The 281,356-nt window shown below is 46.2% G+C and overlaps 8 protein-coding genes, 3 long non-coding RNA genes and 1 pseudogene across 31 annotated transcripts in view; 7 read left to right on the top strand and 5 right to left on the bottom strand.

Moving 5' to 3' along the window:
* Nucleotides 1-2,582: 2,582 nt before the first annotated feature.
* On the bottom strand, nucleotides 2,583-3,363 carry LOC142601612 (uncharacterized). The gene is made up of 3 exons (XR_012835117.1): nucleotides 3,282-3,363; nucleotides 3,080-3,193; nucleotides 2,583-2,785 (listed from the first exon to the last, which is right to left on the bottom strand). It is a non-coding gene; the product is annotated as an uncharacterized LOC142601612 (long non-coding RNA).
* Nucleotides 3,364-26,138: 22,775 nt separating this feature from the next.
* Nucleotides 26,139-27,680, bottom strand: LOC142601515 (uncharacterized). The gene is made up of 3 exons (XR_012835039.1): nucleotides 27,318-27,680; nucleotides 26,864-27,156; nucleotides 26,139-26,344 (listed from the first exon to the last, which is right to left on the bottom strand). It is a non-coding gene; the product is annotated as an uncharacterized LOC142601515 (long non-coding RNA).
* Nucleotides 27,681-35,550: 7,870 nt separating this feature from the next.
* On the bottom strand, nucleotides 35,551-40,487 carry COX18 (cytochrome c oxidase assembly factor COX18). The gene is made up of 6 exons (XM_075750838.1): nucleotides 40,205-40,487; nucleotides 38,938-39,038; nucleotides 38,059-38,222; nucleotides 37,844-37,956; nucleotides 36,683-36,790; nucleotides 35,551-35,878 (listed from the first exon to the last, which is right to left on the bottom strand). The coding sequence occupies exons 1-6, from the start codon at nucleotides 40,460-40,462 to the stop codon at nucleotides 35,705-35,707; spliced, it is 918 nt and encodes a 305-aa protein (XP_075606953.1). The 5' UTR covers nucleotides 40,463-40,487; the 3' UTR covers nucleotides 35,551-35,704.
* Nucleotides 40,488-42,024: 1,537 nt separating this feature from the next.
* Nucleotides 42,025-134,280, bottom strand: ANKRD17 (ankyrin repeat domain 17). 2 transcript variants are annotated; one of them, XM_075750839.1, is made up of 34 exons: nucleotides 133,704-134,280; nucleotides 88,990-89,143; nucleotides 88,219-88,375; nucleotides 87,424-87,571; nucleotides 86,981-87,128; nucleotides 85,631-85,864; nucleotides 84,378-84,472; nucleotides 78,983-79,220; nucleotides 78,240-78,431; nucleotides 77,742-77,851; nucleotides 76,835-76,922; nucleotides 75,728-75,855; nucleotides 75,108-75,251; nucleotides 74,466-74,568; nucleotides 72,157-72,912; nucleotides 64,502-64,650; nucleotides 62,691-62,802; nucleotides 62,366-62,511; nucleotides 60,224-60,366; nucleotides 59,255-59,468; nucleotides 58,023-58,198; nucleotides 57,095-57,257; nucleotides 56,222-56,317; nucleotides 54,832-54,948; nucleotides 53,848-54,019; nucleotides 52,653-53,100; nucleotides 52,100-52,255; nucleotides 51,741-51,890; nucleotides 49,565-51,213; nucleotides 47,706-47,903; nucleotides 46,427-46,675; nucleotides 44,626-44,801; nucleotides 44,117-44,281; nucleotides 42,025-42,612 (listed from the first exon to the last, which is right to left on the bottom strand). In XM_075750839.1, the coding sequence occupies exons 1-34, from the start codon at nucleotides 134,079-134,081 to the stop codon at nucleotides 42,553-42,555; spliced, it is 7,812 nt and encodes a 2,603-aa protein (XP_075606954.1). In that variant the 5' UTR covers nucleotides 134,082-134,280; the 3' UTR covers nucleotides 42,025-42,552. The 2 variants fall into 2 exon arrangements, with proteins under 2 accessions (XP_075606954.1, XP_075606955.1); XM_075750840.1 differs by lacking the exon at nucleotides 72,157-72,912 and having other exon boundaries at nucleotides 133,704-134,279.
* Nucleotides 134,281-135,171: 891 nt separating this feature from the next.
* On the top strand, nucleotides 135,172-140,263 carry LOC142601610 (uncharacterized). 2 transcript variants are annotated; one of them, XR_012835115.1, is made up of 4 exons: nucleotides 135,172-135,269; nucleotides 135,669-135,764; nucleotides 138,492-138,657; nucleotides 138,841-140,263. It is a non-coding gene; the product is annotated as an uncharacterized LOC142601610 (long non-coding RNA). The 2 variants fall into 2 exon arrangements; XR_012835114.1 differs by lacking the exon at nucleotides 135,172-135,269 and having other exon boundaries at nucleotides 135,407-135,764; nucleotides 138,841-140,262.
* An 18,365-nt stretch (nucleotides 140,264-158,628) lies between these two features.
* LOC104642214 (albumin) lies at nucleotides 158,629-175,139 on the top strand. 2 transcript variants are annotated; one of them, XM_010311120.2, is made up of 15 exons: nucleotides 158,629-158,785; nucleotides 160,254-160,314; nucleotides 161,143-161,275; nucleotides 162,132-162,346; nucleotides 163,059-163,191; nucleotides 164,230-164,327; nucleotides 165,339-165,468; nucleotides 166,366-166,580; nucleotides 167,106-167,238; nucleotides 168,039-168,136; nucleotides 168,296-168,434; nucleotides 168,963-169,186; nucleotides 169,689-169,821; nucleotides 170,806-170,862; nucleotides 171,104-171,295. In XM_010311120.2, exons 1-14 carry the CDS (start codon nucleotides 158,701-158,703, stop codon nucleotides 170,854-170,856), a joined length of 1,848 nt encoding a protein of 615 aa, XP_010309422.1. In that variant the 5' UTR covers nucleotides 158,629-158,700; the 3' UTR covers nucleotides 170,857-170,862; nucleotides 171,104-171,295. The 2 variants fall into 2 exon arrangements, with proteins under 2 accessions (XP_010309422.1, XP_075606931.1); XM_075750816.1 differs by lacking the exon at nucleotides 171,104-171,295 and adding an exon at nucleotides 175,127-175,139 and having other exon boundaries at nucleotides 158,644-158,785; nucleotides 170,806-170,859.
* Nucleotides 175,140-178,877: 3,738 nt separating this feature from the next.
* Nucleotides 178,878-193,404, top strand: LOC104642216 (alpha-fetoprotein). The gene is made up of 16 exons (XM_075750695.1): nucleotides 178,878-178,905; nucleotides 179,190-179,260; nucleotides 179,766-179,892; nucleotides 181,351-181,411; nucleotides 181,644-181,779; nucleotides 182,334-182,536; nucleotides 183,087-183,234; nucleotides 183,877-183,974; nucleotides 184,356-184,485; nucleotides 185,140-185,354; nucleotides 186,298-186,430; nucleotides 187,043-187,140; nucleotides 188,324-188,462; nucleotides 189,237-189,460; nucleotides 190,345-190,477; nucleotides 191,441-193,404. Exons 1-16 carry the CDS (start codon nucleotides 178,878-178,880, stop codon nucleotides 191,483-191,485), a joined length of 1,989 nt encoding a protein of 662 aa, XP_075606810.1. The 3' UTR covers nucleotides 191,486-193,404.
* A 2,319-nt stretch (nucleotides 193,405-195,723) lies between these two features.
* Nucleotides 195,724-243,467, bottom strand: RASSF6 (Ras association domain family member 6). 18 transcript variants are annotated; one of them, XM_075750834.1, is made up of 16 exons: nucleotides 242,926-243,063; nucleotides 241,667-241,752; nucleotides 222,116-225,238; nucleotides 221,798-221,914; nucleotides 220,424-221,623; nucleotides 217,483-217,538; nucleotides 210,165-210,254; nucleotides 204,004-204,082; nucleotides 202,650-202,801; nucleotides 200,642-200,733; nucleotides 200,004-200,188; nucleotides 199,519-199,620; nucleotides 198,273-198,324; nucleotides 197,286-197,404; nucleotides 197,100-197,197; nucleotides 195,724-196,337 (listed from the first exon to the last, which is right to left on the bottom strand). In XM_075750834.1, exons 7-16 carry the CDS (start codon nucleotides 210,233-210,235, stop codon nucleotides 196,262-196,264), a joined length of 1,026 nt encoding a protein of 341 aa, XP_075606949.1. In that variant the 5' UTR covers nucleotides 210,236-210,254; nucleotides 217,483-217,538; nucleotides 220,424-221,623; nucleotides 221,798-221,914; nucleotides 222,116-225,238; nucleotides 241,667-241,752; nucleotides 242,926-243,063; the 3' UTR covers nucleotides 195,724-196,261. The 18 variants fall into 18 exon arrangements, with proteins under 18 accessions (XP_075606949.1, XP_075606936.1, XP_075606940.1 ...); XM_075750821.1 differs by lacking the exon at nucleotides 217,483-217,538 and having other exon boundaries at nucleotides 222,116-222,674; nucleotides 222,996-225,238; XM_075750825.1 differs by lacking the exons at nucleotides 241,667-241,752; nucleotides 242,926-243,063 and adding an exon at nucleotides 219,499-219,833 and having other exon boundaries at nucleotides 220,424-221,234; nucleotides 222,729-224,892.
* Nucleotides 243,069-245,719, top strand: LOC104632443 (interleukin-8). The gene is made up of 4 exons (XM_010298302.2): nucleotides 243,069-243,198; nucleotides 243,379-243,514; nucleotides 244,304-244,387; nucleotides 244,971-245,719. The coding sequence occupies exons 1-4, from the start codon at nucleotides 243,135-243,137 to the stop codon at nucleotides 244,999-245,001; spliced, it is 315 nt and encodes a 104-aa protein (XP_010296604.2). The 5' UTR covers nucleotides 243,069-243,134; the 3' UTR covers nucleotides 245,002-245,719.
* Nucleotides 245,720-248,062: 2,343 nt separating this feature from the next.
* LOC142601503 (interleukin-8-like) lies at nucleotides 248,063-252,296 on the top strand (annotated as a pseudogene).
* Nucleotides 252,297-255,784: 3,488 nt separating this feature from the next.
* On the top strand, nucleotides 255,785-259,137 carry LOC104631187 (interleukin-8). Its single transcript, XM_010311359.2, has 4 exons — nucleotides 255,785-255,962; nucleotides 256,712-256,847; nucleotides 257,629-257,712; nucleotides 258,294-259,137. Exons 1-4 carry the CDS (start codon nucleotides 255,902-255,904, stop codon nucleotides 258,322-258,324), a joined length of 312 nt encoding a protein of 103 aa, XP_010309661.2. The 5' UTR covers nucleotides 255,785-255,901; the 3' UTR covers nucleotides 258,325-259,137.
* Nucleotides 259,138-280,480: 21,343 nt separating this feature from the next.
* The window catches only part of LOC142601514 (alveolar macrophage chemotactic factor-like), a 1,940-nt gene continuing 1,064 nt past the window's right edge, over nucleotides 280,481-281,356 (top strand). The window contains exons 1-4 of the mRNA XM_075750694.1: nucleotides 280,481-280,561; nucleotides 280,728-280,854; nucleotides 280,934-281,017; nucleotides 281,230-281,356. The exon at nucleotides 281,230-281,356 is cut by the window's right edge and continues 1,064 nt beyond it. Coding sequence (XP_075606809.1) covers nucleotides 280,504-280,561; nucleotides 280,728-280,854; nucleotides 280,934-281,017; nucleotides 281,230-281,248 — 288 coding nt within the window. The 5' untranslated portion in view covers nucleotides 280,481-280,503 and the 3' untranslated portion in view covers nucleotides 281,249-281,356. The remainder of the gene's footprint in view (nucleotides 280,562-280,727; nucleotides 280,855-280,933; nucleotides 281,018-281,229) is intronic.

The raw sequence follows: 281,356 nt of genomic DNA, 5'->3' as shown, positions 1-281,356 counted from the left end.
CCGGTCCAATGAAAATACAAATCAAGAGACTGCTGTGTAGAAATCTCTCCTGAGCAGAGCAAAAACCCCAAAGACTTTGGTTACAGGGAGAGGAGATGGAGCCTGTACTAAGCACATGCTTCATACTCCAGCGAAGACAGGAGCAGGGAGCCGACGCTGACGCCGAGTTCCCTACAGCGACTGCCGCGCAACTTCGTCCACTACTACCCGTCTGTTGGCGGCTCTGGAGTTGGGGGCACAACGACGTCCCACAACCCCCCGTCACCTTTGCTGGGACTCTGCTCCATGCAAGGAACCTCGGCATGCAAAGTCTCCAAATGTCACTCTGTGGCTGTATGGGAAATTCTTAATTCCCTTTTGCAATCAGCACGCTGAATTTCTCAAGTAGCGGAGAACGAAAATATTCATATCGACTTGTGAACAAACGCCATTACCCCTCAAGGAAGTAACGGGAGTGCGATTGTTCACAAGTGACCCATCTTGTCTCCCTTCGGCCTTAAAACATTTCTGAAGATCCTCACGAGTTCACAGCTCTGTTCTAGCTTCATCACCCATCACAAACGAAGGGCATTCTTTACCCCGAGCACCGGCGTGTGTGGCTGGACTACAGACATACTAACAGAGCGGGAATTAGCCCTGCCCTGCCTCCCCTCCCGTTGCCAGCAGCGAGACCAAGCTCCGTACGCTTTGGCACGGCGTGCTCCTGGGCGCTGCGCGCGAAAGCGTGGTGCCACCACGGCTGGCCCGCTTCTAACTGCACTAGGAAAATATCATTATCATATTTTCCACCTTTACTACAGCTGATTCTAAGAGCAGCTAAGTTTCCACATAAAACAAATGGTACTTTTTCTTTGTAATCTGCCAGTCCTTGCAAACCGAGCAACGGAGAGCATAAGAGTTTAACTGATAGTCAGTCATTCGTCTAAACGCGAGAAGGAGAAAGACGTCATTTGCCGCAAGGATTTTAATGGTTTACCTCACGGCGCTGTCAATCTCAGGATAAATAAATGCATAGACCAGCCTAAATACACAATCCTATATGGGCACAGACCAGAAATAAGATAGGTATGTTTAAGTGCTGTTTGTCTCTTTAGCCACCTTTCAGAACTTCCTCCATATGCCCAAGTCAAGGGAACGTGCTGAGAAATACCAGCCAAGAGAATGGAGACATGGCCTCAAAGGAAAAAGGGAACAAAGCTTCCTACCAGGCCCACATAAGAGAACTACATCTTTTTTTAAAAGAACAAACAAACCAACCCCAGACACTTTCCCTGTCTCCTACCCTGGCCCTATCTGTGTTTCCCAAAGCATTACATCATCCAAAAAGGTCGCCTCAAGTTTTCATGAGGGCAAACATCCCATCATGCAAATACCATCAAGTAACAGCCCAAAGCCACTGGACGAGCGACCTGCATTGCTCACTGCTGCTACTCAGCGGCAGCATGACTTGAGCTCGTCAACAAGAGGGACGCTCCCTGGACGTGAGGCTTACACTGAGGCTCTCCAGCCCATCAGGCGGGATAACGAGCCCCGAAGCATGAAGGCGGCACGCTGAAACGCACGGCTCCGCTCACGGTGAAAGGAGAACGTCGTATCTCTTCCAGCTGACTCTACTCTCTAAAGGTCACGTTCCCAGCAAACCTGGAACTTCAGGTTCACTCGACTTTTTGGAGGACGCAAAGTTCAGGAAGCTTAGGCTTTTATTGTCAGCAGTGCTTAAAACAGCCATCCGTCCCGTTAAGGAGAGTGGGAGACTACTGACGTAGGGCAAGATGAAACAGGAGTTTTCGTCACGTTTAATTGCCGAAGAACACCTTGCACTTCTCAAGAGAGAGGGGAGGGAGAGATGACCCTTGGACTCCCCCGCCTTTGCTCTGCGCAGATTTCCGCTGCCTCCCCCAAAGCGCCACGGAGTCTCAGCGTCCTGCTGCGGCCACCCCGCTGAAGAAGCGGCCGCTGAGCGCGGGCAGCACAGGTGGAAATACCCCCGGGGACCTCCTGCCTGCTGGGCAACGAGGATGCCATCCCGTACGTACAGTCAGGAACGTCACCTGGGATCTTTCAGGGTGGAAGTTGCTACACAAATGCACGCTGCCATGGCCACTGTTTAATTTCAAATGGAACATATTTTTCTAAGAAATAACCGAATCACTGGGGAATGCTGGAACAAAGTCAGAACATGAGATTCCTGGAATGTTTGCCAATCCTAGTAGCAATGGGAGTGAGGTGCAGGTTTGGCATATAACAGGATTGTTTTTCAGTTCGATAATAGCAGTGAAAATGAAAATTGGCCCATCAAGTCAAAATCTGGCAATGGTTACGATGGCCCTGGTAGAACACAGACTTCTTCACGGTCCATGAACGCAACACATACTGGGAAAAGGCCAACAAGTTTACATCTCATCTCCAGTTCTGACGCAGAAAACTAAAGGCCTCCCGTGTTGTTGTTCTTCGAAAGGCCAAAGGGAAGGCAAAGGCCTGAACAAACTAGGCACAAACAAGACTGGGCCCCACTTGGAGTTTAACAGATTTCAAAACTCAGTATTTCACAGAGATGAAAAGCATTTTCAGGTTACCTAACGCTCATGTCCTTTCGCTGGCATCGTACTGGTAAGGACTGAAGGAGCTGGGCAGTTTGATACCAGCCTTAGCAGAGCGGGTGAAAGAGCGGAGGCCCAAGTGCCCGTCGCCTCCCATCTGGGCGGCTGCACGCGGCTAAACGTCTCCATACAGCCACGCTACAAATTGACAACGGATTCTACAGTTCCTGTTGAACAAGTGGTTTCTACCAGGAAAGAAAAGAACAACAATATGGCCCTGAAGGAAACCCTGCTGCTGTGTGGATGGAGTTTGCAACGTATGAAAGCTAACGACAGAAAATGAAAAGCAGGTGTGAGAAATGGTAACTGGTTTTCCTATCAGAAAGCCAACCAATGCCTGTCAGAGGAGTCTGTCAGTATTGACAGAAATTAAAATCAGGTCCACTTGCAACTATTTCAAAGCAAGAAATCAACACGTGATTCAGAATCAGATAGGTAAGACCTGCAGACACGAGTCTCGGGGATGACTGCGTACTTACAAAGAACTTTACGAGGACATCCGAAGAAGCTATCGTCCACAGGTGAGACACGATAACCGTCAATACGGACATCTGCATTTCGTTACAAATGTCAGCTTAAAAAACTCCCACAGACTAAAAGTAAATGAAAAACCATGGGCAGTTTCAGCCTCTTCATTATCTAGAGTGCGGTTTAGGCAAATAGGTTTTACTTTGCACTTACCACGAGGCAGGAGGGTGCACGCTGTGAGTTGCGGCACCTCATTCTTCTCAACGCTTCCTCTGCCTCTGTTTTGACAGGAGTACTCCCCGCGAGGCTCCTGCCGTCAGCCGCCCTGCTGTGGAAATACCCGTCCCAGCAGAGCGTGCCACACAACGCAGCCCCTTTCCGGGCACGCGGCTAGCATCGCTACGTTAAACTGAATACTCACTCGCGAGGCCAGGCAGGGGAGTGCCACGCGGCTGGCTCGCAGTCGCTGCGGCCGCATCGTCTCTGCTGTGCCGAGTTTCCAGGACGCAGGCGGCCAGGTTTCTTCTCTCTGGCATCTCCCATCTCCTTTAGACAGCCGGAAGCCGGCCTGTGAAGTGTAAGACACGGTTGTCAGTGACAGTCCTGGCTTTTGATCTTGAAGAGCTAAGGCAAGACCGAAGCAGGTGCTGCCAGTGCTAGCACACAACATTTGGATCTCGTTTGTGTCTCGCATAGTCGGGGCAATGCGGGAATCCAATGGCGGGCGGCCTTCTCCAGCCCTGCACTCCCTCAGAGGTAAGGAAGGCATTGACTTTGGCTTTCAAAACGTACAGATGGAACTGCCCAGATGCTTCGGCCAAAGGCACTGTGAGGAAGAAACCGCAAATGAGACAGACCTAAATTCTGTTTGTTCACATCCTAGCACAAGAAAACTCCATCTCCAGCCTATTAATCTGGAAAAGACAACTGTGAGCAGAATGGCATTTCAGTATTCAAAAAGGGATACAGCACAAATGATTTACAAAATGAGCTTAACGAAGATACACATTTGGTCACAGCTGCTGCTAAGACTAGATTGGAAAGAATCCAAAGAACAGGAGGAAGCGAGAGCATTAGTAAATTAGAAGGGGAGATCAAGAGCTTGCTTCTGTAAAGAAATCCCAGCCTTGAAATCCAAAATATTTCATCACAGCTACCAGCGACTCTCCTAGACCAACGGACGGCATCCATCAAAAAACCACCTTGGGCCTTTGCAGACCAGCAAAGGGCCATCGCAACTTTTCCGTGTCCTCCTTGAATTGAGCCGGCAAAGAGGAGAAGTGCTCGTGCTCCCGGTGGCTGCTCACATTATCCACAACCATTTCAGAGCTGGGCATGCTCAGAAAATTAGAGACACTGCAGGGTGAAGAGGAATATTACTCACTGAAATTTGTACAGATGGAGGGCTGCATGTCATGTGGGGGGGGGATTGGGGTCAATCTTGTTAGACATAATAGGACTTTATTCATTATGGACAAAAAGATTCAGATCTTACCGTTATGCGAGAGGATCAGTTCAGCTGCGGTTTAAGCAAATTTACGGGACTGGCAGAAGAGTGAATTAGACCACCGAGACACATGAGTTAGCAAATTTCAAAAAGCTGCCGGCATATTTGTAACATTCCACCTCATCTGGTCGATGCCTGCAAAACATAAATATGATTTCCATTATGAAAAGGGATAAACATCAACTGCTGTTAGCTTATATAGGAATTATTGGGGCTATCAATCCTTAACATCAAGGCATAAGCCGATCGCCAGCTGGGATCGGAAAGAAATCCCCTCTGCTCCAACCCCACGGTGGCTACAGCATTAGATAATTAACAGTATATCGAGGAAAGGAAGATTAACACCTTGCTTTCAAGCATCCAGAACTGGGATATTAGGCCAGACGGACAATTATCTGTTCTACTAACGCAATTCTTCTCTTAAACACCCCGCCACTGCTGAAGAGAAATGCCAAATTATGACTGCTTTTCGTGCCACACGAATCGTTAACCGCTAGAACCACGGATATATTGAAATGCATTTACTACATTCCGTAGCTCCTGGGACATCTCCCCATCCAGACCTGCTCTGCCACCCTCCCTGGTCACCACCGCCCAACTAGGGAACGGCCGTCTCCGCCTGCCAGGGCAAAGCAGGGAAAAGATCCCCTTCAGCAATCTCCCTGGATTACAGCACGTGACAGTGGCTGCCATTACGCTCCAAATAAAGAGCCTGAATCGTCTAACAGATACGAGTCGCCTTTTTTTTGCGACGAGATGCTTGTGTCAAAGAACTTAAAGAGAATGAGAGAGCGCAAGTATTCAGCCCACGTAAAATTATTTTGGCAGTGACGCTGATGAAGAAAAACACAATAAAAATGCTGCAAAGAACTTTTCCAAATGTTTCTTTGAAAGAATTTGTACACAGCCAAGAAATGCTGGGTCCACACCAGACTCCTGTGCTTTCCCTTCTTTTTATTTTCTACAGATTTTATGGGTACCTTTAAATTTTAAAGTTTTTGTTACATGACAGGGAGCACGCCTTGCCAATGACTTTTCCTCTACAACTCTGAAAGGTTTGTTTTCACTGTTTTGCCATTATTTTAAAGTATTTTAGGTTCTAAGATCTTCAGACCTTGCACGACTTAACAGTTGCAAGACTCTACTAAATGCCTGATACGGCAGTGAAACTGTTAACACTTAACTGTCTACACAGAGACTGGAAGGGACAAGTTCCCCAGGCAGAAATGAAAACCAACTATCTGACAGTCCCGTGACTGCTCATCCACGCTTGATACTAAGGAAATCAACTGCAGCCCTTGTTTCCTAATATCAATGTCTTTAAAAACTCAGTTCCACATTTTTAAGACAGGAAAAGCTCTGGGAAGGTTGATTCTTTTAAGCATCATCTCACTGAAGTTATCACTAATCGTCACCCATTTCCTTCACGTTCCATGAATTCTAGACAACTGAAAGGAGCTATTAGAAGTTTTAAAAAGACAAAACTGAAGCCAAACACTAAAACTTTCAGTTTGCTTTCAGCAGCTTAAATTCTTCTTCAACATTCAGCTGCAATGAGAATTACACGTGACATGTTTTTTGAACTGTATTAAAACTACGGTTCATTAAGACTCTGGTTCGATTTTGTCCTAATAAAGTGTGTCTTTAATTTTCTATAAAACAGGACAGGAGTTTTCAAACTACATTTGCTTCTGGGAAAACTACTTTCTTTTACTTACCACAAACCAGATATCTGCTTGCTTGTATTTTATATCATAGAATCACAGACTGGTTTGGGTGGGAAGTGACCTCACAGCCCATCTAGTTCCTCCGCCCTTGCCACTAGCCCAGGTTGCCCAAAGCCCCATCCAACCTGGCCTTAAACACTGCCAGGATTTGAAAAAATGTTTTCAGAAAATTGCTTGGGAAATATTCTAATGTCAAGTGACCCAAAACTTTACTAGGATATCCTAGTAGTTTGGGAAACGTCCAAGCAGTTCCGGGTTACAGAGTCTACAGTAGACTCTGAAACATATGCAATGCTGGGAAAGACATCATGCTAACTTTTAACCCATGTGCTAGATGAGTCCAGGACAAGCAGAAATTCATTTCAGAAGATGAAGAGACAAAGTCACACCACACCTCCTACGCAATGAACTTCACCAGCACAAACCGGTGCCACTAGATTTTACGTGAACGCCGAGTTCCTACGTGCGCCTTTACGATGGGGGCCGCCTGCTACTCTCGCAGCTCGTGCTATGAATTGTACGGATGAAGCAACCCTCAGACAGCAGGAATGTCTTGCCTACCAACTTGTGAGAACAACTCCAGGGACCCGGATCGACCAGTCCGCAGAGCCATCCCAAACAACCGAGCTGTCTGAAAGGGTTAGCCATCCTGCTCCATGGGACAAAAGACAAGTGTTCCTATGTCCCCTTGGACGGCACTCAAAGCAGTGGAATTCTCCTCCCTCCACGTGAATCTCCGAAGAACAAAAAATGACATCTTTCAGGGCAAGGAAAAATCTTTTTTAACAAACAAATCCTATTGTTTGTTTGATTCTTGTGGTTTGATGCTGCCAGCTGGCGTCTGGGGACAGCACTAATACCACAGGCTCTAAATCAGCAAGTTGGCCGGTTTGGAGGCTGCTCTTGTGAGGACACCAAGTAGCCTCTAACCACACATGCCTGGCAAATGAAGATGGCTATTGCAAAGCAGAAATGCTTTCACACACACACACAAAAAAAAAATCTCAAAAATCAAGAATGCTTTCGTTAACGCCGTGTATGCCAGTCTGAATTCAGGCTCTCTCTAGGATTAGGAACGCTAGTGCAATTCTGTAGCAGATGCTGGAAACCACTCCAGAAGTCTCCCTGTTGCAAGTTCATACAATAATTCTGTAAATTCAACAAATCTAACCCCAAACTTTTAATTACGCAGTAATATAAACTGCAGAAACACTGCACAGAACTTGCTGTTTACATAGAATTATTCCGTTGATTAACAGGGGTTCTTCAGGCAACATCCTCTAAGTCCCTAAGCAAACAGATGCTCCTTGAACAGCCTTGGGCTTTTGAAAAATAGCCCCGTGCTTCAGGCAGCCTATTTGCTAGTTCTGCAGAGTTTATAAAACACAGGAAAGGCCAGTACGTATAAGAACCCGAGAAGAGCTCCTAAGCAACAGCCTAGCTATCATCTACTTGGACGTAAAGCGGTAGTAGCACCCGCACCACCCTTTTTCAGGTCTCGTTCTTTTCTTCTATGGCTTGTACTACAGTTCTCCAAAAATGAAACTTTCTGGTTAGGGGGAAGCAAAACAGCCACTTCGACTCTACTATTTGCATTTACTTCTAAGCTGCTATTTCAGCACACACATGAATGAACAAAGGAATCAAAAAATAATACCTACTAAGACCAAGTCCACTGGCCCTGGATCTGCTACTAGAATATGGGAAGAGTACTGACAGCCCCTGGAAAAAGGTAAAACTCGAGGGTTGCGATAAGGACAGTTGACTGGGACAGCAAAAGGAGAGGGAAAGAACAACAACAGTACTAAAAAAAGAATACACAAAGTGGGTGATACACAATGCCATTTGCTCAGCACCAGTTTGGGTCGGCTGTCCCGGCCGTGTCCCCTCCCACCTTCTGGTGAAAATTAACTGGATCCCAGCCGAAAACCAGGACAGCAACAGATGAGATCACGGCATCACCCTAGAGCACGTGGGAAGGGAGCTCAGGCCGGTGCTCACTTGGGTCTCAGCAACTAACCACGACCCCCCTCGAGAGTCACCTTGCACAAGAACGGAATTTTTAATGGAATAGAAGGCCGTACAAAAACTATTTTTCAAAAACCAAATAGATGATGATGATACATGTTTTATAACTAGTGTCAGCACAATAAATACTGGTGAAATTAATAAGGGTCACATTACGCAAGCATTAAAGAGCTCGAGTCTGCTACTCCCCAGAATGCGGTTATTTTTCTAAAAAATGGTTAGTTTTGGAAGCATTTACCATGCCTGTTGTATTTTTCTGAAACAGAACAACATTTACTCTATCCTTTATTGGATGAGACATAAAATAACAATCCTAAATAGGTGTGGCCATTAAAAATCATCTGCTATCTTTGGCAAGAGCATGGAGAGCCAGCTCCAGCAATCAAACCAGGTCCCCAGTGTGGAAAGAAGAATTCTCTCCCTGATCCGCTTCCCAGGTTATTTCAGATAACCAGTTAGGTCTTCGGCCGATGTCAATTTGTATCGTCCCACTCACGACACAGCCACGCTGCTCTACGTCATCTTTGGTTCTCTCTCACCTGAAACGACAGCTTCAATGGCTGGCTGTACTGAGCGAGGGCAACAATTATTCCAGAACGCTGCTTTACGCTGCCCTTCCAAATAATTCTGCTTAGCGGCGTTCGACAGACAAGAACTTTCCAAAAAGCCTCCAAGCTTTCAGTACGCTACTCAATACTGCCATTTCACAAGCACAGAGATAAAACTAAAAACTCCCAGGTCTCCACAAAAGTCAACTTCAAGGTGTAAGCTGAATTTTTCAAAACTTAGGTGCTCAAAATCCATCTGAAACTCAGCGGGTAAACTGCATCAGGCTTTGAAACTTACTTCCTCAAGCTGCAGTCAAATTCACGTTCTTATGTACGGCCTCACAAACAAGGTTAAGTCGCCGCCTTCAACTCATTCTGGGTGCGCGCACGGCAAAGCGGACAAACGGCCAAGCTTTTCAGACACACAATTCCTACCCGAACTGCAAGATTTACAGAAGAACCATAGATGAGGAACAAATTCAAGACCGGAGCAGTCCCGGGGTGAACCCCTTAACCTAGGACCAGGTAGCTAACTGGCGCACGAGGTCTCTTCCGACAGAAGTCCCAGAAAACCAGTCCTACAGTACAGCTATGAGGAAAAGCTTATGCCACTCCAGTTCCAGCCTGCAGATCGGTGGCTTTACCCTCACGAGAAAGTCTTGATGCTCAGATTAAACACGGGCAGGTCTAGGAGGTAACCGCCCTTGATGACACCTGTATTGTTGAAGCCAAATCTTCTCTCCTTGCTACGTCCTATCTCTCCTTCCGTAGCAAGGGGAAATTCTTGACTATTCACTGACATCTGGTATTCCCTTGTAATCTACAGGCACACATAACGGTAGATCTTAAGAATGAGATGATTTAATACTACAGAAAATCACTGCTATGAAAAACGACGTAAATAAGATATCTCCCTGAAATCTTCACTCGAAGACGGGCTTACGCTGGCTGTCAGCCTACCAGACAAAACTTGCTAAATTAATTCTAACTGAAGCGTAATAAAAGTCTGGGATAGCTACTGAATTTTTGGTGATAATTTTAAGTTTTGAACTGTATTCTACATGATTTTGAGATATGTAAATGGTTTAAGCTTGACATCATCATATATTTGAAGAAATACAGAGCACCTTGTACCTACTCACAATCTATGAGCTCCCTTTTCAATACTGCCGTTCTTTGTTTCCAATTTTTATCATCTCCTCTCGTTATTTTTTCCTCCTCCAGCCACAGATTTTTTTTTAACACAACCTGTAAGTCTACAACTCAGGTGCGTTCTTTGCCCTGCCAAACTGAAGTCAGAGAAATATACTGCCTGAAATCACTTTCCAAGTTTCTCTTTCCTTATTAGCTGCCATAGCTTGCTGCCCAAGATATTCATTTGTTTTACACAGACCTGTGAATTGCAGCACTTCAAAGAGGCCCCTTTGCAGTAAAGTATCGGTGCTTTAAACAACTGGTACCAAAGAAACATTAGGTAGACAGAAAGGTAAAACCCTGGCCGTCTGTTCGACCAGGATAGTTTTGCCTCCTCACAGCGAGATTTAGTTGCTGTGTTCTTTCTGGAGAACGGCAAAAACTCTGTGCTGTGGAAGGATGAAAATACATTTTCTGGCTGAGCTAACCGCTTCTGTGGACTACATTTGCTAAACGTTCTAGCAGAGGTTAGAAAATTTCTTGGAATGGCTCGGAAACTTTGCTCTAAATTAGAGACAGCAGGTAAAGAAAATCTTTTCCTGATAATCAGAAAAATGTTTACATCCTTAATACAGGAAACATTACTTGTTGAGAAATAAAAGCTGCAATTTAAAATTGGCTGGCGCTTACATTTACTCACACAAGAGACAGCCCACTCCTACTACTGTATCGTTCCTAGCCAGGTACGGCTTACCAAGCAAGGAATTCATGTATAGCCAGCGGCAGAGAGAAATCACTACAGCAACATTCGAGTCGTGTCGATGTTTCCGTGCTCCAGAAAACGGAGGAGCACCTGAAACCCAAGGCAACAGGGAGGAATCAGAGCAAGCCCCAACGTTACGTTATCCCTGCTTTATAGCTATCGTGATCTGCTCGCTCTGGTAGCATACTATCCTGTTCTCTGTCTTCAGTCAGTGCTCAACCAGGACAGAGATGACGACAGCCACAGAACCGAATCAAATTCTTCCTTCTGCTGGCAAAGCTTGCGTTTACATGAGCCGCAGGAACTCTGTAGGCAAAGCCAAACCGTTCACCCCGGGAGGAACTCCACCTCTCCAAAAGCACGCTCCCACCAGCGGCCACTCGAACCCCGCTCTCCCGAGGCCAAAGCTAGCTCCAGCAAACGCCGCTCCAGATCCACCCTCCCCACTGACAAGCAGCCTGGCAGAAACTCTCCCGTACGCCAACGAGGGGTGTACCGAGTGCAGTAAATTCAGCACTGGATTAGGTCTACGGATCCACTAAGATTTACACACAGCTTGCCCTTCTTCAGACCTGATGGCCAACTCCCTGGTCACCGTCACACGTCACCACGTGAAAACCAAACTACTCTTTACAGGGACTCACAGCTGTTCTGTTAGTCAAAACACCAGCCAAGACAGTATTCAGCGCAGTTAAGTTCTGTGGAGCAAGTTGGTCAGAACAGAACTCCCCCTCGCTGCATCAGTTCCTCTCTCCACCGCTGACCACGCAGAAGAGAAGAGCATGGAGGCACAAGCGCTTCACCTCCAAATGTTTTCTGTCAGACTGCTCGTCGCTTGCCAGGCTACCTGCCTATCTCCTCACTCCCTTTTCCACCTGAACAAACTTGCGACGGCATAATTTCTTTTCCTTTTGGAAACTGTCAGGATATCTACTGATTTACCTACTTGATAAATCTAGAGCGGCTCAGGCAGGAGGCTGATCCTGGATGCATCAAAACATCTCCAAAGAAAGGCTCCAAGTGACAGCACTGCTCTCGCAGCTCAAGAGCAGACAGTACCGACTGCTTCTGGAACAAGCTTGTTGTCGTGCTTCTCACCTCAGCAGGAAGGTCTGATGGATCTGGGTTGGAACTTGGATAACTGGCTAAGTACCTGAAAAGTCTCCTTCTTCCTGCAGTGGAAGAACCATAAATCTTTTGAGATTTGCCCATTGCTTATTCTATGGGTGATGTATGTCTTCTACTTGAATAGATACCACGAGATATTTACTTAGTACGTTATTTTTCCAACACAGTTTTACCCACCTACTTTGTTCTATGAATACAATAGAGAGCAACCCGAGAAACATCACAGTAGTTTTAGAATCAGATCATTTCCATGAGTTAGCATTTAACGTATTCAGGAGACGCAAGAAGATTATTACTAACAAGTTAAGCCTTCCCGTCTAAGAATAAACTTTCAGCTGGCGTTTGAAAAAAATCAAATGTAATTTCTCATAGGCTCTTCCAAATGAGGGAACATATCAATTACAATCACAGGAAGCTACTACAGTTCGATTGCAAAAAGAGTCCCTGCAGGGCCAATGAGGGGACCTAACAGCGACAGGGAGACAGCACAGAGTCGGAGCTGAGGCTCGGGGACTGCCAGCACCGGAAAACGCCGGCTGCAGAGCACGAGGTGCCCCTTGGTTCAGTATCAAGTGCCATTACCTGACCAGCGCTCCGGTGTTTCACCAGAGGATCGGTTAGCGACCATCAGAGATGAAAAAGCACTGTCATGCAGAAACAAGGACCCTTTCTTTTGGGCAAGGATTTAGATCTTGGTTTGTATTTGCAAATTTTATTTATTCTCCTGAGAAAAGACTCGCTCGTCATTTGTAACCGTTAAGACATGCAAATAAAACATCTGGACTGAACTTTTCAATGACCAGAATACGTAATACATCCATTTTAGTACCATGTAATTAATGAGGTTCTAAATAAAATTTTAAATTAAGAGTGATTAATTACTCTTTTAATAAAGTATATTGAAACCCACAACTGCCAAACCTTAAAACTGTTCAAAAAAGCAGAATGCTCAAAAAAGACCTCTTAACTAGGTTTTGCAAGGGAAAACAACCGACTTAGTAAATAAACCACTGTCTGTAACCAGCGAACTAACCCCTTTTTATTGTTCTATTTTTCAGAGTTTTAGCATTGGTACGCGGCAGCTTGGCTGTATTCCTAGGGCCAAAGAGCCAAAGCAGCATCCCTGCTTCGCAGGCTCCCTCTCCTCCGTTTGGGTTCCTCAGCTGTGAGCGAACCAGGTTCCTTGGACTGAGCTGAGCAAACAGGATAACTCAAGCGAAGGGAAGACACTTGTGCTCCTGCAGAGGAGCATCTAAAAACCAGTACACCACCAGCATACGTCCAGTTTGGGCGACGGGCCAGAGACCTGCCCCAGTCCAGCAGCTTGGCTTTCTCGAAACCTTGGTGGCAAACGGGGACTACTCAAATATTATTTCTACTCGGATTACGCTGTTTGAATAGACCAAGGGTAGGTCAGACCTTGATGGAATAGTTAATTTGAACTTTAATTCTAAATCCATTTCTTCAACCAAAAAACTCCCAAATTAACAAACAAACCAGCCCCTCAGATCTCACTGAAAGGAAAGCAAGCTCATCTTTTAAATGCCTCTTGCAAAAGAACTGCTGATTATCCCACTCCAGAGTTCCCCGGTAGTCCATTCCCGGCTCCCTCGCACATGCCCAGGGAAGCACGGGTCTGCTGGGGAAACCTGCCTTTCTCTGCTCCTTGGGCAGGGGTGCCCTCCTCTGGGCACCGGCTCTGCGCTTCAAACCCAGCCCCTCCGCTGGCCCAACAGCTCCCCGGACTGAGCTTCGGGAAGAACGTGGCAAGTCGTGTGCAGCTGGCTCGGAAAAGCATAAGAAACAGTAAAAGGCACTTGGCTCCATCAGTGTTTCTGAGACAAGGCGCACCTGGGCGCTACAAAACACGTGGAAGCTGCTCGTTTCAGTTTGACTAAAACCGGAAGCCTGGCAGACCTCTACCGACGCGCACACCGGGCAGTCGAGCGCGCATCTCCAGCTGGTAACGTACCTGTGCGAGCTTAGCGCCGTGAGAGCGGATAAACGCAGCGGAGGAAACTCAGCAGCAGCAATTGTACCGTGCTCAGACATCCAGGATCTTTACCAAGTCTATGTACTTCATTTCATCTAAAAAGAACCAAATTCCCCTGCCACCCCTGTGAGAAAGCCAGAGGTGACCCACCCAGAAGAACGGACACAATCCTTTCTCCAAGGAGCCACTGAGTTACACGGAGCAAACGTGTAATAGCAAATCTGAGACCAAGTCTGCTTCGGGAACCGGTTACCAACATTAAACCCAATCCAAACCACAGAGAGGTCCAGTGAGGGTATAGGGTGGGATACGATGCCCTCTCCTTTTACTAAATACAAACTGAAGACTTTCCTAGTTTGTATTTGGGTTTCACTTCAAAGGTTTAACAGAAGAAATGTGCAAAACATTCATTTTAGAGAGAAATACTGGTATCGAGGACACTTTTTCAAATTCCTTCCAGACCTCTTGGACCATATAAGACGGTCTGATTCCTTCAGGAATAATTCTCCACCTCAGCAATCATCTTCGGAGGCGAACTAATCCCCATCTGGGAAGAACCCTGAAGCACAGTGAGCACCTTCCTCCCTCCCATTCCTCCTAGGACCCACCACTTACCGAAACTCTCTTCCCATGCAGGTTTCCATTTCAGCAAAGAACTGTCTGAAATGGATAGGTCGAGCACATCAAGTCTTATCTAGAAACAAAATTTATGGATTTTATTAGAGCATTATATTAGGGCCTAAAATCAAAAAAGGACTATGACGAGTGCATTTGTTCAATACACCAGCGGCATGGAAAATTTGGAAAAAAATCAGTAATGCTCTTGGATTATTGAAAATCTAGATTTGATTGTCCTAGACAGTGAAATAATTGGTTCAAGTATTGCTTACAAGGTAAGTGTCCTGAAAATTAATCTGAGAAGACACTTGATAGCCATTAGACAAAAGCACTAAGAAAAAGGCTGAAAGCAAACACTGGGAAGAATTGTAGTCTAGAACGCAAAAAATGCACAAACCTATGAAGCGTTTTGGAGCTGCCATTTCCCTTGATTTACAATGGCGTCGTTACCTCGCGATTCTGGCTAGCGAGCACCCTCTGCAGAGCTCAGGGGAGCAGCGGCAAGGCACCCAGCTGCGCCTGGTCTCGCTGCCCTGCGTCGAGGGAGAGCCTGCCCCACGCACGCTCAGCCGGGCTGCCCTGGGCTTTCCGTGACTTGCTCCAGACTGACGTCCCTACCGATGAAAGAAGGTCACCTGTTTTACTCAAAGTACAGCACAGATGCAAATGGACCAGGTAGAGCATCCGAGGGAACGGCCTGGGATTACGGAAAGGCATCACAGGGCGTTTCTGTTGTACGGTAGCATCACTCACCAGCCAAGTGACAACAGCGGGCTCACTCACTCCGGAGATGCGCTGTAATTCTGTCACAGCACAGCAGAGATGTGGTGGGAGCAGCAGTCGGCGCCGATTCTGGTAGTTAGTGCTTACTGTTTGACTGCTACAGAGTACAGCTAAATTTGCAAACAAATGCCACGTGCGATATCGACAGGAGTTTCTATTACACTACAATTAAAAGTCATAATTTTTCCCTTTACAGGCAGGAAATCACTACCAGATCAGCAGCAAAACCGCAGAGTTTCTTGAAGCTAGCACATCGATAGGGCGACCAAACAGAGCTAGAGCCTTTCTTCATAATAACTAACACATTCCATGGCATTCCTTCAGATGACAGAGGGGAAGAGAGCCCAGCAATTTACTGCCTTCTGTACGGCCTGTGCATAAAATATTCCTTTGTGGGCTCTTTCTTCATAGTTAAATGCCTTTTATTCTCCCTCCTCTCCTGCCAAAGGCACTTAATGCTTTAATAATCTTTCCAATCGCTTCCAATAGGATTTCATTTTGGTGAGAGAATGACCGATACACACAAATACAGCGAAGGGATAGATTTGAGGAGTCACGTTAACAGACGACTGGGATGCCATTTGCATAATGCAGATATGGACTTCAATATCCTTTGGGAATATCCATTTCTTTGAAAATATCACAAGGAGAATGTCAAAGAAGGAAGAAAATCTTCCAGTTAGAGGATGCTGACAACAAAAGAATAAAGGGGTATAATCCAGGGGGAATTCACACTGAAAACCAGAATAAAGCTGCTACGCGTAAGAGGACCGAGGTTGGGACGCACGTCCCAGCAAATGTGAATATTGCCTTAAGGCAGCACTCAACAGACTAGATTAGGATTTTCATCCTAGTTCGAGAGATTATAATGGACAAACACTAAGGTCCCTATGAAACCTTTCCTGATTCACGCCTAAGTCTCACAGCAGGCGATCACCATTTCACATGGCGTCGGCTTGACGCGCTCCAACTCCTCTGCTCCGTTCCCTTCTTGCGGCAGAGACCAGCGTAACCGCAGGAAGACGGGGAAGCAGTGAGCGGGCAGCGGCAGAACAGCCACGCCACGAGCACAACAAACGCGCTCGCTCTTCTCATACCGGTTCTCGGTAGCTCAGGCGCGCGGCCCCCGGCACCCCCGCTTCCATCCGGGAGGTGGCAATGCCCAGGGAGAGCTGCAGGAAGCACACACGTTCAAGACGGCTCTCCCAGCTCACGGGTTTGGATTAGCGTGACTGTCGCGTTCGCATCTTCCAGTTACATATGTCAAACTGCAAAGCACTTTGAAATATTTGCAAACTATCGGTTTCCACGCAGTTTGGTTATTCCTAGCGGTACGCGCAGCTGCAGCACCAGGCAGCACCTTTCCCGAGATGGGAACGCTCGGGTTTGAGCGGAACAGGCTGAAAGAAGACCCACTGCCATTTCTGGGTGTCCCACGCAGCCCTCCGTAGGTCTGGACAAACAAATTAACTACGGACGCTCCTCGGAATTCCAACAGGAGGAGGGAGCAAAGGAGACCGGAGTTATAGGTGCGTGTATGTCTTTAGGCACTAGAATATACTTCGTACACTGGTGTTTTTAAACCTCACTTAAAGCCAAACCATGTCTTTCTCAGCAGCAAAAAGATTTAGCCACCCCCTGGGATGTACTATTAACAATGGTGACATCTCTTCGCACGAAAAGAATGTCAGAATGTTCACCCGACTGAAGGATACATTTGCCTGAGCAGTCAGACGTAGCTAATGAAGAGATTAATTCACCCCAGGTATAACTGCAAGAACTCTAATAAGATAAAAAAGGCCAAACATGTTTCAAGGTCAATGCAGATTTTTTCAGAGCTTTACAAACAACTTCTTCCCACTACCCAGGGCTTCTCTTAGACAAAAAGACAACATCTGCTGCTGTCTTGGGTTTTTTTCTCTTTTTTCTTTTTTTTTGTTTTGTTTTTTCCCCAAACAACCACAAAATTCAGCAGTTCAAGCTCTTCCAGGTACAAGGTACAACAGACACAGGAAAATGACAAAAAAATCAAGTAAAAAGAGGGAACACGGCTAGGATAAAGGGCTGCCAAACACCTACACACCAACCACCAGGGATAACGAAGCGAGGAGTCCTAGTGAGCTTGTCAGAAGAGATTTTACAGAAGAATCACTGCAAGCTTGGGAATCGTTAGCGCTGCCCCAGAGGAGTGAAATCCTAACACGGACTCGATGAGAAGTGCAAGTCGGGGGTCCCCGTGGCAATACTGTCTCTGCAGCTCCGTGCTCCGGAGCACGGCCGGCCGTGCTCACTCAACCTGGTTTCAGGAGCTGTTTTCCTTAGAGGCATCTTCTGCCTCAGGCACCAGCGCCCAGTCCCGGCTCTTGATGTCCTCCTCTGTCTTTGCCACTCGCACGTGTCAGCGCTGGTTTGGGAAAGCACCAGCAAGGGACACGACGAATCGGCTAATGCTCTGCCTGACGACCGAAATCCCCATTTGACTTTGACCAGCCATAGCAAAAACCTGAACTGAAACACGACGCTGCTGCCCTAAGAAAGGAAAGGCAACTTTTTTTCTCGGTTGCCTGGGAGTTTCTGACCAGTATAACCATTCCATGTCACGGGTTGCATCTTCAATTAAGCACTGATTTTTCTTCTGATTTTCAGCAGTTAACTCTACTGGTATAAAGGACAGAACTGGCTGTTTTCTGAGCAGTGGCCCTGTTGAATACGCAGCGCTGCTGGCTCAGTTTTGAGCAGCGGAAACGGCAAAGGTTCCAACACTATCGAGGTACCCAAGAAGTTGATTCTCACTACTCTTGATCCTAAAAATCATGCATGGGTAAAAGCTAATTCTCCCGAGAAAGCAGCAGCAGCATGACAGAGCTGACCAAATACTCACTTAGAATATTGCTCCAGAACTAGTCTCTTCAATGCAGGCATCTCATTAATTGTTTTTTTTAATTCTGATTCCCTACTCCTCCTGTCATTTTGGCTCCCAACTCAAGCATATGAGAGTACGCACGGCCTCACTGCCCAAGCGGTCTCTCCGTGACGATTAGCCACACGGTGTTTGGGAGCCTTGGCCAGAAAACAAAGCGCGCACGTTTTTTGGTTTCCGGTTCTCTCTGAGCGGCCCCAGAGGTCGGTGCTGGACCCTCTGCACCGCATCGCTCTCCAAAGCAAGGCGCTGCAGGCTTCGCTCTCCCGACTGAGGGCTCGCTGCTACGCGACGCCAACCGAAGGAGGAGACTTCGTAGGCCGACCAAAGACGTGCAGCTCTGTATTATTTCCACTGAACTGACAGGCTTCTGTCTCCGCTTACAAGTAAAACAGGGACTAGGCTCTGACCAAACCCTGGCACAGGATCATTCATCCTGGTGCTTGCTCACTCCCCAGCACAATTTTTGCCCATGTCAGCTGTCACTGTACTGAATAACGTGTGACTCGGGGAAACCTCTCTGACAAGGCAGTGCTGACCCAGCCATTCTCTTCCAGGAAAGAAGAGTTTAGCTACGAAGCGTGCGGATGCAAACTAAGCTGTGACATCTAGCCTCTGAGCCAAAGAGCAGCATCTGGCTCGGGGTCTTCAACCGTGCGGAGAGCTGAAAGGTGTTACCTTCCCTGCTGAAACCACCGCCTGGGCAAGGCTGGCTTGCCGAGTTTCAGTCCAGGCGACACAGGGCAATTCTGGCAGAAGACAAGTAAGTTTTCTGGCGATACCTGCAACATAAGCTAGGTGGTGGAAGCAGGGACTGGGTTACTAGGTCAAAAAAAACCCCAAAACCCAGGCAAACGTACATCAAGCATATCATTCCGTAATGAAACACACACTTTTTTTTTTAAAAAAAACCCCCACAGTTTGCATTTGCAGAGCACAGGATCAGTCAACACAATGGGATAATAAAACAACCAATATAATTCTGTCCCAAGGGAAATGGCAAAAAGGAGGAAAAGAAAATTAAGAATAGCTTTCCTTCGAGTGCTTGTACGATGTCTGAAATCCTTCTGGTGACTAGCAGCTAGCAAGGAGGCTGGGGATCTCATCCTGCTTCTCAGCTATGTCTCCCCAATTTTCCTCCTCCTTCAGCCTTACACAAACCACACATGAATCCCACGCACACAATATGAAATAACCGCATATGGAAGCGGAAGGAAGAGCATTTAATGTATGAGATGACCCCGTGAAGAGACATTTCCTTTTTCTATTGCTTGAAGCCACATGAGGCAGCTCAGGTAAACCACCCTTCAACCCCTCGCTGCATCTGACACAAGAGTTGGTCTGTCTTTCTAAAGAAAGAAATCAGTTCAAATGTTTCCTAACCTGATGCTTTACATCTGGCATGTACCAAAGAGCGGGGCGTTTTTTATGGACTTGAGGGAAGGAAATGCTTTGAGCATTTGCACAGAGAGCAAGTGTGAGAGAAATACAGAAAGCACCGAAATACTACGGATTCTTCAGTGAAGAGAAGCAGCTACGGACACAGCACATGGGGCCTTCCCTCACATCTGGTATCCCCAGAAGGTTCGGATGCATGGAAAATCCTAACAGCAGATAGCTGGACTTCAGCAAGCTTAGACAAATCTTACTGCTGTATGCCAGTTCAGCTGAAAACTCTGAGAGAGTGTGCTGGGGTTTGGGTTAGCCCTCATTAATAGGGAGGTAGGGGAAAAATACCAAAAATCAATGGAGACTAATTAATCGTGCATGTCTCTCTGCATTTACACGATGCCATCTTCAGATTTTAAAAGCAATTTCACTGTTTGGTTGGAAGTAAAAAGGATCCACGCAAAAATTTAATACTCAAAAGAGGAGAAAAATTGGCGCTCTGCTTTTTCAACTTGCCAAGTTAAAGGAATGTTACTGAAGACTCTCTTACATAAATGTTCCTTGACCTCCCAATGAACCAACAGGTCTTAAAAACTGCATTAGCCAAAGCAAACTCCCATAGCAAACACAACATCGAGCCGAGTGCACCAGATTTTTCTCTCTGCAACACAAAGAAAACTCCGAGCCCAAAAATGGCAAGAGCATTTCCTGTTTGGGTCTGAGTGCAATCAACTAGCTGTGAGCAGTTGCCAGTATCTAGACAGCAGAACTGGAGTATACCACGCTGACTCCTCCCGAGTCCCCTCCCAGCTGGCCAGCAGAAGGTTCCACTATCGTGCCTAGCAATAGGGATCCACAGGTCCTTCTGCCTCTGGACAAAGCTCTCGCCATACATCAAAGTCCTACGTAAGATGTAGCTAAAGCTGGTGGTATCTGTGTTATCAGTTTAAGAGAAGTACGGAATGCAGCCCAGATTACGGCTGAACAACCTATCGCTCCTCAAGCGGGCCAGCGAGCGTTAGAAAAGTCATCCTACGAGGCCAGTCTGGATAGGAGCATGCGTGGATGCTCTGATACATTTCGGATGCTGGCCTATTATTAGTGTTCTCCTGTTCATACAAAGCAATAACGTTCTATAATAAAGCAACAGATACACAAGCAGCTCGGGAACAGAAAAGAGAACCAACACCGTGCCCGTCAACACGACACAGTTCATTACACGTGTATTATATATCCTTTCGAACCTAAGCATCTGCCATACCTCCTCCTTCGCAGGAAGTCCTATAACCCATCTCATCCGCGTGCCGCACAGACACGCTCCAGCTTCCTAGAGAGATTCCCGTACTAGCTATCCTCTGCACTGCCCACATTAAAAACACCAAAGCCAGGGAACGGTCAGCCACTCCAGCACAGAACCTCCATTCTGCTCTGGGGCTTCCTGACCTACTCACCAGGTTCCTTTCAACTTCATTCTCTACAGCGCGTCCAAGAGCTTTATGTAGTACGTAAACCCCTGAACACCGATTATCCTGCGCACTGAGGCAGAGCTGCCAAGAATAAAACAGTCCCTGGGCGTTTAACGCTGCATCGTAACATATATATATGCAGGGACCAAGAAAACTGCACAGACGACTTCAATTCTGTAATTTAAATACTCAGCTCTGCAAAGCAAGGAGCTTTTAACAGTTTTTGGCAAACATATGTGTATCCTTAGGTCACATTTCCTCTTCAGGTCTTCAGTAGGATACGTATCAACATACAGTCCATTCAATAAAAATAAATAAATAAATAAATATTGGTAGCTATCACATACATTGTGATTTGAAGGTCATCTCTTCCTTTCCTTTCAAAACTACAGTAGTAGCAAAACAAGCATAGGTTATGCCGAGAAGGGGATTTTTACGCAAACAGAATCATCTAGGTTTCTTTTATGACATGCCAGAGCAACAGCATCACGCACAGAAGTTTCACCATTTAACCTCCACGCTACAATTTTATCAGCAACCCTGCAGTCAGCAAAAATGGAGATAGAGTGGAAATGATATAACACCGACCTTTTGCCAAAATACCTCGAGCAAGTCTGGGAACAGGAAAAAGCTATATGAATCTAAGGAAGCTTTATACCAATTTAATGTTGTATCCCATAAATACCGTACTCTCGTTTAAACAAAATCCGAGCACCACAAAAACAATCGCTACCCGGATCGGTCGTAAACATACAAAAACCGCACGACGGCCAAACCTCACATGAAAATCTATGTGGATTTTCAAGACGGAAAACAGCTTCTAACCTCTACAGCAAAAAAATAATTGCCAAATCTTTTATTTTTACTAGCAGCTCCTCCTTACTTAATTTTTTCATGAACAACTGCATCAAAACACATTAGATGCAAAGAACTGCTGGGGGGTGTCCCATGAGAGAGAGCGCAACAGCGGCTTTTCCTGCTTTGGGAAGGTGGAGAGAGACTCCAACCAGCAACAGCAGCTGAGAAAAACTATAAATTTGTCCACGGACTAAAACGCTCAAATGAGCCAAGCTACCGCTACCACTAACAAACGTGCAAGCGTGTTCACGTGCGAAGAGCCACGTAGTCGGGTTAAACCACGGCAGTACCGTTATACCCTGGCTGAAACCGTACTGGAGAGAGATGCGACAGAGAAGGGAAGCATCCTGTCAGCAGGGGTCTGAAGGATGCGAGTTTACAGGTTCACTTCAGGCCACTGAACAAGTCGCTGCCATGAAATCCAGTTTGTGCCACTTATGTTACCTCCCATGGCAAGATTAAGCTACATACGTTAATATGTTATAAAATCATTTTGCAATCACGCAGATGCACCAATCTAGGGTGATAGTTACACGTCTCAGGAGGTGAATTAATGCCACATGTATCATTAATGAAGTTCCCTGAGTCAATTCCTTAGAGCAAAACTGTCTTCTGCACTTAAGAAAACAGCTCTTTGGAGTCACAGTTGTTTCCAGGGTTCAGCAGACTCCTGTGACATGCCGTAGAAAAACTTCTCTTGCCTGTCCTCGTGATGTGAAGGAGCACAAAAACCATAAATGAAACTTGATTTCAAAGTTCCTTAATTAGTTCTGTTTATAGGCCCCCTACACAAAGCTTCTATGGCACATGAATCAGGCCTTTCACATAGGCTTTTTAATAGTAAATGCAAAAGCCAATTTATCCGTGTTTTGTTGTCATTCATCCGACCAGTTACCTCAACAGTGGAGCAGCATATCAGAACGGTGCGAGGAAGGGTTAAGCAGCTATGCTACATACACCCAAGAGGAGGGTGGAAAGGACTGAACATGCGCAGCTCATTTGCAGACCTACATTAGAAAACAGTAACAGGGATAAATGACAGACCCAGCTCCCGAGCATGCAGTTCCCACTTGGAAGTCGTCAGCACATTTACTCTGTCACAGCAACACAAACTGCATGTCCAAGAGGACTCAAGGAATATTCCAAAGGAAATGCTGACTGTACACATGACTACTGTGTCACGGCACATATATTTCTTCCCGGCACGAGAAGCCTTCTAAGGATTCCAGGCCTCTCAAAGAGGCACAACGTTTTAATAAAAGACAGTCTTTGTAGCCAAAGACTTGACAAAACCGTTGCGTAATTTTGTCTTGTTCCCTGTAAACAGGGCCAGTGGAAAACTGTATTCTAAAGCGGTTCTGTTTTTTTCTCTTGAGCATGTGAAAGTACTACTAGGCTTTAATTACTTAGATTCTCCTACAAGTCCAACCAGTGCCAAGCTGTAGAAGCCTAGAGATATCTGTGCACCTCTCATTTTACATCCATCTATGTATTCCAAGATCTAGAATCGCCCGCGTGCAAATGAAGTACACCTATGGCCCAGGAAGCACAGCCCCCACGTCCGTAAAGCATTATTCAGAAACGTACGCATCGCTGTTGCTGACTGTGACCCTCGGTGGCCGCATTCTCAACGCTTGCCCCGACTTCGAGGGGGCACGGGAAGTGCGTTACCCCATCCAACCGCTATGCTCGCCACTGCCCCACACTCCAAATATCAGAAACCAGCCCCGGTTTTACACGAGGACTTTCCCTCTGGGGCAGGGTTTCGAGAGTTGCCGTGCTGGTGCTACTGAAGTCTCGCACGCCTTACCTGCTGCTTTTGTCACGGAAAAGAGCCACAGAGCACTCTTCCTGTACGCAAGTCACAGAAATGTGGCCGACCAAAGCACAGCGCACGCTCAGCGTCCTTGTCACCAGGACAGAGCTAACCGCTCCAACAAGACGGCCGCTGGGCAGACGTATTTGGCGTGAGTAGTTAGTATGTCAAAGATCGCTCTCACAATCCCGGGGAATTGCTCCTTAAGGCGTACAGCTCTTTCAGGTAGACTAGCAATTATGCACCGCTTCCCTGCCAAGGCAAGAGCGATGCCCTAGTTTCACCAGAAGCCTCGTGCACACATACGTCCCTCACCCAAAAGAAATGCATAGAAACCCAAAGGAAGTGCGCAGAAACCCAGCATTCTCACCTGGACGAGGGGGTTGTTGACACGGACCACGGTGGCGAGCCGGCAGAAAAGGTCCCTGGATGCGGATATTCGCTCCTAGGGCTCTTCTGCGGTGTTCGGGGATGGGGCCCCGGAGCCATGGCAGAGGTCTCTTTTGCCCAGGCTCTCCCGTATGACAGCTCTGGAACAGAGGACACGGATGTCAAAGGGGAGCCAGTACTTGGAGCCTCACAGGAACTGCCTGTGTCTACTGCGGTAAATGAGTTCTCTCTTCTTACAGCTGGGTTTCCTTATTTAAAGTCTCTGGATGAACGGTATCTTGTTATGGCTTTGAACCAACCAAAAATACACCCGATTCCACACCACCTTGAAAAAAGGACCCCCAACACATGGGACGGTTATTTACAAATGACTGGAGGCAGCAATGCAGCGTCTGGCTGGTGGTTACTGCTACTAATACCATATTCCATCACACGTAAAAAAAACCAGCATATGTTTTCATTATTCTAGGTGTGTTATCACATTCGGGAACATCTTTTGATATTTGCGTTTGAGTTTGGCAGAGTCTCCCCTGCTAAAACTGAATAAACAAAAGGTGTTCCAATGTGTATGGAAAGTGTGTCTGTGGAAGGATGAATTTAGTCAAGTGAAGCATAAAAAAAATATATTAAAAATCAACTGACTTGGCTAAGATCCTCCTGGAAAAACTGTGGAATGGGCTCTGGGTGGAATGGGCTCTGGGCTCCATTAGTGTGCACCAGTTTAGCTAAAGAACGGGTCTGCATTTGTTCGTGGGGGAAAAAGTTTCAGTTAATGGACCTTCGCTTCACCGTCCTCTTTTCACTGCAAGTGAAACTGAATTAGATTATATTGCATCTTTTGCAGCCTAAGAGTTACGTATCAAAGGGCAAGCACTAACTGGGCGCGAGGCCGCACGCTCATTTGGGCAATCGGCCTCCATTTTGCAGGTCAGAAAATGAGTGAATACTCATTTTGTGGTCCTGTTTGAGACGGGACCACAGAGCTTTCACAACAAGGACTAGAAAATGGTGCCTGACTGCAGGTCCGTAGCAGGTCATAGTGATGCTCATCCAAATAGAAACGAGGAACGTCAGAAACCATTAAAACCCAGGGGCGGCGACAGCCGTTCTAATGCCAGCAGAGTCAGCCACACAACAGCTCCTGCGCTCAGGCCTGCACCACAAATCTGTGGTTTGCGTTATTTATTGCCATAAGGACATCATCTCGCCTCGCAGAGCTTGGAGGAGAAATATTATAAAAGCCCAAAGTACCAAACAAATTTCATTTGGCCAGGATATCAGAATCAGTTTTCCGTATCTTTAGGATTTTGAAAAGACTATATTGCGGTCAGGTCCTCACTTCTGCATTTCAGCACCTCCCAGACTTCAGCCTGATTTTCCACAGAGATCTTCAATCCAAACTCTGAATTATCACAAGAGCAAATAGCTTGTGACAGCAAATAACACAACACATACTTACCCCCGAGCCAGAGCGTTCTTTCAGGTCCAGTACTTACGGGGGTTGGCTGCACTGTAAAAGTAACCATGCCAAAGCTCCAAGTTCCCGCAGTCCGTCCGCTACAGCCAGTTCTGCTTTGCCACGCTCATCTCTGCGCCGCCACGCTGGAGCAAAGAGCAGCAGAGTAAGTACCTGCAGCACTAGCCATTAATAAAAGCAACTATGCTGCACTAAAGCATTTTAAAGCATCGCTGCTCCTATTTTCTCTCGATTTCTACAATTAGTTCGTTCCAAATAATCTGCATCCAAAGGGGAAAAGGTCACCATATATTTTTAAGTAATTGCAGTCATGTGCATAGTCAATCTCTGGGGAATTATTATTGAAATCATTACTCTAAATATCTCCAAACAAAGCTGATCTCTCAGCTTTCCTGTAGCAGCATATAAAGTGGAGAAACGCAAGCATAGCAAAGCTTTTATTATCCGATTAATCTGAGGTTGTTTACATTGTAAAATCAAAGAGAATTATTAGTTGCCCTCTCTGGAGCGAGCACTTATACAGGCTGTAGCTAAACAAAAGCCATGAACTGCCCAGCGATTACGGAAAAAAACCAGAGCTTCTTTGCAAACAGCACCACTTGGGAATCGACAGACTCGGTTCCAGTCCCTCGCTATTTTCCTTCCGACAAAGCCGGACCTTCGCTGTTTACAAAAGCTGATAGGAACCCTAGCAACTCAACTGTAGTTCTGGCAATGTATTAAAGAAATTTCTAGAAATAAGGAACAGAAATATTTTCAAACAAGCAAGCGTCATAAGTATGTAGTATTTTAATCAGCAAATAACGTGAACCACATAGATACCTACAGAAAAGGTAAAAAGCATGACTCCTGGCTTGAACACTGAGTAGCAAGAGAGAGAGATTTAAAAAATAAAAATAAATTTTAAACAAGTGTTGTAAGAATGGTACGAAAGAAAACTCCACACGTTATTTACTGTTGCTTCAACTGCAAAGTTAATTAAGGCATTCAGATTATGAACTGGCAGGTAGACAAATGAGTCTGTGAAGCTCAACTCTTTAAAGAAAGGAACGTATGGATGGGTGTGCTCGCCTTAATCCACGCTCAAGTTAGGCACCGAACTTACAGAGCCTTCCTTAAAAATCCCTACCCAAACCAAAAGCCCACAGCAGCACAGGATAATTGGGCACACCAAAAATCGATCAAACACGTCACGCTGACATAGGTGAAAAGCACCGATCTCTTATTATGAACTCACGTGGCCGATTTACCAGTGTTCAGACGTTTCTGGCAGGTTAACTTCGTAGCTTCAGGCTGCCAGCACGCAGTGTCTGTCTGTGACTAACGTTTTGCTGGCTCTAGTATCCTCCATCCTCCCACAGCTGGCACGACGCTGGCAAGGAAAAGCCCTTAGGTCTCTGCATAAACTCCTTATTTCTATGCTCTAATTTGATGAAATGCAATTGCATAGTCCAGCTTGATCTAGACCGCACTTGTACCGCTGAGAGATCCAGCGATGTCTAGTTGTAATATCATGAAATCATAGCCTAAACTGGTTCTAAATCTACAAAATCGAGGGGGGAAAAAAAAATTTAAAAAGGGATTAAGGACATTCTGCCAGTTTTTGCGGTGCAAATTCCCCATCGGCCTGCTCCCCTCTCTTTTAAGATAACACTAACTTGTGACCCCTCAAAATTTAAAACTAGAGCAACAACCCCCACTTACGAGAACAGCAGCTGCCGTTACTCTTAGCACCATGCTGAGCTTCAAAGGAACGAAGAGTGTTTTATTTACTGCTAGAAAAAAGTCAATCGGTTCAATACAGGTAGCCCAGCAATGACAAATGAAAAAAGAAAGAGCCGGCTGGCCACCTGGCTGCCAGAACGGCTGGCTTTGCAAAGACAACCGGGCCATAGAGGGATTGTCCCGACCCCTGCCCATTCCCATTCGGCATCCTCAGCCCACAAAGGGAGCAGCTAGCAAGTTCTTGTCATTATTTTCAAGATCAGCGGTGTTAAACACTGGGTTACTTCAAAGGGACATGGCAACGAGGTGGAAAAGCAGGGCAGGCTGCAAAGGGATGGGCTGATTAAGCTCTGAAACAGCACCCGGGTGAAAGACAGAAGAAAAAAACTGTTTTGATGGAGGCTCTGCCTGCTCGCCCTTGATTTTAGACCTCTGACAGAGCTAACAACCCAAACTAGAGCTTGAGCACCCCCGTGTGTGCTGCAGCGTCTTCACAAATACTTCAGCACTTCTCTCTTTCCAGAAACCATGGGACTCAAGTGCCAAAAATGACACTTTGCCCTTGAAAAAATTATTGTGCTTCAAGGAATCCACCCTAATAACTCAGCTTTGAATTAAGAATTTGGATTCCCCAGGAAAACAACCACAAAGAACAACCAGGTGGACTGGCAGAGCATCCTGTTCTCTGGCAGAGCACAGCGCTCCCCTCTAGCACCCTGCAAACCATTTTACAGCATCCTGACATTTCCATCTTGACTGGGACACGGACCCACTCCTCCTTCTTACAGTGTTTCAAGCTAAGAAGCAGAGAGAAGCTAAGAAGGAAACTCTCTCCCTCTTTCTAAAATCTCAAATCTTTTATTACGAGCGGGTTTTGGTAATTTACTTATAATTTCTTTGGTTTCAATAAAGCCAGAATGGAAAGCATGTAGAATAGGTGAAGAAACACTGAAGCCAAAGAGAGCAAGGTATCACATTACCTGAATAACATAGTCTCATCCAGAAAGAATACTATACAGTCTTTTCCAAGACACTTCAGTTTTGTTTCTCCGAAAACACAGCAAGAGCTTTTCTGATTTCTCCTCCAGAAACCACCTCCGCTCGCTCACTCGTGGAAAGCTCACCCTCTAACAGGAGACGGCCGCTCGCAAGGTCGCTCTCACACGGTTTGCATAAAGTCTCGACCAGACGTCTGACCGGGATGGCTGCCTTTCCACAACTGACCCATCGCTGCATCTTCCGTTGCTCCAGCCTCGTCTCATCAACGTGGACCGAAAACAAAAGAATTACGTTACTATAGGCGTGTATCATAGGAAGGGAAACAGCAAAGCTCCGATCCTCTCCGTGAGAAACAGCATCGAAGATCAGACAAGGATTTTAGTACAGACAATGTATTTTAACAGAGTAGTTACCACGGCGGAGAAAGAAGGCAAGCTTTTGGACACGCAGCCTTTTTTCCAGGTCAAAACTATTAAAGCTATCAAGCATCGCAGCCCTGTTTTCAAAGTTTAGGCTGTGTTTTCAAGACAGAGAATCAAGCCTACGTGACCTGTAAAAACTTATGCTTTTAAATAAACGCTAAACTAAGGTGGTGAGTACGCGGTGCGTGCACGAGTAGGCTCTCCCGGCTCCATGCAGCTAAAGGAAAGCCCACCTGCGCTGGCTAGGCAGGGGCTCACGCTGCATTTAAAGTGGGAAATTTTTTTTTTGTTTTGCATTGTACATTATTACCAACAAAACAAGATTTTTCCATTACCTCCCGCTCATTTGCACCCTCCATCCTCTCGACTTGCCTCTGCACAATTATGTTGCATTAGTATTAATGAATACTTCACAACGGCTTGGAAAGTTCCTGTGCGTGCTCCGGCTTACGGCTTTGGAATAGAAAAGCAATATAGACACTGACGGCTCAAACTTCTAGTCCATACGGGATCTGTGCCAGGATATTTCAGCAATTCTGCGCTTTATCAGAACAGAACCCATTCAGGGAACTTGTACTTCGTTGAATATGACTTGACCGACTCCAGTCCCTCGCGTTTAGTCTCCCTCCCAAGCAGCTGCTGTATTTCAACAACCCTCTTCCAGCCTTAGGTTTTCACCTGCCGTAAGAAATTCACCTCCAAACACATTCAGCAGAGGAACCGTATTCTCTTTTAACTTACAGGGGCAGACCTTGGGTGGGATTTTGTAAGGTAAGCAGAATTAAAAGGGTGTAAACTAAACATGAATAAATGGAGAACCGAGCACGTAGAGTAACAGACTACGGCACCCACACGCTGCTAGATCAGCACCGACAATTTCCTCCGATGGTGGACGCAATCAAACTGACTGGCAAAGTTCGTGCTCAAGTTTTATGCCAAGGAAAACTTCCATCTGCAGAAATTCCCATGCTTATGTGCAGCGCACAAATTGCTCAGGCCTGCAATGGACTATTTGCGATAGAGACGACAGTTGACAGAAGCCCCAGACAAAGGTGAGGAATAAGCCGCTTGAGTCCAGCACAGCGATCTTTCTGCCGCAAACGGATTCGTGGGCATTTCACAAATAAACGAGAAACAGTCAAATGGTACCCGATATATCAAATTCATTGCTACAAAGCACTTAATATAAATGCTGATCACAGCTGACAACAGAGGCCACATTCAATCGGTGCCTGACAAGTATTTGCTGGGGCAGCCGTTACACGCGCCTTTCCCAAGGCAAGGATCTGCCGGCTCTTCAGCACACGCACGATTATCTGCGTATGGGAACAGCTGTTTAGGAAAACACACGGTGTACGTGTATCTATGACCTGTAACTCTACTGAACATGCCGTTTCTCCTCATGTACACATGTCACATATAGCTTGCTCCAGCAGAGACGTGATACCAAAGAAAACAAAGATGCTTCTTCCTCCAAACCCTAGGGCAACTCGAACCGTAGAAAGCGGCAGACTTGCAAACAGACTGAAGAGAACAGCAAATCTAACAAAGCCAGTTTCACGTACTAAACGTTTGGTGTCCCGACAGAGCTGTTGACCTGGCTGAGGCATTTTTCAGGCCCTCTTCATGCTTCCCAAGAAAAGCCCATGGTATTTTTTTACTACAAAAAAGACAGATCTGGTTTAAGGCCCTGCACCGTTCCAGAGCTGGAGAGACGAACCTGTTTCAGATTAACTGTCGCAAGGAAGAAACGGCGAGGGGACTGTTCTTGAGCTGCACGGAGTACCGACTCCCTCTACTGCCAGTTCACCAGCCAAAAATTCACTCTGCTGGAGATAAAATGACAGCATGACATTCAGACAGCTCTGTAACACCCTCCAACCATCTAGAAACAATTTCCTACATCTGCTGCAACCCTGCAAAGGGCTTTATCATATCAATTCTGACCCCGTGCCGTGATCTCCGTACCTGTGGTTTTGGGTTGTTAGATATCGCTAGATAAGATGCTTTTCGCTGCCTCATTAAACTTGCAGCTTTACACGCAGAAGTTTACACTTGAAGTTCTACACGCATACGAAGATCCCAGTAGCGTACAGATGTAGCTATATCATTGATGTTCTGAGATTCATGACAAGAGAGTGACAACATCTCCACAGGTAAACCAGCCAAATCGGTACCAGCGCAGCGTTATTACTATGAGGACATCTGCACTTTTGCTCCAGAATTGCTTTGCTCAGCCAGAACCAGTATCTCCCCCTGCCTGTACGGTTACTGTTGTGTGAGCAAAGCTCTGCCCGGCAGGCAGAACGTTCCAACGTATTGTCAGCGGTACCCGTTAACGTCCTCAGATGGAAACCTGACTTTTGAAACCCTTTCAAAAGCCTAACTGTGTTTGCCAAGGTGCCAAAAAGCAGCTGCAGGAGAACCGGGATTCTACACCTCCATCACGCAACCACCCGTGAAGCGGCTGACGCAGGAAATTGGTGGCAAGGTTAACCCGTGCCACGATCAGGATTGCTGAGCACGTGGTGCAGTTACTTCTCCTGCAGTTTCACTAAGCTGTCACCACAATTCAAATACATGCTTCAAATTCTACGTTAAAAATGTCGCTTCCAATTTTTGTTAATTTAGCTTACATCAAAGCAGTACCTTGGAATCTTTTAAAAACTTCAAATAAGTAATTCCTCGCTCTTGTTCTAGGCCCATCAGCCTATAGCCCCTACAGCTACGGGGAAGCACTAAAGTCCCGATACGGAACTAGAAACATGCATGCAACAACGCTGCTTGCTTGGTTCGTCTCATGACCTTGAAACCCAAATTACGGCTTTCTTTAAGACTTAAGCATGATTAGTCAGCGCTCGGTATCAGCGCTACTGTTAATGCAAATAAAAATCATCTGGAAAAAGCGCACTGTGACAGACGAAATACTTTCTTACTTGAGTTCAAGTTCCCCAACTGCCACTGCTTTTCATCTGAACATCATCAGCAAAGATGAAACCGTCTCCTTAAAATCACGGAACAGCGGAGAAAGGCTAGAAGACAGACGGGGGCGGGGGGTGGTGGTGGCGTAGATGTACGTCTGAAGGTACAGATACCGTCTCTCAACAACAAAACTAGTTTTTGCCCCTGTCCAGCCCTGTCGTCTCCTGCTTACGAGGGGCTTGTGGCATCAGCTCTCAGGCGAGACTGAAGTACCTCCGAGGGACGTGGATTCCTCAGCCCTGGGTGGAACACTTACTTCCTCTCTCTCAGTTTATTTTACAGTTTGTCCCAACTGTTTTCCAGCTTTCGGACAGTTTTGTGGCCGAAATCCATGAATCTCCTCTCGTGCCTGGGCTGTTATTTAATACTCCCTTTCCCTAAATCTTTCTTCCGTTACTGTTTAAAGGTCAGCTTAATGTTCTCAAGAGATTCCTGGGGTTTATGGTACTTATTTCTGCTTTTTGGGTGTTTTTTTGGCAATGCCAGGAAAAACAATTTAGAAACGCCAGCGCTTCTGACCGTACTGAAAGCATTTAAAGAATTTGTGGAGCAAGATCTACTGGCTGAAGTTCAGAAGCTATACAATAAATTCGAAGCTTGTTTTTATTTTATGGAAAACTTATTGTTAGGGAGTATTTTGACAGATACCATTAATTTAATCCAATGTAGGAATTTTTGAGATCTGAGTCGCTGTCTACTCCAGCGATAAACGGAAAGGCTGAGACCCTTCTCCCATCGGCACAATACAAAATGAGTTAGAGCAGAGATGAGGGACTACTGGCTGTATTTAGGGCTGAAGCATCATGCCAACTTGCATTATGCCTGAACAATGGCTACGTAATTCAAAAATACAAATACTAGCAGAAGCTATCAGTGCTTTTTTTTACTGGGAGAATAACAACTCCCGTTCCATAATTATCACTGTTTCCACCTGTTCCACAAATCCACACACATCCTTAAATTATTCCAATCTGCTGCCTTATGCCAGGCAGCGAAAAGACGACTACTGTGCGTAACTATCCTTCAGCAGTCCTTTTCTCAGCGCTCCCTTCCGTACGTACCAGCGTATTCAAGGACTGAAGGGAGTGAAAAAGATAAAAAACTCCCCAAATGTTCTGTTTGTCCACTTCTCACTTGCCCCTCTATTTGAGAGCCATCTACAAAGTAAGTGTTATACAAAATGGCTAACATTTCTGACAAAGATAAAGCAGTGGTATTGCACCAATGTTAACGTCTCAGTAAACAGAAGATGCTGAAAAAGCCTGGATTCTCTAGCATTCGCCTACGCAAACAGCAACACGCAAGGAGGAACAGTTCCATCGTGCGTGTCCGGTAACGATAAAACAAGTCTTCCTTCTTTTTAGAGCCAGGGTATTTCAGGAAATAACTGTATGAATTGTCAACTTTACATATCAAATTTTCCATTTAACCCACAGAGTTCCGAAAATACACAAAATTTCTGCTGTTTCTTCCCCCCCCCCCCCCCCCCCAAATATACAGGTGCACCTCTTATTTCGCACGTACAGAACACTAAACCGCAACAAAAGCTAGAACCTTACTCTGAGCACAGCTAAATTTGGTACGACAAAATGTCCTCACTGCAGTACCTGGAACAGCCCACGTAAGATACACCGTACAGTTTATTTACTCCCAAGAAACTTACGGACCTGCAGATAACCAAACCTCAAAGCCCTGTGAAGTTTATCTCTGGGATCCACTTCACTCAAACTAGTACCTTCTCTGAGACACGTCTGAAGAGAAACAGAATTCCTCTCATAGCGGCTCTTCAATTAGAAGTACGACTGCTTTCCCCGAATTGCCAAAGAAATCCAAATTCTTACCTTCACAACAGGTTCGTTCAAACTGAGCACTCCTACCCGACAGATTAACTGATGGAGCAGATGAGACAGAAGGGACTAACTAACCCGTCACAGAGAGCACCGGAGTCGGCCAGAATCAGCACAAGGAATTCCAACTTGCAAAGCCACAAGCGTGGCACGAGGGACCGGGTTTCCGTGCCAGAATTGTCACGAATTGTGTCCCGCATCCTCCCGCTGCCTCTAGCGGCACCCAGGAACAGGGACTTCAGAAGAAAGCGTGGGAAACAAGTAAAACGCAAGTGTGGAGTAAGTAATCTCCCGAGCGCTTCCCTGCAAGTGCTATAGTTTGAGTTTAGTTTTGTAGATTTTTGTTAACTTAAAAACATTCCAGACCTTTCTTACCCTTCCACTAACTCTAAACACATTTATCTGTGGCCAGTTCCCGTTAAATCTAACACCTTCTGGCCCTTCTGTCCATGCTTTTGCCTGGAAGAGAGTCGCTGCCCTCCTACAAGCAGGCAGCTCAGGACGAGGCAGGAGGCGAGATGTCACTGTCGCCTCCCCAGGCACTGCCCGGACCTGGCTGCCCAAGGAAACGCTGCCAGATCAGGATACCGACCTGCTTTGATCCTGCCAACAGCTGACTCTGTGATTCCACAGCGAGAAACCAAGCCCAACCGCTACTGCTATCACTCAGTCCTGGCTAACGGGTAGACCGCAGTCTGAAAAAAATGTATGGCAATATTAATCGCAAATAAAATGTAGTAAGAAAATACAATTTTTATGGTTTGTTTTAAGCTTCTGAAGCAAGCGTGAGAGAACGTATCACGCATCGCTCCCTAGCGACAATACACGCGCTAAAAGACAGTTTGAAGTGCGGTATTGGGACTGACAATCAGGGACATTCAGTTTCAAACACCACTTCTGAACAAACACCCCTGCCCAACCTTGATCAACTCCTTCAAACTCCTCTTTTGCTCAGGGTGACAGGAAACAATCTGACAACAGAAATAAGCCAACAGACCACAGATTCTTTCCACCACAACAAAGGTATGCGAGTGCTGGCTTGTGCCGTCTACATCTGACGGGTATTCCGCCTGCTTCTTTCTTTCCCAGGGCGAAATAGTTTCCTCTAACGACAAAAAAAAAAAACAAACCCCAGTTATTTTAAAAATCACTTTGTGTTGTTAAAGATTAATGAGCACTAGCTTTAACAGTTCAAACATGAAACATCCTGACTCTGCACTATGACAACCATCCAAGAACAAAGAATACAAGCAATGCTTTGCCCTCTATCCTGATTTCTCCTTCTCAAAAAAAAAAAAAAAAGTCAACCTTTTACGAGACCGAACTTGCGTGGACTTCTGCGCAAAGGGATGCTATCGAGCACAAGTTTCACAACAATGTAAGTCTGCTGACTTAAGATGTATGCAGAGCAAGGTGAAACGTGAATCCAAATACCCTTACAGGAAGCGCCTGCATGACATTACTCTGATGTTTACCTGAGAAACAGCGCACACGGGTCCTTTAAAGCACAAAATATTTGCACTTAACCTTTAGGACTTAGATTAAAAAACAGATTTGATATACAGTTGAACAAAGTATGTGGTTTCTTATCATCATTCATTTTCAAGGTGCTAGTTGCCTCAGAACAGTTAGTAAGACTGTCACGTGAACCACCTGAATTTCAAACAACTATACCCGATTAGCGATCAATCTGCACCAGTGTCTTAATTAAACAAACCATTAACTGCAGCATCAGTCTCTCCAGCCTTTCCCTCACCCCAAAACCCGCTGTCCCCCAGCCCATAGGTGAGATCAGCTTCGCTACGAGGCGGCAGCCTAGATGAGTCACACTTTTATTTGAAATCCACCTGCACAATTCCTTCGGTAATTCAGGAGACAAACCTGCGTTACTCGACTATTCCAAATGCAAAACAACAACCCTTGAAACAAGACTTCCCAGTAAACAGACCTTTGTGCCGAACAATCGTTCTTTACGGCCAGATGGTCAATGCTTTATTTGGAAAATAAATACAATTCCAGTTGCAACATTTTACAGTAAGTACATCTCGATAACGCAGCACTACTGAATTACCCATGCAACGTTTGTGGGACAGCTCTTCCGACAGTCCAAACGACATCATTTCTTAAAACTGTATTTGGCAGTCAGCGCAGACACAATATCCCTGTAAGGAGTAGCCGAGTCGGAGCTGGTCCTTGGTATGCGACACAGGCGACGAAAGGTCGGAGAGCGCAGCAGCAGGTTGTGCGAGAGTCCCACGCAGCTCGAGGACAGCCAGTACAACGCCATGGACTGCAACGAGACACATCCCGAGTTCAGCCTCCCTGGGGGCGAGGGAAACACGACACGCTTCGGCAGCTCTTCACGAACCACAACCACCGGGGACTCCCAGTTACCGAGAAAAGTGACTCACCTAACACCACTCCTCTCAATAACAATAATGGCTTCCATTTCAAATGGATTGTTCACTCTTTCTCAACTCTTCTGGCAAAGAGAGTCACCTACGCTGAAGTTTAACGATAGTTCATAAATGAATTCATATTCAACTTGCTTACACTTCTTAAACTTCTGTATTTCAGACTATGAGTTGATGAACTAGATGCTACTTTTTTTTTTTCTTTTTTTTTTTTTTTTTCTTCTAACCACTGCTAAAATATTTGAAAGTCAAACACCTGGTAAAATGAGAAATGGTTTAAGATGACTGGAAAATTTCCTAATCTAAGAACTACACTGCCTCTTAAAGTGAGCAAGCACTTAGCAAATCTTTGGCTATATGTCCTCATACCAAGTTTCCCTCTCATTTTTGGCGTGACAAAAAGGATGCTAACCCACTCTGAACGTCCTTCCAAGCCCTAGTTTGCAAAAATGATGTTTAGAAAAACTAAGTTTGCAGATTCTTCCCTCTTGGACAAAAATATTCCAAATAGGTTAAGAATTTAAACATGTACACAGAAAAACCACCTTATGTGCTTTAGTGCATGCTGTATTAGAGAGTACGGTCTATTAAACACACCAGACATTCGGGCTGCTCGTTACGCACTAGGAATATCCCAGAATCACAGGCTAAGGGACGCACCATTACGACTCTGTACTCACAGAGGGGACCGTTGCGGCAACAGGGATCATTACTACTGACACCACTCGAAAGAAATTCGTCACAAACTTCTGCAATCTGGAAACTTTCATTTTTGGCGAAGCAAAGATCTGAAAGGGGAGAAAGCCACAGTTACGAGTAAGTTTTGTGAAATGACTAAAAGGAAAAAAAGGCAGCAACGGGGTTTCCTCTAACCCAGCACTCGTGTTCACCCATCACTTCCATTTTGCATCCTCCATTTCAATTAACACACTGCTACAAACTTTCACTTAACTCGTCTGATGTTTCACGTGCTCAGCCCTCTGTAGACAACACCGTACTCACCTAGGGGCGCACCCAACAGTCAGTTCAAGGTAACATAAGTGTACACGGTCACTTTTGCGCATCTGAGGTTCCACCGCCTCGGACCGAAGCGCAGCCCTCTGAGAAACGGGTGCCAACAGCAAACAGACTGAAACTGCTTGATGGCTAACTGAATGACGGCAGAATCGGGTCTGCAGTCAGATACTGACTTTTCTACTCTAAAACAGTCTCAGTCCACATGACACAGAAGAAGACAGATTAAAAATAAAATCCAGATAGTTAGCGTTTGATGAGAACACCTAACAGAAAAATCCAGAAGAAAAATATTTCCATTAAATTACACCAAAAATGGGGAATGAAAACTTGTTTCTTTTTTCGTGTTTCTGTTGATTAATCTCCCCAGTCATCTTTAAAAGTTCCAGATTTTTTCCAATTTATTAAAACACCACATGATATTGTTAGTTTTCACCGCAAGGCAGTAACAAAAATAATCGGGGTGGGGTAGAACAAACCAAAAAACCCCACGGGTGCATTTGGATGCTTAACGCCCAGGCAGCTCATTAGAACATCGTTCTAAGAGAAACTTCAGAGTCAAGACTCAATTTTACTGAGGCTCAAGTAAAGCCAATAAAGTATCCGAGCCTTGTCACATCAGAATTTGTCATCTCTAAACAAGGCACCCGCGCGTTCAAACCCAAGAGCAACAACGTTATTTTTCAGTCGTGACCAGTGCATTTAAAACAGTTGTAACCTGAAGCTACCGCTGCATTGGCAGGTTTTATAACCGGGTAATACTGGCTTCCAACTCCCTAAAAAAGAGTTATGCTTTTGCAATCATCCTATGTAGTCCACCAACGTACCTCCACTATCAGCAGATTCACGAGCCCGAGCGAAACTGGCAAAATCCACGTAGAATCTGGTGCAGTGAGGTCCGTAAACCACAACGCTCCGCCTGCTGAAAACTGCTCTTGAACTACACAAATAATTTAAAGAAAAAACAGAATTAAGTGTGATTTTCTACCTCAGGTTAGTCAAAGCCAAACCAAATCAGAACGCATCTGTTCAGATTAATCACCTTCCGGGCCCGCGGCACCGACGCTGCAGTTGCGCAAAGCAAGGGACACGCAAACCCACATCGGAAGCTGTACCCACGCCACTAAAGTGGCTTTGAAGGGATGGCAGTTGTCTCGAACGTACAGTTCCGTAATAATCCTCTGCAGGTTCTTCTTAAAATGGAACCTTTTAGAAAGAAAAAAGACACGATGCTCCCTCACAATACCTGTTATAGAGTAACTTCTCAAATTCGGAAATAACACTTCTACGGGCTGTGCACGTCAAATTGCCTTATGTAGAGGCAACTCTAGAAGACCTGAAAGTCTTTCCTGCTCAAGCACGCCTCTCTCCTTCGCAAACCCCCTCCCCTCACAACTTCTGGCCCTATTGCTATAAGCACCTTTTCACAACAAAACTCCCAACTGCCATCTGCAGCTATCAGTAACTTGTCTGATATGCCATTTCTTGGTGCTTTTTGCCTGACCTAGGATACAACTTGCTCAACAGGGAGGCGATCAGGCAGTTAGGCCATCCTCAGCATCCCAGCTTAGATACACCGGTGCTGACGGGGTGCGGTACTACACTGTGAAACCAACAGGACCGCAACCGCCCGAGCTTCGCGTTCCCAGCAGTATTTAGATACTGTAACAGCCAAGGAAACTTCTGACACAAGCAAAGACCACAAGAACAATCCTGGATTTAGGCCGGTAAGCACAAGCCCGTCACAAGCTCAGAGCTTCACAGCGGACGTACTCTGAAGGGCAATATAACAAACACAAATAGGTCGCAGAAGTGGTAAGAAAACCTTCGGGCAAGGGCAGAATCTTTCCATAAAGACTCTTCCTCCTGCTACCCCTCAATCTGGAAAGGATTTGTAAGGTATATACCATTGTCATCTTACCTGGCCACTTTTTCGGACCAACCCACTTGCTTTCCACGAACAGAAACTTCATAGCGAAGACGCTCAGCTAGTTTTTTAATCTCAGGCTGCAAATTTTCCAACTAGCTAAAAAAAAAGGAAAAAATGTTTGTGTACAGTTACATGTAACAACTGCTTCCTCTCCCCACCCCATACTGTACAGAGGTTACAAACGACTCTGAAGGACAAGGCACACATCTGTGAACACCTTTTATCTTAAACAAAATAACCACAAGAAGATACTAATGAGAAGTGTTTACAGTAACAAAGATACTACCTTCCTACTAAATAAATACAGAAACTGATTTTATACGCTGTTCTTAACAAGCATCTTTTTGTCTTCATTCATGAATTCTAATCATCTACTTAACTAAAACCCATTCATGCCACCCCAAAAAGATGTAAAGCCCAGCACAACACACAACTTGGTAGTCACCAAAGTTGCTATCCCGAAGAATAAGAAGACACACCATTATGCAGCGGTACAATATGATGTTTGCTTTCGCAACCAGACAAAAAGGAAAAATGAACGAGCGCTACCGTAAAAACAAAACCAAAAACCACGATAAACAAACAAAACCCCACTTGAAACACGCTGCAATCAAAGAACTGAATTCTGCTGATTCTCTCCCCATCGCAGGAACACGCCAGTCCGCCCTTCACCCGGCGGGTGGCCAGAGACCCGGCGGATCCCACCCCAGACCCCGGTTCTGGCACCCGGGAAGCACCCGCATCCCCCCGAGTCCTGCCGTGTCCCTGGGGAAGGGAAAACACTCTGTGTGGTACCAGGGCACGGCAAAAGCTCCTTCCCCACTGCGGGCACAGCAACCGACCTCTTCAGTGACCTCAACCCTTTTCCTCGCTTTTGAGGAAAACCAGGTAGTTGGAAAGCGCTGAAGGCTAGCTTGCTTGAGGCGTTCATCGGAGCAACTTTAGCAAGGGCCGTGCTCACGCTGAGAGAGCCGCAAGTCCCTGGCACACGCCACCCGACCCTCCCGCTGCCACCACGGGCACTCCACGCCGTTACCGTGAAGCAGCACGTGCCCCTTTTCCGTTCCTTTCAGAGCCCCGGGCCGGGTCAGAGCCCCAGGTGCCCACCCCGCGGGGCCTCTGCCGGGGGGACCAGCCCGGCGCAGGCCGCTGCCCACCCCCCACCTCCCCCCCCCCAGCCTGTACGGCGAAGCGCCGCTCGCAGCAGGACCCTCCCTCACAGCGCGGAGAACCCCGGGCCGGCGGGCCGCCAACCCACCTTGGCCAGGAGGCGGCTCTGGTGGGCGGCCAGCGGCAAGGTGACGGCGGTACGGAGCAGGGCGGCGCCGCAGACGATGGCGGCCCACCAGGGCAGCCCCGCGGCCGCCTGCAGCGCCACCAACCCGTCCTCCGCGCCGTGCACGGCCGAGGACTGCGCCAGCCGCTCGTACCAGCTGCCGGGGCCGCCGCTCGCGGGGGCCGCCGCGACCGTTAACGGCCCGCGCCGCGCGCCCCAGCCCCGCGCGAGCCGCCACATGGTGCCTGCGCTTTCAGCGGGGTGGGGCCTCGCCCCTCCCTCTGCGCATGCGCCAGCCGCGCGGGCGCAGGGCGAGGCCCCGCCCGCCATGCTGAGTGAGGGCAGGCGGAAGGGCAGGGCAGCAATGGAGGGAGAAGGGAGCAGCAAGGCAGGGTCCGTGCCGGGCCCCCGCTCACCTCCGGGGGAAGGCGCCAGGGCCTGCACTCGGCCTTCAGTCTGCAGCAGCCTCAGACACCACAGCGCCAACCTCCCGCCGGGGTTTGGGCCGGGCGCTGAGGCAAAGGGCGGCCCAGTGACAAAAAAGAATGGGCCTTGGGTTGAGGAGGCACTTAAAAAGCATCACATGTATTAAAAAAATAAGTATTTAAAAAAAAAAAAAAGTTCCAAGCCAGAGGCTGTCAGGAACAAGGCTGCTGCCTGCCAACAGCACCACCCCCAGACCCTGTGCTTTGTTCCCAGCCCCGGTAGGGACCCCCAGCCTCAGGCACACCCGTCTTGTCACCCACCGAACTCACGGCTGTAATAAACAGAGCGCTATTTCAGAATAAAAATGCAAATAATGCGCAGCAGCACTGACCCCTCCAGCACAGAAGGGGAGCAGAGGGCTGGAGGCCACGCCGAGGTGGGGAAGGGCACCATTCCCACTCACGGCACGCTGCGCAAAGGGAGTTTCCATCCTGCTCCGGAGCAGCTCTTCCGTCTGGCGCTCGTTCTGCTACAGCCACATCTTGACACAGACAGCTGGAAAAGGAGCTTACTTTTACTGAGAGCATCACCTCAGGGCACGTGTACGGACATGGGTGCACACAAACCTTCTGCTCACCTCACAAATACCACAGTGTTTAAAAAGAGGGGTTTTGGACAAGTGTGTTTTCCCTTCTGGCTTTTAAAGGAATACCATAATAAACGCAAAATAGCACTTGTTAGCTTCTTGCCTCACAGGACGACTCAGCCTTTGCCTCCCGGTTCTGCCATTCACTCCAAGCCACTCCCAGTGAAGAAGGTGACAGCTCCCTCGAAGGGGTCTAAGGACATTCTCCCTTGGACTTGTCCAAATAAACCTTCTTGGAGCAGCGACCCAGCCCAGAGAAACTCACCGTCAAGCAGACCCAAACCACTTACTCTGCAACAAGCCCGCCTTTGGAACCTCACCGCTGCCCTGGCGCTCACCATGGCCGGGTGGTCAGACACAACGGCGCAGGCACAGCAAGGCACGCCAGGAATTGAAGCTCGGGGAGCGCGCGTGGAACGCGACAGCCCTTGCCTAACAACCCAACCCTAACAATAATTTTTAGTAGATGCTGCAGCATGATACATTTACCTCGTTTAGCGGGCAAGTAGGGGAGTTCACTGCGCAGACGACTCTCCACGTGCCAAAAGGCTCTTTTCTCAGGTGCTTTTTGCCAAAAAACCTTTCGCAGAAGGAAAAGGCAAATTCCTAATAGCTCGTTACGCTTGATGCATGCCTTCGCCAAAAAATCCAGCACGCATTTGGAAAAAGCCCTCTGATAATGCCCGTTGTTTTTTTTTTATGATATACTTAAATTACACAAGTAGAAAAGTTATGCTTATTAATAGTTTAATGTATGAAGGAAACATCCAGATTTCTGAATATGAAGGTACATATCTCACATTAATTTAAGTCTACATAAAGTAGAGCCTCTATACTGACATATTGAAATTTACTTTCTGCTTAGCCATTTGTTATGTAAACAATTGTACATTTATTTGCCATTCTAAAACTTCAGGATCAAGTTTACATAATTTTGCTAAATTTCTGTGTTTGCTCAGAAGCAGTTTACAGTACTAAAACCAACCAGCCAAAGAACAGCTTCAACAGAAAGTTATGTCAAAAAAAAAAAAAAAAGGAAAGGAAAGAGTAAAGGCTAACTAAGTTGAAACGTATGATGGTGGGGAATGGGCGGTCACAATGTTCACAGAAAAAGGTCAGTTAGTAAGTTCTTCTGCAAAAAGCCTACACACTTCAGTCAAGCACATCAGTAGAATGATCTGGGAGCACATAAACTGTTTCTGCCATTTGTGTTTTCCTCTGCAAAAAAGGAATCTCACGGCTAGCAAGTTGATCCCACTCAGCCAAGCTGGTTCATATGCACGCTGTTCATGTGAGGTGTCCAAGTTCCAGTCCACACCTGGAAGAGAAAAGCCTGGGTTAGCACCGTGCTCCGGGGCCGCTCTGCACTGCGCCGAAGACAACGCCACGCCGCAGCCCGTGCGGCTTGCGCCGCGCCCAAGGGAAGCCCGACGCCAGACAACACGGCCAGCAGTCAGCAAACCGTGCCGAGTCCCTTTCGGCACTTGTTCCGTCCTGCAGTAATTCAAGTGTGAAAAGAGGTAAATGGGGTTGTGATCTTCCTGCCTCTACTCGGGCATCTTCTTCCTCCTCCTTTCTACTCAGTGCAAAGTACACCCGCTCTGCCCCAGCCTGACTGCTTTCCTCCACAGCAAGAGGCTGACTACCTTCCCTCTTCACCCCAGGCACTTCTGACAGCCAAGAACTCCATTTCTGGCACCTTGAATTATTTCCCCCCGATGCATACCGGCGCCCTCAGCTCTGGGGAAACCCAAGTCCATAAAGTAACGCTGCCTTTACAGGGGGACCGGGGTTTCTCACTAAACCAGAAGTCGCCTCGGAACGGTCACGAGCCACTTTGGAGCAATACACGAGCTGTGGCCAAACAACAGATCGCCTCTTCCTCTGCACCTACCGGCTGCCAGAACCGGGAGCTGCCGTCTGCAGCTTGGATCGCTCCCAAGCAAATTAAGTCCAGAAATATCTTTATTTAATAACAGTATAGCAGAGCTCACTGTATAATTAAAAATAAACACAGGATATAAAACAGCAAGAGCTCCTGATGATTCATTTTGAGTTGCTGGCTGAGGAGGAACAAGAGGTTTAGGGGAACGTAATCCCTGCACCTCAATTCTATCCAGTGGTCAGGCCTATCACCCGGGCAAGACCCGAGCAGAGGACACAAGAGCTCCGTACTCCTTTCCTCCCCGCGCTCCCAACAGTGCGGACATCGTGCCTTTCACAGCCCACCAACAACCCTTTCGACCTAACGCTGTTTCCCCTTTTTGGGAGGGGAAAGCTTACGCTACAGCAAATAATGGCTTTTCTCACAAAAGCAAATTGATGATGTTTGCCCAAATGCAGAACTGCACAGACAGAAATAATGATCATTTTGAGCAAAACACAGAGAGTAAAACTATCTTTGCTATCCAGACTTGCCTCCACCACCTCATGACAGGAGCTGGCCCGCAGTCATTAACCAGGTGCCTACCTGGATCAAAGAGGCAGCTCCTCGAAGCTCAGCAGGAAGCAAGCTTCCCAATCCTCAAAGCACAAGCGCTCACAGAAGTAACAACGGCACGCTCCTTTGATCTGCGTATTAACTTAGTCATGCTGATTTTTCCTCGGGACAACTTACACTGATTTTTGGAAAAGTGAGTAGTGTTTAGAAGCTGTCGTTAAGCAGGTACTGCACTAACAGCTGGAGTGAATAGGGGGCTCTATCAGCTCCTTGGCGACACGAGCAAAGAAGAAGAAACACCACACCATATTTTCAGACATCCTAACAGCCAGGTTCTTATCTGCACCACACAAAACTGCAAATATAAAAACTGAAAAATTACCGTCTGAGGCCCGTTATTTTCTGTGGAATTTGAAACCATCTTTATCAGCGAGTTCCAAGAGGGGTCAGCAGCATGAGGCCCATTAAATATCGGGCCTCCGGTACCATCTGTGATGGGGGCTACAGGAGGAATCATTGCATTCCCATACACAGAAAAAGGCATACCCTTGGGGGAGGAAAAAGCAAGAATCAGTACGCGTCCATAAACACTGCTCCTACTGCACATACAGATTGACAAAAGGGGATTCGCGTTAAAGAAATCCCCTGTGTTAAAGCAGCGGTGAAACGCCTCAGTTTAATAAAAACCTTTCTGTGCATATCTCTATCACATCGGGACAAGTGATTTTTTATTACGGCTAGGCTTCTGCAATACTGGGAGGGCCAGTTAGCGTTTTCACTTAGGGACGCTCAGCCGCACAGTGAACGATACCTCCTCATTGCTCATCTGCCTCACGCACCGACACGGAAATCGAGCCGTACCGCACGAATCGGCTGCGGGAAGGTCCTTACCCCGACTTTTGGGAAGTCCATGTATCCTGCAGGAACGGGCTGATGGAATGTACCGGAAGGCGTTACGATTCCCGTGCTGTCTCTCTCCATGGCTTGGTGCGAGAACACCCCTGGATCAGACATGGGCCTGTGGATCATGTGGCTCCCCATTCCGCTGTGACACCAGTCCACTTTATCTAACGAGGCAGAAGACACGGCAACAGCATTATACTGACACCCGCTCATGGCCCGTTTTCCCGCCCCAAAGCCTGCACACCGTAACGGTTCTAAAAACGGTGTTTCCTCAGCTCGCAGTTCCCAACCATCTGCCCACGTGAAGACTTGGGTGCACGTGGGATGGAGAGCAGCAGCAATGGCACCTGCACGTAGCGTCACTCCACGGCGGGAGCCCCGAGCCAGTGCAAGGAGTTTTGTACAGATATACGCAACCCAAGCGTCACCTCCGCAGTCTTCCTTCATTGGAAAGGGCAAGCTGGCATTTGTGCTCACTCCTCCTCCTCCTCCTCAAGCCTAAATTCCCTGCATGTTTGGTGCTGCAAAAGGGCTATGGACGCTATGAAGACTATTTGCTCCAGCTCATTACCATTCTTTCATGAATTATTTAATGAACTAAGAGACAGAGAAGTACTTTTGAAAAGCCAAACCAGAAAATGACCAGCTGGAGACGTGTGCTCATGTTCTAATTATATGAATTCATCAGAGGCAGCTTGGTATTCTTACTACAGTTCAAGCCTCAGACATCCAGAAAGCCAATTTTTCCAGACAAACCTAAGGAAAGTATATTTGGAGGGGCGGAGAAGGAATACAGAAACATTTCTGAAGCCATCCTAATACTCAACAAGAGAAGAGCCAATCCCATTCTGAATTGAAAATCAAAATGTTGAAGTAGGTGAACGAAGTTGGAGGCAGGCAGCCTTCCAGAAGCACAGGCAGACATGAAGGGCAACTATAAAAGGCAACTTTTACACCTAGACAATGCAAATAAAAATACTCAGTTTCTAAAGCCTTAATGATGAATAGCCTCTTGCTATTCCACTAGTGAAGTTAAAAAAAAAAGGTTTGGATACATCCTATCCATTTTGTATTTGGGGAAAAAAACTCAGGACAGTATACTCATCGCACACAAAGCATGTGTACTGTCTATTAAAACCTTCGGCTGTTTGGACTCCTCAGTCAAGTTACTGTCAGCAACTGAAGTTTTTAATGAATTCTGAAATCTTGAATTCTATGTGACTACAGGAGAGCAGAGAGCCTAGCGCTGGTAAAATACCAATAGCGTGACTGGAAAGAACAAAGAAAATGCAAATGTGGAATACTACCAATTCATAAAAAGGTAAATAGCACCATCCTCAGCACTAAAATCTCCATCTTTTCTACAAATCCAAGTTAAATATTAACTCCTATTGTACAAAATCACCTGCTTATCAACAAAGAAAATATACAGTTATCATCTCGAGACATCTTCATTTCCCTTCTTTCTAAATCAAATGATCCTCACTCCGTTCATCCCTGTAAACTCCGTTCATCCCTGCGGCCTCATTTTCCCCATTTTTTTGCTTCGAGTAACCAATCTTCACAGCCATGGCGTTTCAGAGCCCCTGCAGGTTACCGAGACCTTGTCAAAACACAATCAAGCGGACAGGAGGGCAAACCCAAGTCCCTGCTCCAGCTCCTTCGGAAAGAGCACTTCTACATTTTGAAGCACTCGCTTCTGCAGCGTCCTGCGGCCCCAAACACACGTTAGGAAAACACAGTATTGCGGCCGATCGCAAGCGCGGGGACATCCGTTAACACTGCGTACCTTGACTGCCACCTATGCCTTCGAAGGACCAGATCCCACTGTGTCCCACTGGCGCAGCTAAGTTGCTCCCGATCACAGATGGAGTAGAGGTTCCAGTTTGCCTAATGCGTGCAGACCGTTCAGTCCCAATCGGAACAGGAACTTTTCTGTCCTGAGAAACGTTACTGGGTTTTTCTGATCCCAAGGACACCGCTGAAGGGGTGGGAGATGGCGCTCTTACTCCAGAAGACACCGACTGAGCAGGAGATTCTGCAAGAGAAGCAACAAGAGCACTTAGTCATGGCAGCTAGATCCTCTCCAGTCTTGAATATCAAGCCGTACAAACAAGTCAAAGTGGGCAGTTTGCTAATGCCACACTCGCACAGCAAACACTTCAGGATCCTTTCAACACTTTTACTTTCAGATCAGAGAGACATTCACCATCCATTTAGTGTCTTAGATGAAACAATTACCATGCCCTGACAGCTCAGCTACTGGACATACACCGCATCCGACCGCAGCACCCTGTTCAGAATCTTAACGAGGCATTACTGGGGATCAGCAACAGAGGGTGTGAGGATTTTACCCAGGAGTATGGCTGAAATAAACCATTGTTGCTGTTGAGTTTGTTTCTTCTTGTCTTTCTTTGTTTTAATCCTGATTTGTTCTCTGTGGGGTTTTTCTGTGGGTTTTGTTTGTTGTTATTTTTGCCAGTGAAACAGACCAACTTCTTCCCTAGACAAGCCAGCACTCAACAGTTTATTTGTTTTCTGTCCAAAAAAACTCCACTACATAGCCGAAACTGCAGGGGCCAAACGTGGAGGACGGTACCAGAACTCACCCTAAGTATTTTCTGCAATGCATTAGACTGTTCTGAGAACATCCAAAAGAACTAAGCAATCATCACTGTCGAGCTAGCTTTATTAGAACATCGTTACATGATTCACACAACTCACACTTGGAATTTTACCGTCACAAACCAACACCCCCCCCCCCGACCTTTTCTTTGCGACATTTTCTTTGTTAACATCGTATACGTTAACAGGCCAAAGTTAACTGCAGCGAGAATAAGGAACTCAGCAACAGCATGACCTCAGCTGCTGAAAAATACACGCTAGAAATCAGAACTTTAACAAGAAAATTTCATCTCAAAATCTGCGACTGCATGGAGGATTAAAAAAAAAATAATCTGCTAAACCCCTGAACACAACTAGAAAAGCCTACCTAAAAGAGGCAGCGCACAAGGCCACTTAATTAGCACAGTAGCTTCGGAACCCGTTTCCCACTGACTAGGACTCACCGTTTGATGCTGATGAACATGGAGGCAATAAACTAAGCGGGGAAAAATGCTGTCTGTTAAAATTAGCAGCGGCAGGTGCTCCGCCAAGAGGTGTCCCAGGCGCGTAGATCTGACCTCCCGACAGGTTGGAGGCAAAGTTACCCAGGTGCGTAGAAGAAGGTGTTACAGAAGCATACGGTGAATCCATACTGACGATACCTGTGAGAGAAATGGGTACAAGTAACAACCCGTACTCCGACAGCTCTGCGAAGAGGTCGCCCGTATCGTGGCAATAACCGAGGCAGAAGGAAAACTTTTATCTCTGCGATCGTTGCGGGGTGGGCGCGTTGCGATTTTCCAGAGAGACTCGCGAGCCTTAAGCTTCGTAGTCTGCAAGCCTGGACAGCACGTGGCAGCTGTGCTGCATACCTAAATGGGGAATGATTCTCTTATCACACACATACCTTGAATGCAAATAACTTAAGGGAATATAATACATCTTCTGACATACACCGGAAAAGTAACCGAGCATTTTATTCACCGCTAATTTCAATTTTGTAGGTTTGGAAAGTATGATTTTGCACCAAGAACGCTCTCCATGCATTTCTTGTTTTACAGAACGATGTCTATATACACCACGACCAACACTGAAGCAGGTTTTTCCAACCCAGGGATACATTTTCACACTTGCTTAGGAAAATGGTATTTTATGAAAGCCAAATGGCACCAATTAGCCAGGGTATTCAAAGGACAAGAATTACTATCCCCTTAATATTCTCTTCAATGAAGGAAGGGAAAAATAAAATCGCAGGATCTAAGTTTCAAAAACTACTATGGAAGGTTGTTACTACCCAACTGCTGTGGCCCTCGCATTTTTGTCCTACTCATAAAGCACATGACAAGAGATTTAAACGTGTAGTTTTAGTTAGAAAAATAATTCCCTTGCGCAGCGACAGGCAGAGGAATAAAGCAGCACAGCACCTGCCCCCTCTGCATCATCCACGAGCAGGATCCAGCCTCCAGTTTCTGGGAAATTATCGAGGCTCTGGGGGGCTGCCTGCCGATGAAGGAAGGGAACGCTCCCTGACTCGGCAGACGCCCCAAGTTCGCGTGCCGCGACAAAAATGACAGAGAGCACTTCAAAAGCTACTCAAAGCCACGATATTCACAAAATAGGAAAAAACTGGGTGTCGTATCTCTCGATTGATAAACAAAGCTACATAAACAACTCACAGGCCCTACCAGAACAGGCACAGATGGTGCCAACTGCGCGTGCGCTTTCTGGAAGCTCCAGACAGGTTCTGTGTCAAGCCCTCGGCCTCTGTTTGCCCGGAAGGCTAAACATCTCCCTACAAAGTTCAGAAAAAGTCAAGGAAATCAAGGGTTTTTTTAAAGAGAAGATCCCTCTTATTACAAGTTCATGTCGAAACACAATTTTTTTTTTATCTTCCTAACACGGTGGAGATGATGCATGTTTTTCCGCAGTCCCGGGACAAGCGGCAAGTTTATCACAAATTAAAATAGTTATTACCTGGTAGCAGGGAAACAACAAAGTGTTTTATTATCTGGGCTACCATAGAAGAGTACAGTAGAACAGCAAAAAGAATGCCTCAGCTCAACTTTTATCAAGTTCATCAGCTGCGAACTAGTTACTCGATTCGACAGGTGGCACTTAAAAGGAACACCAACTCAACTTGGCTTACAGAAACAGCCATCGACTCCCTGACAGCGCCCTGCAGGACAGAGCGCAGGGCAGAGCGCGATTTACTAGGAACGCCCACAAAAGCAGAGGCAGAAAGAATCACACGTTCAAAGTAAGAACGCGCAGGGGTTATCAGCTAAGTTCGTTAGTAAGGTATGGACGCAAAATACAGGCTTACCTGAGGGACTTGGAGCTGGCCTCTGTAACGGCGGCCTGAAACCTGGGGCTTTGGAAGTATCAGACTGATGTAAAGGATCTGAATTTGGCAAAAATGAAGACTTTCCTGACAGCATAGATTCTGGTGTTGTCTGCGATGAAACGACGGAACCACCCCAGAAGGCATGAGCAGACGTCGGACTGTTTTCAAACAACGTACTAAAGGGCCCAAACGGTAAAGTAGCACTGAAGTTGTTACCCATGGACTTGGTTGCTGGATGGGCCGAATTCGGAGAAGCACTTTGTGTACTTAAGGTAGAAGGAAGCTGCACTGAAGAAGGAACGCTGTGGGGCCTTTTGATGTGATTAACGTTGAGGACCGCCACGGAAGAATTTTGCGCAGGAGCTGGATTCTTATGGACGCTACCGGTTCCGTGGACAGGCGGTCTGATGGCCGGGGTTTCCATCTTAGCCGCAGGCTGAGAAGACCCCAATGACGTTTGCGACATGGGATAGGTCATCGGGGCATTTGTTGGGCCTGCCACAGGAGCAGATGAGCTCGTCACTGCCAGATTTGGAGGCACAACCATTCGAGGATCTGGTGCGGGAACCTGAGGTTGCTGAAGAGGGGGTCTTGCCTCTTGCAGGGGAGCTCCCGGAGGCTGCTGATGAGTGGGGTGCACAGATGAGCTGCCGGCACCAGAACCGGGCTGCCTACCGCTGGTCGAGCTGCTCGTTTCCACCGCCGGCGGACTACCCGCTTCTGGATCAGACGAAGGTGCACCTTTATTGGGAGAGGTCGCCGCGCAGTCGGAAGGACTGCTTCTGGAAACGCCCGCTGGCTGCGCAGGAGGAGAAGGAGATGAGGGGGAAGATGCAGGGTAGTGTTCTTTGGCAGTAGGAACTGGATACGTGGCGTTCGTAGGCGCCGTGCTCGTGTTGCTCGCCGTGGTCGTCACCGTGGTCGTCGTGGCGTTGGATGTCTTCACGACCGTGACGAAGAGCTGTCTTCTGACCGAAGGTGAACTTGGACTGCCGTTCGCAGAAGAACCAGGCACAGTAGAAGCCACGGAAGTTGTTGTAGCTGTTGGGCTAGCCGTCAAAGAACTTGCTGAATTCACCTGAGAACCGCTGCTGTTCTGACTGTTATGGCGAGGCACCATGTGAGGTTTCGGCGAGTTGGTAGCTCTTGCAGGGCTCAAGGGCCGAACGGGAAACGGACCCCATGTGGACTGGGCCGGTGGGAAAGTACCTCCAAAGTGTGTCATGGGCAACCGAGGCGGACGGATTTGCTGGAAAGTCTGAGCAGCGAGTAAAGCGTGTGCAAACTGTGGAGGAGGATATGCTAATGGAAGAGAAACTTGGAAACCAGGCCGCACATTATTCACTGGGTTCTTAATGGTTTTGTGAGTGGATGCTGAAGATATTGCAGGCACGGTGAGTGCGGAGGCGGTCTGAGATGTTGACGAAGCAGCTACGGTGGTCACTTTGATGCCCACGAGAGAGCTGTTAGCAGCTGTAGTGGTGGCCGGTGCTGATGACCCTATTTTGGAGTTTGCAGCTGAACTTTTCAAACGGTTCTTTGGAATCAGTTCATCTATTTCCTTATCGGGATCCTTAATCAGAGCATTGATCAACTGCGTGGCCTGTCTCGTTGATTCTGTGCCACCCCTATAAAAAGGAAGGGAAAAGGGAAAGTGCATCTAAAGCCTTTAGATGCATCGTAGCAAAGTACCTCCAACACTTGATCCAGCCCGTCCTCTGTCATGCGAAGACAGACAGGAAAATAACCCTCTCTGAAGACTGAACTTGGCACGTTCTTGCTGCTGACAATTATTTAAGAACCTCAAGTTGAAAGCTCAAACTCCAAAAAACCTCAAATGGCTAAAACATTTACTTCCCTAAGTGCATCTACATATTAAGCCACGTCTAAACAAGTCTCAACACAGAATCCTAACGTTTACCCTCCACCTCAAGTCGTCTTCTGCACAAACACGATGGCACCAATTGGTGGCTGTTCTCGGTTCTCCCACCCCATTCGTCTCCCCTGCCTCAAAGAACTGACTGTCTCAAAGGGATCTTGCAAGGGACAACCAGGTCAAGCCTTTTCATGTTTCTATACCAATTCAAATTCTATTCAAAACAGTTCTACATTTAAAAGTACCCACAGGAAGAAGCAAAAGAAGCAGCCTGCTTACCTGATCGTTATTATTCTATCTCCAGTTTTGTCCTTCTGTTTGTCAATGTCAATGTGCGCTCCCGTGCACTCACGTATCGCATTGATGTTACATCCTCCTCTGCCAATGACTCTGGAAATGACAGTTGACGGAACAGAAACCTTCTTGGATCTATACAAAAAAAGAAACAATATTAGGTGGGAAACGTTTCCGTGGCATGAAGCGGTGGGCAGGTTGGTCAAAACAGCGTTATAATTCATGATTCAACTACGCAGCAGTCATTTTGTGAAATCTATCAGGTCATTCGGTAACCCCAGAGAGGGCTACATCGGATAAAACATTCTGAAAAAGGACATCAACAAGGGAAATGTTTTGCTTACCTTCTCACAACTTCCTTCCACCCTTCTTCCCTTTTCTGACCACGTTTAGGGCTCGCAATGGTTAGCTTTCCATTTGGAGAAGAAAGGGGAGAAGGACCAGACTTTGTGCAAGTAGACAGGGAATTACTCGTCACTTCGCTAATAACTTCAGACAACCTTTAAAAGAAATTACACGCTGTCATTATGCAAACAAAATAATTAAAAAAAAAAAAAGGAAGGATGACTTGACTTGCACCCATTCTCCAGCCCCGCCAACCCATTATTCTCTTTTAGCACGAAAGCACTGTATTATTAACAAGTTGCTCGAGTCGAGACGCTTACATCTCAAAATACCCCAACAATTCTTTAATTCCAGATCCACGATGACAGTTCTTGCTTCAGAACCTACCGCTAAGTTCCAGTTCATACCGCAACAACGTTTATACTCCTTATACACGCTACGGCAAGGACACACTGCCTCATCCGCTTCCTAGCAGCTGATTTAAGAAGGCAAGTCCACCAAGACAAGGGCAACAGCCACCTTAAAGCGCCGTACACCGTCACAGCAACTTACTTTATGGATGACTTGCCGGTAACTGCTTTCCTCTCATCCTTTGGACAAGTGACAAGCACCGATGGTTGCTTTTTGTTGCTCTGCGTGTTAGTAACAGCTGTAGAAGAATGATTGTCACTTTTGTGGCTGCTGTTGCTATTGCTGCTTTCGTCGCTGCAGCTGGAAATCCTCATATTGTCACTATCGCCACTCTCACTGGTACTGCTGCTCTTAGATTCACCGTTCACTTTTTCTGGCTGGCTATAGGAAATTGGGAGTTGATCATCAAATATTATCTGAACATTATCAGGGGTTACTTTGTTTTTCCTGTTTTTCCTTTTGGAGCTTGTTGTGGTGATGGTATTATTCCTCTTCCCGTGGGAGCCTGCTAATGTTGTCCAAGTTGCAGATATACCGATGGTGGTCGTAGTGGTAGCGCTGGGAGGCTCCATTGGGACCTCCGGATCATCTGGCAGAAGAGGGAGAACACAGTACCAACTTAGCTGGCTTGAGGAAGCTTCTGCGGACAAACTATTACACACGTCGTACCCCGGAGCCTCTCCCCTTGTTTGTGCTCACGCATATAGAATTTCGTTCTTTTCTTGGAACAAATGCAGTAGCGATTTAACAAATGCCAAGTTGAATTCAGGCGCGGAGAGACAGATGCAAGCAACATGGGGACATGAACCAGCATATGAAACACCACGAAAAAAATTGTCAGGCCCTCCCTTTCTTTCAGCGTGTCAGAGGGAAGCAACAATCAGTGAGAAGCATTTCTCAGCACGCTACGTGAAACTCGCTGCCATAAGGTACAAAGGAGCCCGGGTTGGATGGGTAAGAAGAGAATGATACCTATCGGGCATCTCCATATTGGCGGTTTTTTCACCTAATCGTTATTGTCGCTCCGTTTGTAGAGCTAAACAAAATAATTGACCTGGTTTTAAGTATTGGGACCTGGAAGAAAAGAAAACCCAAGCCAATACCAACCCCACGGTAAAGTTAACCTGTAACTCGCTGGCAGCAGTTCCCTGCCACAGAAGGACACCAGTAAAGCCATCACACTGATCTACGGGCTTAATGGCAAAGGTAAACAAAAGGAAAGCTCAAGCGGGTCATAAGAAATCTTGGATTCAAGTTCTGACAAGAAAAGCCATTTTTAATACTAGGAATAAAATCAAGGCCCTATTTCCCAAGTAAGGCAAATAGTGTAAATCACCTTCAGCTTTTAGCTTCTCTTTCTCCTGAGCAGCTTGAAGTTCAAAATTCTCTTTATTTTTTGCTTCTATTTCTTCTAGTTTTCGTCTTTGCTCTTCTTTTTTCTTCCTCCTTTTCTCCTTTCTTTTCTCTCTTTTGGCAGCCAAAGCCAGCCTCCTGCTTTCTTCTCTTAGCTGCAAGTCAAGCACATGGCACGGCGTTACAAGCTGTCCCATGCATTTCAAGAAATGCAAAGGCTTTCTGTTTCCTAGGCAGCTGAACTCGCATTTTAGACTAACGTATTTACAAAATCGAAACTGAATTCTCCATGGTCCATATTTTTACCTAATTACTTCTTCCAAACAGACTGGTCGCTCATGTTAGCAGAAGGTTAGTGTAGAAGCAGAGGACAGACACCATATCAACTTCAGCCAGAGTTTTCCAAAACACATTTTCAAGATTCTTTGCGTAACCTTGCGTGTCTCAGCAGTCTAAACAACACCCGTCTCCCTTGCAAAGATTACAACACAAAACATGCTTCAATACAAAGCATGCGCTCATTAGACACTACACTCGTATTTCCATTTTTCCATTACATTTTTACTACAGTACCTGGATTTCTAGTAACATTATTAGTATTTTCTTTCACGTTTAAGACAGAAACGGGGTTTAGACCTAAAATCCATACTACTGTGACTGGAAAATGCCCATCTATCATGCACTGGGCAAAAAAACCAGACTCAAAAATCCTTGTCCCGGTACAATATTACTCCAGAGGAAATATTTATATTGGGATTTCTTGATCCAATTTCTCTGAATAATAGTCCAAGCAAAGTTCAAAGATTACCTGAGCAACCAGATGCTCAGCTCTAGACACTCCAATTACGGTCATTACACATACTCCTATACTTTAATATATACTTTCGCTGATGTTATAATCTTGAATGAACACGAAATTGCAATTTTATCAAATAAATATTCACAACTCCAAACTCTTTCAACTTGCCTTCTCCAAGTCCAGTTCCTCTAAAAGAATGCTTGCGTTCTTGTTGGCCTCAGCAGCCTGTCTATCTTTGGCTTGAACGATTGATTCCATACACAGGTGGCACTTCTTCAGCATCTCCTAAAACGATAAAGTACATCAGCCATCTGTTTGAAAAAGGAACAGCGTACTATCTCAAGCTTACGCTGGTAATTTACTAACCGCTGCATTACTCCCACAGCAGTAGTTGAAGGGAGAATTTTAACTTCCCTCCAGCAAGCTCCTCTTCATGCCCAAGCTTGCAAACCGATATTCCGCTCACAGGTGTGACGTGCAAGCAATAGCCTACGTCTCAGCGTGCTATAAAGGTACAGAGACAGTTCATACCTACGCCCATTATCGAGACTTAAAAATTTAATGAAATAAAAGGCTAAGGGTCCACAAGGTGAAGCAACTGCAAAAATAAAAATACATCATCAAGCAAGGGGGTTTTTTTGTCTTTTTTTTTTTTTTTTTTTTGACACCTGAGCAGTAGGTGAGTATTACAGCACTGCAGTACTCCTCAAAGCTAGACTAGCTGCGTAGCAGTGAAGAAGTTTAAACGCACACGGTGCCTAACGTCACGGAAGTCGACAATGGGTCACAGCCACCGCAATAAAACACATAGCGATTTACACGTTAGCAACTCTTCAGCCTCAACGTGCTCATCACCACTTGATGCCCAGAAAGAAGAGAACTCAATTGCAGCGCAGTGAGCAGTGAAAAGACAGAAGCATTACAACCGTATTTCTACACCGGGTGTAGTTCTTGTTTCTCTCACTACAAAAATAAGGTTTTGCGCTGTTCAGCTGGACTGAAGAAGAAGCAAACAAAACCGACCCTCCTCAGGGAAGAGCAGTAGTTCACTGAACATGCTGCAAGAAACCACTTGACTGTCCATAGTGTTGCCTATCTTCTTTTCGGCGCAACGTAATGTCGTCTAACTTCTTTTCGGTACAACCTTTTTTTTTTTTTTTTAAAGCCAAGATTGTCAATCTTCATACTTAAGCTCACACACAGTCTTCATTCTGCTACCTCCACCCCAGTGCAAAAGCCTTCATAAATTCAGCACAAACTTACTCAACAGGGAGGAATGCAGAGCAGAGCGAGATCATGATTGGGAGAACACTTGAAAATAAGCAGGGATAATAAATAACACCACCTGTACTACTGTTCGCACAGCACTAAGGCACACAACATTACCGTGGCCCCCTGTTCCCATTTTTTGCAATTTTTTTCTCAAAAATTCCAACAGGACTCATCGTGCGGCTGAAGTCTGGTGTGCCAGGAAGCTAAAGGCCATCCGTAACACCGACTCTAGAGCTGAGTCACAGCGCCGTTCCTTCTCATATATTTTCATTTCTCACATTCTTACCTTATCAGTAATTGTTGCTATGTATCTCATGCATTCCGAGTCTGATGGAAACTGGTTTACTTCTTTCACTAGGTAGCGCACCACTTTTACGTGACCCTGAAAAAGAAATTTCCAAGGTGACATTTTCTATCGGGCCAGGTGCTCCTGCTTTGCTGAGAAACACTTTTGTCCAAGCACTCATTGCAAAATATTTGTTTTCAACTCCTTCAAACGATGCTCTCGACACTTACTTTTATTTAAAATCTTTATCACTTCCTAAACTTTTGAGGGATGTTCCTCCACATTTATGACGGAAGAGAAGGCGAGCAATTACGGTACCTGTTGTCGAGCTGCCCTCGCTCCAGCCGTACTTGCACATACTTCTGCCTTTGTTTTGGCAGTTTTCAAACGCCCAGCTCTGGCAACTCCACTTGCAGACTCCTACAGTGATTTGCAACTTTCCAAGTACTGCAGCACTTGGACGGCGCTCCCTTGCTAGCGACAATTCTCTCTAGAGTCAAATAGGGCTAAACTGCACTTTTTTTGGCAAGAGCGCTCATCCTGTCTGGCCTAAGAAACCCATCCGAGTTCCTCTCCCGTTCTGTCACACGCTCCCCTCCTCTGCACAACTACTCTGCCATTGTCACCTCCTAACAGACCCGCGAGAACCAGCCTCAGTTAAGTGCCTACAAATCCAATTCCTACTAGAACCTAAACACGGACATTATACAGGTGACACACATACCTGTTTTTGAAGACTCGATGCCAAGTATTAGAATTAGCTGATATATTTTTAAGTATGTTTTTTCTGCCAGCTACCTTCTATTTCCAACAACTGTGCAGGGATGATCCAGACAATAGAAGCTAAGACCAAAGCTGAGCTTCATACTCTACCTTTCGAAAGGCTGCCATCAGCGGAGTTATTTTCCTGTTATCAGCAGCATCCACATCAGCCCCAGCTTGAACTAGCAGTTGGACAACATCCAGATGCCCTCCGTTCGCTGCCAGCCACAGCGGAGTGTTCCCCTTCTTGTTGCGCACGTCAATGTGAGCTCCCCTGCAAAAACAAAACACGTCCAACCAAAACAACAGGGTAAAAACGCATATGGAATTTTACATCAAACCTACGCGTTCACAGACGGCTTTGGTTTCCAAAACCGTGTTTTTCTTTCTTCTGATGCCGTCAAGCCTTCAACTCAGCCCCAAAGCATTTTTAATGCTCTAAATCATGCTGTTTGTCAGCTGCCCCTGAAGCTTCCCTAATTACTTCATTAGCTCCCACCCATCAGTGCACTGTACCCTTCATTAGCTGAACTCGGAACAACTTCCGACATTTCAAGTGCAAGCCGACCACCAGTGCTACTACTTCGAAAACGAGATATCCAAAAGCTACCCAGGAAACATAATTACACTGAAAGCATGTCGTGACCAATCTAAAAGAAAAGAAATCATCAAGACGTATTTTTTGTGCGCACCCTCTGTTGTTTAGGGACTTAACGCTACCATCTCAAATGGCCGTGTGTCACGATTGTGAGCACCACATACGTAAATTTTACAAGAAATTGTTTATTCCTAACAGTCGTGATTCAGTGAGACAGGAAAAACTCAGTCCATTTGGGCAAAAGCAAGCAGTCTACCAGCAGAGAGAACTTTGTTTGATCAATAAATGAAAATACATAGCAACCGTCAGACACAGCATCTTTCCCATTTCCTACCCTGTCGTGTACATTGGGAAATACCAGTGTATAGTGGCAAAAATTAGTCTAAGTAAGGCCGTATTCAAGATGTTTTTCTTCAAGCGGCACACTCGCCAGTACCGTACCTGCTAATGAGAAGCTCACAGAATTTGTAGTGCCCTTTGTCTGCCGCAATGGTTAAAGCTGTATCTCTCGAGGAAGGTACCGGAGGAGCGTTTACATCCGCGCCTTTGTCCAGCAGAACTCTGCCCACCTCTGCATATCCACCAGAAGCTGCTTCCATTAACGGCGTCAGGCCAGTCTAAGACAAGCAAGCAAAACCCCAAGCTGTTAGTTGGGTGTCGGAGGCGATTTTTGTCACTTGAGCACCAGGATTTATTTCAGCTTCCAGCGATATATTTCTAGCTCTGGTGTACGGATTCCAATTGTTACCTGGCCAATTTCCTAACAGCTTAGCACCATTCTGAAGGCGAGCTCATCTTCAGCCAGCTGGAGAAGAGCTTTCACTGAGCAGCACAGTGCCCAGTAGCCCTCTGCGGCTGCCCAGCACCAAGGCTTCAGAGCCCACTGCTGGCAGTTCCTCAAAACTAACCCACCCAACCTCGAACGGGTGACAATCATCAGCATTAAGACCCATCAAGTGCCCATGTTATCGTACGGACGATGCAAATCACGTTTCCTACCTTCGTTACGAGATGCTACGTAGCAACACCCAGAAAGCACCTGGCTAGGCCAAGGGGACATCTAACTTGAGCAGCAAGAATACCTAGCAGCTATCAGACCGTGCAGGTCCTCTTGAGCTTCTCCGCGGCAGCCACGAAGGACGGTGGCAAAGGAGAACAGAATGCCACACTTGTGGCAGGTCTCTTTTTCCTTCCCCTCAATATTCCAGCCAGTTTCCTAGCGAAGAGCCTTCCCTCCCATTTAAAGAGTCAAGGTCCACTGACGCTCTCGAGCACCCACATCCCTCTTCAATTCTGCATCGCCACCGGGGATATAAGCAGCTCAGAGACAAGAGATGAGTCCACGAGCAGACCTAGACCACGATTCTAACTACTTTTTCAATACATTAAATCCTTCTATTTTTATTAAGTGACCAGATTGTGATTCTCATGCTTGAAGAAAATTAATTAAGGCTTGAGAAGAAACACTTGGCTTTAGACCAACTGCCTTAACCCCTAAAATACTAGCTTCTAAGCGCAGCCGTTATTTTTCTTCGCAATATACCGTTCGGTTCGGTCAACCAAACTAGAGCAGTCAACTTGCACGAAAGGCAAAAAAATCATCGGATGACCACAGAGAGCGGTAACTAACACGTATCTTTTTTCAGAAACTTACTCAGCGATTCACTCCTTACCTTAGCTCTATGTTCCACGTTAGCTTTGCGATCAAGCAGCAGGCTAACCACTTCAGTTCTCCCTTGGAAACAAGCCAGGGTCAGGGCCGTATTCCTGTTGGTCTCTATCTGGGCATTGATATCAGAGCCCATGTCCAGTAACAGCTTGACAGCAGCAGTGTGCCCATTCATGGCTGCCAACATTAAGGGAGAAATGCCCAATTTGCTACCAGTTCTGAAAGAGAAAAACAAAAAAAAAGCCCCACTCTTTAAATCATAACCACATTTCTGAGATGACTTGAACAAAACTAGCAAAGGCAGAGTACTTATCCAAGACTAAAAATCAGCTACACAGCAACTAGTACTGAAACTACAAGAGGCTCTCCATAGTAGCACTGCTTAGGCCAAATAGCTCTACTTAAGAGGTACTACGCATGCTACCTTTTATTTGCTGTTAAGTTTTAAGGCATCTCTTACGAGGAGCCTAACTTTTGCTTGGATTTTTCACTTGGCTTGTGCAGGACACAGCTGAGCTATTTTCTACCTCCCAATGGATGCAAAGGCGTTACACACGTGTGCATGCACGCAGAAAGAGCTTTCCTTAAACTACACAGGGAAAACAAAGGGATAAACAAACACGCACACCGTCTTCACGTAACCCAGAACTAATCTCAACCCAGCAGGCCAACCAGAGCAAAAAGAAAGATTTCTGTCTTGGACAAAGAAGATTGATCGTACGATATAGGAAAGAAGTTAACAAAATACACAGAGGGAGATGAAGTTAAAAGAGCATTAGAAATGCACAGCCAAACCCTTTCATTTGTAACTTAAGGAGAAAGAAGCCCACTACAAATTAAACAATACATTGGTTGTGATCACCTAAGAATAGTAAGATTTTGCTCGTCACAGTTGTCAAGTTATCCTTCCGGAAAGGGTGAAAACTCAGAACACTACAAAAACCGTGAAAGAAGGGGTGAAAAGGGAACTTGCCTGGAATTTATTTCTGCCCCAGCATTTAGCAGAATCTTGATAATGTTCACGTAGCCACCAGAAGCGGCGAGGCTTAAAGGTGTGTAATCAGAAACATTCCTGTGCTCTTTGTTTGCCCCTCGAGCTAGCAGCAACTCCACCACCTGCAGTGTTTTAAGAAATAACATCTGGTTTTCTCCTGAACTTGCAAGTCTTTCCAGGACAAATGTTTCTGAAGCCTACATATACCATTGACATCTTCCAACAGTAAGAAAGCAGTTTTACTCAGTTGCTTCTCTATACCCCTTGCCTCCGTGCACAGATGAGGCTGCACTACATTGCCAAAGCCACTGTAAAACTTCCTTTAAAAATCAATCATGATTGCTCATTAGTGGGCTTAAACCATTCATACCAAATTGTATAGCGTAGCAAGAAAAAATTGAGGTCTTTTTATAATTGTTTCAGCCTTCTTTAAAGACTGCCAATACCAGAGATTCAGTTCGAATGCGGCATACAAAGTACTCTTGCTTTTTGTCCTCTCCCATTTTAATGCTAAGTTCACTATCAAGTTAAAGACTCATCCTCAACGGAACCTGCGGAGCAACCGAGAAAGCACTTGCATGCTCTTATCTGACGTTCTCTATTTACAGCACTACATCGACCCCCGTGTAGATTGCACACAGAAATCTCATGCAAGAGCGGTTACAAAAATATATATTTGCGTCCCTGACTTCTCTCCATACGTTAACAAAACCACCACGAGTACTTCTTACATTATTCGTTCCTTACGGACTCACTTACAACGCAAACAATTTGCAGCTTCGCGCATTCTATGTGCAGCTTACATTCTGTAACGAAGTTTCTGCAGAAGACTTGACAGGAAGCGCAACTGTCTACCAACGTAAAATCAAAATGAACGCTGAGGTGCAAACCCACTGTGTCATCTCCAGTGCAATGTTTTGTTTGCTCCACTTTCAGCTTTTAGGCATAAAATATGTTCAGATTAGACCGGCACAACTGAAGCCGAGGGCTTTCCAATCCAAATGCTTTCCCGTGAAATCACAGGACAAACCTACTGCCAAATACAAAAACTGGGGCGGGAGGGCATCCTGCCATCATCTCTTTTGCCCAAAGCCCAGCGTTCTCCCGTCTTGTTTCCCAAAGCAGATGGGAGAGAACACGATGCGCTCCTCCAGGAAATACGGCTTGAGAAGCAGCGCTCCATCAAATCTCTACAAAGAGAAGCGTAAATTGACCTGCGCTCTCTGAGGCTGCTGGCCACAAAGGCCGCTGTGCCCAGCCAGCACGTCGGTGTCCCTGCAGCTAACCCCCCAGGGTCTGAGATCTTCCGACGGCACTGAAACAGGCCGCTAGAGCTACAGGCTTGCAGTAAGGTTTGCGTCTAGGCAAGTAATCACCTTTTAAGTGCCACAGTATCGCTGTTAAACACAAACTGCGCAAGTGGGAGAGGTGTCTTCAACCTCATTACCCTCCCGATGGCCACAGGGAAAGGTGATTCCGCACCAGCTGACACAGCTTCCATCGTGGATTTTGCAATCCACGTAGTAGAAGCATCAGAATTATACACAACCATTAGGAAAAAAATCAAAACACAGATTTCATAATTAAGTCACAGAATACACTGTTTGACATAACATTAAAAACCCCTTCCCCTAATATTTACTTTTGATCAATCGTTTCAAAAATTTTTTGCGTGTTTTTAGTCAAAGACCCTGGAGTCACCCACAGTACTCCGATATCCTACGGCCTGTCCTGAATCCATAAGCAAACCCTCTCCGCTCGTACAGGGAGCTGAATCGTGTCTAACTCCAGCTCCTCAACAGGAACACTCATCCCATTCGCTTTCCTATCTACATCTCGTTATGCTGGAAAAAGCCCCATAATGAGCCACTAATCATTACAGTCGTGAAGCCATCTCCACAGCACTGGTCCACCTCACAAAAGGAGAAAAAGCAATCTATACGAGACACACTGCAATATATCTTAGAAAGCACAAAGCTCTCCGCATTTTCTTTTTACAACACAACAATCCGTAACAGGATGGTGAATGAAGCTACTGTAACTTGTCTGGAAGACTGCTTTAGCGTACTGACTCAATACGTAATCTACACATTGCTTTTGAAGACTCGAGTTATACTTCACCTCTTGTCTCCCTCCCGAACAAGCCAAAGACAAGGGCGTGTCCTTGGTTCTCTCAGACTGGGCTTCAATATCAGCTCCGTTATCCAGTAAGATTTCAACAACACCCACGTGGCCGGCTGTAGCAGCCAAAATAAGCGGAGTAAAGCCTGAAACAAAAAAAGAAGTTTTCAGAGTCCACATTCATAGCTTAAGTGACCAAAGTTACGCCATCAGAGAAGCAAGCCTAAAAGCCTCACATGAAGACCATGCTTGTTGTGCATTTACTTGGCATGCCAGACCGGCAAACCAGAGAGGGTCTGCATTGTCGTGGCGAGATGATACCTACCTTTCTTGTCCCTGTGTTCAATGTTAGCTCCTCTCTCCAGCAGTGTTTGTACTAGTTCTTCGTGGCCACCAGCACAAGCAAGTGTCAATGCTGTGTCATGATTGCTCTCAGTCTGAAAGAAACAGACATGGTATATACAAGATAAATATTGCCTTTTTCAAGTACAACCTCTGTTTTATCACCTATTAGCCCAAGCACAGCCACACCTGTGACAACATAAAAAGCTTCCTGTAAGCTTAAGACATGTCTACCGATGATCTCACAGTTTCTTTTGTGTTCAAGTTCGTAACAGGATCTTACTTCTCAAGCCAGCTCCGTTGGGAGATGGGAGAACAACTCCTGGCAAGAACCGAGATCCCATCTGCGCTTTGCTAACTAGACCGACTTCTGTATAGCTGCTTGCCTGTGACCTTTGATGGTATAAATGAAGGTAAGAATTCAATCTTTAATTCTTAACCCTCCAGTTAAACCGACGGGGGAAAAATTCCCCATCTCAGCACTGCTGTTGCTAAAGCCTCTGAACACTACAAGTCAGCTATTGAGCGCCCACAAATCGCAGTAATTGAAAAGAACAAAACAAGATAACGTGCGCAAAAGTCTTCGAGCTTACGCTCTGCTTTCAAGTTTTTGCCCCTGTCAGAGCACTCTTATACCATCCCCAAGCAAGCATGTCCAGTGGTAGATAGCTCTTGGTACCAGCAGAGAGCCCACGTCAACCTTGATTCTGCCTATTAAACACTTGCAATCAAACAATGTGCATTTTGTTTCTCAGTGTTGGCACCATCCTATTTGAAAGGGCAACCAACAACCTGAGGACGGCTGGCACCGTGTGCTACAGCACAGGGCTGCCTACAACGCCATCTCTCTCTCTCCTTAAACAACAAACACCAAAACAAGGTAAACACCCAAACCTCACACACACACTTCCAAGCTACTAAGAGAACTTGGTTTTACTTTACTATGACCCAGGGTCGCTGGAAACTTAGCGTAACGTTGTTCTGCACCGGTGCCTACAGCTAACAAGGAGGCCAGACGAGTTATGGCAAGAGCTCCTGGACACAGCGACAGCAGATACCGAGCCAAGTGCCACAGGCAGCTCAAGCAGCCCAGGCGGCTTTTCCAGAGGTTTCTCTCCCTCTCTCCACAACCGTCTGACACCTCTTCTCTTCTCCACACTGCCCACATCTTAGCCACGTTAAGCACGGTCTAGAGCTACGCATATACGTATGCTAGTTAGTATACGCATGCTTATTTTTTTTGGTTGACCAGCTAGCTGCAAGTCAACACAGAGTAGCCCTTTTCCAAATTACCCTTCATACAGAAATGCCTTTTCCTTAGTGGCAATAACACCTGGTACTATTTCCTCGTTAAAAAAATTTGCATAAATTATTGGTTTCAGTACTTTTGTACTTCTGTCAAGCCAGGCGATCACCGGCCAAGAACTTCAAGCACAACCGGAAAAAATCAGCGTGCAACATTTCAAGGTTTGTTTTTGTCTTAGGCTATCAGGCCAAAAAAAGATTTAATTTCTCTCAGAAGACAACTTCCCTGTTTTTCATAACCACTCCAATAAAGAGATTCGAAATACAAATGTTTAGTCATTCAGAGACCACCTCTTTTGTTCAGCGAGACCACAGCGGAAAGCGGGTTGCAACTCTCAGGGAGCTGTACAGGCTTTGTAAAAACAGCCAATCAAGCCTCCAGAACCCAATTCCGTACACAACAGAGCTGTTTGCTCTGGTTGCGTTACTCAGGCCGCAGAGGCAGAGCAGCTCCCCGCGCCTGTGCTGCGGAGGCAATTGCAGGCTTACCTGAGCATCGATATCTATAGCAGGGTAGATTGGTAGCATGGCCGAAGGAGAAATGATGGGACTCGGAGTTGGCGTCTGCGGTTGGGAAACAGAAGTTGCAATGCTGTGGGTAGGAGTGTTTGACATTGCAGATGCTCTTCCGCTCACTGCTGTTGAACAGAACAATTACACTTAGTAAAAGCAAAACACTGGACTTCAACAGTTTCACGTGACAATCGATGGACAGTGGGACAGAACTCCCACCTACAGACACGACTCCCCAAAAACTTTGCTTTCTACAAATACATATTTTCCACACATTTAACCCAATCTTTGAACCTTTAACTCTTTCAATTTAACAACTATGAAAAAAGTTATTTGTTTTCAATCAAGGAAATAGGTAAATATCAGATTGGCATCTTTTCTAGAAGCCCACCACACACAAAAAAAAAGTATTTATTATTATTACTATTTTTCTTAAACCAAAGATCTTCCCTACAACAAGCCAGCCGTTATTTAGCCCAGGAGTTCCGTACCTTTAGAAGCCGGACTGCAGAACATGTCCAATCAGTGGGTATCTATGCAATTTTTCTTAAAACAGTGCACAGAATCTCATATAACAGTCTGTCCAACCGTCACCCCCCACCCACCGGCCCCCATAAACATAACAAAAAGCAACAGTGCTCGCGTCAGGAGGCTCACATGGCACAATTTGTTGAAACCAGAGAAGAGGAAGCTTCTCAACAGCCATTTTGCAGCAACTGTGGTCAAGGTTGTTAGGATAAGCAAAAGGCAATACCATTTTACAGACGATGACAGTGTATCAACATAACACAAAGTAGCACCGACTGCCACGCTTCCCTGAAATTCAGTTCATACGTATCACATTGAAATGTACAGAGCAAACTGCAATCTAAAACAGCCTTTGGGGCAAAACTCCCATTTTGTTACTTTTGGGGTTTGTTGGTTCTCCCCGTAAAACAACTCAGTGTTTTTCCCCTGCCTTTTCTCCAGTACTTCTACAGGTCTTTGTCAGGCGTGACCAGCCAAGGGGAAAGCAAAGTACTGTACAATTCTCCCATCAAGTTGACAAAAGCACCTTCAAGCGCAAGACCAAGGAAATGCAGTTTCCACACACTGTCAGTGTTCATACAGTACGAACGTACACCACCGTGTTACCTTCCGGAACATCAAATAATGCCCCTTTATCCCCAAGTTTTCACATCCTGTCCATTTTTCAAACGGGTTTAATAATCAGCCGTGTCCCTAACTGCCAACCTTTGGTAATTAGCTCCTGCATTTCATTTGAAGTGGTAAGTTTTTCAACATACACCACAAAAGTTGTATCCTAACATGCCATTCTGTTGTTTTTCATCCATTACCAAGTTCATTCCTGGACTTCCCAAGAAGCTAATAAACGTCACTGAGAGAAACAAAGAACCTCCAACTTGTAACACAGAAAGCACGAGTAACCTTATATTTAAGGGTAAATCCCGATTCAAACTCCCTTGACCTTTGTATTACATTGCCTTTTGAAAACTTTTCTCATGAGACAAATCACGCTAGGTAGGGATTAAAAGAAACAGACAGAAGCTAATCCAAAATATTCGGACATAAGGTCAAAACCTACGGCCTAAGCGAGTTCTGTACAGAGGAGAACTCAACAAAGATCGTGTGGAGCATCTCATTTAAACGCGTCCCATTCCGTATTCTGACTGTAAACTAGAGATATAACCTAAAACCACCGCTTCAAATTGGTTTCATACAGCAAGATAAGAAGTTGCCCGTTTCCGCTTCTGCTCCCCTCTTCACATACACAGTCGTAACAAGTAATTTGGAAAAACTAACGTATTTACCTTCGTTCCATAAGTTCAAAGAAGCAGTTAAAGCAGCATCAAACAGCAATGGAATGACAAGGATCATGATCCTTGACTCTCAGATCTAGTCCAAACAAACCCGATCAAGATGGTAAAATAGACCGGGAACTAACCGAATATGCATCAATCGGATGATAGAAAAGCAGGCTCATCAAATAATCTGCATGTGAAAGAGGTTAACCCTGCTACAGAAGCAGATGTATTTTAAACACTTGCTAAGAATTACTGCTGTAGTCCCAATATAGGGGAGGCTGGGGAGCGTCTCCTCTAACACAGGAGGCACTATTAAAGCTCTTAGACTTTAAAAAAAAATAATAATAAAAAAAAATATATATATAAAAATCAAGGTAGTTAGGAGGGTCTCAAGTCAGTAAAGTCTTTTTTTTTAATACCAAAGATGTTGCCATGGGGGGGGGGGGAGAAAACCACCACAAACAACAAAATACCCAACAAAAACGAAGAGACACGTTTAAAATTCAGCACCCCTCTTTCCAGGGGGAAGCAAGCCTTTATTGTACAACCCACAGATCAATGCTTTTAGGTATGCCAGCAGAGGAGAATATGCATGCTGACTTACCACTCTCATATTAAATGTATTCCAAGTGTGCTCCAGCAGTAATTCACCAACAAATATAGTTTATATGCCTACAGCATTTCACTGAGACAAGATATTAATTTTTATGGGTAATGACTTTGACGATATTTATTTCAACATCACCTGTACGGAGTTCAAATTTGTAATGAACAAGCCAAGGGCAATAAGCAGATTCTTCATGGTGTCCAAACCAACATATTAAAGAGTTTTCAATAAGCCAAAAGGTTTTCACAACGGTCTTGAGTAGTGAAAAGAGTAACCAACTAGCTTGATCATCAAATCTAAATGCACCAACAGCCAAAGGTTTACCTTTCCCCTCTGACTCTCCATCTACTCTAACGGACCAGTGGCAAAACTTAACTAAAAGTCTGTACTTCAACATTAAAATATCATTACTTCATGCCTGGGATAACAAAGTCGTCTAAGCTAGGTCATTATTAGAAAATTTTAGTATGTACGTGCCTTGGTACGCGACCAGCTACCAGTCTTCATCACGTTACAAAGCCAAGGTCAAGCTTCTTCGTCTGAATACATCACTCCAACCACCCTTTGACTACTCTAGTCAGGCTCTTCCCTGTTTGTTTGGATATTAGACAACCAGCTTTGTACTTGGTGATATTAGCAGCAGAGCTGCTCTTCCTATTGATTTCTTTCTGGACATTTCAACTTTCCCTTAGCTTACAGTAAAAAAAAGGTACATCCTCGCCGCTGCTACCTTCCGTCCCACGCCCAACGGCCTCGCCATCCAGAGAAGCATCCGGCTTACAAACACAGCGTGAGTATCAAGGGAGGAAAGAGAACGGCCGAGGCGGCAAATTAAAAAACCTGAAAGCTAACCCAAGGTAATTAACATTGGAGCCAGCACTATTTTTCCCTCACTGATCTACGTGTCCTAAATCAAAATGTGCATCTGGAAAAAACGCTAACATTTTGAAAAGGAACCTGGGGTTGTTCGCACTGCTCAAGTTTGCTGCTTCCTTGAACACTCTGCATTTTGACTAAGCGCAAGATGTTGCACAAACCAAGCACCTTTTTAATCCCATTTCATCTTTATGCCGACCGTGAAGTTTGTTACTAGTGTCGTCTGACGGCGGGCACAGCGTTGTTCGCGCTCAGTTATTCCCTATCTCCTGTAATGTCAACAGGAGATGTGTGAAACAACGGTTTCACCTTACATTCCGATAAGCCCATACGAGGGACTAGGGGCAAAAAAAAAAGTGACAAGATATATATTAGACACCTCAGCTTTTTCCAACTTGTTTCAAGCCAACTCAACAGGCTTGTTCCCCCCTCTGTTTCTTCTCCTCTGTCCCCAACTTTCCTGCAGTATCTGAAGCTATAAAAGCTAAGGTCCTGCGACACACGCTTAAAATCCATACGGAACACTGGAGATGCATAACATGCCTTGAATTACAAGAGTCAAGTTCTGTTCTGAATTCCAATACAAGCACACAGCGCTGCTTCTAGGCACTAGCAGCTCTGTGGAGGAAGCCCGAAAGCTGCAGCTCACCCGGAGCCCGGATGATCGTTAGTTAGCCTGAAAGGTGGGCTGCAGCAGGCTCAGTCCCGCACTAAACCTGCTGCCCAGCAACAGATGGAGTCTGGGAATACTCCAAGGACAAAGGGCTAAACGCATTTACCACCCATTTGCAAGAACGGCGTAACCATTGCCAGCAACCGCTTGTAGTTACACCAGCGCACGAAAGCTTGCATCCTCAGTTTTCCGCAGCTCCTGCACGGGTCGCAAGCGGGATAGATTTTTCTCAGTTTTCAATGGCTCCTGATTTTTCTGTCGTGCTGGTGCTCTACAGGTCTTTTTTCAGTCCTGATTTTCTGTGAGGAACTGACAGGCAATGCATATTCTCTCTCACGTATTAATTTAAGTCGTCACAGTTAAAATGGACTCATCCCACAAAGTAGTTTCCAGGGACTGATCTTACCGAGTTCTTTGTGAGGCTCTGTTACCAGATACAACCCTTTCAATAGTTATTACTTTCAAAAAAGTTTGCTATTAAAACCAGAAATACGTCTTTTCTTAAACCTCCTTAACACACCATTTCACATAGGCAATGTTTTCATTCAAGAGTGACGTGACTGAGCCTAAAAGACACTTCTATTCACTAACCTCACAGCAAGCAAAGAACTTGTTCAACATCTGAAGCTGAAAAGCAAACCTTTCGCTTGTGTCATCAATTCCAGCAGGATCAGAAAGGAGCCCCAACTTAAATCTGAAAGGTTATTTATTATTTTTTCAACTTATCCCTTTCCTTTACCTAAAAAAAAAAACCCCGACCCCTGAACTTTGTACATTCTCTCCGTGTGTTGCCAGACACAGTGTGTAAAGCTCTCGTGACACCCATTAGCTTCTCAAGTAGGAGGAAGCCTATTTTCGAGTCCCGTCTATCAAAACCACTTGACCTCTACAGCAACACCCATGTCTTATACTGGATATGCCTCTGGCTAATACCAGCATTTGCACACCTGGCCTTGTTGTAAACAAGTACTTAAAACAGGAAAAACAAACTCATTGTTTGCAACTAATTAAGCGCAGAGATGGACATGAGGTAAAGTTTGCACTCTCAAGGTGAAGTTTTGTTTTTGTAACCTGTGCTACAAGCCACGGCTCTGTGATGGAACTCAACTCAAGTCATCGCAGGATCAAAGGTTTAAATCCATGGGAATACTCTAGAGGGTTCCTATTAAAGCGATACACAAAGCCACCGATCAAACATTTCGCTGCTGCTTGAATGTTTCGCGTCACATTGAGCCCATTTCACCTCCACACTAAATTCTGATGTGTGGATTCAAGCTGGCGCTTAAGTTGCACCCTCAGATCTGTGTTTGCTCTCGCTTAGAAAAAGAAACCCCTACGATTAGCCACCTCTCAGAAAAGCCAAGATGGAAGTGCATCTGTGCAGCTTTTAACAGACTTGCCACAAATGCCTTCCAGAGCACAATTTGCTCAGGGAGGAAGGGATCGAGAGCAGCCCCAAGGAGAAGGACTTGGGGGGCGTTGGGGGACAAGAAGCTCAACGTGACCCGGCAACGTGCATTCGCAGCCCAGAAAGCCACCCGTGTCCTGGGCTGCACCCGAAGCAGCGTGACCAGCAGGTCGAGGGAGGGGATTCTGCCCCTCTGCTCCAGGTTGTTCAGCCTGGAGAAGAGAAGGCTCCAGGGAGACCTTAGAGCCCCTTCCAGTCCCTGAAGGGGCTACAAGAAAGCTGGAGAGGGACTGTTGACAAGGGCAGGGAGTGACAGGACAAGGGGGAACGGGTTTAAACTCAACCAGAGTAGGTTTAGATGAGACAGGAGGAAGAAATCCTCCCCGGTGAGGGTGGCAAGGCACTGGCACAGGTTGCCCAGAGAGGTGGGAGATGCCCCATCCCTGGAAACATCCAAGGCCAGATTAGACAGGGCTCTGAGCAACCCGATCGAGTTGAAGAAGTCCCTGCCCATGGCAAGAGGTTGGATTAGACGGCCTTTAAAGATCCCTTCCAACCCAAACGGTTCTGTGGTTCTATGAATCGAGACCTCATTCCCAATTGCAAGCGTGCACGCACATACTGAGAACTGGACAAAGCAGCGCAAAAACATTCCCTCAAACGCACGTTGGAAATACCTGACCTTCCCAAAAAGGCACACGTGAGCATTTCAGTACGTGGCAGATGACCTGAAATCGTAGATTCTCAAGATGTTATATGCAGTTAAACGCATAATAAACATCCTAACGCAAAGTTTAAGTTGTATTTAAATGCAATTGAAGGGCATTGCACAGAGTCTTCCTAAAGTACCCAAGAACTGTAATTATCCCATCTCTTAAATTGAGTGGCCAGTACTGGTATGTATCCCAGCAGCTCCACGCAACTATCAATGCACGATGGATGGAGTTTTATCTACTTTTTCATGCAGCCAGTTTGGTTTTTATCCGCTGACAGCTTCCAATGTGTGTGTCTAGGCTTTAATTCCAACACCTGGGTTTTGGAAAACAATCTCTGTAGCTCCACTAAGTTTCAGTCACCTTTAGCGAACAGCAGGTTACTCGTTAGGTGCCCTATCTGCAAAGCGTTGTTCCAAGAATTTTAAGCCTTCACCGCCGGGTATTTTTAACCATTACCCTATCTTCTGTTCACTCTGCACCTTTATTATACTCCAATAACTCCTGCAGTATATGCAGGACCAGCTCCACACGTCCACATCTCTGGGCTAAAACTTTCCTCCGGCACATGTCCCTCCTCCTAACACGCTTTACAAAGCAGACTTGTCAAAATAGACAGCACTTTGAAAAATCCAAGTGCACCAGCTTTACCAAGAGGACCTCAGCAAATTTTCATCGAACGACATCTTTTTTTTTTTTTAATACTATGTCCTAACGCTTAATCTGTATTCATCTAAGCAGCCAAAATGACTATTTCAGCGACTACTTTAACATGGAAAGGGGATTAATTGCAATCAAAGCAGGCGTAAATCAAACGCTAACAACTCACACTTCCTACGGTATTTAAAACCCATCTCACTTTTTTTATTTTACTAGGTAAGGCCCTAAAAGCACTGATCTCACGAGGTAAAGAATTTTCCAAAGCGATTAAGAACTCGGTAGGGCTAAATGTGGGTTTTGCCGACAAAGCGGCCATTTTTATGAATGGACATTTTTATAAGTCATAGGATTATCACCCTTCTTTCAAACACAAGTAAAAGCTTCCAATAGGTAGACTATTCAAGGCCAACTAGAGCAGCTCCCGTTCAAAAGACAAGCCTACAGGTTCCTCACACATTAGAGGCCTGAGGCGGTGCTACAGTTCCTCAAACCCTATTCCGAGGCAGTTCCAGTTCGCAGTTAGCCAGCCCCAAGCGCTAGCCAGTATCGTCAAGATGTCGTTCCTGAGCTACAAAGAGGCCCAAGTAGAACCGTCAGACCCTGGCGCGTGCCCTCCCCCCGGACTACGAAGAGTTAAAATGCCACTTCCGACATACCAACCTGGCAAACAGGCACCAGTTAGCTCAACAAAAGGAAAGGCAACCCTGCAAATTGAAAAGTTAAGACTAGTTTTCTGAACTCCTGAAGACAGGGAGCAGTAGGCGAGTGGTACTTGCTGTAGAGCTAGCAGGAATACACAAACACACACACACACGCACATATAAAGAAGTGGACATACCCTCAACTAGTCAAGCAAATATTACACCTGCTCATAACAATATAAACCCACCTGCCATGATGTCATCCAGCGTGTCATTGAGCGTCTGAGCAGGGCTGGCTACCATTAACCCTTGCTGTGTTTCTGTCAGTATTCCTTGCCCCAGCCCTGCTAGTTGTGCTTGGCCCAATACTGGCTGTCCAACTATAACACCTTGCAGTTCTGTAAGATTTGCGATGGACCCTGGAGGTAAGGAACCTGCTGCCAGAGGCAAAGCTTGCGGCATCGCCAGAGGCTGAATTGGTGCAAAGCCCGTCTGCGCAGCAGCTTGCTGAGGATCATCTTTAAGCAAGATGGGGTCCACTTGCTGTAATCGTGCATAGTCTCCCTCTGAGAGTTGTTCTCCTACCCCAACGGGAGTCAGTAGTCCCAGATGCTGGCAAGACTGCTGCTGCTGCTGCTGCTGGAGCTGAATTCTTTGCGCTTTTACCTCTAGATATTGCTTTTTTAGCTGCTGCTGAGTTTTCAGCTGTAACTCTCGCTCCACTTTCTGCAGTTCCTCCAAAATCTTTTGTTTCTTCTGAATTTGTTCCTCTCTCGTTTTGTTCAGCTCCTCAATCTTCTCTTTGGTGAGCTGGTCAGCGTGTGCCAATTCCAGGGACTGCAGCTGAGCGTTCTTCTCTATGGCTTCTTTTATCCTCTGCTCCAGCTCTGTCAACTTGCCCTGAGCCTCTTCTACAATGCTCTCTGGAGACTGATTGGTGATGTAACCCTGTACATCCTGGTTGTTTGCTGGCAAATGACTGCTGGACTTTTGTTTAGAAGCAGCTGTGTGAAAAAGAAACCCCCTCAGAACCAATGGAAGTGCATATGAATGGCATCCTCATTATAGAGCTACTGTTGGGACGCTAAATGGCCGGTTATGCACCAAGACACAGCACCCACAGAAGGTCAGCGTGTACTGTAAGGCCCTCAAAGAAAACCGCACCTTTCGCTATCAATTTTAACACAGCAGTCAGATTGCAATTTAACAGTACAGATTACTGCGCGTACATTCCCAATAACCCTGCGCTACGTTGACATATTTACTCCAACAATTGTTATACTTTTGCCAAATGAAGCGATTGTCTCAAGAGCCGCTGCCTGTTATCAAGTGGTGCTACGAGATAAATGGAAACCAAAAGGAAGGATAGGCTGTCTCTTTATTTGACGTTTTGCGCCTGGTATCGTGTTAAGACATAAACGTATGGTTACGGCCCTGAAAGCACAGCAAAAGCGAGGCAAAAACATCTCGAGGGACAGGTGACTTGTTCTGGGCCGCCAGCTTTGTGAGCAACTCGGAACGTTTTAGGAAGCGCTACGCTTTCTAGGACTACTGAATCCTTTCGCTACAGGTATCCAGCTTTGCTCAGTTGTCAAACAGCGCTAGAACCCAGGCTAGTCATTTATATTTAACGTGATCTAACAGGGTATGTTTAGCCACTACGTTTTACCCATAGCAGACATGGTTTTGCCTGTGTCAAAACTCGGCTCTCTGCCCAGGCAAGGCAAATATCTCAGCCTTCCTGTAAGAATGAGCGATGGACTAATCCAATTCATCTTTTATGAAGAAGTCCACAGTAACACAGCTGACACGGTCTGCCGTACCGGTTGGAGGAGGAACAATGGTTAATTTTGAAGGGCGAAAGGCAAATCAAAACTCAGGATTTGAGTCAGTGGAGGCGCCCAGTTTCTTCCAGTCATCCTCGCTGTATTTCCAGAACAATACAAGTGTACACACAGTATTAATTTTATGACATGCACGCCTGTATTTGCACTACTGCTGATCCTCGATAAAAATTGTTTTGGAAGAGAATTCTAAAGCACAGAAAGCGTTAAGTGTCAAAATGGCGATATCAAAATAGATGCAAATTTAGTCCTAGGAGGACCTGAGCCACATCAGACTCAATATTTTGTAGCACAAGAAATTCCGCCTTCAATCAAATTAGTCAAACCCACTCCAAGACTACTCTCCTAAGTAAACACAAGTTATCAAATCAACTACGATATGGAGATTAACACTGTTTTTACAACTCCCATTATCAAATTGTTATAGGCTTCTGGGTGACATTTTGCATTAGTCCAGTATGTCAGACTAATATGTATTTTAACGTATTTACTTAGGCAGATTTCTTGACGCTTTATGATTATAGGGTTAGATGACTGACACTTCGTATTTGGCGGATAAGCAAATCCTTAAAAAAAATAAAAATCATAAATTGCAGTTGCCTTGACTGAATCCATAAACGCTCTTCATAGGAGCTACTCTGCTAGAAGTGCAACCCTCTATTCTTCTACCTAGGAAGGATATTTAGAAAATAAGCTCCGGAACTAAGACTGACCTTTATTTCTGATGGGAAGGGTTGTGGCGACATTAGCAGGGGGTTTGTCAGGCTCCTGGGGTGGGACGACCATGGGCAGCGCCTGCACTGGTACACGAGGAGCCTAAAACGTTGGATACTAACAGATTACTTTTCTCATACTCTAATCTAGTTATACTTCAATAGAAGGTAAACAAAACCTGTTAGAAAAGCAGACTTTAATGGTGACTAATAACATTCAATACAGTTTTAAATATGCCGAGTTCAACAGTTAACTATTTCAGATACTCCAATTTCTTTATACTTTGCATTTTTAACCTAAGAAATTACTCGCCAACCATTACTCGTCTCAGCACGCTACAGTGCTATACTACAGTACGGCAGATAAAAGCCACAACGGGCTACAAATGTAATTCTAGAGAGCCTCATTAAAGCAGACCTTTTCACTTGCTGTTTTGTTTTTTTCCAATAATATTAATAGAGCAATAAGAAGAACGATGAAAGCACTACACACAGCGATGCTCAAAGCGTCTTCACCGTTCTCACGACAGCTCAAAGCTATTTTTTAGAGTGTTCACCTACAGTTCAGCAGTTCACGAAAGCTGCCAGACGAAATGCAAAAGCGCCCCACAAATCCACAGATAACCAGCCCTTAAATCTTACCCTATTTAAATCATGGGATGGTGGGGTCAGCTGCGTAGCGTCAGGTGGAGGAGCAGAAAGCAAGTTGTTTGGGTAGTCTAGAAGGTAACAAACCACGCTGGTGTGACCGCCCTTTGCTGCCTCTATTAACATAGTCGATCCATCCTGAAGAGGGAAAGATCTCAGTATTAGAAAACAGCATCATCAACACAAGACAACACTGAAGCGGTTTGGGAGACACGACACAGTATCTATAAGACCGCTTTCTTAAACACTCATTCAATCTCCCCTACGTCCACACCTAAGCCTTACGGACTCTGTAAAAGTATTTCCAAAAAGAATAGTACTTCTTAAAATTTTCATTCCTCTTCCTCAATTATGACCTTACAACTGGAGCGCAGCCTTCACATTCATCGTCATCAACAGACCCACGCTCCTCCTCACTCCAACTTCTACACCTACGCTCACGAGCACGATGGCTGCTTGTGAAACACCAGCTCTTGCATCTTACTCCTATTTAACTCATGACACGTTGGGTCAGTTGCGGAGAATACAAAAGGAGCAAATTCGCTTGGGTAGCGTTAGTTTTAGGATTAATGAAAGACCGCCTCAGAGGGAAGCAAGGTAGCTGAGCGACGAACCTTCAATCTGTGCGTAGGATCAGCACCATGAGCTAGCAGTAACTCCACAACTGCCAAATGACCTCCAGCACAGGCCAGCGACAATACCGTATGATCGTTGTTAGCCGTGGTCCTATTCACATTTGCTCCTTCAAAAATAGAGGGGGAAAGATTATTTTCAAGAGACTTCAACCCACTGTCCTCTACCAAAAGTAACAGTAAATTAACTTTTTTCTTAAATAGGAAAATCTAGTTCTCCAGGGCTGCAGTCTCACAACTGCTAAATTAAATCTAACAGTCAATTACGACTATCATCAGAACACCATTTAACATGTCACAAGAAAAAAAAGCAACACTACCTGGACTAGCACCCCAAACCCACTGTTCCAACGGCTACGTTATAAGCATGACACGTCACATAGCAGGTGAACCTACTGCTTTTTATTTTGCCAGCAACTGTGCCAGAGCTATGCCTCTTTTAAAAAAAAACAAACCAAAAACAAACCAACAAAACACACAAACCCTCCAAAAAGAACCAAAAAACCACCTAATCCATACATCTTGGCACCAGCAAGCAGATGATTAACTTCAGCCCTGCTTCTTTCCTCTACAATCTACCCAGGCAAAGCTATACCACACCGGAAGCGTTAGGCCAGTTCTGCTCCGTACAAGGAAGGTGCAAGAAAAATCCGTCAGTATCAGCTCAAGAGAGAGAAAACAGCAATTCCGAGCTCTGAATCAACTCTAAGCGTTCAACATCCATGTAAGGCTGGAGCCGATAGTTCTGACGGCATCAAGCAAATTATAATCAAAACTTTGAAATAAACGGGCACTTAAAGTTCGTGTTCTGAAGAGACAACGCTCAAAAGTTGCACCAGGAGCACGGAGATGCTTGGTAACCACTGCCACGGTCGCTGTTTTTACTATAACCATTTCCAGCAGTAACTGCAGTTCCCGCCAACCTCACCAGAAACCAGAGGTGATCATTACACACCCAGTTTGAGAACTAATGACCCGCTTGAGTTACAATATTTGAACCAAATCCAAGGAAGTGACACTAGTACTGACGTGTTCTTAACGTCCAGCATGTCTAAGAGCAAGAAAACCAAAGCCTTTGCACACTCTTACCTTTGCTAATCAAGAACTGAACAGTGCAAACATGACCTGCCCTTGCAGCTTTCATGAGAGGAGTTCTTCCACCTTCCGATTCGTGCTCCTACAGCAGATAAAGAAAGGCTTAAAATTCAAAACTCAGAAGCAGCACACGTGAAAGGATGCAAATCAGCCTTTTGGGTTTTTCTGAATGGAGAAATACCAGACATGGAAGATCCTTTTTCAGTGTTTCACTAACTACAGACATAAAAATTTAGCTAACAGTGGAACTGAGTGTATCTCGCAGACAGATGAACCTACCTACCTACCTTCGTACAGGTCTGAGACTCCTCAACAAGAAGCGCTCGAGCCCACGGTAGGGATTTTAGTTAAACAAAATGTTTTCTGTCATGCTTAACTTCACTTTGTGATAACATACTGGTGTACAAGCCTACTGAAACGCAAAAATCAATTTACCTCCGTCACCTTAATTCCATTAAGGTACACCAAATAGTTCACATCAGAACTATCACCTGTTTGCTGCATAAGGAATAGAACAAATTTGCAGGTACAAGTACTAACCCATAATCAGCTCAACAATTCAAAGCTGCACACCATTCAGGACTGCACATGACAAAAGAATCAAATCCCCCATTTTTCTGGACGAGCAACCTTGAATGGCTCGGAAATGCTTTCGACATCAATGGCCAAAGTACTGTAACTGACCTAAGCACTTTCAGGTAATTCAACAGCCTAAAATCCATTAGAAAAGCATCACTGATTCTCACTTAGTTAAAAGAAAAAGCTTAAAAGATAATTGGAATACAACTACAGCAACTAGCCAACTCCGGAAGTTTTCAGCAATGAACAACAGATAAAAAACCAAGAAAATATTTACAGTGTTATTTCCTAATTAAATTTTTTTAAGAAGGTAATGACTTACCAGATCTGCGCCTGCCTGAAGTAAGACATCTGCTACATCGGTATGGCCATTTTCACAGGCGTATGTCAGTGCTGTGTCACCCGTTGCTGTTGTTGCATGCACATTAGCCCCTGAAGCAGTATTAACGAGCTTGTAAGCTTTATGAAGTTCATTACAGAAAATACACAAGTCTCTCCATAATCTTTACCAGATCAGATAGCAAATTGTTAACTTCCAATCCCACATCTACAAAATCGACAACTTAATCATACGCTAGATGAATTAAAAAAAACCCCAACAAACAAAACAAACTAAAAGTTCAGTTCCAAGCGTATTTACGTCAACTTAGTCTTCAAAAACTAAATTGGGGTCCAACTGGTAAAGTACTTAGGGTTCCACAAACCTTTGCAGTCAACTTCAAAAAGCTACTACTGAAAATGTAATGAATATGGAAAAAGTTATTTTCTCTTAGGGTTACATTAAGTCTCTACAAAACTGTTTAACAAAATTGCTCCGTACCTGCAGCTAATAAATATTTAACCAGCTCCAAATGACCCTCTTGAGCAGCCTCCATCAAAGGTGTAGAACAACCAAGTTCTATGTCAGCTCCTGCTTTAATAAGAAAGTCGGCAACCTCCAAAAAACCTCCACAGCAAGCCAGAGTTAATGCTGTTTCTTGCGTCTCCTCTGTTTGAGCATTGATGTTTGCTCCTTGAAACGAAAGAAAACACCGAAACCACACATCCTTCAGAAAACAGTAGTTACTGAGACCAGCAAAGCCATTCCTAATGCACAAGGTAGCTTCTTACTCCCTATTTCCAGAGCTGCAGAAATTTTCTTATAAAAATCACAGTATGTGAAATTAAAAGACTTCAACTTTATTTAACTGCTTTGGAAGCCCCTCCGAGACCCTCAAAGCACTTCTCTACAGCTTTTCAGCACTAACACCATCTCGAGATAGGCCAAGGCCATCGTGCAGAGCGCAAGTCACCCACCTTAACCGTTGGCTATTCGGCGTCTGTCTGAAAAACACAAACTTCTTCTGGGGAACAATTCAAAACGACTGCTTACAAAGCAAATGAGCAGAGCAAAGGATATTCTGCTAACCCCCCCCCGCTCAAACTGCTCAAAAAGGAGGCAGGGGGAGTTGAGAAGTTGAAGGAGGAACCAACAATTAGAGTAACTTTGCTTTTTTCTTCTTCCCCCCAACACATGCAGATGGCTGTCGAATGACAGTCCACAGAAGGCACCGCAATAGTTACCTTGACCAAGTAAGAGTGCCACCATCTCTTCATGGCCTTCTCTAGCCGCTTCCATTAGCGGTGTGTATCCTTCGTCGTTTACCTCTTCCAAGTTCGCTCCGCGTTCAATTAACAAAGCCGCCAGTTCGACATGCCCGCCGCAGGCTGCCAAGGTCAACGGAGACTCGAAAGAGTCAGCAGGCATGTTGACCTGAGCTCCGCTGTCAAGAAGTAATCTTGCCACTTCCACATGGCCATCCTAGGAATTCAAAACACCAGGATCAAAAGACCGCCAAAATGGAAAAATCGCTGTTCTTCTCCAAAGCTTTAAGCGGTCACCAAGTCAAATTCTCTCAGAAGACACAGAAAGCAGTGAGTAAAGAAATCCGAAAACATAATTAAGCTTGCTTAATAGTTTTCCTAAATGGTTTTCCTAAGTATTTGGATAAAGGTAAAGATCTACTATTAAATAGGCACCTGAAGAAACTTCAAGCATATTTTGCTGAATACGTTCAATTCAAACTGAAATACTGTGAACCACATATCGAACTTCCCTGCTGATGGCCTAAGTAACAAGCTGGTCAACTTCTTCCTATCAGGCTCAAGTCGGAGTGGATGGGGACCATGGGACCAAAACAAAACCCTCACAGTTGAGAGGGAGCTCCACACTATCCTAGAAGCTGCCTCCTCCACATGAACAGTACCAAAATCCTCTAACACCCAGGACTCCTCTTTGTTACAGACTGTAGACAGAGAACAGTACACGCAAAATGATCTAAGGAACACAAATTCTAAGAAATAAGTTACCACTCAAATGTATTTCCTCTTGCGTTCTGCCAACAAGCTTACTGCTAACACCACAAGCAGCCTAATAAATGAGGAGTATAAGAGAATCGCAGTCACAAAAAAAAAAAGGTATCTTTTCTCAGATGTCAGAACAGGTTTTTATGTTCCTCCTAAAGACGATCGAACCTTTACACTGCAAACAAGTCACTCGATGCCAACGCTCCCCGCTTGGTCAAAGAGAGGGAATTTCGGTTTAAATACAACATGCACTTGCGTTATTTGTTAAATGCAGCGCGTTTTAGTTCTAAAAACAACACAGGTGAGGAACACAGCTCGTCCTGCGTCCATGCAGACTGCTGATGTCTCGGAGTATTTATGCTAGATTCCCAGCTTTGGGGGAAGGAGGGGGAAGAGAGGACAGGATTTAAGTTTAACAATTTTGCTTCCTTCCTTTCTTAAAAAGAAGCCGTGCACAATGACATCGCTTGCCTCTTGGCTCCTGCCAAACTATTTCACTGCTCAACTTAATAGCCGGGTCAGGACTTACTTTCTCCCTGCAAGAGAAAAGCCAAAACAAGACCGTGTGTCAGGGGTTCCTGATACGTCACAGGAGCCACCTGAACCGCAGCCTTCCTTCGGCAAGGTCGTGGCAGGGTTTTCCATATGCCGTTATCAAGCTGTCAAACTCGTTTTACCAAAAGGTAGCTCCTAAGTTTGCTTTCTTCCTTTATAAACAAAGAAAATATGTGAGCATATGATCTTCATCATCTTTTTAGTATGTCATAAATTCCAGACCTATCTTAAGTGGCTTTTCAGCTAGATGTTGACACTGGAGGCCTGACAGCGACATAGCCAACTGCCATTTAATTCTGCTTTTGTTTAGACAGAGGCTGGAGACTCGCTCCGTCACCACAGTCCAACAACAGCACAGACTCTCCAGGCTGCTCTTCTCCGTGAGGAAACTGCCATCATTCCAACCTGGAGTAACCGTAACGGGAAAAGGTCTGACGCACAAAACACAGCAGGGCTGCGTAAGAAAACCAGCAGCTTACCAGGAACACAAGGCTATCCCAAGGCTGCCACTGAATCAGGTACGCACGCCTAGACCTCAGGTTAACTGCAGCAAACGGCAGCCATCGCCGTCCTCGCCAAGCTAGAAACCATAACCCCAAAGAGCTCTTTGCCAGGCAGAACACGAAACTGCATCTGACATTTGTACGCTTCATTTTCGTAAGCCTTTTATACCTTCTTCTGATATCCAGGCAGCAAAACATCATTTCCTCTCATAGAAATATCTAGGGCATTAACTAGGACATATTCACCTCGTAGATGAAACGACAATACTATTTTAGGGGAAACCTCCAAGACTCCACGAAGACTGTTTCCGCAGGGAAATGCGGAAACGGCACCTTAACCGTCAGGCTCTGGCCAGACGGCTCACTAATCATCCCGGACGCGCGGCAGCCGCGGCAAAGAGCAGCACGAAGCTACGCTTCCCAGCTTCTTATATGGGCCAGGCAGCCTTGAGAGTAAGCACTGCGGTTTAGCCGCCTGAAGAAATTCTACCCATGCTTTCACAGACCTTGCAGTGGGGTGGTGCTGTTCAGCTCTTCTACGACAACTAGGAAAAGCCTCCTAACTGCTCTTAGATCCCCAAAAGTCCTCTGACCAATCTGCACAAGCTCACCCCATCACTCACTGTGGGCAATCAGTCCTCAGCCCTGCTGCAGAAGATGAGCTTAGTGCAGTAAGAGGAAGCGCAAACCAGACGAACCTGCTTTTTGCTCCCGCAAGGCAAGTCACGTTGCCCAGCGGCTCATTTGCATTAAACCAATGGTAACTGCCGCCTATAAAAAACCTCTCCGTCAGAAGACGCTTCCCCAACGCCTTGTAGGACAAGGTTTAAAAGTCTCGCTGGCTTGTATGCAAGTGCTACGCCACATACAAGCAGTTCTGTAACATACATTCAAGTTCAATGCTATTCTAGAGAAAATAGTTTTCTTCTGCTACTGAAGAGCAACAACCGTTTCTGCAGGAACACACGCGGAGATGAGAAGCCCCTGCACTGCTTTATTTCCAACTGTAACCTTTTAAAGTACTGCTAGAGAAAGCTGCTCCCTCTCTTGAGCAGAGCTCAAGGTACTCAGACTCTCTCAACTATCTGTCAACTCTGGGCAGCAGCGAGGAAACGCCTACTTAGGAATGGTTTCCTGCAGAAATAAGGGAGACAGACTTTTTCCTATTGCTCAGTAAATCTTAATAAAAAATGAGTCTCAACAATTCCGCGAGTCCGATGGACTTTTGTTAGTCTGTCGGTGGAGGGAAGAGGGTGGCACGGAAAAGAAGGCTTGCAAAACTGTAAACTTCTGATCTGAAGGCTACTGCAACATCAAACAAGATAATTTTATCGTCGCCTTCCAAGGAACTCGCTGCAAGGACAGCGCCCATGATATTTATATGGTTAATCTATTAAGCCTTCAGAACGAGATAAACAATAGCTCAAGTCCTGTTTATCTCCATGCCTGCCTTTCTAACAACTTCGTGAGGAGTGGTTTCTGTAACTGATTCCCCTATCTGAAGTCGTTAACTTCCTTCAACAGACCTATCTGGCTGATTTCAGAACCATTACAGCTATTTCAGGGAAGACTAAACAAGGATTCGCGCCACCGCTCTAAGGCCAAGATGCACAACGTGACACTACACAAGACCGATGACATGAAAAACCCAACCCATGAGAAATCTATTTAGAGACAAGGGTAAAAAGGGAACTTAAGAGACTAGTTTGCAGTTTTACCTTTAAATTCCAGAGTCAGACGAAGGACTTGGAATACGTTGGCGTAAGGCATAAACAAACTGCTGACCGACCCAAGCATGCTCCAGCTACGCGCCCTGAAGAGCAGGGGAAGCCTCTGCAGGACATGTTGCACAACAGCCTACCGCAACTCGGGGTCACAAAGAAAACTCCGCGCGTCCGTGTGTCTAAAAACACAGCGTAATTCTGCTCCGTTTTGTTTCATTTGCGTTTCTCCAGCAGAAAAAGTTCCAAAACATTCGCAGTTCTAGAAACCCAACCTGACACCTGCTGGATGTTCACCCTGCTGGCTTACCCCTGCCAAGCCCTGGCGCGGCGCAGAGTGAATGAATACACTGCCATGAGTTTACTTCTCTGAGAGGGGGCACCAAAGCCTGAACAGTTCCTGGAGGAGAAATAAAGGGAATAAATAGACACATTCACTCCATCATTTAAAGAGATCTCCTAGGGAAAAGGCCAAAGCAATTGAATACTATTACCTCGGCTAATAAGAAGGAAATAGATTTCAAATAGGATACGTGCTTTGAAGAAGATGCAGATATAGGAGACTTACGTAGCTGTTCAAGCCTAACAGGACTTCAAACAGAGAAACTATCTGAAGACAACAATTTAGCGAGTTTTCTTCACCACTAAAGCCTGGTGCAATCTGAACTCCGGCAACAGCGACACCATTCCAGCCTTAAAACGTACCCATACGCAAGTTTTTCAAGGGGAAGCTTGACATGTATTTGTGTCCTACGGCTAAAAGCTATTATCCAGAAATCAGGAGTTGTTCTCAGAATCTTACTAAATTTCATAAAAAGGTCATCTATTCCACACTGTCATTTTACAATTGCCTCGAGCGGGCAAAGCAACATCAAAGTACTCTTCACTAGTAAGAAGTTAACAATTTCCCCCTTCCACTTCCCAGCTGCTTCCCACCCAGCTCCTGATCCTGCCGCTTTCTCAAGGAGCACGTGGCTATGGGAAACCACCTACACTGGGAGAAACCTTAGCTTACAAACTCCTTAAACTTGACGTAGGTACGTTAAATGCCTCCAATAGCCAGGCCACGACCGTATTTGCTGCCTACGTTTAGCGCATTAGAATTGTTAAAAGCATCTCAACAACCAGCGAGAATCTTGCACTTGAAGTTATTTTGTTTGGAGATTCCTGTATAAAGGATTTTCCCATCGTAAACTCAAAGTTGCTCACCCAGAAGCCTGCAAAATTACACAAAGCAAAAAAAAAAAAAAATCCGTTCAAATGAATTACTAGTATTTCTTTTTGGCTACCTCTTGCAGTCATTACTTTCTCTGAACTGAGGTCACAAAAATATCCATTTCAAACCAGGCCCCGCGATCATCAGAAGAGCAAAGAGCAAGTGAGATGTCACACCGCAAGGAGAGATGTCGCCTGCAGAGCCTGCTTTGGGACAACAAGCGCAGCCTTAATCGCTGACTTCTGCCACGTCAGGAAAAAAACCAAAGTGCACCTGGGCACACAGAAACCTACTTTGTCAAAGAATGGGTTAAGAGAGCTCTCCTGCTAATGCTCACGTGATTTAATCTTTTGCTGATGTCTCTTAAGGATTCAACTACTTTGTCAGCCACGAGAGGAACGAGTTCAATTTTGCCGGTTGAGGAAGTTCTATTTTTCAAACAGGTATTCCCCCCCCTCCAACTTCTTCTGCCAAAGGGCCATCGAGCACACAGGAGAACCGAAACAGCACACCGCGAGGTTCTGTACGAAAAGGAGACCAGAAGGAATCACTTGGTTCCTCTTCAGAAGTGACGAGAGAGTACGTACGCCTCATTGCTCGAGCCATACACCTCTTACCATGCAAGCCTCCATGAGCGCAGTATGCATTTCATCTGTCTTGTGTTCCTGATCTGCACCAGCTTCCAGCAGAAATCTCACCATTTCTAGATGGCCTGAAAGACAAAATATTTAACAGATACAACTACTTTAGAAATCACAGAAAGGGTCCAACGTACATAACAAAGGTAGCAGAAGGCCAGGTAATTTTTATGCCCTAAACGTGAGATTTCGAGCAACACAGAAATACACAAAACATAGCCGAATCATAAACGGTTAGGTGAAAAACCTAACAGCCTGATTATCTTCACTTCCGTCCCGTATCTCACAGTCAACAAGGGACTAAGCACAGAGTTTTTGTTCTTCCTCTCCGCTCTCCAACCTCACTTCGGGATTCAGAGCTCAAGCACATTTTCTCAGGGAGGCAAAGTTTTGGGGTCCCACTCCCCCCTTTCAAACACAGCCTTGCTCTGACAGCCACCACCAAAGACAGTTACCATGGCTTTCGAGGGCCTTCAGCAACAGGGAACCAAGAATTTGTCAAGGCAGATAAAAGAAACGTAAGAGAAAGACTAAGAGTAGCTTCTGCCGCGGTGCCACAGAAGTAACTCTGCTACTGACATCAGTTACTCCACGACGCCAAGAGCCACTTTAATAGCTCTAATAAAACACGTCCTAAGTGACTGTAACAGCAACTGCTCAGCTGTGCGAACACATTTGGCCTCTTAATGAAATATCTTCAGCCCTTGCCTGGGCAATGCAAGAGAGCTGCCTAATACCCTGAGGGAGGCAAGAAAGGCCTGCTGCTGAAGCACTGACGCCTAAAAGGCAAGGTCCTAGATTTTGCGTGTTTTCCAAGTGCCAATTCCTTCAAAATTAAATAACTTCTGTACCTAAGCGGAGGTATTTTGCATAATATAGCTAAAATACAGAAAGTTTACCAGATTTACTCTATGACAAAGCATATTAGTTCCTCGTCTCCCAATTCATTTACTGGAGAATCTTTTAAAGCATCGTAACGACTCGGACAAAAGGTTTCTATCTTGATGCTTGACGCTCTCCTCACTGATCATGGTTTTACATAGAGCACATACATGCTGTGTGGTACCACAGCTAGGATAAAAGCATCAGAAGCGTCTGTTTGTAGCCTTTAAATTCATTTTGTCCTGGACAGCAAGGCTGAACGAATGCAGGTTCATAAAGACTTTTCACACCTGTCACACTCTTCCACGCTCGTTACACCTTAGTTACACATATGGTATGCGGTACTATACCTTTGTAGCAAGCCAGCGTAAGCGCGCTCTCCTTGAATTCATTGGAATGCGTATTTATGCCCGCTCCATTTTCTAACAGCACTCTGGCCACTTCCACGTGGCCAGCACTTCCCGCTTCCATCAGAGGCGTGTGACCATTCTCGTTATGGTCCTCAATGCTAGCGCCCGATTCCAGCAGGACTTTCACAACGTCTACGTAGCCTCCGGCACAGGCGTACGTCAGGGCTGTATTGCCTAAAGCCAGAAGAGAAAGAGGTTTGAAAACAGAATTCGACAGCGTTTCCAGACTGGGAGCTTCAACCTTCTCTCCGTTTCCTCGCTTTTACCTACCTACCTTAAGGAACAGGGTTTTTTTCAGGATACGGGCCAGTAACTACAGGGGAGGAGGGAAGCAAGTAACCGCACAGAGTAGCTCAGTGCTGACACAACAAAGATCTCCATGTGCCTGGTGACCGTATCGATGCGCTTCTCTTCCCATTTCTACCCCGGCTGATCCCAGCTTCCGGCACAAAAGCCCATCCCTTTTCCTGTTAATCAGCAGGGACATACTATGCTGGAGAAAGGAAAGCTCAAAACAAGGAGCAGAATGAACTGCTGCTTCTAAATCAAGTCTTAAAACACCTCTAAAGGGCTAGTTCAAAAAAATGCTCACAGCCTTTACAAGGAGATGAAAACAATCTCCGTGGAAAAACTACGAACACGTCTCCGAACAGAACAGTACGAGAGCCTGCCTTTAGGAAGGATATCTTGAAAAAAGTTAAGGTCAAAGCAGATAACTCCTCAGAACTATTTCACTAAAGAAGACAAAATAAAAATAAAGTCTCTTCTGGCATCCCAACTGTTCTCATCATTCAGGGACAGTACTCTCTTTGTCAGCGACTGTTGACTACGCGCAATCTCTCCGCTTCAAGGCCGCGCAAACTAAGAAAATTTCCCGATCTGGTCACTTCAACACAAATGCCTACAAAACCGCCGCGGGCGGGGGGAAGGGGAGGACCATCTTCTGACGTTTACTCTTTTCCCTTGGTTTCCTAGACCTGACACCAAATAATTTCCTACGTACACACAAACTTCCCAAACTGTGCTTTAAATACTACGTGGCAACAAACCCTACGTACGCAAATACCTTTCAGTTGCTAATTGACCTCATCCACCTTTGCATGTCCACAATCAGTATTTTACAGGCTCATAAAAATAAAAAAAGCAGAAGCCAAATAGTAAAAACAGAAAGCAGCATTCTGCGTTGCTTGGCTGAGGGCCGCTCTCCCCAAGTTTTCACACCACGTTTCCCGCACACTGCAAATCTCAGCTTGTCAGTCGTTTTCGACAAGCTCTAGCACACTTACTTACCTGTCGAGGACTGTGCGTTCACATCAGCACCATGAGCTAGCAGCAACTTGACAATTTTGACGTGTCCACCATTAGCAGCAGCCATTAAAGGTGTTATGTCTCCTTTAATACCACGGTCCTCTACATTAGCATGCATTGCCAGAAGAACCTGTGAACAGAAGGGTGATCAACAACACTGGCAAGTGACAAACCTGCGTGCCAAGACGGCTGAAAGGCTTACGCAAAGCCCCCACCTTCACCACCACACAGTTTTGCGTTAGAAGCACTTAGAGAAGCAAGCACAAAGAACATTCGGTTTACGTAGAGTCTTCATTTGCCAGTTAACTGACCTTTTCCGCTACCTTAACACGGCCTTCCAGGTGCATAAGACCAGAATACATTAATTCAACACTTATTTTTGTACAACACACACATACTAAAATACCAACAGCCAGGAAACCAACCTGTGCAAGCTCATAATATCCTGCCGAGCAGGCTAAACAAAGGAGGCTTTCCCCTTCTTCTGTGTGCTCGTTCACACTTCGTCCTTCAATTAGCAATTTCCGCACAGCATTTACATCTCCTTCTGAACAAGCCTCTGCCAAGCTGCGGCTAATAAAAAATAGAAAGCATTAAAAAGTGAAAATGGACTACGCTCGAAACGCTCGCTCTACGCGCGGAGTAAAAATCCAACGTGCCGCGAGGACGCGGTCAACAAATAAGGAAGCACAACCTGAAGAAGTGCCAATTGCTAATTGAAGAGGTGCCATTTCTACACTTGAGGCTTTCCACGTAACTTGTCTGTAAATTGAGCAACGTGCATGCTCAGCCTCTCCCGTAACTAAACTTTTAACAGACGTTTACAAGAGAAACATCTGCAGGATGACCACTGAGGTTACCCAATTCTGCGTGTTGAGAGAAGCCGTGACCGTGGACTGCCTCGGCACCATACACGCAGCACGGTGTTACGTCCTACAGAAGTACAAGACCTCTCTGGTATTCATTTAAGAATGAGAATTAAGTACTAACTTTCCCTTTGGAAAGACTAATCATGTAGCACTGCAAACAAAACACTCCGGGTTTCTATCACTAATCACGACGTAACGTACGGTCCCGGCTTTTTCCTGCTTTGTAGTTCCAGTTTGAAAACACGGGCTTTGTCCCACTCATTATCTCAAGTAAGGTTCAAAGAACAACAAGATAAACTGCTTCTAAAAGTAGCAAACGACTGAAAAATCCCAGTATGAAGTTTGGCTTACTTGTCCGTCTGCCCTGCATTTGCTGTGCTTTCTGCTCTCATCCGGGTCAGTGCAGCGGCAGCTTCATCCAACGCACAACTGACCGACGACGTCAGTCTGCGAAGCACCTCAGGATCTGCAAATGCTTTACCATCAGCTGTAGACAGCTTACCTATTCCTTTCATTCCAATTTACAACAAATCGGTACGCATGCCAAAAAAGGAGAAAACAGAGAAGTTGAAATTGAGCCTACGAGATCTGCTGGCAGACACATTCCAAGCATAATGAACTACAGCTTCCAAAATGAAGGGATTAACTGTTTACAACGTTAATTTAAAAGCTGCACTCGGATGCGATGCGCACGAATGAAACCCTCCAATCCACAGAAGGCGTTATTTTTCAACTATCGGCAACTACTTAATGCAAGCAACTAGTAAAGCTTTTCATACGCTAATTGTGACAAAATGACAGCCTCATTCAGCAACTGAGTCTGTGACATAAGGCTGCAAGCCAAGGTCGGGTGTCAACTTTTACTCAGGCTTTTAGAAATCCAACATCGGAGGACTCCTAATAGAAGCACGGCCTTCACACGAAACTCTGATTTTCCAAAATTTCAAGTGCTTTAACGAATTTCTTTCTCTTCCATGACTTGCACAACCTTGCCAAGCTCACACTGCCTTACAGCCTGCATTTGTAGCATGCTCATATGGATTAGCCTTATGCAAGCAGTTCCCGTATGACCACATGTGTAAGGGCTTCGGGGTTAAACCCGTATGGGACACGAGTACTTACCTGCAGCTTCAAGTAAAGCTTCTAATCTTGCCTGGGTTTCTGGATCTACTGTTCTCAGGTCAGCACCATCGGCAGTACTTGACAAAAGCAGTTTAGAAGCCGTTTCCAGCATAGGGTTTTCGAGATCATCCTGATCCAAGATAAACGATTCCACCTGAAAAACAACAGATCTGGTTTAAGAAAGATAGAACCGACCAAAATATACTTAAAACACAAAGAAACCACAGTTGTGCTTATCACTTAAAAAGTAAACACTGAAGCACTTTGTTAGCCAAACTGTCCTCAGTTGACTCAAAAGGCTGTTATTTGATCAATGGAAGCAATGAGATTTTCCGACGTCGCACACAAAGAACGTACCTTCTGTCATCTCATCCATTCGCTCTGTGACTAGAAGCCACGTGTTACGCTAGAAAAGTTTAAGACTGACGTCACCTCTCCGCGCTGCACACCACACTCCTCAAGTCCAACAGAGCACAGGGAGGGACAAGTGAACCAGCAGATACCACTCGGGAAGGCCTAAAAGTAGTGGCTGCCCTGGGTTTCCACGCAAGCTCTTGGTTTGGGTTGGTTTGTTTTCCCCTCCTCAAAGCATGAAAGCGACATCTAACAGATGGATTAATTCTGCATCACACAACCCAGGCATCTTTCAAAGAAGTAACCTACCCTCCAAAGGCATTAAACTCTACTTGCACACAAAACCAGAAGAACCAACAGTCATCCACTATTTTCGTGTCGACTGTTTTCTTCTGACTTGCGGAAAAATTCTCTCACCTCCCACTTCTTTCAAGTCTGATGTCTCCTAATCCAACATTCAAAAAATCCCAACAAAACCAAAAGGACCAGCAACCAACTCACGTGCAACATACGGGGGTTTCACAGAATCCCTCTCAAGAAAACAGTTCTTTAAAACACTACCTACAGAATATGCAACCTATTATATCTGCCTTTTCCTGAAACAGATGCTGAGTTGTCTAAGTTCTTCTGAAGATCTTACTTTGCTGTACTCTCCATTTCTTTTGGTTGTGAAACACATCGAAATTAAAGAAGACATCAGTATATTAGAGAGAAAACCCTCCAGCATCCATTTGTGTTTCACTGCCTGTTAAAGAAGGACCGGGTCAGGTAGTTTAAAGAAAACACTCCTCAGGGTTCCATGAGCCCCCCCCAAGCCTACGAACCGGCCCTCGAATCATTTCTTAGATTATAAAGACCAAGTTTAAACACCCCCCTACAAAGCTCACCTACTTCAAAAATCCACACCTTTAAAACTCAACCCCCACCCCCCAACTCCCAAAGCCAATCCCAAACCAAAAACAATCTAAAGAGGTCCGCAAGACAAACCAACCACATGTGTCAGCCGCTCCTACCACGTGATTAAAAATTTCAGTTATCTCTGGATAAAAGCCACTACTGTCGGTAGGACAGCAGTAATATATTTCCGCACGGAATACAGTTCATCAAGACAGAAATACAATTCCTAAGATCCACGTGTGTCTCCAAATTTTACAAGCAGTCTCATGAACATTATGAGTTCAGATTCCTGCACATAAATGCCCCAAGAATCTAAGCGGGCAGATAAACCAGAAGAGCGAGGAGTTCACCTCAGGCCTCCTGACAGGTTTCTCGCCATCCTCCCATCCAGGACACGGTAGGAGCTGGTAGCTTGCACCCAAAGGCCTTGTTTGTTTAGGAAGGCAGGCCGAGAACTACTTTCAGGACTACTTCGCTTAATCACTCCAAGGATCCCATTGAGAGCCAGATTCTCCTGCCAGGCAGCTTTCGGCAACGCTCAAGGAGACAACTCGGGGGAATCTCTGAAGCCTCCTTCCCCTCCTTGGAAGCCTCTCTGCCCTCCTCCTCCAAACCTAGGAACGTGGCAGGCTCGAGGGGATGACTCCAGCCTCCGATGGAAGCGGCTCGGCTGTCAACAACCGCCCACAACAGGACTGTCCCGCGCTGTTACGCGCTGCTCCTCGGCACCTCTTTTCCAAGCGACACTCACACGGGCTGCAGCTTTCCAGCTCGGCTACTGGTGAAGGCACCTCCTAGTTTCCTCCCCGGTCCCCTTGGCCGGTCGCTGCCAGCTCCGCTCCGTGCTGTTCTTCATCCGGTTTTGGTTCATCTGAGGACTGGTCATTTGTCATCTTCCAGAGGACTAAGCCTGCTGCAGCAAGAGAAAGGAACTACTGCGCTGTTCAGGAGCCAAGCGACAGATTTCACCTCTGGAAGGCAAACTACTGAGCAATCGGAAGGATTCTTGGCTCACCCAACTCATGCTAAATCCCCACTACTTAGACTAACTGCAAAAATCTCATCCGAGTGAGATATTTAACAGCTGGTCACGCTTCTTCCTAACACTACAAAATATTTGCTAAGAAAGAAGTCAAAATAGGAAAACGTCTCTCCCCCACTCACATCCTCTCCCCTCAAATTAGGTCCTTTACGCAGTTTAAGTTTCAAATGGAAAAATCTTCCCATTTTCCTTCCAGCTAAGAATATGAGCGTGGTACGATTTAAAACACCACTATAACACATGGAGAACGGGGAGGAAAAACAATCCACCTACAAACAGCACGGCACCAAAACGGCCGCAAGTTAGCGGGAGGAAACCTCTCTGGCAATCAAGTTTTGAAAATGTTTGTGTTACGTGTTGTCATTTAAACCCTTCCAGAGCAACATCTCAAGAAATTAACTTATTTAATAACAAATTTAGCCTACTTTATGACTTTAAATATAACTGGGTTTCCTTTTCTCAGGTAGAAGAGATCCATCTTCAACCCACGGCTTGCAGAACTTTTCCTCAAGCCTCCAGTGACGCTCTTCCGTATTCTCACAATCGCCTTTTAGCTTACAAGTTTCATCAGATCTACAGTCCTGTCTTTCCAGGGGGTTCAGCACGACATAGAACACCAAACAGTGATAAAATACACACCGTCTAACAGCGATGACTAAAACTGAATTCTGGTAGAAGTGAAAATTCCATTTTCGTTTCTCAGAAAATACTGCTGCCTCCTCTACAGAAGCTACAAACTAAAGACAAAGCATTTCCATTTACCAGGCCAAGTAAACAGACATTTCCTTTAATGGTCTTCAGATGTATTTTATTTCCCTTAACTAAAAAAACGTGTAGAATAGTACACAAATGCTCCACCTTACATATCAGAATAGTTCATCTGGGTTCTCAGTCAGTACTTCTCCCACCAAACAATACTCTGACATAATCCAATTGTTCAGACACTCCCCAACAGAAGGCCTTTTACAAGATTTCTCCCCCTCTCTCATCCTGCAATCAAAATCTCTTCTGTACTTGCCCAAGTTTACTTTGCCTGTAATCACCTCTAGTGTATTTGATGCTTCTACAATCAAAACGAGGAGAACAAAATTACCAAGCGCTGCCTACTCTCAAACACAACAGCCTACGGTTTTGATGCATTGAATACAACTGTAAAGAGAAATAAAAAAACCAGCTTAAAAAACCATGGAGTTAACAGGTCTACAAATCCAAACCCCAAGGAAATTTCATGCTACAAGTACCTTAGCATATGGTCCGAGTCCTATTTTTCTAGGCAACAAAGCAATTCTAAGTTTTCCAAGTATTGTAATACTAGACGTAACTTAAGTTTTAAACATTATGTGCTTTTATCACCTCTTATTACAAAGACGAGTTCTTCCCTATTTAGGAGCAAAGCTTTGCCACGCGACCAGACCGGGTTCTGCACGCTGGTCCTCTCCCTCGGTGACCCCCTTTGTCCTCGTCCCCGTGCACGCTCCCGGGCTTCGACGCGACACGCCGTTGGCTGCACGTACGGAACTACACGTTCTGTTTGCTCTGTTTTCCGAAGCACAGGCTCAAACCCCGACCCGTTCTTTCCTCCCCCAACCTTGGGGTGACCGCTCCGCTCCCACCAGGTAGGAAGCAGAACATCAAGGGATTTCCTCTTTGCCAGCCCGTCATCGGGAGGCGTAACTTTTTACAAAACCCATTCTATGGGCAGGGCTCTATCTTGTCTTTCGTAAAGAACGGTACCTCTGCATTTTTAGTACTCATTTGCCATCTGCTACATGGACACGCAGACATCTCAACCGAGCAGAAGCTGATCCACCAGGACTCATGCCTAGGCAGCCTTGCAAGATGTGATAATTTTACGTTTTGACTGCCAAATACCAAATACTGAACAAATGTTTTCCTAAGTGCCAGGTTCGAGCAGAATAAAAAGCACAACCGAATTCCTTTGCTCCACCTGGCACGGCTCTTGCCACCGTGTGATGCTACATCAGCTAGAGACATAATTCAGCTCTTGACGCTCACACAAACTTCATCAGTCTCTCACCATCGAGCCACACGCACAGGAACCTGCCATGGGGACAGATCCCCCAAGGATGTGAACGGCCCCCCACATCGCCTACCAGTGGCTTCCAAGTCCACACATACGCCTCTCTCACACAGATGTAAACTAAGGTCAAACAATAAACTTCCTCCTGTGTTTCCCCCCACCCCCAAGAAACCCCACGCAAAACACCTCCACTCATTAAGGATTTGAAGAGACTTATCAGGCTAAACACAGATTAGCATCTCCTTATTTTTACGTCTAGCCAGGGAGGGAGGAGAGAAGATACATTCCATCTACAAATACATGTCTCGCCACATCTTCTACACTTCGGAGATAGAAATCCAGTACTCAACATCAAACAGCTCCTCTAGAACCACATCATCAACTGACGTCTCAACCCAGTCAAGTCTCTGGACTGCCACGAGTGGCATTTAATACCTAAATTAACATTACGAGCCTAACACGACAGCAACTCTCATCTTACACTCAGCAGAAATACCTGCCACATATTGGCCATTTAGTATTAAAAGTCTTCAATGTTACACATCTGACCGCAACACGATTCTACTCCGATGACACTGCGCAACTTCACCGGCAAGAAGTTCTCCCTCTTGTTTGATGCCGCGCCGTGAACGAGCTCAAGAGCAAAGCTAAGCCTTTTGGTTACGCTCCTGACTTTGGTACCTTTAAAACATCACTTGGTTTAGTGTCCGACCTCCCTCTTTCACGCATACCTAACCCGTGGGAATACTGACGCTTTACATCAACACAGGTGCCTACCAAGCATTGCTGGATAGCTTTACGACGAGCTAATACCAATAGCAGAGAACAACTCAAGCAACTATTTCAAATGTCATTTACGACCAATGGCAGAAAGCAGTTCGTTTCCGGCACCCACCACCTACCAAAGCCCTTAGTGCAGAACGACAAACGCTCACTAGTCATCCACCTAATCGGTACCGAGCTGGCACGAATAGCTCTGGTCATTGAGAGCGCATCTCTAGCATTTCTTTGTCACAGTTTTACAGTTTTTCCTCAATCGCAGCTGGGCTATACGGACAACCCAGAGGCTTTAAGAAAAAAGCTGTAAAAAGTCATTCTCTCCTCCTTATCTCAGGTTCCCCGCCTGATCTCCAGAGCCCGTTTTGCTGATTGCATCCCCTAGTCCTCCTCTTTAAGGCCATCCCGCATGCACACAGTATTTGTGTGCTACTGCTTTCCAGCACCCAGTCAGAAATTAACGCAGAGGAAACATTCCAGATACATCATAAAAATTAACATCCTATGAGGCTAACATGCCATCTGAAAGGGGATGCACAGAGATGGAGGGCGGCAAACATTTGCTTAACTGTAGGGTACATTTAGGCACGCCGTGTCATTAACCCAGCCCAAACACTTGCTCCCAAGAACCTCAACAGCACCAAACACCCAGCAGCACCTCCCTGGAAGCAATGCCAGTTCGTAGTCGTGGTTTCGCCACTGCTGCTAACCACCAAACAGATAATATACGGTTTCTCCATCTTGCAGCCTTCCGTGAAGACGTGCTCAAAGAAAGTAGTCAACAGTTCTTAAAGTATCAAGTCAACAGTGAAATCCAGTTGAAGTGTCTGGCAGTTAGGCTGCGAACAACACATCTCCAAGCTGTGAAAGAGCAAGTCCTACTCAGCAACAGAGTAAGACAAAACAGTTTAAGCCTCATTGTTTTTAAGCTCCATGAACAGCAGCATCTGAAACCCGATTTGATGAACAACACTAGCACAGACAAGTATTTAGAAGGCCAAAAAAAACCACCTTTCATGACAAAATACTTTCTCTGCAGGTTTTTTGGTTGGTTTTTTTTGTTTTTTTTTTTTTCTTGGGGCTGGTCCCTATTTTCTAGACTTACAACCCAACAGTAGATTTATTTCTCAACTTCTGTCAGATGACTTTTGTCTCTTATTAGGCACCAATTACAATTTCAGAATTTGCTAAATTTTTACCTCCAAGGCACTTGGGCCTTTGGAGTTTCATACCCACGGGGTGCCGAACGGATCCTGTGAGAATCAAGACTTAGTAGAAAGCCCTTCCGAAAAACCTAGCATAGGAGGAACGGCTAGCTGCTATTGCCCCGTATCCAACTTCGGCACCTCAAATAGACCTTAACCAACAGTCCTTTGGTATTATTTCTTACCGAGGCACAGAACGATTTACTGCCAATTTTCAAGCACTGTAGCAGGTTTTTTTCCCAGCTCCAAAATTTCTGGAGAGCGAGGGAAGGTTTTTAGAGACAATACGAAATTTAACAAAGATTTGCAAGTCTGTCAGGTATTGCAAAGCCACCTTCAGACCGAAACAACCACCATTACCAGGTCAATTAAAAAACTTTAGTCTCACTGTATTGACAAGTTACTAGCTTGAAGAGTAAGGAAGCTTCAGATTCTTCACTTTTTCAGCTACAATGCATCTCCTCGAGCGAGCAGAGTTAATCCCAATTTACACGAGGAACTCCTCCCGTGAGCAGCAGAGCCTGATCCGCAGTTACACCGCCCTCCCCTTGCGCTCCGGCAACTCACAGCCAAGATAATCTCAGATTTCGCTCCAGAACAGTTTTAGCTCTCACACCTCCGCTGGCAGACAGCTCATTATTTCTGTCCCTGTCCTTCATCTTGCTCAGACAACAGACTGGTTTGGCAGCCAGTGCCATCGACTCATCACAGCTGGGCCTGCAGCACTTCCACCGCACCAAGGGCACGGCGGGACTGGGCAGGCAGGATGGGGCACCAGGCTTACACCTAGACAAACAGTTTGTTGAACATCACAGACAAGCCAGCCAGCTCCCCTGGAGGCTGGGATCAGGACCCTGTCAGGATTTTCTTGTGCCTGTTTTCATATGAAAAATGGTCCCCAAGTATTTCTGGGCTGTTGATCAGTTCCATCTGCTGATCATATCTCATAGTCTTGGGGATTACTGTGAAATCGTTGCAAGTTATTGCAAGACAAGGCACCAAAAAACCCTCTGATATATATGTCTTTCATACAACTTTCATGAACACTTCCTTAAAATAAACTATTTCCCCCACTGTTCACTTGATGAATAGACCCTATGAGTCTGTTCTACACAGAAATAGCGGCTTTTATACTATTACCTTGCAACTGGAACACAAAAGAGGAAATCAAACAACATAACCAGTGCAAGAACAAAGTCCAACTCTGACTAATAACCAGGTAAGTTTTCTTTGCATGACACTGCTAGGTATTTTTAACGTTTTATATCTAAACATTCAACAGGCATCAATGGATTTGCGAGGTATGAGCAAATGAAAAACAAAGCAACGATGTATTTGGAACACGGCAAACCGGGCCAAGTTTTCCAAGCACCAATTTTTCACTTAGGCATCCAAAATCTAACATACAAACAGGCAACCCAAAAGCTCTGCAAATTGCCATGCATAATTCCATCGTGGTTTTAACCTTCACGGGATATCAAAGTCTTTATATGCAGCTCTCAATTCTAAGTGTGAAGAACTCATCTGGAGCCTCAGAAAGACAAACCACCCATTATTCCCAAGGTACTCCATAACGCACATCCAACGTACACGCACTGCGGTTTTTTGTTCATCTTAGTCACAGGTCAGCTCTGCATAAGAAAGGACAGGAAATTTTTTTTCAGCCCCTTGCAGGTCTCATACTAAAGCAAGGACTTCACGTCGGCTTTGGGTTTGCGTGGCAAGGTTTTGATAGTGGGGGGGGAGGTATAGGGGTGGCTTCTGCGAGAAGCTGCTAGAAGGTTTCCCAGTGTCTGACAGAGCCAGTGCCAGTTCGCTCCAAGAGGGACTCGCCGCTGGCCAAAGTCGAGCCCATCAGCAACGGTGGTAGCGCCTCTGGAATAACAGAGTTCAAAAGGGGAGGGGGGGGGGGGGGGGAAAAAAAAAAAAGGAGTGGCAGCTTTTGCTGCCAGAATAAGATGTGAGAACCTCTGCAGACCCCAAGGTCAGTGCACAAGGAGGGGCAGGAGGTGCTCCAGGTGCTGGAGCAGAGATTCCACCCGCAGCCCGTGGTGGAGACCATGGTGAAGCAGGCTGTCCCCCTGCAGCCCATGGAGGGAGGATGAGGGGGAGCAGAGATTGCATCTGCAGACCCTGGAAGACCCCACGCCGGAGCAGGAGGAGGCACCTGAAGGAGGCTGTGGCCCCGTGGGAAGCCCACACTGGAGCAAGCTGCTGGCAGGACCTGTGGACCCGTGCAGAGAGGAGCCCACGCCAGAGCAGGTTTGCTGGCAGGACTTGTGACCCCGTGGGGGACCCACGCTGGAGCAGTTGGTGAAGAACCGCGGCCCGTGGGAAGGACTCACGTTAGAGAAGTTGGTGGAGCACTGTCTCCCATGGGAATACCCCCACCCTGGAGCAGGGGAAGAGTGTGAGGAGTCCTCCCCTGAGGAGGAAGGAGCAGCAAAGACACTGCGTGATGAACATCCCGTTCCCCGTCCCCCTGTGCCGCTGGGCAGGGGGGAAGGAGAGAAATGGGGAGTGAAGTTGAGCACAGGAAAGAAGGGAGGGATGGGGGGAAGATGTTTTAAGATTCGGGTTTATTTCTCATTGCTCTCCTCTGTTTTGCTTGATAGTAGATTAGATGATTTTTTTTATTTTCCTAAGTTGAGTCTGTTTTGCCCCGATGGTAATTGGTCAAGGATCTCTTCCTGTCCTTATCTCAACCCAGAAGCCTCTCATCATATTTTCTCTCCCCTGCCCAGTGGAGGAAGGCAATGATAAGAGTGGCTTCGGGGTGCACCTGGCCTCCAGCCTGGGTCAGCCCACCACAACCCTGCCACCTCTTCGCCTCAGAATGTCACCTCTTACACTTTCAGACGACATTAACCCCTCTCAGTTGGAAGCTAGCTTACGGGGAAAAAATACTCTGATCTGAAACATCAAGACACAGCAATCAACGTCTTGAAATAAAACAGCGGGAATAGCTTCTGACTTTATCAAACTAAACGTTAAGGCAAGGTGTATGGTTCTGCCATTTCGCCCAAGGCTACACGTTTTCAGGTGAAATTACCACCTAGTTAACACAGGTTTCAAGCCATGTCAAGATGTAGATCTTCACAGCGTTAATCGTGTATTATATTAAAAATTCCATTCAAAAGTTGATCGAAGACAAGCCTCTGGCATCGCCTGCCATTTCTGCAGGGACAAACCAGAACATGACGACCACCTCATTTACACGGCATAACCCTGGAGTCTAAGTGATGGTTTACTGGAGGTTTACACAAGACACCATTTTCCTGAGATAAAGATCAAGCACTGACTGAGGCCAAGTGAAGCAGACTATTTTGCCTACCCCATTTCAGCCTTGCAGGTTTTGCGTTTTTTCTTCAAATCTATTTAGAAACAGGAACAAGCTGTGTGATTCTCCCTCGCCCTACCCAGCTACTACAGCAGCGCTGTCACCGCAGACACAAAGTCTTACCGCAGCATTTCTTCCCCGTACAGTGAGGATTGCTTCCAGTTATCTGGGAGACACATAATCAGATCTGTTGTCTTTCCAACACGCAGTGACCCTCCCCAAACCTAAACGCCTTGTTCAGCAGAAATCCGAAGCCCGGCAGCTGGAACGCCTCAACAGTGTCTTCTTTCATTTTATTCCATCAACTATACACTCCATTTCTCTCGCTGCTGCTAAAAAAATAAAAAGGGGAAGGGAGGGAGGCAGAACCGTGAGAAGAGTAACAGCCCGTGCTGCTGAAACGGCGTAACACCGTCCTCATGACTGGCACCAACAGAGTTTCTGCTGCAGGGACACCTGCATTATTACTGCAGTGTGTTTCTGATGACGAGACAGGTGCTGATGTATTCACATGAAAATTCCCTCCTCTCCTCCGTGGTCCGTATCCCCGGCATTACGAACAACAATAGATAGACAGGCAGACCGATCCCTACCGCTCCAAGAAGGCTGTGAAACTACACGGAAAAACACCTTCCGTTAAGTATTTTTTTTTCCCCATTTGAAATCTTCATCGCGAACACTCGGCACACTTCCACACTAAGCAAATTTATGCATTAACTGGTATTCAGCTGAAATCGTTTGTGCGAGAAAAATTTCATGCCAACGTAAAAATAACAACACTTCAACTCATTATCTCACTAAGTTCCCTGCCCCAGTTTCACATTTATGCAGAGGAAGAAAATACATGTTTTAGTCTCTGACATGAATAACAGGATATAAAAATCACCCCAAAAAAATCATCATCAAAACGCTCTGAAACTGCCTGCCATCGCGCTCCTGAGAGCTCAGCTTCATACCTTACTTAGACATTAACAGTAAGAAAGCTGACACGCTTCCAATCCAACCACGTGAACGCAGGTTTGCACCTCCACTCTCCCCCCAAGCCCCACAAAAACACCGGAGCGTGCACATTCGATAGAAACTCTCTCTTTTGGAGCGGGCTTGGAATGAATTGTCCATAGAAGCAAAACTTTTTTTGACAGAGTATGGACAACTCACTCGGACTGCTGCTGTCTCTGGACCAACCCCGAGATGCTGTGGTGTGCACCAGAGCCACCGCCAAACAGGCAACACCTCTAACAAAGGTCCATCCCCTACCATCCCAAAACCAGAACGGAAACGGCTTTCTGCAAAACGACCCTGACAACTGAAGGATACTAGGCAGACAGCCTGATCCTACACAGGTGATTTCTGCCGTCCTAGCGAGCGACCTGTCACGTCTTCCCAAACAATACAAGTCTATCTACCAGAGGCACAACAAAGGGGACAGAAAACAGCCGTGGAGAGACGAGATGATGCAACCGAGCTTCCCGGAACCCCCCAATGTCAGGCTCTAACAACAACGGCAGCCCCTAAGACTCTCTCTCAGGTATCTGCGGTAAGCATCACTTAAGCTACTTAGCAAGTTGCTTATAGGGCCACACAAACCAGAGGCTACTCATCGCAGCTGCAGGAGCTTAGAGGGCCTCTGCGCCTCTGACCACCTCGCCAGTTCTCCACCCAGACTGCACCACCGGCTCTTTAAGACAAGCCGTCCGAGCTATACACATGGCATTTTAGAGTTTTCCCACCTCTCCTCCCGCTGAAGGACAACTCAAGGATGCTAAATCTCTCGGGATCAGCTTGCACTTAAAGCACATCCTGAGGACCATCACAGACTCACGCTGACCCCTGAACGTGCCATGGCCAGCTTCCACGGGCCTAATAGTAAGGAACACAGAGAGCATAAGGAGTACAGAACAACGCAGCCATATCAAAGTCTTTCCAGTTTTGTCATTCAATATCTAACCACTGGGAAGCACATTAAGCATGCCTCTGCTCCTAACTAAAGATTGTGGATGTCTACCTGAAGAGCACCTGGGTTCCCAGCACGGCTGGCACCTCCGAACGATGCGCGCGCGCGCGCGCGCTACCGGAAAAGCACTAAGCAGTCCTGCTGTGCGCTGTTGCATCCTGCTCCTCGCTGCCCTACTTACAAGGGACTAAATATTCTCTTAAGCCTTGTTTAAGGAAGGTAGGCTCACAAGAAAGAGAAAATCCTTCTCTAAGAGTTGGTCACGTTCCTCTTCCACTAGACTCACCTTTTGCCTGGACCATCTACTCCAAAGACTGACGTAACGGACGCATTCTCAATACGAGCATTTCCAGTGCAATCAAGTGCCTCGCGACACTGACAGACCCCCATCGACTGATTTAGAACCCTGAAGCATCCTCCTTTTAAATGACACCGAAGGAAAAAGCAAAGACTTAAAAAAATTAAAATCCCAAGCTGTTAAAAGCACTAACGCAGTGTTTCAACTCTGCTGTCTCTCTAAGGGCCAAGCTTGAAACCACAATGCTTATTTATTGTCTCTACCATGGGTTAAATTCAGGGGGCTTGCCCCCGTGTTGGTTGCCTGCGGAGCCCTCAAGGAGAATTATCTTGAGCTTTCTTTTCACAGCTCAATAAGCAGCCACTTCTCTGTCACTCTCAGGCTTTGCTGTAACAGATCAAGACCCTTAACTAATCCTTTGAGAAAGGAGTTTAGAGCAGCTTAGCACAACTAAAGGTGGCCCAACTTCTCACAAGCGCTTTTTCTCCAATCGCACCTATTCCACTTCACTGGCCCGACGCACTTTGTTGAAGTTTCAGTTCAGAACTGCGCACACCCATCCATTTCCAGCTGAAACAAGTTGTTATTCTAAGGATCGTAGATCAGCACAGCTGAACAATGCAAGCACGGCATCGTAACTTCTACGTAGACAAAGCTAGCAGCAATCAAGCTCTACGCAGCAACAGCGCCGCGGGGCCTTGCCTTCACCCGGATCGCTAACAGCATCGCTGAAGTCTGTTAATACAGGAGCGGTTCTCTCAGGTTTCAACGCACGCTTATTTCTCGCGGCGAGGCCAGGCCTCAGATGACCCAAAGCAGCTCCTCTGTAGTCCATGCCAAGCAAGCTGCCCAACTTAGCAAACTCTGCTGATTCAGGTAAAAAAACAGGACGGGCATTTACAGCTATTCATGTCAGTCATAGGCAAGACCACCCTCTCGTCCCTCAATACACACAATATAAACCACCAAAATCCTACGTCCATTCACAACAAATTTCCAAAAAGAAAGCCTCTGCTAACACCGGTGCACGGTGAGCTTTCACAGACAGAGCATGCTCCACTTGTAAGGTTACGAGGAGGGGAACCACTGACTCGCCCAGCCTTCACCAAGAGATGCTTCAGATTTGCTCGGTCTGCCAGGAAGCATTTCTCAGTCAGCACAACACTTCAACGATTAGCCTAGTCAGCTTGGCTGCATTCCTCCCTGCATCTGCAAGTGGCTACAGCAGTGGTAAATCAGCTGCGATTCCCACCAGGGGTCCGCTCCCTTTCCCTAACTGCTGTCAAATCACTTATTTCTGCGCCTTTCCCAACTCTGTTCTCAAAGCCAAACTTAACCCCAAAACAGAGGGCAGCTCACATGCCCGTTTAGACCGCAAAACCTCCAAACGGAGGACAGCCCACTCGACTGCGCTGGCTGCAACACCCACACAGGAAAACCTCCATTCCCTGAAGCTTTTGACATGCAGACAAGCTATTAAACCAACAGTATTTTGCTTCAACAATATCAGAAGGCAAGTGATGCATGTTTGTCCGCGTATTTTCATCCCCAAACACAGATACTGAAATACACAGATTGATCAGATCACAGGACAAGAGAAATAATGGGAACCAAAAGAAAGGATTAAATAGCTTGTATTATGTCAGAACAAGTTACGTCACCCTCGGGACTAAACCTCCGATCTCCCGATACCTAACTCACTGCTTTATTGTCCTCCCCAACACCACGTCTCCCACCTCCGGGAGACTCCTCCCCCCTCTCCCCAAAGCCTGGAAGCCAAGGGCTCTGTCGTGCCGGGAGGAGGCCCTCCTGGCACCCTCCGGGGAAACCCACCGCCCGTCAGCTCCCAGCAGTGAGGAACGCCACGCGCTCTCGTCGTGGGGAAAGGAACCCGCGATGCTACGGTTCCGTGAAGGCAAGATCAACCTTTACCAGTCCGACACTTAAAAGGCTCTGTGCATCATGCCAATTTACTTTACAACTCCACTACTCAATTTGGATTTGGGCATGCACAAACCTGACGCTTGAGAGACTGCCCCTTCCCAACCACAAAGCTGCTCGGTCACCAGCAAAAGGAAGGAAAACCAATCCCCTGCTGCACAAACAACTCCACTTCTACTTCTGTAGCGGCACCTCGAACTCCCTCTCATGTCTACAAACCACGAGGAGAGGGAGCCCGAGGAGAGGGAGCCCTGGTACAACATCAGACTAGCAGCCAGTAAGAAGCAAAGACACTCACAGCTTTTTTTTTTTTTTCCTTCCCCCCCCTTTTGTTTTCTGGTCAGGATCAAACATATATACCAGGCATCTACACGAACTGCTTGCTGGAGAAATCGTAGCAAAAGCGCAGTATCTTGACAGTGTCCTGCCTGAAACCAACTTCCCTTCAAGGAGAAGGACCTGCAGGAGTACTGCAAGGCCATCTGTCCAGAGGAGGCACAAAACGGCTCTGTGCACGGGGCTCACAGCAGCCGGCGGCTTTTTCGGATACCTGCACTAGTGCTGCTGTGCTGCAAGAACTCCGGTTATTTACTCGATCGTGTTGGTTAAAGTGCTGAGGGCTTATCTGAACAGAGATCACAAACTGCAGTCTTCCATTACATCAGCTGTTCAAGAGAAGCTTGTGGCAGTTACACCAGTATCATGGTGTGTAACCATCAGAGACCTTTCACCAAACGGCTTGCAGAGTCACGATGATGCATACCAAAACCTACATTTCTGAGTGGAACGTGCTGAGGGTAAAACACTGAAGTTTCCCCCCACGGCATCCCATTTTCCCTTTTCAGTAGAAGCCTATGTTGGCATAAAGAGTCAGTAACAACAGCCAACTTGAAATTGGCCATTTAAAGAATGATATGCCAACCCTGGGGCAGCAAAATCACATTCTGTGGTCGCAGCGCAGTGGGCTGACGAAGCGCAGGAATCGAAGCGTGGCAGAGGCCTGCTCTGCCTCGGGGAAAGCATGCGCCCCGCTAGACCCACCAGCTCCCTGTCTTCTCTGCCGCAGCGGTGGAACGGCTACAAATCCAAAATATCATCAAGGATTTAAGAAACGCTGTCATGCACCACAAAAAAATACCGTCACACAACACACTCCCTACCCCTCCCTGTCTGTCCCCTCCGTGGCAGCAGACTGTCTCTTTGCTTGCACTCAGAAAAAGGAACATCTACTTTAGAGGAAAAGACACATCAATGGCAGACATCCATCCCTCCCAGCACAGCCAGAAAGAAAAGCTGTCTGCCTCCCACTCCAGTCTGCCTGTCTTGCCCACTGTGTATAACCTGTACTCCATCCAGAACCTTTTTTCTCCTGTACGACAACACCAGGGATTAAAAGCCTTGAAAAAAAAAAAACGTAGTGAAACATCCAAGATCACCATGTTGGATAAACAGTACTTTCACTGCCCTCAACGAACGAATGATGCTCGGCAGCACTACCGCTCCTTTCCACATAAGCTGCACGTTGCTTCCTCGTTGTTCCCGTTCAGAAAACATCCTCTCGGATTCTCAATCCCGATCACTCTCGCACATACTCTGACAGGTGCAGTTCAGGCATCGAGTCCAGTCACCGAGAGGACACGCAAGTTGATTCTGTCACTCAGTGTGGCTACTGCGCCTAAAACACAGCGAGCAAGTGGCCCGAACTGCTTAACACCAGTTGGTTTTAAAACAGAAGTAATTTTATGCTGCCCACATGTTTTCGTACACAAATTTGGCAGGAAATCATCCCCTTCTGTGAGAAGTTTTGGTCAGCCGCTCTTCACACCAGCAAGCAAGCGCTCTGCAACGAGGGATGAAGCAGCAGAAGGGAAGGAGGACATGCGGAGGAGGGAGAGGATGAACGCACAAACAGCTATTCTGTTTGAGTCCGACTCAGAACTCCCTTCGCCATGAATGAAACCCTGATGTGTGCAAGGGCTTGTTCACAGCAATACAGTATCAACTTGTATGCAGAGATGTAAAATAAAATGCAGGAACGCCAGAACAATTTTTTTTCTTCAAGCAACGCAATGCATAGCTTCGCGTAGTCACAGCTTTCCCTTCCCATCGTCAACGCGATTAGAGCATCCGTCCACTGTATGAGTATCGGACAACTTGGTCCGTCTTTTCATGGTCTTAACGCAATATGCTATTCCAGGGACAAAAACAAAAACCCAAGGAAACATTAACCACGTCCCACAAGTCATCCTCCTTGACACTAGGCGGTAGCTCCTTTAGCCAAGCCATGCTACGCTAAGTGACCAACACACAAGACACCCAGACACTAACACACATTAGAAACAAACAAACAAACAATGATACAATACAGGAAAAATTGTAGTTACTAGGACAGAGTTTTCAAACATTACTAGTGAAAAAAAAGATCGAGACACAGCAAACATTTGCCTTTTGTTTCCAGTCTCCCCACCGCGTAAGTAAAATTGCTATTCTGTTTAGCACACGCAGGCTTAGCTACCGTTCCCTCCCACCCGAGCTTCCAAAGCTAGGACACAGCAAAGACCCCAGCCACACTGCTACTGCTCAAAAATGACCATCACAGCGCAGCCAGGAGACTGAAGAATGGCTCCTTAAGGAAAGCGCTCCAAGTCAAGGTCAGTGAAAAGGTTCACCCCAAGCGAATCAAACCCTACAAGCCGCTGAACTGCATCGCAAACTCTACAAGTCCCGGTTCCTGTCCCATGCAGAAGCCAATTGAAAACTCGCTAATACACTGCCTCAACAAGTGCTGCGGCCCGCGGCCAATTTAACCCGTCGGGATCAGCGAGGGGAAAGGAGAAACTGGAGGTCTTGAGAGGACATCTACCTTTCTCCATGTAATTATCCTGCTGAAATCTCCCTTCAGTGTGTCTCGTCATGCAGCGTAACCCATTCTGAGTATTACACAGAGATATGGATGAAGTTAACCAGAATTACTTTGGGAAGTTACCACTAGTTAGGTTAAGAGCTTTGAAATTACTTCCAGGCATTCCAGTCTTGTTTATTGGTATTTAGTCTTGTCCTATAAAGGTAAATGGAGAAACAGCTGGGCAACCACCCATCACCCTGACAGATATAAAAACGGAGCCCAACAAAAAAGTGCAATGGAACCAACTGCAACGTAATGCAGATTTCCTTTTTCAGCATTGACTACTGAAGTCTTTTTTTCCATTAGGGAACCGGTACAGCCTAGTTTACCAATTTTCTCTTCTGATGAGAAAAGAGAGGATAAAGTTACAGTCAAATTCAGCATCTGATTAGAAATCCTACTGTTACTGCCTGGGGAACCGAGCACAGAGGGAATTATTTCTACTAATTTCAAATCATTTGGTTAAAATTCTGACAGGCATGACAGTCACTGAATTCTTCCTTCAATACCATCTACTGTAAGGCACACCTAAAGAAATGAATCATATTTTTGGGTTGGTTCCCCCCCCCCCATTTGGCACACCCAACTGAAAGCTGCTGCATACTGAACAGATTTGAACAGTTTTTTACAGATGGTAAATTAACAGACTTGTGAAGGTAGCTAAAGCAATGCACAAGTATGAGACAAGATTCAAATGTATCTTTTTTTTCCTCTTTTTATCAAAAAGAGGTCCCATTAAAATAAATAAATAAACAAATCAAGGTTTAAGGGCAAAGACAGCAATTTTAAGCAGAGTCCTTCCTTTTCAATGTTTGTTTCACATGCTAGATATAAAAAACACGTGCCAAATTCCTTCAAACCACTAGTGCAATTTTGATTTCTACCCTCCCCTTCATGCTTCCCATCACATCTGTTCCAGGAAGTTATTTTAGCGTATTTATTCAATGTTTACACGAACATAGCTCCAGCATCAGCTTCTCAGTAGGACAAGCTGCATCGAGAACCGTTTCCTCTGCTGCCCTCCCCGAGCACAAACTACATTCAGATCACAGATAAAACCGCTACTACAAAGTTCCTTTTCCTATTACGACGCGCTCGTCCACGGCGAGAAACAGGAACAACACATTTCTCCCTAAAACAACATCTACGACGTTCAAGTCAGTCACCTACTAGCAGGAACGTCGCTGGTTTAAGCGCAAGGAGACTGAAGAAGCCGTGCGAGAACTGTGCAGCGCGGGAGGTGGTGGCCGTGCAGTGACAGAGAACCACCGTTTCGACCAGCCAGGTAGCCTGATTTCCTTCTGGCGTGACTCTGATGCTGAGGCAGGGTAACGGGTTGTTTTGAGTGTGGGTTACAGCTTTAGAGCATGTGACTTCCTATGGGACAACACAGCCAGCAAATTCCAGCAAGGCAAAGATCTGAAGAGGTTTTATGCGCATGCAGGAAAAAAGGGACCAGTACCTTAGCAACGCAAAGGAGGAACCTTTTTATACATTTCTACAGAAGTTGAAAGACAAGATGTACAAGGGAAAAAATGTACACAAATTTACCTGTCTAAAAATTGTGTCTCAATGCTCTTTCTTTTTATTAAGTTCCTGATTTGATCGAACGGATTAGGAGACAGAAAAGCCTGGGCTGGAAGAGACCTTTGCAGATCATCTGATCCCACCTGCTAGTCAAGGCCGCGGTGATGTTATTCCAATTAGCGAGACACTCACTGGCAGACACCACCACTGAATAACGGTGACCTTTTAAAAAGCAGTTACCCAAGTACCAAGTCACTTACTGCCTCAAAGCTTTCTCACGCAGTAATTGCATTTTCCTATTACTGTACCAAGAACAAACCATTACTGAAAAAGATAAAGCAATACAACAGAAGTAACAAGAATGGTTTCCAATCGTACCATCAAGCTTGTGATCTCTTCCTGCAAGTCAAGGAGAAACAACGTAGACGCAATCCCATCTACCAGCTTTTACTTCTTGTTTGTCACACAAGGGAACTCAGATCCAGCAGGTGAAAATTAGCTCTTTGCCGTGCAAAACAGTCTGACCACATGAATGGGAAGGAGGAAAGCAACATGCATCAACGACAGGGTTTGCCTTTCCAGCAGGCTCCAGGCGCGGGTTTGGTCCAAGCTCTCTGCCTCGCACCGCAAGCAGAAGGGCAGAGCAAGCAATATTAGGGAGGGAGCGGTCTGCGGGGAAGGGGAATCACCTCCCTGTGCTTTGCTTGAGAGCACGAGGCAGCGATACAGAAAGGGCCCTTGGGAACCAGCCAGGCAGCTTCACTCTCGCTTCCACGCACCTTGGTGAAGCTGCGAACACACAAGCTGGCAGGGCCGAGGGGACTGCCATCGCCGCTCCTCCGTCAGACTGACACCATTCTGTCAAGTCCACCCGGCCGGGGGAAGAAGGCGGCAGCACCAAGAGTTTTTCGCTACGTGAATAGTTGCGTAGTAGATCAGTGAGGTGCATAAATCTCTCAGCCAGCAAGCTCAGAAAGACTTCTGCTTAAAAAGCCCCTCTTCTCCAGCTGATTCGAGAGAGGGGCAAAACCAAGTATTTTTCCTCTAAAATTGCCTATAGATCACATGATACTACTAGCCAGGCAACGATATGGTACAAGTTCCTGCATCCTGGTCTTCCTTGCGGGATGAAGCAAGGCCGCCCCTACTCCACTGCACGTGGCTAGGGGCACTAGTGCCACCTCCTGAATATAAGATGGCTGAAGAACTTCAGCCTCTTCTGTTCGGAGGTTGAGCTCACTTTCCTTCAGGCCACTTTTCCTCCCTGAACAACACCACCTGGGGCAAGGCACCCTCGGCTACGTTCAGTTCTCCTTCACCCAGAGGGCTCCTAGAACGGGAGCTCACCTCAGAACAATTTAGTCCCGCACCCTGAAACAGAAGCAAAACCATCTGCTTTTCTTCAGGTTTGGGCAAACTATGGCATGATCAACTAGCCATCGACTGACACAAGTGCACCAACGCTGACCAGATCCAAACAACTAACAAAACCTAAGGTCACTCCTACTCTTCAGCAGAACACACATCCCAACAAGAAGTTCATTTCTACTTCAGACTGTCAGACAACAACCTCACAGCTCCGCAGCAAGAGCCCAGCTCCTGAAGTACGTACAGCGCTCCCTACCACACTCTGGCTGCCTTGCCACCACCTTCAACTAAACCTTTTAAACGTCATTGGGGGAAAAGACCTCAGAGCATTTAAGCGGGCGTCCTCTTGTCAACATTAGCTCGGTATTTCTTCAGAGTAAACCTTAAGAGTAAACCCTTGGACGCAGTCAGGAACATAAACTTGCAATATTCATCTCCTAGGGTTGCGACTAGACGTGGCCCCAACTTAACAATGATGCCTTGCTGAGCGGCACGCTATGGCAGTGCTCCAACTTACTTGAAAATAACACACGAAGTTGTTGGTCTGACAGACAACGTATGAACAACTGCAATGAGGCACTAGGCAGTGCTGGAGCACCGTAGTAGCCAATGCTGGCTCCATATAGGCAAACTCTTTAAAATGACTGGAAACTAAGTAGAAAGTAGAACAGACAACACTACCAAGACAAACCACAAGAAAGAAAACGGGGAAAGGATTACCCTGTTTAACAACTGGAACATGGGAAAGCAACTAATGCCCAAAATTTGAAATACTGTAGTATAACCCCCATTTTACTCCCCAGAGCAGACGACCGCAAAGTTTATAAATATTAAAAGTCTTTGCCTGTTAAAAAACTAAAAGCTAAAAAAAAAAAAAAAAAATTGAAGCAAATACGCATTGCAGAAGCCTCCCTGATCTCCGAGCATGCATTATAGACACTACTCTTCAATTCAATGTTTGCTGCTACTTCCGTGGTCATTTCATCAAGCCCCCGTGCACCCAACCAGGGTAGTCTCCACTCCACGCAAAGCTTTTGCTCGCCACGTAAGCTACGCTCCACTGTCTGCGCTGGCTCGATGAGGCTATCGGAGATGTAACGGACCATCCTCTTGTATCACCTCGCCTCTTCCCCACATCGGTGGCAGCTACATACAAAGCAACCGAGGCAAGATCTTCGGGGTTATTAAAATATCCCCACGACTCTACTGCGAAATTAAAAAAACATGTCTGCAGTTAAGAACTAGTCCCGATACCACAATACGAAATGCAGGTTTGTTCACAATGAGTTTCAGTTCAGGGTAGGTGACAGATATTTACCTTAAGCTACAAAGTTAAAATTTCTTTTGCTCTTTAAATGCACTTACTAAGGACGTAAAGAAACCACCACATCTGGGCTAGCGTTACACTCCGGTCCGCTTAAGTCCAGCGCAAAGATGCTTTCAAAGAGCCTGAAGGTCAAAACACATGGCTGCTTCCCGTGGAAAGTCTCAAACCAACACCGGGAATATCAATTTGCCCCTCTACTGTTACAAGCTTCCTAAGTGGTTTTCTGTGCTGTCAGTCTGAGTTCAGAACTGGACAATGCAGACCACATCCTCATCCGTCTGGACAAAACAGACCTCTTCTCCCTCCTGCAAAAATGGTTTTGTTGACTAACTCAAGCATCAATAACACAACTACGGGCTTATGCATACCACAGTAAGGTCTCCCGTAGCATAATTATTCCTTCACCAACAGGCAAGACCTGAAAACTGAGCAGTTAAACCAACAAAAAAAAGCCTTGCTCTCAGCTGGGCCACAGGTCGCCAAAGAAACACGGCCGAGATAGACCCATCAGAAGAACCGAACGAGCAGCAGCTAACTGTAGATTAACCCCACGGTACTTACACTGTATTCAACTTTATTCCCACACAGCTCTTTCACTACCAGATTCAAGTAACAGAGCCCAGACCATGTTCACCTTCAGCTGACAGTAGCAAAGCCAGGTCAAGTTGTGCATTAAGTAACACCTTCTCTGATGGCGGCCTAGGTGCACAGCGGCTAGGACGCCGCACGAAATCCTCCGAGCTCGCGACCATTTCTGCCTACAGCTGCATTCAACTTGCTGAAGAGGTATTTTAGTTTCATCCTCTGATGGGAAAAAAGCATTGGAAAAAATTATTTCTAACCTAGTCCTCCAAGTTCAGTAGCGAAACAAGCAGAGACTACGCTTTCAGCTCATCTTGTTTCTCCCTCTCTCCGAGGAAGTAGCCTTCACACTAGGGCAAGCTGGAACGCGTGAACTATGAATTACTTGATTATTATCTACATGTTTAACTCAGAAGTGATTTTTGCCCCAGAAACACCCTCTCACTTCTTGCGGTAAGGATCTCTAACACAACTTGAACCTCGGTCTCTACGTTAACTCATCGACCTAACTAGCACGCTACAGAGAAATGCCTTTTTTTCCTGTTTTACAGTATAATCAACTTAGAGGTGAAAACATTCTTGAAGATTTTATGAAAAGGCAACGACTGATCCCCCCCAAATTTACCTAAATACCAAGCAGTACCAAGTCTGTTCAATAAAACAAAGACCAGACAGATTCTGCTGCCTAAGCAAGAGCAGTTCTGTCAATCTTCACGCTGCTGCCTCTGAATGAACATCAAGAGCCGCTCCACAGGAGGAAAAAAAAACCTAAAATGGGAAAATAAACACACATGATAAACACACTGTTAAAAGCTACAACAGAAACCAAGTTTTACTTCTGGATCCTCGCTGGTGACGCAAGACAATTACGTTGCTTCTACTGATGCCCAAAGAAATTCTGAAGAGCCTCTGACGCTAGGAGAGCATTTTGGAGACGCACGAACACGTGATTCGGTCATAGTTTACACACATCTAAAGTCTGACAAGCCATACTTGATTGTTCAAGATGTTTTAACTGGATACAGTCGGTCTCATGACCAGGAAAAGAATGTGTGATGAAATTATCAACAGAAAAGCCACCGCATCCTACTCTGAGATGCAAGATATTATTGCTTAGTTCACAAGTACAAACCCAAAATACTCCTATACTGACACAATTAATTTGCTAACTGCCTTTCCAAACAAGAGTACTAATAAACCCCAAGCACTTTATTCATCTGATGTACTATGGAGCTGCACATGACAATTATAGTTAAAACAAAGGGGGGGAGAAAAAGAAGTAAAAGCTTTCAGCATTAGCATTCAGTAAGACAAGCAAAGTACCAAAACGTTTGTCTGATGGCAGAAAGCCCAGGTCACTTTTGGTTTTCCTACCTCACCACAAAACCCAGCCACGCTGACAGATACTGCTAGAGCAGTCTTGCTCGGACACCTGCACCAGTTTCTTTAGCACACGCTGAGGAGTTAACATTCTGGATGTAACCGTGTTAACCACGTTAAACAGTTCCATGTAAACAGTTCCAGCACCCTAAGTATGGCGGCTGAGGGAAAACCCTCTGCAGGCCGAGCATCACTGAAGGCGCTGCTGTGGTTTACGTTTTGAGAGCAGTAATAGGCAGCAGCTTCGCGTTACCATAAAGAATATATGCACGATATTTTGAAAAGCCATCTAGCAATGAAATCATGGTTTTGCCTGCAAACTCATACAATCCACAGGAACAACAACGAAAAAGAGATTTCCCTGAGCTGCTACAGCTAATACAATCCGGAATAGAGATCCGTGTCACTCAGTCCAGGAATTTCACTTTAAGATTCCTAGGCAGGCCTCTCCTCAGTTGGCTGCAATAGTACCTTCAAGTTTCGCTCCCAAGAAGGGAAAATGTCATTTATTTCATAACGCAGGACCTACTTCTGCAGAGGAAGTCCAAGCAGGCTATACCTAGGGCGACTGGAAACACAGAGATTAGACAGGCCTAACACAAGCTCAGTGCAAGAAACAGGAGCACTGGCGATTAAAAAAAAAAAAAAGCAAAAAAAAAAAAAAAAAGCAAAGAGTTACGAGAAGGAGTTGTTCTGCAGCGGGTGAAAGCTGGAGCGGCGGCACTGCAACGCCAGCCGCCAGCACAGGCCGATCCTGCAGCGCAGCCCTCCCCAAGGCCGGGCGGCCTCCCTCCTCCCCCGGCAGCGCCGTGCCCCTGCCCCCGAGCGCTCGGCGCGGCAGGCACCCCGCTCACGGCACGCCGTGCGGGAGAAGGCCGAGGCGAGCGGCCGCGCTCCAGCCTAGGCCCCGCCGGCATCCCGAACCGACCCTGCTGGGCGCGGGGCCGCCGGGGCCCGCCTGCCCTAAGGCGGGAGGGAAGGCGGGAGGGGAGGGGAGGGGAGGGGCGGGCGGCCGGGCTCCCCGCCGCCCCCCCCCCCACCCCACCCCCGGCCCCGCTGCCCAGGCCGACCCCGGCGGTGGCCCCGCGGCCGGGCGCTTCCCCGGGGCTCGCCCGCCGCCGCCTCCCCCCCGCCGACCCCGCGCACCCCTTTGTTCTGCGGCCCTCTCCCGCCCCTACCTCCAGGATGTCCTCCAACACGTACGCCTCCATCGCGGCGGCCGCCGCCTCCGCCCTGCCTCACCGCCCGGCCATGCCCCGCCGCCTCCCCCCGCCCCTGCCGCCCCCCGCCGTCGCCGGGACGGACGGACGGACGGACGGACGGGCAGCCGGCCGCCCGGCAGCAGCACGCTCGCTCCCCCCCCGCTGTCAGCACGGGAAGAGGAAATGGACTGTTCCACCCGCGCGGGGCGGGCACCTACCACCGAGACACGGGGGGGGGGCGGCCCGGGCACGCTGCGCTCCGCTCCCCGGCCTGGCCGGCGCCTGCGGCGGGTTCCCCTGCTCGCGGCTCTCCCAGAGCACCCCGGCGTTTAAATAAAGGAAGAATCAAGGGGGAAAAAAAATAAAGTAAAATAAAAAATATCTTGACGGAACCATCTGCTTCTCACGTTCTTCGTAACGCCTTTCCCCGCTCTGCCACCCCGGGGCCCGGCGCACCGCCCCTGCCCGCGGCCCCCAACTCCCACACGAAAACATCACCAGGACCTTCCCCGGGCTGCCAAGGCCTGGCCCGGCTGGGCCGGGGGCCCCCCAAAGCTGCCTCCCCCCGGTACCTGGGGAAGCCGGGAGGGTGCGGGAAGGCGCTGGGCGCCAGCGACGCGGGGACCGACACGCTCCTTCCGACACGCCAAGTTCACCAACCCACTTGGGGTGGCTCTCCTTCGGGCTGCGCACTGCCACGCTGCGCTAACCACTCTTCGTAACACGGTGCGCTTCTCAAAAAGGTAAAAAAAAAAAATCCCTGCCCCTAGATTAAGCAGATCTATGGGACGGCCCGTATTTTATTCTGCGCTACGATCTGCCTTCTCATTACAGCAAAACCTCCCGACACCAACTAACCCGTCCTACGCGCGGCATTGCCAACCACCCCATCCTTTCCTCCCCCACTGCTCGAGGGCAACAGGAGATGGTACGGATTCCAGAAATAGATTCCAGAACCCCAACCATCAAGGAATACAGTCAAGTCACGCCGCCGTACAACGGGCAACTGAGCCGATGTGAAGCCACACGAGGAGCATCTTGTCCTTAACAAGCCAGCCCCAGCCAAGCAAGCAGCTCAGCTCAGAAAGGTTGCCCTCACACCACCCCACGCAACAAGTCCCAGCCTCACCTCGCTGCAGAGCCCCAACAGAGCTCGAGACACCTCCGAGCTTCTGCTTCCAACCAGTCCCGCACGGCCGGACAGACCATCCTCGGGGTGCTGCGAGAGGGCACGATGGCAGCGGCAGGTCAGCCTGAGCCTCTTCTCCACCCTTCCTCAGCTGCCCTACAACCGTGGCTGCGTGCAGGTGCCACGGGCTTTTCTCCCACGGTACTGCTGACCACGTGAAGCAATGTCTCCACAAGGTTGTTTTGAGAACCATCATCATCTCCACTCTTCTCCTCTGCTTCACCCAAAACATCAAGTGGTAGCTCGGACCAAGAAAAATGAAATTTCACAGGCTCCTTCAAGCACTAGGTGACAGTGATGCTCATTCTGCACGCAGCAGGTCAAAATCATTGATCATACCTACAGCTCTCAAAGTATTAATTTTCCCGTTCAAAATCAACGGCCTAACAAATCTTGCCAACCCCACGAAAATCTCCTCCCTCATTGTAGCAGAGCACAAAAGCATCTACCAGCCAAAGGAATTAAAGTCACATTTTGACTTGAAGAAATGCTAGCAGCAATCACTTTTTTTAATCAACACCATCTTTTTCAAAACAATGCTCTAACTGTAACAAATACTCTCTTAACGGCACCAATGTTCTTACTAGGTTTTACACAGCTGACCAGGCCGACTACTAACACCTCAGAGAGAATTTCTAGTTGATCAGTTTAAATTTTAGGCACAGCTAGGTTCTCCTGCTCAAAAGTCTGTTCTTTAACCAAAAAAAAAACCCAACCAAAACCAACTCAACAAACAACCCAAACCAAAACCCACAAAATAACCCAAAAATACCACACAAAACATACTACTCGCCTGGCACAAAGTCCCTCGTTTTACACAAACTCTACACCTCCTCAGCGGTCCATTCTATTTTTCCACTTCAGGGAACACCCCAGATTTTACCCTGTTTTACTACAATTCATTCATGGAGCACCCTCTCTACAGGCTGTTCATCTTTGACACTATAACTTGTCCTGAGCCTGTTGTTGGAACTCATTATGTCCTACAGAATTCATGCTGTGGAAGAATTTTTATGCTGCTAATCAAATAGCCGACTTGACTTGGTCTGTTCAGCTGGCCAGGTTTCCTTTCAGAGGTACTATCCTGGAAAAGTTAACTGATAAATCCAGCCACAACTATTCTGTCTGCGATCCAGCCATGTGGGATTTTTGAAGTTTTAAATAGTATCTTTAAAAAAAAATAAAATTATCTAATGACTTATCCTTATGGGAGGTTAACTCTGAGGACAAGACAACATTTGCCAACACTTCCCGTAGACTTCAACCCGCTTAGCTTTATCTTAACCGCACTTGCTGCAGGATCACTTCTAGTAATGCCTTCCTGACTTGCATCAAACTTGGCTGGGCACACGTACCTTTGGAAGCCAAAGCTCAGCGATCTGAAGTTAGGCAGTCAAGAAGATTCATAGAAGTCTTAGTTGCCCTCAGGGAAATGAATCGCACAGACATCTACACATCACAGCCTACTTTGCATAGGAAACTGTCGGCCGTGCAAAGAATCACAGGACAACGCTCCCTGGTTCCTCTGGAGCAGCGTCTTGAGGTCAGCGTTACTAACGTCCTTAGCAGCCCCTTGCAACTGATCCTGCGTACACGCAATCTAGCAATCGTACGCCAATGGTAGCCCAAATACAAAGCCATCCCCGCCAACCTGAAGGATTCCTTCATCCAAAAAGCCCACACCTAACCAGCCACCGCTTCCTACCTAACACTCAGAAGACACGTCTCAAAAGACTCAAAAGTTATTCAGTCTTCGGAACATTGGAAACAATTAGCAAATACCTTTAATCACACACACAAAAGAAAAGCATACAACACAAACTTAGTGGTGAGATTAAGAAAATTCATATGTGACAACAGCGACAACATTTTCAAATGCAAAGACAGCATAACACAGGAAGAAAAGGAGTTGTCTGTTCCACACAAAGCAAACCCAATAACATTGTCTTCTCCATTTTTACAAAACAAGTGCTAGATTTTCAGGAGAAGGAGAAACAAGCTCACCTCAAGAGCTGAACCATTTCCCATCCCACTTGGAAGACCACAGAGTTCGGTCTGCAACAACAGCACTCCATTTACAAAACCTTAACTGAAGAATAACTCGTAGCTTCTCAGGTTGTGTTACGCCATCACAAACACCAGGAGGAGTCAGGTTCTACGCGCGAGCAATGAGGGCGGCAAACCACCCAAACAGCTAGATCCTCCCCGGAAAGCCAGTCACGCTCTACATTTGATTGCTTTCCCACTCAAAATCCCGATGCTCCCATCCCCTCCGCGCCCCCGCTGTGCCCTCTCCATCTCCCCTCTCCCGGCCCACTTTCCTCCGCAGCAGGCTTCGAAAGAGGCGTTCGTTTGCCAAACGGCATCCGCTACTTTGCTCAGTACTTCAAAAAAATTACCGTCTGCAGCACCAAATTCCCAAAACCCCATTCCCGACACTTCACTTGACACCACTGTGAGATCTTCAGTAGAATGTAAAGGCTTTAATGCAGGCTTCCATTCCATTCCTGCAAGAAAGAGAGGCAGCTGTGGGGGGAAAAGCCAACCAACCAAAACCCCCTCCTATTGAGAGGTCCGCGATTAACTTCTGTCATGTTTCCACTGTGCCATTTTGGGTTTTAAACGCAGGTCAGGAAACGTATCTTGAAGCTTTGCAAAAGTGAACGCAAACCCATTTCTTCCTTGCTTTCAGGTCCAGCTCTAGGAATTAACTCGAGCGAGCTGTTTTTAGAAAAAAAAACATTACCTTTTTGAAACATCTCAGCTCCTATTTGAAAGCTCATTATCTTTGTTTCGCCTTACTCCGAAGGACATGACCTAGTCAGTGCTCTCATCTATTACTACCCACGCCTAAAAAGCAGCCTTCTGAACAAGGGGTAGTTTAAAACCGAGCAGCCGTCCAAGCTGTGCACATCCATCGTGTTTTCTGATTACAGTCCCTCACATTCTCTCAGCCTGAAACACAGGAAAGCCCTTACGTTTCCCAGGCAGAAGGTGGGAGAGGAAACATTTGAAGCTTGAGGAGACAAACTTAGCACGGCACTGCTCAAAAGCAGGGCAAAGAGTCCTACTTGCAGCCACGGGGAAGCGTATTAGACGACAGGAATAGTATTCTGGGAAAGCCAAAGCCGGGGACGGGCACCCATCACGGCTGGTTTACTCTATGCCACCTTCCCCATACAGCACTGGTAACTAAAATCAAGGGAAAAGCATACGAGATGACCAAAGGGAGAATAAACACATCCGCAAGAATGCGGTCGTTCATGCAGGATGAAGTACACGGCGGAGCTATATGTGCTCAAGAGCCAGTGGAGAGTCTTTAGAAAGATTCTTAGTTCCATCTTCCAGTACCGCACAGGCCACCAGGAATTGTCAACTGGCACCGCTCAGATGACGTCACCCTGAAACACAAGCATTTTCACAATTGATCCGAGACAGATTCTGGCACCCAGAAATGGAAGCATTTGAACAATTGATCAGACAATTCCCACTCTTATATCACAAAAGCACATTGTTGTCTATTTACAGCTGATCGAGCAGTACTGGTCACCAACCGTCCCAAAGCACATGAACACACTTTTTTGTGTGTTTTCAGAGTCACAGAGCTCAGTGTCAAGGTTGGGTTGTTTAAACCGTGCCCCAGGCAGATGCCAACACCTCATTCAGCAGAACCATGAGGTGCATTCATTACTTAAAAAAACCAAATCATTTTGAGATGGGGGGGGGGGGGGGGGGGGGGAAGAGTTGAGAATAGCCCTTCGATACAGTACAAAGTATGTCTCAGTTATCCCCTTCAGCATGGCCTTCCCAAGTATTTGTCATTCCAGCAGTAGGGAAACGGTCCTACCAAGACGATCTCGGAATCAACAAGTTCCCAAAGACAGTTAAGACCAAAAAGCAGGGTGGATTTCCTGCCAAAATTGTGCGACACCTGATTTTCCGCTAAGCGTAGAACGCCAAGAAGCAAAACCCCAACCGCTGCCACATGAAACACCTTGCAAACCGAGGCATCTATCACAAACCAAATGCAATCGAACGTGTGCAATATGACAAGAGAAGACTGTCATTTCATATGGATTAGAAATCCCCGTGAAATCAGAAAACTCAATTAATCCACAAAGGGAAAAATTCCATCATTTTAACTGTCAAGTGACCAGGTTTGCTCTTCTAACGCAAAACAAAAAGCCATCACAAGATACAGGAACACTTGTTTATATGCTAGAGGAACATTCAATGTGCACGTAATACCCAGAGAGCTTTTTCAAAGGCTGCCCCGACTCGCGCGTGAAAGCCTACGTGGGTGAGCAGCACAGCCGAGCCAGCAGCAGTAAAGCAGTGAGCACGGCGGGACAGTACCGCGGCACTCCACACGTCAGAGGCTGGCCCAGCTTTAGCCTTGGTACGGGGAGAGCACTCCTAATACTGCTTAAGGGGAGAGCAAAAAACACGTCTAAGACAAGAAATCACCTGCAGAATACAGAACAAAAAATGAAGAGGCTTCACGAGTCATCGCATGCTGAAGGTATGGCTTTTTGTAGTCTGGACTTTCTTTTTTCTGTCTCAAAGGTTGCAGAAGAGGATCACCAAAATGGCACTTGAAATTCAACAGCCTCAAGAATCTAGGAAGCCAGTGTCCCTCTACAACACATGCAGTTACTGAAGCTATTCTGTATTCAAGAACATGCAGTCACCAACATTATCTTAAAGATAGCACAGGGTAAAGAAAAAAAAAAAAAAAGGCAAGAAGCCTAACTTAATTGGGAGAACCACGAACGGGTAAACAACTCGAAATTACACACTACAATTATCCACCACCTAACATACATCTCCTCCTCCTCCTGCTGCTAATACTGGCTGTCAGCTTTGTGTCGGGTCCGTTTTTTCCTTTTTTAGAGAGTGATGATCCTCCTACCCACGCTCCTTGTGCTGGACTGAGCCAAGTTCTTCCTATCTGCTCTTAGAATAAAAATAGTTTTTCAAAATCCTCTGCAACTAAAGTCAGAACTGAATGTTTCCCCAAACAGACCTCCCTCAGGGAGTCAGAACTCCTCCAGATAAGCTCACTGCCCTGTCCAATGGCAGTGGTATTTATCAGCCTTCACCAGGAACTCCATCCCCACCTACGCGTACACCTTTCACCGCTCCACCATAGCAGGAGCTAGTTCACACCGCCACTAAGACACTAAACACGCTCTTCTCTGCTACTTCTCGGATCGTGGCTTTTTTTATTTTTAAATACAAAAACCTGGCTATAGCACAAAAGCATGACCTCTACATCCTAGTAGTTTGCATCAGTTATCACTTGGTGCATTTTGTAAAGACCCTCCGTTCTATGTCAGTACCAAAACAAGAGCTTCACATTTACTGTTTCAGCTTCTCTCTCCAGCCAGACTCAACAAACTCCTAACCCTTAATCCTCAGTGGTTCGTGATTACATAAAATCTGATCAGTCCAAAACCAAACCTCAGGAACCACCTGAAGTCACGACCCTCATCGGCTTTTTCTGTTTTCACATAGTATATGGTTTTCTTTTTCCTCGCTTCTTAGAGCGATCACATCTGTGCAGTTGTCAGCCTGACTAAATTTCCAACATCCTTCAGGTAGGTGCTTTAGTGACTTGCAAAGCAAAGCAATCGACTTTCTTCCTTTAATTTTTATTGGTGGGGGTGGGAGCACATGGGGACTATGGGCTTTAACCTCATAAAATCTACCATTTTTGACACATACTTTTATCTAATTTTTTTTTTTTTTATTCCTTTGTCCTTAGAATTCAGTGTCTCCTCCTGAGCATTTCCGACTTGCCTGCCAAAACTGCAGCGGAGCATTCCCAGAGTCGTACAATCGCAAGATGATCCCTGCTGCCCATCCTTACTATCACACCAGCCTTGTTTCAGCTCTGTTTCCTCCCACAGATAAGGAAACTTCCCTAACGAATCCACGTATTTTTCTTCTGAAACAACCATGTAACAACCTTTTCGACTGTCCAAGATGATTTCCCACTCAAAAACTAAGCTTTCTCCCAGGGCAGATCTCTCACTCCTGCCCAGCATATTCTTCACTCATCCTCGGGCAGCAGCAAGGCCCTTCTGCCACGTGCAGCATTTTCCGTTCACTGGGTTTTACTCATTTTGCTAAGCACATCAGGCGGGAGAGGATGGAATTCTATTCCTTAAGGGGCCTTAACACGGTATTCTAGAGACCTAGGTTTCCCACAGCTCCAAAGAAACTAGTACCTTTGAAAGGTGTCTGTGCTTAACTAGCTTGGAAAGCGCCAAGACGAACACATCCCAAGCTTTTTATGTCAATTTAAAGGCTGCAGCAAACTCAAAAGGTTTCAAGACTGCCTGTTGACAACAGGCTCCGATGTTTATGCCCCGTTGAATGGAATAAAGCTGCCCGAGTCCCTTCACGCACCCTCCTCAGATCCGTGCTCCCTCAACAGGACCACTACGCTTCCATCGACTATCAGTTTCTGGCGGCATCAGGGAAGACGACGACTCCGTAACGAGAGAACACTTTGCACAGAGATAGGAATAGGGGGATTTCAGCATTCACGCTGCGTTACCATTTCATCGAAGATTTCTCATTCGAGGGCCAGCAAAAAAGGCAATCACTTCCACAACTGGAAAAAAGTTCACAAGACAATGCCAGGAAGCTAAGGAAACCAGAAGGATTCACCGACAGCACATACAAGCTCAAAGCAAAAGCCTTCAGCTTTCAGCACTTCTTCCAGGAACTCTAAGAGAAGGGACGTCAAAAGCGAGATTGCAACACGCAAGTCAAGAGTCCTAAGTTAATAGTCTGAAATTCTACTAGCAGCCCCTTATTCGTATACCGTCAATCTCTAAACAGAAGGTAGATGCACAATATAAAAATAAGTCTCAAATAAGTCTTCATCTCTGCCCAGATGAATCTGACATCCCAGTAGAGTTTTATAGCGTAGCAAGTCAGCAGCATCCTGGCACAGAGCGAGAGAAACCCTTCTAATCAGCAAAAAGCCTTCTTCCCCACTAAGTGCTTACATCAGCCCGACTATTTTGGATTTCAATTCTGTAAGGCAAGTCTAAGCATGGGAAAAGGAGGGAAGAAAATACCTTTGCTCATCCATAGCACTGCCCTGAAGATGAACTAAACTAGAACATCGTTAAAAAGCCACTGTGTCAAGAAAGATCCCGGCAGTTCCGCCTTCTCGTTTGTCCAGCGCGTTGTCTCTCTTATCGGAGCAGCCCCTACAATTTTGCTACGGAGCAACTGCCCAACACTACTTCAAACAACACTGACACAAAGGTGCAAGAGTAAGACAAAATTACATAGCATGAGATGAACATTTTGAAAAGGGTTTTCATCAGAAGTGTAAGATTACTGGCACAAGTTTTTGTCTAAAGGGAACTTTTTCTAAGAGAACTTTAAAGTTCATCGCTTTAAGCAGCCCGTTTTCACTGGGTAATACTATGTTCCAAGCCTTGAGTCCAAGAACTTTCAACGCACTCAAGAAATCTGGTTTTGGGCTAAACACAAGTAAGATGGGGAACGTGTTCAGAAAAAAACAACGATCTGGGAGAGGGAGAATCCTTCTTCAAACAAATTAAAATATAGTCCTTTCTCATTCCACATGTGAAATATCGGTGACGGGAAAGCTATGTATAACATAAGCAGCATTTGGATAGCCTCTGAACAGACTAATAATTCCTCACACGTAGGAGTCACGGACAGTCCACCAACAGCATGCCAACACCTCTCCAATTCTAAGAGAGATACTAATCCATGATATCTTCACATTAGTATGTGAAAATTTGAGTACAAGGGCAAAACCACCCTCATCTAATATCCGCTCTACCTGGGCACTCTATTTGCAATGTGAGTAGGAGAACACGCCTTTGGGAGAAGCTGCTCTTCATTTTCACTCCGTTAATACCGGTACGCAAGCTCCCAAATATAGACGCTTTCTCTTGTGCCTGCTGTGAAACAATGGATTTTTGGTAATTTTGGCTCTGCGCTCGCAGAACGCAATGAACAAATAACAACGCGAGACTCGGTAACCATAAAACATGCAACATGCAGGAGGCTAGTTCCTTATTTCCAGTTCTTCAATCATTTAACTTACATGAACATACACTGGAACTTGCCTAGCGTTGTACACCTAAGCGCTTGTTGCAGGTAACAGCTGTCAGCCACTGCAAGTCCTCAAATAGTTTAAGTGCAAGTACATTCCCCGCAAAGAGTTGGGAAACTTTTAACCAGAAAAAAGTCACTTTCTAGAACAAAGTCTCCTCCTCCTTTTTAAGTGGCCTAGTCCATCATTTTCTTCTATGCATAATTATCCAGTTAAGTGAAGAACGACACAAGGTATTTCCCTGTCAAATTCTAATCGCGGACCTGCTGGATCCCGATGTCCCTGTCCCTTTTCCCAGCTGTGAGCCAGAGACTGGTTTCAACAGCTCTACGTTCGGCTAGGCCGTTCGTAACGAATTTGGACTTGGATAGCATCAGATTGTGAGACCTGTCCTAACCGTTACGGAAACAAGCAGGACCCATAACCGTGTACTTGATGTTTCTTTCTTTTACAAAGCTCCCGATAGCTGACATCTTCAAGTTCACTGACTGAAGCGGCTAGAAACCTCTTCCATTCACGGACAGCAATGCCAAACCTGGAATTTAGCAGAGAGCATGCTATCAGAAAAGGCTGGACAGGGAAAAACACCCAAACTGAATAAAAGCAATGAGACACTTTTGTGTTCTCTATATTCTTTTAATACAGTTTTTCACTTCTTGTTTCATCTGAAGTTACTTGGAAGATCAAGACAGACTGGGGTCCACACAGCGGAACTCGCAGCATTACTACCGGCAGAGCTGAACCCGCTGCCAGATGGAAACGCTTCTAGGCGAACAGCGCTTGTTCGCTCGAGTTTGCTACCTCCTGTTCCCCACCTCTGCTTGCCTGGGTCTTCAGATGTAAGAACGCAGGTTCAGTTTCAGATTACCAGAGCAAAGATGCAACCCTTAACTCACACGCATTTGCCCCTCTCAATTCAAGACGTGCTCACACCAAGAGCCTGACTTTGGCCCAAGACTAACCCTAAAGGCTTTCAAGAGTCCCAAACCAAACAATCTTCAGCACTCTTCAACAGCACAACTAGACAACTCGCCACCCTGACAGGAGAGGTTGAGGTCCCCTTTCAACCCAACGTACATGCACCCCGCTCCCACGGCGGAACCTCTCCCCCTCCGCTGACGTTTTAGTTAAATCCAACACGCAGAGCCTAAAGGAATTATTTTACTACAACAGAATTTAATAAATGCATTGGAAGTTCACAAAAGGTTAAAAAAATTATTTTAAATATTTCCCAGACTGTGTGTACAATACTTTTGTTACAAAATCAGTTGCTCAAGTTATTTCTATTAACAAGTATTCCAATGGTTTGGAAAGACTGCATGCTTTGCAATACCCATCTCTGGATTACCATGAAAGCCACCACCAAAGACATCTGCCATTCCTGAGAACATTTGGGGTTTTTTTTTTAGGTGTAAAAACAGGGGGGGTTAAATTAAAGTTCATTGGGAGTACTTTTACTAACCTTATTTTGAGTCTCGTTCACTCAAGGAAGCGCTTGCTGGGTGGCACTACTTCACACACTTCTTCCAAACCAGTAACGTCGATAAAATTATCGAAGGCAGAGAGATGTGCAACCTAACCGAGGTTCTGGCCGTACACTGACCTAACCAAGCGACGCTGGGACGGACCAGCACGCCACAGTTCCAAAGCACAGGAGGAATCGGCATCGCCATCAGTTTCATCGCACCCCCCGCAGCGCCATTTGATCAGTGCTCGGCTAGAGAGGGTATCGCAAGTCCCACGCAGGTGAAGGCGGCACGTCCCCAGCCGCTGCGATGCCTCGGTTCCAGACTCAAAAGAAAACCCAACCGAACGCAAAGCCCCGCACAGCTCTCTCCCCCTTCCTCCTCGGTACCCACTTTACCCCCTTCCAGACAGACCCCAGGCCAGCGACCCGCTACTACGTATTTCTGCAGAGCCCAACTTTGGCACACGTACTAGCACGTTTCTAAAAACCCACCTCAACTCAAAGACACAAGTACATTTCGAGTGATTTTACACAGAAGTTGTGTGAAGTATAAACATTTCCTCCACACGCAGGCTTCAGAAAAGCCCTTTTTCGAAGTTTAGCACGTAAAGTTTGCCGCTATATTTGTCACTGAGGAGATCCTTTATCGAGCTGATGCTTCGCAAAAATACCAGCATGCTGTTATGCCAACTTTCACTTCTGCTAGTGACTGAGATGGACAGAAGGCATATGTTCATCTATCTAGCAGACTGTTACGTTCAAAGTGCTCTTTTTCTTTAAACTAGCTTGGTTATTTGTATTACGATTACCACGCTGATCACAATTGTGCTTTGTGACTGCCAGCGTACAAAGCGACTCCTCTGCTGCACCGCGCTAAGTGACACAAAAGCGGCGATGGGGATACTCAAAAGCGCGGCGACGTGTTAAGAAAATACCGCTTCGCTCCTCTCTTTCTCCCTATCCTTAATACGCTCCTTTCAAGAACCTTAACAAATACCAGAGACAAAACAAGTCAGTGCGGATTTTATCGCAAGAAGCTTTCGAGTTTTCCAAGCTGCTCGCAAAAAAAAAAATTCTGCACAATTTATCTTTCCAGGACTGCGCCAGCCACTTTCAAACAGAAGACCCAAAGGACGCATCAAGACGACTGCTTTGCCCTTTAATACAAAAATTCTCACAGATCCGTCGCAGTCTTCACAATTCCAGTCCTCAAAGACAAGGCGAGCGTGTCTTTGACAGGGATGGAAGCGCATAGCTCCACCAGAACAGGCGTTCCTCGTCCCTCCTCCCTGCCCGAGTTCCTGGCTCTCCGCTGCGTCAGCACACGCTCTTGTGCCACTGCCTGACAAACTGGATCAAGGAGCTCATCCACTGTAAACATGCTGTTTGTGTTGCTGAGGTTTTTTCCACGAGATCATTTCCCAAATGGCTAGGAGGAGCAATGAATGCCCTCTTTTTTTTTTTTTTTTTTGGCAGCGTTGTGCTCACTGCAACCTTCCTACAAGCCCAATTCCCCTGACTTCAGTGGGATTAGTACCCACGCTGACACAGAGGCTGAACAACACTGAGCACTTGAGGGGGGAAAAAAAACCTAAGTCACAGCATGACTTGAAAATTTAAACTTCATTAAAGCATTGTTCACCATTCTGTGGAGGAGAACAATTCACACCTGCAGAAGAGCATAAAAAGGAAAATTCCGCTGGCAAAGCATTTCGGGACACGACCGAACAAAAGGAAAGAAACACCTGAAGTGTGGAAACGGTAGAGCTCAGGGACAGGAAAACATGTGAGTCACAGATACCTGCCAGACACAGATGTACTAGGGACCTCCAGCTTCTCCTTAAAGAAAGCGTTTAGTTCTATTCTTGGGTGTGGGAAAAGCTGGGAGGATAAAGCGACCTTCCTCCGCTTATCTCTGAATCACTCCCTGCCCTGGGGAGAGGTTTCAGATGTTCCCTTTCTGGTGAGGCTGTACTCCACAACACAGTTCCTGCGAAGAAGGACAGATGTACAGGCTGAGAAACAATCATTCTTTTTTTTATTAGGGCAAGGGGAAACAAACCTGAGCTCAAATACGAGGTAGCCCCCTTAGCAACAGAAAGAAGTCAGGTTACTGTGTGAAAGATGGCTTTAATTTTAACCTTAAAAAAAAAAAAAAATCCAGAAGCTTAACTTTTTGACTGTTTCAAGTCAAACTTGAGGAGAATAGAAGCCAAAACCCCAAACCTTATTCTCAATAGCAACATTTCGTCATACTTGTTAGTACTCCAAACTTCTTTCTAGCTCTGCTTTCTAGCATCTGAACAGCTGTGTATTTGGACACAATACCCATTCTCAACGATTAACACCACAAATACCTAAGATATTGGGGTGGTGCTGGAAAAAAAAAAATTAAATCAAGGTTTATTTCAGCTCATGTCCTAGAATAGACCATTATACTCCTAAGACTTGAGGATTCAGCTAAAATCCAGCAGAGGGAAAACACCTGCACATTTGAATTTGTCAAAACCCGCTTTGGCTAACACAAACAACATCATCCTCGTTACAACATTCAGCCTAAAAGAAAACACTGCGAGCACAAACAAAGATAGATTAAAGACACGCTTGGTTCCGCGGCTGATTTTTAGCCTGGTGCACAACTAGTACCCAACCTGAAAATAAGGTGGCACGACAGTTAAGCAATACCTCCACGTGGCTTTAGCTCTTCAACAGTCACGAGCTTCGCATTGCAGATGGGGGGAACGTGGCTGAAAAGCATCTGGAATACCGAGATAACCTCTGAGTACCGATTAACACAAAGCACTAACCGCTTAGTGAAAAGAGAGAGGAAACGCTGCCCTTTGCTGGTCAAGCACGTATGTTTTTGGAACAATGACCGCACAGAGGTCAGCAGAACTCACACACTAACACCAAGACATACTTCCATGCACTGGTAAGGCTAACCACACATTAAGGAAGAATTTTTCCCCTTAAGTACACGTGTTAGCTGAATGACCTTATCCAAACCTTTTGCCAGCATTAAGTCCTTCCCCACCCGCACAATTAGTATCCTTTCTCGAAACATCCGAAGTTGGGGACGTGACCAAAGAGTCCCACGTAGGTACAGAAGCTCTACAGATAGAGCACATCGTGGAGATGTTACTTCCGCTTGGTCACCTAAAACGCCGTACCTTCAAGAAACCAGAAGCACGTGATCACTTCAGAAAAAAAAAAAAAAAAAAAAAAGCAGAACGTCTACCAAGGCAGCCACGGATTCTGTCGAAACTGACCTAAAAAACTGCTATCAAATTTGTGCAATTTCTTTTAACTCAGAGTTAAAAGGGCTTGTTTCTTTAACCTGAGAAACAAAGCACTCTTACTTATCTTCCATCTGCAGCACTGATTTTTCAATTCCTAAACCCAATTTCCAAATTAGCTATATCCTAAATAAGCACAAATAGTTTTGTTTTTAAAATGCAGGTAGAGAAAAAAAACAACATACATAATCCCATTTGCCTTCCAAGTTGACAGACGAAGAAATTCTCTCAGCTAAATCTCTTCCAGACAAATCATCCTCTTGAAAGAACTAAATTAGTAGCTTAAAAGATGGGGTGTTTGGCTCCAGCCTGCACACAGGAGTTATGTTTATAAGGACATTTCCTGGAGAAATATCTGCGGAAGTAAACAAATCCACGTAGCGCCACCAATACCCAACCTCCACCTTCTGCAGAGGACATTTTATGCAGAGGACTTTGGTTTAAACCCTGATATTCATTAATAACTTCAATTACATAGAGCGGACAAAAAAAAAATCAGTACATTTTTTTTTTTTTTAAATATGCGCTAGGTCTTAGCAGGCACCATTTATCAGCTCTGCATACCTAGACTCTTTGTCACGCAGATAAAGACACTGCTCAATCCTTGCTTACCGCCTCGGCCGTCTCACAGTACGCTGAAGCCCCTGCCCAGCGTATGAATTCTAGGAACCCAAGTCCCTCAGATAAGGGGGCATCTGCTGGTCATCATCTACAGGGTGATGGCAGTAAGGACTGAAAGGTGCTTAGCAGGGAACGGCCAAGCCAGCCAGATCGTTACTCCGGTTCTCCAAACTCACGTTGGTAGAGCCGAGGCCAGGGATGTTAAACAGTTTGGGCTAATGCTCCCTGAGGTCAGCTACAGATTTCGCTGTTGTGAAACTCTTCTGGGATTCACCCACCAACAGCCCGGTTACTTCAGGGATTTTTGGGAAACATCCCTCACCCGCTTCCAATCTCTCATTCCTTCCATCTGCAGAGACAATTAATGGATGCTAACTCTTGACAGTTCTATTACATCATACTTACCATACCCCTCGTGCAAAATAAACCAAAAATCTCACCCGTAGCACCAACCCAGTAAGAACATTGTCTCTAAGAGCGGGCTTTGAGCTGGGAGTGCCTAACATTGGCGTGAGAACCGGCGTTTCTCAAGTGTCACGACCAGGTTCCTTCTAGAGCTGGAAGAGAAGTCTGCCACGGCTCCTGCTGTGGCTCACCCGCTTTTTCAATCACGTCACTTCAACTGATCTAAGGCAGCTATCGCTATACCAAGCTATACGCTGTAGTAACTACACCGATGAGGAAAATGCCAAAGTCACCTTAGGTCTTACACAAGTTTGGGTTTTCCTCTAAGGGATTTCACTACTCTTTCTTCTTTTGAAGGGAAGAAACAAAACAGTACAGGCAAAAAAACCTGCCAAAGTAGACAGAAAGAAAAGAATGACGGCACAAACGACACGGCAGAATACGAGACTGAGCTGTACATCAGGATGTCACACACGAACAAGGACAGAGCCCAACTGGTCGCCCGTTCAGTCAGGTCTCTGAAGCTACAAGGAGATGAAGGTAATGGGAATACACAGACCATCTCACACAGCGGTCCAGCCAGACCCGCTGGCTCCTTCGCAGCCCTGCAGAATCCAAAGGTCTTATTCCAGGATGCTAATCAAGACAGTTGGGATTTAAAAAAATAAAAAAAAAATAATTCTGCGTTTCAAACCGACAGCTTACTTAAACACTTAAGCTGTTAGAGCCTTTTACAACCACGAGCCTATGACGCTCTTGACGTCACAGCCGTAAGCCCAAGTCTTCTGCCGAACACCTTATTTACACCTGAAGCTAAAGAGGTTAAGAGTAGCTTCTTCTGCATGAAGAAATTTTAGAGGACCGGTGGTGTTTTGTTGTTTCATTCACTTCATCTTACTAGTTCAGTTGCAGCTGAAAAAACAAACCCGAACTTTTATTTACAGCAGCTACGAGGCCCAAGTTAAAACCAGAATGCTTAAGTAACAGTCGAAACATCTCAGAAATATCCTTCTCATCGGGCAGTGCTTTCAGGTAGCGCTAACATAAGCGAGGTTTACGTTTAGGAGAGCTAATTTGCACCTCGTGAGAATCCAGGAACAAACCATACCAGTCAAAAGAAGTGAAAGCCAGACAGACGCGTAAATCCAAGACTGATGTACATCTAATCATCATGAGATTTTTTTGCTCAAGGAGAAAACCGAACTTACAAACTCTCAAAATGGATACAATATTAGGAAAAGCAATTATAAACTTCACTGCCAGCAGCAAACATCCTGTGAGTTCAAAGACTTGAAATAAGCTTGTAAACAGTTTTTATTATACAATTAAACCTTTCCGTGTTTAGCGAGAGAAGTCCTAATGCACTCTGAACATCACATTTCTAAGCGGCAACTCGCTACTAGCATTTGCTCACTTTTTGCACTATGTCACTATTTATTGAAGACAAATGTTCAACAAAATCCATACGTACAGGAACGCTTTCAAGAAACCTGCGTATTTATGGGGTTTTATCTGTGCCTGCTCAGAGGAACTGCTAAATCATGTTTTCACAAAAAAAAAAAAAGGCAAATAATCAAGTTCACAAACAATAATAACATTCCCAAGCTTCACATTACATGTCAGCTTTCACTCATCTTGCCTGCTCCACCTCCCCCTCCTTTTTTTTTTGACTCATTCTTTTAAGAGGCTGGGAAGACAGACCTTTGACTCGACCTACGGCACAAACTGGACGAGCAGTTTTCTTCGTATCTGTTTCAGATCCGTCCATACCAATAACAAGCCACGCTCAATGCGGGGTGGACGGTACGCTGTACAAAGCCCCACTAAAAACTCAAAGCAGCTTCCCATTAGGGATGCGATGAACATCGTGGCCCAAGAACGTAGGCTTCCTCAGCGACGCTCCTCACGCAATTCTCACGGAGAACAGAGATGCACCTTCGTCTCACCCTTAAACATCTACCACGTCAACCGAGGACGTTTCCCACGTGTCACCGCACCTACCCAGTTTTGTCTGAATGCCCGCTCTCTGCGAGTGGCCACCTGATCCAAGCGGCACTGCAGTCCGATTTAATTACAACAATACACCGCCTTCAACACCTCAGGAGACCACCTCTACGAACGCTGACCAACTTCGCCTGTTGTACGCAACGGTCATAAACGAAGGGCAGAATTCCGCCAGGAAGCAGGCGAGCTGACCCCCCCCCGGTAGGCAACTTCTACTGGCTTTTTTGCCTTGCCTGAAGATTTCTCTTCCTTCGTATTGACGAGAGTTGCCATTTCTTTGCTAGCTGGCGGTTAGGGAACGGGCAATTTGCCCTTTACAGACAATACCGGACCGCACTATCTCGAATCTTGGGGTTTTGGCAGGGAGCCATTTGCCCCAATTTCAAAAAGCGACCTCGAGGTTGCCATGAACGTTGTAGTAGGAACTCATCAAGTTGTTGGTATGAAATTTCAATTTCACTTTCCCAAAGCTCTACCCAGTGCCTACGCTTCCACGCTCAGATATAACGGAGGTTACAGAGTGAGATGAAAACATCTGATCACAACTTTTTTTTCCCGTCCCATCGGCTCAGCAACGACCGAGCCAAACTACGTCTTTCCGCTCGGGGGGGGTCTGCAATTTACTATCTGCCAGGTTTCCGATTCTAACTCCTTTCACTTGTTGCTACCGTACGCATGATTTTTAGAAGCTGGCTCGTTCCTAGTCAAATCTAGAAATACTTCGCTTCAGAGATTAGAGAAGTCTTAGGGTGTTAAGCATGGGCAGGGCGAAAAATAGCCTAAGAAAAACTGTCTTAAGTTTACAGAGATAATGAACTGAATGGTTGGAGGGAACACCATCTTATGCAGCGTGTTTCCACAATAGTTTCCATTTACAGCAAAACCATAAACTTAAGATTTCTTTGTGTTTTTCATTTCACATGCCTTCCAGACTGCCGGTGGTCAGAAGACTGCGATCCAACTGCTGAAACCCACACAAGCTATGCACATCTCAACTAAGTCTGAACTAAAAAAAATTTAAACCCCAAACAAATAGAAATCCCACAGTAGAAACAAACTTTATTTTTGTTAAAGCTTCTAAAAGCCGAAAAGAAACATCAGGTTGCTTTCAGACAAGAAAAACTCCCTTTCGCTGAGAACGCTCAAAACACATTCCCTCCCCAAGAGCTACTAGGAACTGCCTTGAAGTTAGATCCTCCGCTCCATTAACCAGGCCATCCTCACGGTCACGTTCCTAAAAATGGAGATTTCGGCTGCGCACATTCTACAAGCCGTAACATTTCATCCTGAAGTCAGTGCGAGAAAGACTAGAATAGGTTTTTTTTTGCAAGCAACGTGAACGATCAAGAAAAAGAGGTATTATAAGCAAAGCTGATACATGACAAAATGTATGGTATCCTGGCCTTAATAAGCTCAGTATTATTTACTTGTTTATCCCTTACCCCCGCTCAATATTTAATCCCAGACCCCCCAGACTGGGAAAGCCTTGACTTAGTACCAGTAAGATAAAAACGTCGGGGAAGCTCCCAGACACCAAAACCGCCTTCCCAGCTATCCTATCTACAGCACACGTCATTCTGTCAAAAAAAAAAAATAAAAAATTAAAAACATCAAGTCTTCTTCTGCCACCTCATGATAGTTTAATGACCATTTGCTTTCTTCTCTCCCTGCAGGTCTCCGAGCACGTTAAATAGGAACCTACGGGTACATAGGGCACAGCACGCAACCCAAGGCTCACCTCACCCAAGACTACCTATGTTCCTCGGCCGTCTCCGCCTCTCTCGCCACGCCACACACACCATACCATTCGGAAGGTACCGCTACAAGGACCCATTGGGTAGAACGGCTACGGATCGCAAAATCAATCTGCCTAGGATTTTGCCATTTAGCCTCACTTTGGGCAAATTCTGTCGGAGATTGCCATCGCACGCAGCTAATCTCAACGCTTAGCCATCAACCGACGCATCTGCCAAGCCACCCGAGGGCCTTCATCCCTTCCCTCACGCCCTCGCAGCACAACTCAGGTGGCTCCCTTAAGACAGTAAGAGAGTTCTTCAGGTGCCCGTAAGACTGCCGATAGCTCAGCGCCTAACCACGGCTGCCGGTCTTACACGCTGTACGCCTCAAAACCTTCTACCTACGCGATCATAGTGGCTTTCCTAAAAACAAACGCTACAGAAACAAAACGCCAGGCGTAATTACTTCTTAATTGAGATGGGCTCATTGCGCGCAATTTGTCTCACACAAGTTGGATAAAACGCTCCTTGTATCGACTTGTGCAGAAAGAAAAAGCAGAGCGCTTCTTAACCGTGGAAAAACCTATCAGCATCTTAGCCCAGCCCTTCCTTAAACCTATCAGACTCTTCCTTCCCTTTCTTCCTGCTCGTTTTCATTTCTAACGCAAAAGCAGATACACCACTTAAAAGCCAAACCGCTTAGAAATAAACTTCAAAGAAAAGCTTACAAACTTGAAGTGGACTTTTTTTGAGAACATTATTCAAAAAAAAGCGGAAGCGAACGTTCAGCTTAGAAGGTTACAGACTTAAAACTACTATGCAAAGCGGCTCCAGGCGACTACATATGCAAATAGCAAAGGGGCTTCAAGTCTTGCCTGGCCTTTTCCAGCCGTACCTACCCGAAAGCCCCAACGTTAGACGGGAGCAAGATCGTAACGCTTCCCGGGGCTCGGTCCAGCCCGACATTGGCCAGGGCGGGCGTCGGGCGAGAGCAAGAGGCCCGGGGCTCCGGGGCAGCCTTCGCTTCAGCCGCACGTTCACCCGCTCGTCTCCTCGACGCCCCGCTCCCAGGACGGACACATCTCCGGCTGCGCTCCCGGAGCTCAGGCCCACCCCGGAGCCCAGCCGGGACGTACGGGCACCGCTCCGGAGCGGACCCCGGCTGCGCTGCGGCACACGCAGACAGCACGCAGGGCGTCCAGCGGCACCGGCTGCGGGGCCCGTCCCTGCCGCCGCGCCCCCCACACGCCCCCAACACCCGGGACCGAGACCGACGGCAGCCCCCGACCCCCGGGGCGACCCCGGGCCCGCCCCGCACCGCCCCGCCGGACACACCGCCTGCCCCCTGCCCCCCCCCCCCCGCCCCTGCCCGCACGGAACCCGGCACCGCCGGCCGCCCCCGCCGCCGAGACGTGCCCGAGGCCTCCCGCACGGCCCGGCCGCGGCGCCCCGCCGTGCCCCCGGTGCCGGCAGCCCGGTCCCGCCCCGCCACGAGGCCGCCCCCGGCAGCGCGGTGCTGCCCCCTTCCTGCCTCTGCGGCAGGGCCCCGCGGGAGGCGGGGGAGGCGGGAGCGGGCACCAATTATGAAACCGGATCAGTAGGGCAACCCCCGCGGCCGCCCCGCCGCCCCCCCCCGCCCCGGGCCTGCCCGCCCCGGGCATCGCCCCCCCCCCCCCCCGCAGCCCCCTCCCCAGGGACCCCCTCCCCATCCCCGGGGTGTGGGGGGCCCCTCCCCGCGGTACCTCGGAAACCTCCTCTTCTTCTTCCTCCTCCTCCTCCTCCTCGTCGTCTTCCTCCTCGTCCTCCTCCTCCTCGCTGCCGTTGTTGCTGCTCTCGCTGCCGCCGCCGCCGCTCTCGCTGCTGCTGGCCGGCCGGCCCGCCCTCCCGCTCCGCTTCGCCTTGGCGGGCGCCTTCTTCTTCAGCAGCAGGTCGCACACCCGGACCAGCCCCCGCGGCGCCGCCGCCGCCCCGGGCGGGCACGACGTCGGCGAGGTGCCGGTACCGCCGTTCAGCCCCTCCGGGGGACCGGGCCCCGCCGTGGCGCTCCCGGCGTCGCCGCCGTCACCGCCCCCCTCCGCCACCGTCGCTGCCGCCGCCGCCGCGCCGGCCGCCTTCTCCATGGCCGCCGATCCGCCTCCCTCAGCGCCGGCGCCCGGTGAGGAAAGAGGAGGAGGAGGAGGAGGAGGCACCCGGGGCCGCCGCCGCTGTCTCGGTCACCTCTAGCGCCGGCGCCGCGCCACCTCTCGCGATACTTGTCGTCGTCGCCGCCGCCTTCCCCCGCGGCGGCCGCCGCTCCCGCCGCAACAGCCGCCGCCGCCCCGCGCGCCCGCCCCCCCGCCCCCCGCCGCCGCCCGGCTCGCGCGGCCTCGGCTCGGCCTCGCGCTCCCCCGCCCCTCCCCGCGCCCGCTCCGTCGCGGCACCCTCCTGGCGGCGACCCCTTCCGTGCGTGCTCGGTCACCGCCCCGGCGCCGGAAGTGCCACAGACGTCATCACCCGCCGCGGCGGCGCCGCGCTGCCGCTTCCCGCCGCTCTCCTCTCGCCGCGCCGCCGCCTTCGCCCCGCCCCCGGTCGGTGAGGCGGCCCCGGCCTTCGGCGGGATGGCGGCCCCGGCCCCGCCGTCCGCTCCCGTGGGGGCGCGGGGGGAAGCGCTGCCCTGCGGGGCAGCGTCGGTCGGAGGCAGGCGGCGGCCAGGCCGCTCCTGTGACTGCGGCCTGACGTTGAGTTGCTTCGTCAAAACGAACCGGCAGGAGAGCGGTAAGACCGGGCCTCTTCCCGCGCCGCTGCCGCTGGAGCGGTTCCCCCCGGGAGCGGGCGCCAGGCCCCGTGAGCCGCCCCGGGAAGGGCCGAGGCGCCCCCCAGGCCTCGGCCCGCCGTGAAGCGGCAGCTGCCGGTGACGTCCTCGCATAGAGTGCCTACGCACGGCGCGTTCCCCGGCAGCCCCGCTGGGACAAAACGTTGGCGGAGCATCGCTCACCCGGCAGGCACCACGGAGAGGCCCGAGCCCCGGCGGGCGCTGAGGAGATGCGGTCCCGGTGCCCCTGCCGCCCCCTCCCTCCCTCCCGCAGCCCCCGGCCCCACGTTCCACCCCTGACCTCAGCTGGGGACCGGCACGGCTCAGCCTGGAACAACCGCTGGCGCAGGTGGGGGGCTGCAGCACCGCTGTGGGGCAGCTCCCGCCCGCAGGCCTGTGTGCTCACGGAAGGGAGAGGCTTTTTTCTTTTTTTTTAGACTGTTGGAAACCAACGAGGGAAGTGTTTTTAGCCACAGAAGCACACGATGGAAAAGACTGCAGTGGCTCAAAGGCGCAGGTACGCTGCTGACGTTTGGGAAGTGGTGTTTCGAGACAGTAGTCGGTATTGCACTTACATTTTAAAGAAAGGCAAAGAGCTTATCTTTACTTGGTTGGTCTTAAGCCTTGTCTTCTGTCTTAATTTGGATAATGTTGGACAGCACGTGTCGTGCGGGCAGTACCTCTGAAACAAAACGTTGATTTTAAAAAAAATTCTCAAAGAACTAACACTTATCATAAAAGCAAGACAGCACGGTTTCCTCTCCCGAGCCTTCACGTTCCTTACGTCCCAGCAAAACCTGCCTCTATGTGTTCGTAATAAACAGACTGCATTAGGGGTAGGAGCACCGCTGTTAAGTTGCAACATTAATCCTAAGGCGCAGGGCTCTAACCGTAGTTCTTAACCTCTAATCTTCAGGTACGAGGTCTAAACTGAACAATACATTTACAAGTAGCTCTGCAGGTGACAGGAGGAATAACCTGAATGTTCCAACCACCTACTTGCTACTTCCTGGTGTGACTGCACTAAAATCTCAAAACAGCGTGAGATCCACGATGGCAGATCCGCGAGAATAACCCTTTTGTCCTCTTGTGTCAAATACATTGATTTTTACTGACGTATAGCTAGACAAAAGCACAAATTAAGCGTTTGCTGTTTGTTGTGCTGACAGTAAACAGAAGGGTAAGTGAATGTAGGTAACCTCAGCCTTACCACCTGAGATTGGTGGTGTGTGTGGGGAAAGAGCAGCTCTTTTTCCGAGCGATAAGCCTGGAAAAGTGACCAAGTCTGCAGAGTTTGAGCCAAGAGGTGACTGACTTCTTGAAAGACAACAGGCGTTACAGTTCTGCTCTGCTGTACAAGCAGCCCGCAGAGGAACACATTGTCCGAATGCACCGTGGCCACGTCCAGCTGCGAGACTGGCTTTTACCCTTTGAGCTGTCAGCAAGGAGTAGCGCGCTCCGTGCCTTTCAGGTGCAGCGTAAGGCTGGGAAGCGGCATCAAAGGGTCAGTCCGCCGCTGCGCTGATCTAGGCCAAGCGGGGTTGCAGTAACGCTCGGTTCGATTGCGTTACAAATCTTGATTTTAATACTGAGCTTCAACTTTTGCACGTGACTTCTAGTGTCCATTTAAGTTGTTAGGCTCGGAAAGGGCCTTTTGAGCTGTCCGGTTTCTTGCTAATGGAAGCAACCGTGTTATTGTATCACCCTGCGTGGCGTTCTCAAGCCCTGCGTCAGATGGAGCGGTTACAAAACACCACTGTGCGGGCACAGGCAGCGCCGCCTATCTCAGACTATTTGTTCAGTTTCTTTTATGACGGTGACCTCTGTTCTGATCAAAGAGTTGCTCCTTCTAATCTTGCAGCGCAGAGCAAGTCGTTTTCCTCCTTTTTTATAACGCACAGTTCATACCTGCTCTCCCTACCGCCCTTACCGGTTTGAGCCTTGTGCGAGAGCAACAGCAATAAAAGCACTTGTGCTCTTTAGGGAAGGTTAGCTTTGGATTCGTCAGGCTTGTAAGCGTTGGTTTTGTCATGGGCGAAAGCTGCTGACCAAAGGCAGCTATCGGTCTTGCCCTGGTTGGAGCCTTTGACTAGCAAGGGAAGTCAGGGAAGTAACACCTAACAAGTACATTTCCTTTTGTGAGGCTGATTGACTTTGGACGTTTGGTTTGGGTCGCTAGCATAAAGCTGCGGGAAATCTTGAGAAAATTAATAAGCCTTCATCATGCCTTTGATCTGCAACTTTTCCTGAAGTATTTATTCAGTTCCCTTCCGGTTGTCGATTGCTCCACCGAACACTCAATGCGAATATAAGGAACACCGGAGGTTTGAAGTCAGTGAAGGCTTTCAGGAACGGCCTCATGCGTGCCAGATGCTTTACAAAGTTCTACGGAACAAGTCGCGTGTTTAAACCTACGCTGTGGTGTAATTACCTGTATAGTTCTGCTTTCAGTTTCATTTATGGCTGCTGGCAGCAGCCGCAAAGTCAGGAAGCAGGGATATTGGGGTTTGTTTGCAATTATAACTAATAGAGGAACTGAAAAAAGTTATTCCTGGTTTGAGTTTTAGTAACCCCCACACGCAGAACACATTTTTTCACACCCCATAAGTCTGACTTTTGCGTCCACGTGCCATTCTGCCCCGATTTTACACGTGCGCCCTCTCCCTCCCGGTTTGTACGTGTGTCGGCAAAGGCAGCGCTCCTGTGCTCCGTGCTGAGCCATCCAGCGGTCGTAAGCACACGCTGTTCTCACACAGCTCTTTCTTATTTCGTAGGTATTTTTTCACCCGAGGAGCTCCCAAACAACCATCAGAACTTCTGAAATTACCAGTTGAGGGCTGGAGAGAATCAAGGGTGAAAGAAGGCATCTCGTTCTTGATGTGCCAAGATTAAATAATCCAGCTTTTAACTTTGATAATTTTTATTCTGAATGCACTGAAATGGCACTTCTGAATCGCTGAAACAGTTTTCCTTTTAGGAAGGGGTGAATGTATTTTCTCTCTGTATTTGTTTTTGTGAAAACAGCCTGAATTTGTAACCCAAACTCGGGCCCGCCGCAAGGCCACCTTTTCCCCACTATCTCACTCGAGCCGTTTCCGTATCAATTTTTCTCTTATTTTGACTACGACTGCCTCAGTTGAGTTCCTCTCAGTGCTAAAGAGAAACTGCCTCTTAGAAAAGCTGAAGGCTGTCAGCCCAAAACCACCACCCCCCACTGTTTTTGTCTCTCCGTGTCCAGACTACGTGTACTTTTAATGTTTGTCAGAGTAGGAGGAACACAGAAGGAGCACAGAGGTCCCACCTCTCCAGATGAAATGATTGTCCAAACGAGCTACGAAATTAATCCAAAAATGATATCATGGCATTCTCGCTGGTTATCGAATGAGTGGATTCATTCATTATCTTTGATGCATACAGTTTTGCATCTGAAATGGGAGACAAGAGAAACTAAAATTAGACCATCATTAATTATTTTAAGCAGAAATAATAAAATCAAAGTTGTTCAGCAATTATGCGGTTACTGCTGACCAAGTCAAAGGGAGAAGGAAAGAAAAGAACACAAACGTCTCTACGTTCAGAGAAATGCTGTTTTCTGTGATATGTATTTCAAGGTTTGTCCAAAACACTGTGTTTTAATGTGTAAATTACACATGGAAAAGAATGATTAAAAATTGGTTTTATGCAGCCACGGCATTGACCTTAAACTATTTTTTAAAATAGCTCTATTTCTCCATTGCAGCAAGCTTCCTGTGAGCATCTCAGCTGGTGTGGCCTCGGGAGCAAAAAAAGTAAAGAAAATCCAGCCAGATTCAGAATTTGACAAGAGCGGTGCTAAGCCTGGGAGAACTGCTGAGAGTTACAGCAGCCCTGTTCATCGCGGGACAGCACTTCCACACGTGCAGAAGGTAAAGCATTTACGTCAGTGCTACCGCACGGATACACCCAGGTGGAGGGCCCTTTCGGCCCTACCTTTGGCTGGTAAGCCAGGTGATTGTGCCATTTGCTACGCTTACCCACGTCAGCGTCGGTCTGAAAGACATAGATATCCCGCTTGAGTGTCCTGAAAATTATTTCTTTTTCCACCTCAGGTACTGCTATTACACGTTCTGCCCTTAAACCTCAATACAACATCCTGCCAGCCATGACCGCTTCCCCAGGGGGAGGACTGAGAAAGTAAAAAACAGTCCAGAAAGCAAAGCCTGTTAAAGAAGGATTCGCTGAAGAAATACGCAAGCGCTCTGTTAAAAAAAGAAAAAGCGCAGTTGTTCTACAGGAAATGATGGCATTCCATCCAGTTAAGCCTTAGCTAACAAAGACTAATCTTCTCCTGGTTCCTTCATGATGTCATCACTAGAAGCGATCGGCTAGATCTCAAGGAGCGCCGGCGGTCGCGTTCATCCACCTGGCAGACATCAAAGTGCGGAGCGGTGTTCGATGCCGGGGCATTGCTGGGCGGTCAGTAGGAGTGCTGGAGGCTTCCAGCGGCACGGAGTAGTTCTGCTTCGGGTCTGAGCGCGACGGCATCCACCGCTACGCCTCGGGTTGGGTCAGATGGTTTCGTGGGACTCGCTGCTGCTTCTGGTGCGTTTCTGAGGGAAAGCACTCCCAAGTTTGGGGGGGCGCTTTTTCATCCTGCTGTTCTAGCCCGAGTGTTTGGGCAGAGGCACGCATGTTCACGTAACAGCGAGCTAGCTGTGGCTAGTTTTTTCAAAGAGTCTGGCAAGCGTTAAAACGTACGATAATGGCACAAGAGAAAATAGCGAGATATGATACACCGCTACTATTCTGGGGCTGGAAATTCAGAGCTCTGCTTACAGATACGAGACTCGGAAACGGTCTTCCTGTGAGAGTACTGCGAGCAGAAGACGGCAGCTTAAGGTAGCGCCTCAGAAGTCTGCGTACAGGTGATGCGAGCTGATCGACTCTGACGCAAGACTGGGCTGAAACACTGGTGGCCCCGGACAGGCGTTGCCTGATGATGCAAAGGCAGGCAATACCTTGTGTATTAAGATTAAGGCTTTGATGCAATTCCTGTACTTGGTATTTTTTATGATGAGCTTTACAAACTAGTAGCGATTTGATACCCTTCTCTGTAGTCCCTGTACTACCCAGCAGACAACCGTATTTTGAACTTGAAATTCTCAAGGGACGATTAGCTAACAGCTGACCTCAAGTGTTCAGCTACAAAGACGTTTACTCTGTAATATATTCAGTACTGGGGGAGTCTGCATCTGATTTAAGAAATGGCTTAAGCACTTGGAATCCTAAAACTTAGTACTCTGAGAGACTTACATTTTTACATGCATAAATTATTTTTGAATTTGCTGCACACGTTCTCAAAATGTTGACCCTTTGTGAGTATAAAATTGAAAAATACCGTGGCAAATTGAGGTAAATAGCATCTGGATGAGATTCTGGATTTCTTTCTGATTCTCTTCAAGTGCTGTATATGATAAAAATAAAATTTAAAAAAAGAAAAAGAGAAATCATAAGACAAAGAAAAATCTGTGTGTGTTTTGTGTATAATGGATCCGTAACCCAAAACTGCGACTCAGACCTCCCAAGACAAAACCACCTGTACTTGAAAATCAAAATTTACTTATCGAAGTAATGTTCTGTTGTTTGGGGGTTTTTATTACTGACGTTGAAGGCAGCATCGACTGTAGACTACCCAAGACTCAGCTAGGCGGTTAAACATTTCTTACATTTTATGTTTTGCCCGAGTCCCGCCAGTCCATAATGATAATTTCTATAGTAACGGCTTTTTAAGTAAACAATTGATTAGTTCTGAAATTAGACCTTGAAATGGCTTCTCTTTGTGCAGCCCAGGAGATCTTGAGCAGCAGCCTCGTGCTGGCATGCAGAACAACAGGTTCAGGCTGTTGCTTCTCTATCTTCCTATAGAGCGTGCCTAGAAAATAGCGGTACTACCAGGCTGGTTTATCTCTGGACAAGAAAGGGGGTGAGAATCTCCGTGTAAAACTTCCTGAGATCTTGGTTTCAGTGAAGGCAATGTAAGAAATTGCTTTGATATTGCAGAGAGGTATGTGGAAGAAAAACATTTTTTGCAGAGTTCAAAGGATAACTAGAAAAATTGTCTAAAAGCCTTCAGTCATCTAAAGTTACCTTAACCCCCCCGGGACGCTGCAGAGCCTCTGTTTTTCAAAACAGAACCTTCCCTACCTTGTTTATTGTGTGCTCTTCTACTTACCGGCTCGTGCTACTTGCCATTTTGTCTTCCCTTCAATGCACTTGCTTTCTACAGCTACGTATTGCTGATTCCTCATCTCCTATTTTAGGGGGGGGTCGGGATACAGGTTTTTTAAAAAAAGGATCCATCTTTCTGTCATTTCAGTTTGACACAGTAGATGGAGCTAGAAGCTGGCAATCCATCTTCATCTAAAAGCAGCCAGAAGTGAGGGCCATGAATGACAAATGCTTACTCTTCCCAACATTCTGGAAATTAAGTTGTACTATAAGCATTTGATTCTTAAACATATATGTCCTAAAAATCATTTTCTTTCCATTCAACAGTAACTATAAAGCAGTCTTTTGGTCATTTATATCTAGCAGGCTAAACAGGGCTGTTTTTCTTGTGTGACACGTATGATGCCATTGACGTTAACGCAACCTAATTACAGAGTTAGGGGCCGCCGTGAGCAGCTTTGTGTTCCTGAATTAGGAATCTACCTAATTCATCTACCTAATTCATCTACCTGGGAGGAAAAATGCTGATGGGGTGAACTTTCACTTGTCCCCTGCCGTGCTCTTACTCTCTCATTCACGGCCACGAACTGAGATACATTTCTACGCGAGGAAGAACCACCGGACAGTACTTGAGAAGAGGACTGCGGTACGTCAAAACACGCGTTTACCTACCGACGCCTGGTGAGCGAGCTTGTCAGGGCGTTGAAAGGTAAGTCTGGATCGTCTGTTCTCGTTCATGAATTCTGACACCCAGGCTCAGCCTAAAACGCTCGATACGTTTTCTCAGGCGTGTGATTTTCAGTGAGGCGCGAGATGTTACTTTCCAGTACTTCACGTGGCAATCCAGAAGCCGGTTTGAACACCAGGTGACACGCATACCTTCAGTCATTGCTGGGGTCTCTCCGTGTCCTGCAGAGCTCCTGAACGCCACTCGACTTCCGTGCGATTTAGCTCACACGCTGCAGCCTCCTTGCAGTCAGCAAAGCACCTCACACGTAACCTTTCAGTACCCCGATTCCGAGTCTTGCACACCTCTCTGTTAGCTAGTGACTATTACCAGCCAGAACAGCTGTTCATCGTTTTTGGAAAGCTATGCTTTATCAGCCTTACCTAGTATCTTAAACAACTTCTCATGTTCTATATTTCAAATTTCTTTTTTTTTTTTTTTTTAAAAAGACCCACGTAAGAACAATGAAAGTGTTTTTCAGTACAAGTACTTCCTACACAAATACTTTGCCTTAAGAGCACCGAATAAATCTCACATCCTTATTAACGGACAAGTCAAGTTTTCTCTTTGTTATTAATCAAAACCCCAGTGCGAGCTGGTCTCTGCTACGCAGTTCGTTACGGCAATTTTCTAAGACTGTCACTGGAATATTAGATGTGGGGTTTTCGTCTCGTGTGCCTGAATATTCTAAACAAGGTGCGTTACTTACCCGCCTACGCGCTCTGTCAGCCCCAGGCAGATGCACCTGAGCTTTGTTGAACGGATAACGTCAGAGACGATAGCTTACTTAATGACTGTGCTACTCTCAATTTTAACCTGGCGTGGAATTATTTGCCATGTTCTGCTCGTTTCTTGTCAGCATCTGTGCGTGCGTTCGAGAACTCGCGACTTCGGTGCCTTGCAGACAGGTCCGCGTCCTGTTAGCTTTTGGCTTTTATTTTTGGATTCCAACAAATACAGACCCACTAGAAGTAGGCAGCTATTGCAGAAAGAATACTTGTTTAGCACGAGATATTCACGCTAATCGGTGCAAAGGCTTGACGTCGTACCTGTTGCGACTGGATTCGACTGACAACGAGCTGGGGAAGACTGCTCCGGTGTATTCACGCTGCCGTTACGGCTCCAGCCGCCGCAGAGGCCAAGGTCCGTGCCGGCCTCGTTCTTCCTCGGCCGCATCCAGCAGAAGCGTTCTCGGCGCGGGACCGGGAGCTGGCCCAGAGGAAACCTTGCCTGGGTCTTACCTGGCCCATAATAGGTTTGACTGCAACAGATCAGATCCTTAGCAGGAGCTGGTTTGGGGAAACGTGTCTTTTTACAGGGTACAGTTTTCATCCGTAATGCGAAAAAGCTACGTGACGACTCCTGACTCTGCCGTGGTGGCGGGGAGCTGCAATTCGCAATGAGCACGGGATAAAAAACCCGGTTAGCGTGGCAGTGGTGACTTCTTTTATATGATGTCTCCTGGAACACATTTGAGTTTAGGGGCATTCAAGATGACGCTTACCTGCTAGTAATTGCAATCATCAGGTGACGACTTTGCCGACGAAAGCATCGCGGCATCTACGCACGCAGAGAACTCTGAGCTTGAGAACGCAGCCTGAGCCGAAACCGCAGCTCTTTACAAAGGGTTCAAAAAGCAAAAAGAAAATGTCACCTTCTGGCTGGAAGACAGACAATTTCAGAAATGAACACACAACAACCTCAGGGCGGAATCCTTCGCTTCTTCCCTCTCTTGTACCTGTATAAGCTATTTTCCTGGTTCCGCCTGAATTCATTCTCCCGTTCCAACCAACACGTGACCATTCCCTACGGCGTTTCGATACAGTTCAATTTCAGGCAGCTTAGCCATACACGAAACTGTGATGATTTAGAGCTAAGCCGCACGCCAGATGCTTCCTCATACCGCAGTTTCTGCTCGGTGACCGACAAACGCCTTGTGCTGCGCGTGTCCCCCGATGCCAAGCAAGAGGAAGGTACGTGTCCCTGCTACCAGAGCCGAGGCAGGAGATTTGCAGGTAACGATCATCGCTCCACTACACGTTACTCTTTAGGACACCCCTGCATCCCTCAGCGACCACGTTTGTAACGGACGCTGTGATGACAGGACCATTAACTACCTGCCTGTTTGCACATGTGGCGGTGTGCGGACCCACCGAGACGGGCGGCTAAGAGCCGCGTGGTTTGGGAGCCGCCGGCTCTGCAGAGCGACGTGAAACAGTCCGGGCAAAGGCAGCGGGGCCTGCCGCAGCGTAGCGCGAGTGACAGTATTTGCAGCTCTTTAAACCTGTCCCCTAAGGAAAGACACGGGTAAGACGATGACGTATCGAAGTGGTGTTTTACAGTGAAGAACGGACATTTCGTCAAGCTCCCCGCGCGGCCAGAGAGCAGGATGCCGAAGGCGCTGGCGCCCAGAAACCAAAGGGAAATCGCAGAGACGCACCATCTCTCTCTCTACTGCACTGACATCATCGCCTGATGCTTGTCCAACCTAGCTACCTAAAGCAGCAACCGCTTCGGCAAAGCTGCTCAATGAGGCAAACCCAAAAGGGCACCTCGGGATTCGTCTGTCGGCACCGCGCAGATCCTTTCTGACAGGCAGTCCTGACCCCAGGCGTTTGTGCTCTAGACCGAGAAACCTTACAAAAGGTAGGAGAGGAAGCAGTTACGAAGAGATCTCGTCAAGTAGAAACGGTCGCGTTTACAGCAGAGGCAGGAACAGGAGCTACCCGTCGCAAATGGTGGTGGCTCTTTGGGCTTGTTCCCGTGCTTCCTGCTCGGAGCGTTTGCTCGAAGCGGCAGCAGCCTGACCATTTCCAGCCACCTGTAACGCGCCATTATCGATTCAACGGGCTTTACTTACAGCAGCCTGAATAAAAGGGAAGAAAGTACAATTAACGGAAAGCAAACCCTGATCCTGGCGTGACAGCACGGCCTGACTGCCGCAGTACCTGTCGAACTAGCACAAATAACTGATCCCTGGATGTTTTTAGATGTTGCCGAGGCGTTCCTGCGTTAAAGCATCTTTCACCGGCACAACAAAGTACGGAGAATCCCCTCACACACGAGGTTTTTATGCTGGAACAGTCAGTAAACGGGAACGGTTTGTAGCGATGCTGCCTCTGATTAACTGAAAGGATAGCTCTCGCTTTGCCCGCAGGAACTTTGATGTTTTTCTCACGTTCGGGTCCACGGCAGCTCTGTGCAAGAGCTCTGTTAGCAGCAGGTGGCATACTGCTCCCGGCAGAGGACTTGGGAAAGGTTGCTGCACGCTAATCCGCACTCGTCCTCCTCGAATACGGCCGGACACGCAGTAGCTTTCTCTGCCCGAGCTCTCTTTTAGGAGAGGATTAGGCTCGAACATGGGTTTTCGTGTAATCTCAACATAACCCAAGACACGCCTGCGCTTCACGGCCCAGACCTGTGCGTTACGGCAGAGCTCCTCCCGGGCTCTGCTCTCCCCACGGCTCCCCGCGTGGGCTGCGCCCTCCGCACCCCTCTTCACCCGCAGCTTGGTGCGGGCATGCACGAGCTCATCGCACCCGTACTGATTCCTTGGTGCGCGACACGGGCGTTTCCTACTGTTCCGCTAGCCTGACTACAAGTATTTGTGTAATTCAGTGCAAAATAACTTCCATAAAATACCACAGAGAGTGTCTAAAGTCCGCATGGAAAGATCCAAGACACGATGTGTCTCGGCGCTATTGTAAATGAAACCCCTACCTTCCAAAAGCAAGGCCTAATAAAAAGCTTTGGCACAAAGAACAGCATCCCACTTGCAATGCTGTCCGCTTGCGTACAGCAAAACGTTTCTGCGCCGACCAGCGTCGCCGCCGGAGCTCAACCTCGCGCACGCTGTCGGCCGCAGCGGGGCCATACGTCGTGCACACAACAAAGCGTACTTGTAATTCTTATCTTTGAAGATCCACTTGATGCGGACCCAGACTTCACGACAGGATAAACATTTGAATTTTGACCTGAACTGATTGGATCTGTGATTTTTGATGTTACTTTACTCAAAGTGAAAGCTCGATTATTGCTTGACTATTCAGCGGTTTCTCACCTTCTTTTCTCTGCAACCCAGTTGCCTGGTCGCAGGCGGGGTAAATAAGCAGCGCGCTTCTGGGGAGCGCGCAGGTTTATCTAGCTCCCTTTCCAGTGAAGCCAGGCAAGTTTTAGCACCAACTTCGACACGACCAGAATTAGGCCAACGCTGAATATATTTCAAAATCCTGCCCCGTGGACCCGATAACCTTATGGAGTTGTCAAATAGCTTCTTAGGCAATATCAGTGCCCAACAGACAGGTGTCTGATTTGTCTCATTTAAACCTGTCCTTACCCCACTTAAAGTGGGGTTACAAACCAAAAGGAAGAAGGGAGTACTTGATTTTCATTTCAGAAGTGGAAGTAGATAGATTGCCTACTTGATGACCAGGAATAAAATAAAACAGTCTTTATCTTTGGGGGGGGGGGGGGGGGGGGAGAATAAAATTCAAAAACTACACCAAAATTCCTTAGAAAGGCTAGTCTAAATTTCACCTTCTCCACACAATAATTTTTAGTTCCCAGTGTTACGTCGTTCCGTATTGAATTTTATGACCAGCTTGATCACGGAGTTTTCTTTTCGTGGGTGGCAAGAAGAAATGACCTAAGTCCGTGTCAGTGGAGTTTTTGTTTGCTGTCACACGGTACAAAACTCTGTGTTTTTCCCAAACAACAGAAAATTCGGTGCAAAGTTTGATGCATAAGTGCCACGAAGACTGATAAAAACACATGTTATCAGGGAAACGGTGAAGGTTACTAGCCCAGGGCTTCCACCTTTGTTGTGCTAAAGCCACGACAACTACAAATCTTTTGTAGGGTCTGGGTCTGTAGGGCTTACAACAGGAAAAGTCACTCCTGACTTTCCACAGAGATGATACCTTGATTCTCGAGGCAGACCTCTCGATTTTCTACTTGGTTCAAATATTTTTAACGGAAGGTCTCTTTGCAAGGTATGTTCTTATTCACACCTGACCAGGGCCCGAAAGCAGGCACCTGCGGGAAGAGGGGAGTTTCGCGGGTAAGCACCCACGGCGTTAGTCCCTGTCGGTACCGTTTTGCAGGGCGGTGGGCGTAGGACAAAACAGGGCCGGCATGATCAGCGCTCCTGTCCCGTTTCGCGGTGGCGGGAACGGCCTTGCATGTTCTGAGCTCACGCTGCCGATGCGGATGGATCCCGCGCCGGCCAGGATTTTAACTGCACCACGCTACCTCCTGCACCTCCGGCTTGGCTCCTGTTGTGTTCCTTCTGACGCAGCTTTCGTGGCAGACATGAAGGACCCGAGGAACATGAGGCTTGGGCTTTTGAAGACATATTGAACTTGGTATATTTTCCAGCATACGCGCTCCAGGAACTAATCATCTTTTGGGTGACTATTTCAACCCTTTCAAGTTTTTAGATTAAAGATAGTTCCTGACCATTAGCAGGATAAATTCAACACTCGGACTTGCATTAAACCACCCTAAAAGGCGAAGTCTTTCACAAATCGCCAGTCTTGGTCTCTGAGAAGAGCCATCGAGGTCTGGCAGAGCAGCTGGACCCTGTCATTGCTCCTCTGAGAAATGCGCGTGCGTCCGTGTAGGTCAGAGCTGAGTACCGGTTCTCGGGTACAGGTAGTGTCGTTTGTTAATTTGCTTTGAATTTTTATCGGGCATCAGTCAGGGTTAGCAGATTAAAAGATGTCTGTCATTTGAAAGGTTTGAGCGTTTTAAACATTGGCTCTTTCTTGAACTGCTTTGGCTGTAGATCACAAAACACCATGCCTGGGGACAACGCACGCATTCAGAAGGGTAATTTCCCACGGAGTCGGTGCTGCCCCAGCTCAGACTCCTGTCGGGAGTTTGACTCTTCTCTTCGGAAGGAGCAAAGATGAGCTGGTGATATTTCTGGTCAGGCAACCATTACAACATAAAGCAGACCCGGTCTACCTATTTACCGCACAGTTTTCATGTAAAACGTCAATCAGTTGAATCCAAAACGTCTCCCTGGGAACATCCTAGGTCTGATAAACTTTGGTGAAATCCCAAGTTAAGTTTCCTACAGAGCCATGCTGGCTTTACCAAACCTGCAGGGCGTCAGGCCCCGCGCTCGTAGGACTTCTCGCTCGGGGCACGCAGCCAGCGAGCCCAGGACATCAGTGCTCGGGGATGCCCAAGCACCCAGCCCCCCAACAAGCAGCCGGGAACCCCCAAACTGGTACGGCGCTGCCAGCGAGGAGCTGCTGTGCCCGGCCACGCGGCGGGACCTCGGGGGCCGGGACACTTGCGTTCGGGGCAGGCGCTCAGCCTTCTCAGGCATCCTGTTCCTAGAGCGGGAGCCGCGTCCCGGGTCCTGGCTCAGCGCTAGGCTCTCCCCTCTGCCAAGAAGGGCTCTCGGAAGTTGGGTTCAAGGCGTAATTTGCACGGCTTCCAATTTGCCTTCCCAGGGAGCCGGGAATCGGGCAGCCTTAGGCAAGCCTGGCGCGGGACACACTCACAAAGACACGGGAGGCATATGTAACACAGAAATCCGGCGATTCGACTCGCTATTTACAGATGGGGGGGTCCCCTCGTTACCGCAGGGTATGCGGGGCAGGGCTCCTCTCTTTCCAGACCGAGCACCTACAGCTCGGTCCGAGGACAGGCGCCCTCCAGCCCACGGCTGCACCGACGGCATCTTCGCTGACTGCCCGTACTGCGGACACCTCGAGCCCAGCGAGGCGAATCCCAGGCTGCGTGTCCAGCGCTCGCGGAGAAAAGACAGAGACCTAAGTTCACTAAAAAGCGCAGGAGCCGGGTAAAGCGAATTCTAAATCCATTCTCATAATTTGATTTCATGCGATATTTTTGAGACCGACAGACAGATTATGATTATGCTTGAGGGGCTATATTGAACCGCCGTTGGTGTTAGAATAAAAGGCTTTTGAACAGAAAGCAAATGTCAAGGACCGTCGGCATGGGGCCGGAGGGCAGCGCAGAGGAATGGCCTAGCGAGTACAGCCACCCGCTAATTGATCCAAAAGACAACACTACAAGCTTCACGTGCAACGAGTTTGTTAATATTTCTTTCCATGACTTGAGAAGGAGTCTCAGGTTAGCATTCGAATTAAAAAAACCCGAAGAGCACAGCTCTTCAGACTTCACCAAGGCACAGATCTCTCCAGTGCCCCGTTTGATTCCTCTGGACCCCGCTTTTTATCCCCTATTTGAGAGAACCACGGGAACCACACGATCTTTGCTAAGCTCGATTGCATTTTTTGGTCTCGGATGAAATTTTTCTGTCGTCGGAACGTACCGAGGAACCTCTCCTTTGAAAGCAGGTCTTCCTGAAGGCTCTCAAATGAGGTACCCCAAATCACCTGTCTCCTTTGAAAAATCAAAGCTTGCAAGCACCATTTGAAAGAAAAAACAAACAAACAAGACAGGCAGCATTTCCTCCATTGCACGCTAATTTTAGTCACTTTGTTAACATTGGGAATCCCGGGTTCCAGTATTACCGGCTGTTTTGTAACAGGGGAAGGAAAACGACACCGTCTGTTTGCTGCTGCGAATGGAATTCTCTCCTGAGAGACCATTACGTGCTGGAAATGTCATCGGGGGGTTGGTTCGTGTCGGAGGTGATACCGGCCCTGGTACTACAAAGCCAGAGAGCCCCTAACAAATGGGGCCTGCTTCAATGCTGCAAGAAAAGCTTTTAGCTGTTAATAACAATTGATTTTTTTCAGGCAGAAAAGTACACATGCTTCGGTTTGACTAATTGAGCTTTGCTTCTGAGGCTAAGACGCAGATGTTGAAATGTTTCACTGTGCTTTTGGATTTCTCCCGCGGGGACGGAACGCTTCCCGTTTAACTCACGGAGGCTCAGAATTCGTTACAGCAGAAGGATGTGCACGAGGGGACAATCGCCTCGTCTCAGGGAGTCACTGACCGTGCCAACTTTCAAAACCCTGCTGTGAAGGTGCCGATTCAGGCCCTGACTCTTGGCTACGGGAATTCCAAAGGCAGTAGGGGATTTTTGAGGTGGGAAACGCCGCTCCTGCTCCTGGACTTGCCATTCTTCAAAGCTGTGAGATCTCTACCTTCAGGAATTGCTTACTCAGCAATAGAGGAAAGGATGAGAGCAGGGTCACCCTCTTGTTCTCCTTAATACTTGAGCATTTACAAGTTGTCGCAAATAAACCGGTATCTCCCCAAGAAACAAACCAACGTTAAAAAATCCAGAGGCTCTAACAGGAAAACCAGCACAAAATCCGAGAACGGTTACAGCAGTAACACAGAATCTGTTTCTATGGAGATGGACATGCAAGAGGAAATATTTATCAGCTCTGCAGTTCTGAGGCCAGAATGGGAAAACGTTGGTTTATGATGAACCTCAATGAAAACCGGGAGGAAGCGCGAGCACCAGCGCTGCCGAGGCTGTCAGGGATGCACCAACGTCCCTCTGCGGCGGCTGCAGAGCCGGGGCGTCCGCGTCAGATCGCAGAGATGTGCCAGAATCCCACAGCCCCACTAGACATAATGCTCCCAGGATCATTAATTCATTCTCAATATGCTTTTCTTCTGATTTTAGTACATACACCCGCTTACACTTACACGGAAGTTTGTAGCCATGGTTTTTTGTAAATTGGAGGTCACAAATAAATGCCTTAAAGGAGTTAAAAACAAACAAAAAAAAACCCCTCCAAATGTTTCCTGCCATTCCTCCAAAGTTTTCAATATCTCTTGCATTGCTAAACCTCAAATACGTCCAACCTGGGAAAGAAATAGAACCAATCTCTCGCCAAACAGGAGCTCTCAGCTTTGGCGCTCGACCGCGCGGCTCTCCTTTCCTGCCAAAGGCCAGCGAGCCGCAGCGACAGCAGTTGCGCTTTCCCAGGCACAGCGCCACTGACAAGTTCTTGGAGGTTGAATGCCGCTTACTAGCGATCGGAAACCAACCAGCCGCGACGGAGACGGACCGATGCAAAGGATGACCCGCAGAGAGACTTGGTGAGACCTTTCAGAGAACTTTGAGCAGCTCTGTTGGGATCGTCAGAAACACACCAAGCAGCTCACAGCTAATCATAAGCATCAGCAGGACAGATTCAACAATGGCTTAAGAAACATGAAAACACATGAAAAACATATCAAAACTGGTGGGAAAGGAAGCACAGAACTAAAGAGTTTGAACAAAACCAATGCTTCGTGCGCTATTGAAAATACACGCTACTGAAACGTATGCGGTTGCACACTATCAGCTGCGCCAGCTGGTTTTACAAGGCACCTCAAAGAAGCGTGCAAGCAGCCACCGAGAACGTGAGCTTCTGCGGAGGTATGACATCAGCGGGATACAAACCGGCCCAAAGAGGCGGTGATAAAACGCAGAACACCGCAGGCTGCAAAGCTCAGGCAGCAGCGTGGAAATTGGGAACCGAGCGCCAAACTGTTTCTGGGGCACAAGTGAACGTGCTGGGTTCCAAAGGCCTCCCGAGAATTACCTAAGAGGAAGAAAAAAGATCGCCACCGACGGTTACATCACGAAACAAACATCAGTCACACCACCGCAACCATTTCAATTGCAGATAGCCTATCAAAGAAATTTGTAAAAAATACAGAAGCAAAAGGTTCTTTCTGATAAGGACTTTGCGAACTGAGTAACGCTGCACCTAGAATAATTCTTTCCTACATCCGTTTTGTAACGAGATGTGCCCTCCGCTCATACCGAAACATCGCTCCGATGTTTTCTGAGGAACCCTATAACTAGAAATAGATAAAATGATCAAGCCAGTACCTCATCTGCTCTGCAGATTACCTACTTGTATTGAGAGAAATAAAAAAAGTAAAAAAATAAGGGGACATGGGAAGAAGAGACTGGTTCTTAGAAGTCAGAGAACCTGCCAGTTGAGAGCCCTCACCAAACACAGAAGGCTGTGTATTTGTATATATAATTCAAGCTGTGGAAATAACGCATTGTAGAGGAGTCAGTATGAAATGTCTACAGTCAGTAAGGTATTACCTCACAAGGCACAACAAAACCGTTCTTGCACGCTTGCTGCCAAAGGATGACACTGGCAGCCGTCACGTGGTAGGGAAGCAGCTCCGTCACCACGTTGCGGGTTTCAGGAGACACATCGGTAAGGCTGGTGGAGTGCCCCAGGGACCACATGTGCAGGATTTGAAAAGCAGGACAGGCCACAACTCTCACGAACAGGACTCAAACACTGGAGAAATTAACATTGAAAGGGAGAATATTTGGGGCGCAAAGACAGCATAACAAGAAACGAGCAAGGTACGAACTCCATCTCTTGTCTCTGATCCAGACGTAAACAGGGAAGGTGGCAGAACCACGTGACTTCTGGCTTGTTGCTGACCATACATGATATACTCACTAACTGACCTGCTGCACACTTTCAGCAGGTAAAACCAACAGAGGAGATAACCCACCTCTAAAAGATGTTATTACATCATATCAAAACCTTCATTAAAAAATATTTCACGTGGGTTTTTCGACGTCAGCCTTGTGTATATAAAAACCCCCAGGATGAGTAGAGGACAGAACGGCCAGAGTTGCAGGCCCTCTAAACAACAAAGCAAAGAGCAGGGACTAACTCGCCCATTCCGACCAGCAGCAACGTCCGCAGGGTGCGGCCGCAAAGCACCGCGCCGCAGCCCCGGGGATCGGGACGTTCTTCCGAGAAACACGGCAACCAGGAGCTTTCGCGTTCATCTCGCTAATACCCATAGAAAAACATCGGCACAACCGAAGCGCGTTGCAGTCGCCTGCATGTGCAATAAGCTCCAGCAGCACAGCGGGGAGGGAGAGTCTTCTTGACAGAACAAGAATAAGCTCTGATCGGAGGACGCGATTGCTACTAGGATCCTACGGATGCCCGGAAGATCTGCGTCCGACAAAAAGGCATCACGTATAAGCAAAATACTGTTAAATATGTATTCTCGAGAAACTTTAGTCTTGAAAACACACATCGAAGCCACTTGAACTTCTCCTATGCAGATAAGTGTAAGAGAGATGGAAGACCTGGCAAACGGCTGTGTCAAACAGGGAAATCCCGGGCCGGGCAGTGAAAACGTGCATCGTTCCCAGGAGAGCTCAATACGCATTCAAAATGTACGTAAACTATTACCGTAAACCCTCATGCAGGTTTCCGGAAGGGATACACCTTGTCAGCTACTGCTGCCGCAGGACCGTAGGCAAAGCCACACCGCATCTCAACGGGTTCTATCCTACAGTAACTGTTTCGGAGCCGGTCGGTGCAACCGGGCTGGGAACGGACGGTTAGTTGCATCTTCGCTCTATCACAGCCAGTCAAACGGGACAGGCAAACGACCGGGTAAACGTCTCCGTAGCGTAGTAAAGAGCACAGCAACAGAGGAGCGTAACCCAACGCCACGGTGAACGGGGCAAAGCTGACTCGGAAGCCGGATGCCAACAGCTTTAATGTCACCGCCATCGCCAGTGAAGTAGAGGACCAAATTGGCAGCAGAGGAAAAGCGTGTATTGTCTGCAGCGTAACAGAGGTGAACACCGTGGCAGGCAAATTCAAGCAGGACACCGTGCCTGAATCATTTTCAAACCGTGCACGTGCAAGTAAGAGTCTGACAAGGGTCCTCGCTTCTTCAGGGAAGGCAGCACTGAATTCCCTGTAAGGAAGCTATCGGTCTTTCTAGTCCCGCCAAAGAGAACAGGTAATACGGACGGTACAGCGCACAGCGAACGAGGCAGCCCCCGAGACCCCGCCAGCAAGGCATAGGCAGAACACCAACTTGCACTGCCTTCTCCTCCGTCTGCCCGCGAGGCCCGGGGGCTAGCACGGTGCCAAAGAACCTTTTCCCGACTCCTGCCACTGCAAATGCCTTGTTAGCAGGTAATTAATTAGGGGACTACCTCAACAAAAAGAAAGGATTAACTTAAACAAGCAGAGTCATTCCTATGTGTGTGCGCGCCCGCGCACGTGTGTCTTGAGCTGGACTTTGGAAGGTATAATGTCACATTACACAATCAGGTTCCCAAATTCAAGCTTAACTTTGCAATCGGGGACACATACATCCACCATACCTAACAATGCATATACAAAACGTTTTCATACATACATGAAAGCCATTTTTTCGGCATGCTTTTCATCAGCATAATTAAAAAATTGCCTGCTTTCCAGATAGACCTGATGATGGAGAGCGAGCAAAGAGGTCTGCACGTTACCCTGCCTGCGGTCCTTCCCCCCCTCTTTGACGCGAGCGCCTAATACCGCACGGTCCGGCCGCTCGTGTCTCCGGTCTGGGTTTTGGCATGAAGTTCAGGTTTGCAAAACTGTCGAGGTGTTGAAGATGCAGATTTGCGGTCTTGAATCTGTTCCCCCAGAGGACTACAGGAATAAGACAGTAAATTATGAATTGAGTTTATTGGAATTAGGTGTTCGAATTATTTAAGTGCGGTGGGACTACGAGTAGTCAGTCTGGCTGATTTAAAAATGCTTCTTTTAATGAGAGAAAACTCTCTAAAACTGCAGATGAGCGGCTGATCAGCCAAGATGACTGACTTCCCATCGGAACTGAGGATGTGCTCGGAAGATACGCCCTGTCACGGAACGCTCGGTGCTACGCCTTAGCAGGTCTCTGCCTGTTGTGCTACGGCGCCCAGAGCCTCGCAATGTTTACGTTTGCTCATCAGATGGGCCTTCTTGCTCGTTTTATATCTACGAGTCCATCTCTGTTCAAATAAAAGGCATATATCTGTTTGAGATGTTTGACTTGTTTTGCCTGGGAGCCAAACATCAGCGATAAGAATAGCAAACATAATGCACCAGAGCAGGAAAAGACCGGTACCTGACCACGCGTCCAGACCTACAGCCAGTTAGTTAGAAATATACTGATAATTACAGTTATTTAAAAAATGAGCTACTGTCCAATGGAAAAAAAAACCCCAACAAATCCCACGGCTCAGCTACGCGTCTGTAGGTTCAGGACTGGCAATAGGAGATGGCAACACCTTTTTCAGCATTATCCTACCTCTACGTGCAGACAGGGGAGAAAACAAGTACCATTTTTTTTTGCTGGTTCCATCCGCTTTGGCAGAAGGCTTGTTTTTATTTTGAGGAAGGAAAAAAAACACGCTAGTTGGCTGCCCTCTTTCATGTTATGATTAGATACGCAAAAAGCCAAAACAAAGAACAAAACCACCTCCAAATCAGAACTGCAGGTACTGGCAGTAGTTGTGATCCTGGCAAGCGAACGCCTCAGGGTTTGGGGTATATCTCGTAGCCTCTTCACGCAAACAGAACTTTTGGTCTTTAAGACAAAAAAGAAATGGCGGTAAATAAAATTGAAGGCCCCAACATTAGAGGGTTACTAATAGTCTCTGGGTTTTGAGATATCCCTTTGAAAAGGGCTTACTGTCCCAAAGCGCTCTGGCAGTTGTCCTTACAACAATCTATCAAATTTGGTACTCAAGCGTCTCGTGCAATTTTAGTACGCTTCGGTCCGCATGTGCGCAGCCGGTAGCAGGAACATTAATCCCAGTGAAGCAGGAGCAGCTCCCCCTTCCGTTTCTGAACGCTTTCCCCAACCCTGCCATCTCCTTCAAGTGCAAAGCCCCCGAACAGCGAGGCCCAGGGGTGGGGGGTTCTGATAAAGGAGGCGTGCGTGTAAAATTCATGGCTCTCAAATTCCTTAAGAGCTATGGCTCTACCGTGGCATCTCCTCATCCTTAGTAACTCTGTTGTACCCAGAGTAAGAGAGCACACTGCGCAAGACAGAGCCCGGCCGCGTGCAAACACCGGTTGGTTAAACAGGGATCTCTGAAAGAACGTCTCCAGTGGGAGCCTGAGAGCGAGGTAACAGGCTCCGAATCCGCTCTTTCCCTTTGCACAGCAGGCTGCGATGGGATATTTAAAAGCCATGTACCCTTTTTTGCCAGGTGAATTGCTCTTGGAATTACCGTCCTTTGGTCCCCCACCTCTGAAATAACACCAGCTACCATCTGTAACTTTAGACATTAACGTGTGTGAAAACGCATTTGTCTTAAAATGCAACTGATACGGTCCTTTCTGTAACGCCAGGACAGCCGGGCTGAAAGTGTACCCAGCGCCGTATGGAAGAGTTGAGTAACAGGAAGCTCAGTATAATATTTAATATTGTTAAACAAACACCAGCATTGGAGTTCGGATCTCTCTTTCAGCAGTTATATGAAATGTTGGCATGAAGTACAGGACAGACAACAGAAGATATCTAGAAATAAACATGGACCCTGTATTACAAACTTACATATTAACTCCCGGGGACCAGCCGTGTTCTTGCTAACACTGCACAATGCTGCAGGGGAAAATTCCAGAGAGCGTTCAAGATGCTCCATTACATATCGAGACTTTTCCTGCGCTAAGCTCCAGCGTAACAGAAACCGCTTTCCCCTCCGGGCGCTCAGCTGTCACTCTCTGAAGGCGGCTCTGATGCACCCCGAGAGCATCGCGAGGGCTGTTCGAAGGCAGGACTCGCCCCTGCCACGCCGCTCTCGCCACTGTGACGTGGACCACATCCCGCTGTGGTTGCCTTCTACAGACACTTTGTGAATATCAACAAGACACCCAAACGCGTGTTTACATCTCACTGAGCGCTCCGTTAGGGTTTGACAGGAGACACGTGTCCAAGGCACAAGATAAATCAAACCGATGGTCGAAGGACAGTTAATTCCATTTTTACAGTGGCTTTCATTGGGTCAGAAAGTACTCGTCAGATTGCCGAGTCAGCTCCTCGCGTTCATTTTACCTGAGATCTCGGCGAAAGCATCCTTAAGCCCCTGGACGCACCGTTCCCCCTCTCACCATTTCTATCCATGCAAAGCGTGTGCAGCAGTTTCCACGCTCGGAGCGCCCGCGTCTCCGGGCGTCAGTGATTTAAGGGACAGTGCGAAAAAATGCCAGGTAGTCTTCAGCCAGGCTGAGGGTTACAGGTTAATCAAAAAGAGATCCACATTTTAGTGATTCTGTGGGTTCTTCCCTCACAGAGGGAAACGGCCACTAAAAGCAATTACAGACTGAAGCCTTTAACCAGCTCTTTCCTGGGATTCTGTTAGGCTAAAGCAGCGCAGGTCTGAAAGGGCCAGACTGTTCATCACAATTCCCAGCGTTCTCTACAAAGTCGGGAATTTGCTACAAGCACCCGAAAATAATCCCTATTTCTAACATGATGACAAAAGCGGGGCGCTTTTCTGCAAATTTGACTTGCCCCCACCATCCTTCATCTAAGAGTTATCCAGATAACCGTCAATGGCCAAAACAGAGCCTTGTTCCTTTAAAGCACTACCAAGAACGCAGTTTTTCACCGACAAAGATATCGGCCGCAGGCTTGAGAAAATGCAAAACTCTTTTGCGAAAGCAGCAGCCAGTACAAATTTCACAATATCAAACTATTCTGTAGACTCATCTGTGTTTTATGTGGTTACTCATGGAGAACGGAATGGTCTTTCTGATAGACAAGACGTATTGCCTTGACATTTTTCGAAATGAAAACTGCCTGCAGATATTTTATGCTTAGACGCATCATTTGATTTATTTAAGACATGTTTAAAAACTCAAATTCAGAAACAAAGTGAAGCCTTTTTTTTTTTTTTTTCTTTTTCCCTTTTTTTAATGTTGTCAAATTTCCAGAAAAGTGAAAACCAAATTATTCAGCTTTAGAAGCCCTCGTTCCGGGCTATTACCAGCTAAGTACTTGCTACCAGAAGCAAGGAGTTGTGAGGCAGAGCACAACCTCCAGCAACGCACTGACAATAGTTGTGGGGATTGCCACCCGGCCTCGGGGAACAGAGATTCACTAAAAATAAACCTTATAGCTTTGGGGGCTTTTGGTTTGGTTTTTGGTTTTTGCTTTTGAAGCCTCTTACTGAGCGTTCTGGGAAAAATAATTGCAATTTTATTCCTGGTCCCAGGGCCCTGTGCAAGCATCACACTTCTTCCTGTGTCTGATCCCCAGAGGTACCGACTAAGCCATAGAAAATTTTCACAAATGAAAGCAGTGCTAATTAAGAAATTACTTTTCAGAGGATGGCAGCACAAATGAAAAATCACAAAAATCATGAAATGACAGCCCGTGCAAATGTTTACAGGCGTGCCGGGCGGCGGCACGGGTGCTGGTGAGCAGCGATACCCCCAGAAGAGCAGGACGGACCCAACGCCTCAGCAGGTCCCAGCACCGCGGCTGGCGGAGCAGCCTTCCTCGCGGATCCCACCCCGAGCGTACGTCGCGCAACGGGGAGCGCGATGGGACAGCAAAGCGTCTGTTGCACCTCGCTGCCACAGGGCCGCTGGCTGCGGGGAGTCGTTCCGCTGTGGAGCTACGTGTGTCGGGAGACGCAGAGTCCTCGGTACCCTTCCACACCTGTACCTTCTCTTTCTTTAAGAATTTGGAAAGCAATTGAAGCGGGGGCCGCTGCGTACCTGTGTCTGGGTGCTCATGGCTCTATTTTACCAAGCTGTCCTTTTTATACCAAAGTCTAGATGAGCCATCTCACCTTTTACAGTGATTTCAAATTAAAATTCACTAATTAGAAGCAAGTACGTAGCCTGAGTCCTGTCCGGGTGAACTGTTACTGTACAATACCAACATGCTCTGCTTTTGGACAAACACTAGCAAAAAAAAAAATAAAAAAAAGAAAAAAGGCACAGCTATAGGATTAGACTTGATGACTTTTTTGTCTGATGCCTTGAACCCCTTGTTTGTCATTTGATAAGGAAATTTACGCAAAACTTTATCTGTTTGGGTGCTGGAAGGTTCAACCTTTTCAGGACAAAAAGGCCCAGAGGAGCACATAATAAACAACTAATATCAAATTCATTTTTGCAAGGACAGTCCAAGTTTTGTAATCTTCTTCAGACCAAATGGAAATGTACAAGTGCCAGCTCGGTGGTTAATATTTTACAGACGCAGGTAGGAAAGGGGATATAAGCAAAGGCTTTCCCTTCACTCTTCCTAGCATTTCTGAGCAAATTAGCCCACATCATAATCTGCAGCCATGAAGTGGGTAACATTAATTTCATTTATTTTCCTCTTTAATTCCGCTACATCCAGGAATCTGCAAAGAGTTGCTCGCGAGGCAGGTAAGAAAGGACTAATCAGTTGTCTTTGCAGTCTTTGTTATATCAATTTAATGACTTTAATGCAATTTCACAAACAATTCTTGCAAGCCTGATCCAAAGAGAACAGAAAAATTCTGTTGACTTGAAAAGAAACTAAACAAAGAAATGGCGAGGAGGTGGGTAGAACATGCCAGACAACTAAACTGGGCGAGTAAGTTTGGTGCCGTCCCTTCGCAACACCCGAGCAGGGCATGAACAGATGTTGATTATTCAGAACGCGTTGCTTTCCAGCACGGAGAAGGCTGACGCACTGCGCGTTCGCAAGCGCGCTCTTTTCAACGGTAGCTCCTAAGCGGGCTCCTTGCCGATTGAAGGCAATGCTTTTCACGTGAGTAGGTCCGAAATCCAGAAACCTACATCTCAGTCTGGGCTATAAGGCAGCCACCCAAAAACTCCTCATCGTGTCATTTCTGTCTGTACTATCAACCTTCAGACCTTCGCCAAACAAATGTCTCTGCAGGCAGTCCTAGAATTTTTTCCACTGATATTTAACAAAACTGGGGTTTTCTGGAGCTGGCTGGAAATGCCAATAAAACATCTTCAACTTTGAATTTTCTGCACTGAAACCCTTATTATCACAGCAGGTCTATTCCATGAGGTAAACTAATTACTCCTCACGTTTTCTAAATGCTCCTGAATGCTATTTTTAGAACAAAATGACCGCCCCATTCTAGCTCGTTCGTTACTGTAGCCGTATGCCTCAGTATCTCTTGGGACAATCTTGTGGGAGTCTTCTCGCCAAGAGCGAGGGAGTCCAACTCCCACCGTATTTGTTACCATGAGGACCAAGGGAAGGGATTTATCTGCCTTCCCTCTCACGAAGGGCACAGGTGATATCCACCGGGTGGAACAAGAATAGGAATCTGCCAAGTTAATAATTTTGTGTTCAAAAAGAGAAAATTCTGCTAACGCTTGCTCTAATTGAACTGCAGTTGCATTCCTTTAATTATAGCATAGACATGATATGTTGGTTACGGCAAGGACACGTTGGCCGATCCTTAATAATAACCTACAGCAGTCGTTACGAATATTTGAATTAAGTATGTGCTTACAGAGGTAAATACTGTATTAGAATCCTAAAAATCACATGCTCGGGTTCCTTCAGAAAGATGAGCACGGGTAAGAGCTAGGTATCTCCACAGAAAGGGACCAGAAGGGTCATCTGAGACAACAGAGAGCACAGGGCAGCCTGAAGAAAGCCTTAGACTGAAGCTCCCGGAAAAGCAGCACGGATTACCCAGATTACCCGCCCAAAGGTGTGATTTTACCAGGACCCAGCATTAGCTATTACTGCCCTCAGCATCAGAGCTGGGCGAGCGCCGAATGCTTCCCCACGTCCGGCACAAGGTGCCCAGAACCTATTCCGCAAGGGGTCTAGCACAGCCAACGTGACGGTGAGCATCACTGTTCTCTTTCTCTTTCTTCCTAGACCACAAGAGTGAAATCGCCCATCGGTACAATGACTTGAAGGAAGAGACATTTAAGGCAGTGTGAGTGAATGTTCAGTTTACATTTTCTGATTGTTTTCCATCTGTGTTGATAGTGGACAAAAAAGGGAAACTAAAACCACACTGTACGTGTCTCACCGAAGCACGGCACTGAGTTAGCATCCTTGCCATTAGTATACAAAGCCTACGAATATTACTATGACTTCCTTGCTGTGTGGGAAAAGAACTCCCTGCAAACCTTGTCAGGAAAACTGTATTCCTTACATGAAAAGAAAATTGGCCTGAGGAATACAGTTTTGATAACCTTAGGATGGAGAGGAGTTACGCTGCATACAGGCATTACAAAAAAAAAACAAAACCAAAAAACCCAACAAACCACACAACTGAAAAATAAACCACCAACCTCAAAAAAACAACCCTGCAACAGGGTTTTTTTTTTTTCTGAGGCAATTCAATTTTTTCCTTTTCAAACGGGTTTTGGGAATGGCAGAGGGCCCTGACAGGAAGATAACCGCTTCTGAAAGAAGGCAGCTTGAAATCACTTCTAACAATGGCAAAACACAGCTGAGTTTATGGTGTTTACAAATATGCTGGTACAAGTGGCAGAAAGCTCGAATCACAGTCTTTTCTGTTTTGTTTCCAATCTATTATTCAAGACTTTTGTTCCTGAGAAGTAAGGTTAAAAACATTTTTCCGAAAGGAGGGGAGAAGAGGAAGGGTACATGACCCGGTATCGTCCTCTTCACGCTGCCCTGCCTGAGCATTTGCACGTGTCATTTGAACAAACCATTCTGAATCCCGAAGAACCTTTGAAAACATTGACCGTTATGTTTCCTGTCTCCATATTCCAAAACGTGCTTTGTGTTTCAGTACCATGATCACATTTGCCCAGTATCTCCAGAGATGTTCTTACGACGGACTGTCTAAGCTGGTGAAGGATGTCGTAGATCTGGCGCAGAAGTGCGTGGCCAACGAGGATGCTCCCGAGTGCACGAAATCACTGGTAGGCAGCGAATCCTTCGCTCTTGTGTTTCTCCTCGGTCCATTCAGCCGCCAGACAACTCCTCACTCAGGACCTATACCCGACCCTTTCAAGTGTTGCCCTTGTTGTCGGCCAACGCTCAGATTTTAGCGCTGAAACCAAGAACCTGTTTCGGTCAGGTTCTGCAACTCTGCCTTTCAGCAGTGCCCAAATGCTCTGCGGAGCCACGTGTCGGGGCCCAAACACCACGCGCAGGCACCTTCGGCTTAGCACTGCCTGGGAGTAGACCTGAGCGCGTAGTTGTGAAATACAGGTCTAATTCCAGGTATTCAAGTGACCAGAGCGTGTGGGTTTTGATACTGGGCTGACTTTAAGAAGTTTGTGTGCTAACTGAAGGCACTTAATTTAAGAAGTTCTAAAAAACTCCTCTAAGATCAGGCAACCCAAGAAGCGTGCGGGTCTCTAAGATCCCTGGATGCGTAGCAGGTGCCACCCGGCCCTTTGGAAAGGTGCTTGTGCTCCTGCGAGCTCTAACGTTCAGTCCCGAGGGCACCGCTACGTTACATCTCCCAAAAAGGCATTCTGAGCTGAGCGTCAAGTAGAATATCAAATCCTGCTTCAATTCATCTGAAAATTCAGTTTAGTCAGATTATAAGTATAAGGAGATCATCGCCTTGCACAGAGTATTTTAAATTATAATTACAATTAATTTTTTTCAGTTAGGCATTGCAACAGATTTGATATTGGACCACATAAAAATGTATCGAATTGTGTTTCAAACAATGGATTTCTGATTTACGGCCTAAATCTGATGCAGTAGAACGTACATTACACCGTCTATAAACAATAATTCTGACACCCAGCATCTCCCTCACAGCCCACCATTTTCCTGGATGAAATCTGCCAAGTGGAAAAGCTCCGCGACTCATACGGTGCAATGGCTGACTGCTGTAGTAAAACGGATCCCGACAGAAATGAGTGCTTCCTGTCGTTTAAAGTTCCCCAACCAGACTTCGTGCAGCCCTACCAGAGACCGGCTAGCGATGTGATATGCCAGCAGTACAGTGACGACCGGGTGGCACTCCTGGGACAGTAAGATGGCCGTTTCGTGCTCTTTAAGTATTTAGCCAGGCAGAGGATGGATCCCTGGTCTATAGGGAACGTGCAGGCAAGGAGATGAACAAGCTGCAAGTATTCAGCCTCGTGCCTGCACGTATAAACCATACTCAATCATTAAATATCCAAAGCTCTGAGCACATTTTTGCTTTCCATGCTAGAGCAGGTTTTTTCCCCTTCAAAAATGGGCTTTCAGGCATCCCATTTATAAATCTCGGGGGACTTTTTTTTTTCCCCCCCCAAACCTCCTGAAAAATCACAATGTTTCCAATTCTGGTTTAAGAATTTACCTGCTCCAGCTTCCCAGTACCCCCACTGTAACTGGAAAGGATGAAGAAAGATAAAAATAAAACTAATAACAATTGGCAATGAAATCTTGGCAAAATGGCCATAGATTAATTTTTAACACTCAAAATCAGAATTTTCAAGTGTTTGACAAAGGATTTTGAAAAAGCACGTGTACATCAAACTAAGTGGCTGATGAGATAAGGAGTTCATCCTTCCATCACTCTTGCGAGTCCTGCTTTGCAATCAGATTTAGTGCAGCATTTGCCACTAGCAGCCGTTATGTTAGCAAAGTGACTGACATTTCTAAACTAGACACAAAAGTTAGAGAAGCTCTAAGACATTTAAGGCCATTTGCTGTTGTCATTGGAATATGTAACGTAGGTTTTCATTTCCCATATAGTTTCATCTACACTGTTGCAAGAAGAAACCCCTTCTTGTACGCCCCAACAATCCTCAGTCTGGCTGCTGATTACGAACACGCGCTGCAAAGCTGTTGCAAAGAGAGCGATATCGGTACTTGCTTGGACGAAAAGGTAAATCGAATTTTTCACTGTGTATGAAAACTAAGCAACTGATCTGCTACGTAAAGGTCTTCTGATCTCACCAGCAATTCTCTTCAAAGTGAGAAGGGACTTTAAAAGGCTAATGCTAAGCTACAGTTTATCATTCCAAAATTGTGCTTTCCCACAGTGGTTTTCAGTAAATATTTGTAAATGGCTTCATAGAAACTAAGATGGTCAAAATATTCATACTTGGATTTCAGTGAAAAAACCAAAAGAATCAAACCATAGATAATTACGCTTGTCTTTTTGTCCCTTTGCTAATACATGATCAAGGCAGCCACGAGCATCGCGCAGATGCGCCAAATCCAAATAACGCTCGGGCGTTTCCATCCGTGGTGAGCCATAGCGAGAAGGCACGCTACCCAAGAGGCACTAGGCAAAGACGTATCTCCCTCGGCAGCCTAACGCACCATCGCCACATCCGACACATAGGCGTACGAGATCTCTCTCCCATTCTTCCCGTATTCGTTGCCCAAAAACACAGGACAGAGTGAGAAACGGGTAGAATCTTCCTGTTGACGCAAATCTTTGCAGGAAGAACTTGTAGAGAGGCGTCAGGATGAATCCTGTGTCAGCCCCATGAATCAATAGCAGATGAATTCCTCGTACCTTTGCTCTTGGGAACTGTAGCCAAGATTTCGTGTAGCCAAACTTTCCCTTTAACTCAACCTCAGTCCCAGTAACTTCTGTGTGCTCGCTGCAGAGCGCTGAAAGACAACTTACCCTCAAGTCACAGGGTTTCAATGACATTGAAGTATTTGGTGAACAGCAGCATGCCCGTAGGAGGACTGCACCGTGCCGTAAGGTATAGCGTATAGGCTAGAAGTTAAATGCTGATTGTGAACTGGTCAGGACCGCCTAAGTAATTCTCCGCTCGCTTGGCTTTTCATCAGAGCTAACAGGACCAGACTCCACAGTGTTTCTCAAGTGGGATTTTCAGGTTTGCTTTTCTCTCCATCCATTACACGTAATCAGTTTAACAAGACTATGTGCATCCTGTTACTATAGGCAGCTGTCATAAAAGAAAGAGCCAAGAAAATTAGCTTGCAGCAGCAGTACTCCTGTGGAATCCTCAACAAGTTTGGTGAGAGAACTTTCAAAGCAAAGTAAGTTCCAAGCAGTTTTTTTATAACAAGTAGACTTGTTAACCTAAACCTGAAACTACTCAAGAGGAAAACATCAGCATATATAATTCACTTGTATATGCTGAGTTTGAAAACCGCGCTCGTAGTACTTCCTAGCATCCTTTTGGCTGAGGACCATTGTCCAACAGAATAGAGATCAGCGGGTCAGTCTTTCAACACTACGCCGATGGAAATTTCTTTACCTGTTTATTTAAACGCAGAATTTAATCCTGATCAGGTTTCTCCCTAAAGACAGGACGCGGAGGGGAACCTGCCTATTCCAGGCTGATAGCAAGCACTAGGAAAAAGATCAGCTGTACAGAGAACTGAAACCGCCTCTAGAACCAGTCCAGGAGATGCCGAGTTAACAGTGTGTTCAACCCACGTTTTTGCCAAAGCTGTGCCGGTTCCAGCTTTTAGCGATAGGCACGTCAGTAATCAAAGCAAATTGTCAGTCTGAACCTTAGAGCAATCAAAGTGTCCAATTTGGCAGAATCCCAGTTGTTGCCAAAGGTGCATTTTTAAGGTTAGGAAAGACTTATGCTGTTAAGATGCGGATCACCTGCCTAGCACAGAGCCCTGCCTTCAGTCTGTGGCTAGCCTAACACGCCAACATGCACTAGGATTACCTTACCGCGGGTCAGCAGCTTTGATTAGGACCGTATACATCTGTGCTAAGTAATCTAGAGATGCTTTGCAGTTTTACAGTCACTCAAGCGCGATGGGGAATTCTAGGATGCGATTCTTACATAGACAGCTCAGAACAGAACAGCCACAAACTTGTTTCTCTCTGTCTGTTTTAAAGGAGCACTGGGTTACTGGTGCAGGTGTCCATGTCCTTTTTTTCAAGCCACTAGAAATTAGATGAGGAGAAGGAATGAATGTTTACTTGAAACAACGCTGATCTACAGTATCATAAGTGTTAGTGACTCGCAAGGTTTCTGTTCAATACGGAGCTTTAAAACAAGTGTCTTTTTCTTCTTTTCCACCTAGAAAACTTGCTCTCCTGAGCCAGAAATATCCCAAGGCTCCATTCTCAGAAATTACTAAAATTCTGCAAGACATTAAGGGTACCTACAAGGAGTGCTGTGAAGGGGACATGGTGGAGTGCATGGATGACAGGGTAAGCTAAGGATTTTTCAAAAATTTTTACATACCTGAAAAATGTCTAGGAAGACAGTAATTTGTACAGCTATCCACCCACAGTCCAGGGAACTTGTAACTCAACACTGCTGGAAGGTTCCTCAGCCCCTGAAAAGCTCCTGGCCAGCTCAGCTGGCTATTACTGGAACCAGGTTTTGGACCAGTTCCGGATCCAGCCCTTGATGATCGTGACAGCGGGGAGCTGTTACTTACAGCGTAGCGCACGTGTCCGGTTGCAATCAAAACATTTAGCAGGGAGATCGCTCAATGGCGGTTACTCGCTTCAAATCAATCACGACCAAGGCAAGAAGGCCACATTTCTTGTGCCGTCCTGTTGCGCGTACTGCCATCGATCCAGCTTCCCCGGAGCGCCCGCCAACCCTACGGGACAGCTTGCAGGGGAGGGCTAGCAAAGCTGCGCAACAGTGGCAGAATTTCGGTATTGCCGGGCTGGAGCTCAGAGACTGTTCTTCCACCAGCTGGTGCCCAGTGCCGGCTTTAGGAAACACTGGGGTTTCTCAGGCTTTGTCCTCTGCCAGAGCTGGGCATCCCACAGGACCGACACGATGGATCAGGCATCCTTGTGACGGGCACTCAGTGACTCTCCTCGGCTTCCCAGGGTTAGCCTTCTGGAAGTTTCTAAGATCGGAGGGTAACCTCATCCCCGCCCCCGGCCTGTGAACGTCGTGCTCAACAGGCACAGGACGTGCCCGTCCCTCTGATTATTCTTTTTGTATGGAGACAGCATTTCTTTAGGAAAGTGCTAAGTAGGTGACCTGACTGGAAAGGGAAGAGCATGAAAAAGAGAGGAGATTAATTAATCCAGCTTTAAATTATTATTTCACAGCTTGTCTGATAATACGTTTTAATTTTACAGGCAGAGCTTATGGCCTATATGTGCTCTAAACAAGATGTTTTCTCAAGTAAAATCAAACACTGCTGCGAAAAGCCAGTTGTGGAACGAAGCCAGTGCATCATCGAAGCAGATTTTGATGACAAACCTGAAGATCTCCCTTCGCTCGTTGAAAAATACATAAACGATAAGGAAGTGTGCAAAAGCTTTGAGGCAGGCCACGACGCCTTCTTGTCAGAGTAAGTAGCACCAACAGCACGTGTGTTTGCGTTCAAATGCTCCTGCAAACGATCCTCTGTTTTTCCGGGCCTACGGCCTTCTGCACCGCTGAAAAAACCCCGTCCTCTCGGGCGTTTCCGGTGCACGTGGAGAAGAGAGATGGCCGCAGGGAAGTCCAGCGTAACCGACGTAGCTTCAGCCCTCGCTGAACCCCTAGCTTCCCATTCGTGCTTTGTGACTGTTTCTGTTCAGCCCTGTCCTGCTCAAAGCTGAATTTATCTGTGCCTTACTTTCATTCGAGGGCTTCGTGGTGCCCACGTACATCATCTGCTCAACAAGTGCTCTGTCCTGGGGAACTATTTTGTTACCTGCTGGCAACAGAACCACAAAAAATTCTACCAAAACAAGCCAACAGCATTCCAAGCTAATCGTCCACCTTACTTGAACTCATCCGAGGAACTGTCATTGTCAGTTACCATGTTGTGCGTGAAGAAAACAGCCTGTTATTTGGGAGCTCTAATTCTGTCAGCTTGTGTGTCTTTCAGGTTTGTTTACGAGTACTCACGAAGACACCCTGAGTTCTCCACACAGCTGATTCTGAGAATTACCAAGGGATACGAAACACTCCTGGAAAAGTGCTGCAAAACAGACAACCCTGCCGACTGCTACGGAAACGCTGTAGGTGCAAAGCTTTGCTTGCAGATAGCTAGAACATCGTGAAACAGTTGGGTTGAGAAGCTCCTACGAAGAGCAGACAGAAAGCATTTTGAGAGACTAACCCCAGGGGAAGTTAGTGTTCTGATGGGAGATGAAGCAGTCCAGGGCCCACGACAAGGATACCGTTTTCTCAGGTCACAGACCAACTTCAGCGGTCACCTACGAAACCTCAGACTAGTCTCACAACTGCCTGATGCCTCAGAGACGATTCTGCTTCTCCTGAAGATGACTAATAGCTGGTTAGCAGAACTACTCTATGGGCTCCACCGACTATGGCTGCTCATGCATTACAATGGGAACCTGGACAGCCAGCTCAGAGACACCTCAGCTGAGGTCTCCTAATCCCCAGCTCAGTCGCACACAGCTCACAGCACCAGTTGAGTCACCGACACCTTTGGCCAAGGGATAGAAAGAGAATGTTCCCCTCACGGCTGATAATCCTAGGCTGGAAAAATACCCACCCGATTTAAACAAACAAGCAAAAGCCTCCCATTGTCTAGAAACTAAGTCCAATAGGTAATCAATTTAAATAAGATTTTGGAAAATCTTGCAGCCTTTTTAATGAAGTTTCTATTAGAACTTAAGACTCGCATGAGAACCAAGTCCTCCCTACACCAGCCAGGCTACGCGGAAGTGATCGGCCTTGCAAAATGGGTGTCTTTCCGCTAATAAGATTTAGAGGAGGTCAAAAGGTATATTCGTACAATTGTTACCAGGATGTCCTGCTCTAACGTTACTAATAAATTTATACTTGTTTGCAGCAAGAGGAATTGAACAATCACATCAAAGAAACCCAGGATGTTGTAAAGACAAACTGCGATCTTCTCAATACCCATGGCGAGCAAGACTTCCTTAAAGCGTAAGTACTTTCTGATAAATATTCCCGAGGATAAACAAAGACGCTGGCTGCTTTGGGCGAGTTTGTTTGGTCTTCGCTTCTATTTCCACTTCAGCGGTGCAGCTCAGTAGGGCATTCTTCCCAGGTGAGCAAACAGTCATTTCCATATGACTTTTTCAGACTTCTGATCCGCTACACTAAGAAAATGCCCCAGGTGTCAACTGAGACCTTGCTTGAAATCGGAAAGAAAATGACAGCCGTCGGTACCAAGTGCTGCCAGCTTCCCGAAGATAAACGCCTGCCTTGTTCTGAGGGATACGTGAGTCCATTTGTTTATTCTCTTATTTCTTCTCTTCTCAAAAATGTTTGAATTCTGGTGAGACAGTAAACTCACACTGAAGTTTTCATAAACCCCGAGCTAAGCATCTGCCTAACAGAATTCGAACTCTGTTCATTTTTAATGGACGTGAGAACCTAAATAGTTCCCTGATGGTAGCCAGTGAAAATTTTTGCTAAACTTTGCTCTCCCTCAGAAAGCAAAAGTAATTCCATTGGGTCTGCGCAGCTTGCATGTGGAAAAGCTGAAGAGTCTCTTAACCACCAAACAACCAGCAACAAACGTACTTACTGATTGTAGCCCAATGGGCAGACTGTTTGCAGATTAAGAAATGCCCAACTCCAGGAACAAGTATTTATTTTAAATTTTAAGACAGTGCCATTTCAGAGCAAGTATTTAGATCGATCAGCTTTCCCTCCAGCTGTTGTACTGTGACCCAAACCTCACATATTTCTCCTGTTCCTGTAAAAGGGGCAACTCATGTTTGTCCTGCTTGCCTCCCCTTTCCAGCTGAGCATCGTGATTCAGGATATGTGCAGGAGACAGGAGACCACACCTATCAACGACAACGTTTCACACTGCTGCAGCGACTCCTACGCATACAGGAGACCGTGTTTCACTGCCATGGGAGTAGACACCAAATACGTGCCTCCGCCATTTGACCCCGAGATGTTCAACTTTGACGAAAAACTGTGCACTGCTGCTCCTGCCGAACAGGAAATAGGGCAGATGAAGTAAGCAAAAAGAAATACCACGCAGAGAAAATTCTGAAGCATAACACTTTTCGGGAGGGCAAAAGGAAGCTACAAACCCCCTGGTTTTGTTTTCTGATTGGGACTTCACTAGAGGCAGAGAGAAAACCAGATGGAACTAGGTGTTAGTTCTGAGCTTGTCAGTGCATAACATCGTGTAGTTTGGAACAGGCAAAATAGGCTATTTTCCTCAAATAAAATCAGTGTCTTAGCTGACCGGTTTCACATAGGTCCGCTGCCAGTGCAAGTCTTAATATACAGACCATTTTTGTAAGCTTTTCCCCACCTGGAACCAGGATGACAAAAGAGCGAGCAAGCGGTTGTGGTAGACTGGGAGTTTAGAATCACAAATAGGCGCAGGCTCCTCTAGGCATGACAAATGCAACTCATAAATAAGCTGTGCTTGCATAGAATGGCTTATTTTAAATTGGGAAATCAAACTACGACAGGTAGCTTTAACTATGCATTGTGGCTTTGTTTTCAGATTGCTTGTCAACCTCATTAAACGCAAGCCCCAGATGACAGAAGAACAAATCAAGACAATTGCCGACGGTTTCACTGCCATGGTAGAAAAGTGCTGCAAGCAGACGAATATTGAGACATGCTTTGGCGAAGAGGTACTTCATATCTCCTTTAAGAAAACCAAACACCAACCCACAACACATACAGAGGAAACTGGAAGCTCAGTAGGAAACCGTGCACCACGGAAGCGGTTCAGCAAACTGCTCCGGTTACTTGTCCGTGAGCCCTCACAATAAGTTACCCTGCAGAGCGTAACGTCTATCTTGTCTGTACAGATTGCAGTCCCAGATAGCAGTCATTGAACAATTTCCTGTCAAAGGTTGTCTGGAGGTCACGATGTCCGATACTCTGCTCCAAGCACAACTAAAGTTGAGATTAGATAAGGTTGTTCAGGGCCTTGTCCAGAGGAGTTGAGTATCTACAAGCCATGGTTGAAAAAATACGTATGGGTAGATTTTAACCTGTATCTCTAGCACACGCAAACTTCCTTTTGTGCTACAGATTCTTAGAGACCTCTGAAGGATTACCGGTAAAAAGCGTGTCTGCATCAATTATCAGAGACGCCTAGCAAATATAGGTACATCGGTAGGGGTAGTCCACCTGACTACGTCCTATGCACAGTCTCTCCATTTTTTTTTCAAACTCATCAGCCACAAATACATCCGTTCACTCAACAATTATTTGTCTCTGCAATAACCACAGAAGTTTATCTGCAGCCGTGTCGCTGAGCAAGCGCAAAGCGTTTGCGGGAAGTATAAATGAGCATTTCCAACAGCAACCACGTTATCGTTCGGAGCATAGAACTGTATTACTAATACCTTAAACTGCTTATTGATTGAAGCCTTGTTTATTCATAACCAAAGTATTGCATGGGTAAATATATTAGAAAGACTTTGGAAATAATTTTTTAAATAAGCAACATACAAGAGCGCTCAGATTCTAAGGTTAGGAAGTTCCGCTAGAATTGTCCTTCAAAACCTAACGCACACACAAGTTTAAGCGCACAAAAGTTCCTGCTCGAGCACTACGTACTTCGCTCCCTTGTTTTCTCTCACAACTGTTTGTATTCTTTCTTCTAGGGTGCAAACCTAATAGTGCAGAGCAGAGCCACATTAGGAATTGGTGTTTAACACGTGGTAGGTAACGGCAATAATACATATATACGGGATCATCTACCTATCTATCCCTCTCTCTGCCCGCTCTTCCACCCATTTGCCTCCTTCAACTCTAATAAGCATCTACCTCCCCTTTAACCACCGGACGTTTGTTTTTTCTAATGGGTGGTTTACCAGCTGCCTTACACAGCCTACATAAAGTTGAAGTACTACCGCTATGCTACAATTTTAGAAAATATTCCTTTTTGTTTCTTCCATCTAGGTTGCGAGTGGGAAAAATATGAAGAAAAATACTTCTGTGTAACTTCACCTGCCCATTATCTTTTTTCCTTTGGTATTGAATGAGTATTTCGTCAATCTTCAGTGTTTTGTCAAACAACATGCTTTTCCAGAAGCTTTTCAATTATATTACTTTAAAAAAATGAATAATAAATAAAAGCTTTATAAATCCGCATCTGTCCTTGTCTGCTGGTGACTACCATAAAGCAAAGCTCTGCAACGCTCCCTACACAAGTAGTGTATTTGGACAGGGATTCCTTTGGGGTTTTTTGCCGGTTCTTGCTCTTGGAAAGTACATTTGAAAGAATATGAAAGGTGGTAAGGCATTTACCTAGACTTTAATACTCTGATTCAATTACAGGTTCATTTTACGCTTTACTTCAGCAGTTATAATGACCTATTAAGAAAACGTTCAAAGGAATTGCTCAGTCTAAATAAGATGACTAGCAACGAGCTCTTATAAAAAGAAAAAAAAGATATTTTTTCCATCAGCCACAAATCAAGTGTGCAGAGAGCTGCAAACAGATCCACTTTTAGGCAGTCCTTTTCACCTCTGAGGTTGTTTTCAAAACAGCTTTTGACTTTAGAGATGTTTCTTGAAAAGCTTGCCATCTAAATCCTGCCCTTCATTGCAGGAAGCTCCCAAGAGAGAAACGTTTCTGTTCTATGCCAGTAAAGCAGCATCATTTTCTAGCACACGTTTGGTTTCAGTCCACGAACACAAAACTCCACAATCTTCTACGCTTTAAGAAAGACCCTTGCATAACCCTTGAATCATTAGAAGAGCCCTTGCATAATAAGGCATTTCATAAGGGCAGTTCTCTTGGCCTTGAAACTCTTTGTGCCTGCAGCTCATGAACTGGGAATCTTCTCCAGAAGCACGGGAGTACCCTCAGAATGAAACACTCGGAGACATTGCGTTGAAAACTTGAAAGGAAGAGTCACCAATCTTGTTATGACTGAAAGGTTTGAACACCCAATCCCTGCAAGCCATAGCTATGTATTGGTTTAGAAGAGCTTATGTGACCCCCCCCAAGGCATTCACAAACATCTCGTTCAAGTTTTAAAGTTTGGTGAACTTGAGCAAGACTCATTTGCCAGCTGCAGTTCAGCACCTTTTCCCTCAGTTTAAGGGAGCACAGTCCGTCATGCTGAAGACCATTCCCCTTATCTTATTCACCATCCAAAGGGCTGGGTGTCATTTACTGGAGCTAAAACTAACCTGCTCTAGGGCAGCGTAGCCGTAAACAGTTAGGACAAGTTAAGCTTGTTAGAGGAAGAGGTCCGGTGAAGATTCCAAGACACAGAAATCAGCACTAGCCCCACAAATCTATCAAGAAGCTTGAGTTAGGAAACGGTATCTAAGGCACTGCGCGTAAGAGTGGCAATGTCCCTCTACAACACGTAAATATTCAGACCAACTACATAGAAAATTATATGAAAAATTTCTCTACTATACTATCACATGTAAAACCTAATGTCATGCGACAACAGGCCTCAGTCCTAGAAAAAAAATTACAGCAAAAAAAGTGGTAGAAGAGAAGATTTCAAACCACAACAGAAAGGGCAGGAACACTCTTGGCTCAAAGAACTTTGAGACGACGAACTAGACCTCTTCCTTGACGCGAGCACCTCTCTAGTATCGCCGGCACTAAAGGTTTTCAACAGCTGGGACTCGCGTAATGAATCAACGCTCTGTTGAGATGCCGGTTTTGACAAGGCACCCACAAGGTGTATCAGGAAATAAATGTCCCTTTTCAGCACACATTAAGGATGGCTTGTACAACCTGAAATTGATACGGCCCCGCAGTCAGGGAGATCTCTGGGGCTTTCTACACCCTTACTCCTTTTCTCTGGGGGGGCGTGTGTTACAGTCCCAATTCATGAACCTAGTTGCTTTTGGAAGCTAAAGCTCATCTTGCTTCCGCCCGCTCAGAGGCAGAGAGAGACGGCATTCTGGAGGCCTAGCACTAACGTGCTTAAGCCTGAACTGCACCTTGGACTCACCAACATTACCGAGTGACTTCTCGGTGGTTCACGTAAGCATCGTATACCATCTTTTTTGTTTCTCTCCATTTAGGTTAATAGTGTTAACGATGGAAGAGCCTTCTGGTCAGCCTCTACTTGTCTTTTCTTCCTGACAGGAACAAAACCACTTAAATTGCTGAGTCTGGAGTCACCTTCGGAGAGCTACGGTGTAAAAAACTGACCCAAAGAGAGGACAACTCTGTCAGAACAGAAAGCCTGGACAAGGCCATGCCAGACACTGGACTCCAGGAGTCAAGGGAGAATTTGTACTCCAAAACCTAACACTCCCCTAGACCCAGAGCGAGCTGTACAGTACTCGACATCTTGGAAGCACAGTGCCTTTCACATAGCAGCTGCATGGAATTCATTGGGGCCTTCTCAACAGCCCGTGCACCTTGTTTTGTTCCTAGTGGGCGCCTATACTAAGTTTGCTACCTTACCCAGAAGTGCTGTGTAAGCAGGTCGCTGCAACCCAAGGTTGCGTTGCCTTAAGATAACAGCGATTGTGTTGCATCAAGATAAGTTGTTTTGACATTCAGCAATGGTGTTTCACTTGGCTAGACCATCACGCCTACAGGTGCCAGATAAAGACAAGGACAAGTTGTAAATGTCACCCTTTGTACTTTGTTGTGTCTAGTTCAGTTGCAATCAGCTACGGTGGGATTTGGAACACAGATAAAAGTAGGAGTGTTTTTGCTTAGGAAGTTAAGGGGAGGGTGGGTCAGGGGGAAGGATTTTCTTACTTATTCCATGCCAGATATCATAGGTTCGTCTTAGGCTCTCATACTTAGCTGGCATATAGGCTTTGCTTCCCAGAAAAAGAGCACGTTGTGTTGGTAACTAACAGGTAACACATCACTGCTTTAAACCTTCCTCACTAAATACTGGGCTGCAGACCCCCCTCCCCATACCCAGCAACCACCCAGGATCAATGGTTATTTCTTTCCTCCCTCTTAGGGGGTGATAACTACTTCAGTCCACAATCTCCAGAGGGACACTCATTGCACTGAACAGACAAAGTAGAAGAGCCTCTCCTGGAAGTGATCCTCACCCAAGGCAAAACAAGTTCTCTTGAAGGAACTACACTGCTTTAACTACACTGCAACTAGAGCTCCTGAATAGAGGTGTCCTCCAAGTCCAAAATAAGCATTGGTTTTCTCTCTCTCTCTCTTTTTTTTTTTACTATCAAAAGCAGTTGCTATAAAAGAAACTGCCTCTGAGGTGAGCGATAGCTTCTGGAGTTACTAGAATGTTTCTTTTCTACTGTATTGGATAAGCGTATTTTGCTTTTGACACGGTCCTGGAATTAAATGGAATTTAAATAGTAGGGCAGGGTGGAAATCCGAGTAGTACAACTCACAAGGTACAACTCGGTCCTCACATCACAGAGGTGGCCACACAGCATTTTAGATGAAGCTTGATATCCTGTACTCGCAAAGACTGAAGCGAGAAGCTGACCGCCTGCTGCAGAGAGCAAGCAGGAACAGTGCCGTGGAGCTCCACGAGAGCAGTGCTGGGGTGGTTGCCTTTCCCTCTTAGGCTCTTGTTGCTTAACAACGTGCCTGGGAGAGAGGCACAGCTTTCTGCCCCTGACACTGGGAGAAAAGCCTCGAACATGGCTGAAACCTGGCTCTTTGCTTAGAAGGCCAGGAGTAATCCCCTCAATAAGAGGTCACCTGGGAATGCTTCACCAGGTCTAAGCAAAGCTTTCTCCTGTGCTGGCACGCTCAGAGACCTACGCTACCAACAGCCACCCAGACAAGTCCTCCCGGGACACCTATCAATCGATTCCCAACCCTGGGACCAGGCAAAGCACCCAGAGCACTTTCCACCCACGCGCCACAGACACCAAACACGCAGCGAGCGTGCCCTCAGCTCCGCAGGCACAGAGACCAGCGGGCTAAGAGAAGCCCTGCCAGAAGAGCAGAGTTGTTTCCTTCCCGGCCAAGTGACTCAGAGGAACCAAAGGACAGAGGAGCTGGTTGCCAGCGCAGGGCAGCACGTAGGCGTGCGTGGCCCGGGCACGCTCCCACCTGCACTGTAAGAGGTTATCCCGTCTCCTGTGCCGACAAGCTCGGACAGCCGCGGGGTGAACGCTCCCAGAGACAAGGACTGCGGGAAAAACTGCCAAGTGCTGTCAAAGCAAGGGGCCGCGCAAAACGACTAAGAGTGACTTAAAAAAAAAAAAAAAAGAAGAGGAGAAGCTGGACATCATACATGAATCTTGTCATTTCCCCAGGTTAAAAGAATTTGATCAGGATGCTTTTAGCTAGACAAATTATGGTTTGTGTTATGCCACATACATCTTTTCAAAATGTATCAACAAGGAGACATGGCTGGGGAACAAAAGAATACTGTAATACCATGTCAAAAATCACCTATTTTGCAGGCAAGACTCAAGTATGTTCTGCCAAAGTGAGTTTTCTTATGGAATCTGCATCTAACTGAGTAACATGGAAAAGTTGAAATGGTTTTGGCTTTCAAGGGAAAATTCTGTGTATTCAACCACAAAGCAATTACTGGAAGACGAGGAGGAAAGGGGTCAGGGTTTTAAAGAAAACTAAACAAAGCAAACCTGCAAAAACAAACCAGACATACTTTGTTGCATTTTTAGCATTTAAAACAATCCTTTCATTTTAAATCCAGTCATGACAAGCTCTGGCTCTTCGTAGCAGGGAATTATTCCTCACTCCCCTGAGGCAGAAGGGTCTGCTGGTTGGGGTGCTCAGCGGCCCCTCGCCCCCCCTCTCCACCGCGGCGGGGGGCAAACGCGTTCGGCGGATCAACAAGCGCAAGCTGCACCCTTCTGACCGGGTGCACGTCCTGACCAGCAAGGGTACGTGGAAGCCGCGGTCCCTGCAGACGGGCCAGCCACAACGCTCACCGTCCGTGCTGGACGCCTGACAGCCAGCACAGGCCCTTTCCACACGCCCCCACCCACCCCCTCACCAGCTGGATTCTTTGTTTTTAACACCACAGAAAGAAAGTCCCTGTGGAAGAGTTTTTTCAAGGGCAATCCATCACCACCTCAGCTTTACAAACTTGACAGAGTAATGAGTTAAAAAAAATAGGATTTTTTTAAATATACGCATGCATATATACACACGCACATAAACCCATCTGCATGCACACCTAAGGATTTATTTACTTGTGTCTTTGGACACAACTATTTACACAAGGCGGTGAAGAGCTGCGCCAGCAACCCCTCATTCTCTCACGGTCATCTTTGGTGTTTCTCTTCCATGAAAAGCCAAAATAAAACGTGTGAGATAAGACAGGGCTGACGAGCCTTTACCGAGCACAGGAAGCAGCAGGCTCAGTCCCACAAAGACAGACTAAATTGGACATGGATCAAGCTTTTGTGAGCTGCAAAGCAGCGATACTCCTGCTCAGCGCAGCGGTAGGCCCAAGCGGGGAGGCCTCGGGTTTAGGGCAGCAGGTCCCTAGGGCTCCATCTTGTGACGCTTACAACACTGCAAACGACGTCTCGGTTACAGCAAAGGCCGATTTGCTTTGCAGGGAATGTGGGAAACTACAACAAGTTTATCTTTTACACACTAACACATTTGCAGTTTTTAAAAGCACGTTACCTCTCACTGCTATTTCCAGCTCCCCTCTGGCCAGCCCGTGCCTCAGCCGACCAGCAAAAAAAAAAAAAATAAAGCTGCAACAAGGTAAAATTTGGCCTAGATTCTCAGGTAACATAAATTGGAATAATTACATTGCCTTCGGCAGAACCAGTTTACACAAGCCAGGACTGTCACTCTTCCTAATTAGCATTGCTTCCTTTGGAATACGATCCGATCGCTTCTGTAACTCAGCTGGGGGCATAGGTTCGCGGGGCCTACCCCGCCAAAGGAGGTGGCAGGGCAGTCCTTTCTCCGAGCGAGGGAAACCAGAGCAAGACGCATTCAAAAACACATCACGGGCTGAAGCCCAGCCAGCTTCCCTCCCCAATACTGCCATCTAACAACACAAACAGCAAAGGCAGTTTGTTTAGAAAACACTTTACAAAGTTTCGACATGCCTCTTAGGGAGCGTATCCCGGTACCTTCAGTTACTTTCAGGGAAAATAACTCCAACCACCACCTCAGGGCAGCCCCGATTTTTCAAGACAAACCTTCTTACTACTTGAGCAGAAGCTGAGCTCTTCCAGGTGGGGGAACTTCCTACTAACATTACTTCTTTTAGAGTCAGCGCTCAAGATTTGACAACAATCCTCAAAGAGTGGATGTAAGTGAATCCTACACACACATTGCTTACCTTACCAGCAAACACCATCCTGCCATTTCAGTAAACACAATTCGAGTATTGATACAATCCTGAAGAAACCAACCCAAGCAAAAGGGGGGGTGACAAACTCTGCTCTCAAGAAGAACAGGAACAACATAGCTGAGCTCTGTGCACACACATTTGCACTTTGCTCGCCTAGTTTGAGCACAGTTATCACTGACTGCAGGCTATCAGGAACATCCACCAGCCTGAGACACAGACACCTTCCCCTTGCATTGGTGAATATCAACAAAAAAATGAAATAGCCGGTAAAAAAACTAACCCACCTCTCTGCTGCATAACACCCCAAGCAAAAGGGCTCCAAAGGGCCTCTGGGGCCCAGCTGCCCAGCATTTCAAGGGTGACCTGAGCATCCCCACCTGATGGGAATTCCAGCTCCAGGCCGAGGGCAATCACCTGCCCGTAGCTCCATCTGCACCTTGCAGGACAGTTTCTAAGTAGTTCTGGAAACAGCTGGGTCCTCAGTAGTGCAAAACTGAATCTGTCAGCATGGTGTCCCTACTTTTTGAAGGACAACGGGAACTCTTTGTGAGGACCTAAGCTCTTTGTTTGATCTCATTTCTAGTGCTGGCCACATTCTTTCTTTCCAGTGAAATACTATACAGCCACTTGCCTCCTGCAAAGGAGAGAGCGCTCACTGCAAATAGGCAGATCGCCACCCCAATAGTGGCAAGTATTGCCACAGAAAAGTGAAAAGGGGGGGGGGGAAGTTAAAAAAAAAGTGAAAAGCAGTTAACCATCCTGCTGAGCATGGCAAAGGGCAGTGCGGAAATTTAATTGAAAGGATTGTAAATTCAGCAGCCAAGCGCAGCTTCCAGAAATATTAGGCCAATGCATTACGCATAGGTAACCTCTGAAGTGCGTTCCCCTGGGCCCGGGAAGAACCTGCTATACAGTCTCTGACATCTGTGTCTCGGCTGTTACTGCAGCTCTACCTCAAATAATACCCCCCCACCCCCTTTATATTTATAGCACACTTGAATAGTACCGAGGGTGTAGTGAGGTGTTCTCGTGCAAACGAGGGCCACTCCGCATCTCTCCCTGCTGCGTCTGGGCAGCGGCAGCGGGAACGCACCGACGGTACCCAGGTTGCCCCGCGGGGACCCGCTCCGGCTGCCTCAGCACAGGACGCTGCCGAGCCCGGGGCTGGAGGGACGAATCTGCCGCTAGCAGCGATGGCAGAGCGCTGGCTCCCCAGGGCGTAAGGGAATCGGACTTTTGGAAACAGCTGGATGACAAAAGCTTTCTCTGATCTGCTCCTGCAGACATAATGAGGATCGTATATGTAGAAGTACAGTCCGCAACCTCCAGACCTGGTTCTTTGGAGCAGGGTTCTCTGTTTCCTATAGGGCTTTTTAGTCAACAGTGTGACAGAGCTTATTTGGGTCCCCCTCCGCAGGTGGGGTTTCACCTTAGATTTCAGATCTCCTGCTCTGATGACCGTGCTCGCATCTTCCCACTCAGAACACTTGTTCCTTTTGATACCATCTCACGTGATAACAAACAGCCCCCCTCGTCTTCTGCAGCACAGAACAAGGAGAATTGCCATTTTCTCTCTAAAGAAAGAAAAAGCTCTGTCTTTGCCTCTTCCTTCAGACCAAAGACAAGCATCCTTGCCCACCTACCTCTTTGTTACTAATACCTGTGGCTCTCCAAAGCCATTCTTTCTCAAAAAATTTGTCGTTTTCATCGTGCTGATGCTTACAGCATACTTTTTAAAAAGTCAATAAAATAACTGTATTAACTGCAACTTTTACCTTCATTCTACAGTTTCGGAGTTGATTTTGTTTCAAAATTCAGAGACATTTTGACGATAATTGTTAACACTGCAAAAATATTGTAGGGGGTGCTAAATTCAGCCTTTTCGCCATGCCGCCTTGGGAGCTGGGAGCAAGAGATACAGCGAGGAGGGCTGCCGAAAGGTCAGGTTAACAGCTGAACTTGGGATTTTCCCATCAACAATGTGTTACGAAGGCATCTTCTGTGCAGCCATCACCTTTGAACAAATGTCTAAGTAGGTGAGATCGGTATGCACAATAAAAAGCCCAAGGAGTGTTTAAACTTCTTGTTTGAAGTGAGATAAGTTAAAAATGTCTATTTGTCTAAATTTCAAGAAAAAAAAAAAAAGTATCTCCAAGGTCCTTTCTTTGCAACTAGCCGGTCGGTTCATCGTACTGAGCAAATAACGGCATGTCTAATTATTGTGGGAATATTCCAAAAGGGCTAATGTTATATATGACAGTAAAAGGGTTTTGATTAACCAGAAATCGTTCGGGAGAGTATAAAAGTAACTCTTTCCTCTTAATTCTTTCTGCCTTTCACAGATGAACCGAGCTCACCCCAGGCCCCTGCCAAAATCTGACAGTATGACTCGGAAAACAATAATTTATGTTAGTTTATTGGTGAGCCTCACTGTAGTCAAAGCCCTGCCTAGAAGTTACTGGGACACAGGTAAGAATATATCTCGTATTTTTACTCTGTTCTTTTGTATAATACCGACGGCTGCCGCTTCGCATTCGCGGTTATTTGGTACCGCGCTTTGCCACTGCCAGTTCTATGTGGGAATTTATTTTCTTATGCGTCAAAGGTATAGAACAAAATCGTGTCTGTATAATTGTTTTGTGATCCACCATCTAAGCTGTTGCTCCTTAGCGGCTTGAGAATCTGTGCAGCGTGCAGGACGGCCGGTGGTTGCTGAGAGGAAGAGTCCTCCAGGGCAATTTAATCCAGAGGGATGTGGTGGGGCCACTGATTTTAGGCCCCCAAAACCTGCTGAAGTAAAGCCTGTGGTTATTCCAGCCTCCCTCCGTGCCCACGAGGAAGCGAGACAGAGTTCCCCAGAGGGATGCTAGCTCCAGGTGGCCGTTCCGATCCGCCGCCTTACACCATCACTCGGTGCGGTCCTTCGGAGGGGACCTACGCTCCCTTTGCCAGCTACCGAGGGAGCCTACAGTGACCGCGCTTCTCACTGAGGTTCAGCGCCTAACGTGAGACGACTGAACACCTCCGAGAGCGTGCTGTTCAGATGCTTCTTCCACATTACATATTGCTATCATTAGTCAATTTTTTTTTCCTCTTTCCCAAATGCACTAAATTGCCCAACGGTGTGAAACAGCCGATGTTTGTGTTATTTGTCTCACATCATTGTCATCTCAGCTGACACCCTCCCATTACTCAGAGGAGAAGCCAGCTTATTTCTGTGATTCGTTTGATCTCAGCCCTACCGACACAAGGGTGAGACGGTAGCATCCTGATGTGGGAACAGGCCCCTTATTCTAAAACAAATCTCTCAGAACATTCTCTGACAAACTAGGAACTCAAGAAATGATTGCATTTAGGTTTGCCCATTCATACAGGCCCAGTGGCAAAGGAAAAATGTTTGCACAGGTTCTTCACAGACATTGGACACGCTTGATTTCCTCTGGGCCCGTTCCCACCGCAGACAGAAGGATGCAGCTCTGAATTTCTGAGGAGCTTTGCCTGCCAACGCAGTCCTCAATTTATCCCATGTTTTCCACACAGGAAATCCTTCATCCGTAGCTAAAGAGTGGCCAAGCGCACCTTTAACTAGCTGCGGCAGGGCGAAAAGGTGTTTCGTAAGGTGCTTATTTAATCACGGGAAGCGCATCACCAAACTCGCTGACAGCCCTCCGGGTTTTAGCGTGTTCCTCCCCGCAACACTGGAGCTAGGCAGGGGAATGATATTGGCCCTACGGTGTTGTCGGTCAGAAACAGTTTCACATCCTCATGCTTAAGTCAGATAGGAAGTTCAAGCTTACGCCTTCCTGCTCCCCATGCTACTACCCCAGGCACCGAATTATTTTCCTCCAGTACTCCGGTACTGAAAAAAAAAAAGTATTTGATGAAGCATTTAGTAAACATTTTTTATTCAATTGTCTTGTTTTTCAGAGGGAAAAACCAGCATTGGGCAACGTTTTTCTCAGCTGCAGGAGAATAATTTTAAAGCCATGTAAGTTGTCCAGGTAAAGCGTCTACTTGCAAATTTGCTGCCGCTGAACATCCTTGTGCGGTTTGGAAATGTACATGCCCGGCGAGTCCAACGCCCATCCTGCCAGCCAGGGGCGATGCGGATCCTCTTACTGTCTCACGTGTGAAAGTTAAAGAATTGGGGGGTTTTTTGGTTTTTTTGGTTTTTTTTAGGGAGCCAGGAACAGGTTTAACGCTGTGTGTTCTTCTCGTAGTGCCATGATCATGTTTGCTCAGTACGTGCAAGGAGGCACGCTTGGCAAAGCCGTCGAAATGGCTGAAGATGTCACCGGCCTTGCCAAAAGGTGTGCTGCTGCTGCCAGCGACAGCCCGGATTGTCTGAAGCCCTTGGTAAGCACGCTTACGCTCCTAATGTGGCGAGCCTTTTCAGAAGTGACTTGTAATTTCAGAGCCCTGGTATGCATTGTTCCAAGAGGCATGAATACAGGATTGAGAGACTTGGCTTCCTCCTGTATGTGTGTTTGGCCTTAATGACTCGCTCTCCAGCCTCCCATCTATAAAGCATCTCAAGATAAATGATGCTTTATAGATTCCCCCCGCCCCAATAGCACAGGATCCTCGACCTGTATCTTTCTAAGAGCTGTTCAGAAAGTTAAGCTTTCATGGCTGGGGCAACAAAATTCAGAAGCCAAATTAGATATTTCTAGCAAATATGGTCTTTAGAGGCATTTGCTCCACTCCGTTAACTCACGTTGCTCTTTTTTGATGGTGCCTGCTGCAAGACGCTTGTGGAGCTGGCAGAGCGAATCGTGGAACGTGAACGTGAGTCCGTGTTACGGCACATTTCTGATCTGTTGGACGCACTGAAACAAACCCTGAGGCCTCCGATTGCTCACAGGAGTAAAACGGAATCCGCACACAAATTAACTTCTAATTTTTCACAGGACAGGATTTTCCTCGATACAATATGCCAGGAGGAAAATCTTCCCGGGTTTGCAGACTGCTGTGCTAAAAAGGATCCCGAAAGAAATGACTGCTTCCTCTCCCTTAAAAATTCATCCAGAGGGTTCGTTTCTCCTTCTGAAAGGCCAGATGCTGAAGCTGCCTGCAAAAATCATTCACAGCAGCAACAGCCATTAACAAGATAGTAAGTAAATAAATCATAGATTCGTTGCCTAGATATGACAGTTCTGAGCCCGGAGACAGCAAACGCAGTATCAACCAAAAAGCTCAGCCTGAGAGTCCCTGTAATCTCGTACTCCTTGTTCTTCCTAACGTGAATTTTTTTTTCCATAATTCATCTAGCTGGAGTTCTCATTATGCGAAGCGCCTGTTCTGGCACCTCCTGCTTTGGCTATAGGTCCAAATGACAAAGGATCCGGCCCACGTTATTGTAGTCTATGTGAAGAACTTGTCTGAAACCAAAGGCTTCCCGTTAGTCCTTAAAAGTCAAGGAGGAGATTTGCTGCCTCTAAGCCAGAACTGGCAGGATTCGAGACTTCAATTTCCAGGAAAACGTCCGCCCCGTTAGAATTTTCCAAGATAAACACCGCCCTGCACAGCTTGTCGTTACGGCAGGAGAGCAGTCGCTTTTAGCAGCTATCATTTTAATACGTGGCAGATGCCACAGTAACACCGTTGCTCCCTGCGTGTAGGGCCTTACTCCGAGACTAAAGGCATTTCTCTCTCAGTTCTAGTTTCATCTATGAGGTTTCCAGAAGGCATCCTTTCCTCTACGCCCCAACAATCCTTTCTGTCGCTCTCCGGTACGACGAGATGGTGAAGAACTGCTGTGGAGGTGCCGAAGCCCCTGCTCACAACCTGGGGGAATGCTTTCGGAGACAGGTAATCCACCGCAGGCGTTTAGTTTGTTCGGGTGCAACCCGGGACTTTCCCGTAGCTCAGCAAATACCAGAGCAGAGATGTCAGGCATTGCTTTTTCAGCATCGGAACCTGATATTAGAATTCACCTTGTTAAAGTCCAGCTGACACCAGACTTCAACGCTCTGTCGAATCGTAGCTTGAGCTCCTAAATGAAAATGCCCGACTTTGGGGCGTTGGTCTGACGGAGCATTACAGCTTCCATCTCCCGCTCGGCCGAGCGCTTGCAGCACAGTCGTGCCCTGCACGTCACCAGTGTCAGAAACTCAGAGCAAACTGCCTGTAGCGGTGGAAAATAAGGATGGAGAGCCTGCCTTTGCCGAACGGCTGAACGTGCCTTTCACACAGCATAGCTGGGCTGCGAGTGACGGTGCGGTTTAAAGCCAGCCGTGGAGCTCCCAGATGACGATTTCTTCCCCTGCGCTAAAAACACTGAACTATTATCCAAAAGGGTTCTGGTTTCTTCTCACAGAACTCTTAATAAATGCCGGTGTCTAAATAGCAAGCACAACAGGTAGTTCACATAAAAAACGGTCGCCGCAGGAGTTTTAGTGTAAAGCGTTTTCTTTCCTTCCACCCTGATGGTCTGCATCTTCTTTCCACCAGACACCGAAGGTGCTGAAGCCGGTCAGAGAAGATGGCCTGAGGCAGGAACACACGTGCGGAATCTTGAAGAAGTTTGGAGAAAGGACCTTAAAGGCTCTGTGGGTCTTCCCCAGGTTTATCGTGATTTTGCAACAAAGCGTAGGTGTCGCACGTAGCTGTGGGTGGCTCCGCACCTGCACACGGTGCAGTGACCCCAACTCGTCGCTCCTAACCGGTTTTGACACGAGGATGCTCCTGTAATTTCCTGCTCCCCTGCCACATTGCGTCCCGCCACTTTGCACCGAAATCCTTACAGGACCCTTAGATAACTCTGAAAATCTCAGCTACTGGCTTCAAGGGACGGTTATTTGTAAACTTCACTGGGAGCAGGGAGAGGCCATTCCTGAGCAGTTTGGATTCCACACCCCCCCCGCCCCAAAGGACAGCTATCACAGTCTCACACCGTGAATATAAACAATAACTGTTTTTCTTTGTTGTAGGAAACTTGCTCAGATAAGTCAAAAATTCCCTAAAGCTGATTTTGTTACCATTAACAAACTTGTGATGGATGTTGCTAACATGCACAAGGACTGCTGTCGTGGAGACATGCTGGAGTGCATGCACGACAGGGTAAAACTCATTTCGTATCTCTGTGTTTGCAGAATTTCAATGCATTTTGTTGTTGCTGCTGTTTTCAGTTTGTTTGTTTGCTTGGGGTTTTTTTTCCTCCTGTGCTCTGATGATTGCTGTCCAAACCTGGAGTTTAACTCTTCACTCTAAAAACCTGGTTGATTTTCCCAGTTCACTTTTCCTGGCGTGAAGTCATCGAGACGGGCAGAACAATCGCTTTGTGACTAAAATGACCTCACACTGCTTCAGCAGATGTGGTTGCAGCTCCCGGCTGTGCCGTGCATTTTCTGCGCGACTTTTGGCAGAGCACAGTATCTGCCCGTCCCCCGTCCTCTGCCTTCTTCTAACGTCCCAAGCCCATCGATCTCACCGCCTGCCTCTGGCGTCCGGCCACACCACGGACCTCCGGGTGCGGTGCTCACCCGGTAGTGCCGATCAAACGGCAAGCAAGGGGCTGCGGCCGCGTTCCCTGTTCTGCCAGATGCACAGCCTGGGCCAGGCACCTCCGCTCTGCGGGAGTCACCTTCTCTGTCTGTAAAATGGAGATTAAAAACACTGAGAAGGAAAAAAACAAACCCCAAACCCCCCAAACCAACAACAAACCGACCACCAAAATCTGGTAAAATGCCCTTCCTTCCCTTTTTTGCTTTCCAGGAAGAGATTCTACACTATGTCTGCACCAACCACGACATCATATCAAGTAAAATTAAGAAGTGCTGTGAAAAGCCTCTGTTACAAAGAAGCGAATGCATAGTTAATGCAGAAAACGACGACAAACCTGCAGACCTGTCGCCCCGCGTCAGAGAGTTTATAGAAGACAAAGGAATATGTGACCGCTTTGCCCAGGAGAAAGACACACACGTAGCCAGGTAACGCGGGTCTTCCGCTGCTCCTCGCTGTTGCTGTTTCGATATTGGGGGCGAAAGGTGCCGCTCTGGCCGCTGAAGCCCAGCTCAGACCCCAGCTCGGAGCCGTCTGCCCCGTGAGTGTATGGGCATGGGGCACCGTGCAAGCGGGTCTCAGCAAAACTCCGCTCGACCCTGGAAAGCGTGGCACGGGAACAAACGCAGAACAGGGCACGACTGTTGTGTCAGTGACAAAACTGAAGAGACAACGTGTGAAATTTAGGTGCTACCGGTTCCCGCCTCAGGCCCGAAACACAGCTTTGGTCCGCTCTTCGGCGGGAGTTCAAACCCGCTTGGTTAAGCCAGACTGGTGTCTGGGTTCAAACAGGATCGGTCCGTTTCTGTTCCTGCCATGTTCCTCTGTGCCACGAAGCCCTGATCCTACCTGTAGTAACCTTGGGCAAGAACGTCACAGGCTGCAACAGAAACAGCATCGAGTCCCAAGGCAGAGAATTCACTTCCAGTCACGTACATCGCTTCCACTTGGGAAAGCGCAGCTAATGGATTGGGCACGGCTGGTGTGCGGGGTGACTGCGTCTGTAGAGCTCATCTTGTCAGCGTCTGCTGAGAAATAGGTCTGTTACTGGAAATTCCTTCACTATCATTTAGACAGCATTAAAAAAAGAGCAAAACCCCAAGCCCCACAAGCCACGACCGTGCTTGACCCGAGCTGACGCTGGGCTGGGACTGTGGGATGGACGGGACTCGCTCAGGCAGCGCTGTGCTCAGTCAGCCGCGTTGTGTTCAGGTTCAGTCCCGGGCTGAGATGCTTTGAAATCCTCCGTGTTCCGCCGGACGTCAGACAAAACCATCCCCAAAGCACCCCCGCTGTCCTTACCGCCCCCCCGGCCTCTTGCAGGCAGTTGTTGTGGCTTATCTCTAATTCCTGATACTCCTCGTATTGCAGGTTTCTGTACGAGTATTCCAGGAGACACCCTGAATTCTCCGCTCAAATGCTTTTAAGAATTGGAAAAGGATACGAGGACCTACTGGCAGAGTGCTGCAAACCCGGTGCTCCAGACGACTGCTGCAGCAGAGGGGTGGGTGCCACCGGGCTTCACACAACACGCGACGGGTTCCGGCCAAACCGCGGACGTCCCTGCTCCGGGTCTGGAGCGAGTACCCGCGGCGCCTGTAACAAACCCAGCAAATATTACCAGGCCCGAGCGATTCCCAGATGGAAAAAGCATCAAGAGAGCTTTCGCAGTCATCACTGGCGAAGCAATTCAACACGGACAGCCAGGGATGCCGGGGAAAGGGACGGAGCTGACGTTTCCGTGCGCCCCTCTCCCGGCCGGGCTTCCCGGCATTGCCGGCTGCCCCTGGCAAGTGCGCAAGGCGCTTGGGGTTATTGCCTCGGATAAAGGCATCGGTGTTGCAAATAGCCGAAGCGAGGCGCCGCCCCGTGTCCCTGAACCTAGCCTTCCGTCGGTGATACAGAACCATTTCGAGGTGACCGAAGGTGGACATGGATCACTCCAGGCAGGTTATAGGGGTTTCAGACAGACGAGGGCATTGTAATGGAATTAAACACAGGTGGTAGGTGCCAGGTGAGAGGGAGCTATAGGTATCCAGGCCTTACCATGAAGCGATAGGGCGTTCTGCATCCCCCCGATACAATGACTCCTCCCATTAATTTCTTTTTTTTTCAGGAGGAAGAACTGAAGAAACACATTTATGAGACTGAGAGTGTGATGAAGACAAGCTGTGACATTTACAAGGAGAAAGGAGATTACTACTTCCAAAACGAGTATAACTTTCTTATATGCTTACCTTACTCCTCGACCAGCTGGGCACAACTCGGGCTGGGGTAAAGCCACGCGTGTCAAACCAGCTAGGCTAAAAGATTGGAGCCAATATATCAACGGCTTCTAGGATTTTTTTATTTTTTTTTTCTTTCCCAAGCCAATGTTCTGGCCTCTCACGAGTTCTCTCCTTAACCCAGCTCATGAATCTGTGAAGTGACAACTTGATCAGTCTCCCGCCTGTGTTTCCTGTGATGTTCTGGCTTTGTAGCTGCGTTTTGGGCTGCGAGCTGTAACTTAAGAGCAATAAATTTGGCCAACAAAAGACAGTTGCCGTGTCTTTTGCAAAAGACTTTGCTCTCTCCAGCCCCTGCAGCAGATGTAAACATTAACAGCCGTAACAAAAATCTAACTACGGCAGACAGAGCGCAGCCGGGCCAGCTGAACCGTACGTACTACGCTGAAAAGCAAGATGCAGGCACAAGCCTCCTGGAGGACCTCTGGCCCCAATTTGCGACGTTAATAAGCATGTGCCTACCTTAAAGCATGACGGCGGTCGCAATGAAGCCTCTAAACCGCTTGCATTCTTCAAGTCAGGCTTCAGCTAGCCTCCTCTGGGGCGACACGTTGGGCTTTTTGCACTCCCGCGCACGTTCGATCTTTAAAAGACCTTTGGAACTGGAAGTTTCCAACAAACCTGGTGGGCCGCTTCTGCCGGCGCTATCAGTTGTTAAGGCTTTCCTGGCCATGATGGTTAATAAGCTCAGGTTTTTAAAAAGAAAAAAACAGGTGAATTTTTTTAAGCTTATATACTGTCCTCATCTCATCTGCCAAGAAGTCACTCGAGTTCAACTTTGCTCTTAGGCAACCTCCCTAGGCTCCCAGGGAAATGCCTAACACGGGAAAAGCGTAGGTACCACCTGGTAAGAGGGCCCACCAACACGGAACTGGCACTACTGTCATGAATGTTATTTGTTTAACGTGGTAAGAGGCTGGTCAGGAAAAGGAGAGAGGTCAAACAACCAGAGCACGCTTACGCCTGCCCACGCGAGTCCGTAACCCCCGGGCTCGATCCTGCCCTCGTGTTCCGTGGGGTCCGGCTGCAGGTTCAGGCGTGCGAAGGCAGTGCCTCGCTCACTGCTGCCTGGTGGAATGAAAACACCGATATCAACTACATTATCATTTCAGGCTCCTCATGAGCTTCACCAAGAAGATGCCTCAGCTGACATCCGCAGAGCTGATAAAATTCACCAAGGAAATGACTGCCATCGGCTCCAAATGCTGCCAGTTAAGCCAGGAGAAGCTCCTGCCTTGTGCCGAGGAAAACGTGAGTATTTTTCTTCCGTATCTTGGTCCCACTTGTTCTTGAAACTCTGCCACAACTGCCGCTGCCAGCAGGGTCTGAGAGCTTGGAGTCAAGGTAAATGAGAACAATCTTCACGGAGCTGCTGAGCTGGCCCGAAGACGTACTTCGATGCCGAAGCAAGCGTAACTCGGCATCGTCAAAGTTAAAGCTCGAATTAAACTCGAGGAGGATCAGGAAACGGTCAGGTTAGCACTAGGCAGTCACAGGCAGCGCAAGCAGCCCGACCCCGTTCCCTCTGAAGCTCGAGCTCTCTCATCCGCGTTCAGCCTGCCGAGGTGCCGGCAGCGCTCTCTGAACAGGAGCGGGTCTGTACAGCTCTTCCGGGACACTGCTCCAGGCCCGCGAGGAAAAGCAGTTAAAAAGCTTCAGCCTGCCCTGCAGCCACCCCGGGTACAGCATCGCGTGTGCAAACAGCCCAGCGCGCCCGCAGAAACCCTGCTGATGAGAACAAATCAAACGCAGGGATGGCTTTATGAAGAAATCGCATCATTTCTGTGCGCAAAGGACAGCCCCTAAAATTGCACATACATATTTATTCTGAAAAATCCCAGCCATTTTTGCGCTGACAAAAGTCAGCGGTCGATAGAAATATAAACCGTTACCTGTCTTACAAACAAGGTTTAATTTAAATTCTCAGTTATTTTTTATAACTTTACTAAGAGCAGCAGGCATTTCAGGGATTTTTGAAAAGGAAAAAATAATGTAAAATTGTTTTTTTCACTTGTCCCGGTACAGCTGGATCTCGTGCTGGGCGAGATATGCAGAAGACACCTGACGGATCCTATAAACCCCGGGGTTTGCCACTGCTGCAGCAGCTCCTACGCTCTCAGGAGGCCGTGCCTGGGGAAACTAGAAGTGGATGAGCATTACGTGCCCTTGTCGTTGACTCCGGGTCTCTTCACTTTCCGTGAAGACTTGTGTACGACCGAGGAGGAAAAGTTGCAGCACAAGAAGCAGGAGTAAGACACGTCCTGCTTTACTGCCTCACCCCCGTGTTTCTTATTCTCACCCTGGCAACGCTCGCCTTTACTTGTCCTCTCTGTCTACCCGCCTCGGTCTGCAATACGCCGCTGGCAAACCAGCCCTACGCCCCTCAACCCCTCTTCCAAGCTCTGTTTCGCGCCTCTCACGCCAGACCCCGTTTCTTCTGCTGTCTGGTTCGACCTTTATCGTCTTGCCTGAGATGAGAAGAAAGTCGTTTTCCGAGGCGGTAGCTGCCCCGGCACACACACCGCCCGAGCGGAAGCAAGAGGTGCCGCAGCTGGGTCTGACGGACGTGCCCCGCACCGTCCCTGCCAGGAGAACGAGGGAGCTCCTGCCCAAAGTGCTGCGTGACCCCTGTGGCTTCACCAGGGCTCCTTTCCCAGAACGGGACAGCCCGCATGTTTTCCCTCATTCTGTGCACTCCCCCAGTCTCTGAGAAGCTCCGGTGTTGGGTTGCCTTGGCCAGAGAAAGCTCGTGTGCCAGACACACCCCCCCTCCGAGTCACTGCAAAAAAAAGAAAACCTCTGTGGCCATTGCTTGTGCTGTGCTGAACCCACCGGGTCCTGGATCCCCTGGAGCGGTGCACAGCACGTAAACCACCTGCACGGCTCGTTCATGGAGATTCACGGTGGAGCAACTCCAAAACAGAGCCGTGGGAGTTCATTTCACAGGGGAACGGGGCGCACGCTTGCTCCCTGCTGCAAATACGGATCTGGGTGGTGAGTAAAGTGACAAAGGTCTAGAAAGGACGCGGGCAGCCACAGAAGAGGGACTTTGCAGGAGCAGCGTTTGAGAAATGCTTCGTAAGCCCTGTGCTTGCCTCCCAGCCTCACAGGGCTTGCTTTGCTTTTCTTGCAGAATGCTGATCAACCTCATCAAATACAAGCCCCAGATCACGCAGGAGCAGCTGACCTCCGTCACGGCGGCCTTCGCTGCCATGAGGGAACGGTGCTGCAGAGATGACGACCGCGAGGCGTGTTTCGCCAAAGAGGTACCGGTTCTGCCTTCACCCGTACGTTCTGAATCAAAACGGGAACGTTTCTGCATTAAGCAGCGAAAGCAAAGCCTGGCTGGCCAGAAATGCAGTTACATTTCCAAAGGCAAACTGTATTGCCTGCACAGGCAGGTATGCGTGCCAGCTGCGTGATCACAACTGCTCGAATTAGTCTTGTGTTTCTGTGCAGCCGCCGAGAGATACAGAGCTCAGCTCCATCTCTTGCTCCCGCAGAGTCCCTGGGACTCGCGCTGGTGAAGGCTACGGGCAACGGCCTTTCCCCGGCTAACAGTTCTCAATGGAATTTCTCTTGAAAAGTTCCTCTGCAACAGGAAGGAGAGGAAGGATATATTCACATTTTAAGTCAAAGCGTTTTCCCCATTTATTCTCCCTCCCTCTGTTTCCCTCTTGTCTTTCCTATGTTATTCCGAGCTCACTGAACGTCACGCCGCAGAGCTACTGCGGCTTCTCTTTTCCCTCCAGTAAATCTGCTTTTGCCTCTTCTCGTGTCTCTCTCCTCGATATTCCTTAACTGAACTTTAACAAACCATCCACAACCCTCGAGCCTTGCTCTCTCTTTTCCGACATCTTTGCCTTGCTTTGCTTTAAATGATAAAATACAGAAAATGCTCTCTTCTATATGAACAGGAAATTTCCATCTCTGAACACACCAAAGAGCCTATCTGCGAAGCAGCGTTCTGCTAGCTCTTCCTAATAGAACTGTATTTCAGTATTTTTCTCACAAAGGCCAAATCTTCTCAGGCAATCGGAGCTGAACAGTAAAAGCAAAACGTATATTAAACGTAGTGATATTTGTATATACACTCTGCACACATGGAGTTTATACACAACTTGCGAAGATTATAAAACATTACCCACTGCTCCATACCCATTTATCCGGTTCACAAGTACAGCATCTTCCTGACTCTGCTGCTCATAGATATTTTGCTCTTTTTTCAGGGTCCGGAACTTATCAAAAGAAGTGAAAAAATGTTGTCAGCATAAAGAGCGGGCAGAGCATATTGGCAGACACTTGCTGAATGACAGGAACTGACACAAACTTAACGGTGAGCATCTCTTCTCTAAACGTCCGTGAAGTATAAACAGGAACGTATGATTTGGCACAGGGGAGAAAACTACCTTGTGGCTCTTCCCCCGCAAACCTAATGAAGTCGTGACGGTTTACACCAGCTACGGTTCTGCCACCGTCCCATCTGCCGCTGGGAACAAGGTAACAGAGGCGTCTCCAAATAAAACGTCGCCTTTGCGCGTAGAACCCGCTGAGCTGAGGAACCCTGAACCTGGTCTGCTCGCAAAGCTCGGCTCATCTGAAAACTAAACGTGTTTGTCCATTTTAGCCAGACAGGGAGAAACTCGGACGCAAACTTCATCTCTGGCTCTTCCCGCTTTGATTCAAAATGATCAAGGATATGTAAAATTTAAACCAAACCAGATAATTTAAGCCAGTTTAAGTCCAGCGAGAGGATGCATCACCTTAAAGAAATCCAGCGGAAGAACAAGTTAAATGGATGGAAATTCACGGTTTAAGTGTGGCTGCTATCTTTCGTTATGGAATATTATTTTACTGGTACCAAATAGCCATAGCCACCAAAAGAAAGGCATTTTAAATCTTAAGCTTACAAAACATAAATGCAAAGTAGATCAAATTAAGAAAATCTGCCTGTAACCACTTCTAAATTGTTCTTCAATCAGCAAATAATCATTTTTGCATTTTTATAGCACTATCCTTGAAATACAGCACACGCACTCACTAATACGGGCTGCTTTAGGGGAGTTATAAAGTTGCCTTTAAGCACAGAAAAACATTATCTTGGGCATCCCAAAGAGGGTGAGAAAGAAGAAAAATGAGCAAAACGTCACGGAAAGGACAGAACGCAAACTGCCGAAGCTCCTGGTCAGCGGAGGAATGTTTACAGCAAGCACCAAATCCACACACCAAGTGGTCTGACACAAAAACAGCTTTTGGGGTTTTACTGTCTTTTCATATTAAAAGAAATTAGATGACATGTTAAAAATCGTATGACAAAAACACTACTAGAAGGAAGAGGTATTTGTCCGGGAAACCTTTGGCTCGAAGGAAGAGACACCGCGGTATCGGATTCTTTCGGTGGAGGTACCTAGCAGTAGTTATCCTAGGAGCGTTTCAAAACACCTGTAAGGTAAAGAAACCTTGCCCATAAAAAGGTCTTATAAAATGCAAACCCAGCCTAAAGTATCACCGTCAGAAAGGAGGTTTCAGAGCCAGATTGAAGAGGTTGACTAAACCGAGTCCCATGGGAATCCATCCTGTATTTACTGCTAGGCAATATTTTCATTAGGATATAGGTAACGAGAAGAAAACCCATTCATTAGATTAGCGGCTGACAGCAAGATGGAGACACACCGTTGCAAATCCCTTAGCAACATTTTAAACGTCAAAATTATCTCGACAAATTAGAGAAACAGCCTAGAAGAAACCAGCTATGTTCTGTGAGACCCAGCGTAAGGTACGACATTGGAACGAGGAAGCAGCTGCATCATTTCAGTCCAGCAAAAGTGCTCCTTAGGGAGCTGTGCGGATAACAACGCAGTTAGAGCAAATCATAAGCTGACGAAGAGTCACTCGTGGTTTGCTGCTAATTAAAGTCTGACTTTGGGCTTGCGCACCCGGGGCATAGGCAGAGCAGCAGATCAAGCAGGAGAACAAGCCAGGTAACACACGTGTCACGGTTTCCTTTCCCTCACCTCTGGTAAGGAGTTGGCTGGAGCGTTAGGGCAGATGTTGGGTACCTCACCTCCGGAAAGCATTTCGCTAAAAAGAGAACAAGGGTAGCAAGGATCCAGGAAAGACGAAAAGGAAAGCTGAAATGGATTGGGGTTGCCTGGTTTAGTAAAAAAGGCTGCAGGAACTTGGAAATCTTCGTATCCCCAAACAGAGCGATGCCAGGACAAAGAGCAGCCCGTCAGTGCCCGGTAAGGGGAGCAAAGCGCCGGGATCGACTCGCTGGGAAACGGGGGGAGCCGAGAGACACAAATATCCAATGCTCTCTGCCCAGGTACCAGGGATGGTTGCAGTACCAAAACAACAACTGCATGGCCATCTTGGGCTTCTCTCAGCACTGTGTTTTCCTCAAGATTTTATGTTCTGATGAAGATCAGTCTTGCGGAATTTGGGGGGTAGTTCTGGTTTTCAGCTTTTTAAAAAAAAAAAAAAAAAAAATCCCGTGATGACTTTGGATGTTTCTCACAAGGTAGCACGGTAGTACCAATTCGGGTAGGCTATGTACTCTAATTGCTGTCTTTATAGTGAACAAGGGCACAGGCTCTGAATTGAAAAGCAACCCCCATTTCCTCTCTCACCCCTGCTTTTCCTCGCTGTGTTACCTCAAATATACAATAATGCTTTGCAATAAATTCTTCCCCTGCTCAGCTGTATTTGTCTGAAACGATTCATTTGGGCCCCGCGTTCGCACAGAACTACCACCGGCAGCTTTGTTTCGCTGGCCCTTCCCACGCAGCGGGCTCCAGCCAAGCTGTGCCATCTTCCACAGTTGTATTCCAGCATCTTTCAGTCCCAATTCAGCAGGACAAGTGAAATAAAACAGGCTCAAGTATTTACCATCAGGGGGCAGTGAGAACAGCTGCATTGAGGAGTTGTGTACATACACACACAGAGCATGGGAAAAGCTGCTTGGGAACGCTTTTCTGTTCCGCACTGTCTGGACATTAATATTGCTTTCGGTCTCAGAGCAGGGAATGATGAATGTTTCATATTCCACTCTTTTCAGACTGCACCTTCATCCAACTACGCTAACATTGATGGAACAGAATGCGTATCAGGAATAGCCTAAGAAATACTGAAATACTTTTCCTGCGTGGAAGGGGTGCGGCAGCGCAGACAGAGGAAGCTGCAGCCCTCGCCCTTTTCTCATGAGTGCAGCCTCACCTCTTTGCCTGCTCATCCCTTTGAGCTCTGACTATCCCTTGGCAAATGGCTTTGAGTTGCTCCTTAGAGCGGTTCAGTCGGAACAAAGCCAGAAATCCCGACCAAGAGCCTTGTTCTGTTCTGACAGCAGCACCATTTCGAGGCGCTTCACAGAGCCAGCCCGTGCTGGGCCCATTCCTGACCTCGCAGGAAAGGGAAACGCCGTCCGTGACGTGGCTGAAACTGCCAACTCCTGCTCGGGCCTGGCTGGGAACTCGACTCCGCTTGAGATTCCACTGACGTGTGACCTTACCTTGCAAGCAGAACTGGGATGTTTTCGGGTGAGCTCCCTGGCTCTTAAAGCTTGGCTAACAGGGAGCAAATGGGTCCCTAAGGAGGTTTCAGCGACGCTTAGGGCATACTTCTGTCGCTTTGCACCTCTACCGCAGCTCTCAGTTCATACCATGCATCTTAACTGCCAAATTACTGTACTTATTTCTCTTCTCTGTGCTCCCTTGCCCATAATTATTTTCCTGGGCAGGATTATAATAGATGGTATATTAAAACAAACCCCTCCCCCCAACCACAATAGCTTCAATTATCACAGACTTCTCATTTTTAAATTACCATCCCAGTAACATCATCTCAGGCAGCATAAAGGTTTTCACATTTGATTTATTCCACATGATTTCTAAGAATCATTTTCTGCATATCCGTTTCCTCCCTCTCACAGTGTTTACCTGCGTAAGCCCAAGGCAACTGAGGCAAAACAGATGCCCTGTGAAAAAGCCAAGCTAGCACAGGAGGGCAGTTCATTGTGCACAATTAGACTTTATTTACATCTCTACAATTTCAGCTTTAACATTCAGCAAGACTCAAGCAGAGGGGAGCAGAGAGCTGCTGCGCTGGGGCCAGACTGTACCCAAGCGCATCTGCGGGCAGGCTGCCGACCCAGCCCGGCACAGCAGCAACGTCCTGCCTCTCGCCTCCCCTCCTTCAGATACACAACGCGGGAAGGAACACCGAGTGCTTTGTTTCAACACCACCACAAAACGCTGAGGTGCCTTCCAGGACCCCGTTGAGCAGACAGAACAGCATTCAGTGAGAGTTCTGACTTTGCAGTTCAAGAGGTGTTTCACAGAAAAATGCCCTCTTACGTTTAAGAGCTGAGTAGCTATGAAGGGGGAGGGTTTCCATTTAGATTTTTCTAACTGTAGCTCAAAGCTTAAGCAAGTTAGGCATCTACCAGTCTGAAGCCGGGGGGATTTCAGGTCTCTCTTGCACAGGTAGGGTGGGGTGGGTTTTTTAGTTTGGTTCGTTTGCTGTTGATTTTTTGTTTTTGTTTAAGATAATAGAGAAGCCTAACTGCAATCTTAGATAAATTAACTTTTGACATTTATCAGTACTGAAAAGCTTCCCTGTAATGTAATTCAACATTTCTGTAATAGAAAGAAAACCATATACTTAACTTTCCTATTTTCTGTACAATTAATACATTGGTTATTGCAATATTTTTCTGATATCCTAGACTTTTGATAATGGTTTGTAAAGTAGTAGGGTTTAAAGCCTTGTGCTTTTCAAGAGATTTCCCCCCCCCCCCCAACTTCAGTTTCAAGCTAGATTCAACCTCTGCCTTTTGGGGCAATCTAGTGCATCTTGTTAGGTGGTTCCCAACTCGTATTCCGGAGCTGTAGAGGAGGGGGTTCAGTTTCGGTTGCGTAACTAGCAAGAGAAACTTCAGCACTTGGAACACGCCTGTGCTTTAAGTGCTCTTCAGCCATGGCACATTCAAGCAAGCGTACTGGCTTTGCTTCGGCAAAGGCGGCACGTGGGCTCTTTGCAACGGGCCGTTCACATCAAACGGCAGTCTCTGTTTTCCTAACAGTTCGGCTCTGAAGGTGCTGGCGTATCATACTCTTCTCTTTTAGGTACCTGAGATGGGGAGAGAGAGACAGAGATAGCATGCATTGAATTAACACAATCCTGCAAAACTTCAAGGCCGATTCTAACGTGCTAGTTGAATGGCTGAAAATTTCTTCAAGGAAAGCTTTTCTGATAGAAAGTGGCAATTGCAATTTATTTTTTTCTTTATGTTTCCTGGCCTCTTCAATTCAAAGTGATTATCAGTGCATCATTTGCTAACAAATCCACAGCTGGTATAGGCTCTTCTTACTTTGGACCTCAGGACTCATATAATCGTTCAGAAATACCAGTGTGTTTCTGTCTTGTACCTGTGAGAGGAACTCACGCCATTTATAGGCAGTAAAGTTCTGAAGGGACATTAAGAATTTGGCACTCATCTACCTTAAAGGCTATGCTACCTAAATCGTACCACAGTACGTACTGCATTTATACTTCCAAGCACAGACAAAGCATCGAGAAGCAGCTGAGGAACCAGTCTAAGGCTCACACAACTAAGTCAACAGAAGTGACCCTGAGGGTCCGAATTTTCTGCAGAGATCCACCCATGTGTATGCAGTCACAATTGATTATGGAATATTTAATGGCAACAGGTCGTCTGGGTTTGGAGGATAGAGAAAGGATTCTAAATCCCGCCACGTTTCACTTCAGTAGTCACAGCACAGTGCTCTACCTGCGCTCCGCTACATGAACGCATTCACCTCTTGAGCCGACCCATAACTGTCAACATTCTCCTGGACTCAGAGTGACTCCACTCCTTTTACTCCTACTCACCTTGCAATTGTCTGTTGAATCTCCTGTTGTTCTTCCTCATTTATTCTGTGCAGAATCGATTCCAGAAAGGGAAGATGAAATTGAATATACTGAGCAACCTACCAAACAGGTGACAACAAACGCCCATTAGTAACTAAGCTAACTGGGAAAAATACTGTCAACTATTAGAACTGACAGTATACATACATCACTGCTAATCTCTTCCACGTCCCTGTCCATGAGAAAAAATCTGGCAACCTTCTCCGAGGGCCCCTGCAAGAGTCTGTGCAGTAAGGGAACGTCTCCGCTCCTCAGCTGCTTCTTTTCTGGGATTTACAAGAAATGTCATGAGGCACAGAACATAAAACAGTCCTTTTACAAAGAACTTTTCTTGACAAAGATCCTGTATTTGACTGGCAACAATTATTAGATACCCAATATGTCTAACACATTTGCAGGAGGATGTGGCACCTAACATAGACTATGCATTTTGAGAGAGATTGGTAGATGCCACACCAAGGCGTTGCAACTTAGGTAGCCGACTAAGTGTTTAAGAGACCGATCCCATCAGCCCCATCAGCTTGACCATGACTCCCTAAAACAAAAATTTATTCCACAATTTTCAAACATGGTTTCAATTTCCTATTTTGACATTTAAGGCACATGCCCATCAGTTCTTTCTCCCATTCCTTCAGGTGTTCCTTTTAATAAAGATCAAATTTCCTTTTTCCTGAACAAATGAACTGTGTTGTGGAAGTAAATATGTTCCACTGACAAATGACTACTTCTAAGTGATCCAGGACTACCATCCAACGCCATCAATTAAAACCTCCCAGAACAGCGCCAGCAGGAGCCTGGCATCCCACGGCTGCAGCGGCCAAACAAAAGCTAGAGCAGAACAAAATCTTAAACACCACCTTTCATAGAGAAAAAAACCAAGGCCTGCTTAGCTGCACCGGCCATACTGGCAGCACGCGGAAAGCCCCCAGAACACAGTTACGCAGGTTTTGCTCTGCTCCAGAGGACCGCACGTGGCTAAGGGCTTCCGGAAAGGCCGAAACGCCACGCCACACCCACGCTGCCCAGCCCAGGACAGCCTCCCGTGATGAATCCTGTCGCTCCAAGTTAAGCGGCCCACGCAGATGCACGGAGGATCATTAAGATGAAGCAGTCACGCAGCAGTGTCGGGCTTACCTCCGGATGCATGGATAATATAAAGCGCAAATTCGTGTGGGCTGTTTTCTATCTGTTAAACACACAAAAAAAGTCTGTTCAGGCTGGCTGATACACTCTGCACATTTCACTGTCAGCAGATATTCTCTGTGCTTCTCCACTCAGATAATTAGATCCAAGTCTGGGACTGGGATCCCATCTGTGGAAAGGTTCAGAGATACCAGATTTAGCTAAGACTGAAAGCCGTGCTGCCACCTCAGGGCTGCTCACGCTTCCGTATCGCCCCAGTCACTACCCTACCGTCTTTGGCCACACCAGATCCTTCCTGTTTCCTTGGAGCACCCTTAACTACTTCATACAACTTCCTTTTCAGGTGACCCGCAGATGTCCCAAGAGTATTACCGCAATTAGGGTGAACCCGTCATCTCTTCCTGTCCACTTGTCCACACAACCACGTTCAGAAAATAGCAGTCCTTTTCAACACTTGTTTTCCAATTTATTCTCTATAACTTCACCACCTGCTCTGTAATTACATTCCTCATGTCATTATTCATAAAGTCAACTTCCCCTTTTAGTATTACACTACAAGTCTTACTAACAGTATAAAGTAATTCTGCAATAGCAAAGTGTCTAGACAAGTTGAATGATCAAAAATTGCATGCTAAGAAGGTAGATAAAAGTATTGGAGTAACCTACGGCACGTATTTCTGACCGACTATCATCTTGTTAATGGTACCAAAGCAATCCCAAAGGAAAAAACCCAAAAAACTTGTTGTTTCAAACAATGTGGCACTGATCCTGAGCACTAGTTCTAACTCTTTCTGAGTTTTCTGTGCGTCTGGATCTAACAGAACGCATCTCCCAGACACTCCCGCCGGTTTTAAGCGCAATACCATTCCAGCGCCCGACAGCAGAGGGAAGCACGTCCACGTCCACTAAACAAACATCCTTTATCTGTGCTGGGAAATGCTCCAAGTGCGGCCGCCTTTTCCCTCCTGTGTGAGTTCATAGAGCAGCAGTTCTGTAGTTCTTCCTTCACCGCACACTCTACACCCAATATAGCTTTTCTAGACTCAAACGGCAGCAAGACATTTGTAAAACAAACCCAACCCATTCCTTAAAAACAGCCCGTGTGGTTTTTTGTGCTCTGTTTATGCACTATCCCCTCCCAGGTACTTCCTGCCTTTCAGGCAGCTCCCGTGTGACACGCTCACATTAACATTTCCAGAACGTGGCTCCACTTGCTTCTGCAAACACGCAGAGTTACCTTAAACTTGCGAAGCAATTGTTCTATTACTTGTCTCGTTCTCATCTGACTGTTTATTCTTATTTTGGTTTCTGATCCAAAAGCTGGGGTAAAAACCGACGTCTAGGAACAAAGAGAACAGCAAAAGGGCATGAGGACTGCGGTACTCTGTGGCTGGGACTCACAGGGATAGAAACCAGCAGAGCTCTGGGACAAAGCAAGCTGTCGGGGACGCTGCCACTGTTGCCGTAAAGGGCAGCGGTGTCCTGTGGAGAGCACCCCTGGTAGGTAGCACCACTGGGGAACCCAACGTGCGGTGGCCGCGCACACCTGGAGCCCACCTCCCGCAGCAGACCCCAAAGCAGACCTCCGGGGACGAGCCCAAGGCCCTCGAGGGGAGGGCCCCTCTCGGCTAAGGGCGGGCAGGGGAGTCCAGAAGATGCTGCACTTTTTATCTGTCCAGCACCCAACCGCAGGTGATGGAAAATGAGGATAAACATTCCTACCTCGTAGTTGTAGAAGTGGCCGTTAATTGAGAACCTGTGAGTTTCTACTTCCGTCCTCGCTATCATGGGGAACTTGGTCCTCTTCCGCACAGCCGCAACGCTGCTGCCGGCCCTGGGCAGCGTAGCACAATCATGTTCCGGCTCGCTCTTGGACTTCAGAGTGTGGCTTTCATAACATGAATAACCTGGACAACATCAAACCGCATCAGCATATTGTACAGCTGCTCTACCCTCCTTGCCAGCACCCCCACGGAAAGGACCCTTTTAGTCGAGGTTGTTTTTTTTTTTAATTATTTTTTGGGTGCGTGGGAGGAGTGGGAGAGGAGCGAGGCACAGGCATACGATGAACAGCAACAGGCTGTCTGCAGCAGCTGCAGTTTGCTCTTTTCTTCACTTCTTGGGAATGATTTCTTTGGTGAAAGCAGCGCCTGTTAGCACTTGCTGTTTGACAAGTTACCTGCACAGCAACGTCTTCACTAACCAGTCACACGTCAGTGTTTCACTACCACGTCACAGGCGTTCAACAGAGACAGAAAGAGATTGCCCTTTGCTGGTAGGGAAGGCCTAATGCGTCAAATCGGTTTTGCACAGTCATGGAATAGAGACTTTTTAGCGAACCTAAGAGCACCGACACTAACTTGGCTCAGGGTTTGGCTTTTCTTCAGCAGATTTCAGTGTTTCCCCGCTAATATGATGTAGGTCATCGAATTCTCCCCAGCGTGTCATTCCCCTGAAACACCAAACACATTTACAGTTGATTACTCCTCATTAACTCAGTGATTTCAATTTATCCCGTAGCCAGGCTTCATGTAACACACTCCTATCCCTGTTCAAAACTTTATGGAACATGACTACAGAATTCCATGTGGCATATAAAGCCAAAAATTTTACTTTATGTCATAATACAATGAGTTAGTACAATGTGGTGGGACTAGGGATCCCCAGTGTAATGCAATCTTAGTGGGAGCCTGTTGAACAACATCCATGATGTCCGTTAAATAATTCTCACTGATGATCTATTCTATAGCAATGCCCTGTGGGATACCAGGCAGGCATACAGCAATCACACACATACTGTGGTTTAAATAGTCACAGGACATCCCGTCTGTTATACAGATGAGGACACGAAAGATTAAATTCCTATACTACCCCCTCACACTATCCAAACTCGTTCTGTACTGAGCAGGGAATTCCATCCAGCCAGTTTTAAACCCCAACTTCCTTTATGCCAATATTTCTGTAATTCATTGCATAAGCTCTAGCAGAAAGCCTTTGGCCAGATACTGCTCTGACTGAGAATAAACCAATTTGTAGGAAAATATTAAAAATTCATTTCCTATATGTATTCAAAACAATATTCAACTAGCTCCAATGAACACACCAAACAACTATGTCAGTTGCGTTCCACGCATTTAAAAAGTTCGTTTAAGATCAAACAGCCAAGCTGCTCTGCATACCTTAAAGCATGTCAGGGCAGCTTCACGTTTCTGTGATCATGAATTAATATCTACTTTAAGATTCAGATCTCCAGTAGTCTTCAGTTTTGGAAGAAATAAAAGGCAAAGCGTAACTTGAACTGCCAGACCGGACCCTACCCTACCGGCTGCACGCACTCCGTACCAGCAGCCCTGGTCAAGGTAAGCGAAGGACCAGATTTGCCTCAGACTCGAGTTCTTTGCCTGTTACTCCCGTCAGGTTACAGCCCTTGGTTTCAACGGCAAGACGACTGTCCCTGCAACCCCACAGCTACAATGACGTTGGAGAATTAAATCTGCAATTCAAACACGTACCACAAGCAACCTAAGATTATGGATAATTAAGGAAACGAGCTCTGAAATACAGAATTTATCAGGGAGTCACTGAGGGTAAACATTGGCTCAGCCTCCATATTACACATTACTCAGCTTCAGCTCATGAGATACAACTCAATATTCACCAGCCAAGGCTTGGGAAACAGTGTTCAAAACAGAAAAAAAATACTCCAAGAAGCTACATCAGTTTTAAAAAGATACGGCAAATCTAGCAGGAGTCAGCTCACCACAAAGCACTCCGAAACGAGATGCCCTATCAGCTCAGGCGCAGCCGATGTCTGTCTATTTCTAAGGGGTTTTAACATCAGGTTTTGCACAAAGCCAGTATTTGTTCCCTGGCTTTAACTTTGCCCTGGGAAGCCAGCGTTTCACACCTGCGGTACCTGGGAAGGGAGCCTGCCATCGACAAGCACTTAGCACTAACCTACCAGCCTGTTGCTTCACCCTGGAGAACATGCACTGACATGAGCTCTTTCAGGAACGTACACCAACTTCATTAGGTGTACATCTACACGTGGAGAGCATGTGTAAATTTTTATGTGTGTGAACTCCCCAATACTTGCATGGAAATAGTCAGTATAGACCAATCAGCCTCCTCCACCTTCTCAACTGTTTTCAAACTGAAAGCCAAAGACGCAACAAAGATGGACCCTTCTGCCCAGCAGCAGCTGTTGAAAGACCACACCAGTTCCACCCGGCACACAGTTCTGCTGCACAAGCGACCACCACAGCCTTTGGGCCATCTGGCATACACAACCAGCCGTATCCGTTCAAGCCGCCTCCACGAGCCATCTGGAAATACTAGCCTGCCTCTTTTATGAGGTTAATACATTACCTTTTACTAGGGAATGAGCCCACGTTCTCCGTTGGCTTCAAGGTTATGAAAGAGGCTATCTGCTTCTCATCCTGAATTTTTAATTGGATAGGATGTCGGACTCCCCAAAATATTGACAAGATACCCTCAATAAATGGTTTGCCATCTTCTTGCTGGGAAAAACAACAGAAAACGAATAAAGAGCGCTGCATAATAATCAAGTAATCTTAAGTGATTTCCCCTCAAACTAACAGCAACACAGTGAAATCGCCAAGGCGGACACAGCCCCGGCACAGGTCACCTAGAGAGGCTGTGCTATCTCCATACTTAGGATATTCCCAAAACAGCTAGGTAAAGCTGCAGCTGACCTGACCTCGTGTCCGCATTAGCCTGACTTTGACCAGGAGGTTTTCCAACCAACATGTCCGTAATTCCATACAATTACAAGTCAAATCCTATGTGTTCTACTTGGATGCCTAGCTCTTCTGAAACCAAGGTGCTAAGAAGGTGGTGAAGGGGAAGAGCAACTGCTGGTAGTAGAGGAAGAAGTTGTTAATGAAGTCATCCTTGCTGACACAAAGCACTGCATCAGTCCAAAACCTGTTATCGGTCCCCATGCTTGCTGACGTAGAACTCCGTCACTGCAGAACGAGCTGGGACAGAGAAGGGAGGACTGCCTGTTTGCAGACCATTGTTGCCCAGAATTGCTGTAATGTCCTTTCAGGTCCTGGTATCAGCAAAACAACAGAAAGGCAGCTTGCGAAGGAGAAGGAAGTTCAGACCTCTGAAGTGGGGTCTGTGGTACGAGACACACGATTCATCTGTCCTCCAGCTCTGCAGGCCCTTCTGCTCTCCACCGAGGATGCATTGCTGGGGCTACGCTTACAAGCGTTTTCTCCAAGGTCCTCAGGGTTCACGTTTGAGCAGAGCGCAGTAGTCTCTGCTTGACCCGAGCGACAGCAGTCCCACCATTACATGCTGGGGGTTCAAGCTGAAGGGGTGAGGCAAAACTGCACCCCACAAATATTTGCAGTACTGCTCCCTCCCAGCTAAGGCTATGAGACTCGAGAGGTCAGCCCAGAGAATGATTTTCTGTGATATGCTAAGAAATGGGACGGCAAAGAGATCACACTGGTAACAACCCGAAACTCCCATTCGTGTGAACATGCCTATTTCTGCTCGCTCCTCTCCACAGCATTCGACTCTAGTGCTTGCTGTGGCCTTTTTATTCCAGCGATACGTTCCATCCAACATACTAACACACACACACACGTATCCACAGTGCCCAGCCTAGCCGCATTAACCATCAGCACCCATTGGCACTCTTCCTACTATTACATTGTGCTTTTTGTATAATTTTTATGTAGACGCTTACCTGACTATGCGACAGTTGCAGATTTTCTTGATCAGAATAGTAAGAGTTATAAGTCTTCAGAAGAGAACTGAGCTGCTCTCTACAATAAAAGATCACAAGAAAAAGAAAAATTTTTTAACATCTCTGTCACTGTAAAATCCAGGTTTGCTAAGCAGCAGGGTAACACCCTGTATCTGTGTTGCTTGCTGCATCTTTGCACAGATTTGTTAATGATTAGTACATCATTTTCCAGGAGTAAAATTACCTGATACACAGAGTAAGTTAATTACTCACAATCTGACATGACTTTAATAACACTGCCCTAGAATAACTTGCACTTTGGACTTCTGTTATAGTTGCAAGGGGAAAGCAAACAGGAACAACACTCCCATGCATCAACATTGCAGATTATTTTAGTTAAGTTACAATTTGTTTCCCTGCCTGATGGTTTCCATTGGATTTTTATATTTTTTCAAGTACTCTTCTTATTACAAAATATCCACAATAAGCCTAGACAAAACATTTCAGTTTCCTTCTGCTTGAAATGTAACAGCTTTGCACTGTCTTTGCTCAAAGGAAAAAGGATGGAGACAGAGAACCTCTGCCAACAAGCAAGGGTTATAAGCCTGCCCATCCTCACAGATTTCAAACACAAATTCACACTGCAATTAAAAAAAGGAACATAACATTGTGCATTGAAAACAAACACTGCATTCAGTCAGGAAGGCAGCGTGAGGCACACTGGTGCTGATGATGTTTCAACCTTGGTATTTAAGAACCACCATCCCAGATAACTAGACCTGTCTCCATCCTTGATAAACTCACTACACTGCAGGAGAAGAGCGTTTCAGAAAACATTTCAAATTTGATGTCTTTTCAAAGTAAGCTAATTAGAGCTACCGCACATCCCAGTTTCTAGGCCAGGGCCACCGCCGCCTCCTCCTTTGCCATCTTGGTCTGGGAAGAAGGAACTTGAGCTACTGGATTTTAACTACATGCTATCCAAACAGTCTGGGAAATTTCAGCAGAGACCGGGCTACCCAACGTCCCGAAACCCTGAGCAGCCTGGGGGAGCAGAGAGAGCATTCCTGCGCCACCCTAGCGCAGGGCTCTCCGGCAACGGCCGGTGCCAGCGCCGCTCCCAGCCGGGCGGACGGCAGTGGTGCTGTGCGCAGCTCACATCACCCACGCTGCCCGCTTCGCCCTCGTCAATGGGTAAGGCGAGATCAACGCCACGTTGCACAAACACGGGCTGGGGGACAACTGCTGTGGCACCGAAAAGAACCTTCCAGTTACTGCTTAGCAGCTGCTGGTCCCAGGTGCCGTCCTGTTGTGTAATAAGTAACCACCACACAAGGAGATACCCACGGGAATATCCTCTGCAGAGCAAGGCTGCCTGAATTACAGCTCAAGCCCAGATTTTCTCAAAGTACTCTGCCTTCTCAGCACTACTTTTGAAGAAGGATAGACACAAAGTTGATAGAGTCCGGAGAAGAGTAGGAGAGCTATAAGTGGCATGAACCATGAAGACAAAAAGCAAGTTGCAGCTGAGGCTAAGGAGGACCAAAAAAGCCAGAATTAAGCAACACACATTTCAGGACTATCAATAATGAAACCCTCTTCCCCACACCAATTAAACAGCAAAGACTAATCCAAGAAAGCCGTTTCCACCAGCAGAGATAGCTAAGCATGAGAAACAATTGCATGGAAGCCTCTGAAACCTTCCTCAGGGACGGTCTTGAAGCACCTAAGAAGATGAATAACAATCAAGACAGTTTAATGTACTGTCTTGCAGTGGTGAGCAAAGACACCAAGTTTGTTTCCAAATAACGTCTATTTGTTTTCTAGTATGAGATATCATAACAGGTGAACCACAGGCAAAACAGACAGCATTTGGAAACTCTTTTCACAGGAAGTTCCACAGAGACCTACGGAAACTATTCAATACCCACATACCATCAGAAGTACTACAACAATTCCTACATCAACTTTAAGAAACAAAACACCCACCCCAAAACCAGAACCAAGAGTTAACTTCTATCACCGTCACTGAAGACCAATTCACACATGGCAACGACGCTCAGTAGAAATTACATTTTAATATTTCAACAGTCAGAGATCACCAAGACCATCAAAGAAATAATGCCAGAAGTGCAGGAATACATGGACCAAGGCTACCCGGAAAGTATTACACACCACCTTCTGCGAGAGATATATTTAGAAGGCAATGTTATAGTACAGCCTTGGGGCATCGGAATCATTCGTATGAATAGTTTTGGCAGAACTTTTAACCTTTGTTTTCCTCTAACAGTCACAGCAGAGCCACGTCCCAGAACACGAGGACATGACCAACGGTGACACTGGCACCCTTATCAGAGACGACAAACCTAAGAGTGATCTCTCCCCTAGGAACAAGATCACTGCAAAGCACTTCAGAAGGATATTTTCAGGTGTGAAATGAATATGATTTCATACCATCTCCCCCTGAGTCTGATCAGATTGTGACACTATTTACCCACACTGACTGTTTACATGGCTGCGCAGCTGACTGCATAACTTAAAAAAATAAAAAAGTCAGTGTTGCTCAGGGGATATCACCTAAGATATTAAGAAACTCCCAGAAATTGGTGCAAGAGAATAGGAGAAGGATAGATTACGAAAAAAATACAAATCATTTTGGTTGCAAACTGCTGTGTGTCAAACTGCTGTTTTAAGTGTGTCAAATTTGACAACAAACCTATCTTCTCCTGGGACTGTCTTACTCCAGCAGCATAAACCAGCGTGTGGCTTCTGACACAGGTGCTCTTCTTCCACCTTCAGCCTCCCCTGCCTACAGCCTCTCGGAGAGCCCAAAGCAGGAGCCTTGCACAGCAGGATGGTGTTTCTCAGCCACCTCTTAACGTTTACGCACATGCAAAGCACCTGGACAACACGGTATCTCTGAATATCGCTACACAGAACTGCAGCACAATGCGAGTCTCCACATGGGGTACAGAGCTGTAGCATTTCAGGGCAAGGAGGGCCAACGTCCAGCACCGCATCGAAGCGGAGCGCGCAGAGGGACCGACGGACACGGCTGCCCGAGAGCCTGACACGGACACTGGTCAGCAGGAACATGGCCTTGCCCCAGGCTTGGGGACAACACACTGCAGAGGGAAGCAGGGGGAGTCAGGAGGGCGGTTTGTGTGGGCACGCAGAGCGTGCGAGTTAAAACGTTTCCCGGACGTACCCGACGCCTCCCTTGCTCCACACACTGAACTGGGCACGCTCCTGTTCCCGGTGAGCCCCTTCCTGTGCTGAGAAGGGAAAAGATAAACTAGGCTTTAACTCCGCAGCTAGGACTAGGATCAAGGCCGCACCACTAAACTCCACAAGGTTCACTGCATTCCCTTCTTACACTCCGGATGCAAATTATTTTACTTTGCTAGCCTACTGCAACTCCCCCCATAATATTTTGAAGTGGCTTTACCAACAGAGTGCTGGTAAAGCGGTATTTTTAACATCTACTTCAAATCACTTTGCTCTTAAATCCTAGTAACAGGGGTAGCAAAAGCCTTCCTTTTCATTGTGTTGGAAAAGCTCATTACAGGTTCTTGGTACCTCGTGAGCTTTGAGGGACTGCATTCGGGTCATCCCATCGAAAGGCAAAGTTTTAACAGACTTAGATATCAATCAGGTACAAGTGAAATTTGGATCACACCGGCTAAAGGTAAGCACGATTAACCACGTCTCGGCCTCACACACGGGCAAAATCCAGCTGCATCTAAGATGAACACACAAGTAAGAGAAAGTTTTGTTTGACTTCAGTTGTGATAGGCCAGCTGACCCTGCTTGCCAGGTGCTTAACACAGAAGCCTTTATGCTTCGCAGCCCAATACCTTTGGCAATCATTTTATTGACAGCTGTTATTTTGCAGGTTTTTTCCAGGTAGAAAGTTGGGGAGATCAGTTCCCTGAAGACAGATGAGGAAAAAATAAGGACTTGGGCCAAACTCTGAGGTCCATCTGTTACTCTTAGTCCACGTTGGCTGCAAAGGCAAATAAAACCATCGGCTGAAAGCATCAAGTGATGTGGTCAGGGTTATCTGAGGCAGATTCCATTTCTCAGAGCAAGCTCTGAATATTTTGACTTCGTTTCTTTCCCCATCTAGAAAAGCTCCTCATTAACTTCCACAGAAGTTTGCACAAATAAATCTTTCAGGTTTCAGTTTCGCATTAGTGCAACCAACGGTGACGAACCATACAAGCGATTAGAAAAGCCCCGAGGGAGAAATTTAACAGCAGCGCACACTGACTTGTTTGTCCTTGTGTAGCAGAGACATTAGAACAGAAAATCTTTCTTGGCTTCTTTTAGCCCCAGAAAGGGCTAACACACCCACCAGCGTACCAGTTCCAGAAGGAATCTCACTGTAACACCTCTTGGCCGCGAAGGCCCAAAGACTGCCCTAGCCAAGAGGCAGATGGCCATCTCTTCAGAGTTACGCCACCCAAAAATCAGCGGCTCTGTTGTGTTGCAAGACTGTTGCTCACAGCACAGCTTTGTGACAACAGCCAAATGCAGCCATTAATGGCAGCCAAAGCTAATTAACTGGCAGAACGACTTCAAGACAAACCCAGCAGAGGTAACATTTACTGCCGATTCACCGTTTTCTTCAGTAATGAAGGCAGGATACAAAGGAGCTGTAAGGTCAAGTGCCCCAGTGGTAAACCACAACAGAGCCCAGACTGCGTTTGCTGGAAACGCTAACCCAGGACAATTCACCTGCGTCCTCTTCTCCCGAGCCCTACGCAGTTATCCAGGGCTATTTATGGCAGTTATGCTTAAAGACACAAGAGTTCAACCAGCCAAGTAATCCCACCGGTTGGGTCAGCCTTTTGATCCAGCCATTATGCAATTCCCAAACAGCAGGCTTGCAACATCACCAAGATTTGCATGATACAACTGGAAGAGGAGTAATGTAACAGCAGATTCGAGGTATAGATGAGGGGCAATAGTCTGGAAATTGCATTGGAAGCAAGCTTGAATGCACACAGAGTATTTTAGTGATTCTTGAAACACTTAGTTGTTTTTTCGCAAGGGAAACCAACTTGAACAGTACTTTAAAGCGTGACTGGAATGCACAAGGGTCTCAACCAGGACCTGCATTTCAGTACTTGAACAGGCAACTATATAGGGGAATAAAAACCCAGACACATCGGTTCATCTGGTACATTTCCAAATGCTTTTGTATGCCAAGTATATCAAAGTTCACACAGATTAATTACCTCTGACACAAAAGCACTACGTCTCAAATTAGTAGCAGTATAAAAGGAACAACTCTTTCGGAGAAGGGGATGCGCTTATCGCCTGCGTGCTTTGGGCAAAGCTCTAACACCCTGCTTTAAAAAGGGAGAAGTCCACAGCCCTGCTCATGCCACATATAGAATTATCAGGATTCAGATGCAAATACCCATTGCAGCAGGAGAAATTCTATGACAGGCCCCATCCCCGGGTGCGTTTACAGTTAGCTGCTTCTCACATCAAGCGGGATGAAAACAAAGTGAGAAAAGAGCCCCCGCTTCCAGCTCCTGTGCTCTGGCCAACAAGGGACAAATCAGTCCCCCCCAAAAAGGGGAGGGAGCTATACGCCAGGCAGCTCACGGCTTAGGGCAGCATCAGGAAAAATTCCTACCAGTCAGCTTGAACTGTGGAAAAGCATCCCACGACATACAGTTTGAGTGCAATTCCAAGCTTTTTCAAGTAGGTTAAAGAACCCCTTTCACTCACCACCGAAGAGAGCAGGCAGCCCCATCGGTCTTTCGCCAAAGCAGCCCTGCCATCAGGGGCTACAGACCGAACAAGTGGAGCTCAGTTTAAACACTGAATTCATGTTCAATTCCAATAGATTTCAAAAATACGAAGGACTTGCTCCCTAATGTGGATTTTTATTTCAGTACCCTCTGAAGGTGCTGTTCTACCAAACGAACAAAACCCACTGACCAAAAGGTTTAATGCTCTGTTCTTTGAAATCCATATAAAGGGCAACTTTGTTCTGGAGATACCTCCCAAAAAACCAAGTGGTAGGAACCGCTGCTGCAACAGACTCAGGTCTGCACAGGATCACCTGTTCATGAGTAAATACGGAGTAGCTTGAAAGGTAACAGCAAAGTCATTAAATGCTGGGGTTTTTTTAAATTATTTACCTGGTTATAAACTTCTCCTCATTAATGGAAACAGAAGGTAGATGCTGTGCTTTCATACTCACTTTCTTCATTTATTCAGAAGAGATGAACCTAAACAAAAAAAAAATTATAGCCACCAATGCCACTAAGAAAGACTAAATGGTAAGCACAACAAAGCCTTAGTTGGCCAAGTCAAACAGGCTCGGACACTCGAGCTAACTACACCATATTCTGACTGCTCTGTACTTCATCTTAATACCCCAGTATTTCCCCCACCTAGTAAAAAAGCAGTAAGCAGTTCTCACCAAGTATGTCACAGCACCTTAAATCCCAAGTACTACATGCACCAGGACTTTCTCAAGCAGTTTTAAAACTACTCTACAACTTCATAATTAAGCTTCACTTGTTAGTAGACCGAGGCTGCAACCCCATCGACCGGTTTGCGTTCTTTCGTTGATTATGGCTAGAGCATTGCCCAGGGTCACCGAAAGACCTAAAAGTGACTCAGCAAACCACCCTTAAGCAGGTTCGTAAAACTAGACAAAAGAAGGAAAAGCGTTGATCGCTAGCAGTGTCCTGCAGCGCACCAAGAAAGCGGCTGACACATTAAAGAGAGAACAAGGCTATAATTAAAAGTGATGTAGCAATATAATTTACAGATCACCCTGTAGTGATTCCAGCACATTGTGTAGGCAACAAGCCAGACCCATGAGACACTGACAAGGCATTCTTCAATAAGCTTAATTATGGAGTCTTGCCTGCTTTCATTCCCCCTCAGGTACTAGGGGAACAGGCAGACTGAGCAAAGTAACTGAACAGACTCAGACTCAAGACTGACAACTCAAACTGCACAGAAACAACCCTTGGTCTCAGCACATGAAGTGGCATCATACGCGGAAAGTACTAAAATCTCCAAAGACCGCATTCCAAGTGGATTATTCCCCGCTACTTCTCTCTTCTGCGGGCACGACGACAGAGGAATTTGCCTAACAGCCCTTGATGTCCCTTCTCCCTTACTCCAGGAGATGGGCCCCACTCTGATTTCAGACTGCATGGGACAGAGCCTGGTCAAAGACATCTGAAAAGTAGCTTATTGTCTACAGTACTAATGACAAGTAGCCTTCAGAAAAAAAAGTCAATTTAGAAAAGAAACTCAAGCTTGAAAAGATCACAGCTAGCTAAAGAGTAAGCACCCAGCTTCTGTGTAAGTGATCCTACACTACCGAGCTGCTTTTTTAGAAGCAGTTAAAGAACGTTTCCGTAGTCATCGATAAATGACTTTTAAAAAATAAATATATGTGGACAAGTGAGAAGTTTTGCATACAAACACGTTATCTTCACCCTACAAAACTTACAGGAAGCTATTTCGCAACCTCTAAAACTAGAGCACGCTATCGAGATGAGCTTTGCACGAGCAGCTGGGGTTTCTAACAGCGCTTGGTCAGTAGCTCACAGAGAAGAGCAGGACCCATCCCACGTACCCACTGTCCGGTGGGTGACATCCACCAAAGCAAAACCATACCTGAACACCAAACGAGCCCAGGGACTCCTGTACAGACAGGAGTTTGTCTTTAAGGAAGACATTGCTGTACACCAGCATAATAGTGTTGTTTCTTTGCCCTTGAAATTAGTTCAGTAACCATTGGCCCCACCTTGAAATCCCATTTTAAGGGATTTACTAATACCTCTAACTGAATCAACTGCCTATGTCAGTGTAGTTTCAAAACAATTTTAGCAGATGCAGAGGAGTTAATGTACGCTGGCACTTGAGTAACTGGATATACACGTGGCGTCCTCCCATCTGCCAGGAAACAACACGTTAAGAGCAGCAGATAGCCAAGTCACCACTATTAACCTCAGAGCAGCGACTCTAGCAAGCCCTAGCACCGCTTCGTTGCTCGTGGTTGCATTCTTCGCAGAAGCATTGAACCTTAAAATGATTCATATGAAGGAAAAAGCTGATCTCTACACATTGCGAGAAGTGACCTTCACACAAAAACGCCCATTATCACTGAACTACCCATTTTGTTACACAGTGAATGGCTCTTACTAAGTTATTTGCCTTAAAAACCTTGAGCATATCTTAAATCAGCTGGATGCCATTAAAAGGCTGACAACGAAGCAAACCAGGAGAGCAGTTGGTGACAGGGACAATTCTTCACCAACGCCTCCCCCTTTTCTCTCCCTCGCCACGGGATTAGCCCCAACTGACTGGCCTTCTCTCCTATAGCTGATGCAGAAGCACAAACAACGTTCGTTACATTTTCCTCAGCTATGGGACCAGTTCTGCTTATCAGGCTTGTACAAAACACTTCCACACCACTAGCCCACCCTAAAGATAAAACGCTTCTCGTCGCACCCTTCCCATCTGCGCGTTTCGCCTACGTGCATCTCGCGCCCCTTATTTTTAGTTAACCCTGAAACCGCGGGTTGAGAACACGCAGCGACTTCTCCAGCACCGCTATGTGACACGACAAATGACAGTTTATTTACACTGGCGCTCCTTACATCCACAAAGCTGTCACATGTTCTATCACCTCCCGGAATTTTCTTTTTCCATGTCACTTGCCTGCAGTTCTTTTGAGGAAGCAAACAGAAGCGAAATGTGTTTCTTCCCCACTGTTCGCTTGGATTTGAACTAACAAAGACATGCCAATTTTCCGGCTCTTCCAGCAACATCTGTTTGTGGCCATCTGTTCCAAGCTGACTCTTGACTTGGTTGGTGTCAGACAGGCATCTTCATCATTACATTAAACTGGCCTAGAACTGCACAATTCCCTCAGACAGGTGGGACTTTGAACATGGGACCTCGGCTGGACTAACCTCTGGGCCAGAGACCTGACTAAGAAGAAACTTAACGGTCAGAGGAAGACTGAAGCCTAAAACACTTGTGGAAGGAAAGAAAAGAAACAGAAGGGAAAGACAGGAGGAAATGAGAAGTGGGGCAGATGCAAAATGAGCAACTCTAGAGAATAAAACCTGCAGCTACTGGAGAAGCCGAGGAAAAGGAAAAAGGGACATAGGACTGCTGCGCGATCCCAAAGCCGTGACAAGATCAAGAGTCACATCAGGGCACGAGACGAATCTCAAAGGTACTGAACTTGACTTTTCTATGAGATTTATATCTTACCCAAAATGATTTTTTTTTCCAAGAAAAAGTGGAAGTGTTAGAGGAGAGGCAGATGAGAGAACTGTTGTATTTTATTAAGTACAGAGATCTTTGAGTTACTTGCTTAAAGGGACACAGCACAGGGACAGGACGGTGGGGGAATGACAACGCCAAGGTAAGAGCCAGCAGCCGGGCAGATTTTTACACAAGGGCAAAGGAGGCGACTGTGGAGGAGGGCTGGGAGGAGAGGGACGCCCGACATCCAGAGCTGAGCCACGCAAGAGCAGCGAAGCAGCCTTTTTGTTTGTCTCTAACAGCCTGGATGCGCTTTTTGGCACATCCATATATTAAGATGGGGACTGCAGAGAGATCAGTGCGCTGTGCAGAGCTCCTGCCACTGTTAAGGGAAAAAACACCCCCAATATTTCTAAATATTTTAACCCAGTGCTTCCCAAAGCTGTTCAAAATGAAGGCAGCCAGGATGGGGCGAACCATCTCACTGTCTCGTATAAAAACCACAAGGCTCAGGTGCCCTGTCAGCTATCAACAACAGTTACCTCTAACGTTATGTACAGCAGCAAGAACCATAGTACATTTACCTAAGTCATTTTGTAAACTCTCAAGTGTCAGTTATTTAGCAAAATTTTGGACCATTATCTCTTTCTATGAATATGAGTTTAGGATTTTTTCACATACCTAACAAATGCAGTATCAACAGAATAATTTTACTAATCTTCACCTAGTCACACGCTCTAGTTAGATGAGCCTTCACGCTGGGATTTTTTGTTTGGTTGCTTTTTTTAAGTTAGATGTCCTCAGCACCAAAGCAAAGGTCTAATCAAAACAAAGTACTTAGTCCAAACACTGGCATTTTCCCCAGTGAAAACCAGGGGTGGTGGGTTTGGTTTTTTTCTTTGTCTTGCAGACTTCTTTATACTTTATTTTAAAAATTAACGACTACAGTACACAGCAGTAATGGCACTACTTGAATACAAACCACAGAGTAATCCGTCTGCTGAGGCAGGATCAGAATGGGCTTTGGTTACTGAAACCAAAACTAGGTTGGTATTTATCTGTGAATACAGTGCCTGAACTTTCTCAGTCACCAAGAGATGCATGAATTCCCTCCCTTCACGCAGTGATGAGAGAGCAGGGCTTGCACCAGATCTATTCCAAACACTAAAGTAACCCATTATTATGAAAAGGTACTTTCTATTTCAGGTTGCTTAGGAAAGATAACTTTTACCCACCAAAAAGAACAGACAAGGTCACTGACATAACCTTTTAAATCACAACAGGGACTGAATCAAGGGCAGCGAAGGCTTACGGCCACGTACGCGCTTAGCAGTGGTGCTACCTATTATCTGCCCGTTTTAATTATAAAATCCTGCCTCACACAAGCCGTCTCGAGATTTAGGAACATCTTTGACCAGTATTTGTGACCCAACTTTTCTCCTTCCCTCCGGCACCCTAATTACCCAAAAGGAACGTGACTCGAGTTCTGGGTGACCGCGAAGGACCCCGCTTTCACTGACACTTAGGCGGCAAGCAGAACAGCTCCCGCTTTCCGTGTCACTTACCTGTGCGTAGATCAGGGGAGGAGAGGCGGAGGAGGAGTTTCACGTACCTTCCACTGAGCCCTGGAAGAGGCATGACAGCATGCGCTGGCTGACAGTTACCTCTGCTACTCCATGGAACCCACCGAGCTCTTAATTACTATTTTGCCTAACAAACTGGGAGCGCTGGAAACCCAGGACACTCCCCGCAGCTCGGTGCATGTCGGGAACCTTTACCTGCCCACTTTCCTTCCTCCGAGCAGCTGACAGGAGCACTCCCTTAGTCACGGCTACACCTACGGGGAGGCTCCAGTTAACACTTTAATCTCTAACTTCATAATGAAAAGCAACCTGCTGACTCTACGTAATCATTTGCTGACAGGGCACACCCTCAAACATCCTGTGCTGCAAGCACTGTTACGCTTTAACCTCTTGTCTTGTCTGTTTTCCAACTCATAGGAAAAAGTCGTTTTTCCTGCCCCAGATATATGCCTATCTTTAGCATTTGGTGGAGTAACCAATACGAACAATTAGATCCTGCCTAAGCGGTTTTATAAAATTACGACAAATTGTGACAACACAGCTCGATCACTTAATCACACACAGCTATACATTCAATTTTTTGCTCATCTGCGCTTCAGCTTTATATAATTTTGCATTAAGAAGAGGCAAAACAGACCCATAAATATTTGGTTCCCAATCACATCGTTATCCTCTGGTGTACTCCTCTCAAGAGCTAGGCTCACTGCTGTACACACAACACTCCACTTGATATTTGGGACTGCAGTTTACGCTGCAGTTTCTAGCTCTGCACCTTAAAAATATTCAAATAGGAATTTCATTGGCATACATAACGTTGAGACGTCTCTCAACACACGGAAACCAACACAGGAGATTTTTTGCTCAATTCACAATAGCACAGAAGCTCCATGCAGCAGCCTGTCACCTTCGAGTCTCCGCACCAAGATAACGTCGGATCTGTTTCCAACAAGCATGCCACCCGGCTGGACACTCACACCGTAGAGCTGCTGGGTTCCAGGAGGTATCTCAGTATTTTTAGATCTGAAGATCACACTATTTGCTTACAAAATGGCAATGTGATGTTAACCCTTCAGTGTAACTCGGGCTTCATTCCGACTCCCAACTTTTAAGGTTTCTTTTCTTTGTTTTTTTAAGATTAATTTAAGATTAATAGCTTTTTAAAGTTAACCAGCAAGTTTTGAAAACACAATGCTTAAATTTCTTAGACTCATGCAAGGATATCTCAGTAAGAAATTAATACAATAAGGCAATAAAATCCACCCAGCTGTAATAAAGGACTAAAGGTCTCATTTCCAGGTAAGCCAGGTGTGCTGATTTCTACAGTGGCTTGGTGAACAGGGCTCAGGTTTGTTTTTAGTTCACTCATGCTCGAGCTACTCCTGCCAATGGCCTAGTTCTGATCTCATTTGAGTCATACACAGTTACCTGATAAGGCCCTTGGGGAGACCGATCGCTGCAGACGTCGCATGGGGGGAAGGTCTTTAGGGCCACATAGAAGGAATTAGTTTAATGTAAACCCCAAGAAAGAGAATGCCTCTGATCCTTTCATAGCAAAGTAAATAATCAATGCACAGAGAGCATGAGTTTTTCAGCTTTCATAATAAACATAAACATACGCCCTGGAAATCCAGCAACAAGTCACAACTTGGTTATACTATTTCACCCCTTAAATGAAAAGGTAAGAACGATTTCCTTAGAACAGGCAGGGAATGGGATGATTCTTGAGTCTTCAAAGGCTGTGTTGCATTTCTGGCTCCTTGCACGATCAACATTCAAATAATTTTCAGTTAATAAATAATTGGAAGTTGGAGTTCAGACGTTTTATAACTTGGCCTCAAATCATTAACTAACAGACCACTAAAGCTAAAACAACATCTCCAATGGGAAAAACTAAGATTCCCGTTCTATTTTTGTAGTACACAATCATAACAAGCAGGCCGGCCACGGCAAGATCACGCACACACGCTGGACTGCAACGGAAGCGATACACGTGAGCTCGCAACAGATTTCTCTGCTTTATAGTGAGAATGAAAATCCCTAATACTATTCACAAACAGCAGTGTCTGGACAACTTTAGATCATTAACTCCAAACATGGAAAATGTTTCTCTGACTTCCTGAGCCAGCTACTGCAATGCAAAGGTAGACCCTCAACTGACAAGATCAGATATTAACATAAAATAAATGATCTGCTCTTTCCTTTATATTACAAACCTTGCCAGAAAGATTGCATCGGTATAGCAACAAATCAAGGAATTTATAACGACTGGATTTGCCCTGCAAAGGGCCTCCCATTCTTTAGCAAGATCATTTTCTGTCGTCGCACCAAACTGCCAACAGCAATACTTGTCTGCCAGGACAAGTTTTGCAGACACAACTGATAAACATGGAAAACAGAAACTAGGAAACAGATGATTAACTCAGATAATTAAATATGCCATGCACACATCCATTACAATGCCTTGTAATCTATCACGGGCCATAATCCCTCACACAAGCTATTTTGTGAATTTTGGGGGTGACAGGTTTCTAAGGATTAGAAAAGAAGCAGAGCCCATGTTAGCAGCAGCGCACATGCTAAAGGCTATGGTTCCTGACACAGCTTAAAGAACCCGAACTTCCCAGGTACTGACCGTTGCCCGCACAGAAAGCGGCTTGCAGATACCGCTGTCTTCATCCTCATGAGCCACTGTTAAAAAGAAAGGTCTTACCTAAGCACCTGAAACACCATTAGTCATGAACCACAACTTACCATTGACTACATACCCCTATGAAGTCATACTTTTGATATCACTCAACTTGATAAAGCCATACAAGGATTTTCATTGCCTGAGGCTACAAAATATTATAAAAGTAAGTGCCCTGTCCAAAAGAGCTACAGTCATGCAGCTTCTCCCTCCCATTAGAGCTCAGCCAGGAGTAAAATCACAACCTCACCACACCCACCAATTTACACAGCACTTAGAAGCCCTAACTCCTCCACACTCAGGGTTGCCAGACCTAGATTTTTATCAAATTCTTGGTTTTCTATAAAACATCCCTTCCTCAGATTTCTTCCTACATGTCTTGTTTTATCTGTGCTCTTCTGTCCCTAAAATATAAAACACCTAGTCTGTCTGCCTGCCTGTTGAGAGCCACATCCAAAACCTCTCACAGTCTCTCCCCACACCCAAAAAAACCCCCCTCCTTTACCCTTCCTTCTATTTGTAGTATAGGATCCTTATATGCTCAGGTCACTCCTCTGTAATGGTCAATTGAGGGTCATGTGAGTGTAGCACCTGACTCCCATTGCCATTATGCTAATGATTTTTCTGTAATTAATTCTTTCTTAAGGCAGTTGAGTCATAATGCAGACTGTCTCTGACTTTGTGTTCCTTTTCAAAATATCATTCTGGTACTCGGTACAATCAAACGATCATACTAGATCTGAACCAGAGTTTTGGGGAAGCTTCGGCTCTTCATTCTGGCTCCTGACTGTGGTGCGGTATGTGGCACCGCGTAATGAAATGATTACTATCTCTGACCCATGGTCGCAGCACTGTCCTAAGCCCTGTTGAACCTGCCGGGATGTTACTGAACTCCAGGGGACGCGGGAGGCTGTTTACTGCCATGCTGGCACCGTTCGCTACCCTACCGCTCAGGCTGTCAAAGATAGTCTCTTTTCTTCCTCAGAATTTCATCACCTGAAAATTTACACAGTTCCAGATCCTGAGATGCTCTGAGCACAGAGAAGTCTGGCAAAATTCGGAGAAGAGCTCGGCAGCAAAGTTTTTGTGCATGTAAACAGCAAGATATATTTGGAAAAAAAGTCTGAAGTAATCCGCACTTGAGGAGTGTCACTGCTACACGGTGTAGTACTAAAAGGCCCGTAAAGGTCCCTTCCAACCCACCCCATTCCATGATTCTACGAATATACTACTGCACTAAGATAAATATTCCTGCTTCGTAGCAATTGATGCTGAGTCATAATTATGAAGCAAAAACCTCCTAATGTTAAATTAGCTTCATGCTAGGCTGGATATGGGCTAAAGAGCACTTGTGTAAATACCTTGCCATTGTCTACCTAAACACGTTAATGGTTAAAAAACGTAGCCCAGATTTCTAGCTATCATTCTCTTCACGCTTGCCAACAGAAAGAACAACTTTTTCACAGAATACTCTGCTTTGGGGCATTAAATGGAAGTCACTTTAAGAAAGAAGGATAACCTATGCTAGCCAGCCTAGTGAGAGTTTACAGACTTCAAGAAAACGGTAAGGATGAGAGAGGATGTGGAAAGTGGATTTAACAGATGTTTTGCTGAGATTGAAATTCTAAAGCAATTTTAGTAAAGAACGTGTGATACAAAACTGTGATGTGTCCACCATATTTTACATGACTGTAATTTACCGGACCAAGTTTCCTGATGGCATAAAATGATGAAACTCCATCAATACTGAAGGAAGATTACCTTTTAGTGCACATAGCAGCATTAGGGGACCCCGGAGACTAAACCACAAGGCACCTAGCAAGAACTCAGCTCCTATAATGTGTTCTCCTATCAGGCGCCCAGATAAACAGTAGGAAGAGCACACTCGCACTTACGCCACCTCATTTATTCTAGCGTCCGTTCTAGTAGAAAGTCAGATTTCCTCAAAGAGCCGTTACACACCAGAGCTTCTCCAGTACAGCTGAGGACCTAGCCTGTGACTGCAGCGAAGCACACGGAAATAAGTTTCCGTTGTCCTTACATAGGTAACTCCATGGATTCAAAGTGCTCAGGTTGAAAAGGCACAGTGTGAGAAACAGTGCTCTCTTGTGTTTGCTCTGTGATTACAAAGTGAGGAATGAGAAGCTGGGTGGCACGGGGGAATGCATGGCAATTGCAGCCCACCTCTGTGTCTGAGCAGCCCACGCTCCTTCGCTCACAGTTGCTGCGCAGCACAGACATTCTTCACGTTGTGTCCCGCTGGCTCTGCGTGGCGTACAGTTCTTCATTGTATGCTGCTAAGCACAAGGAGCTTGAGCGATACACCAAACTGCTGGAAGCTAGCGTAAAAACAGCAACATCTGAGACTTAGAAGCAGTTCCATAATGAATATTGACTGTGAAAGCGAGTAACATCCCTGAAGCGCATCAGAAAAATTGTTCAGAGAGAGAACTGACTTTTTAACTGTTGCTCTGCATTAGATACCTAAACAGACAGTAGATCGGATGATCTATAAGCGTCCGTGGCATTTATTTATTAATTTGCTCTTGAAAATCTCACACGAGCACAGAGAGCACTGTGACGGAGAAAGCGCAAAGCAAAGCAGACGGGGCTGACTCACTGAGGTTCTGCCTGGGGTTTGGCGGTTTGAAGAGACCTCCGTGACTCCTCAGTTGTCCCTAAGAAAGTTCACCCTCTGACACAGAGCCACCCCTCAACTCTGCTCTATCTTCTTGCTGAAAATCACCCCGCAGACACTGCAACTGCTCGCTCTGGTTGGCTCCTGTCCTTCCACAACGGTACTTTTCTATTAGACTATCAAATAACCCGTTTGGGCATTCAGCTGCCTAGCGCATTTTACCAAAAGTAAATACACGTATATACTTACTGTGCCATATTCATATTCTTCTCCTGAGTGTCTGATTGGATGGATCACGTTTTTGTCATTCAGGTATCCAAGGCCCAAACTCAGTTTTGAGCAGGGTCCTGGAGCACAGCGCGCGCTGCGTGCTGTGGGTGGGAGTTACGTGTCAGCTCGATGGCAGAGGCGGTGGCAATCCCGGGGCGCTGAATGAAACAATACCGCCTCTAATTTTGAAAGGGTAAATCTTCTCTCAGTGCTTGGCTAACACATGTACAACCTACGCTAGGTTTCATGGCAATTAACAAGCCTAAAATCTGATCTCATCGTTGAGGACATCTGAATGTCTTTCTGGTCGAGAAGCGCTTTAGAAAAACAAAGCCGGATGAGAATGGAGGCATACGGAACACAGCGGTATATAAAATCCCTATCTGATTTGAACTACAGGCTCTGCCTGTTCCTGCGTAAGGCAACATACACAAGTCAATAGCTGTTCAGAAGATGCTGAAATCCTGGAAAGATTCTTCCCTGCGCAGTTGTTCGGAGGGTGTGTCTTCCGATTTGGAATTTGACCCATCTGAAACTGTCATTCTCAGCCCTGCGGGCGATCCCTTGCTTCTAGCCAGTACACATGTCCTTACAAGTGAAGAATCCGAACAAGCTGCCCACTGGAAATGGAAACTCAGCCTCTCGGACGGCGTTGTCCCAGCTTCTACAGCGCGTGCCGCACAGGGGAAACGTACCACGCTTGCAGGAGGCAATCCTCACCGTGGGAAACCGTGGGCTGCTGGGTGACGGAGGCAGTCTCCAACGAGAGGATGGTCAGTTAGCCAAAAAGCTGTGGAGAAATAGGAGCGTCTGCAGGACCATAAGCTAGATGGTATGCTCGCCCAGGTCCGTGCAGAGAGCACAGGTTCTAACCGGTGCAGGAATGGAAGCAATTTCAGGCGTGAAATCTTAGGCGAAAGGTATCGCAGAAACGGGAACTGCATCTGGGCAGTAAATGTCCGGCTGTTACTGGAGGCATGTGGCCAGGGAGCTGAATGCTCCTCTCCCAGAGCACCCCATATCTGCACAGATCCTCTTTGGCCCCCGTGCGCTTCTGTAGTAGGCAGCTCAGTAGCGCTGCAAGAGCCGGCTCTGAATTTTCAAACCTTCATTTAAGGCAATAAATTCCAGAATTTCAGACACGTTTGTGAAAAATAAAGGAATTTATAGTGAAATACCCTGAAATCAAAGACTCACAGATCAACAACCATTTTTACAAGACTGATGTGAATGTTCAAGCCTGGCATCGCTCTCTTTACATATAACATGGCAGATTTGCACTTAAATGATACTGTTTTTTCCAAGAGGGACAGTCCTTTGTCTCTGCTGTTCACAGACAGCTGCCTTGGTTACCTGAAAGTTCATCAAAGGTGACATTCTTCTGGGGTGGGATCCTTCTGCATCATCTTCCCCCCACCGATGAGCAAGGCCCTGCCAGGTGCAGGATATGCTTTTTCCCAGTGTAACGGACTTCATACGGCAATGACACGCGCACAAATCCACGCTGCAAAATGAAAAGTAAGATTTCTTTCAGTGGCTGTGTTGTGAGGGCACCAATTCATCTTAATGACCCTAGTTGGCCTCACCTGGAAGCTCCCCACCCCCTGACTCCTGCCCATGGACCCGTGATCCTATTTAAGCTCAGCCTGAAGAGCCAGCTCACTTTTTGACTTGTGCTGGAGGGGGGTTGATCTCTGTTTTAGTGGCATATGCATTTGTGGCTGGCTGTGGACTCATCCTGACTGCAGAATAAGTTATTTTCTTGTCATTCTAGACTTGATAGGTAATTGCTGCATGATCTGGTTGTGGTTTGGGGATTTATTTCTTGGTTTTATGTTGGTCCTGTTTCATCACCATGATCTTGCCTGCTACTTGGACTCCTGGTTCATTGTGGCTCTGCTCTCTGGTTCTGTTCCATTTGCTGTGTGAAGGTGCCAGAAGAGACTTTTAACAGGTGAGATGACCAAGGGGTTTGCTGACCAGCTGAACTGGTGCCAGAGCAGTAGTGGGGTAGGGTGCCTGCTGGTGCCAGCTGGGTTTGGGAGGCAGGCAGTCAGCACCCCAGCACGGTGAGCTCGCACTGGCCCCTGCTGGCTTCTGCTGCAGAAGGTGCACCAGAGACCCAACGGGAGTCATGGCTGCTGCGGCTGCTATACTAGGTGCTGGATGTTCGGACGCATCTATTCAAAGATTTTCATTTAAACTGGACTAGTTTGCATTTCTTCTTTTACTATAAAAAACCCAAACATAGTGGAAAATGTAGTTTAAAAAGGACTGAACTCACATGCTCCAATCATCATGCTGTTGGTATCCAGGACCTTAGATCTATGGCCCAGTTGAGTGTGTCACTGCAACACTAAAATTTTACAAGCTGCCAGGGCATCTCTGGAGTAAAAAAAAAAAAATATTTATCATATGCTGTTACAATATTTTCAGGGGTGTAGTAATTTTTTTAACTAAGGCAGTAACTGTTCAAACACTGATGTTTGGAACTAAAATTTCATAACCTTAAAATTGTCTTGCAAAATGTATGATTTTATACTTAATTTACCAGCTGAGAGAAAACCAAAATGGGTCTTGGATTTTGTCAGAAGTTCTTGTGAATGTAAAAATAACGTCTGCCAGCTCTCACTTAGCTTGTCTATCCTGATCTCTCCTGATTTTCTGTAGCTCTGTTTGCCTCAAAGTCTGTTTCCAGAAAAACATGTTACTGCAAGCCTTCCCTGGTGTATAAACTGAATAAATGCTGTTGTGTTCAAAAGTTGACTGTGAAGATGATATACAAATAAAATTATTTTCTATGCCAACCTCTTGTCTTGCATGGAGCTTGTTCCCAGGTACCTCATCTTTTTGTGACTGTTGAGACTATAAACACTTCCAATGACACACTTGTTAGCCTTTGTCCTGGTCTCTAAAGAACTGAAAAAATCACTACTCCAATAGCAACACTAATACTAAAATAGTATCTAACTCAAGAGAGCAACATTGTAATACAGGGAAACACCTATGAACTTAGAGTAGTGCCTGCCCTCTGATTCCAGCATAATGAGGATACTGGGGAGTGGAAGTACTACAAGGTGGGGCAGCCCCAAGGATGCATCTATTCACTGACAGACTTGATTTTCACAAAAGCTTGTGTTGAACTGGGCCAAGCTGAGATAAATTTACTCTCCCACTGAGGAAGGGAGTGTCAGAGCTGTCAGGGTTTGCTATTCAGAGTTACGACTTGTGAGAATGCTCTATTGACTCTGCACTACAGAAAACATAACTCTTAAATTGATGTTGGAAAGATGTTTTAAAGGCCCATGTAGTTAAACGGTGTTAAGGAGGCAATTAGAATGCAAGGTACCTTCCAAGGGTAAAGGAATGGTGAAATGGAGAAAACATGAAATGAACACGGACTCCAGCCAGCTACACATGGAGATAAAACATAGCAGGTGCCAAACCTCTCAGCTACACCTGCCTTGGTTCCAGGCTAGAAAGTGGCCTGATGTTAAAGGTACGGCTTCTGCAAGTGTAGAAAACTACAGACCAGTCAACTGAGGCCTTTACCAGGCAAATCAGTGGAAAAGAGAACAAAAGATAGAGCTGGTGAACATAGACTACACCTAACATATCGGGGAAGGGTTACCGCAGCTTTTGCTGGAGAGAGCTGTGGCTCAGGCCCTGCCAGGATGCCTGCAGGCAGCGGGGACCCAGGCGGTAGGGGTACTTGGGACGCAGGGAATCAACCATGTCCATCACCAAACGCTGCTTGAGAAAGCAGAGGAGAAATGACTCGCGTAGAAGAATAAAAGGTTAGAAACAGAAGGCAGGACTAAATAATGGTCACTTTTCTTATTGGAGTGGGCCGGTCTGAGTCGCACAGAGATGCTTTGGGACCTGTGCTGTTTGTCATGAGGCGAATCTGAAGGTGAAAACTTCCGTCTTAAAGAGCTGTTACGTACAAAGAAGAAACGCTTCTCCTTGTCCTCTCAAACTGTTCACGTACAATATAAGTATAGTGCTGCGTGTATCGGTCAAGTCTCCCACCCGTGGCCTTTTGATCCTATCTGATAATACTAAGGTGTGATGACAGCGAAGGATAACTGTGGGGAACAGGTCCAGGCACCGCACAGCCGTAGGTTCCAGGGTCGGAGCAGACCATTCCTGTACAGAAGTAGTAGGTGGGATGAACTCCCCCGGCACGAAGAGCGCAGGGCTAGACACAGAGATTGCGGATTTGGTGCTGAGCTCTCCCAGCACCGCGGCAGCAGGCTCCGCGGGCTGGCAGGAGGCCGCGGTACCAGCGGTGGCCGCCAGGTGGGACTGTGGCCCTGCCTGGCCCCAGCGAGAGGAGACGGGGCCCCCGGGAGCTGCCCGCCTGGCTCGGGCTGGGAACGCCTGCGGCCGCTGCACCGGGGGCCCCGGGAGCCCCTTACCCTGCTCTGCTGAGCGGGAGAGGCGCGGGGGGCACCTCTCGTGCGAACGCACTGCTGCCTTGCCAGTCTTTCATATACGTCCTGGCTAAAAGATACCTGGGGAAAAACCTTGAGTTCCTGATGAGACTGCCGTAAGAAGCCCGGTAATTAGATTTTATTGCTGTGCTGACCTGGGGCAGAAAAGAGGGAGGGAAGGGATGCGCTTCTCCATGCGTGGGTCTTTCACGCGCTCTCCATGACACGCCAGCTGACGGGACCTGAACATCCACACTCGGCGTTTCCCTTCAAACGGGCATCCGTGCCGGGTCTGAGGCTGCCGGAGCAGATGTGAAACAGAAAACGAGTCCATCCTCAGGGAGATCAGTAGATCTTCCTGGACAGGAAGTAAGAGCAGAAAAAGGGCATGAGATGTCCGGCTTTGGTTATAAGCTCTGCAAGGCTTCAATGACAGAAGAGATACCTGGTCGTGGACAAAGCAGCTGAAATGGTACTACAGTCTCCTGCTTGCTTAAGTGAAGCACTTGCAAAGAGAAATCCCAACATTCCTAGCAAAGCCGAATATTATTGAAGGAAAAGATCTGGACCAAACCCGCTAAGTCCTGGACAAAACAAGAAATGGATATGGCCACTCTAGCCCGTTCTGTCGTTATGTCCCTGCCCGCAGCAGGGGGGTTGGAACTAGATGATCTCTAAGGTCCCTTCCAACCCAAACCATTCTATGATTCTAAGTGCAAGAGGCTGCTTCTGCTGTTGTTGTGAATAGGAAGATATCCTTTCACCTTTCAGGTGAATGAGTTTCTAGACTGCAAAGTGACAAAACATTGTCTCCCCTCAGATGCTGCAATCACATAAGCAGTGCTGAGCTCTTATCCGCTGGATCTGTCAGCACCCACAATGACTGAGATACGCGTGTGCGGCAGTGCTTAGGAGCATGCCAGCACCGGACCACCTGCAGGAGGTATAGATCTTACTTTTCAAAACTTGGCTGCTGTTCTCGCTAAATGGACAGCACATAAAATCTTGGGACTGGTGCTACAAGAGGGTTCCGTTGAGAGGACTTCTCCTGGGATGAGGACCTCGCTGTCTATTAGACACTGTTTCCAGTGAGGCTGCTGAAGGGCACGTCTCATTAACAAACAGACCTTCTTACCGGCTAGGACCCATACGGATAACGTGGCAATTTCCAGGACAGGCCCACGTGCCCGAAAGCGACAGAGCAAAACACTACAAGCACCAACTGCAAAATACACTTGAGGATACAATGCAGCGCTTGTGTTCAAAAGCGAAGGCTCGGTGACCTAGTCAACAGTTTGCTATTTCCTGGGTGGTTTGTGCGTGCAAGCAGTAACTTGCTGCTGCTGGTTACTTTCCATGTACTGTCATAAATTACTCTGTTTCTCAGGAGTACCTCTTTGTCACCAGTTCTGAAAAATCACATGGGCATCACTTTATTCTATTCCTGTTCAAAACAATCCTCAAGAACACAACTTAAGTGCATGTTTGGACACTCTATTAGGGCAGAAACTTAAAATGCTTTGGAAAGCTTTTAAACATGCAGATCAAAATCTACAGGAGAGCAAAGCATTTTATTTCTGGTTTTATTCTACGTTTCTCGTGCATTTCACTGACAGCACTTCTGGTGCTATCAACGTGCCCTTTTAGTATATTATTGTATCTTGTTCAAAAATAAATACCAGACCAAAATGTGTGGGAAAACACTTGATTTCATTGTGCATGATGTCGGTGGGGGAGGGGGGGAATACTTCATTCTTTTTTCTGCTACAACAGTAAAAGCAATTTCCCTACGAAAAAAAGTGCAATGGCTATTGATAGTAACAAGCTTCCTCTATGTAACACCTCTCACTTGGGAATTTGAATAAATTTAGTCTAAAACCTCATCACTAGTGACAAAAGTATTAGCATTAAAACCCTAAGAAATGGTGAAATCCATGGACAAGGGTTTTGCCAAATGATGACACGGTTTTGGGTACCAACTCTGAGATTGAAATATACCTGGCTTACAAAAAGCACTGAAAATCACGGCGCTTTCAGCAAAACCAAAGGCATTTGCAGCCAACAACGGGACCGCGAAACACAACACTGGGAAATTTTGCCACTGCTGACGAGGGACACAAGATCAAGCTCGGAGCAAGCACATGTGATTTAAAATCCCTTCGGTATCCGGCACTGAGCAGGTAACCTCACACAGGATCGAAGTAAAGGACTGTCTGCACTGGGGGGGGACGTATGGGAGACAGTTCAAAAAAAGTCTCTAAAGCTCAGTTGTCATCTGAAGATGGAGGGCAAAGAGATTCAGAACGGCTTTAATGCTGTGCCCTAACTGCAAGGAAAACCTCTGTATTTTTCCTTTGCTGCTCAAAAATTATTCAGATTAAGTTTGATTTCTGTTCAGAAGATTTGGGTAAGACTGAAGAAGTAATCAGACATTCAGAAAGGTCAGAGACGGTCTCATACACTGAAACTTCAATTTCTGCAGTCTGTAGCTTAAGGAAAAAGGCTGTTGAGCCTCACTAAGTTTTGCTCCTTCAGTATTTCCAACTGAATCTTTGTTGAACTCCTCTAGCAATGACAAGCAGGTGAAAACATTATTTCCACCATCAGGGATCTGCCTGCAGCAAAGGCTGCCTGCTGGCGGGGCCCTCAGTGCACTGATTGGCCTTAATAGCCCTGATGAGGCTCCCCTGGAGCCTCCCCAAACACCCCCTCGCCCATGGGCCCGGAAACCCATTTAACCGCTGGCTGTGGCAGTTTTGCTTCTTTTGAAGTGTGTTGGAGGAGCTCTCAGCCTAGAGCGTGCCTGACCGTGCACTGCTTTGATCTGGACTCTTCATCTGTCACTTGACTTTCCATCTTGACCTTGGACTTGCCTTGCTGCCATGAATTTGCCTGGTGATGTGACCTGTGGGCCTGCCTGGCTCACCTTGCTCAGGTACCGGGGGGGGGCCAGAGAGCGTCCCTGCCGTGCCTGCTGGGTTGTGGTGCTGTGGTCCCGAAACTGGGGGTTTGTTTACCCAGTGGGCAACATGTCAATACACATGCAGAGCAGAGGTGTTTTATTGCGTATTTGCGCAGATATGGGTGTCTGTCCCAAAACAGTACGCCAGAACTCCAAATCAGGCATTATTTATACATACAACATTAACATAGTCATCTTTCTAATACATATGTATTATTTATCATTGTATCATTGGTTGATAAAAAACCCCTTTGCCTCCTGTGTAAAATAGTGCGTGTGCCTAATAGTTCTTTCTTTCGAGTGGGTGGTGTAATTAGGGTGGGTGGTCCATGGGTCGGTGGGCACGATCTCCCTGTGTTGGAATTACCTTCCCCCAATTTCCTCCTCTTTTGGCAATCCTCAAGGATTTTTCAAGACTTGTTGATCAAACTAACAATTTATCAGTTACGCTTCTACTTCTTAACAAGCATGTCTGCATTAGTCCATTGTTTGGATAAACACAAAGTAACGCAGGCATAGGACTACGCAAGGGCCGTCCTTAGCAGCGATAGTCTTGGTTACGTGTGATTTGGCTTTAACAGTGCTGGGCCCCAGTCCAGCAGTCTGGGCACTGCTGCCCGCTGGCCATGAACTCGAGCGCTGACTCCTGACAGTACTTTCTGGTGGTTTTCTCACTCACGAGAGAATAAATTGTGATGATACTAATGGGAAAGGAATTTGGAGGTATTTAGATGTTGGGATGCAGGTAATAGCAGCGGAGACTTGTTGCTTTGCAATCTGTGTTTAAATGAAGATGCTTTCAAGTGGAAGTAAGGATACCCTCAGTTGGTACCCTCCTATAATGTCCCTGTCTTACTGATGCCTACTCATATAATGCTTCATCTCAGGCTTTTTGAAGTAAAATATTCCCATGTACTCTAGTGGCCATTAAATGATCAGATGCTTAGTATATTCTCCTGCTTCACATTGTTTGGAACAGAGCCATTAAACCTCCAAATTCAAAGGACTGGTGAGCTATCCACATGCAGAAGGAATTTGATGTTGTAGAAATGGCAGTGGTGGTGGGACTTGTGTCTTGGACACCTAGATGCTGGAAGCTTGCACTGTATTGCATATCAGAAGAAAATCCTGGTGCTGTATTTAAGTGCTCCTGTTAAGGCATGTGAGATGAGGGAAAAATCTCAGGTTACACAAGTTAAAAGTGTGATAGGGAAATCACCTCGGTGACTCCCATGGGGTGAATAAAACACTTGCAATCCCCAACAATGTGTTAGGTCAAACAAGGCGAGAGAGTAATAAATCATGCAAATCCCACAATAGAAGTGTGACCTGTGCCAGCCTCTGGCGGGAAGTTCAGCTTTAAGGTAGTGCCTAGAACTGGCATTACTATGAAAACAAAACAGGTTGCATGGAAAACCAGTGTGTCACCTGTGGCTGAATTTCCTGGCTCTAAGGTGCGGAGCAAAACCATAATCCAACTTACATGCTTTTTTCTGTGTTAGTTTATTTGTTTATGAAATGCCATGAGGGTGAATCCTTTCCAGAGAATTATAAGGTAGATTGATTTCAGAAAGGAAGAATGCAAGCCTTTGTTTTTTCTGAATTACAGATTCTGTTTGCATTTTAAAAGCTTGACGTGCCTGAAGTGTTAAGGATAAGCTCATAGCCATGATACACATCTTTTCATGCAAAATACACCGAACGGAGGTGATGTTTCTTTTGAACGTCTTTTAGATCCATACTTTAAAGTGTACTCGGTAACTCACAAATCCTACTTTTGAAAAAGAAAGCCTAGTTTCACTTAGATTGTCTGAGCTCTGTACTTGTCTCTAAGAACTGTGCCAATACTTCATTTAATCACGTAACCCATGGCAATTCTCTGTGCCTGTTTTTAAAGCGTATATAGTCTTTAACAAAATGAAAACATTAATCACTCGGTTCTCAAGGCCTTTAAAGTATCTTTCCTCCATGCTGTGTACTTGAGAGTGTTTCTCTTTCTGAACCTCTAGAAAAGAGTCATGGTAACTCAAATGCATTGCCTGGGAGACAGGCACCTATTTATAGAGGAGAGGTCAGGCACAAAGAAATAAAACTTAAGTGTTCAGAGGTAATTGATTTGCTCTGGAATGACCTTTGAGGATGACAGCCTGGTCTTGGATGAGATCTTTGCAGATCCTGGCCTAATTGACTGTCCCAGAGCCACAAAACTCTGCACCAGAGCCAAGAGCTGGACTGACCTCTCCTGAATTCCAGGTTAATGCTTCAGGGGTGTGATTGTCTTGTCTTTGACTTGATTGGTCTTCCACATCATGTACATGAAATAAATCTAATGGATTTGCTGATTTTTGTCCTGGGTTGTCCTTATATTTTTCTTCCACAAGTAGCTTGCCTTAGGCTGAAAATTCCTAATGGGCCCATGCTTTCACATGAGTACTGATCAAGTAAGATACTGAAATTGTCTTGATTATGGCTCTTGCAGACACCCAGCAACTTCAACAGCAGTTACAAATGTGAAAGTCAGGCCACTCATCTGAATATCCACGTGCAGATTCAACAGAAAAACTTCAAATATCAAAGGCCATGCTGTTAACTTGCAAAATGTTAACATCACATCTCATTCTAGATAACATTAGCTAGAAAATATGCTCCTTGATGTTTTCTTCTCACAAAGTGATTTCATACCTTTTGGGTGAGCCTTAATCAAGATTTCTGTATTCAAATACTCACACGGGGAATGGGAGCTTCAGATCCAGGTTCTCATCAAAGCTCTGTGATTCAGGCCTCTTCTGTGCTGCTTGGGGCAAAAGCGAGTAGCTGCGGGTTGTGCAAGAGCACTGAAGGGTGCGGAAAGGCTCTGTCCGATTTCAAAGCGCTGCGGCTCGACAGCGTGCAGAATACTGCGGGGCTGAGGCATCACTACCATTATTCATTTTGGCTGAGGCAGTGTGCAAAAGCTCGGCGTCAGATAAGCAGCCCATTATTATATAGACTCTCCAGCAAAAGGCAAGTGACGTGCTTGCTGGTGCGAGGGTCTTTCAAACCCGCCGTAAACCCTGCACCAAAGGCTCGGAGATGCCACCTGGTATGACTGCAAGTGCTGCTAGCAACCCTGGATATGCAGTCTGCCGCTCCTGACTTGCATAAGCGTATGCTGCCTGCTGGGTTTATGCTGGAAGGGAGGACCTAATGCTTCCACTTACAACCCTCTTACAGAGACAGATGATTACTCTCAACCCACAATGAGCTACACCAGGAACTTAAGCTGAGGGGTGGTGAAATGCCCCCTGCTTGAAGCAGAAGCATTCTCACCCAGCAGAAACATTAAACTGCTGATTGGGGCTCCTAAGCAGGAAGCCTGCTGTCCTTAAAGAGAGACCACCACAGCTCTTTCAAAATGACACTGTCCTTGCTTGCGTGCCATTAGTGCAGAAGTGACTTCTTACACAGGGCTCCCAGGATGACACTGTGTAACACAATGAGGTTGCAACATAATGCGGGTATGAGTTTTATTGCCTTGCTGGAACTCATTACCAAGTTCCTGCCTCCAAGCAAAAGAATGACATGAAAATGGCCTTTGTGTGCCCCCATAACTAAAGATTCATTTTGGAACGAGCAATGGCCGGTACACAACCTTGAGGACGGGGCCCTGAAAAAAAGATGCAATGTACTGGCATCACCTTTTGCAAATAGACAGCAAGGGGAGATGTATTCACAGTCTGAAAGACAGGAAGCACATCTGTGAGCAGCTCACCTCAGGCAACCGCTGCTCTCCTGCCTCCAGCCGGCTCCTTTTCCCTTTATAGCACAGCAGCCACGTGCGACGCAACGCTCTAGCTGTAATGCTATAGCTGTGACAGTAGATGTACACTAGGAATAGTAACAACAGTATGGTCTGACGGCTTGCTGAGCAGCACTGATACCCTTACTGGTTGCTGTTGAGGTGAAGGGATTCAGCGTGTTATCAGAGATAGCCGACTCTTCTTAATTCACACCCGTTGCTGCTAGCAGGAAGAGCCAACGTGACTGAACTTGCCACAAAATGAAGTGATCTATAGGTTAGTAAGGCTCAGTAAAGACACCTTTTGCTCTGTGATAAAAATGTCATTACGTCTTGTAATTCCATTGTGTTGTATAACTTAATTTGACGGCGCCTTAGTTCTTTACGGCTCTAGAGCAATCACGGCTAATCCTTCAGATGCTATCTGCCAGCTAACACAGCACATCTGATGCTTCTTACAATGGATTAGGGCAAATAATAATTTTCGAGACTATGTTGTTACGACTAAGGATGTAGTTTGAGACATATAGCTTTGGGGAAGCCGACGTGAGAAGTTCCGACGCCTTCCTCAGCCCTGGTCTCTTGTTTCCACCTCTGCGGTGCAGCTTTTGCACCATCTCCTCAGTTATTTTGCTACCGCTATTATACAGCCAGAGCGTAAAATGGGAGCTCCTCAAAAAACAAGAAAGAATCACCCTAAAAATAAAATCACCAACATTGCAGTGAAAAAACCCTGTCTGTAGCGATGAGCACCTCAGGAATGCAGCCCATTCCTATTCCCAGATTTCAAGGTAAGTTGCAAAAGTCCTCCACTGAAACTCTGATTTGACTACATGTTCATGTGATGTGAAACGCTATTCCTTTCTGGATTAATCTGTCCAAAACATAGTAAAACAGTGCAGTAACCGTTGGCTATCGGGAAATATCTTTGAATCAGAGAAGGAATAAGGAGACGCCAATAAAGGAGGAACTTGCCACAGTGCAACGCAACTTGCCTCATTGTTCTGCCCAAACAGTAAAATGTAATTTTTAGTACATTCAAGAATGGAAGCAATTGTGCCACCTGGTTTACACTTCTTACTGTCAACAAATCATTTAAGTACATAAAGAATGTATATGAAAACCAAACTTCTTTGCTCTTATGCCTTCTGCTGCAGACACGTGCTTTTCATCTGGATCTTTTTTTGGTAAATGACTACCATAATGTTTGGCATTTCCTCTCGGTCTGGGTTGTGAAAAGAGTAGGACAGGCACTGGCTTACACGGAATTACAAGCAGCCCTTTCAGAATGCGCTATGGTGACTTTAAGGCATGACGCACAATTTTTAATTAGTAGCTTCTTAAAAAAGTATCACAAAACACCAATGAAAAAAGTACAATGATGAAAAGTCCTGCCGTGACACAAGGCTTTGGACAGGATCTTCATGTCTATCATGGCAGGAGTGTTTCTACCAGAGCAACAACAAAGATGTCAGCTTTTTCATTCTGAAGGTATATTTCAGTAGACGGTGCTTCAAAAGTCGATGATAAATCGAGCTCTATCTCAAAACTGGGCATAAAAGACTAAAAATTTCAATGAGACTGCACAAAGATACTCCAGAACTCATTTTTTTCCTTCCTCCCCCATTCTATACCTTGAAACTCAAGCCTTACTACTTAAAGATTATAACAACAACAGCTATGAGTTCAAGTGTGATCTGTAGCTATCCCCTTTCCCACACTTCTATAGCACACTTTGAAAACTCACGTGAAAGGTGAACGGAGTGACGTTCAAGTCAACAAGTGCACATCCTGCTCATTTTGCAACGTCAGCTGGAAGGAAATTGTTTACAAACTCCGGTTTAGTAACCATTCGCGGATCAAAACTACAGTTACATCTCCCTCGCTAAAGCACAAAACAAAACCGTATGAACTAATAGTTGCAGAGCGTTTTACAACTAAGCACCACTTGGACAGAATGAGGTAAAGCGCTTGAGCCCCTGTCACTGCTCCTGGTACACAGAACTGGAGAACTTTACTGTCTGCAATACTTTCCAAAGCGACTTTCACTTCACAGAGGAACACATTTCAAAATTCCAGAAACGGAGCCGAGAGGTGCGGTGCGGATACAGGACCTTTGCAGTTCCACATGTGTAACATAAAGCTTTCACCAAAGGTGGCTCCAAGTTAACACAATTGTACAAAAGGAGATACTTACTCAGGCTGGACGGTCAAATGCTTTGAATATGGCGCTTGGTAATTACTCTTTAAGGTACCATGGCCTGAAAATTGTTGACGTCCCAACCGTATTAGCTGGCACGGCCGCCTACGCTCATGAAGACTTCTGTCGCTCTTGAAACGCTCATCGCGCGCCACCTGCAACCAGTAGCGAATTTGCAGTTGACGCAAAAGTAACGATAAAGCTCACGTATAGCAGGAGGAGTGTGACAGCATCCACGTTCATGTGCTACGAGATCTTATAAGATTCAAGGTTGGACGTAGAGTTCAAACTCTGTGAAGTCTCCATCCTTAGACATATTCAAGACTCGACTCGACAAGGTCCGGAGAAACCTGCTCTAGCTGACCCTGCTTTGAATAGGTAGGATGCGTGCGTGTGCGCACGTATGCGTTTGTACGACCGCGGACTGGGCGTTCTCCAGAGGGCTCTTCCAACCTTATTCTCACATGTCTTTCTGTGAAACCGTGATTCTCCTTCTGGCTCAGGAAGAGGCAACGATGTCCGGTTAGATGATACCTGCAGTGCCATCGGAAATCAGTGTTTTCACCCCAGAGTGTTCATGCAATGATTTGTTGAGTAGGTTGCCTAAAATAGGGAGTGAGAAATCTCTGAAGTCAGACATGGGAGATTTGAATCCAAATAAACCTGAAAGATGGCCTAGGGGGATATAGTGAAGCAGGGATCTTTTTCCAAAACAAAATGAAGCCTACAGACAAGGGCTACATTTTTGAGACGGCAGACAGCAAACCTCAAAGTAACATGGTTTTGTTTGGCTTCGGAGAAAGGGAAAACGCTTTTAACCGTGGTGATAGATTTGATGCTAGTACCAGAAAAAGGTGAACTGGGGAAGTTCTCGCTCTCGGGGCTGTGTTACGAATCAGACAGCTTACAGTGTCGCTCCATTTATTTCCTACCAGCTCTGATGAATACCTCAGCTCTACGGTTTGCTCCATCAGACCTCCTGGGTAGTGGCAAAGTCAGAGTTGCTTTTGGACCATCTCAAAGATTCCTAGGGAGGACACGCTAAGCATGAAGAAGACAAAAATTGTCTCCAACTATCTCAAGTCCTTTAAAACTGTTAAATCCTTAGGGGATTTGGTTGAACAGAACTTGGCCGAATGCCTCAAGTAGAACAGAAAAACTAGAACGCGTGAGGACAATCTTTTCAGGAGAGATTCTTTTCAGCCTCACCAAAGCCAAAACTTAGATGCAAACATAAAATCTAACCGAGAAGAAGGGGTGCTATGTCTCTCGCATTTCTCATTTATTCTCTGACAGTCTATAAGGTACTCCTCTGGAGGACATCTTACTACCCAGGGAGTGTTTGTCCTCCAAAACTGCAGAAATCATGGAGATTTTGCAGAAGCAATGCAAATCTTTTCCGAAGAGTATGCGTGACTGACAGGATGAACCTTGCGAAAGACTGTCAGCCAGTGTGCGGTAACGCGTGCCGCTTCAGCAAGGAATAACGACTCTTAACAGTTCCCAAGCTCTACAGTGGTTATTATGCTTAAGAAGAATGGGGAAGGGATATTGTTTTGTGTGGGTGGTTAAACGTTTGGCTCAGTGACTACCCCCAGTGCGTGCCTTACGCTCGGAATGGATCCTTTCCTGGTTAACCGTACTGGGATTGGATACCTCAACAGGTGGGACTTAACAAACAGGTAGTGGCAGACCTTCGGGAAGAAAGTGCCAGGGAAAATCAAACTCTTTGCTGCAGGTGTATATCCTTGATCTACACAAAAGATTCAGACGTTGGGGCTTGGCATTGACCGCTAATGGTCTGTGTCAACACAGCTGTTTACGCTACATTCCTGTATTCTAATAACGTTACTGTTTACAAGAGTAAATTAGCTCGGGGATGGCAGTAAGAGAAACTGTGATATATAAGAGTAAGTTTCACATCTTTCTTTGAATCCTGATGACAAATACTTTTCCTACAATAAATAGCAGAAGATGCCTTTCATTCAAAGAGAATCCAAGCCCAGAAAGGCCAAACACTCAGTTTGGCAGTACAATGAAGAGAGGGTAGGGTGGGAAGGGCAGAGGGAGATTAGGTCTGTCGGGAATTCAGGGCACACCTTAGGAATTGCTAAAGGAACAAAACCACTTGCAATTCTAACCGTGACAGTTCGAGCTAGCTCAGATCTTGGTTGATGGCGGTTTGGTAAACGTCAGACCCACAGTCATACTGTACACAAATCAGTCATGCAGAGATAGGATCTACCTCGGATTAAGAAGACCAATCTGAGCAGGAAGTGTTCAGGTCAGATTACAAATGACTACTTTCAACTGTCAAGTCACTTTCTTTTGAAGAGTTAAAAAATAGCTTCATCGCTTTCCCCAGAGCACCAGGGCAAATTGCAAATGCGCTAAAACCTAGGATGTGAGGAGATATGATTCGGTGTACAGCTACCAAGATGGTTAGACGTAGATTTACACTGCTGAACAATGGTATTTTTAATTTCAAGTTCACAAAATCTGAGAAATTCTACACGCAAAGAGAGTCGCTTTCCAAAAGTGCTATAATACTGCAGGCAATCTATGCAGGCTTAAAAAATATGAATTCCGTCTTCGTACCACTGGGCCTTTAACCATCTATAGAGCTACTCATGAGCGCTTTGAAAAAAACGAGGTGCAAATTCACAAACTCTCCCTGTCACGCAAGTATTCTGGTTTGCTATTACGTATCTATGAGGAGTGGGAGAAGGCAAAACAGGCCGTACCTAAGGCATTTGTTTGACCTGCTGCTGACTTTTGATCAGTGTTACAAAATCCATTGGAGTTAAAGGAAGTTCTCCATAGCAGGAGTTGCCAAGAAGTCAGAATAATGTAAATTATTCCCTGGGTTTTTCAGTTTGATACAGGAACAAAAGTACAATATGAAATGAAGGAAAGAAGAGGGGAAAGCCAGTGACAAGAAAAACGAGTTTGGTTCCCCTCAAAACCGTTACTTTCCAGCGCAGAGTTACCAATCGGAAAAAGTATATGGCGAAGGTGCTGCCTTTGCTCTTTTTTCTTGAGGAGCGGGACTGGGTGGGAAGAAATAGGACCCGGGGTCTGGTCCCATCTCAGGTGACCTTCCTGACTTCTGCCCGGCACCTGAACAACTGCAGGAGGAAGCGGAATACCCAGTTGCGTTGCAACTGCAATGCAAATCCTTATTCGTACCTATTAATAAGGGAAACCAATCTCTTCCGCAGCAAATATTCAAAATCAGCATACCAGAGAGCAGAACAAACACAAACTGTTAATCTGCAAAAATCGATGCCAAGCAGTCAGCAGGGCAAATATTTAACCTTTAAATAAACCAGCAGAAATGAATTCCCGGGGAAGAGTTACCTGCTTGGAGTCAGCTAATGTTTCTGCAGTGTCCGACCAGCAGGACTGCACCAGGAGCAGATTCCCTAGGATGTGTTTGTTCCATTTGGGCCTCCGGTGTGGCACTTACTCAGGAGTGCTTTCCCTCAGCTCCAGTGTCAGGGGTCTTTGTTTAAGGAGCTAAAAACTCTGTCTTGGCTTCATGTGATGTAAACGTACGTACAGTCCGCTCGATGACGGTCGGTCCCGCGAGGAGCCGGCTTCCCACACCACGGGGACGGGCCCTCGTGGATAAAATGCAGACTGCAGTTCGCTTCCTCTCCAAATTCGTCTGTCTTCACCCTTTGTTCTCTCAGGCGCAGGCAAGAAGCATACATGTAAGCCCTCTATCTCCAGCTCAAACTGATTTTTCCTCCATACAGCTGAAACTTCGGAAATAAAAAAATGCCTTGATGATTTACACACGGGAATTTGAGGCCAACGTGCTCTCTTCTGTCTCCTCGTAGCTGCTGTGCTTCGCATCATCTCACTGCCTCTGAGTTCAGGACCGTGCTCTCTTCAGATTTAGATCCAATGCCAAAGCGTGATTCCATTGATTTTAATTTATTCCCGATTTACATGAGTAGGTGGATGATTAGAATTGCAATACTCACGTAACGCAGGGTTGTTAATTCTGCTTCGCTTTGCAATAGGCTTGAAAATACAATAGCTTTGGAAAAACTGGCATTATCTTACCCTTCTCCCTCAAGGCTACCTAGAAAATGGACTTCTAGTTTTGGCACAGCTGAGGGCATAAAATCTTGCAAAGGGGAGGCCACGGAGTAAGGGAGCCAGTGTGAGCAAGTGCTACTCCTAAGTATCTTCTCCAGTCCTTTCCTTATTCTCAGCTACTGTTTCTGCTCAGTCCTGGACATCTAGGCCTTGTCACGTTAAATAAAGTACTTGTTTGAATAACTCTTCGGTTCGTGTATTGTAATTGGTGTTCAGTTACTTACGATGATTAACGAAAAAAGGTATTTAATATGAAAGACAACACATGGTGATACCAGCTGAAATACTGGAAAGTCCCTGAGTAATCCTACTGCCATTTTTTTTTCTTAAACATGCAGCTAATGCAATTAAACCACAGTGGTCACTTTTTCTTTGAAAAAGTTGCTGCATGTTGAGTAGCATTAACATCCTGATCATGCTTCAGGCAGCATCCTGTCTGTTTTCTTTCTTTTCTTCTTCTTTTTTTTTTTTTTTTCCAATACTACTTCCCTTTCTGGAGATGACTTCATTTCCTATACAGTTAGTACATACACGGGAAAACCCCAGGAATATACAAAGGCAGATATTTTCCATTAAACCTGATCAGTAAATGGCTTTTAATTGTATTTTAAATAGGCCAAAGGGTACAGAAAGGAAGCACTGCAATTTTGGATTCCTTCAAACTGCTGAAAACTGTGAATAAAGTTCTGAGTCAACCACAAATGTTCTGCTTGGGGCTCAAGGATGTCGCTGAAGCAATGTTCAATGTCGCCGTTAAGGAAGTCCAGCTGCAAGGGTGGATGGAATATTAAATGCATGGCATTAGGATCCAGAACGGCTAGCGAGATGAACAAAGGGAAATTAAGCCGGCTAACAGAAAATTCAGAAGAGAGGGAAAGAAGGGATAGCAATGGTTTGAGATGCGTTGTAGAACTGCGTATTGCCGGAGCACTTGCTTGTGCTGCAGGCAGATCCACGTGCCAGGTCCACTCCAGACAGAACTGGAAGGCGCTTCTCCGGCCTCTAAACCAGAGATTTCATCAGCCGTGCAGGTGGAAACAACAATTCACCAGCACAGGCGTCGCACGTGTACTCCTCCGCAGCAAGACTCACGGGCCGCACGGGAAGTACAGGAATAGGGATCATCACCTCCTGCGCTGTGAAGAAGTAGCAGTGCACTACAGCAGAGCTCTGGCTCTCATCTCTGTGGCTCCCATCCTTGTGCAACTTTATGACTAATTCATACTCCTTCGTTAAAGCTCTCGCACAGTGACCTTTGTAACACCTGCCCAGTAGAGGACTGACTCAGAAAATAAGACTTTGCTCCATGCCCAGCACTTCTAGAAACAAATGAATGCGATTTCCATTCTTGGTAACGGTGGTAAATATCAAGCGCAGACAGCTTCAGGAAGAGGGGCAGAGACAACCACACGAATTGCAGTGAGCCTTTCCTGAGAATAAGGGCTCATCCAAGTGAGTTGGGCTGTCAGAACTGCACATTAACTAAACAAAAGAGAACAAATATTTCTGTAGAGGGCTAACTTGGACGCTGCGGAAGCTGATCAGGAAGATAGGTACTAAACATCTATCTCATGGTTGCATTTCTGTTTACTCCGTATCTTTAATATGAAAGTCATTCAGCGTGGCAGTTTGCAAACTTAAAATCTTGGGGTTTTTGTTGCTAGCTAATTAAGAAATAGCTAGGGGGGAAAGACATATACTTACGGTACTTGCAACTCTAATTAGGTTCTCTCTTTGGCCCTCTCAAGTCAGTCAAGTTGCCTCAGGTAAGGTTCACAGGAGAGACTGTCTCACTGCCAAAATATAGATGACACTAAAGACCCAGACTGCCAAAGACGCAAAGAAGTCGAGACATCTTCCCTTTGCAGATCTAAAGTACGCATAGATTTTGCATACGGCGTCACAGAAGTATGAGAAAATAAGAGGAAGAATTTGCCTGAAGGAAATCTAAAGCTCAAGCAGGACTATCCTTTCCTGCTGAACCTAAAATTCTTTTAAAAAAAACCCCAACAGTTGTCATCGCATTCACTTACTCAGCAGCTCAGCTATTTCTAAATGATCTTTACATGTTGGAATCTAAAATTCCAGGCACGAGGCAGGATTTCTAAAGATATCGGTGAGCAAACCTTGAGGGAGATGAGGACAGAGCACTGCAAGGGGTTCCCCAGGGGAAAGAAATCCCCCACTGCTCATGTGAGCATAAGGAAATGTAAAGTTCCAGGTCACACACCAGTCAGGGGAAGCTGGGGAGAGGCATACAAAAAATGATCTCAGAAACTCTCAATTTTTTCACTCGGGTACCTCCCTTGCCCTTTGCTATGCCATGGCATAATGCGGAAGCCTCGATTAGCGGAATTGGCAAATTTTATGCCCGCGGTAGCACCTACGGATTCATTCGAACTAATCTGGCACGTACCAGTTCGACATGTGATTTAGACAGGGACTTCTGTACCACACGTCGGCGTAAAACGTTGGAGCAGGACACTCTGCATTCCACTGTGTCATATATTGCCTATAAGCCCGGCCTTTCTCAGAAATCTTATCACCGGGTAGGTGTGAAGGCACTCATGCCGAGAAAATTGAAGCTTCTCAAAAACTATATTTATGACCCTGATGACAAAAAACCCAGTGTTTATTCAGCTGGAGGCTAACAGATACTGTTTACGATACTGATATTTAAGGCTTAGGAATTGTTCTCTTCGGTTAGAGAAGTACGCATTAGAAATTCAGCAGCTTTTAATTCACCTGCCTCACGTCTCCAAAACTAGGTCCTTGCAAATAAATTGAAACAGCAGCTCCTCTCTTTTCCCCAAATCAAAAGTGTTTACAAGAAAACTAGTGATCTTTTCATTTATGGCTCATCTTGTCTGACTTCTCTCTGTAACAACAAAAGGAATTTCTCTTTCTTGACTGTGGGTTTTTGGCAAGCCAAGTCTTCTGCTCACTACCTCTTAAATTACAAGTCAAAACACGGGCTCCAGAACTCTACTCAGTTGTTCCCACAGCTCCCTATCAAGATTTGTTATACTGTAATCATGACATCATATATGACAGAGGTGAGACACCTAAGCCTTTTCTTTATATTTGAGTAGTAACATACAAGAGCCACAAACATCTTATCTGTCTGGATCAAGAAAGCAGAAATAATGCTTCCTTAAAGCACAACAGGCAGTAGGTCTTACACAAAGATGACAAAGAATAACACCTTCATTGCATATACAGTACAGAAGCAATAACTTTGAATTCATGAAATTAAAGACAAAGAACAGTTTCCTAGGTTTATTCGGAAAGGAGGTCTACATTCCTCAGGCAACGCAATTTATACTGCCATTTTCTGCTTGTATGCAGGCCAGAAGACATTTCCATTGATACTCTAATTTCCATTTCTGTAAACAGTTGGCTGTGCATGGAAATAGCGTGTTAGGGGGAAATAAAAACTCCAGAGATGATTGGAATGAACAACGCAGTCCGTGCTGCTATCGGGCAACAGGACAACTTTTTGTAAAAAGAGATCACCTGGAGACGTGATAAACGTCTACAAAACTATGAAGGACATGCAAATAGGGGATAAGGATCAATATCTAGCTCTTGTTTTACCATAAAAGAATCAGGAGGCATCAAATGAAACCAGGCTCAGAGTGGGAGACTACTAGGGATAAGTCTCAAACACACTTGATCTTGTCTTACACATTCCTAGACATCTGCTGATGGCCATGACTGACGAGAGGATACTCACCAGGCAGACTTCTGCTTCGACATCGACGGGCCGTAATTAAGTGCTTATGTGCTCACTTTAGCTAACCCAGCTATGTTCACTGCAAGCTGAAAATTTACAGGAAAAACAGGTGCTTAATTCTATATCCACACATCTTAGGCTACTATTCACAACACGTCCCCTAAGACTAGTTATAAACTTAATTGTGTAAAACCACAGACACTCATACATACGGTAACGCTAAGTGGAATTCAGTCTGGCATGCACAAATCTCTGTGTCCTTCGTGATGAGTCATAGAACGATAAACCTCTATTCGTTCCTATCTGGTCCTGTGCTTTGCTCCTTTGACTGTCTCCATTACCTGGCAGAAGAACAATAATGGGATTCCTTAAGGTTTAACTTGTGTTTTAGCATTATTTTCTATTGCTAATAAAAATGGTAGTACATCTCTGACTTTACCTGAATAATCCTCCTTTACAATCCCATCTTCACTTTTCCTTTAATTTTATCATAACTGGAAGAAATCTTCTCTTTATGGGGTCAAATTTAAATTTGCAAAAGTGCCTCAAGTGATTTCAGATGCAGAATCCCACAGCAGCTTTTAGAATTTTCCTCTGCCCGAATTCAAAGCAGCAAACAGTTAAGAAGTTTTGGCTTCAGCAGAAGCAGTCATCCTCAGAAAAAAAAAATCCACCTGCTTAGGCAAAGCCATTCATCGTATTATCATAACATATTCCGTATGTTCTCAATAGTACGAGAAAGTCAGTCTGGATTCTGTTGCTTATTTCAGTGATGCTAGGTTTTAATGTATCAAAAAGTACTGTCAGTATTTCTGCATATATAGCATATAAAGAAAGATTTCTTAAAATGTAGTTGCAAGTAAGGACAAGGGGAGCTCGTTAAAATCCAGTTCTAGTACTTACCATTTCTAGAAAATATTAGCTCCTTCTTCTATCATGTTTTAGAATGAAAAAAACCCAAACAAACCCCAAACTAAAGCCCAGAAACACAGAGATGGAAAATCACAGATCAAATGCCTTCCACCAGAAGCGGAAAGTCACAAAGAGTAACGTAATAACAACATTGAAAGTACGAAGGCACAGAAGAAAATAATCACAAGAAATAGAGTATTACAAAAACCCCACAGATTCCATAAAGCCAAGTACAGGGCAATTTTGTATGTATTCTATTATTTTATATTTCTTTAATTAATAAAGTGGTTTGTGCTAATGAAAAGCAATTTCGTGGTCATCTAGGGAAAGGGGCTTACCCCACTCACCTGTGACTCATTTCACAGTAGCATCGTACGGGTTGGGAGTTTCCACTGGTGTGACCCACCCCTGATGCTGGGGTGCAGGGGGGAGGCCAAGGCAGTATATAAACACGGCAGGTCCCAGAGCACAGGCACTGAACATCCTCGGGGCTGCGGGAGCTCACCTCGCCACAGAACCAGACCCAGGCGATCCAAGGAAGAAACACTCTTGCGTCATGATGGGCAAGGCTGTGGCTGCCATCCTGACTCTTCTCCTGATCTCAGCGGTTGGGACACAAGGTAAAGAAACCCTTCCGAAAGCTTTCCTAATTGCTCGGGGGACTGCTGACAGGGAAGATACTACGCTGTCTTACAAGCTCAGCAAACAACTAATCTGATACCGTAAGCAAAATGAACGTGTTATGCTTCCTTCTAGGAACAGTGAAAGAGCCCACCTTTTTTTTCCTCCTTGTTTTACAGCTAAGGCCGTGCCACGCTCAGCGATTGAACTCCGGTGCCAGTGCGTAGGCACCCACTCCAAGTTCATCCATCCCAAGTTCATCCATAACGTGAACCTCATCCCCAGTGGACCTCACTGCAAGAACGTTGAAGTCATGTAAGTGCTTTTGCAAAATCCTCCCGATTACTTAACAAGAAGGAAACAGATTTTACATTCAGGATGATGTAAGTGTTCTCAGAATGATGTAACAAACCAGTAGGTGCGGCTACGCAGAATGTAGAACAGCAACGCTGCTCTTAGAAACAACATGCTATGTGTTGTAAGTTGCATGTTGGTTTTGCCAAAACACCCCATGCAATATTTAAACCTAAAGCTGCGGTCATCAGACAGCAACTAACTTTCTAAAACTCTGAATTCCACCAGCATATGAGAAGAGAATTAAACTCACGGCACCATGCTGAGGAAGCGATCAAAACGTGAATTTTAACAGATAGGTCAAAAATATGATCGCACTCATACTTAAGTCAATGCAAAAGCTACCATTAGCATAGAAATCATCTAATCCGGTCACAATTCCAGAACGCTTACTGTAACAAAATTCCTACGGACTAGGCAGTACAGTTTCTGAATCAAGATGGAAAGATTTAGCCCTTCAGTTAAACACCACCACAAATACAAAGCAAGCTGGGGGCGGAGCGAGGAAGCAATTTTGAAAAGAGCGAGAGTCCTGCAAACGATTTAATGCATTCAAACAAACAGATATGAGAAGATATGAAACCATTTAAAAAAACCAAACCTTTATGTTAGGCTACAGCCTCAACCGATACAGCTCAAAGTAAAGGAGAACGTCTAAGTGTACACCTAGGATGATGTTACGCGAGAAAAGGGAAATTGCCGTGGAATTCACTAAGTAGACCTTTTCCCTTCCTTTTTTCTCTGTTGCAGAGCTACGCTGACAGACGGCAGAGAAGTGTGCCTGGAGCCCACTGCTCCCTGGGTGAAGCTGATCATCAAGACAATTCTGGACAAGTGAGTGATTTGTTCTCAGTGAGCACGGCTTACCAAAAACCTGCATTTTAAATGAGCTAGCAAACATGTACAGCGTAAACTGTTCAAAAATTCTGACTCCTCAGGCAGTTACCACCGTGTGTGATTGCTTTGAGCTTCAATTAAAGTATTAGGTTCAATCTCTTCCTGTGCCGTGCACCCCACGTGAACGTTGGCTACGTCTCTCGTAAGGCATGAGCGTATTGAAAACCTGCAGCTCAGGTGCTCAGGAAATCCAGGCATTAACCGACTGCTTTCCTCTTGCTTGCAAAGGCAGAAAGCAACAATCGTTTTTTCAAAACTAACAACGGTATTTAGATGGGTTGGGGGAAAATCGGGCCCAAGAGGTGGCAAGTGAAGCATAAAACTGCGGAAGCCCACAGTTACTGAGTAGGTGTGGAATGGTCACCACGTCCCAGGGTCCCTTAGGCTCAGTAACAGCTTTTAAGGTGCGTGGACAGAGAAGCGCAGACCCTTGGTGGCGGATTTCATCTGATTCCAGCGAGGGATACCTGTCCCGTGGACAAGTTCTAACTGTCTCCTTTTCCATTTCCTTTCTTTCCAGGGCAAACGCCAAACCTGAGACAGTGTCGTAAGGCGAAGAAGAAAAAATTCCTAGCTCTTCCAGGAAAGCAACAATGGGAGAGACGCTCACCCAGCTTCTGGCAGCTCACCTCCTCCTGCCTCCTACATTCACGCTGCTAACAGCACCTAGAGAGTATGGATTCCCTGTTTTTGTAGTTAGTTGACAACGGTACTTTTAAGTCTTTTAAAGAGGTCTCGTTACATAGGAGAGAAACCACTGACACCAGAAAAAGCTGGCAGAAAAAATGGCTTGTGAAAGGAGATGGAGACGATTCTGGAGTCATTTTTGCTCAAGAGAGCCAGATCAGGGCAGTGCATTCTCAGCAGAGCTTTCACAAAATGACACCTTCCCTTTTTGCTAACAGCGCAGGAAAAGACCACTGACCCCTCTCCAGGAAAGCACGGACAGGTAGCATCAACTGTACCTAAGTCACTGACACTCAGAGCGGGCTCTGGGCCGGAAAAGGGGAGCTTGGCAAATTAGCAAGCCAAAATTCCGAGACGTCAGGTTTTGTGCTATCATTTTCAAGATCTTATTTATTGTGAATTAGTGTTTTGAAGGTATAAACATACATTTAAATCCCATCTTTTTTTAGAAGAAAGCACTTTATTTATTTATTTATTTATCTATTTATTTATTTATTTTTACTTTTGCATACGAATGTAGTTGGTCTTCAATATTTATTTATTTATGAAAAATATTTATGTTTATGTACTTAATAAATGCTTGTTGAAATGTTTTCACTTCAATATTGTGTGTGATTAATTTCCTTATTGAAATACAGAACTGAAAAGGAGGATGCGTTTTCTTACATGTTGTATCTTGCAGTGGGTTCTCAGAAGGGCAAGTGGTGGCTGAAGGGGGGGGGGGGGGTGGGCGGGTAATTACAACAGCAAATTTTTGCCTCTAGTGAGGGCAGATGGTTTCCAATAGGAGGAATTATAAAAATGATCTACTTCCTTCTTCTTTTGCTGCCAGACTCAGTGTTTTCAGAGGTCCGTGTGGTAAAATTCGCAGATAGAAAGTAATGAACAAATAATGGTTAGTCACAGACATTACAATGCTGTAGCAGTGGCCGTGCTTGGACAGCACGTCAGCTGAGAATCTGGCACTGAACAAGGTTTTTCATTAACTTAAATGAGCTGGGAAACCTGATAAAAATTAAGGAAGTCACTGAGCATGCTCCCTAATTCCAGCGAGGAGGGAGGACTACCTCACAAGAAATCCTAATAAATAGAGCTCCGATTGTATGGCCGTGCATCTGCCTGAGACACAGCGATTTACAGAGGAATGGCTGGAATACGAGCAGTAAATACTGGAGAAAATGGGAAAGTTGAGCAAATGTTTTGATTTTTTTTTTCCCTTGGGTCTTTTCCCATAAGAAGCCACTCCATATTCTGCACAAACAGTTCATGTTTGCTCATGGTGCGAGATAAAAAAGGGAGTTTCTGGTACTGTTTGAGCAAGCTCTTGTGCAAGATGACAACTATTCCAACCGCACTTTGCCCCCTATCCCCATCTCTGCCCCTGTCCCACAGCACGGCACTACACAGTCTGCAAACCTCGTCCCCAGAAGCTAAAGGAGACAAAGTTTCTCAAGAGGACAGGTCTTGTTCAGACTTGTCTTACAACACTAAGCCTTCCTGTTTTCCGACTGATTTTTACAAGCTGGCTTCTTTCAGAAATCTAATTTGGAGGTAAGCATGACAGAAATATCAGCCAAGAAGGGGGAGAGGTGAGGAAGAACCGCTTTACATGCACGCCCATGAAAGTATGTGAGTATCCTAAAGGACTGGCACCGGTTTCAGTGCTATACAGATACTTACAGTAAGCACGTAACCTTTGTTACCAGCAAAATCCCAGTCAAGTTACTGGGAGCTGAACCACAGCCAAGGAAGGGCTCTTCTCATAAATTCTTCTGTCTAAAACATCAGCAATGGCTGTGCTCCCAGGACCCCAGGCAGGGCATCTGCACAGCAGCTGAACCATATCCCATCTTTCTCCAAAGGTTACGATTCAGAGGCTGGCTAGGAACGATAAGCTGTCACATTTCTTTTCTGTGCGTGCTCACAAGATACCTTTCTTAGGAACGCAACAACCACCCTCACGCTTCCAAACCACGTTTCGGTGCTCTCAGAGGCTGCTAAGGGAAGCACTGCTGCTCTTCTGACTTGATGGTTACCTTGGTCTAACGTGGGCTGTTCTTCTGTGTTGTTTCTGCCAACACTGTCTCTCCAAAGCTGAACTCGGACTCCAGGAAATTACTAATTCTCCTGGCAAAATATTTTTACGTTGGGACACTTAATTAAACCAGTTATGAACTAGTGAACAATCTCAGCAAACATATCCAAAGTGTTGTCCTGCTCCCGAGTGAGCAAAAGCCAGACGCTGTGTATGTCCAGGATAAACTGCCATCTCCCCTACGTACATTTGGCAGGGTCCTTCTTCTCAAAACCCAAGCGCATTCTTAATTTTAGGGAGGTACTGAAATTCACATGGACAACATATTCTATCAGATCACAATTTGGTCCAGTTTCTCTCCCCGAGAACTCCTTTTTTTCACCTCACAAAAATAAGAATATCCAATATCCCAGTGACTAAACCATACACACTCCAGAAACGGATTCCTGAGGAATACTCGAGAGATTTCGCTCATGACACGTGTTCATCTTCTGGTTTAAACACCTGTGATTATTCTAGATGCATGAGGTTAGAAAGAAAAACAAATAACTTCCTAAGTGTTTCTTTTAATCAGGGGATATTACAACTCTTATTGTCAGATACTTTCTCTTTCCATATTCTGAGCAAATCAAATTTTCAGAAGAGCTTCAGTGACTAAGGTGACAATGCCTCAGTCATTTTAAGCTCATAATTTCCTGTTCAATGACTAGAGAAGCTTTTCAGTACAGAATTAAGCATCTAAATCCCTTTAGCAAAACTGAAAACGACAAAATCCTTTCAGAGAACAATACAAATCAGTTATGTCTTGCCTTCGTAAGACGCTGGCTAAATAACTTCATTAGGGTCATACCAAAATGCAGTCCATAAGATCGGGATGAAAAGTTCCCATAATGACGTTGGGTAAAAGTTTTGGCACAAGATATTTAAACTCAATGCAAAGAGGTGAACAGAAATTCTGCGTTCAGAGAGGGGGTTGAAAGTATCTTTATTTGCGGTTGGGGGATGCCTGGTAATGCTGTAGTGATTTCTGAGTGCGAGCTCAGCATTGTTGCTTAAAACTAGCATCTCATGGAGAAGTACATACGGAAAGTGATGGATAATAATCACAATTTAAACAAATGATTAAAAATAGACAGCAGCAGAAGTAAGTCAGGGAATTCTGAAGTGCCACCGAACGGACTGCGCAGAGAAAAAAAAGTATCGTTTGCATTTGCATCTGTTACGATGCTGTGGCTGTTTCTGGGCTTAAAATGTACTTCTGTCAGGAAATTAGTTTATTCCTATGCCGTAATATTTGCCTAACCCTAGACTTTAAGAAATGTTTAAATTAAGACAGAACCTTTTTTCTGAACCTGTCCATACGTCTCTTTTCCAAATGACAACTTTTTCCTATTTGTACTCTTATTCTTGGTAGGCAGGTTGATGATGTTGCTTCCTCAGAGCAAGAATTATGCGATTTGCAGAGAAGAATAAAGAATATCAGGAGATGATCACAGCAGAAACTCGTAAACAATACAGGGAGATAGCTGATAACGTTAACCTACTTTGTTCAAGTGATGCTATTTAGGTGTAGAATCTAGCCAGGCACAAATGCACAATGAAAACATCCACATATTCTCGCTTAGAGATACGAGTTTAACTTGAAATGCATCTGCATACCAACAGCTCGGAGACTGAAACTGCTGCTGTTGTGCAGATGCAGTTAATTTTATCTCAAAATCTTCAGCAATCAGAGCGTCTGAGTAACAAGATTAAGGCTGGCAGAAGGGAATACTCTGTGCTTCACAGGAGCAAATAATGAGATTGTTCATTTACCTAGACATAAGTTACTTTTGTTCCACAGGTAAGGCCCTGGTGAAGACAGAGGAAAAAGGCTTCCAATGCCACTGCGTAAGCACTGGTTCCGAGTTCATCCCTCCCACGGCTACTCAGAATGTGAGATGAAGCCAAAGAGGACCTCGCTGCAAAAATGTGGAAGTCTTACTTTCAGTAGGAGGAAGTTCAGCATTTCACACTCTAGTTACTTATTTACTTTGGGTGAATTATATGGCCCTTGCAAAGCCTCGTAGGCGCTAAGTATCAGTATTAGGCCTTCTATCCAAAGGAACGAGCTAATTTCCCGACAATGTTACAAGCCGCTTCCAGACCGTATTTTAAAAGTCTCTCTATGCTAATATCTTCGTTATGACCAACATAAGAGGAGAGAATTAGATCCCCATAGTACATTAAGGGCACGATTAATAATTTAGACAATGAAGAATCAAAGATACAACCTCAACCTCTCCGACACGAATTCAAACGATTTCCACGTCTGCACATGGAAATTGGTCTGCACGTGGCATGGTCTGCACGTGGCAAAGTTCGAAATGCCGCGAGTTATTCCCTGTGTCAGAATTGCATGTTGAGCATTTTCCTGTGCGGGGACTGTGGAACTTAAAATCCACGGGAGTACAAAGTGAAAGATATGGTAAGCTTCATTTAAAATCCATCAGGAACTATTCAGATGGATTGGATCAATGCCTTTATGTAATCAGAAGGGAGCTTTCAGGGGTTTATGCTTTCAGTACGGTTTCATAAGCAAGTAATGCTTGTACAATCATACCCTCTGTGCAGCTTTGCGTGCCGTCCAGTTCCACCTCACTAGTAATTGGTAATTTCGGGTTTGACTTAAAATAAAAAAATGTTTCCAAGATAATTAGGTTCCTGAAAGATCTGCTAAACTATGACCAGATAGAGAACAGAAACCAAATAAAAAATTAATCAGGCTCATTAAAAAGATTGCATCATAAGCACCTATATTGACATCGGTCATTAAAAAAAAAAAAGCCCCAAACTTAAATGCCTAAGTACAGAAAAAGTACAGCAAAATAATTTTCCCTAGTTTTCGCAGAAATGCTAGCTGGAAAATACCAAACAAGATTAACAAACAAAAGTTTGTACCGTGTCCTCCAGTCACTTAATTGTCAAATAGCTAAGATAGATTTCAAAACTTTACGAGACTGGGAGGGATCTGCCTAGCCATAACTTCTTTGTTTCTTTCTTGGCAGAGCTACGCCGAAAGGTGTCAGACAGACGTGTTTGGAACCCGCTGCTCCCTGGGTCCAGCTCACTGTAAGAGCTATTTTGGCCAGGTAAGTTGTTTTCTTTACTAGAACAGATTCAGTTGAAAGCTATTTCTAAAAGGCATCTTTTAATTTCTTGGCAAGAAAACGTTCACCCTGCTCAGGCATTACTAATTCCTTCCAACAGTTCTCTCTAAATCTGTATCTCTAAATGCCTGCGGATTAAAATCGTTTCCTAGCTTTGATACCTTCCCTGCGGGTCAAGCCACCCAAAAGGCCACAGGTCTGATGTACCAAAACATCCGCTGACAGCACAATGCGGGTGTGTGCTGGCCGCTTCCAAAAACCAAGCTCGGAAAGACTCGCTTCCTCTTTCTGGGTGCAGCTGGCATTTCTAAGCGTATTAGCTCTCACTGCTGTAACGGGCACCATCACGTCCCTATTTCGCACGGTTTGGACAGAGGCGTACGGAAGTCCTTTCTGTTGGGGTAGTACTTGTGTAAACACAGGAAATTGTCTTTGTCTTTGCACACGTGTCAATGGTTGAAACAGTAAAAGTAGGTCATTAACAACTTGTGAGCACCTACTGCTCTCCCTCTAGCTTGTATTAATTGTAATTGTTTCATTAATAAATTTCTGAATGCACTTTATACTTCCTCTAATTACAGGGCCAGAGACAATATTGAGTCACCAATCAAAGAAAAGTCAAGGAAAAATACACCTTGGGGTTCTTCTAGGATATGAAAGGAAAGGAAACGCTTGCTGATGAGAATGTCAAGGAACAGATCCCCCCTTCTGCTACATTACTACATTTGATTATTTTTTTTCCACGAGCCAGTTGCTGATTCTACGTATTTCCTTTGCTGTGTCTATCTCTGAAACTCTATCCATAATGGACCAAGGACTTAAAGCTTAATGAATGTGTTTTAGTGCTGTAAGGACAAGAACAAACAAGAGGAAATAAATTACCCTGAAATGGCCTCACTTAAAGCAGAAATGGACACAAACAAACATATAACAAGGAAGAGTCTGCGTAGCTTTGAAGGAAGTCTGTCACGCAGTTCCTACAGTTCTTTGAAGGTGACAACGAGCCTGTGGATGTGGAAGGCCCCGCAGGTGCACTCAAATTGTCTTTCTGAAACCCTTTCACAACCCTCACCAAACATTAGAAATACTGAGGCTAAGAAAGAAGCCTTTCACAACAGGTGAATACCTGGAAAGGCAGACAGAATTAAAAGGTCAGCCTGCTTTGGTAAAGGGACATCACCCATGGATCCCTACACCAGTTTGTGTAGGGTCCTAATTGGTTTGGCATATCCGCAAGTGGTCTGGGAAGGTCTTGTGCTACGAGCTGAAGTATTCTGATGATACTAAATGAAGAGCAGTAAAGACTAGGCTCAACTACAAAGAACTGATACCTCTGGGTGGCCATGAGAGAAGTGAATCACACCCATTTCTCCGTGAAAGAACCGCCTTGCAGGAAGTGGCAGGGTCCCTCCACCAGCCGCTCCTGACAGCCGTAGTAACGTGTTCCGCAAAGACCAAAGATTACTTTGAAAAGAAAATAATTTCTTTGGCGGCATATCTTTAAAATGATCTGAGACAGACACTCACTGGAATGGGGAATGGGGGGTGCTGATTAAAATGTGACTGACTGAAGGAAAGGAAGAGTGGTTCTAAGTGACTTTAGCTAAACAGTATTTGACTGGGACTGACCTCCACTGGATCCCCAAAGCAGAGCCGCTCTGGATTCAGATGCGAACTCGTAAGCTGACTAAATACACTGATTGTTCCTTCCCGCTCATGCTCCCCTCCCCGTTTTGGTAAACAATAAGAAGTGACCCATCCAGTGGCTTGAGATCCAATGGACTGGCAAGTGTATGTACAACAGCTTTTATGCAAAACAGATCTCATTTACAACACTAACCGGTATATTTTTATTCTAGATACCTTATATTAATACAGTCAGTGACTTTTCATATTGAATTGGATTAAATGAAACATTTCATTTAAGCCACAATGTTTTAACCGAAAGCTACAGTGCGGAATTGACTGTTTTCAAGCAGAGCTGAAGCATGTATAATAAATAAATATGCAGTCACATAAGTACACACTTACAGTATTATATTTGTAAATACATAAATTAAAAGGCAAATCAACCAAAAAGCTGCACGGCTATTTTGCGATTCCAAAGGGAGTCAGGAAAGTCCAACACTTACTGTGATCTGACATAATCATCTATATTCAGAGACCGAAGTCTAAAAAAAAAAAAAAAAATCACAAACTGGCCTAAGCTTTTCTCCTTCCTTTGCTATGACTTCCTCATACGGCAAGTCAAATCCCAGATGTTTAGGAGACATTCTGCTTTTTACGTATCGGCTCCCTACACTCTGCCTCACTGCAAACTTCCACAAGTGTTGGCACAACATCGTGCCCAGTTTCTGAGCCGCGGAAGCGATTATTTCCCAGCCCCTGTATTTGCCCCTTCCGCTCTCTGCAGCTCAGGTGGACTGGCAGGTGAATGCCAAGCCCTTTGTGGGGAAAAGGAGGTGGCTTCAGAGGACAGAGTGGGATTTTCTCCCTGGGAACAAGAGTAGGCTGGTAGAGAGGATGCACAGGAGACAGGATTTGACAGAGTTGGCCTTGTGCAGGCTGAACCCTCGTTCCAGCGAAAGCTTGGTCTCCTGAGCCTTTGGGGTCTTGTGTGCACAACTTCTCAAGTGGGAGGTCTGAATTTGTCTAAAACAAGGTGGATTCTTAATTTTCTTAGAGAAAGTAACTTTATCAGCCCAGAGGCTGGAGCATTGCTCTGGAACTGGGCCGACTCAAAACAGTAAGGGACTGAAGTCCAGCACTCCTCCATCCCTCACGATGGTCTCGGTCACCAGAGTACACATGAAGGCCCCTCACTGGGTCCCTTGGGCTTGAGTGTCCTTTGCTACACGCAAAGACTCTAAACGATCCCGAAAGATTCCCTTTTGACTTTTGTGTTCATTTGACAAGGCAATGAAGTCATCAAAAAGAAAAACCACTAGTTTCCATCCTGCAGCACGGACAACACGTCCTGTATCCTGACTTAAAACACAGGCAAGGGAGGCATTTACTTCCCTTTTTAGCAGTCTTTCAGCAATCGGACTATTGCATAACTGTTGTTTTGTTCGTTACAAGCGTGCTTTTAACAGACTTAAGCATGGAAGGTCTCTGCCTGCAGCGGTATCAGCTCACTCAGTGACGTTATCCATTTGCACAAGTCATTTCTGATGGCTGGCGGGAAAACACACGCTGCCAAGATCCGATAATGGATGTGGAGTTCCCACAGGCAGGGGCTGGGACGAGATCCTGGGCAAAGCATTGAAGGGATGTAGGGAGGACTTGGGCGAAGCACGGCACTCCCAGGAACGCAGGTTAGGAGCGCCTGGCCTTTGGGCTTGATCTCACGTCTCAACCTTTTTACGCCACTATCGTCTCTATTACACCCCCTCGACACCGTCCCGATGAAACTCTGTCACGCCAGAGAAAAAGCGGAGGTAGAGGAGATACTTTAGCTCTCTGAAAACATAGTGGATTTTTATTTCATTACAAACATCCTGCTCTTCTAGACAGATACTTACTCCTAGCTCAGGGGCAGGGTTAATCATGTAGGTGGAGTAGGCTCTTGGCTCCACTTTTGACCTGGGGATTTCTGCGGATCCGTTACTGCCACACTCAGGAAATAGCTGAGTCTAGCGATAAGGAGGACAAGCAGTCATTGGTTTTATTCGGGGATTCGAGGGGGAATTCTCTTTTTTTGCCTCAGACATTAATGACATTTGAGCGCACACCAAAAGATAATAGAGCTGCAAATAGTAAGTAAGAAAAGCAGGATCCCTAATCAAATTTTAATTACCCTGTGTGTGTGCATACATATGTAGAGACACAGAGAGAAAGAAAGTAAACACAAAAGAATCAGCAAAACCTCCTTCCAAGCAAACTGGCTAAAGCTCCAGCATCTACAATCTGACACCAGTGAAACCATCCTGTGAATGTAACATAACCTATACGAGGTAATACAACATAAACAATAAAACATAACCTCCCGTACCTGGTAAAATCCTCTCCTTTTTCGCGCCTTCAGAGAACCACACGTATTTTTCAGTAAAGCTCTCTAAGACATACAGCTAAGGAGAAGCACCACTAGGAGTCAGAATCGCTATCTTCTGTTGACTCAGTCTTCGGCAAGAGGCAAGAGAGACAAATCTCTTCTCTTCATATCTTTTCTTGGGCCAGCTGACATAGTGATGGGAAACAGATGAATTTTGATCACAGAGTTCCTTTCATCAAGTAAATTAATGACAAATGGTACAGAGTAAACCATACTAAATTATGGGCAAACTATTAAAATACTACTGTAAATTAATGATAATGCTTTACATGCTAAAGATAATTGAGTTTTTACGAACTCCTCAGAGTTGGGGAGAAGCACCTCTATAAATCCACAGATCACAGGAACATGAAGCTTTGAGGACGGAGATGCCAAGCAGCAAAAGTCATCACGGTCAAAAGGACAACGCTTTTACGGCACCAAAACAGGATGGCTTCTCCTAATGACACACGCTCCAGATGGGTTAATAAACCAAATGAACGTTCATTTAAGCACGGATCATCATTTGAGCCTGAGTCTTCCCTGCCAGCCACAGCAAATAAACACCCTGCGCTCATGCACCGAGGTCCTTTAGCAGGAATGTCTATAGCAGTGCTGTAATACTGCATGTGATTTCCCTTTGCTGAGACCTAGGGCTACGGTCACTGAAAAAGATTACAGAAAAGACTTATTAAAAATATCTAGCCTTACAAAAGAAACAAAAGCAGTTGCCTTCAGCAGGTCATGCTGTTTTGGTTGCATACAAAGCTTCCTCTGTTTACCAGTCATTAACGTGTGTGACATGAAAAATGCAGGCAGGATTTTCAAAGCCATTCAGAATTAAATATCTGCTTCTCACAGGAAGCTTGGGATACTGCAGCCTCCATTCCTTCTCTGAACAGATAGTATTAGGGATGCATTTACTTTGTGAGATGTCACTTGAACAGAAGAAAAGAACAAAAAATTAAAACGATTAACTTGAAAATAATGCTGAGGTAAAATCCTGACACCCCTGAAAGAGCTGCCCGACTTCCACTCCAGTGGCTTAAAATCAGGCAAGTAGAAGCTATCGCCATAAACAGAGATAAGAAATTAAATCGCTCAAGTCTAGAGCTGGCGTCCCTATGAAGAACAGTTATTACCCTGAAGAAAATAACAAAAAGTTGTGTCATAAACATAACTGAAACCATCATAAAGTTATATTACTAAATAAGGGTATGCATTAGAAAAAGCACCAAATTTACAACCGTTTACAAAAGAAATCGGAATGTGTGGCTATTATTGACATATTTTAAATTAATACATTATTTCATGCACAGTAGATTAATTCCTCGTCATCTAGGAAGGAGTTTCACAACAGTCACGTGACTCATTTTTACTGCATCTGGGAAATTCCTCTAACGCAACACACAGGCTAGCAGAGCACACATGCTGGGCACCACATCGTATATAAGCAAGATGGATCACCCGGCTCAGGCATCAGCAATCCTCCGGGACAAGAGAGGTCACTGCTCCACAGAACCAGAGCGAAAAACTCCTGTCTAACCATGAACGGCAAACTTGTGGCTGTCCTGGCTCTTTTCCTGATTTCAGTGGCTGTGTCCCAAGGTAAGCAAATCCCTCCCCAGATCCCCGCGGCTGTAGTATTGTCTAGGCATCGACCGAGATGCTTGTCCTTGCAGAGAGGTAGCTTTATATTGGTTTCAGCAAATTAGCTTCTTTTGAGAGATTTTCAGCAACTTCTCTTCAGTCAGCCATCTACCACATAGCCCTTCTACTGAAGAGTTACTGACATCTCGTGGGAAACATTTTAAGCAACTTAAATTTGCTTTTTTCTAAGTTTTGCTTGAAGTGTCTGCAGCTAGAGACAGGATTTTCTTCTTAAGCGCTTGAATGTTTCTCTCCCTTCCCACACATAGACCAGTTTCTGATCTCATATTTGTTGCTTAATGATCACGCTGCCTCAAGCAAGGAACATACAGCTGGGAACGGAGAACAAACAATATGAATGTAGAAGCACGGACAAGCCTCCAAGTAATGAAAAAATCTAGGGCTCTAACTTCTGTAGAGTTGCCAGTTTGTCGATCCAAATATTAAAATGATGCCATTAACCGTACAGTGTGGTCAGTACAAGTAACCACAAAATATACGGTTTTATTTTAAAACGACGTGTTAATTTAGTTTTAAATGTACTTGGGCATCGGCGACATATCTTTATACTGTGAAGGTTTAGGCAGCTTGGACAAATGCAGTATTTTAAGTGAGAACGTTGTTAAAAAAGAGCAGTCGTGCTTTACGTCTGAAACAGCGATGGTAAGCCCGCCTCTCAAACCACGATCGTCCTTTTCTGCTCACAGGGAGGACCCTGGCAAGGATGGGAACCGAGCTCCGGTGCCAGTGCGTAGCCACGCATTCCAAGTTCATCCCTCCTAAATCCATCCAAGATGTGAAGCTGACCCAGAGCGGCCCCCACTGCAAGAACGTCGAAGTCATGTAAGTAGCTCTGCGAGAGCCTCCCTCCTCTGCACCGACACCCTGCTGCCGCTGCCGGGGCTCTGATGCTTCGCGACAGTTAGCAGGCTGAGACATGTAGTCGGATTTGGGTTTTCTTCTGAGAGAGACGGTTTTAAGTAATACATCATGTTTTTCATCGTCTCTGTGACCTTACGTATTCCTCAACTGATCATTATGTATCTGTCATGGGACACGTTAAATATTTCTGGTGGCAGAACATGAATTTCAAGGACTGGTCAGTTCTCAATGCACGCGGTAATAACGGAGTTTAAATCCTGCTTTTATGAGGCAGGCAAAACTCCCGTTAAAAGACTCCGCGTCAGTCTCAGACAGAAAAAATAAGCTCCCACAAGCAGATTTAGGCAAACAATGAAACTAATTCGGTCTTGAATAGCACAGAGGAGGGACTAAAATGTTGAAATCCTGGTACTGCTGAAACACCTTTTCAGCGCTGGAGGTTTCAGTCATTGTGTAAGAAAGCTTTACTAATGTAAACAAATTCAAAGCAAGGACCCATATATATTGAGAAAGATTTCTGGGAACGGGTGACTGCTTTGAGAGCAGGAACACAGACTCACAGAACTTCTGGACGGTTTTAGTCTCCTCAGTTGTGGACCACATGTAACAAAGTGGCCAAGTCTAACCTAGAGCAGTTGGGATGAATTTATACTAAGTAATCCGAAAATGCAATATTACATTCTGGGAGTAAACCAAATTCATGTAGTAGTTGCCTGACTTTTCTTTATTCCCTGTTTTGCAGAGCTACTCTGAAGGACGGCAGAGAGGTGTGCTTGGAGCCCACTGCTCACTGGGTACAGCTGATCGTGAAGGCAATTTTGGCCAAGTAAGTCCCATTCCCTCTCAATTTGGGCAGTTGAGTGGTAAACTTGCCAAAAAAGCGCCAATTTGTAGCATTGCTTAGTGATACTTTCCATTGTCTCTTAATCAGATTTAAAGAACAAGGTAACTTGCTCAGGATTAGTCTTAGTCTTTCTGACTCTGCTGCAGGGTCCTTGTTCAAGCCCGTACGTCGCTACTAAACCTTTAAGTACTGGCAACTCCGTCCGGAGGGAAATGAACACAGAAGCGTTTGGCTCCTTCCGAAAAACGAGGCTTTAAAAGATTCATCTTCCCCTTGCTTACAGTAGCATATGTGAATAATTCGTATTTCTGAGTTAATGAGTTTCTTGATGGAAATAAATGCTGGAACTTGTGCTGCCAAGTTTCCTACGTGGGCACCAGATAGGCACACGCTGAGACTTCAGTAATTGCTTTTGCAACATCACCTTTATTCTCTCTATGCCTCAAGATAGCACATAAAGTTGGAAACAGACCACTCATCCTTAACTGTTTGTGCAATGCTAAGCAATGATAACCGTTCTTGAACCTCCTTTTAAATTATCCTCTTCCCTCACCTCTTCAAAGGGCTCAACTGAATTCTGACTCACCACTCTAAGAAACACAGGACAGAAAAACATCTGGGAACTGCTCCTGCTCCTCCACTGAGAGAAAAATCAGGAAAAGCATCAGTCAAGCAGTGTGCCACCTTTCACCTCCTGCGTCAGTGTTGTTATGTTAATTATGGATGATTTATTTATTTGTTTATTTATTTATTTAACTGTAATTATTTAAGGGTGTCTTTCAAATGGTCAGTGCTGTCCGTGGGACACGCTGCCCATTGACACTGAAGTCGCTGAATAGGAGAAGTGGTTTGCTAAAGGAAATGAAGAACCCTTGGCAGCCAGTTCAGCCAAACACACCTAGTTAAGTGCAATGCACTTGCAGCACAGCTTATTTACACTAAGCCTTACTATTTTGCTCTTACACCAGCAAACTGGTAATTCCTCCTGCTCCCCTGGAGTGCCCTAGTATGTTGTGTCAACAACAGTCTCCTGAACCACGGTCAGCCTGTGGCTAGGCTGTGAACTGTGATTTCTGACTTTAAAAATCTAGCCTATGGAATCTGTAAGACACTGGGTTTTGTATTTATTTATTGTGATTTCCATGGTATTGTTAAATGTATTTATTGAGTAGTTGCTATTCAAGAGGGAGTATGATGATAATTTATTTAATTTCTACTGGATTTTCCATTCCTAATATTCATTGTTAAGAAATATTCACAATCCTATTGCTCTGTACAAGAACTTGGTTGTACATCTAATTAGCTACTCAATCAGCTAATGGAAAAAACTGCATCTCAAATACACAGAATTTGCTTGTGAGTGTAATTATTCCTAACAATGCATTATTAAATGTTTCCTACAAAAAACCCTGTTTGTTATCTGGTTGTTATTTCACATGTTGATTCGTTTTATTTGGAAACAGTCTGCTTTGGTTTTGCCACCTCGGCCCGTTTTCTGGAACGGAAATGAAAGTTTTTAGTACATGGGTACCATAACTCACGCCTTTATGGTAACCTGACACGACTGAACGCAGTAACAAACTCTGAGGGTAGGCAAAATGCTCACTCTCTTCTCTTCGGGCTCCTCCCAGTCCTGGGGACTGGTGGGCTGTAGGGCAAGGCTCCTTATTTAAGTACCTTGCACACAAGAGAATTTTACCCTCAGGTGCCTAAACACTGCCGGTGTCCAGATCAGTCCCAGAGTGCTAAATCTTTACTACATAACAAGGCCACCGTTTGACTTTCAAAATGGCCGTTTGTGACCTTTACTTTGGGTACCCAAACACGAAGCGTTTGTCCTTGTGTAACAACGGCTTCCTATTCTGATCCCTGAAACGGAGAGCGTTGAGTACACGATGCCTGCCGCTTGCCAAAGGGCCGGCCATTCCTCCCCATCATACACAGGCACTCATGCTTGGCCCCTTTGGGAGAGAAGCACTCATACCGCATATGAACACCAAGGAAGGATTCCGGCAGATAAACTGCGACGCTTCGTATTATTACCACCCCATCTCCTGTCCCACGGGGGCTGTTGGAGACCTCGGCGCTCGTGGGCGTAACGTGTCTTCCCACAGGAGTCCCAGTGCAGTAGCATAAATCATCCCTGCTTAACAATTCTCTGAAATCATCACCTCCAAGTGCAACAGTGGCCAAATGAAAGCCAGCAACATGTTGGGCATCTTCATGAAGGGAACTGAGAATAAGGGAGGGCACAGGTTTAAAGCCTATTGCTTTAAACTAGCGTATACCTACACTTTCATTTCACTTTTACCTACGATCCAGATGATAATCTTAAAACGGCAGAAGGATTTTTGCCAGGTAACATTGTGATCATAAAAGAAGAGAGCTGTCTTTGGCTTGCTTCTTCTCAAAGACCCTCTGCAGTGAGATTGAGGTCAGTCCTCTCCTCGACCCAGATGATTTTGGCATCAGTTTGAGGCGTTCAACCTCTTGAACTCTATGCAGTTTGCTCTGTGGCCCTCCAGCTCTCAGGCTCTGCAGAAACCACAGGAGAAAACTGCACCCTTTGAAAACATGTACACTACTTAGTAAGTATCTCTGAGTGTATATGCGCGCGCACCTGTGTAAGGTACCACAAAGCTGACCAAGTGGTCAGTAAGAGTCAGGACATTTGCACCACAACCAAAGGAAGGACCCTGAGATTTCACTGCAGATGGACATGTTTCTGTCCATCTTCTTTTCCCAATCTCATGTAAGCTTCTGCTCCCCTTGTTGGCCACTTCGTTTAGCATCTAAATTGTATTTCTATGACCCTGTCCGAAGGCCATTCCACGTTACAGCTGCCAGGTGTATTCATCGCCCTACATTCACTTCTCTACTGCCCTCCTCGCAATTACATGTAGCAGAGGTGTTTACGTGTCCTTTCTGTCCTCGGCTACTTTCTTGGTCCCTTGCCTCATCCTCCTTCAAAACCACTTTCACTTCCTTCTTTCACCAACAATTTCAGTTTGGGGGCAAGAGGACAGTAGCAACAACCAACCAACCAACCACCTCGTGTTGTTTCCTCAAACTCCCTGTGCCATGCCTGGTTGTTCTAGTTCGGCTCTGGTATCGACAGCCTTTTCAATCACGAACTGTAATTTGTTCCCTTGAGTTTCAATGTAACTGTTCCTATAATACCCAAAGTGTATGTCTGTCTAATGTATCAATGCTGCAAACCACGGAGGAAGTCATTGAAAGAAATACTGGAAAGTCCCTGAAAAATACTTTTAACTCTTCCTTAGAAGAATATAGAATACAAATACTGGCTTGCTGGCCTCCACTTCTCTGTCTGTGCTGAATACTGGCTAATACAAACATCCTGGCTATGTATCAGGTGACAGAGGCATTATCCATGCTTTACTTTTGTTTACGGATTGCTTCCCATTCTGGAAATGATCGCATTTCTTATGATGTTTTCACATAACATGGGAAAATCCCAGCAAAATTACACATCGTGCTGGCTTGACATTGGAGACTTGTTCCAAGGGTTGCATTTAGTCTCGTTTATATCAGGACATTATAAGAGGCTCCACAGGAAATGGATCCTTTAGAAATTACAAAGACTGCCATGGAAACCTCTGGATCAGCAAATAGGCATGTTGTTCCTGGGTGCCAAAGTGAAACAAGATTTTTGCCACCTATAAAAATAAGCCTGAGACGGCCGTTGTTGAAAACCGTTGTGAAAAATTATTGCTAATATTACCTGCAGTTAATGATTTCTAATAACAACTACTATTAAATAGTCAGCATGCAGATGACTTCACCATTTCTGTGGCTTTCTAGAGAGGCAGACACTACGCGTGGAATAATCTAGAAGGCAGGCAGAGAATCTAAGCGCAATTTGGAAATTACAAAAGGAGTAAGCTCTTTTCCTTCAGTCAGATCTAATGCTTAGCAAGAGTTCAAGTGCAAACGCTGTGTGCTTACAGCTACGTATCTACAGTACTTACATTTCTTCAAACTCATCATACTTCTGGCCTGCTCAGCATCTTGTGACAATGACTTCTACCATTTAATTACATGCTATACAAGTACACACATCCTGTTGTCATGTTGAAAGCAATACTATTTTCTCATATTGTCTCTTTTTTTTCCCCCCATAATTCCTTTCTAAATGCTTCCTAAAACTCTAGATGCCTTTTTGACTGCCATAAGACATAGCGCACAGGTCTATAAAAGCATCAGACCTGTGACACCCTGATGTATTTCCTCAGTGACAGTAGCTAATTTACAAGTCCTTCTGCACATATGCAGTTAGGTTACAGGCATAACCAGGCTCGCTGATATTAACTTCCATCCGCCCTTTCGTGAAACAGGCTGCATCCCGACATCTTTCTACAACTTTCTGCAGGCAGATTTCAACGTAGCTATGCTCAGTAATTTTGCATCGTTAACAAATATGATTCATTTAAAATGATTATCAGCCTCTGACAGGCCCAACTACCTTATTCCACGAAAGTTAAAATTCACGAGGCACGTGATCAAATGTTTTGGAAAGAGAAGTAGTACTAGGCTGACCCGCTCCCACTTGCCTGTATCTCCACCGAGTCAGGCAATGACTCGAGTGGATACGTGAAGTCAGACTTTTCCCTCCAAAGGGCACATTGGCAACTCCTCTATCAGTCTATCGATTTCTCCTACTCCTTACCGGATGACAGGCAAACTGGAGAAAATCGAATATTTTTTTCTTTTGCAGAGCGCTATTTTACATGCATATACACCTTATAAAAATCTGCGGAAATGAGAGGTCATTAGTCAAGTAGCTTGTTTTGAGAGCACATTTGGACTCGGCTAATCCCCTTACTTCCAAAGCAGCCTTCAGTTTTTGAGAAGTCGGCGGAAAAGAGGACAGTTAAGCAGCTTTTCTGACTCAGCTAATACAAAATGTCAGAATGCCAAAACCAATTTTTAAGCACTGAAGCGACACTGAGCCCCTGAAATTGATTTCCTTGCAACTGTTTTGCAGAATGATCAAAGCTCCGCAGCACATAAGCCCACGCTTTTAGCCTGGATTTTTTTTATAGATACATATTACGTGCTTCCACAGAAATAATTAATCGTCAAAAATATTGACTATTCTTCTTATCCTCCTCTATTTTAGTTTTTGAGGTCACATTTTTTTTCAAGATGGCGAGCAGACAAGACAATCAGAATTCAACTGTCTATGCTAAACCCAAAATGTCGATACGATTGTAAAAGCTTGAAATACCACTTCTATTTACCTTTAGGGAGGTCCTCTGTAAATGCTTCTTTCTGTTGACCTTTTTATTAAATAAGGCTATCACGGAGAAGGGAGCCTGCTCTCATACCCAGGGGCAGGGACACATATTTCAGCTTTTTCTCTACCACCAATCAGGACAACGAGAGCATTTGCAATTCTTGGATTCGTATCTGTTCTTTCTCGGCAGTTCTGTTTTGCACCACACCAGGGCATTTCTTTCTGAGCGAGATTTAAAAATAATTTTTTGACATCACTGCTGCCTTTAGCAGAAGCTGCTATCACCCTTCTTCTACCTTGTCTCCGCATTTCCTGATTTCTTCCAACCCTTCAGTAGCTCACATGCAGACACAAGTGTTTGTGCAGCTGTGTGGTGCATCACCACTAAGAACTGGTAACTGAAAAATAAGAGTCGGCTCCTTTCTCTCGACTGGTTCGTTCTATGAACACTGTGTCGGTGTAATCCACAGGAAGGAACAGAAGCTAGGAGTGAATACCTGCAGTGGGATGGGGACCATTCAAATCAGTGCGACCAACTGTTCAAGAGCGGCCTGGGATTGTAGCGCTCTGGTTTCACCACATACTGGGAACACACCAGTTTGCCCACGTTTAGAAGTAGAGCGAAGTGAGAACAGGATTGGAGCAATAGCATTTAACTACAGCATCTAATAGCTTGAGTCTGGGGCACAATGATGCCCTGTGATGATCTGAACTGGTACCAGTCAGTGCAAAGGCTTTATGCAATCCTTATACCTTTACATTTAGCTTTATTTTATTTTTACTCCCGATGATAGCCACATATTAACAGATTGTAGACTCCTTACAAGGCATCCTGTGTGTTTCTACGAGACCAAAGATCTTCAACCCCATAGCACACTACAGTAACTGGCTTTGAAAGAAACAGAAACATAAATTCTACCACAGTGCAAATTTCTTCCCGGCAGGACAGCAAATAAAAGCTTTAGAAATAGCAGATATTTGAACCCCACCCCATTTCTGGGAAAACCATAGAAACTGAGCCATTTATTTGCTCAAGGTAACAGACATTATTCAGTAAACACCCTAACCATAAAGAGCAGGGCATATATACTCAATGCAGTCAACTGCACTGTTCCACTCAATTCTGATCTGCGCTACCGGGCTTTTGGCATATTGCACGGATGGCTGTGGCTGACGTTTTCATGGTGAACGCGGTGGGTTTGGTTCTGCAAAGCACTCTTCCCTCCCCTTGCATTGAATGCTAAAAGTATTCGCCCCAGATAGCCAGTACTGCGTGTTCACCACTGATCTGTCCGGAGACTGCTCCACCCCAAAACACAATGAAAATACCTTCCTGGGCTTTCCCGAGGTATGTGCCTATCCCAGGGATCGGCATTTCTGACTGACGAGCCTGATAATCAGCAGCTTGTTTACAAGGCAGCAATTTCCCCTTCATCTCTGGTTTCACACCATCTCATGGTAATTTGCTGAGGACAGGTATCAAGGGGGAGCTCTGCTGCTCCTGAGCCCTCTTGCCTTGCCTTCTACAATCTCACAGGAAATAGGACGACTCTGGGACCCTGTTGGGCAAAATGACCACGATACACTAGCCTGATAGTAGCCATCCACTACTTTTTTGTACAAGTGGGTATTTGTGCTACTCCCGAGGCTCCTACCACCTGCAGCCATTTACACAGCTATAGATGGGATACTTGCCTTCGGCATTAGGAATCCCTGACAGCCCATCGTATTACCATAAACCAGCAATAAACTATCTCATACTAACGTGGCAGGCTGAAAACTGCACTACCTCAGGAGTAGCCTGACAGGTGGACCCAGCGTCCGCACTTTGAGGGTGGGAACCTTTTTCACAGCGTTAGGCTAGACTGCTGAACAGATCCAGCAGCTCAGTTTTAATTCATTGTCCCAAGTCTGTCAAGAGACTTAGCCCCCTTATGTAGATAGGAAGTAGATATCTAAGTATCTCAGACGCTTATCTGTGCCTCTAGAATTTTTCTTTTCAAACAATGCAACTTGCTTTATGAGCAAGACTTGCTTGATTTATTTAATCCACAGACACCTTGCTTCCATACAGAACTAGCCTCCAAGCATGTGCTTACCTACCTGAAACAAGCGTGTTGAGACGTTTCCATCCCTAATGCTTCTTAACACCGGGACTGGATTCCTCTTTATACCTGCTGCATCAATGGCGCTCATAACAGCTGTGGTTAGCCCTGCAAATGCCACAGAAACAACATGTGAGAACTGACTCCTGAGAAACGTAACGTAATCTGCAAGGAGCTCTACATGAGCATCAGGATTTCTTCAGCACATGCGGCACTATATCACTGGTACAGTAGCATCTAGAGCATCACGGGTTAAGGTTAAATCATACTGAAACTAAGAGATATAACCGCTGTCCTTCATTAGTAATATCTTCTATGATCAAGTAATATCTCTTCCAGATGAAAAAATCAGCAGCAAAACAAAAGCCCATTTCACCACGCAAACCAAAGACCTATGAAAAGCATACACAAGTAAAGGGATATCACTGAGTGACGTAAACCAGGCTGGATAACACCCATTGCCAGCAGCTCCATCTACAATGACGGATTTGAAAGCATTCCCCAACTCTTGGAGCTGCACAAATGATCCAGCTGCACCACAACCCCCTGTTAGGACAACATCTGGATTTTCTTCACCCATGGGAAAAAAACCTGGACATTTCAGGTTTCCAGGGAACAGGAGCAGGCACCAGGCTGGAAAACATCTCTTTCCCACATACAAGGAAGACAAGGTTGGAGATGGAAATGGAGCAGGATATAAACAAATGCGTATGCTCAGCCAAGAAACACACTGAGAATATGTTCCTCATAAAACACGAGGGATACTCTGGGCTAACTGCTGTCTGAAAAAAAATCACGTCAACAAATGTTTCGGTACTAGCATCCAGGCAAAAATAAGTATACTTTATTTGTCAGCAAAAACAATTTCATCAAAGTGTTGACTTGGTTGCAACCTTCTCCTATTTAATAAATTTACCGCCCTGAACCCAGAATTTAGGTCTGTCACTTGGCATAAAAACCGGTGGTGTTATTTGCACATCTCAGCAGGTTAACTACAGGTTCTACAAGGAACTCTGAAGGGAATTTGGTCTTTTGAGGGGGGGGAATACAAATAAGAACTTGTTCACTTGGCCATGGAAACCAGAAGCCTGAGCATGTAGACTCAGTATCAGTGACAAGGGACAACTGAGCACCTGAAAATAAGGCCTAAGATCTGGAACATTGTCAAAATCCTGTTTTTAGATCTGGCCCCTAGAAAGCCCTCAGATCTGTCCCACCTACCTGATAAAAAAAAAAAAAAAGAAAAAGAAAACCCAAACATTAAAGCAGTTTTATAAGTAACCATGTAAGTTGAGAACTCCAGGAGGAGGGCATTTTGAAAACAGAAAAAAACCCCCACTTTTAAAAACTGATCTTTTGTTTTCTGGGGTCCTATGGGGTGAAAAGATGCTAAGTGAAACATGTCTGGCAGCATTGCTAGAGCTCAAATATGATAAAAGGAAATACAGATTCTGTGTACTTATTTAAAAGTGGAATATCTGAGATCACTAAAGTTCTCATGAGTGCGCTCAGTTACGTTTTGCATCTGGAAGAGAGAAGGTAAGCCATTTTTTTTTTTAGGTACTCTGCAACAAAGCAGAGAGCTTTTACTAAATGTCAAATATCATCTGCATCTAATAATCATCTATTGAGAGAGGACTTAGAAAATGCAACTAGCTGCAGCTGTTACTGTCCTTCTGAAACAGTGTGAGCCACAGATGATTTATTGGAACTTGTCTTCAGGATACTGCTCCAGACGCCTTGGTGCTGAGGGTGTGGCAGCTAGGTATGTTTGTGTGCATCCTTATTTGTTTAAGTAGCACTCACAGGTTTCCAACCATGAACTCAGCTGTCCATAAACAAGAGCATAACTGAACTCTTCCTAGCAAGCCAGAGTTCACTGCAAGCTGACAGTATCTTAGAGAGACAAATCTGGGGGAATACATCTGCTTACTTCAGGATCTACCCAGTAAGCAAAAATTGTGATGATTTTGCAGCTAAGAAGTTCAAGTTTCTGGGCCATTCCTCCCAGTGGAATTGACTAAGCAGGGAAGCTGACCACTTCTTGCTCTTACTTCTGCAGAGGCAGGCAGCTTTTTATCTTCCTTATGTTAGGGGAACCTTTTATTAGTATGTCCCCAAGAAATAAAATCTAGAAAACTTTTCATATTTGGAAGTTAATTCTCAAAGTCCCCCACGTCATCCAGGAAAAAGATGACATCTGACTTTCACGTAAAATATAGGTGAAAAAAATAGACTAAGAATAAACAAAAGTGACACAAGACACAGAAAGAGCCCTCACTAGCATTTAGTTACCTTCCTCTGGATAATTATGCAAGAGAGGCTGCATAGAACAAATAGGTGCTATTTTCAAACTCGGTGCATCACGAAGAATGAACTGTGCAACTGATGAGAGGACAACCTGTAGAATACATGACAACGTGCCACTCCTAGCCCCTCCACCCGGTAGCTCACCACTCCACCCTTTGCACCGAATGCTCTGCTGACAGTTCTCTGCCAATCCCTCTGCACTCAACGGCTTTGCCGTTGCTGTTTCTTGGATGCAGTGCGGGAAACCTCTCAGAGATTGCCTGCCCAAATGCAAGGTGCTGGGAAAGAAATGCTTGGTTGGAGACATTTCGGGGTTTTGGTCTGGTTTAATTGTTTTTCCCAGCTGGCAGGAAACCCATGCCTATGAAGTGAAATGCACAGACAAGAGGCAGCAGTAGGTGGTGACCGCAAGACATCGTTCATTTCCCTCAGAGGCAAACTGATTGGAGTTCGACAGTCACATCTCCAGGTGCAGGCTGGGAAATGCCAATACTTCCAGACTATACAGGGCTCAAGGTGTAATTATGTAGGTAATTGGGTGATGACTGTCTCTCACATTTTGTAATCCAAATACAGGAAACAAGAACACAGAACCACTCGGAAAATACCATCAAAAAGAAAGGCTGAATGACAGGCCTCAAAGAACCGTTCTGTGGTTTAGATTAAGGTCAGAGCATTAAGACCAAAAAAAAGAAAAAAATTGGTTTAGGCCCGTACAACCCTCCTGTGACTCAGCAAGAGTCTTGCAGTGTTTCATTAAAGTTGCACAAGGGGACTCGTCAGGCCACCCCACCACAACGCGGTCAGGACAGGCGGTCGCAGCCCCGCAGGCTGGACCCGGCTTTGCGGCCCAGAGCCGCGGGAGCCAGCTCTACACTCGGCTTTGCACAGACTCCTGCCTGGCTGGGCGGGAAGTGCAGAAAGGGAGCACACACAGAAACCAGGCAGGGGGAACAGGCGGGCAGGCACGCCAGAACCCTATAAAATACATGGGGTTACACGAAAAATACCTGATTCCATCAACAAATCTTTTCTTCTGACTGTAAAAACACTTTGAACCCCCACATTTTGATCAAGAACCAATAACAAGAAAGAGTGACACTGATACGAGGAGCAGAATCAGTCTGCAAAGAAGATAACGCGGTCAGCTAGCATTCCTGGTGGCACAAGCTCAAAGAAGTGGAGGAGCTGGTGGGGGTGGGAGGCTGTGGAGGGCGGCTGGAAGAAAACAGACAAAAGGAATTAAAATCAAAAGAAAGTGAGACTATGAAATCCAGGAGATGGAGAAGGTTCAGAATAAGTTATGATGTTCTAAAACAGGGTCTGGAAGTCTTCCAAAGAAAACTGCGAGTTGTGTGCGGTTAGAGGGGAAAACATTTTTTCTGGAACAGCAAACATGACAGCTCTGCTGTGAGGGGAAGGCTAGCTGTAGCTTTGCCAGTTCAGAATGCAGCAGAAATTAAGGAGGAGATAGGAAAATTGGTCCTCCCCTCAAAATTGTGGAGGACAGTAAATTTTCATTTAGTCTAGAAACCACAAGATCTAAATCACTGTTCGGAGACACCAGAAATAAAATAAAAAAAAATAAAAAAATTGCCCCAGAAGAACAATCAGTGAGAAGGGGATTTCCACGACAAGAAGAAATTTGAAGGAGATATGGTATGATTGGCCAAGTCTCCATAGAAGTCCAGAGGTGCAGTTTGATAGGTTTCTCATCCTGTTAAGCAAGACTTATTTTGGAATTGCTTTTATTGCAAAACTATTATACTGGCTGAGTGTAAAAGGAAAGTAGTCAACACTATATTTAACTCAGCAGTTTTACTGCCAAAAAGAGCTTCTGGCTTGAACTGCCCATGTCTCCAAACTTCTGTCACATCAGATGTAGATGCTAGTGCTTACAGTCAGGAACAGCATGGACTGGACAACCTAAAGCCCAAGTCTAAGGTTTCCTGCACAAAATAACTTCTAGAAGCTTCTGCTGGGTGTAATTATTAACCTTTTTGTTAATTTTTCCATAGAAATAAACCCCTTATGGTCAAGATAAATCAGACCTCCATGCATCAAAATCCTGGGACAGCCTCCCATCAAGTTACAAACTGCAATGCTAAGAAAGAGCTCAGTTTTACTCACAAATCCAAGCATAATCACGACAGCGCCGGTACCTTGCTTAGCTAGCACTGCTGTGCTAACTGCTGCACGGAACAGTCTGGCATTGACTGTGTGCTCCTTTTGATGTGTGCTCCTTTTGGCTGGGGAAGAGTTAATTTTCTTCATAGTAGCTAGTAGGGGGCTACGTTTTGGATTTCTGCTGCAAACAGTGTTGCTAATGCAGGGATGTTTTCGTTATCGCTGAGCAGTGCTTACACAGAGTCAAGGCCTTTTCTGCTCCCCACACCACCTCATCAGCGAGCACGCTAGGGGTGCCCAGCTGGGACAGCTGACTCCAATGACCAAAGGGTTATGCCGGGCCATGTGAAGTCATGCTCAGCATATAAAGCTGAGGGAAGAAGAAGGAAGTGGGATATGTTCAGAGTGATGGCGTTTGCCTTCCCAAGTCACTGTTACATGTGATGGAGCCCTGCTTTCCTGGGGATGGCTGAACACCTGCCTGCGATGGGAAGTGGAGAATGAATTCCTCAGTTTGCTTTGTTTGTGTGAGCTGCTTTTGCTTTACCTATTAAATTGTCTTGATCTCAGCCCAAGAGTTTTCTCACTTGTACCCTTCCGATTCTGTTCCCCAACCCGCCGGGGAGGGAGTGAGCGAGGGGTTGTGTGGTGCTTAGTTGCCGGCTGGGGTGAAACCACAACAACCCTCCAAAAAGTTAAGTTGCTGGGACAGTGGCAGATGGCCTTGTAAAGTAATTACTCATCCGACTTGGAGATCTAGGTGGCTTAACAAGCATCAAGAGTATTTCAGCAAGTTAATGTATTGTAGTTTCATAAAACACATCCTATATCTGCAGGTCGACACTTCGAGTGGCTGTTGGAAAAGCTCAACAGATCTTGGGGAGAGTGAAGCACCTGCCTCTGCAGAATGTAACACAGGTGCAGGAGCCGTATAGCGTATGCCATTGCTTTTAAGAATTTACGGAACATCAGTCAGTAAGAATATAAACCATGCCTCAGGACAGCTTGTGTTTGGGCTTCACCCAGCATGCTAACGTAACAATACCAGTGTGAAATGGGTGCAAATAAAATCTGAATACAACCTGTATACTTTTACTTCCTTCTTCCTGCTAAATCAGAACAAATGTTGAATATATTTGCAAGCAGAAGACCAGAGCCAAAATTTAATTTCCACCTCACTGTGCCACGTGAGGTCTGGGAGAAGTTTGTAGATAGCATACTGTAACTGGAAGCAGAAGGGCGTGCTTAAAATCAAGCACAATCCACTGTGTGAACACATAGGCTCTATTCTCTTTCATTAAAGGGATCTGAACTATAGCCTGTACTTCCCCCAGAACTTTTGGGCCACCAACCTCCACAGTCTTTCCTTAAGTACTAACTCGTATTTAACACAGCTCAGTTACTCTTAGTGAAAAGTAAGAGTTGTCCATGCAGGCGTCAGATTGTTATGTAGAAGGCACTTAGTCACTCAACACAAATAATGAAGAGCAAGTGACTTATCAAGAAATCTGACACTCTGAAAGCTTGATGTTTGAATTATCCATAACCGATAAACGAACGCACAGCAATCCGGGCTGGTGCCTGGTGACTAAGACAGACATTACCAGCAGCAGATCAGTAATCAAGCCATAAAAACATGTTTGCTGACTCACTGAATTCCTCTTGTCAAAATTCTATCAGCTCCTCAGTCTCTGCTAATTCCTTTTCCAGAAAGTTACGACAGGTGGAATCCCTATGTCCTCCGGCTCCTATTGCGAGAGGCAGAGTGCACAAAGCTGCACCGACTCCTGCTTCTCTCTCGCTCCCCTCTGGGCTTTCTCTGTTTGGTACTTCATCTCTGACAGCAAAGACCACCAGTCTACAAAAGAGAACCAATTTATGTAAGCGCTGCTCACCTTGAATACAAGTTTCATAAGAAAAGAGCCAAAGACAACAGGCATTGTTGTAGCTACTTCCCATTGAACACTGTAGCTTCACCCACTCCTAGTTAACACCAAAAAAAGTGGGTTGTGCATACCCGAATCTTCCACCAAAGTCAGCGGGAGACCAGATTGAGTAAGAAACATGCGAAAGAACTGTAAATGTATCTGGACACACGTGACCTGTTGGCAGGCCAAATGGTATGGAATAACGTCACTGTTGAAAAATTCTCCTAATATTTTTCCTGCTTGGAGGAAAAGATGAAGGAGAGCATGCAAGTGTCTTCTTATACTAACACGACTAGTAAAAGAAACAGAGTAAGAAGCAAATGGGTAATGCTGGATCACTACAGTCTACAAAAGTGAGTTCTCAGTGAGGAGTACAGAGTACAGTTTGTTTCAAATGATGCGTACCATGAATACAAGCCAGGGCCGACCAGGTGGAAAGCCTGCTGATGGAACACTGCTCCACTAGAAAAATGAGGACTCAAACAAATGGGAAAACTTGACTAGAAAGCAATGATTTTGTCAAATCCAAGCATCTATTCAAACGCTAATGGCAAACTGTTTACCTAAATTGAGCTACTCTGATCTCACAGCCAAACAGTATTTGGAGATAAGTGAAATGATTCTTTTCAATGTCCTGATCAATTTAATTTTATGGGAATTTCAACTATTTAGAAGAAAACCAAAGGTAAAAATGCTGAATTTCAAGTAAATCTGAAGTTGCTTTGTTCAGTAGCCTATTTTCTAAAGAATCCCACTAGCTTTGTTACTCTTCTGCTCACATTTGTTGGTGTAATTTTCCTTGCACATTCCTGTACCCTGTGTGTATTGAGGCTATCTGAAGTCAAGCACTCTGAAAATTTAAAAAAGGAAAAGAAAAAAGAGAAATACAAAATAATGGGGAAAATAACCATTGACAGTTACCTCAGTGGTGATCACATTTATCAATACTGTGATGGATGTTTTTCCTCCAGACACCTGCTCCTCTAAACATCTCCCTTAAGCTGAAACAAATGCTTGTCCCTCTTGCTGCTTTATATGTTATTTTGCATAATTCACTGAAAATTAAGCAAACTTATCAATATTATTTTTTCCTTCCTTTCAACTACAAAGCAGACATTTTCTGTTGCCAGGAACAACGCAATCAATTTTACTACGGAGTCCAAAGTGATGAAGAATGAACCTGCACGTAGCACTCAAAGTGTCTTAAGAAAGTATTCTCCGAGATGGCTGCTTTATTATCTTCTAGGGTGTAAGTCAAACATGACTTCTTCGTTTTTCCTTCATTGCAACACAACCGATGAAAGTAACATTGAGGATTAAAATGCGGGTGTCATAAGAGAAGACTTCAAAGATTTTGTGATGATTCCAAAAAGTGTTCCCATTTTCATATGGCCACCAGTCTCGTGTCACTGCTTTCTCAACTGATGTCATCACTTCAACCAAAAGACCACAACTATCCAAAGCACACCCTCAAAAATTAATCAGCTCCACTGAACATGAAAGCTTAGTTGGATTGAAACTGGCTTAACCCACATTTGCGTGGGGGGGGGGTGTTCAATTGGGTAAATAGTTCATTTTTTACTAGACCTGCATTTGCTTCCCTTCCAACTATTCACAGATGTAACAAATTTTAATGTATTTGTTTTGAGATAGCAAAGATTTCTCTCAACTGAGAAATGAGCTATCAGGCTTAAAGTATAGGGATGGGAGAACTTTGTTTTCACAGCTTCTATGAGGGGTCCCCTTGGGAAACAAAAACTTGATCTTATTTAACAATGCCCTAAAGTGAAACATGCATTTTACCGCTCATGTGCTGGTCAGCTTGAACTGAGAGTATTCTTTTAAGTTTTCAAACTGAAAAAAAAACCACACTTTTTTTTTATCTGTCTTTTGATCATGGTCCCTGGGGAGCCCCACTGCAAAACAGTGCTACCTAGAAAGCATCAGCTCAACAGCAGCATATTGCTGGCTCTGCATCATTTCTCCCATGCTCAGGTACCACCACTGGAACAACTGTCAACAGCTACAGGATATGCTGTATCATGCCTCTACAAGGCACCAACAAAGCATAAGTCCTGCTGTCAGATATTACAGCCAGACACACAAGCAGCAACAGCTGGCAACATGCTCGCTATAATTATACCTGAATTAGTGTGCAAACCATAGAAGCAAGATCTGCCCCAGCAATAAGAAAACCTGTCTGCTTCTGGCAGACAAGCAGGACCTAACAGCCCACAGCAAGAAACGCACTCCACCTTCACAAAAAAAGAGTTGCTCCTGATGCTTTTACGGATCCAAGGACAAAAACCTGCAGGAAGCTCATAAGCTGCAGAGCATGTTCAGCTGTTAGTAAGGCCAAGGGGAGCTCTTTATGCCTTTCAGGAGTTCTGATGATCTCAAAGGTTTATCAGCTGAACAGCTAGGTGGGGGTGGGAAGAGTCACCCAATTGTAACCTTTATCCAGGGTCATGCCTGTTACTAAAGAGCCTGGAGGATCTTCACTCTCAGTTCGAGCAATTTGCTTCCCATCCTCAAAATGAAGCTCTTTTTGTCCTTGTGTGTTAGGGGTAAATTACTAGACCCAGTCCACCTACCACCACCCAATCAATTTATGAGCTTTTTGAAATTGTTCTATGTCCAGGGATCACACAAAGTAAGATCACAGTGTGGCAGTAGCTACAATCCCATAAGGTATCTCGAAAAGATAAATTGGCACTTGAAATTGAAAAACAGAGAAATGATTACCAAACAACCTGATGTCAAAGCCAACCCTGTATGTTTGCTAAGGTAATGCTTGAGTAATACAAACACATTCCTTTGCAGCTATTAACAGTGTGTTGCTCATGCTTTCATTGTCACCGGTGAGCACAGGTAAAGGAGGACCTCTAACTCTGTTGACGGGAAAGAGACAGACCTAAAGATTCCACAATGTTAAAATTAGGTGACGATCCAGGAAGACAGGTAAGAAAATACTGACCACCATTTGCTATAGCTAATTTTAAATGCAAATGTTAATATCGCAAAAGGTATTAAAGAAACGAGCGCACAACAGCGTGTGATGCGCGCCACGACGCAGTTGGCAAAACTGAGTTGAGATCCTTGGTGACACAAGCTGAACAATGGGATGCTTGTGTTTCTTACGTATTCAGGTGTTATTTACAGGGCAATATGGACTGGAAACAGTTCAAAACTAGAGAAACCCACAAGGAAATTCAAGAAAATAAAACATCTGATAGATGTAAAACACATTTTGCACAAAATTGTAGCATGACATTGAAATTTGGCTACAACCTCCAGCAAATCTTCCTGGAGATTGAAAAGCCACAGTATTGGCTCTCTGAGAGCAGAGATGATTATATGTTTGTACCTCAGGACAGAGCTGGATCCGCAGGAGGACTCATAGGTGCTAGGGAACAGCACCCTGTCATAGCTAGCAAATACTATGAAACACAGTATTGGTATAGAAAAAAAGGTAACCTAATAATAAAGGTAGGACTGGATATCATAGAATCACAGACTGGTTTGGGCTGGAAGGAACCTCAAAGCCCACCTGGTTCCAACCCCCTGCCATGGGCAGGGATGCCCTCCACTAGCCCAGGTTGCCCAAAGCCACATCCAGGCTGAACAACCCCAACTCTCTCAGCCTGTATCCATAGCAGAGATGCTTCAGCCCTCGGATCGTCTCCGTGGCCTCCTCTGGACTCGCTCCAACAGCTCCATGTCTGCAGTACTGGGGGACGCAGTACTCGAGGTGGGGTCTCACGAGAGCAGGGTGCAGGGGGAGAATCCCCTCCCTCGACCTGCTGGTCACGCTGCTGGTGATGCAGCCCAGGACGCATCAGCAGCATATACCCTCTGACTGTAGACACTAGTAGGTAGCAGTGACTTGACATTTTTCTAGTGCTCTCTTACAAATCAGAACATAATTCATTCCTAACCAAAGCACTGGAGGAAACACCTGCCTCGTTAGGAAACGCTCTTGCCCCTTCAGTGATTGCCCATGTTAATTGGTTTCTAGGCGATTGTTAAAAAGTTGACCCAAGACTTGTGTCTGGAATATACTCTCCAAACTCCTTTTTGTGCAGTTAGGAAAAGTCCTCACTTGTTGAAATGAAAGAGACGTTGTCTCTTGTTTCATTGTCTTTTAGTTTTTCTGGGTCTGGTGCCAGTGAATGCATGCTCTCCCTACAGATGCCAAGCCAAATACCTGCTGCGGAACGGCAAGCAGCCAAAGTGTGCAACAAATGCAACGGAATCACTTCCGGCTTTTAATGAATTAACAGCTGGATAACACAAAGAAGATTAAGTCATGTGGCTAGGACTACTCTGTATGCATTTCCTTAGGGCCTGCCTAAGCTGGGACAGCTTTCTGTGCTCTCGTAACCCTGAGGCCCGCGCTAAGGACACTGAGGGATTTCAGAGGATCTTCACACATCAGCTCTGTCATGGTTTAACCTGGCCGGCAGCCATTTGCTTACAACCTCCCCGCAGTGGGATGAGGGAGACAATCAAAAAGAAAAAGGTAAAACTCGCGGAGTAAGATAAAGTCAGTTTAATAGGACAGAAAAGAATAATAATAACAGTAATAATAGACTATACAAAACAAGTGATGCGCAGCACAAACGCTCACCACGCAGAGCCGACGCTCAGCTAGTTCCCGAGTCGAGCCACCTCCCAGCCAACTCCCCCAGTTCTGTACGGAGCACGACGCCATACGTTATGGAATATCCCTTTGCCCAGTCTGGGTCAGCTGTCCTGGCCGTGTCCCCTCCCAGCTTCTTGGGCACCCCCAGCCTTCTCCTTGGCAGGCCGGTATGAGAAGCTGAAAAAGTCCTTGACTGCTTGGCAACAACTAAAAACATCAGTCTGTTATTAACATTATTCTCATCCTGTATCCCAAACACAGCACTATACCCGCTGCTACAAAGAAAATTATCCCAGCAGAAACCAGGACAAGCTCCTACCAAAGAACCTATGCAAGGTGGGTAACTTAAATGGTAACTTCAGCGAGGCGAATACAATCGCTTTGGAGAGTTTTGCCATAGCTATACTGACACCATCGCTCACGATAACCAATTTAAACCTAAGTAAGTCAAGCACATCTGTACTGCCTGCAGCCAATGCATGACAGACTTCTTTATAAGGAAAGAAATCTGGCAGCAGGCAGGGAAGAACTCAGCTTTCTAAATTCTGGCTGACATGATACTATCTGTTCCCTGTCTTTTCCTCAACTTGCAAAAGGAAAAGTGCCAAAGGTGGTGAGGGGAGCCGGAGGAAACGGTAGAAGCCAGGAGAGTTCATCTACAGCTCAGCCTTGTTGCTTCTGTCATCTGGACTGAAGGGTGCCTACCCACATTCACACGGAAAGTAGCCAGAGGTGATCTGGAAGTCTGCAGGTACAGAGCCTTGCTCAGGCAGACGGTCCTGCCTTCTGAAATACTCCCAGAGATACCCGTTTCCCTTGTGGCAGGCCTGCTTGCACGAGTACTGACTCACAGGATCAAGCTCTGTACTGCCTACTGCATCTCAGCATGTTCACCACCTCTCTGACTACCGCTCATCTCAGCACACGCCTCGGCCAGAGAGCCGACTGCCGAGTTTCACACGTTGCTGCTCCGTGTCCAAAACAGCCTCACGCTTCAGACCCCAGGAGACTTCTTCTGGAATTTCCTCAGCGGTAACCGCTGTGGAATGAGTCTGACAGTTCAGATATTGTGAACAGTCATCCAAGCATAAAACCGAGCACTGTCACGTAAACTGTCCTTACTCATGTGTACTGTCCAAGAAAAACACGTAATCTGACTGTGTATGAGTGACAACTTACTCAACAGATCTACTCCCCACATTGATTCAGAGCTGGATCTGCTAACGATCGTTTTAATGACCTGCACTGGATTATCTGTGCATCATCCTAACTGTTCATTGCTTCAGTTTGCTACAGCTGGGCAAATCCTTCTTCCTGGTAATATAGCATAAGCCTCAGTTTTGCTGTTCAGCTTGTGAGGGCTCTGTTTAGGAGAAAACTAGTTACGGACACACAGAGGTCTGTGAGGGTGGAATAGAGCACCTGATTCCCAGAGATGAAGGTATGCAAATAAATTCTGCATTCATTAGTGCTGTCCTGCAAAGAACGTGGCACTTCCTTGGGGCAGCCATACCAGGAGCTCACACTGCAATGCTGGCGGTGCTATAGCCTGGAGGGAACGGTGGCTCCATCCCTATGATCTCAAGGGATGCCAGGGAAATTTCTCACTTTTCTGCTTAGTGGTTGCCCCTAAGCACCTCTGGGCAACTGTCCATTCTTAACAGCTTTGGTTTTATGGTTTTCTTAAGCAATCTCTCTAGTTTTCAAGGAAAGCATGTCCCTGCTCTACTGGCTTCAAAAAAAACCATACACGCTACTTACCGGGGTCTACTACTACTATTACTACTTAGCCAAGTGAGTCAGGCTGCAAAAATAGAGCCTGGAAGAGCACTTCTGCTACAAAGTTCTGTCTCGAAGATGGAAGCTCAAGTTACATGATGCATCAGCTTTATGCACAATTTCATATACACATCAAAGGAGAACTCATTTTCATTAAAAATAATCAATTAGTTTTCAACTAAAAAAAAAAAGATGACATATGACTCACGGGAAGGTAACAGGCCCAGATATAAAGACGTATGCTTCTTCCAATCTACTCAGCGTAACCGGACTCCTGCACAACCTCTACGTCCTCTAGTAGACTGCAGGTTCTCTCGGAACCTCTCCATTTCTCCCCGAGGCTGCATAAGCCACACCACATTTCCCCAACATTTTCCATGTTCTAATCGCACCTAATGAGCCGGACAAGAGGTAGCACAGGAGGTAGCCAACTCCAAGCTGCGCGCTGGCTGCAAGCAGGAACATCTGGATTGGCCAGCTGGCAAGGTGGAAAGAGCACAGCTTGCGCTGCAGATTTTCAGTGGCAGTGCAGGTCTGGCTCCCTCTCTTCCTCCATCCAGCATTGACTCTCCACCAACCTGCACTAACTTGGTTGATATCCCTTGATAGCCCTTCATCAAATCTTTCTGAAGTTGGCCAAATGACACGAACTTTACTAGAAGAGTGAAATTGGGGAGGGGGGGAATGACAGAGCAGGACAGAGAGACATCTTGATCATGTAATTTCCTTTCAAGACCAAGCTACAAGCCAACAGCTTCCAAGGATGTCATCAACAAACTGGAATTGGAAAGGGGTGCAAATTAGTCATCAGACATTTCCTGATTATATGGGATAATCGCCATTTGCTTATTACATACAATCTTCCCGCACGGCTGATCCCCCGAGAGACTAAGCCAGCAGCCATATGAACGATCTGATCTGTAGACGACAAAGCTCAGGACTGAGAGTCTCTGTGTAGCGCTATGTTGCCACCTGATTAAGCTCTCGCTGGGACTGATCCACATGCTGCATCCTACGTGTTTTTAGTCCTGATTTGGTTTTGTTTTCAGACAGTAAATCTTCTAATGGGATTACTGTACTGTGATCCTTGTAATTTCAAAAATAACCTCATTTTGCTTTCCATCTTGTCCTGCCAGTATAGTTTTACCTACAATTAATTCCTGTTCTGTCCTGTTAATGTCATTATGATACATTGATTACTTGGCTTGTCTCCAAAAAAAGATAATATAATCTACATACTTTAGTTGCAAGAAGCTACCTCTGTGCTGACAGTCCTCTTATAAGGAAACAATGTCACCCCTGAAAATCAAGTCAAGCTAGTTCAAAACAGTGACTATAACATGCTTGGTTTCAAGTCATTCTAATAATGAGTCATGAACAGATCTCTTCTTCACAAATCAGGAATATTTTACTGAAATCTGGCTGACTTATCTGATTTTGCACTAGTGCTTAAAGTTTCAGATGTATATTCTACAGCAAAGAAATATTTATTAGGTAAATAAAGATTAGAAAGTTGCAGGGGGAGGGAGATCTAAGCACACACTTGCAAATTTTAAATTCCTGCATAGCCATAACTATCTCACAAATCAAAGCAACATGTAACACGTGGTACAAAAAAACTGACCTAGAAGCTTTAGGGATACACAAGGCATTCGAGTTGTTGGGGCAAGACACACGGCAGCCTGACCCAGGAACAATTCGGTTTGCTGAACTCCACTCATGTTTCTACCTGTGGAAGAAAGAAAAAGGATCAGCTGCAAAATCATATTTCATACTGAAACTAATTACAAAAGAAAGTGCTTGACCATAATTGAACTAAACTTATGTGTAAATAAAGCTAAGAAAAACTGCATCTAATTTGCTTTAAAGGCTCCCAGAAAACTGCTTTTTTGCTGCTTTCTAACAGAAGATAGCACAATGCCTTGACAGTCCTGAAGACAAAGAGAGTGACCTAGCTGTGCTGACTGGAATAGAAGGCTTGTATTAGTTGAGCGTAGGTATGGAAATTTGAGCATCTCCTAGTTGCAGGAAATACTGATTTGCAGTTTTCAAAAAGCAGGTGAAGAAAGGGGTGCACGGGGGAGCAACCCCACTGGATGATGGTGCATAGTTGCAAGGGCTTAGCCAGCACGGCAAGCTCTGGAGCCCAAACCCTCCTTCGGCTCGGCACCCTGCACCGAGACTAACCGAAAGCAAACCGAGATCCCCCACAACAGAGCCGCAGCTCCTTCCAGAGAATGGAGTGAGTCTTCTCGAGGTTCCACGCAGACCCTGAGCGATCCTCGGGACTGTGCAGTGCATGCTTCCTCCTCCCGTATACCTGAAAGAGCCGCTGCACCGGGAGCCTCTCGGGGCAGGGAGCAGCCCCCCTTCTCTCCCTGCCCCGCTCCTCCAGCACCCGAGATCCGGCGGTGGAAAGAGGCCAACGCGGCTTCCAGTCCGGCCCGGCCCGGCCGGCCCACCTGGCCCGAAGCAGAGGAGGTGGGGAGCCCAGCCAGGAACACCCCCCAGCCCCCCCGGCTCCGCTCCGCGCCCGGGAAATTCCCCGACAGCTCCCGGCGGGGGATAAAAGCACCGGAGGACAACGGGGCCGCAGAACCTCCGCCGCCAGCACTAGCCATGAGCCCGCACCTCCGCCTCGTCCTCCTCCTGGCCGCCGCCGCCGCTCTCTGCCGGGGTAAGCGGCTGCGGGCTCGCCCGGCAGGCTGAGCCGGGAGCACCCCGCCGTCCGCGGCCGGGTCCCGGCAGGGGTGCCCGGCGGGGGGGGGGGGGTCGGGGCGGGGCGAGGGGGGTCCAGGGTCCCCGGAGCCGGGGCTCAGGCGGCGTCTCCCCCCCCCCGCCAGGTGCGCCGCTGGCCGGGGAGCTGCGCTGCCGCTGCGTGCGGACCGTGTCCGAGGTGATCCCGCCGCGGCGCCTGGCCCGCGTGGAGTTCGTCGCCGAGGGGCCGCACTGCGCCGTGCCCGAGGTCATGTAAGTGCCCGGCCCCGGTCCTCGCCCCGGCCCCGGCCCTCGCCCCGGCCCCGGCCTCACCCTCTCCCTCGCCCCGCAGAGCCACGACGAAGCACGGACAGACGGTCTGCCTGAGCCCCTCCGCACCCTGGGTCAAGCTCATCGTCACCAGGATCCTCAACAGGTACCTGCGGGGGCAGCGCGCCCCGCTCCGGGCACCGCCGCGGGGGGCGTCCCGGGAAGGAGCGGGGCGGCTGCCGCTGCACAGAACCCCCCCACGGGTAAAGCGAGGGGCGGCCTCTCTCACCTCCCCCGGACCCCGCTTCCACGCAGGCTAAAGGCCCGCGGTGACGGCAGGCAGCGCTGATCTCGGTCTTCTTGGCTTTTGGCTTTCAGCTCAGCACAGAAAAACTGACGGGGGAGAGAAACTCGCTGGAGGAGAGAAGACATGGAGCCTGAGGCTGCGGGGGCTTTCTTCTCCTGAATGCACTGCGTTTGAGCTCAGCCTATTTATTGAGGACTT

Source organism: Balearica regulorum, chromosome 4 (assembly GCF_011004875.1).
Source record: "Balearica regulorum gibbericeps isolate bBalReg1 chromosome 4, bBalReg1.pri, whole genome shotgun sequence".
NCBI classification, from domain to species: domain Eukaryota; kingdom Metazoa; phylum Chordata; class Aves; order Gruiformes; family Gruidae; genus Balearica; species Balearica regulorum.
The sequence above is the reverse complement of the archived record's forward strand: the minus strand, read 5'-3'. Positions and strand labels throughout refer to the sequence as shown.

Coding starts and splice junctions, on each gene's coding strand:
- COX18 (XM_075750838.1), bottom strand. CDS start 40,462: ATGTGGCGGCTCGCGCGGGGCTGGGGCGCGCGGCGCGGGCCGTTAACG. Junction 38,223..38,937: donor TGGTCCGAAAAAGTGGCCAG/GTAAGATGACAA, acceptor TCTTTCTAAAAG/GTTCCATTTTAAGAAGAACC. Junction 35,879..36,682: donor TTGCCGCAACGGTCCCCTCT/GTGAGTACAGAG, acceptor GTCTCGTTGCAG/TCCATGGCGTTGTACTGGCT.
- ANKRD17 (XM_075750839.1), bottom strand. CDS start 134,081: ATGGAGAAGGCGGCCGGCGCGGCGGCGGCGGCAGCGACGGTGGCGGAG. Junction 44,802..46,426: donor AGGCATAGGTGGCAGTCAAG/GTACGCAGTGTT, acceptor CTGCCTCGTTAG/ATAAAGTGGACTGGTGTCAC. Junction 44,282..44,625: donor TGGACTTCCCAAAAGTCGGG/GTAAGGACCTTC, acceptor TCCTCCCCCAAG/GGTATGCCTTTTTCTGTGTA.
- LOC104642214 (XM_075750816.1), top strand. CDS start 158,701: ATGAAGTGGGTAACATTAATTTCATTTATTTTCCTCTTTAATTCCGCT. Junction 164,328..165,338: donor GAGAGAACTTTCAAAGCAAA/GTAAGTTCCAAG, acceptor TTTTCCACCTAG/AAAACTTGCTCTCCTGAGCC. Junction 169,822..170,805: donor AGACATGCTTTGGCGAAGAG/GTACTTCATATC, acceptor TCTTTCTTCTAG/GGTGCAAACCTAATAGTGCA.
- LOC104642216 (XM_075750695.1), top strand. CDS start 178,878: ATGACCGTGCTCGCATCTTCCCACTCAG. Junction 179,893..181,350: donor TAGAAGTTACTGGGACACAG/GTAAGAATATAT, acceptor CTTGTTTTTCAG/AGGGAAAAACCAGCATTGGG. Junction 188,463..189,236: donor TGCCTTGTGCCGAGGAAAAC/GTGAGTATTTTT, acceptor GTCCCGGTACAG/CTGGATCTCGTGCTGGGCGA.
- RASSF6 (XM_075750818.1), bottom strand. CDS start 221,920: ATGAAGTCCGTTACACTGGGAAAAAGCATATCCTGCACCTGGCAGGGC. Junction 202,802..204,003: donor TGCAACTGTCGCATAGTCAG/GTAAGCGTCTAC, acceptor TGTTTTTCCCAG/CAAGAAGATGGCAAACCATT. Junction 196,338..197,099: donor ATTCAACAGACAATTGCAAG/GTGAGTAGGAGT, acceptor TCCCCATCTCAG/GTACCTAAAAGAGAAGAGTA.
- LOC104632443 (XM_010298302.2), top strand. CDS start 243,135: ATGATGGGCAAGGCTGTGGCTGCCATCCTGACTCTTCTCCTGATCTCA. Junction 243,199..243,378: donor CTCAGCGGTTGGGACACAAG/GTAAAGAAACCC, acceptor CTTGTTTTACAG/CTAAGGCCGTGCCACGCTCA. Junction 243,515..244,303: donor TGCAAGAACGTTGAAGTCAT/GTAAGTGCTTTT, acceptor TCTCTGTTGCAG/AGCTACGCTGACAGACGGCA.
- LOC104631187 (XM_010311359.2), top strand. CDS start 255,902: ATGAACGGCAAACTTGTGGCTGTCCTGGCTCTTTTCCTGATTTCAGTG. Junction 255,963..256,711: donor TTCAGTGGCTGTGTCCCAAG/GTAAGCAAATCC, acceptor TTCTGCTCACAG/GGAGGACCCTGGCAAGGATG. Junction 257,713..258,293: donor GTGAAGGCAATTTTGGCCAA/GTAAGTCCCATT, acceptor ACCTCTTCAAAG/GGCTCAACTGAATTCTGACT.